This window comes from Pelecanus crispus, chromosome 6, assembly GCF_030463565.1.
Source record: "Pelecanus crispus isolate bPelCri1 chromosome 6, bPelCri1.pri, whole genome shotgun sequence".
Classification (NCBI taxonomy): domain Eukaryota; kingdom Metazoa; phylum Chordata; class Aves; order Pelecaniformes; family Pelecanidae; genus Pelecanus; species Pelecanus crispus.
In genome coordinates this window covers 32482758-32724966 of record NC_134648.1, presented here as the reverse complement: position 1 = coordinate 32724966, position 242209 = coordinate 32482758, and the positions used below count along the sequence as shown (strand labels likewise).

Below are 242209 nucleotides of genomic sequence, written 5' to 3'. Positions count from 1 at the left end.
AATCAGGAGACTGGTAATTAGTGTTTAATGCCACCTATAGCGAAACGTTTCCCACTGGGAAAAACGTGGGAGGCAAGTCCACTTTGCTCCTTCGAAGTCACAAGCCGGAGCAGAACATACAAGAGCACCTAACACCACAGTCACTTTACATATATTCAAGTTTTTACACATCTGCAAAGCAGAAGTAGTAGCAGCCATTTGGATGTTCTTTCTTAATGGTTCTCAGGGGGGGCCTAGGAAACTCGGAAGGACCGGGTTCTTGTGACATGGAGCTGGAGCTGCAGCTGCTGCTTCTGCTGCTGCTTCCAGCCACCTGCACTCTACCTCTGTCCTCAGCAGGGGAGACCTGGGGGGAACCCGGGCTCAGGTACCCAGCTGTGGTCTGGGTAGAGGCGGTGGCATATGTGGTCGGGCCAGTGTTGTTTTTCACATAGACGTTTTTGATAGCAACAAGCGTATGCGCCATGATGCTGAGGCTGTTACTCAGATCTTGCATGCCTTGCTGCAGCAGTCGAAGATTGTGGTTGACGCTGTCAAAGCCAGACTGGATCACCTGCATCTGGGTCTGCTGAATCTGCACTAGGTCCTCTTCAGTTACTTCATTTTGGTCTGCCTGGGACCTGCCTTTTGTTTTGGCTTTTACTTTCCCAGAGGAACCACCGCCTGATGTCCCCAGAAAAGGTAGTTGTTCTTGGCTAGGTGGAACCACTGCCATGTCCTCGGAGCTTTCTTCTGGCTCTACCACCTTCACTACTATTTCTTCTTTAAGGTTCATCTTCTCAAGACCGGATTGATGAGATGGGCCAGGATTGTCATTAAACCCTAGAGGAGATGGGGGGAGAGGAAAAGCAAAGGAGAGTCAGTGAGAAACTTCATGACTTCGGTGGTCAGTGAAATGTATTCTCATCCTCTAAGCACTAACATTAGTCCTCGAACCCAGACTCTACAACTCACGCTGCATTACCTTTGATGCTTTTAGAATACATATTACCTCGACGGGTGGGAAGAAAGCCACAAAGACGCGTTCACCAGTTAAGCATATATTTGCATACTACAGATCCCTTACCGGCCCTGCCACAGGAGCCGAGTTTTAGGTTCCAAGAGACAAAGTTCACTGCAAGCTCATTTCATGCTCTACCGTGCACGTGGTAACCAGTAACAGCACTGCCGAAACGCTGCGATCGCAAGAAATCCCTTGGTATTGAAGGGGATCGTTTCAGCGCGCCAATGCGATGTCCCTCTGGTACGTACGGAGCGATGCAACTCGCAGCACTGCCTAGAACTGCATGCTGGCATGGCTTTCCGCGTTCGCAAGAGTAAGTACTACAGAGGCGAGCATAGGCGGCTGGGTCTAATGCCTCACAGACAGGCACCTACTACGAGGCAGGGTTTACTCGTGGGCGCTGCTTTGGCGCACTTTTGACCTGCAGCAGGGAACCCGCCAGCTGCGTGCGTGTCTGTGCAGAGAGGCGTTGCGCTCCCAAGGAGAGAAGGCACTTATCCGAAGCGGGCGTTTTCAAGCGGGGCTGGTAGCCGCGGCCCCCTGCGCGCAGGCGGCCAGCGGGGAGCCCGCGGCGGCGGCGGGGGCAGCGCCGTTCCTCCCCCGCAGGCCGAGGAAGCGGCTGCCGCGGCGGCGGCGGGCGGGGGGCCCGGGGCAGCGCCGCGCGGCTCGGTCCGGCACTCACCCATCTCCCCCACGACGGCGCCGGGCAGCTCCAGCGTGTCGATGCCGCCCACGATGGGCACGGCCTCGGCGGGCAGCAGGGAGCCGTAGGCGCGGTGGTGGTGGTGGAGGTGGCGGCGGCCGGGCGGCGCGGCGGGCGGCATCTCCTCGGGGGCCAGGAGGAGGCCGAGGGCGGCGGCGGCGGGGCCCGGCGGCCCGCAGCCCTGCGAGAGGCGGCAGAGCTTGCTGCGGTCGCGGCGCTTCAGGTCCCGCCAGCGCTTCTTCAGGTCCTCCACGTCGCGGGGGCAGGCGGCCACCGGGTTCACCTTGTGCCGGATCAGCTCCCACACCTTCCGCTTCTGGCCCGGGGAGGCGCGGCCCGGCCCCGCCGCGAACAGCAGCTGCTCGTGCTTCAGCACCTGCTCGATCAGCACCTCCGTCTCCGCCTCGTTGAAATTCGCCTTGCGCCGCTTGGGCGAGTCCTCGGCCATCCTCCGCCGCGGCCAGCCGGGGCGGCCCCCGCCCGGCGGGCGGGCGGGCGCGGAGCCGCGGGGGGCGCCGCTGCCGCTGCCCCTTCCCCTTCCCCTTCCCCGGCCCGCGGGCGCCGCCGCCGCCGCTAGGCCGGGCCCCGAGCCCTGCTGGGGAAGCAAATACCGCGCATGAGAGGAAAAGACGCGCACGGGCCGGCGCAGGCGCCCCGTGCCCCGCGTGTTGACATGGGGAGGGGGCCCGGCCCCGGCCCCGGCCCGCGCCGGCCCCGCCCCCGCCCGCCTCCCCGGCGGGAATCCCCGCCGCCGCCCCGCCCCCGCCGCGGGTTGTGCGCCTGCTCGGCGGCGGCAGGGGCCGGGAATGGCGGCGGTTTTGGAGCTGCTGCTGCAGGAGGAGGTGGCGGTCAGCGCCGTGGTGCGGTGGCTCCGGCACGGCCCCGGCCACCGCCCAGCTGAGGTAACGCGCGGCGGGGCGCCAGCCCGCTCGCCCGCCCGCCTGCCCTCCCGCAGCGCCCTGGCCCTGGCGGGGCCGGGCCTGCCGCCGCGCCACCCCCCAGCCCCCCCCGCGGAAAGTTTGTCCGCCCCGCGCCGCTGTGAGGGGCGAAACCCGCGTGGGCCACACCGGGGCCCTGGTGAGGGGCCCGTCCGCGGCCGGGGGCTGGGGCCGAGCTCCGTCTAAGAGCCGGCGGCGCCGCCCCCGCCGCGGGCGGGCTCCGGGCAGAGCGGCGGGAAGGCGAGGCCGCCGGCGGGGAGCTGCCCCCGGGAGCGGCGCCGTGCGAAGACCGTTAAAATCCGCAGGGCTGAGGCGGCGGCGGGGCTGAGGCGGCGGCGGCGGGGCGGGAAGCGTGGCGCGAAGGCGGTGCCTCGGTCCCTCGGCTGCCGTGTGCCAGCCGTGACCGGAGGGAGGGGAGGGGAGGGGAGGGGAAGGCGGGCAGCTGGTGTCCTGAGGAAACGCGGTGCCGCGGCGGGGTGAGGCTTCCCGCGCCTGTGGCGGCGAGCCTCACGGTGAGAGGCGGGCGAGGCTGCGGCAGCCCCGGCGGGCAGCCGGCGCGGCCCAGCGCCCGAGCCTTGGGCCTGGCGCTCCGAGGCGCCGCTCGGTCCTGGGGGCTCGGTGCGCGGCTGCCGGCTGCTTGCTCATCCCGCCTGTGCGTGGAGGAGCGTCCCTCAGCACTGGGAGCGGGTTCTTGCTGGGTTTGAGTAGGCTGAGTTTGGCAGTGGGGTACGGCTGGGGAATTTGGGTTCCTGTGGTAGTAAAAGCATTTGTAACCGTAGATGGGCTATGAGTCTTTATATTTCACTCTACAACATAGAGAAACAATTTGTATTTAAAGCGTTGTCTGCCCCAGCCCCTCAGAGTGCATTACCCAGTATTCATTAAAGTCAAAACTCGCTGCCGTCACCCACGTGAGTTAGTCAAGTATCCCCGTCATCCTAAACTTTTGTGGGAAGAGGGACCAGCGTTTTATGTTGTCCGGTGTTTCCTAAACTCGGATTTGCAGAAGCAGACCTGTGGAGGTTATGAAGTTTGAGACGCTGGCAGCTCAGCGCTGCGTGGGTGGAGGGTGCAGAGGCTCGCTCTGTCTACTAACCGAAAAGTTTGCTTTTGCGAGGGAATTGCTAACTGCCTTTTGGCTGCGGGGAGCAGCTCAGTGGCTTCGGCGTGAGAAAGCACGTGGGAGGCTTTCGGCTGGCAACTGTTGACAGGTTGCCGTTGTCTGGCCGCGGAGGAGCCAAACCTCTGTTAACTTGCATGGAGAAAGATGAGTGAAAGCAGGTTGTGTTCTGAAAAGTTGGAGAAACTGCCTGACCTTGTGCATAGCTCAGACTGTAATCTTGTCTTTGTGCCTCTATGCTAAACCCAGGGGGGCACCTGAGGAAATGGTAGGCTACGTCTTGCTCTAGCTTTCATGGCAGTTTTGGACTGGAGCTAGTAAGAAGTTGGGTCTTCTGACACCTCATGGGGTTTGTGTTCTGACCTGTGTTTTTTCACTGAGTGCTAGAGTACTAAAGCAGTGAGCCTTGGTTGCTTGGCTTGTTATCCAGGCTGCGTTGGAGTCTCCTGCTTCTCTGGGAAGCTGAGTTGGTCTCATGTTTTCAAGTACAAATTTCAGCATCGGTGTCAAGTACTGTAGGTGTCCAGTCATGGTTATGCTTTCACTGCCTCCTTTCATACAAAAAAGTCCTTCAGAAATAGCATTTGCTCTCTTGACTTTTTATTTAGTGGTAGCGTGAATATAAATGAACAGGTATATGTATGCAACGCTTTTAATATTAGTAAGGAATAAATTGCTGCATGCGAGAGCTGCTTCTGTTGTCGCAAATGTTGCTGAATCCCATTGAGAGGAAACAGAAACCTGGTGCAGTGAACAAAAGACATTTTACCCAGTGTACAAAGCTTTGAACTATGCATGTAACATGTAGTCTTTTTTGTCTACATTCACCCTTGTAAGATCACCACCACCTGGTTAGATTTCAAATGTGTCGAGTCTGTGGTGGGTTTTTTTGTTTGTTTAAATTTCTTAAGTATAGACTTCACGTACTTTACAGTTGCACAGTCTCTGTTTTAGACCTCTGTGAGGTCTCAAGGGAGCAAAATTATTTAATCGAAATGGAAGAGCAGCCTTTGTCTTGTATTTGGTGCTGCAGGGCCCACAGCGCTTGAAGAGTTGTTGTTGTAGCACCCCTCTGTGGAAGCAGGTGGCATTCAGGGACAAATAGGGGATGGAAGTTGCAGATATTAGATTTTTCTGTCAGAATTAGCTGCTTCAGTATTGATGTCTTTGAAATCTTCGACTTAGGAGTGCCAGTTGCTCCATGTTCTCCCTGGCCATAGCTTCAGTGAGTGTTACTGATGTTTCCATGGAACAGTTCCACTGTTCCCAGTTGGAGACTGAAGTGAATGAATCCATCTGAAAACTGCCAAAATGGCTTGCGTGGAGGCTGAGTTTCAGATCTATGACCAGTCCTAAGGTCCCTTGAATTTCAGTGACCTGCTTTGACAAGTCATGTTGTTCTTTATTGCGTATTGCAATCCCACAGTTAGTACTTAAATGAGTCTGGGCACATGGAAAGAAAGAATCAGGTAGCATCTTCATATTAATGTTTTGTCCTCTTTCCTTGTAGGAGAACCACATCCATGACAAGCTGGTGTCTCTTAGTTTGCTTCAGAAAGACTTTGTGCCTTTTCTGCTAAATTTTTTAAGGGAGCAGACCAGCCAGATCCTGACTAATGGACCCTCTACTCCTGCTAAAACTCCTAATTCCAAGGCCCACGGGAGCCAAAGGACAGGATCAGAAAGGAGGGCAGGCCACGCAACCAGCAGCCGAGTGCAGCTCTTTTCCCAAAGGACTTCAGTGACCACCTGCACCGCAGATACCAGCTTTTCTTCTGCTGCAGCATCCAGCGGCTCCTCTTCCTTTTCTGGGTCAAACCTGTCTAGCCCTTGTGGTGACTTCCCTACCGTGGCCTCCAGTAGCAGCCCGAGCTTTGGGTACAGCCCTGTGCTTAACCACGGTGAGAAGCGGTCATCTCAGAAGGCCAGCTTGGGGAGCTTCCTTACAGCCACGCCTGAAGCCCTGCCAGCGAGACGAGGCCGAAGGAAAGGCAGCAGCTCAGTCAGTGCCTCTGGCCGGCAGGTAGCTCGGGATCTGGGGCGTTCCCTTGCTGAAGAGGAAGATGGAAAGAACGACAGCGTGTCATGGAGCGGAGGGAGAAGGAAGCGGAGTGAAGTGCCTCTTGTTTCTGCCAGATCCCCACCCAGCCAGCTAAATCTTAACAACTTGGAGGAGTTTCCGCCCATGGGTGCTGCCTCTGGATGGACAAAGTAAGAGCAAGTCTGCCTTGCTGTCTCATTTGGATTCTGCTGCAGGTTACTGTTCCTTGACTAGCTCATCCTGTTGTGCGTGTCCAGATACAGAAGATGCTGTAATAAACAAGACCCGGGGGCTGGCCTCTGGGCTCCTTGGTCAGAACTGCTCTGTTATGGTTGCCATGTAGGGGAATATTGCTTCAATGGGTAGTCAGGTTTCCACTCTGTGAACTCGCCCAAGGCGCCTCTTTAGCCTCTCTTGTGATGCTGCCTGCAGCTTACCGGTGCACAGACCAGCTGATACGAAGCTGAGCACATCTTTGTCCTTGCGTGTTCTAACAAGTCAGCATTATCTTGGCTCTTCGCATTTCTCATTTAACACAATAGCAATGGCTAATGAAGAGCAATCCTGGAAGGCTCTTCAGCTTTACTGATGCCAGCAAAAAAGCTTTTGGATTGATGTCCTGTGGCTTCTAGTAACAGATGTTAGTGTGCAGCTTTGTTTGTGCCATGTGGTCACGGACAAAATAGCTAGCTGATGCCTGTATTCTCTTTGGTCTGCAGCAAGCCCTGGTCTCCCTGGTGACTTTGGCTTAGCTTCTGGGCAGCTTTTGTGTTGTGGTTGCCTCAGTCCTTTCTTTCTCTTTGAGATTTTACTCTTTAAAACCCTCATTACCAGATAGAAGGCTTTCATGTCAGCCTGTTTGCTCCGTATGTCAGGCACTGGTCTCTGAAAGTGGGAGTTTCTGGTTGGACATGCAAAATTCCAGCTGAAAATCGATAGATCTGTGGGTCTCTACAGTGGATCCAGATGCTGGGTCTAGATGATGCTTTGGCCAAGGGAGATAAGGTGTGTTCCCAGCATAGACAGTAAGTCTCTCTTCCTCAATTGCGCTGTGGCCAACTAGGAAGAAGAGGTCGTGGAGTGTTTAGAAGCCAACGCTATAGCAATTTTGAGACCACCACAGCAATTAATATGTAGCAACCAGCATTTCCTTGACAAGTGTAATGCTTTATGTTCCTGTATCTCATTTCCAGTATATGTCTTACTGCATTAGAGAGCCTCTTCCTGAAGTACAAATCTAGGTAGTTTATGCAGGAAGGATGGGTTTCCCTAATCTTAAAGGGCCTATGGTAACTCGGGAGCTTGGACTCTTTCTGATACACAATGGCAGCTTGATTGGTTTTGGTTTTGTTTTTTTCTTTTTTTTCTTGTTGTGTTAGAAACTGCCAGTGAATTAGTTTCTTACTAAAATGAGGCATATCCTGTCCTCTCAAATTAGAAATGTTTGGAAGAGTTTTGTGGCACTGTTATCTGTTCTGTGGCTTGATGATTGGTAATTAATTTTGCAGCAAGGGTCAGCAGGCTGTTTTTAGCTGTCTGTAGCTCCATGACTTTTTATTTGGTGGCGCAGACAAAGTTAGCAACTATACGTACAGTTTAGAAATTTTAGTATCCTGACTCCATATCCATTTTATTTTAGCGTTAAGTTCTTCTGGAAGAGTTGCATGCGTATCTGTCTTGAGACCTGATTTTTTTTGTTGTTGAGTTTGGTTTCAGTGGAATCACTTCTCACTTTTTCAGCAAAAGCAAACCGTCAAGGCGAATCAACCCAACTCCTGTAAGTGCTGAGCGCCCCCTCTCAAAACCAAAGATGTGCTTCACTTCTACACCTGTCAATCAGTCTCCAGCTGCTCGGTTTTCATCTGGGTCAAGCCTTGAGGCCTTTACTGCTGTCCAGGAAGGAAACCTTACATCTGTGATAACCAACAGCCTTCAAGAGGAGAGGGAGATGCTGAAGAAAGAACGGTACAGTCTGAGCAGGGTGGTGATAGGCTTGTATTGATTCTTAATTCTCTTATATTAAGGTGGTACTAATATCAGAGTGGAAATGACCAGAAGAATATGCAAAACAGTTATTGGTGACCTTGAACTATAATTTGTCTAAACCCAAGTGTGACTCTGGTATCAGACTAGGATATTAACGCAGCTAGCTCATTTTTGTCATTTTAGAGGTGTGCTAACTCTGGAGCAATGACCCTCACTTTATCTTCAGAAGTTTAGTCAGTCCTCACTGCTTTCATAAGATTGCCTCTTCATGGGCTTGCATGCGTGGCTATCTCCTGTGCAGCTTTCCTTAGATTGCACAGGTAAAGCGAGTGGGTTTGAGCTGGTGTAACTGGGCTGTCTTTGAAGATTGCACCTGTGATGGAAGGCTTAGTCTGGTTTGAAGAAAATGAGTTAACGATGCAAATGTGGGGAAAGTGTTAATGATTTTGCAAGGTAGGCAGACTAATACAAGCTTGCAGTCAGAGAAAAACAGGACATGAGTAGCATGAGATTGTGTTTTAAAAGTTACCGCTGCAGTTATCTGTTGAAAATTATGTGTGCTGGGAGGTGAGGTGAATTCTAGCTTCTCATTTTGTCTCTGCTGTTCAGTTACTGTGTGACTTTCATCCTCTGTAAAATGATAATCACTGTTAGTGTGTGAGGATTGATACTTCAGAAAAGAAGCAAAGCACGGTAGTAGAGAAATTGTTGTTTATAATTGCTGACAGAACTGTTGCTGTTCTTTGTAGATTTTGTTCTTGGGGAAGCTCCTCAGGACATGTGGGTGGAATTCTTTTCCTGCTAAGCCTTGCAGTTCACTTCAGTGGGTCGAGAACTGGCTGAAACAGACCCAGTAGTCTCTCATGAGGTACTGTTGGTACCGAACCTGTAAGAGAACTGCTCAGGATTCAAACCTGCCTCTGCACTTCTGTGAAGCACCTATTCCAATCTGAATTCTACCCGAAATGTTCCACTAATTCGTATAAAATAAAGTAGGTGAAATAGCAGTATGTGGGCTGGATCGTGCCCATGAGGTGATCTCATCTGACCCATCATTCTTGAAATGGGCGGTGCTTGGCGCTCAGAGCTGGGAGCTGCTGTTGTGTCCTCAGTAGTGGTGAAGTGAGGTACAAAGCTAATGCAGCCGCCAGCCAACTTGGTCACTTTGAGCAAGGGCAAAAGGTGAAATTTGTGCTGAGGTAGATGACAACACTGAGGCAGAAGTGAAGCAGAATCTAACTACATTGCTGAGTTTTACCCTCGTGGGTTTACAAAGTGCTTAATAAATAATTTTCTTCAGTGCAGTCAGTCAGGTGCGTATGTTCATTGCAAGGGAGATGTTATTTAATAACCTTTCTACTCCCATTTTGGGACTCATTTGTTCTTCATTGCAGCAGTTCCACTAGAAATAGGCCAATAGAAGAAGTTCTTTGCTGCAGTTAAAAACCTTTCTGTCTTCCCCACAGCCTTTAAAGTGACTTTTAAAGATGTTACTTTTGAGACAATGTGGTAAGAGGTGGTGTGATGTGCCAAGTACGGATGTTCCATTGGGATCTTTAACAATCGTTTGATACTGGTGTTACTGGCTTTTTTCCTGCTGGTCATGTATCTTACGTATGCCACTCTGCTGCTGCGTTTTGGATGACCTCTATACCTATTTTTTTTCTACAATATCTATATATTTAACTGAGTGATCATTGTTGATTTAGAATCCAGCAATTAAAGTAGTTTGTTCCTTCTGTCATTTAACTTGTCAGTATGGGATTTCATCAGTTGTTGCATTGCCTTTCCACTTAGTGGTATTGGATCTTCTCAGGGCGTCATTAACTTATGAATACATCTGAAGGTATGGATGTGAGCCTTATTTTCATAGATTTTTTTTAAAGTGTCTGGCTGTCAGAAATTGTACGTGCAAAAATTTTTTTTAGGACCTGATCTCTAACAGATTCTGTGTCCTTAACAAATATCAGTTTAGATGAGAAGCAATAATATTGGTTAGTTAGATAATTTGGTCAAAGTGCCACCCTGTTTTAGCAGAGTTGGAATTTGAATGTGATTCTTCTTGAGTCTTGGTTGCCCCAAGATCCTTCCTCATTAAGGGAGAGACGAGTTAAATTACTATCATGCTAAAAGGAGCTTTAAACAGTGTAAATGACGTGGTTAGTTATTGCAGGAATTTCTTCATGCTAGACTGCAAGGGAAATACCTCTTCTAGCTGCATGGCTGCTGTGTATCATCTTCAGTCACATGGTATGTTGCTGCTCTTGAATTTCAGATGCAAATTGCTGCACCAGGCGTCTTCTCCTGCAGGGATGTCTCTTGATCCTGGCACTCCTACTAAACCTAGCTACGCTCGCAGTGCTAGCCTTCCTGCTGAAAGCCATCTGGTGACCTGTGCAAATCCTACTAAGGTTTCCTGCAAGAAACAGTTGGAGTGTCTGGCACAGCTCTACTCATCATGTATAGCAGGTGAAGACCCAGAAGATGTGAGAGTGACCTTTCAACTTTGAACTTGCACGTGTGTTGTGAGGGGGAGGTAGATGAGAAGCGAAAGTTGTGGGACAGTTACAGTGTACAAACAAATAACATCTGGAAAAATAAACTAAACCATCACAGTTATTAAAATAAATGGATGCCAGGTAAAACTTTAGGGAAGGAGATGAACCTGATGCAGCACTCTGAGCTGCAGTAGGCTGAAGTTGTATGGTCCTATCTGAAACCAGATCCTTCCCAAACTCATCTTTCCTGTAATTCCCATATTGATTTACACTGTGGCTGTGTGGGGAGGGAGTTCTTTGCTGACTGTGACAGTTATCTATCTTTTTACCTTTGTGTATTAAAGCAGGTCAATACTGAATATCTACCTTTAGTATCTCATTTCCTCTCTTCCAGAAAACCTGGTACCAAATATTTTTCTGGAGCTCTTTTTTGTTCTGCAGCTGTTGACATCTAAAGGCACTTCTACTGCAGAAGATGGGGATAGTGACCTTGAATTCAATGAAAGAAGTAAAGGTAAACAATAGTATTGAGTGGAAAGAATGTTACTTCGATGGAATATAGAGTAGTTCCCTTTAGCTTGGACAGTTACTCTTAAATTCCATAAAGTGCCTTATTACCACTGTGGAACTCACTGAGATGCTGACAAAAATCATGCATGTATGGGAAGTGCTTCTGCAATATGATAGAGCAGGGTTGCTAGATACTGTTGGAATCTAGTCTTCTGCTATTGTGTGAGATTTGCTGTAGCTGCTTGCTAACGCTGACTTTCAGAGAGAAGGACAAATATGCTCAAGCCTCTCCTCCACTGGTCCTTGCAACTCAAAAGTGCTATTGATCTGCTACGTGTTTCTTAAATTTAAGGTTGGGTTACAAGTGCACAGGATCCATCCATGTAGAAACGTAATTGTTGCATTTGCTTTTGGCGAATTCGGAGTTAAGCTTGATGTGGTTAGTACTTTGATATGGACATAAAACCCAAAAGAGTGGCTTTAAGATGAGACACACCTCCACCCCCTGATGCCTCTATTTCTTTGACCTTTGTTTTGCCACTCACTGATTCTTAAGGCTGACATTAGGAACACGAAGTCTCCAGCTACAGGAACAGCAGCTGATGACTGGTTGCAGTTGGTCTTTTTGTCCTGGATCTGCTTACTGTTGGCCAGAACGTTGAGAAGGAATCTTTTCTTTCCCATGCAGCATTAAACAATTCAGTTGCCTTTAGTATAGGAGGGATAGGGATGGGAGGATTTGTCTATTCAGGTGGCAGGGAATGGGAACTTCTGGAAATTGTCTGGAAGACTTTTTGGATATGGCAGTTCCCACTTCCCTTGAGAGCTAATTGTTGGTCTTTTAGTTTATAAATGGTGATAGGTGCTGTTGTCTCCTGTTTCTTTTTTTCCCTTAGATGCATCAGGGGGACAACATTTCCGAAGTGTGCACAACTGTGTTTATTTTGCTGTTCAAGTCTTGGATTTTCAGTATGAGTGAGTTGAATATTTTTTTTTTCCTCTGCTTGTGTCTGCAGCTGTGTGTGAGATGAAGCAAGTGTGCTTGGATTTTAGAGCTTTACCACTTACAGGCATGGAGTTGTTAATTTTCCCTCACAACATACAACTTGGCCTGGATTTGAATGTCTGTGTGTTCTTTGCACCGATCTGTCTACTGCATTTCAGTGTGATTATGCAAGAATGTCATGAGACGAGAGCAATATGAAATGGCCCCACTGATGTCAGTAGGATTTGATGCTGGGTGCCTGGGGCTTAGAACTCTTTGCTTGGTAGCTTCATAAAAAATGAGCATAAGCATTTCTTTAGATCTGATCATGTATTGTTTATGTCTGTCTGTGGGTTTTATCCATGTTGTCTTGGCAGAATTATTTCCCGTTTAGAAAAGGGGACACTGAAGCTCTTAGCTGAAAATGAACGGATTGCATCTTTTTCTCCCACTTTGCATGAGAGGCTCAGGCGGGCTTATGAAACCAGCACAGCCAAGGTAAAAATTGGCAAACCTCAACTGACATTTCTTCATACCATTGCGTTGTTGCTCTTTTATTTGCGATGACTTTGATGTTAAATCTCATTCCTTCTACTTTGAGTATCTTGTCATCTTTGGCAAGTGTCTAAAAGCTACTTTTTTTTCTTTTCGGTGGTGAGTGAATTACTAGGTCCAATGTTTGTTAGCTGTGAATTGTCATTGGCTAGCCTTACATTGTGCTTCAGGCCTTGACCTCAACCAGCCACTTTGACAGGGTCAAGTTTTGCTTTTGAGATTCTCATCTAATAAACATGGATCCCAGACAAATGATTGGTTAGATGCAGTATGAGAATGTAGTTTGGAAGAAGTGGATTTGTTTCATAGCTACGTTTTAAGCAAATGATGCTTCGGAGGAGACAATGCAGCCTGTGAAAACTGGTCTCCTGATCTAATCCTCTGAGTTAGGGAATTAAAGCTGGATGGTAGGAATGCCTGCCTTAATGTATTTTGTATCTTGTTTCATCTGTCTTTTAAAAATGGAAATTGCTCTTGGCAAAGAAGGTACAGTGTACTTTCTGAGATGAGGGCATGTCAATAGCTGAGCTTTTTAGTTAAAGCTGTAAATAAAGGTCTCTTGCTACTTGAAGACATAGGCTTTTCGAATAGGAGAAAGAATAATAATACAGAAATTGCCAGCCACTATCCTGCATTCTCTGGAGCCCTATATTGAAGGTACCCTTTGGCTGTTTGCAGACCGTTCTTTCCACACTGTATCAATACTGGTTGGAATCTGTTCTGCAGAGATTTCTTAGAGAGATGAGATGCTTCCACTCATAATGTTGAGTGGTTATGCCTCTGTAGTGTAATGTAGGTTGTACAACTGTTGGTGTTTACTACCAGTTAGCAATTGGGAAATGGCTAATGTCTGGACAACTCAACTAGTGATATTTGGTTTCCTCATCAAGTCTTTTCCCTGCTTTTTCTAGGTCTCAGATTGTTGGATAAACTAGAGACTTATATTAGTCTAATGCCTTTATATTTTTAACAGGTGTCTCTCCTGCTGCCATGCTCTGTACAGTCTGTTTCTTTCCAGCCAGAAACTGACAATCGCTCTAACTTTCCCAGTGACAGAGCATTTCACATATTTAAGAAACAAAGGTAAGCTTCTTCTACTGTTACTGTATAGCTCACAGGGTATAATCTTCCCATGATTGTGAACAAAGGATATTAAGAATGTCTCATGTATGCTACATGCTGTAGAAAAATCTTGAGAATTTCAGTCTAATTAAAAAAAAAAAAAGGAAGTCTTTGTCCATATTGACTGTAGGAGCTAAATGCTTAATGTTTTAGAGAAGAACAGCCTAATACTTCAGGAGTTATTGAGACTTCTGGTAAATGCCAGTACAGTGTGTCACCCTACTGGATTGCTTCTGCATATAAATCTGGTATGCTTTTATTCTTCCTGCCACCTCCCTCCATGCTTGCAGCAACAGGGTGAGGGGAGAATGGCAAGTTGTCTTGGTCCTTTTTTCTCTCCTCATAGGTATTATTTCATGTGGCTTATTCTTTCCTGCCTCTCAGTCTTCAGTATGTCTGGTAATGGGTGTTTTGGTCATTCCGTCAGAGCTTGGGCATAACAAGCTTAAGCACTTGCTGTCAAAGACATGGAAAACGGAAACTCGCTGAAGTACCGCTAACATTAATGAGTTTTGCAAAGGTATCCGAACGCTTAGAGGCTTGAGTTATTTAATCTGAGTTAGATTTTTGCTGGGGAACTTAGGAGCAATAGAATATTCAGTTATTATTACTTCAAATTTTGAAGAGTAGGAATTCTTACCCTTAAATATCTTGGTTCACAGGGATATCTTTTATGAACTGCTGCGTGAATGGGAGGATAACCATGAAAAAACTGGCTGGGACTTTGAAAGAGTTCTGGGCAACAAGATCAGGTAGGAGTCTTATGCAACTTGAACTAGCTCTTTAATGTAGCTGAATTGCTGATGCAGAACACTAGGCTCGGCATCCTAAGCTCCATGTTCTTCCTAATGGCCTTCTGCACTAATCTGTAGGGAGCTGTGCTTCTTGGAAGATACTCTCTGTGTAAACTTGCTTCTGTATTTAAAAGTATCAACTGTTATCTTAAAGAAACAAGCAATAGGTGGCAAAGGCCTAATTTGATCAGTCTTGGTGTAGCTCTTTCCCTGTTCATAATCACAGAAAGAGCCACTCTCACAACCTGTATGTTGTGGTCTGCACATTGTCATTGTATACACTTGTGTGTGCATTTCATGTTTCCAATGCCCCACTCCTAAGCATGGAGACGTGTGTTATATGTTCAGAAGCCCTTAACTCTTCTAATTATTTCAGGGGGTTCTAGTGTATTAGCTCTGAAAACAAGACAACTGTGGCTCTTTCTATGGAAAGCAAACTGTTTTATGCATTTATTGCTTTATCTAAATAGACTATATATAAAGAAACTATTATGGTTTTGAAAGCAGTTGCCTTGTGGGTTTCTGTGTTAGCCTTAACCATCAGTCTACTCACGTTACATGTATGAAGGTGACTTCACCACAGGAGCAAAACAAGGCTGAGATTTAAACCGAGAAGTTTTCCTTCTCTTTGGGCATCAGAAGTACTGCTGTTGCTGTTTTCTTTCTTGCATATGTGTGAACTCAACTCACTGCTCTGCATGGGGGAGAGTGGGAGCTGAACGAGTTAATTTTCTTCCTAAATAACAGCATTAATCCAGGAAAGGAAGAGAATCTTTTTATCTCTAGAGCTGTGTTTGCTCTGCAGGTGCTCAGGGAGAATTTTTGTTTCCATAGTCAGCAGGTGGGGCTCAGTGCTTGGGAAACCTGGTTATAAAGACGTTGCTTTTTGCAGTGGCCTTTGGAGATTGCTTTCTTAAAAGCAGTTATTTTATGCTTTTGGTATAGTTTGAAGTTAAAACACTTTTTTGTACCACAGAGATCCAGTCAGCATTTTTGATATTTTCCTTCACAGGGCCATGATGGCTCACCTGTCTGCAACCTGCAACCACAGCCATTTTGCCAGGCTCTTTCAGAAACAGCTTATCCAGGTAAATGACTTGGTTTTTTTTTCTTTAAGATATACATCAAAGCTGATCTGATTCTTCATCAGCCTGAGAAAACAAACTGTGTCTTGCAAGTTTCTTTGAGATTTTCCTATTGAAACTTTTTTGGGAGAGCCAAGTCTTCAGGATGGGAATTTCCTTCATTTTCCAGAAATACAAATCAGTGATAAATTGCTGATGAACTCTGTGTAAGTCAGGGATAAGGCACACTGAGCACATCATGAGCTGTAAGAATTCATTCTTCATGGTTATTTACTTTGAACTTCTAATTTTAGAACAGTTATAACTTTTAGAAATTTTAAGGATGTATTTTGACATTTATCAAATGCAGAGGTTCCCAGTTATGCTCATGAGCAACATGAGTGTACTACCTGCAAAGAGTCTCTGGTTATTCTGTGTAACACCGTGACAGTCTCTTTTTGACATGGTACTGCTGTGGTAGTTTACAGGGGGGGTTTGGCCAGTTTCAAGCATCATTGGATGCTTGTAAATGAAGGAATGAAGAAAGAAAAGATGCTTCTGATTAGAGTATAGATATTCACTGTAGTCTCTATAAATGGCTGGCTTATTGGTGTGGTCCTTTTGGATAGCAAAACAGACACAAACCTCCACCCTTGAGTATTAGCCCACACACAGTGCCGGGAAGTTGCATGCTGTTGGAATGTTGAAAATTCCTCTAGTGTCCAGTCTGAATTTGCATCGATGACCTGTCTGATGTGTGTGTTCAGGGAGATTGTGGGAAAGAAGTGAGATGGACTTTGTTGCATCAACAGGATTTAGTTAGTCCTGGGTACTGTATTTCTGCTTTGTACCTGTGCCTTCTTAATGAAGACTGCAGGGTTTCACAAGGGTAACCAAAGATTTGAGCTGATAACTAGGAGTCTTCAATGAATCCGATGTGTCTGACCAGGGGTAACCAAAGATTTGAGCTGATAACTAGGAGTCTTCAATGAATCCGATGTGTCTGACCAGAAGGTGATGTGTGGAATCTGGTGTGAAATTATGATACTCATGCAGAAAAGAACATAGACTGAGAATTTGTGTTGAGGCCTGATAATTTAAAGGTTGGGAAGTATAGCAAGGTGTTGGTTTGGGAGGGGAGGATGCTCAGTTTGGAATAAATGGACCTCGTAATTGTTCACTTGATATACGTAGTTAAATGTTGCTTTTTAGTATGATCTCACTCACTAAAACTATCCTGACTTAGATGTAGGAGTATGCAGTCATCTTTTCCCTTTTGCTCAGCATTGGTTAGGTTACATCTGGAGTACTGTGTCCAGTTTTGGGCTGACCAGTACAAGAAAGATACAGGCTTACTAGAATGAGTCCAGTGCAGGGCCACATAAATGAGTACGGGACTGGAGCATTTGTCATATGAGGAGGAGCTGAGAGAGCTGGGACTGTTCAGCATGGAGAAGAGAAGGCTCCCGGTTATTTTAGCACTGTGTCCAAGAACCTGGTGGGAGGGAATGAAGAAGAGGGAGCCAGGTTCTTCTCAGTAGTGTTCACTGACAGGACATGAGGCAATGGACACAAATTGAGAAAAAGGAAATTTTATCTGAACACAAGATGACACTTCTTTACTGTGAAGGTGGTCAAACACTGAAACGGGTTGCCCAGAGGGGCTGTGAAGTTCCAGTCTGTGGAGACTTTCAAAACCCAATTGGACATGGTCCTGGACAGCCTGCTGTAGCTGACTCTGATTGAGCAAGAGAGTTGGATTAGATGATCCAAGAGGCCCCTTCCAACATAAACAGTTCTGCAATTCTGTGATTCTTTGAGTCTTGAGTAGTATCTATGTGTTTGGGGGAGGGAGACATTAATTTTTAAATTTCACTTAACTCTGTGGATACTCCAGGAAAATCTGGTCTGGGAATGCATAGTGCAGTATCGTGGTCCTTGGAGACTGAGCTAAAGATCTTGCTGAGTGGTTCATGAAGACCATGTGAGTGATAGGTGTTCTCTCCACACATCCAGGTGTAGTCTGCTAGATGTGCCTGTGTTAGATGTATAGGATTGGAAATCCATCTCAAGAGCTCTAGGCTGTTTATGGCCAAGGTGGGTAGCATGTTTTGGCATGAGGAAAAGAGATCTTCTGTACGTGGGCCGCCTGAAAAGGCCATGCTTGGATTATTTCTAAAACAAAGTCTTGTGAGGAAGGGAGAATATGTGGCATGAGAGATGAAGTGAAATGATGCCTTATTACAAATTTTCCACCTTGCTACTCTTTCTGTCTCCTGAAGATGTGTAAAGGTCCTACTGGTGGTGGTGCAAGCTGGGGAGACGCCCCAGACCAGGATGTCCTTAATATGCTGGGTTCTGATAATCTGAGCCGTCTGAAGAGGCTGCAGGAAAGATTTGTTGTTCCTCAGAGCATCAGAGGACCTTGTCCACCCCCTTCGTTCCCTGGGTGCCAGCAGTTCTTCAGGGACTTCATCCTCAGCGCAGGAAGGTTAGCTGCCCGTGGCTTCTGTTTCCTTGGAGAAGTGTGTGGGCGAGTGGGGAACACCAGCGTGTTGCTCTTGCAACAGGGAATTGTCCAGAGAGCTTACAGCGTGGTGTAACCTAGGCAGAGCATATCAGAAATGTTTTTAAGATACATAATACCACACAGTGTTCTTGGCCAGCACACATGGTGAACACGTTAATAAGCAGGTTCTGTCTGGAGCATAGAATTTGTTTGTGTGTGTGTGTGCTACAGTAGGCTGGACTGTATGGTAATAGTCTTCCTTCTGTAAACCCATAATATCTTGTCACAGGCCATCAGCATTTCCCATGACAAGGTGTGCAGTGCTTCGTAGCAAGGGCACTGGACTGGCCAAGCGTTTCTTGTGTGGTAGTGCATGAAGCTAAGGAGTTAGAGGATGAAGCCAGGGTCATGGTTTTGTTTAATGAGTTTTTCATATTCCACAGCATGGAGGAGTTGTGATCTATGGGAGACTTGAATCTTAAGTTCAGTTACTTTACAGCTTCCTGCTTTGACAGATCCATATTATTATCCTTATGCTGGAACTTGCTAAATAGCATCTGTTCGAAAAAGTACGAAGTAAGAGTGGAAAAGGGGGTCAGCCAGTCCTAATCTTATCCCTTGCTTGCTTGTCTTCAGTCTGTTACATTGGATGTTGTCTGATGCTTGATACAACACATGAGACAAGCTTGAAGTTTTGCAGTGTGTTAGTTGAGGTTTTACTGCTGTTTTCAGCTCAGTCTGACTCATCATCATCTTTTGCTGAAGTTACCAGTTCAATCAGCACCTGATGGATAGTCTGTGCCTGAAGATACTTGAACTGGATGGCCTTACTCTGGTGGAGCATGAGCACAGTGATGGGGAAGCAGATATGGATGAACAGGTAAGCATGTTTTTTGCAAACACATCTGGCAGGAATTTCCCTGAACTGTTCCTGTACCCAAAGAATTACTGGCTTGATTGTGAGTTGCCTTGGAGCTTCCACAGCTGTATTTGCAGGACAAGATGTTTTTCACTTGGTTTTGTCATAACTCTGCAACTTGGTTATAGATGTCTGAGCCCCTTGCCATTTACTTGCATACTGCAGGGTGCTTCATAGAACTGTCATAAGAGTTTGAAAAGTGAGAGCCGCTTTTTAGGTTGTTAGTACTCTGTGTTAGATCAATGAAATAACTGAGTCTAGTTGTTGCAGTCAGTTGCAATAGCTCCTTGTTACTTTTCCACATAGAAAGATTTTAGTTAGAATGAATTTGTAGTCATGCCTGTTCAAATGTTTCTTCACTCATCTGTACCTATCAGAGGTGTCATAGCTGGTAGTCTATTAGCAAAGTAGCAGCCAAAGGTTCATGAAAACTTGCAGAGCAGTAATGGTATAAAGGAGGCAACGAGATTAGCTCTCTGGTCTCTCATGGACTCCAGAGTTGTTAATGTGAAGATGTGATTGAGCAGCTGCTTGTTTTAGAAAGCTCTTGAATTAATTTCTTCTCACTATAAGTGAAGCAGTGGAGGCAGACACAATGTAAAATGCTTGATAAATACGTATTTTGGAAACTTATGTTTATTAAATGCAGTGATGAAGCTATGTGGCCCTTTTACATGAAGGGAGTGGAAATTTAGTATAGGTAGTTGCTTTGCCAATTTAGGGTAGCGTTGCCCCAGCTTGCTTTTCTTCATTTCAGGATGAAAAGAAGCGTTTCACTGTGGTCCTATTAAGCCTACGACTCCTTGCCAAGTTCCTGGGGTTTCTTGTTTTCTTGCCATATCGCACCGTGGAGCAACCAACTAGAGACTTGCAAGACTCTGCAGTAGCCTTAAGAAACCGAGTAAGAAACCAAACTCTTAGAAGAAATTTAATGTGGCCTTTTGCTTGACAGGCAGGTTTTCTAATCCAAGGAGGGAATTATGAATAGTTAAGCCCTTTCAAAGGGAGCCGGTGGTTCCTGTGATGATATTATACTGTTCTGTGCCCCTACGGCATATTCTGAGGTTGGGAATAAAGGAAAGAAGAGTTTGTGTAAGCTAGAAAAGAGGGAGCAATCTACTGATGGCGAGGTATTCAGTCTTCTGTTGTTTCTGCTAATCTGGGGCTGTGATACAGAACTCTGACTTAGCTAAGATGACTTGTATTTATAGTGTAAAATCCGGGTACCAGGAATGTTTTTGTTTGTTTCACACTCATCTCCTAGCAGTATGTCATACTGAATGCAAGGAGGCAGGGGTTAGACCTTGACTGTGCTTGTGCACAGTCAGGCTTATAGCCTGAAAGTCCCAGTGGGACATCTGGTTGCTGTCATAGTGTGGTTTTTACCTCTGCTTGTGTGCAAAGGAGTGTTTTCATTAGCCAGAAGGTTGCCTCTTACTTGTACAGAAGATGAAATCCTAGAAAGAAAGGTCATGATATAGATAAAGTTTTTCTTTAAGCGTCAAAAGGTAACTTCAAGCTGCTGCTTTAACTTCTGTTGTCCATTAAGACCCTGCCTGTACTGGATGTATTGAAGCTTCTGAAACAATCTATTCGGGATCAACGTTCTATCCTCACTATTCCTTGGATTGTGGAGTACCTTTCTCTTGTGGATCATATTGCTCCTTTCCTTGATTACTACAGGAAAGTATTTTGTCTCTTGCTGCAGGTATATAGGTAAGAGCCTGGGAAAGGATATTTGTTAAGAACTTTTCTGTGAAGGTTTGCTTGCTCAGTTGAGGTGCCTAGTGTTTGAGAATGCATGCTGGCCCTAGTTTGAGATGCTTATAAAAGTACTTTTTTTGTTGTGTGTGTGTGCAAATCATAAACACGTTTTATCTTACATCAGGTTGCAAAGGGAGTACAGTCTAAAGTCAGAGATTAATATTTGATTTAAACATGTAGTTTTTCATGAAGTAAACAGAATTCTTTAAATCCCCACTCATTCTACATCTGCAGCTGTGAATTTTAAACCTTGAGTCTGAACCTTAAACCTACAAGGTCTCCCATGCCTAAATAATGCTCTAGTTTTGTTTCTTATATACATGACGAAAATTTGAACCACATTCTAGAGAGTTACTTAACACTGGCTTTTCCAGTGTAAACTTAAACCAGCATGTTATTCAGATGCATACATACAAAAAGTAGAGCTTGCACCCCACTCTTCAGGCAGACAAGTAGGGAATGTGCGCATGGTGACAGACACTATAATTAGAAAGTGAGTGGTTTGGGGTTTTTTTCCTTAATGAAAATTAAGGAAATCTACTGAAATCTAACACTCACTCTCTTGCTGCTTTTGCTGCATGGCAGGTTAATGGTCCTTTCTGAAGATAAGGAGATGAGTTTCCTGAACAAGCTGCTGATCCTTGCAGTTCTGGGTTGGCTTTTTCAGGTAGAGTCTCCTGTGTGCATACAGCTCTTCCCTGAAGAAAAAGCAGGGCACAGAACTCAATAGAAAATAATATTGAAATGAGTTAAAACAGTGCAAAACAGTAGTTTGTTGTTCTGTTGATTTTTTTTCACACTAGTGTGGGGTTTAAAGAATCCTCTGTATTCTGATGGAGAATTATTTTCCTTTAGTGGAATTGTGTGCAGCAACATTTTTTTTTTTTTCCCCCCCCGATGGGAATTCTAATTGCTGCTGAAAAACATTTTGTACTTAGAAATCCGCATCCTTGTAAACAAATTGACAGCTGACTCCTGTTAGAACTGGAAGCTCTTGTCACAAAGATGGAGTGCTAGCTGGCAGCCTTGAATTACTGGGGAGTTTTTTGTCTGATAAAGGTATGGTGTGTGATGAACTTTTAAAATCCTTTTGTGCCTTCAGTTGGAAGTAAAGTAACTGGTTAGCAGGAACCTTTTGAAAAGGTGAAAGATGCTGTATGGGGAGGGTAAGGAAGGTGGCTTATGTTATTGTGATCAAACTAAATCTTTAATTTTATAGAAAGGTTCTCAGGGCAGAGGGGATCCTTAGTGCTAGATTTCTTGTGGGTGGGAGGTTGGTGAGATTTTACTGTCCTCTTTATCAGAAATGGTGTAAGTTACTGACTGCTGTTTGGGTTGTAACTACTAGGGTTTCTGTTTCAGGTTCCATCAGTCCCTGAAGAATTGTTTTTTACCACTGATGTCAGGCAGGAGGGATTGATGATGGATACTGTGACATCTGCTCAGGCTTTGGTGAGTTAGTGTGGCAGCATGTCCTCTGAATTGGTGGATGAGGGTGGACCTACCACGGCTTCAGGAGTTTAAGATTTTATCAGGAACTTGGCTCCAGCGCAGCTGCATTGAGCATATGTAGGGCAATGGATGTGATGCCCCAGTTTGTCTAAGTGCCGCAATTGTGTTGCATCCTGGATTGTAAGCTCTCTGTGTACAGCTCTGGGGCTTTTGTCAGGCAGGAGCCATCTCACCTGCTGCAATGGCTTGCAGAATAGGTGCAAAGTTATGCTGGAGGATCAGATGCTGTTTTCCTACTCACTGATTATTGCAGTAACAGGTGAGCTGATAGAACTGTAGCTTTTCCCAGAAATAAGTAATTGTAATGGTGAACTCAACAGAAATAGTAAGATGGGACTATAAGAGCAAGGTTCCTGTCTAGGAGTCGCCTGTCTTCCAGTTGCATGATAAAGGGTAATTGAACTGAAAATAGTATGAGCAAGCAGAAAAGGAGGTGAGGAGGTGAGTTTATGGCATGTGTGATGTTTTGGATAACTCCGACATGCAAGAGAATACATAGTATTCCTTGAAAAATGAGCAGTATGTTTGCTAAGATATATGTATATCTTGTTCTAATTAGAAAATTCTGTTTTGTGCTATCTCTTTAGTGGCAGAGATAAGATTCAGAGATCAACTGTTCAGGGTTTTTTTTTTTTTTTTTTCCCCAAATGAATGCAGTATGCACTGCCTGCATGGATGGGATCTGAAGTTGCTTTTTGTCCCATGCCTCTGGCTGTGCTTTGTAATACTGGGGTGACATTACTCCACAGTGGGGTGTTCCAGTGAGTCTGGGTGAAGACACCTGTGGAGGTGTAATGCATGACAGATGTGCCTCATTTATTCTCCTCCATGGATAGGTTTCTCTTTTATTAATAGCAGCTGTGGCAACAGTCCCTGTTCCCTTCTGTAACCATCAGCTTTCAGCTGGGCTTTTGACAGTGATCAGAAGCAAAGGTTAAGCTACACTAACTAAATGTAGAGCAGCTCATCATGTGTTACAGGGCTGGACTGAACACTTGGGCTGCAAGGTTCATAATTTTACTGTGGAATTGGAATCCAGTTATTGCTTTCATGGAAAGGCAGCTGTGAAACTTGCCTGTGACCACACGTATGGGATTTCTGACTTGCTGAAGACTGTTTCTTTCCTGCTGTGTCCTTTCAGCATTTCCTTCTTTTTCTTGCCAGGACTCTGTACCCTTGGTGGATCAGCAGTTACTTTATACCTGCTGTCCCTATCTTGGTGAGTACGTTATATTTGCTGTATTTCTTATTAACTATTTATGTTCGTTATTTTTATTTATATTTGTCCTTTGGTACTGTGAGTCCTCAGATCATCTTTCTTACCCCTCCTCGCAGCTTCAGGTCTCAGTTGTGTATGAGTCAACCTTGATAAAAATCTGTATTGCAGAAGCTCATGCAGCTGTGAATAGTATCTGGTGAAACTGGGGGAGGGAGGCTACACAGTCAGGATAGTTGATCTACAGAGCTTGAATACAGAGGGACCGGGGACCTCATCCTTCACAGACTGGGAGAGAGCATTATAAGGAGTAAGTGTACAACTTTTCCATCCTAGGTATAGGGAGAGGTGTTTGTACTGTGAGGAATGCCTTGATCCTTGAGCATATTTCTGCTGCCAGGCAGAGGGGAAGAATCCTTCTGTGCCCTCATGCTTTATGAGGTGGTTGTTTGAGATATCTTTTTCCTGGGATCTGACTGCCATTGGTGAAATCCCTCTCTGTAGACAATAGAGTCCCAGATGGGTGGGATGGTGCTCTGCTTCTTGGGACTTAGCTGCCAGGAAAACTGTATGGTAAGCCTGCATCATGGAAGCTTCTAGGGGTTTAACATGTCTTCAAGCTTTTCCCCATGTATTTTCTCCTGATCCTGTTGGAATTTTGTGTAGCTCTGCTTGCCTTGTTGTCCTTGTAGACTTTACAGTTCCTGCTTGCCATGCTAAAAAGGGATGCATAGAAATGACTGCTCTCTGATCCTTCTGAACAAGTCCTACGTGCCAGGGAGCTTTTTGGAAACCTTTTATCTTTGGAGCCTTGCCTGCCTTGCTATGCCCTGCCAGTTAAATGGGTGGGATGCCCCTCTGTTTTTCTGAAACTTAGCTTTCACAGAAGCTGAGGGAATCTGCTCTGAAAACAGGACTGACAATGTGAAAGTCTCTCTCTTGATTTGTTCCCTTATGGGGACGATGACTGCTTTTGCACGTTTTTCTGTACAGGTGAGCTGCGGAAACTGCTTGCCTCTTTTGTGGCTGGTAGTGGAGCAAAAAATGGTGGCTTAATAAGGAAAATCACTCCGACAGCTGCAGAGTCCTTGGCACCCAAGGCTTCTGTCACACAGCGGAAACTGCAGGTATTGAAATCAGGGAGTCACAAGTGGAAGCAGGGCGGGAGAAATTGCTTGTGTGAGTGTAGGGTACACAGTGGTGTCCTAATGCCAGGGAAAGAAAAGAATGGGCCTAGGCAGCAGGGAACATTGTGTTTAACAGTCGGGTATCCTTACTCCTCATTCTTCTGTTATAGTCATGGCTGGGATACCATGTGGATGTTGAAATCCAGATAGCTTCAGTAAACATTCTTGCAGTTGGAACAACTAGCCTGTTTCTCTGTCTGCCTCTTCTTTAACATAAAATGTTGGTATTTTTTCTCATACTCTGTTTTGGTTAGATTGTAGCTATGCTTTCCACCGAAAGAATGAAGTGTAGGAGCCTACAAGATTACCAGCCTGTAATTAAAAGAGAGGATCCTTTCTTTCCAAAAACAAACCCTGTGTGGTGACTCTACTAGTAGGTGCTATCAGAACTCTCCCATTCTTCTCTTTACTGGGCATTTGCTTTTGTAGTTTCATAAACCCTGATAACGAGCCTTGGGTTAAATGGTTAGAAGGAAATAGGGAGTAAGTATTTTACAGGGGTGCTGAATGCTACAGTAGCAGAAATTCTAGTGTAGGCAAATTGTGTGCCTTTTAGCACAATTACGGATGCTAGTTCTGTCCATTCCTGTGTTGAGGAGAGGACGATCTGGGTGGAGTGCTCTAGTCAATTGTAGCACTTTTCTCTTGAACAGGTAGAGTTGGAGCAGGCCTTCTTCCACAACCAGCCTCCCTCCCTACGGAGAACAGTTGAATTTGTGGCAGAGAGGGTGGGATCCAACTGTGTTAAACACATCAAGTAAGTGCTGGTGATCTGTTCTGTGACTTAAGAAGTAACTTTGCACTAATGAGGCAAAGAGTTGATCCTTTAAAATTGTGTGTATGGGGGAAAGAAAACTTCCCTCAGGGTATGCTGTATAGCAGAACGCCAAGGCTATATAAGGCTATGACAGTGGGATTCAGCAAGATCTGATTGCCATCATAGAGGGGAATTTCTGAAGGGATGCAAAGAGGAGGGTTATATGACTGTGGGACAGTCGGGATATGAACATAGTCCAGCATTTTGAGACTCTATGCCCCTTTGAGAACATTCTTGCTAATGATAGGAAAATGTCAGGTCAGAAAGGGCCTCTGGAGGTCATCTGATCCAAACTCCTGCTCATAGCAGGGCCAGATTTCAAGTTAGGTTGCTTGGCACCTTTTTCAGCTGATCTGTGAAAGTCTCTAAGGATGGGTATTTAGCAGCCTCTTAGTACCATGTTCCAATGCTTAATTTTCCTAGGCTTTGTGAAAAACCCTTCCTTGTATCCTCTCAGAATTTCCCTTGTTCCAGCCTGTACATGTTGCCTGTCAACCTTTAGCTGCATACTTCCTGGAAGAGTCTTGTTCTGTCTTCTCTATAACCCTTCCTTCTCCTTTCACCTTCTCTTCCCCAGGCTAAGTGAAACTGGCTCTCCCAGTCTCCTTGTAGGTCATGTGCTCTGGCATCCCAGCTATTCTTAGTGATCACTTTTTTTTTTTTTCTCCTGCAGTCACTCACATTGTCAATGGCTTTCTTGTAGTGGGGTCCCAAAGCTGGACACAGTACTCCAGATGCAGCCTCAGAGTGGTGAGGGAAGCAGTAACTTTCCTTGACTTGCTGGCTGCACTGTTGCTAATGTCAGCCCAGTATAAGGTTGGCCACCTTTGGACACTGCTAACTCATTTAGCTTGTCTACTGGGAACCCCAGATCCTTTTCTGCAGAGCTACTCCCTAGCCAGTAGACCCCAGCCTGTACAGGTGCACAGCCACCACCCCACTGTCAGCCCATTTCTCCACCTTGTCACAGTCCTTCTGAATGGCAGCCGTGCCCTCCAGCATGTCACTCATGAGCTTGCTGAGAGTTTGTACTGTCCAGTTGTCCAACTTGAAGACATTAAATGGTATCAGCCCACAAGGAATGCTGGTTGTAGTGGGCTGCTGTTGACACCTTTGAACTTCTCACCACTATCCATTGAGAGTATAAGGGTATTGCTGCCAGAAAAGATACCTGTAACCACATGTTTCTATTAAAACCTAAAGGCTTTTGACTCTTGTGTCTTAGTACTATTTTGATATCTTCATTGCTGCTTTCTTCCTTACAAAAAGAACAAGGAGATGGTGCAGTACTAAACACAGTGTGATTAATTCTTTTTTAGCAGACCAGTTTATTGCATTTATGCCTGAGAGATGGGTATCCTCCTAAATTGGGAGAAACAGCTGGTTACAGTTAGTGTGCACTGTTTGTTGTATTGATTTCAGTCTGATTGTTCTTGGTTTTTTTACAGGGCAACACTGGTAGCAGAGTTGGTTCAAAGAGCTGAAGTCATGTTGCAGGATAAAGTGAAGGAAGAGGATGCTAATCATGACAAGCTGCTTGAAGAGGTGTGCGCTCATCTGTTTGAGGAAGGGGCCCAGGCACTCATCAAAGGCAGAGAGTAAGGAGGAAAAGTTATTTAAACTTGTGCCTTCCCATCTCTTCTTATTGCGGAATCTATAAGCCTAATTCGGCTTGGCCTGTCATGCTCAGGTTTTGGTAATTATAAACCCTGACCTCTGCTCTTCTTAGGGTGACTGTCTGCTGCGCCTCCAGCAAGTTAATGCCGTATTTGTAGGAAGGAATAAAGGTGCTGTGTGTCCCTCTGCATCCAGCTCCAAATGGACACCCACTGCAGCTATTGTATTTCCCCTCTTTGGAAAACTGAGTATTGCAGCTTGGCTTGTAATTGTTTTTTCCTTGTCTGGTTCTTTTGGTCTGACTTATTTCACTGCAGTCTTCCAACTGGTTTTGAGTGTAAGAGAGCGTGTGAAAGTTCCTACGGTAAGGAACCTCTGAGTGTTGTCCAAGAACTTTGACTAATCCTGTGGCACACTTTCTTTCTTTCTTTTCTTGCAGATTTTGCAAAAAGAAAGGTCCTGAGGCGGTAAGGGTGTTACTGCCAGAAGAGACATCTGCAGCAGTATGTATTTTCACTAAAACTTACTAAAGCCTTGACTTTAAGTCTGGACCGTTACCATTTTTCCATTGCTGCTTTGCTTATCCCTTAATAGCTTAGGACAATGAAATCTATTGATACTCTCATGTGAGGACTAATAGCTAAGGAGAGTCACCTCTGCCAGGCTGCTTTGGATATTTTGGCTAAAGTGATACTGTAGCCAATAGCTAACTGTTGAGACTAGAATGGTATATAAATTGCATTCATCTTGCAAGGATAATGCTTTTGTTTTAGCATCAACTTCACCAAGAGTTGATGGGGTTTGTATGGGGCTGATGAGGTTTGGGAGATCAAAACAGGTCAGTCCTATTGCTCAGAGTAGTAGTTCCCACAGAGGTGGTGGTGCTCTGTTTAAAGGTTGCATGCCAAAATTAAGCCTCTTCCCTCCAGACTTCTTTCTGACTTCTCACTGACTCTGGTGCTGTGGCTGGTAGTAAATCTCCTATCACTTGTTATCGTCCCTGTAAAGGTTTTAAGTAGTGCAGAAGACATTGCAGTGGAACTGGCCACTGAGAAAGCCTGTGGCTGGCTTTCTGCCAACATTGCAGGTGAGTCTTCTTATCCTGAACTGGGGCTTCTAACCTGTGTATTGTACTCTTTTTCTGAGATCAAGGGGTAGAATTTATTCCAGTGTTATAAAGTACTTGGTCCTACTCATTTTTCTTTTAGTAGGAAGCATGCAGTTGCTCTGTCCCTCCTTGTTTAGGAATAAGAGAAATGATTTCTAGCTCCAAGAACCTTCTTCAGGGATTTTTCAGGCTTGGCCCATGTAAGTGATTTTTAGTTACGGAGGCTCGTAGGGTGGTGAGAATGAGTGCTGTGGAAAGCTTCTTCTGAAAATGTCATCTAGGCTGAAGTTGTCTTAGCACTTCAAATGTACGATACAGACAGCTGCTCTCTCAGGCCCACCTTATGGTCCACATGTACAGAGCGCTTCTTGAATCTTCTGTAAAACAAACACCTCTTGGACTGGGTGTGTTTTCAGCAGGCTGAAGGCAACTGTAGTCCTTTTACTCTGTAATAGTGCCCTGGCAACTCTTCAGAATCTCTGAAAACCCATTGTTTCAGGAGGTTGTGCCAAGAATCTGGGGAGGAGTATCCAGTAACATTTGCAGGAGCAGGGGTTTAGTGTTTTGGATGCTGGTCAAAACTTATTTTGGTAGAAAACATACGGCTTTCATGGGCACAGTGGTTGAACTGGTATGATCACGCCAATTTAGCTTTCTACTTTGGCATTGCTTCCTGGCTTAGATACTGTGTTCATTAAACCTGCTAAAATATTTTGATGGAAAACGAGATCAGTTGCCAGTGGTACCTGGTGGTAATGGGTGGCTGCCTTTCAGAGCTGTGGGTTAACGCACTCTCTGCACCTGTGCCTCTGTCCATTAAATATAATGGGAGCTCAGAGTGAGAAGGGTTTGAAGTATAAACTGTTCTTTCCTCATTCGCCATGGCCCTCGGGATGAGAGGCTAATTAAGGGTAGTGTTTGGAAACAGTTGCCTGCCTTGCTGGAGTGAGAAGCTGAAGCAGACAGGATTTGTTCCCTATTCTTTTTAGCACTTATCAAAAGAGAAGTGAAAGCAACCTTCAACAGAATGCTGAAAGTCCCAGGACTTCCCTTGCCTGGCGAGGATGCTCTGGAGTTGAGAAGGGACTGCCCTCCAGGCTGTCAGCACTGTGCTCCATTTCCCTCCCAAATCATCAATGAGATTAAGGTACCTAGTGTTCACTTCCTGGCTTGCCCTAACACGCTTTTTATTTTTCACCTTGGTGTGTGGGGTTTTTTTGTGGGTGTTTTTCTGTTGCTTTTTAAAAGGGGATGCTCTGGTTTTAAGGAACTGACTGTGAGGAGTGTTTAGGAAGTATGATGGAAAGGTCATATGTTTGTTTCATCCTGCTGCTTGCTGTCTGTGTGTAGGGCAGAGCTCCCTGGCCAGGAGTACTATCAGATACAGGATTTCTGGTAGCATGGCCGTGGCCTTTTCTATACAAGTAGCATAGAAACCATAGGGTGGTGAGCATTGTGTACAACTGTATGCTGAAGAGTCAGCATTATCAAAATAGCTACTTTTTTGTGGACCTACTTTTTTTATGGAGAGTCTCCTGGTCTCTGTTTAGAGTAAGTATTACCTGTTGGTCCTTTCAGTTCTGTATAACTTGGTAGACTGTCCCATCTTCTATATCAGGAATTCTACATTAAATTGTGAGATGAATCTGTACAAATCTGTTAAAAGATTTTTGCGAGTTTGCATCTGCACCTTCATTCAGCTATAATTAGGGAGAATCAGAATATCTTAAAAAGAAGGTGATGGTATGGACTTAATTTCAGCCTTAGATCCAAGCAATTTTCTATTCAAGCTGCTTTAAATTACATTTTGGTCTTTTCTCCCAGGCTTTTAAGATGTCACTGTTCTTGCAAAAAGCATGCAATTATATAACCTGTGTGAGTAACCCATGAGGAAAAGAAGAATTCCAAAAACCTCACTTTTTAACCATCATGTATTCTGCCTATTTTTTTTTTTTTTGCTTCTTGTCTGAGCAATAATAGTGGATCTTTCTGTCATCACATTCGCAGCAGTTGTATAAGAAAGTACACATGCTTTAACACTTTCTTGCTTGAGATAAAATAAAAAGAGGAGGGTAAGGTATGTGAGGAAACCAGGGGCTTTTTCTGTAAACTGTTGCTTTTTGAAGATATTTTTGTATGGCATCTTGAGATACAGCTTTTAAAATACTGCTTTATTCTTTTAATTTCCAACCTGGCTTTCTGATACTGGGTGGTAAATCACTGGTGATGGAAAGTGCTACCTCATGTAAAATTTGCTAAACCAGTTTTCATGCCATAACCCTATTAGTGCTCTTCATACTCAGCTTTTATTGACACTGAAGCTACCTTGACAATACAAGAGGACTCTGGATTTCTGTAGCACTTCTAGCCTGAACTTGCTCGCTGTGCTATCAGATTTATCTAGAACTTTCAGAGCTAGTTACTTTTAGGAAGGATGAACAGGTTGCCCTCATTGACTTTGACTTCATAATATTAGTGAGAACTATGGTAGAAAATCAGACCTAGGTAAGGTTGTGAAAAATTCACCTTTAATCTGCCTTATGAAATGAGGAGGATACTGGCTTAAGTATTTCTTTTTTTAATTTTGTTTTTGTTTTTTTCTCCCCTTATGGGGACCTGATGACTATCTATGAACTGCTCTGTCATAGGTCCAAAGATCTGTTTGTGGAAGTGCAGGGTACTAATAGGTGAATTATTGCTGTGTTTCTCATCAAGGATGTGCTCTGCGTTGCTGTGGGCCCACGGGATGAGGGTGAAGTGATTGACTATGTCTGGCTGGAGAGCCTGATAGGAAGATTGAGCCAGACACTTCGATGCAGAAAGGTAGAAGTAAAAGAGCAACAAAAAAAACCCTTGGACCACTTTGAGCTGTCTTCGTACCTGTAAACTTATTAGCTTGCCTTGTCTCACAGTGGAGTTCAGTTGAATGTTTTTTGTCTCAGCTCAAATGTGACAAAGTTCCACTGCATTTTTTTTTTGTACTGTGTAGATCTGCTTGTTACTTAAAATTAGCCTTTGTGGATCCCTTTTTCGTATATGATCTTTTCTTGTCTTTCAGTCTTTAATGGTCTCCTGATTACAGCTCTGTGCTTCTTGCTGTAAATTGCCTGCTCTTCTCTGATATTTTTATCCCTTGTGAAGCCCTGTTTTGTCCAGTGTGCAGTGTGGGGACAAAGATACAACTTTTTTTCTGTGTTTTCCAGTTCATGTGTCCTACATCAGAACAGCAGCTGGCAAAGTGCACAGTTGAGTTGGCTTCTTTGCTGGGTAAGTCAGTCATGATAAGCTATTTAAGACTGAAATCTGTTATTACAGTTCTCTTAAATGCTTGGGGTCAGAGACTTCGGTATTTAGAGTTCATGGATGTTTGATTCTCTCTGGTATCATTGAGTCTGCAAATTTTTTTTCTGTCACTTTGGGTGGTTGCTCTTATTCCCTTCCACCTTCTGCAGAACAGCATTATACTGTGACTAACCATCCTTCAGGTCTGGTGTTCTATTCACATTTCCGTTGTTTTTTATTTATTGATACCTTCATTTAAATATGTGATATGTTTTCCAGTATTTCTGCCTCTGAAAAGTTGCAGCTGAGGGTTTTTTTCCCTAAAAGTAAAGGCCTCTTCCCTTAAATTATATTTTTATGTCTCTTTTTGGAGAGAATGGAAGTAACTTGTTTTCTGTGTATTGTGACTTCTGTGAGCATTTTCAGGTGAGGTTTGTTTTGTGGGTGTTTTTTTTTTTTTTTTTTCCTCTTGCTGTAGTGTGTTAAATACAATGTTTTTCTCAGCAGGAGCTGGTGATCTGGATGCAGATGTTTTCTCCCTGGGCAACCTACTAATTTCTTAAGAAGCTTTATACACGGTTCCTTCTTTCAGAAAGCCATTCACATCTGAATATTGTGAAATTTTATTTGGGGGGGGAGGGGGGGGGCAGCAATGTAAATCTGCCCCATTCCATTTGACTGTACCAAGGAAGATCTGGTATCTTCCCTCTGTGTATATTTAGCTGCAGTTAAACACTCTTCAGCTTTACTTTTAACTTGCATGAATTTATGCAACTCTGCCTGTAGTCAAAACTATGAACAACTATTTAATCTGTTTATAGATTTAAACATTGTTTTACTGTGTTACTCTCCTCTCCTTTGGTCCTCTTTTATTAAACATTAGGCTGACTTTTATTTAGTTAGTCGTCTTTCAAGACTTGGGGCTATATGCCAACCAAATGGTATTCTTTATCTGAGTAGTATAAATCTCTTCCTACATAATATTTGTTTGTATAGTTTCAAAGCTAATAATTTTGCGTGTTTGTAAACTGCAGTCCCCTTAGGTTCGCTGTTTTACACTCATTAAGTGTTTTTACTTTGGTGGTTGTTTAGATACCAGCTATGCAAAATGTGCTGTTGGACTGAGATGATGACTATAAAAGGAAAATAATGGAACTATAGAATATTCACCTTTCTTCCTTTTCTTACAGTTTCAGATCGTGTTCCTCTGAGTGTCGTGATCAAGTCCCCAGAGAAGAGCTCCGAGAGGCTGCGTGTAAAGAATAATCCCACCTATGGCCTTCTAAAACTGCTGCTTTCTGTCTGGAAGGAGGACTTTGGGACACCTGTTCCTGTGCAGCTGATGTTCAGCAAGAAGAACATTGGTTATCTTGCAGAAGTTAAGCAGCGAGAGGTAAAGCTTATTCTGATCTGTGGAGCTGCCAGTTGTCTGATATATTCATGTAGGAGTTCTGCCTGCCCGCAGTGTTAGCTGATTGCTTGTGTGAATGAGGCCAGCAGGATCTGGTCTGGTGTTAGCTGGTGGTGTTTCTGCAGGGGCAGAGAAAGAGGACTATGTACTGCTTGTCAGTGTTTGATACCTGTCTGGGGGGCTGTCAGGAAGGCACAGTTTAATTTAGGAGCAAATGGCAAAATGGCCCATTTGGCCTGGGAGATTATGAGGACTGAACACATGTGATTTTGTAGTTGGTTGCATTCACGTGTCTGATATCATTTCATTTTTGCATTCATATTGGTGTTATCTTAGAAGATCCCCAACTCTGAACCCTATCTAGTTGCAGGCTAAAACCAGCTTATTTTGAAAGGTAAGAAAAGAATTTTTCAGGCTGTTCTTGAGCACGCAGGAATTAAATACTTGGTGTGTTTGGAAACTGAGGATTAGAAATTTTGAGACTTTATGGTAGGATACAATGTACAAACTAAAGGAATTTTGTTCACTCATTTTGGATGTTGCTCTTTGGTGTCCTTTATTGCCGCACCCAGATAAATAATACGCTTTCTCCTTTCATTTCTTTTTTCCACATTCCGATCCAACAAGAAAAACATGAATTGTATAGAGATAAAGAACACAAAAAATCCATTTCTTTTTGAGTTGTTGATATCTTTTTCTCTTTTGCAGTGGGATTTGTTCCTTTCTGTGCTTCATGGTCTTGTAGAACATGAACTAATGAGAACTAGTGAAATACAGAGCTGCTTGCATAGCCTCGAAGAGCACCCTTGGCCCTCAGTAAGTAATTGGATGTGTGTGAACAATAGGTGAAATAAAAAGTAAAGCTACATCAAGAGTCAGTCTTTGTAGTTCTGTTTCGTGTAGATGAAGCCCATAACCTTCCCTATCTATAGTTTGTGCTTAATGCAGCAGCAGGGCTGGCTTCCAACAAGCTTGTTACTGTTACTAGTGTTTGGCTGAAATCCATGCTTGTGTGAATCCCAGCATTTCCCATTCAGCAGAAACGTTTCCAGGAAAACTGTAAACCAGTTTGGAGACCAGCTGGCTCAGTTGCCAGCTCTCAGTTCTAGCCTGAATGTGTTTGCTGTGCTTCAGCTGAGAATGACATGTTGGGAACCGACCAGGCTCGCATTAAACCTCTTTGCCTCCTACCATCAGAATGTGAGAGGAGCCAGACTGTTCTAGCCAGAGTCAAACTGTAGGAAACCACTCAAGTCCCTTGCTAAAAAGTGGACAGTATTTCAAGGCTGGTGAGCACTTGCATATTGGAGATGTTTAACCACTTAAACTGTGGCAGTGATCTTTTCTGAGAAGGGTGTGGGGATTAGAGGACAGGCATTCATCTTTACAATCAGTGTTGTAGCTTGTCTAGGTTTCTGCACTGGAAAACAATCAACAGCATGTTTAACCTTGTAAAGTTCTTTACTAGAAAAATTAAGTAAGTGTCTTTGTCGACATTTGTTAATAAGGGTTCTCTGTTTTGTATCTGTTTGTTACAGAATTTCGTAAAAGAACTGGAAATGCTGTCCAGAGTATTTATATCAGAACATCATATAGAAGAGCCCAGGACTAACCCTTGTGAGCTGACCAGACAATCTCTAGGTACTGTGACAGCACAAAGTTAGTGGAGGTGGACTCTCTGTGGACAAAAATGACTGATGAGGATGCAAATGGAATTTTTAGTGTTTCTGAATGCATTGTGAGCTCTTTGTTGGGAGCATACTGCAGATAAGAGGTCACTTTGTGCAAAACCTGCACTCGTCTTTCTGTTCACGGATGTTTTGCTGTGGTGACTATGCTGAAGGATTTACATCAGCAAATGGATCTCCCAAGTCAAAAGTCCTTTAAGCACCTTGATCGTGGCTCGGAGCAGCCGTTTTTTAGACTCATAGACACTTTTTGTATTTGCGCAGCAAGAGGCTGTGACCAAACCCAGGAATCAGTTCAAGTGGACAAGTTACTTCATGATCAGAGAGATGGTTTCCTGGTGGCTGTCTCTTCTCTTAACTTAATGTGATTGCTCATGCTGTCTTTTAACAAAGACCATACTGTCAGGGGAGGGGAAAGGTGAACCTGTATGACGTGGAGATGAGCCTATATTTATTTTTTGTTGTAAGCTCAATTTTGAAGGTTTGATTTTAATTTTTTTTTAAGATTCATTTTAAAAGTTAAACCACATTAAATATATACACCAGAACATTGACGGCATTATTCTTAAAGGATGTACATGCTTAAGTGTTTTTTCCATCTCTTGTTGGAAACAACTTGTAATTTCCTGGGGTTTTTAATAGAAATAAGGGAGAAAATATCTGTTTATATTTTTTACTGAAGACAGATGACAGTATTTTTTAAGACGCTTTTATAGTATGTGAACATAAATGGCATCTGGCTGCTATTCACTGTTTTTTATAATCCTTCTTGCCTTGAGTTTGGGTTTTATCAGACAGGAAGTGCTGCAGCAAGAATACTACAGCCTGGAAGAACAGACAAAAAAAAAAGCAGTGAAAAAGCACTGTGACTTCCTCTGGAGAGCTGGTGTTGAAAGGAATCCTTTCCGTGGAGGACAGTGGGTGTTTTCTGCCCTTGTGGATAGATCATCAGTAAGGGTGTGACCTCCCGTGCACCCTGCAAGTATTTCCTTAAACTGGGGTTTGTGGTAGGGACTGCTGGTGGTTAGCAGAATATGATTAGGTGCTCGTTAACTGTCACATGGGATTTCCCCCCCTCACCCCTGTAGCAGTGAGGATATTACTTCCTTTTGTCTAGAAGTGTCCTATTAGTGCAGGTTTTTTCAGGAAGCAAATACTGTCTTATGTAAGAACAACATCTGGACAAAGCGAAGCCCAGGGCTTTTTAGTGTGCTGATTAACTTACCTCTTCCTTTGCATAAGGTGAGAAAAGGTAACAGGCTGAAGTCAGAGATTTAAGAAAAAACACAAACACAACTATATTAGGTAGAACTGTGGCTTCTGTTAAAATATATTGTGATACAGAGAGAGAAACAATAGAGGCACATCAGTGTCTGAACTGTATTGAGATTTTTCTTGACTTGGTTACTAAGCACTGCATTGAAAGATTTGGCATGTTCCATGTACATGCCTTATTTTAGGGCTTTTCTGATGTGAATGACGTAGAGGGGCCCTAGAAGTAGGCATGCTGGGTATGCAGCAAGAACATGGTAATACAAATTGAAATAGCAAGTACACTATACGGCTCCCTGAGGCTGAGTATGATTTGACATTTTGCTGCGGATCTCATTTGAAGTTGTTTTTTGTCATAATAAACATGATTAAATGTCCTGTTTTGTGTTCAAGCTGTTGATATATATATATATAACCTCTTTGTACTGGGGTGAAAAGTACCGAAAAAAAAAAAAAAAAAAAAGTGCCTTGCCACAAAGCATGGGACAGAGAAAGTATAGTAATATCTCCTGTTTGGCCTGCTGCTTTGCTTATATTGAAATAGAACGTTATTTTGTTACATGAGGGGGGGAGTGGAAGTAAGTGGGGAAGAAGCTGGAATCCATAATGGTGAAAAAGGTGCTCTCGGCTCTGGAACTGACTTTGAGTACTGTAAAACTGTTTGCGTAGATACTGTGGCCGCAGCTGTTTTCATGAACTCAACATACCTGAATTATCCTTCTCTAATACAACATGCTTGGCAATCTTTATTTAAAAGGTGACCAAGCCCCAGGAGCAGTTTACTACATCCAGACAGCATAGGTGTGCCCTATGGGGCAGAAGACAGTTGCTTCTTCAGTGGGAACCAGCAGGTAAGAAAAATCTCTGTTTCCATGTTCTTATGTGTTAATGCAGTTACTGTAGTTCCTGGGTATCCCATGGTACTCAGCCTTGGTTGCTCCGTAAAGCCAGACACTGACTTTGCAGCTAAACCTTTGGAACACTGGTGTAGCACGCAGTTTTCTGCCTAGGGATACTCAGCAGTGGGACCCCTCTCATGAGGACGCGTGACTCTCTGCAGTCCCGCTGGGCTGGTAGACTCCTCTCGGGGTGCTTCAAGCATTGTACCCCTGCTCCTGCGTGCTGCCTCTAGCTGTGGCGCTGCAAGGAGGAGAGCACTAGGGAGAAGAGAGCTCAGAGCAAGCTAGGTCAGTGTGTGGCCTTCCTTCTGTCAGTCTTTCCTTCTGCAAACTCACAACTCTCAAAGGAAAATGAGGAAAAATGGCATTATATTAACTTCCTTCTGGATGTTCAGGTCAGAGGAGCTGTGTAACTGGACTCAGGAAGAAGCTTCAGCCAGTGCCTCATTTCAAAACAAAACCAAACCAATCCCTTTGTTTGGACGAGGCACTGTGTCACAGAAACCAAATTTAAGCAGTGACTGGATTCTTGACTCTTGTGCCACAAATTCATATTCAATGCACATTCCTCAGCAGGGAAGTAGGAGACCTACATCTTTTATCACAAGCTAGCCTTTATGTGATTTCTCCATCCAGCATAGTTCCATAGATGGGTATCTTAACTGAAGCAAAATAACGTGGAGCACATTTTCTTGTGTAGAAAATACCATTTATTGTGGATATGAAAATAGCAATCTTGATTGATTAAGAGCAGAGATGCAACAGTAGGTGGTACAATACAATTGGTTTGATCATCTACTGCTCAGCAGTAACTTACAGGAAGTTGGGTTTTGCCCATTCTAGATTAACAAATTAGATATCTGCAGGGTTTTTATTTCTTCCTTCCAAACAAACCAATGCCGTACATTAACAGGTACCATAAAATGTTATATTTGCAAAAGAAAACATTCATATAAATAGGCTTTTTAGTATCAATTGAAGATTGTATTAAAAAAAAAGTTATATTAATTCAATACTGATAAAAATAAAACTTAGCTTCGATAGCATATAAAACCGCTTCAAAACAAGCATATATAAATAACTTAATTTGTAAACATAGAAAAAAATCTTATGTATATATAAAAATAAACATCTGATGTACTGTACAATAAGACATTATCCTTCATAGGCACTGGCATCATTGATCAACAGGAGTCCCCCTAGGTGTTTTTCCTACAAAAACTGCTTTATCACTAGTGCCATGTCCAAAATAAAAGGGAAAAAAAGCAAAGCACTGAGCAAATCTTTTGTGGATTGCATGAAGGCCTCCCCTACCTCCTCCGGAAATCCATGGAAGCAGCACTGGGGACAGAGCCAATACACTGTGCTGCTGTTTCTGCTCATTTTTTTTCTAGGGCTTTTATGTACTGCCTTGTTCACTTGTTTCCACCAAAAGGGAGGGACTGTGTGACAGGTTGCAAATCTGGAAATGTCTTTTCGCTCAGTTGCAGAAAACTTTTTGCCGGATTGCCCCTTTTTCCTCGAGGGGCTATGGAAGATGCATGGCACTTGAAGTGAACCATGCCATGACCCAGTTTGGCAGGCTTTTAAGAAAAGGCCAGGCCTCACCAAAAGAGACCAGTAATATTATTGGTGTTAAGATTGTAACCATGACCATCTAAAGACTAAAACAAAGCAAATTTGTAAGTGAAAAGTTTTTGTTATCCTACCTGGTACGGTTTAGGGGCGGGGGGGGAAAGCCTTGGGCTGGTATGTCTCAAAACTGCTATTTTCTTAAATACCAATTTAAAATAGCTATTATCTTTTATTTTAAAACTTAATGTATTACTAACAGGAAGTAACGTAGAAGCTGAGAGCCAAAATTACACCTGTGCAAAGATACAGTAAAAGTGGTCTTGGCTCTTGAACTCAAAGGTGGGAAGTGCAGCTAACTTCACTGTATGCTGGGAAAATGCATCTTTTACTGAAAGTCACTGTGTTAAAGTAGCAGATGCTGACTCTGGTTAAGGTGGCTGCTTGAATACATACCTCTCACTTGACAGATTTAAAGTGCAACAGCTTCTTGAACAATGTAGGCTTTTTTGAGCTACAGAAAGCATATCATAGCAGCTTTTATTGCTTAGATATCTATAGTGATTCTTTACCGTTGTGCTGAAGAACTAAATGAAGTTATTCAGATACTTGAGTTGGTTGTATTTTTGTTTAATTCTAGGAATGTGTGATCAAACTAGGGTGTGTGTTGAACAAACATGTAAAGCCTGACAGCAGGATTGCTGGACTAAGTTCAACAGAAATACCATGAGGTAACTGAATGGGAAGAGTCTATATTCACTGCAGTGAGACAGCTGGCTGTGTAATGAACAAAGTGCATTAAGACTATGACCAGGCTAGATTTTCAACTCTTAATGCATTTGGGTGAAGGTATGGAATGGCTGATGGAAAAAGCGATTGTGGAAAAATGCTGGAGCTACTCTTCTTTGCAGGATTTAAATTCTAGAAATAAGCTCATTACTCAGTATTACTCCCTATTAATGACAAAGCGTCACTGTTTACAACTGTCAGTTTGGTTTCTTTATTTGAAAGCACCTAATTCTGCAGCACAGTAAAACTGTATCCTGAGGTGTGGTGGTTTCCACTGATGCTGCATAGTGTAGTGGCAACCTGAAATACCTTACGCTGGCTGCAAGCAGTCAGCCAATTACAAGAGGAAAATCTATCCAGGGCGATAGGATGACTAGTGGATAGCATGCTGGTTTAACTTCCCTTCTCAAGGGGAAGTATAGCCAGCTAGCTAAGTTTAAATGCTTTATCTGCACTGTTAGGAATTCTGCATTTGATACTTATCTCAACCTTAGAACGTGGCTTTGCAGCTCTACTCAAGAGCTTGTAAAAGGTCTCAAGCCATATGTGTACTGTTTCCAGTTTGTAGTGCATTTCCTTGCTTCCGTGGCCTTTTTCTCAGTGCTGCCTAAACCTTCTTAAAGAAGAAAGGTTGATCTTTGAAGCTCCTTGGAAACAAATTAAAGAATACACTTTTGCATGTAAGATGCTGGCTATTGTAAAGCAAAGTCTCTTCCCTCTGCTCTTTATAGAGACAGCACACCTTCCTGCTGTTCCATGGAGGTTTTCCACAGCTGTCTCCAGGACAGGTTCCCCATGAAACTTGCTGGGTTTCTTCTGAGCAGCATTGGCTAAAATAAATGATCCATTTTTGTAACTATACTTTTGTAAAGTCCAATGTTAGTGGTTAGGCTCCTCAAGTGAGGCTTGATTGTGATTGTCCTATGAGCCAGCATTTTACATTACCCTTCCAGATGTTTGTGTCCCTTCGTGAGCTTTCAGCTGCTGTTATGTGTCCAGTTTTGTACCAAACACTAACTAGCAAGAAAGTGTGCCAGTCGAGCAATCACCAGAGGCTGTCGCTTAGCAATGGAACTCAGGAGCCTTGCAGGGATAGCCGGGGCACCAAGATCCACCTGCAGGAATTGGAAGAAAGGCCGCATGTTGGGATTTGTACCTGGTTTTGAACAAAATAATTCTCCAGCCTGGAATAGCTCTGAGGTTGCAAGTACACGTTAAGCACAGAAGTAGTTTACAGCCACATGCTGTCATTACTGTGTGGTTTGTATCTTTTCCTTCCCAATACTCCATAGACTTTCAAAGCTTGCTATTCGATGTTACTTTCAGCAGGTATGACCCACACCGCCTTTGAGTTTGAGCTTAGATTAAATATTACTCGCTTGAGATAGATACAGTGTTACTCAAAATGCATACGCATATACTAAAGTGCAATATAAAATGCATAATAAAACTTTAAAATGCGTATACATTACACATTGTGTGGTAAAATGTGTATACTAATTACTAAATTTAAAGATAATATTTGTTTAAATTGTATCTTAAAAACATGTTTCATGTAGGTAAGTTTTAAAGGACTAATGCCATTTAGCTCTCATGTGAGCACTTCAAAATAAATTATATGCATCATGGTAGTCTCTTCTGGACATTTTTAAGTACTTGGTACCACTGTCTCAGAGAGAGCCTACTTTTCAGCTGAGTCTGTAATAAATGGATGGCAGGATTTTCTTAACTGGAATCCTAATCTTGACTTCTCTTTTGTATCTATTAAGTGTGAAAAATTAATGACTTTAGTTAGAAAAAGTTAACAACTGTTTCCATGCATTTGGAAAATAGTATAACCCAAGATGGACTTCCGGTGTCTGCAGCAAGATGAAAATGCAAACGAGACTGTCTCCATACTGGCTCACCATCCATGTCAGAACACACAGTGTACTAAAATTGCTGATAAATCCTTACAGAAGACTTGTGGTATCCAAGGGAGCAGCTTTAGATGCTGTAAAAACTTGGGATCATGTGCTTAAGCACAATCCTAACAAGATTCTCTCGGCATTACTGTACATCATGCTAGATAAGTGTGACATAGACGTGACTTTTACGGTCACTTCATAAACTTCATGGAGCGTAGCATAAGGATTATATTTTCTGTTTCTTACCAGCTCTTAAGTGTTCCAATATGTAATAGCTTTTTGCATTCACAGTTGGACATACAGCAAAAATCTTACCTGTGCCATGTAAATAACTCTGGTGATATCTCTTCCATTCACTACATCAGGTTCCAGTATCCAAGCACTTGGCAAAATCTCCCCTCTCACCACTTCTTTACAAGGGTGAGGCATGGATGCATCATAGACAGACTGAATAGCCAAGACAGACAGATTCTCCTGCATGTGACAAAGTGTAAAGATGACAATTTGGAAAAATTTTTAGGCATATAGTAAAGTTTTCTTTCTTTGCCATGAGGCATATTGCTCATATTACTTACTTAAAAGAGCTCTTTTAATAAGAAATTGTATTTCTTATGTTATTTTATTAAATAATTTTTTGTCATAATCATGCACGTTTGTAACCAGAATATACCGTGTAACACTGGTGTTACTGCCTAACCGGGCTTGGTTGACAGCTGTCATTCACAAGAGGGTTTTATACATAATTCACTTGTGCTGTATCAGCGTGGCTTTTCTTCCTACTACACTGTCGCTTCTGGAAATACGAGCATGCCTTTCCTTCCTTCTCTCCTTTGTCCTTGAACCATGAGTTCAGAACAATTACTCCTCTATGCTTCAGAGACAATGTTCACTTTACCTCTTTGGCTTCTACAGTAATGCAGCAGAAATCCCGGGGTTGCTTTAGGTAACATAGGGAGGTATCGGTCACTAAATATACTGTGAAAAAAACCACGCAAAAACAAAAATAGGCAAATTAGGCTTTGACAACTTCCCCACCCCTTAAATGCGCATGCATATTTTATTTTGATTTCTTGTTGCCTAAGAGCAGAGCTCTAGTTATTATGCTATAATGTGTCATTAAGATACTTTTTCAAGCTACCTAAGATTTATTTTGGCTTTTGACAAACCCCTGTCTCTAGCTGTACTTCTGCAGTGAGATGTGTTTAATATTATCCTCACTGTGGAAAAGTCTTGCAAAACTGAAGTTCCCACATTAAGTAATGAAATTTGTTGGCTCAAACCTGAAGAAATGAAATAACAACAACTTTTTTCCTGGCTGCTGACAACCTGAGCTGAGAAAGGACATAATGGTAACAGTGGCTGCTCGTTAGTGTTGATACTCACCCAGCTGAATATGGCTGGTTACCTTCCTGTGTATTCGAGCTGTGTTGATAGTTCTGTCGTACAGATGCCGTTTGCCAGGATCTCTCACTAGTCCCCACACGCAGGGAAGAGGTCTTTCTATCACTCCTGCTCCCAGAAATCCATGCCTTGTTGCTGAAGGGAAGACTTTGTAGTAAACCAGCACCTCTTTTTCTGTACATTGATATCTGGCAAAGACAAATGAAAGGTATTTTGCACGCAAGAGGGCCAAGTACACAAAAAGGCCTCCCCTTATAAAGATCTGCCATAAACTTACTTCCAACCAGCTGCTGCTTGGCATGTGTAGAGATTCCTCAGGTTATGAGAGCATGCTGCCATTACCTTAGAAAACAATGACAAACGTACAGGTAAGAGAAAGTTGTATAAACTATGAATTGTGTTCAGCTTGTACACGCTGCTACGCTGTCTTCTACTCAAACTACTAAGCTGGCTTTACCACAAATAGTTTTAGAGTGCTAGTAATCCCTAGGGAGTATTAACAGCCAGACTGACTTGCCTGCCTTATTCTCTGCTGAAGGAGGATAAGCCTGTATACCAGCCTAAACTACTGTGAGAAAATGGGAGATGGGGAGCGTGGCTCTCCAAATGATGTTGAAGTCATTCTACCTATCTCAAATACGAAGCTGGTCTGCTTTCCTTCTAACTACACACTCGCATCCTGTCATACGCAGATACGTAAAACCTGCACTGTAGGACTTCTTGGACGCTAGAGGAGTTCAGCAGTTTCACCAGCTTCACTCGAACGTTTCAGCTAAACACGCAGCAGTCTCTTCTGACCCCCACTGCTGCAGCCTGGCTCACCTTCCCCCACCATTTAAAACTGCTCAGTGTGTCTCCCTCTAACTGGCAAATAGGTAACAGTGTAGAACAACAAGGCTCGTCCCACCCATTTTTGCCACAACTTCCAGTAGGAGGGTTAGGAGTAAGTGAAAACTCTGCTTATTTGCTTACCTCAGTGGTAGCATTAGCCAAGATATGTTTGGATAAATCTTGGTATCCTTTTGTTGAAGAGGAGCTGACAGAAATAGTTAATCCATGAGTGAACCTACAGCTGATGCTACTAGAAGGAAGGGGTGGCTGAATTCTGCTGGCTTCTGCAGGAAACAAAAAAGCCGGAGGGGAATACAAAAAAATAAAAAGGAAATCCACCACTGTACTGCAGTTGTCAGGATGTAAACCCTCCACTGGAGCACCCAACCCACCTGATCCTGATGCAGGACTGATAATATCCCTTGTCTAGACAATCTGTGTATTGGTAATTACACTGCAGTTACATCTTGCCTTACTCAAGTTTAACGGTTGTTACCACATGTAAGCTAATAAAATAACCTAAAGAAGAATAGGCAACATCAGTCTTGAGGGTAAAACTAAGAACTTGCGTGTACAATCCTATACTCATTGCAGTTTTAGCCCCCAGGCCTTCCTGGTTCATTCAAAGCATTACCCCCATACCCTCTCAGAACGCTGTACTTTGATGTTACCACATCAAAAGACCAACTTCAGAGGGACCAAATCAGCATTTACTTTTTTCAAGAAATTCTGAGCAAGCTCTGGCTACTGGTGGACTATTTTTCTGAAGTCATGTAATGGTAGGGGCATCCTCAGACTACCTACAAATTAGATTTTGATTTGCAAAAATGACAACTCTCATTAAGCTTTGGGATACAACTCAAACATGAGCAGATGTATGTTTTACTTACCCAGTGTTGAATCCTTCTGTAGTTGCTCTAACACATAAAGCTGACTGTTTCTAACAGCTGAACGACCTCGTGTATCTCTTGAAAGCAAAGCATTTCCAGAAGAAACCTGATGAGAAGAGCAGCAGAAGTGGGAGATTTTGGTGTGAACTGGGAAAAATAAATTATGTTACATAGCAAGCGGAGTATTCGTAGCAAATCTGCCTTACAAGGTTGGAAGCTTCTCTTTATCGTAAGGTAACTCCTTTGCCTTTCCCCTGGTTATGAAATGATAGCTCGACTCAGGAGGTTTAGCAAACCAAGTGTGAGGAGCTAGCATAGGTGCATACTCCAGAAAGTACCATCAGGAAAGTTCATGTTCACACACACAAACTCTTAAGTCAACGTATGCATCATTGAGGGAGGCATGCTGAGAATACGAGGTTCTGGTTTATCACAAGAAAAGGCTTGTTGTTTCCAAAACATTTGGCAGATAGTGGCATTACTGACACTACTAACACTATCTCGTTTTTATGAGAGTGTAAAAAAAAAGCCACTCGGAAAAATAAAAGTGTCACTGTCCTTTGCAATTACACAGTAATGCTTCCTCCGCTCCATGTCACCCCCTCTGTGTTCTAGTGACACAAATTTGTCCTGCTTGATAGCGGTGACAGAATACGAACCATCTCAAGAAAGGCTTCTGTTCCTACATTCTCTCTGTTACTGTTGAAGCATCAGGAGACGACAGTCTCGCAGGGCAGTTGTTTCTCACCTGTCCCTCCTGGCTGCTGAGGTTACTTGCAGCGTACGTAGCAGCATTACTGCTGTTGTAACCAGACGTTGGGCCAGAGGAGAGGCTGAGGCTGGAGTCTGTACATAAAGTGCTTGTGCTTGCGAGAGTCTTCAGCCTTGCTTCTTCCTGTAGTAGGTAGGTACCACAGTATCACAAACAAAAAAAAACCCACAAAACTTACCTTGCACAACAGCTAGTCAAATCAATAATGCCACTGAAAGATGAAAGAGGACTAATCTAAAGAAGTCCAATTTCTTTCAAGGAGGGTTTGACAGGACAAAAGCTGTTGCCATACAGAAAGTATTACATAAGCGGGCTTGTTTGAAAGACTGAGATTGTGTAAGCCGCAGAGCAAATCACCCTGTAAAACCTGGCAGTCGGGGAAAATGCAGCTTCTGCTGCTGCTGTTCTTCACATACGAGAGTCCGGGCTATCAAACCAATGCTAGGGTCTTTTGAAGGGAAAAGAGAAGTTTAAAAAAAGATCTCTTTTCAGTCCCGTTTGTTGCTCTCTGCCTACTTCTCGAGTAGCCCCTGACTTAACTTGCTGGTCAAATGTAGTTGTTAAAAACTGAAGGTTCTACTTTAACCAATGCAACTACTCAATGCCAGCTCAGAAAATGAAATAAAAATTACTTAAAATACTGAGAACTTCAAGATTATTTATACTTTCAAGGGCAGTTTTAAGTTTGGTTTTCCAACTCAGGTGAAGTACGTCCGCATTTCACAAGAAAAATACAGCAGCAGACGTGGTAAGATCCAGTCATCCAGTGGAGGTGCCTGAATTCGAGGTGCCCTAAAGGGTGCAGAGCGATGAAATGAGTGTTCACCACATTTTGCACCATGTACACGTATGAGGAGAGGTCCGCAGCTACGACTGAAGCTGCTACTGCATGAAAGTATAGTCAGAAACCGGGCAGAACAGACCCATCCTAACAAGGTATTGTCCTTGCATCCGGGAGACAAATGCACAGACTTGGGACAGTGCAACAAAGGGTATGGGTAATGGGTAACAAAGTGCAGAAGCAAAACCAAAGGGACAGGACAAATACAGACACAGAGGACAACCTACAAAGAGAAACGGAAAAAAAGGAAAGAATGAAGGCCTTTGTGTTTAAGTATATACTGAAATAAACTCAGTTTACCTTAGCAAAACTTCCATAGGGTGGGCAGATGCCCCACAGGATGGCTGTGTAAGCTCGATCCAATGAGAAAACATTAGGAGTTTCTTGTACATAAAACATAGCTTCAGGAAGATGTAGTCCAGAAGCATGAACAGTATCAGTTCAGTATTACTGCGATTTTTTAAAGCACAAGTCTGCATTTAATTCTTTGGTTTTTCTATGCTGATGTGTATCAAACAGGAGAATTATCAGTTCAGTATTACTGCGATTTTTTAAAGCACAAATCTGCATTTAATTCTTTGGTTTTTCTACGCTGATGTGTATCAAACAGGAGAATTACTTAGCCATGGAAAGGTTTCTTTTAAAAAAAAAAATGCATCGATGTGAATAATGCATTATGGTTTCCTCTATAATGCTCACCTTCTGTAACTGAGAAAATATTTGCTCCCGTATACGCCTTTTTTCTTGCTCAGCTCTCTCCCGAAGTTTGTCTCTAGCTCGTGCAATTTCAGTTTTGGTTTCCTCTCGTGCCCTCTGGTAGTCTCGGAGCAACAGTTCAATGTCTGAAGGATGCTGAATGCTTCTTCTTTTTGGTTCTTGAACTCTGTAAGGATAGGTAAGTGGGGGAAAACACACATAATTACTTGAAATCGGGTCACCTGACAAAATACCATAGGAAAATCATCTTTCAACACGGAACAGGAAAATTTGCCAGAAAAGCATTTAAAAACCACAACATTATCCTCCAAATGAAGTTTCTATTTGCTCACTAAAGGCCGCATGGACATTAACCTTGGAAAATTATTCAGATTCCAAGCCCAGTTTACCACTGAGATTACTCCAGCAATTGCACTGGTTTCTAAGTCAGCTCTCTGTATAATCTAAGGTTACTGCTTTGGCATATCACACGCAAAATAATTGTGTTGGAAAAATAACTGTCTCCTGACCTACCACAAAGGAAGCAAAAGTCATTTAAGGGATATGGTGGGGGATGAGAAACTCAAATTCTAAATGGTGAAGGGTTGCAGAACTTCTTTGATATTTAACATGAAACGTAACTATTTCATGTGGCTTTTAAGTTAGTGAAGGAGTAAGAGGACAGATTGGTCTATAATGAGTCAAGACTGAATACTTGGCTGTCCCCATACATCATACACATAAAATAAATTAAGACACTTGTTATGGACTGAAATAAGCTAGACGGAAAATTTTAATGAATGTTTTCTGAAATCAGGCATGCGTTTTTCCTGAAAGCACTTTCTATCCCAAAGTTTAACACTTCCACATTGAGAGGAATTCTTCTGCCACAGAAGTCTCAGATGTCAGTGAGAACCACTAATGTGCACCCATTGTGAACACTGTTAATGTGCATCAGGCCAAAAGAGAGGTTTATAATGTCCTACCTGGTATTTTCCACCACATCTCTTCTCAGTTGCTGCAGATATTCTCGGCGTCTGCTGGGGAGATCTAGATCCCTCTGAGTTGCATCCAGCGTCTGCAACAGACTCAGATGCTTTTGAGGACTCAGACTCCGGCTTCTTTGGTATCTTTGCAGCCTTTTTTCTCTTTCCTTCCTCAGAGTTTCAATAGTCCTCATGTGTCTGGCAGGGAAACATGATTAGAGCTACAAAATGCACCCTGCAATGTTGCATTTTCTGATTTTTTAAAAACACTTAAATATTAGGTAGCTTTGTAATGTAAAATTTACAGGAATCTAATACCATACACTCCCCTTGCAAATACCTCTTTGGCCACATGCTGACAGATGATGCAGAAATTCTAAAACTCCACTGCTTTTATAACAGTAGGAAATGCATAAGAGGGTCTTGGTTACTGCTTGTAATGGCTGAGAGGCAAACTGAGGATGGAGACTAAGGTAGCTACTTCTAAATTTTTTAGTTACAACAACTTCCTAAACAGAGTTCTATAATCCAGTGACAAGAATCTGGGATCTTTATTTTTTTCATAATTTATTTTATATATTTATGGATTTTTAAAATTTGTTTTTGCATATTCATACAGCAGCATTTATTCACAGAGGCATGAATGAGATATTCCCATAAATAGGATGTATCAATTATTTTTGCATTGCAGTAAATCAATGAAATATATTGCCATGATCACCAGGTACACATGATCACTCTCACAGCTGCCAGAAATTTTCAGAGCGGGGTGACACTAGATTTGAATTAGACCGAATCTTGTACTTTTCCCTATTTTCTTGAAGTAACCCCCAAATTTTGTCTTAAATGCATCACTTAACTGTGATACTTATATATTTAACTTATTATAAGGTTAATACCGTATCTCTTCACATGTAGTTCACTCAGTGTGACTAAGTGATTAAGTGCTCATCACTAAATGTTATTTATGCTGCATGGAGTGCAATTCAAAATACTTAATACAACGCTACTTTAAATAATGTACCTTTCATAAAGTTGCTGGTTCACCGGAATCGCCACCAGGTCATCTACAGTCCCGCTCTGCAGGACCCTCAGCAGGGCATCCGTTTCCCCGATGCCGTAATTGAGCTTTGCTTCCGTCAGTTCCACAGTGAGGGGGTGCTGATGCAGGTCCAGGTGAATGCCAGACATGATCTGAGCACGCTCTCTCTGAAGTCTCTCGATCTCTCTGCTCCTGCTGTCACAAAGCTGGGATTTCCCTTCCATTTCTGTCGCTCCTGTGCTCGTAGGTCTCTTTTCTGCCTGACTTCGTAAATCGGTCGCACTGCCACTCAAGCTGAGTAATGACAGAGGAGGGCTGCCCTTAACACCACACCAGTTGCTAAATTTATTGTGTATGGGTAAGTCACGGAGACTGTAGCTCCGAGGCCTGTAAGGCTTTGCAAAAGTAGTATTTTTGTTGAGAGGAATTTCAGTGTCACATTCACTTTCAGTGACAGAATCTGTATTGTCGTCTGGGAAGGAAGTCTGCGCGTCGCTCACATCAGAGAGCGGGGGCGGGCAGCTGTTTTCATTTTTCCAGAAATCGTGAAATTGTAGAGAAGATGCTTCTACCAGAGGTTCTGAGGATGTGCCAGCATTTGTCTTACTTGAACAAGTGGCACTAATTTTTTGATTAAAAAGTAAGTCAGCATTTGGAGGTGAGTAGTTACGAATCAAAGCAGTATCAGAATTACCAACGTATTTTTCGAGCCCGATTCCAGCTGAACCTCTTCCTCCCCTCGTGACATACGTACAACGAAGCGAACGTGCCAGCGGACTGCAGTCTCTGAGATCACCTGTTAAAACTTCCCTGTGGCCCGACACCTCCAACATACTACTCGAGTGATACAATCGTTTTGCACAAATGGTAGTGTGGGTGTCAAGTGTGAGTCTATGCTGTTGTTCCAAGTCTTTTGAACCATCCTGTCCTAAAAGCTCTTTGGCTGCTTTCTTATCTGAGAAACTTCCGGATTTCTTTCTTACGCCCTTATGTCCTCTAGAAGCACTAGATTCACTGTCTGTTTCTGTCTGTGAAAAATTGTCCACATGTGGTTGCATGCTGGACTGCGCACCTGCCCTCTGCTTTCTGTGGTGATGAAGGGGACTTGAAGCATCACGGGAATATCCAAGAGGTTCCTTAATAGGGCAGACAGACTTGCTAAAAACAGTCTGGCTGCTCGGACTAGCACTAAGAGTAAGAATAGGGGAAGAGGCCCTGTCGACTAGCAGGGTGTTTTTGTAAGAAAATTTTCTTTCTGCTGGAACAGCATTTCTTTTATCCTGAGCGTAAGATGCTGGAGACTGAGAGGTGCTATTAGTAGGGCTGCTAACTACAGTGCATGAAGAACCATCTTGCCCTGAACTCAGCGAAGATGTTGTGACAGATGAACCTCCCGTACTAGCCGAAGCAACATTCTGCTGCGCATTTATTGATTTTTGAAAATCTAAGACAGGAGTGGAGTTTCTGGGTAAGAGAGGCAGACGCATGAAGGAGTCTGTCAAAATGCTGTCAAGACTGTCATGGAAGTCAGAATTGCCCAGATTTCTCATCCCTGCTCGTTCTTGTATTCTTTCTTCAAGAGAGAGTGTTTCCTCTTTCCTTTTGGGAATCTTACCTACTGCATCAGCACCTATTCCTTTCCAATCAATGTTTACTGCCTGAGCTGCCCTCAATTCATTTTCCATTTTTGCCTCCACTTGTTTTTCTTCATGTTTGCTTGGAGGTTTTTCCAAAATCTCAGTTTGAGTGCCTACATCGGCTGTAGTCTGAGTGCAGCTATCTGATCTAGTAGCCTTTACAGCCTTTTCAGTTCCTCTTTGGTTGACTTTGGCATTCTGCTCATTATCTATAATACTCTGTTGGGAGAGGTTTCCCAGCAGCTCAGAAGTGTTCTGAAGAAGTTGCGACAGATGCATAGACAAGTTCTGCATGCTTGTCCAAGAAGGTGGTTGACGAAATAAATCTCTGTTTGTTTCCTGCTTTCTTGCAGAAACATCCGTATAGCTTCTCTGATGTCTTCTCTGCCTTTTATACCTTCCTGTAGTTGCTGTTTGTGTTCCCTGCTCACATGTAATCCCTGGTAGTTTTTTGGAAGACCTTTCAGACTCAGAAGGATATAACAGTACAATTTCATCAACCTGCATTGAAGAGTTACCAGGTTGTGCAGAAGGATTCTCAAATTCAGCAGTGTTATTTTCTGGATTAGTTTCCAATGTTTCACTGGATACGTTGCTGTACTGCTTGGTACTGACACTTGAGTATGCAGATTGAAAATCTTGTCTGATATTGTCCCATCCTTGAAGACCTTCAATGCTGCTTAAAGTGCTCGATAAAACTTTTGCAGTAGCATATGAACTGAGATGAGAATGAAAAGGAGAATTTTGAGAATTCAATCCATTGTCTACACTGGAACATCTCATAACTTTACGATTTTCCAGGTTTAAAGGAATTTGATTGCAAGAGACATCACTTGCACTTCCAAAAACATACTGTTTCCAGCCAATCTTGCATGATCCATCTTGTTGCCATGGATGAATATATGGGTTGATATCACTTGAACTAAAATGCATTGTATCTTTATTGTCTTGCAAAAATAAATCTGCTTCTGGCTCGTATCCAGCTTCTTCAACTTTCCCTTCGCTACACTGAGCTACAGAACTGCTCTTTGAATGGACATTTGCTTCCGCACCCACAGGACTGTGAGCTGCGTGCAGTAAGGATGACGGAGACTGAGTAGTACAGTCTTTTAAAGACTGGCTGCTTTGGGTTCTTGCTGCAAAATTTTGTAAATTTTTGGGATCACAGTTTGCAAACTTCTTAGTTTGTGCCATTCTTTGCTGAAATCTGGGTTTAGATTTCACCTCTAGGAAGTTCTTTGATTGCTGCTTTGAAAATCTTTCAATTCCGTGAAGATCATCTTCAGTTGGTGATGGAGGCTCTACACTCATATTTAAATCTTGTAGTGATTTAGATGCAGAATATAACAAAGGATCTGCCTTAGGTGAAGCTTCCAAAGTATATTCTATATCAGAGAAGACAGCAATAGCTGGGGCTGATAGCCTGTGACTTTGTAAATAAGGTCTCTGTTCACTTTGTTTACAGCTCTTTGTATTCTGTGTAGTAGAATGTGATCTTTTGCTCCTGAATTGCACCAGTTTGGATTCTTGAGGAGGCAAATCATGGTTTTCTGGTAAAAGCTTTACGGAGGTACTTTCATTACTCATTATAGAAAACTTCAGTCTTTCTGATTTCAGAGTCTTATTCCTCATTACAGCATCTCCCGTTGCTGAACAATTGTCTGCATCGGCATCAGCAGCAGGGCTATCAACGCTTGAACCTGTATTATTTTTGCAAAGTAAAATCTCCTTTCTACCATCTGTATTTGTTCTATGTGGCACCTGTTCTACCTGTTCACCTGTAGGCACATACTGGCAATTATCTTGCAGATCTGCAGGTTTTTTTTCAAAACCCAGGACAGTGTGATAGAGTCGTCTGGGATCAGTGCTTCTGCTGTGTGTGGGACATGCTGGACTAAATGAATCGCAGGTGTGTTCAGGATCCACATCAACATCTCCTGGGTACAGATTTTCCAACACTGTAACTTCTGAGCCTATTAATTCATTTGCAGAATTTGAGGATACATTAGCTTGCTTTTCAACAGGCTCTCTACTTAACGTTTTTCTGTGCTCTGTCTTTACTGCAAAATGTTCAGCCTCAGCATTTGAATGCAGTTCTTCCTCATTTCTGTTAGGTATTTTTCTCATTTGTCCCTCTTTATCAAGAATTGCCCTTCCAGGATCCCAAAAAGGTGATGATGGTAGTAAAAGAGAATTATCATTTAGTACTTTCTCTGTGTGTTCTGTGCAAGCTTCTTGTGGTGGAACTTTACCCCAGTGGTGCTGATCAACTTTTATGTCATTGTCAAATTTTTTACGATTACTTCCATATACAGGTTCCCCATCTACAGTAGAATTCTTATATGAAGTAGAGTCTGTGTCTGATACTGGACAATGCCTGTTTTCTTTTGCAAGAGAAAGTAAAATACTTCCTGAAGCACGTATTGGCTCATCGAATACCACAGCCTTATCAGACTGAGTGTCTTGTATTTGCAAAACAGCAAATGGAGAGTGTTTCAATATACTTGTATGTGAAATATCGTATGTGCCAGTTTCGCCATGGCCTATATCTGCTGTTAAAGAAGATTCTGAAAATGGCACTAAGGATGGGTGATTGACACTTGCAAATGCTTGGGAAAAATCTTTTACAGAGCACACATCTGCAGAACTGGAAGACACTTGCTCAGTCAAAAAAGTGTCTTGAATTGAGTCCTCAAGCTGACTAAATATTAGAGATTTTGAGTCATCAAGTAAACAAGAAGTGTCAAAAGCACTGAAGTTCTTGGAGCTTTGGAATGGTGTATCAGTTGGAGTATCTTCTGCAAAGTAGGATGGAAGAGACTTTGATTCTTTACTGCCAGTCTGTCCTCGGCTCTGAAAAGTAAGCGAGCCCGATTCTGATACAGTCACCGTGTTACTGTAGTGTTCTGAGTACTCATGAATTTTATTTTCTTTTGTGTCATTGCAATTCTGGAAAGAACCTTGAATTATTTTCTCCTTTTGATCTGTTCCCACAACTTTTTCAGGGAGCTTATTATTCTGAGCATATGTGGCCTCTGCAACTGCAGAATTATTTTTCCTTTCATCTCCTTTTTGAGAAATATCAGGGAAATTTACAGATACACTTAAATCAGTTGATTCTCTTTCAAAGTATTTTGTTTCTTCAGAGAAAACAGCATCGTTGTTACCTTTGCCTCCATTGCTGGCAATCAAAACATCTGCAGATGATGCTGGACGATTCAGGAGACCAGGAGAACATTCAGAAGTGCCCGAGTTCCTATTATAATTTAGAAACTCTTTACTATAATGCGGATTTTCCCATGGAGATTTGTTCAGGCCTTCTGAAATGGTTGAAGAGTTCTCAGAAACAGTACTGCCCAGTTGTTCTATGCAGCACTCTTCAGAAGTCCCATGTCCCTGATTTTCTCTGGGCTCACGCTGATATCCAGCTACACCAGGAAACTTTGCATTTTCATTTTTACTGTCTGTTGTAGTATAGCTTGCGCTTATAAATTTCTCCTTCTCATCATGCTGTGATAAACTCCCTGAGTGAAGTACTATCGTAGTTGTGTTAATATCGTGAGACATTTTTTGCGAAGGGATTTCTAGTAAAGAATGCATTCCCTCCCTCCCAATGTCTTCCATCACTTCTTTCTCTGAAGAAGAAAGCAGGTTTGAATTGTCTGAGAGCAGTGAATCAGGCACAGTGGTACCCTTTTCCTCTTGAGCTGTATCTTCTATGGAATTAAGGCAGTCTTTTGATAGTTTATTAACCATTAAATCCACACTGTGTTCTTCACGAGTGTTGTTAACATCCTGAATTATAGAATCTGATTTTTCCAAGGTAAATGGGTTTACTGTGACCCCTTGCTGAAGTACAACAGTTTCAGACTCAGGACCAACTGCACTGTAGGGAGTGGAAGAGCTGTTCTCATTGACAGGTTCCCCAGATACGGCATAATCAGGTGCATTGTTAAATACAAAGGATTCTTCCTCCTGCCTGTCCTGTGTGGTCCTGGTTGGCAGAAAAGTTACATTCTTGCTCTGTGTTTTATCAGAAAGATATTTGTCTTCTCCCATTTTGTTGACTGTAACAGGCGTACCAACACAGACCTCACTCTCCATTAATGTTTCATAGTAAGGCAGAACAGCTCCAGTTTCAACACTTCTGTTAGATGGTTTTGTATGTCCTTTCAATGCAGTGGGAACATCTTGAACAAGATGGGAATCATCACTCACTCCAAGATATAAAAGGTGATTTACAGACTGGCATGGGGAGTTTTTAAGTGAATCTTCTTGGTTTTTTTCAGTAGACTTCAGTGTTGCTGCTGGATTTTGTTGCTTGCTGATATCTTCATTATTTCTAGAAAAGCTGGTAGACACCCACTGGCTTTCTCTTAATATTTCTTTTAATCTGCTGTCATCTTGTGTCATTTGGCAGCTGCCTTTGTTCTCAGGGAATAGTTCGTTCAGGTTTTGTAAAATGATCAGTTCTACCTCCTCTGTGTTTTCTACAAACGTCTGCTTTTCTTTCTCCGTTTTAGCCATTTCTACTAGATTAATCAAATGCACTTTCTCCTCCTCAACACTGGCGCCTACTGGATCCAATTCACAAATATCAGGTCTTTTTCTAACGATACTTACATTCAAGTTTTCTGATGTGCCACGCTCAGGATATTGCATAAAGCAACTCATATACGTATGGCTGTCCTCTTTAATGTGGAGACTTTTAAATTCTTGTTCAATTCTATATTGGTCATTACCAGTACTATCATCAACTGAATATTCATATGCATCGATATCTTTCATGACTGCATTTCTTGTTTCTGTAATAGAGTCCACTGAGCCATGATCTTCACTTATTTCAGTATGATTCAGGTATCTTGAATCATCTTCTAATGGTATATTCTGTTCTAGTCCTGAAGCTGTCAGGTATCTTTCAGGGATCTTAAACTGATTTAAAATTTCCTCTTTGTCATCTCTGTCACAATACATCTGATGGAGAGCTGGAGACTCTTCAGTAAATAAAACATTTTCATCTGTGCGTATGACTTCTTGCCTCGTAATAATCAGCCCCTCAGTGTTTGTCATGATAATTTGTTCTTCAGTCCCAGCCATTTCACATTCATTAACCTTGCCTTCCTGGCGCAAACAATTCGGTACACAATGTTCAATTAAGTTGCTAGAATTTACTTGTTCTTCATTTTCAGGTTTTGCTAAAATATTTCCTTGCCTACTTGTGATTAGTACCGTTGCAGCTACGTCCTCTGTATTAAACACATTTTCTACTGTTCTGTTCATCTTCCTTGATATTTCACAAGTACCAAGGAAGCCTGAAGTATTCTGAGCAATCCCTGTTGTGTGGGAGTGCACAGCTGAAGGAGTGGTTTTGGGAGCAACAGAAAACTCTGGTGAATAAATACCTATTTCTATTTTCTCACTTTTTTCTTTTTGGCAAAAGCTGCTCGTTTCAAGTTGGCTGCCAGAATGCATGAGTGCTTTTGATTCCGGAGTGTGTTCTACCCCGGTGCTGGCTACCTGCAGTTCATCCTTCTCTACCTCTTCACGTGTCAGGCACAGATTTGTATAAAACTCACACTGAACTTCACAAGCTACACTATCAATAGGTTTCTTTGGATTCTGAGATAGACTAATGCCTTTAAAATCCTCTCCACTCCTGTCTTCAGTTACACTTTGGATTTTGGCTACTGGGTAGTCAGGTAAACTTTCAATCTGTCTGGATTTAATTTCCAATGCATTTTTTTCTAAGTTGATTACACTATTGATTGATTTTGTTATTTCTTCATCAGTGTTTGCTTTTGTATTCTGATAAGGAACCATAGGTTCTTCTGGATTGGTTTCTGGGTTTCTTAAAAACTTGGATTCTTTATTTATATATGGACTCTCCTCTTGAGAAACAGTAGCTGATGTATTTGTGTTGTATTCAGATACTCTTCCCGACTCTGAGTTTACATCATCTTCAACAAGTAAGATATCCTCTGGGCAATCACTTTCAAAAAAGGCTTCTTTCTCTTCTCTTGATTCAAGTAAAGATTTGTTCTGTGTTTCTGTTTCCAAGAGAATGGTTCCATCAAATTCCACAGAAATGTCAGTCGTCTTATGCGTACTGTTTTTCTGCCCTGTTGATTTTGAAGAGCATGTTGTGCAAAGGCAGCCAGAACGTACGTCACAACCTTCTGTGGCACTGACTTCCACAGTCAGATTAGATGTAACATCGCAATCTCCTTTCACTGCTGTGATATGCTCCAACAGTTTATCATAATTTTCAGTCTCAGATGCACTTTGAAAAAGATTAGCTTTTGTTGAAGCTTTGTAAAATATGCTTGAATTTGATTCTGGGAGAAAATCATTCGTACTCTCACAAATAGCAGCAGGGAAGGACTCAGTGTCTTTGCCATTTACATTCACTATGAGATAACTTACTTCATTTACCACTAAGTTTTCAGATTTGGATGAAAATTCTTTCTGAACTACAGCCTGAGAATTCAAGACATTGTGTTCTTTGCTTTCACTGCTTTCTTCTCTTATATTATTATCAATGCATAATGTAGAATTTTCTGAAATTTGTTGGGATAAGCAACTTGCCCGACTGTCTGCTAGAGCACATTCACGGGAATAATTTTTTGAAACAGGTTTGCTTTTGAATTCATAATGATTCAGTGAAGACAAGCCTTCATCCTTTGGTTCGTATTCTTCATTATCTCTGAATGAAGGCACCTCTGGCGCAATCTCTGCCAAGCTATCTGTGCTTGTTTCCATACAGATAATCTCTTCTTGAGACGTCTCTATTGGTGTTGCAGATTGGTCGTAACTTGCACTGTGAGCAACAACTAAAGGGTCACGTTGATATGTTGTATTCTGTGAAGAAAAATCTGTCTCTGTTGTTATTTCTTCTGCAGATATTTGTTCATAATCCGTTTCTTGCATTGTTTCCAAATTACTCTCCCCGGATCTAAGGAGACCTACCGTAAAAGCTGATTCTGCTCCTTGTCCAGCCAATGGCTGAAGCTCGTAACTGTTTACTAGAGAGCAGTTCTTATTCGTTAAGTCACTGAGAAAGAAACCTTCACCACAACGTGTTCTTATCTCCCTTCTTGGAAAAAGCTGCCCATGGTTTCCAAATTGGACTTGTTTTACTGCAGATGTCTGTGTTGAGATCATATTATGAGCAAGTCCTGTAGAAGGTTCAGCAGCAGGTGCACTGACAGATGCACTTCCGCTGCCTGAATCTGTCATACTTGATTTTGTCATCAAGTTACTGTAGTCATCATCGAGGTCATCTTTTTCAAAAGTTCTGAAGATGTCATCTTCTAAATCTGCTTCTACACAGCCATTTCTCTGCTCCAAAATGTGCATAGGCAACACAGAAATAAAACATGGTTTTTTCAGATTGTGATCTTCTGGCAGCTCTGGATGAGTTGTGGGGAAAGAATCCTCCTCTTTCCTAGATACCAGTGACAAGCAGTCTGCAGTGGAGGCCCTTTCCAAACAGCTGAATGTTTGTGTGCATTCAGTGGTAGACCTATAAGTAGGTAACTCATTCAGTTGTTCTTGTTCAGGATGATTTGACCTTGAATGTTCATAATAATCATGCTTTGCTGAAATAGGAACAAAAGAGGAGCTTGGTCCTACTGAGCTGACAAATGAGGACATTACATCTTGAGATTCCAAGGAAGAATTTTCATCAGAGTTTGTCCATCCCTTAAGAATCTTATTTAATGATACACTCTCAGAAACTCTGCTTGCAGTTGTTGTTGTTTCAGGTAAAGGTATTTCTGATGTGTCAGAGGAGAAAACTGTGTTTATTTCGTTTACACGATGTGATAAATGAGTGATGCTGCGTATCTGCTTAGAGCCAGAAACAAAAGAAACTTCAGCAGCTGACTGCTTTAGATCATCTTTCTTCAGCCAAAACTCTGGCTTACTCAAAGAGCACAGATGAGCTTCTTGAAATTCCAAATTTTCATGGGAAGAAGGTGCTCTTATTCTGGGGCTGCTGATGTCAGCCTTTGAGTCACAGGAAGACCAAGCATCAGTAGTAAGCAAAGGATTTCCACTTGTGTAATACAGTTTTCTATCAAGAGACCTTTCTTGTTCTACAAAGGAGACTTTTGTCCCCTTCAGCAACTGCTTGCAAGCATTACTAGAAGCAGGCTGTGGTTTAGTGTCCAAATAAAAGGATCTGCTCAGCTTCAGATCATAATTTGTCGTTTCTGTATCTCTGTCGCAGGTATCGGACTCATGGTCTTCCTCAGTTTGTACAGCTGGTGATCTAGGGATTTGTAACTTCCAAAAAATCTCTGCTGGCACTTCATCAGATGAATCAGATTTGGATTCTTCTACTGGATCTTCTGCTGGCATCTCTTCCCCATCAGCTAAGCTGTCCAGAGAAAAGCTTCTTTCAGACTTTCCCAGTCTTCTACGAGATGCATATGATGTCACCAAAGATGAAATATGGTGGTCAGTTCTGCTTTTGTAAAGCTTAGCTGGCTCATGGTGGGCCTTTGACTTGTGAAATCGGCTTTTATTTTGCTTTTTGGCTTTATTTTCCTTTTCTACCAGAGAGTCTTGTGACATTTGACTGTCATCACTCTCAGAATCTTCTGGGTTGGCAAGACATTTATTTCTGTCAAAATCTTCTTGTTTCAGTTTCTCTGTGAAAGCTTTTGCATAAGCGCAGGAGAGAGAATCTACAGAATAGGAACTGTCAGTATCAGAAATCTCATTTTCATCATCCTCTTGCCAGTTCCCCAGTAGATCTGTGGCTGTTTTGGACACTCCAGCACTTAGCATCTCAGCACTGTGCCACTTTTTTTCAACATAAGAGAGCGGTGCCTGTGTGTTCACCTTAGTGAGATTTCCTACTGATGTTGCCACCATCAGAAATTCTTGCTGCTCCACCGATGATTTCTCATGACTTGGCAAGGCTGAGTTTGGCTCTCTCTTCCAGTTCTTGGCTGTTTGGTTTAGATGCACTGACGGTAGGTTTCCATACACTGTTTTCTTCATTTCTTTAGGAAAGTTTTCTGGAGAAAACCTGTGGCCTTTTCCATTGATATCCATTCTAGTGTTTTTATTGGATACCTGAGCTCCATTTTGTTCTAGATTGCTACTTGCGGGCTGACTTAAATCTCCTAGCACCTTTGCTTTCGTCATTCTTGTCCCTGTAATAAAGGTTTCAGGCTGATCTCTCTCCTTAAAAAGATCAGGAGAGGAACCTTTAGTGGTCTGGTTTTGAGATCCAGCTTGCCTTGGGTTGTCATCCAACTTTTCAATTTTTTGATCATTTTTATTGATATAAGCCATGATAGCTGAATCATTAGAGTCTTTTTCTGCTCCTTTTTTATTTCCAAATGAAGATGGGTTTTGTTTTTCAGTTAGCTGCCTCTGAACTGAAAAGGAGATCCCTTTTTCATCAGCAAGGTCATCACTCCCAGAAACGTCTTTACCTCTTCTGTAAAGATATTCCACAGATGACAACCTCCCTGTTGTACTGCCTTCACAGCATTGATCAGTATTTGGTGAGGTAGATAATTTTGAGACAGTCTCCCTCTTCAACAAACAACTGTGGAAATAAAGAAGAAATAAAGCCCAATCCTTGCTTGAATAATGTACTTAACAACGCTTCCACATCAGTAGTCTTGTTGTTAAGAGTAACAATACATGAAGCAACAATCTTAACGCCTTTGAAAAGGAAATTCTATCAGAGAATCAAAAAAAAAAAAAAAAAAAAAAAAAAAAAAAAAAAAAGCTTGAGAAAGGCTGGCCAGCTTAAAAGTCCAATCCAGAATCACTCCAATGATGTAAATGTTCTGAAGGAAGAGTTTGACCCTAATCAAGATAAAAACTATGCAGAAATTAGTATTTACCAACAGTTTGAACAAGGTAAGAACAAGAGTTAAGCCAGTTCTGGGAAGCATTCACAAAGAGGTAAAAAGTGCAGAAAGGCTTGAGAGAGGAATGTAAAAAGTGAGAAAGACCATGTCAAAGAGCTAAGCAGGGAATGCAATGTACAGATAGATCCAAGGAAAAAGGACAAACAGCTCCAGTGTGACATACAATATAGTAAGCTCACTGATATTGCAAGTTTTGGGATTGTTTCAATACACTGAATGGCATTCTGGATTACAGGTGGCCACTGAAAATACCTTGAATTTAAATTACTTTTGAAAGTGCAGAGGAATTGGCAGATGTTAACTTACCTGGGTACCTGGGGCAAATGTGGGTTACAGAATGAATGCTGCCTGTGCTGCAAGGAGCTTGAACCCAATGACTTCCTTCTCTTTTGCAACTGGTGATCCAAAGAGGACTGTACAGCAGTATTTTCATTTAGGACTTGGGATTGTTTCACACGCTCTTCATTGAGCCAGCAGCTAGCTTCCAGCTGCTCTAGGTTTTGCTTGGCTTCCAATAACTTCTGCTTCTTGACTATCCTTTCCAGCTGGAATTTGACCTTTTTCCGTCTTATGTTTCTTTCTGCCTTTTTTAAGGAGTATCTTCGCAAGAGCTCCAGCTGCACCAGTTTCTTCTTGTTCTGCTGTAGCAGGGAAGGGCAGGTTTCCAGCCCAATGGTACTCTGCACCTCAGCCTCTGCATATAGCGTAGACTCTGTTTGCACTGCAAACTCCCTCTGCTGTTGCTGAAGGGCAGCCAGTCGTTTATTCTCATTTATAAGCCACTGCTGGTCTGTAAACAAAACAATGATTGAAAGAAAGTAAAAATAGGAACACCTTTGTTACTATCTTGCTTCTTAATTTAATCAGCCTTGAGAGCTCATTTGAGAACAGAATTTCTATGCATGTAGAGCAGAGTCTTGACGAACCATTTAGAGAAAAATGTATCATTGCTGCACTTCGTTGATAACTGAAAGCCTCTCCATTGGGATAAGGACTCGGGTAACAACTGCAAGATACAAGCAGGGGCTTGGCTGATACAGCTAAGGAGACTGGAGGATAGGATCTTGTTTGCAAGCCAAAAGTAGAACACATTTCAATTTCTCAAAGATTACACTCAAATGTCACCTCAATTTTGTTGTTAAAATACAGTGGAAGCATTAAAAGACCCGAGTTCAATTCTGTGCACTTTTCAGACATAGTGTATATATTCACAGTAGTGAAGTATGACTTCATTAGCTTTTTACTGTGAAATACGCTGCTACTACTTCTGCTTAATTATTCTGAAGTCACATGTTAAACTTTGTATGTGCTACTTAGGGAACGAATATATGTGCACTGAGAGCAGAGTTAACAAGGGACCTAGAAGAGGAAGTCGTACAGAGCTGAACAGAGCCTCTGTGTTAATGCAGCAAATGGAATTTCATGTACATACTAATGAGCCTTTGGCTAATAAATTCCTACATTTCGAGTGAAAAAATAAGCACTTGTGCAATCTTAAAGTGTTACTGACTTCTTGTCACAACATTTGAGTGTTTTACAACTATTCTAAACCAAACATTTCTTTGTGCCTTTTGCTCCTATCCTTTCCTCCTTAACTCGACTGAACCAACAAAAAACACCTGCAAACTCTTTTCTCTCACTTACCTAGGCATGCTGAAAATGAGGGAGCCCAGAGTCATGCTAAGGAACTTTGTTTAGCACAGAAAATGGCAATTTTTGTGCTTGTCCTTATCGGTGGCAAGTTCAGTAAGCCTGAAGGCTAGACCTCTCTACGCCCCAGTTGGGATGTGCCTCATTTGCAGGGGCAGCTGCCAGCTACCCGTCCTGTGGATCAGCATGCAACCTTCAAAGTGGGCTGAAGACAAGGCTACAAGGAAGTCACTGCATAGGTACCTGCCGGACAGTTTTCTAAACCCATCAGATGGAAACTTCCCAAGCAACACAAACCCTGTGTGGTACCTGGCTGAGGTACAGCAACAACCACAAATTTACTACCTGTTGCAACTATGGCTGTTCCAACAAGTACCTGCCAAAACAGCCTGATGGAAGCCCACATATCTTGTACATGAGCACTTTGGCATGTAATGTACTTGAAATAAATACTCTCATGGCAAGGATGCAAGTGAAGCCAACACAACCTTTAGCTATCAGGACAAACCTAATTCAAAAAAGACAAGCTCGTACCACCAGTCAATGCGTCTTTTTCATAAAATCACCACTCTACTCCACAAAGAGAGTTAGCTTCTCTGCTTTTGTTAATGTCCCCCATATTTCATAAATGCTAAATATGCTCACAAATAGATTAACCTAATTTGGTAATAAAATATGTTACCTCTGCTTGCACACTTAGTCTTCTCTAAATATTCAGAACCTGATCTTTGCAGTCAACGGGGAAGCACTAGAGAACACAGAACACCAGGTTGATTTGTTTTTAACCCTGGATGCAAGACTACTTAATTCCATGCAGGAGATGTGCTTAGAGGTTTTTCAGAGTGCACTGGCTTCAATCTGAGCTATGATGAACAATCAAAATAAGGGATTATTGAGATCACCACTACCAGATTGTGTCTGATGGCTTGGACATGTTCTCTTAACGAAGCAGAGTTTGTTCATTTATATGCTGCTATAAAAATACACATATTCAGGTCCACCATGCAAACAAAAAATATCCTTAGCTGAAAAAGCAATGTAAAAATCACACGCAAGGCTCCTTGACAAGTGGAGCATTTCTCAAAGGCCCAAAGCTTTTCAAAGCACTTCTTGTCTTACTAACGGCAACATTTTTTTGGCTGGGCTTACCTTCAATCTGCAGTCCTTTACTGAATAAGCAACATTTCGTTGCTTATTCAGGGGGTTAGGAATTAAGAGGTATTTAAGTCTGATGTGATGAATGAGGGCTACTTGCAGCTCTGCACAGCTGAGCTGCAAGAGAGGAATTTTGGGCTGAGGAAATTTTTCTAATGTAAGAAATCATTACTGCACAGGCATAGTCAGCATCACTTGCTTGGTGACTACTGATCTTGTTAAACATACTTCATTAGTGATCCCTACCACAATGAGTCTCCTGTCCTGTCTATGTTGGCAGCTCTGCACACAGCACATGCACAGGAGTGGGAATTCTAACTCTATGGTTACTCTCTGGATAAAAGGGAAGCATTTTAGTCATTATTTTAGTTACTTTTTCTTAATAACATTTTTAACTTTCACATACAAAGCTTTTTTCTCAACTCTTTCTTTCTAGATCTGTCCTCTTTAGCATGTTTCTAGCAAGCAGAATATTTGGCAGATAAGAGTTTCCCGGCAACAGAGCTGCAAGCTCTTAAGAAACTAATTAATCTCTGCTCAGAAACTTGCCTCTGTCAGGAGCTGAGACACAGAGGGCGCAGAAAAGGTGGAGAACTTCGGTGGGTTGCCAAGTGAAAAATTGTATTTGGCTGGCAAAAACTACCTGCCTGGCTAAGCTTCGTGTGAACACAGAGAAAACAGCAGAACTAGAGGGAGCAGAGAACAAGTCTACAGAGCCATGAAATAAAAGACACTTTGGGGGAACTCTTCCTGGTTCTCTGTACTATCTAAATATTCTAAGTCCATTTCTGCTACATCCCATCACTACAATTTCCTTTTAATCTTTTCATTGTGGCTGGCATAATTAAAAGATAGCAGACTCCATAAGCTTGGGTCTGAGAAGCTTCCAAAAATTCACAGAAATTTTCTTCTTCCAGGAACCAATAGCAGGTTTTGCCAAGTGGGAACGGTACCTTTGTAACAGGCATACTTTGCTTATCGAAAATCCTGGATTAAATCATTCATTAGAAGGCAAACTAGAGAACACTATAACCACCCAATTTCAGTGGTCAAAAACATCTCAAGGTTTAAAATGTTCCCAAATCAGTCTACAAACTTGTTAAGGGGCAGCCCAACCCCATCAAGACATATTGCTGAATATGTCTGCCTGCATGGGGGCCAGGAGCTACTGACACTGAAAAAATACCTCTCCAAATACACTGTGGCTCCACCTTCTGACATAGCTATTTGCCATTCAAAATATGAACACCGATCTAGCCTTTAGTACTCTTGCACAACACTGTAGAACTTCCTAGAAATAACTCCTATTTGAACCAAAGCATGACTCTTTTTTTTTAATCCAGTTTTGGTTTAAAACAAATTCAGCAGCGGAGAATGCAATACCACTAATTAATCATCGTTAGGGTAAGTAAAACCCGCATCGTACTTTTAATCTTAATTTGTCACACTTCAGTTTCTACCACGGAATATCTTTTCTACATTTTTCTTCATACTGTAAACGGGTGGGGGTGTGTGGAAATATTGACTATGTAAAATCCTGTGAAACTCTTTCCCTCAGCTGGGGCTGGGATTTTAGCTCTGAACTTCAGTGTCCCACCTACTTCTCAGATGTGTTTTCTTTGTTTTCATTGTTTAAAACTCACATAGCAACCACAGAAAATTCAGTTTGAGCTGTGGTCTTATGCCATGGCCCTATTTTTCCTAATGAGTGAAATTCATTAAAAGCACGTGAAAATGGTCTATATTGTTACAGGTGATACCGTCAATGAAATGCATAAAGAGAGTACCTCAACCGACACTAATCTCTGTCTTGGAAGTGCTGCTTGGTTCCTATCGCATCCTGTTGTTAGAGCAGTTTCCCCTGAAAGCTTATGGGACGGACTACCACAGTCATCTCAATTTCAGTCTCCCAGAACAACTCACTGGATGAAGCACAGGTATATCACAAGGAAAGCTCGAAACACAATAGCGGACTCGGTCTACATTGCAACCTGGCAGAGTTGCACTACAGGTATGAGCAGAGCAAAGCTGCAGGGAGGCAGGACGGGGTGCACCTTGGGAGACGAGAGGCTCCGTGCCACAGGGGAGTAGCATGCTGGTGCTGTCTCTCCCAGCAGTGACCTGCAGAGCTATTTAAACAGGGCTGCTGGTGCACTGCAAAGGAGGCCCTTTAGTCCTGTTAATCAAAGCTTAGTAACTGTTCTCAAGGGAAAGGCAATTATAGAGAAAACTAGTAATAAGCCATAATAAAAGTTCCACCCACAATATAAAGTATAACCAGGACAAAAACACCAAGAGGATGAAAGAATGCAGTAATGGAAGGGAAGTGAGAGCGGGGAAGAGGCAAGTACCCACTTTCTTGGATCTGCTGGTTGATTAGTGCTTGGTCATTTTCTAGTTCCTGCTCTGCTTTGATCTGTCCTCTCAGGATCTGCTGCTTTAAATCCTCAACATAGAGCTGCTGCCGTTGAATTTGTTTTCTGTGGAAAGCTTCCTGGTCTCTCAGTTTCTGCTTGTACTCTTCATGCACAGCATCTATTTCTCTGCTGTTAGAAATGTTGACAGCGAATTTAAACCAGAAACGAATACCAAACATTTGTAAAAAAACAAGTCATCTTACTAAAGAAAGACAGACAGCATTCAAGATACTGTATTGTTCAGTAAGGGTGTGTTATGACAAAAACTCATGATGGTAAAGTAGCTGTGTATATGCAGGTCACAGCAGGCTACAATCCTGTAGGTATCATAAATGCCAGCAAACACAAAAGCTCTCGTGGTGAAGCAGAAAATTCCATCACCAGAAAGATAATAGCAAAAAGAATTTAAAAAAAATCTTGTCACTTTTCATTCTGCTGTAGATCTTCCAAAAACGAAACTGGAGAGGGGGGTTGTTTATACGTCACAAGATTTTATAACCACTATATAGGATATTTGTCATCTAAGAACTTCAAAGCGCTTTACAGAAATGACAAATGTTCTTCTCTGTTTTCAGATCAAAAATTTCCAACCTAGAAAGGGTTACAGGCATTGTTGAGATTACACTGACAGTCTCTGGCAGTACCAAGGAAAGAGCTCGATCACCCAGTTCTCTGTTGCATGCAACAACTATATTAGATTACTGCTTCTATATTTGGGGCAGAACTGTGATCAGAAAAGTGAGTGACTAACCTGTGAAAAACTGCCTTACAGTCACCTCCAAGATGTTTAGTTCCTGACTGCGTGCCAAAATTTTACACGTACACACACAGAGTAACAATCAAAATAGTATTTATTCTTAGCATGACCCATGATAATATTCAAAATACATTAACCCTCTGAAAGGAGTATGTATTCTACGTGTCCACACATTATCATCAGAAATTCTTAACGTTATATTATATATAAAGGTGATATATGACCTTTGCCAGTTGTTTTGTTTCTAAACACCACATTATTATATGTAACTTCAGAAAATCAAATCTTTAAGTCTTGAAAAAAAATTTTTAATGTATTTTACTAATGAAGTAAATGATGTATTTATTATAATGATGTATTTATTATACTTTTAAAGAGAGCAAAGGTTGATACAAAACATCAAAACATCAGTTTTGATAAACTCTAAAGAGTCCCTGAAGATCAAAAGAAAACAAAAATATAATTTCAAAAGGAACGCTTTGGAAACTTCGTGTTGTTTGTAAAATCATTACCAATGCAAGGTCACCTGTATGAAAAGAGCATTTGACCTTTGCTACATAGGAATTAGTTTGACATCTCTATTTAGAACAATAAGCATGTGTTCAAAGCAACCATTTCTATAGCAACAACTTTGATTCTGTGTGCTAGATTAGCAGACAAAACAGATGAATCAATTAAGCAGCCAAAGTCTACAAGTCTTCTGGCGTACCTTTACATGGAACATACATTTCGCTTTCTTAAGAAGCAGTGGGAAAGCCTCACTACATAAAAGCCTTAAGATTCTCAATAATCTACAATATTACTGTGAGTCTCACTCATCTGAGGAAAACAGAATTCAGTTTGGTTTTAACGTTTATGTAAATGTTATGCTGGTGAGAATAACCGAAAAGGAACATCATCTGTTCAGCTGTCTGGCATGGTGCAAACAGTCAGAGTACAAACTTTGCTACTGTCATCTGCTTAAAGGGTTTGTGTCTGTTTGGGACCCACAGGAACAAATTATAAGAATAGGCAGCTCCAAGATCTATTTGTCCTTGGCTTGACTACAAAGATGCTAGCAGTCTGTGATTTGTAATTTTTTTTCTCTCAGATAAACTTTAATTGATCCCCAGGAAATAGGAGTGGGATGCCTCATTCCTCATTCAGCTGAAGTAGGTTTGAATTGACACTTCACTGCAGCACTGAAACGCTCATATGGCTATTACAAATCTCCAGCTGTTCAGGTATTTGTAATGCCACCAACTACTGGGGGACAAACTCAGAGGTTAAAGCTAGACGGGTTAACTAAAGAAGAATCACTTTTCGAACACAGTATTAAATCTGAAGGATCTCGTTTAGGGAAAGCTCCCATGGTTTTAACGATAACTCTGAGGGCGGCTTTCCCTGAATGCAGCTTCCAGGTTATCTTCTGTATTTTCCAAGGGAAATGTAATGGTGCAGCCATATAATCTGGAGGTTAAAGCACTGATCTGAGACAAAACCTCTCTGATTTTGGAGCTGTTATATCACCTCTGTGATTCACATACTTAGGCTGCAAGGTCTTCAGGGTGAGGACAGCCTCTGGATGCCTATGCACTAAACCTAACAGAGCCTCGATGTCAGCTGAAGCCTCTTCTTGCTGATACGTTAAAACTAATAAGCCTTAATGGCAATTGTAAATGTTAAGTCTCTGCACATACTCTGATGATGGGGGAGTCTTTAACCTGTTTTACTAACAGACATATAAAAAGCTCTGATTCCTATGGTGGTATGAAAGTTGAAAAATGTGAGTCTAAATTTGTTACTGGACAACTGCATGACCTTGGGCAAGTCACTTAGTCTGAGACACGTGTGAAAGAAGCAAAGTACATTCATCCAAGAGGAGTGATGAGGATCCATTAACATTATCACATATCAGAAAGTCAAGTATCAGAAGAGCTGATTTCTATTCATTTATCATTATGAGCACCGTTCTGTATGAGATTGAGGAAGCTGAGTAAATCATTGCCAATAAGGCTGAAAAGTGGAGCATAATAGTAAAACAGTAGAGAAAGAATTCTTGTTCTGCAACTGCTTACTAAAACTAAAATAAAATTCCTCTTACAAGATATCTCATATTCTTCCTAACCATGACTTCTAGCCATCCTTTCCATAAAATCGACCTATTAGAGTTCAAACTGTTTACAAATGGAAACCCAGAACATTTAAGTATATGAAACAACCCAGTGTTGCATTTCAATCCGAAGACCTCACAATGCTCACAGAGGCGGTTAGGTAACATCTGTTTACAGCTGGGAGAGGGTCACAACCTCTTCCCATACTTTCCAATAATGCTGAAACCCCCACCCCTCACCCCACCCATATTATAAAGTATCAGAGAATAAGCAATGCAAACAACGCACATGGAAGTATGTTGTTTGCTGTTCTCAGCAGCACTAGCGTATTCCCTCATGTGTGTGGTAATGGCTTTTTGCTGAACTAACATGAAGCTGTAAGATCCTTTCCAACAGGCCTGTGTGTTTGCACGCACAGCAGAACACGATGCAGGCCAAACTGATGTTATTAATCACAGCTCCATACTACAGCTACACCCCAAAAAGGCAGAGTACAGAGGCATACCCATACTTCACTTTAAACCTTGGAAAAACAAACATGGCACAGCAACCATTACAGTATTATTACTGCTTCTGTTCTGTTCTGGTGCTACTGCTTCTGATTCTTGTAGCTAGTTGGTACAATCCTCTCTCTCTCTAAGGTTAAAGTTTCTGTAATAAAATACTGTTGCTGAAGGCATATATACCAATTGCAATTCTGCCGCTCTCACTGCCTCTTTGCTTCGTCTCCTAATTTTTAGTAGTACAAAACAAAAACCAGGCAGGGCAGTAAAGACAGGTAATGAATAAAGAGACTGAACATTAAATACCTTTTTATGAAGTTGCTTCTTAAAGACCGTTTTCTCAAGCAGAACAAAAAGACAATGACAATTCATGCAGAGCCACTTACATAATACAGGTATGCCAGAAGATGTTTTTCCTCTGGCCGTGAGACTACTGACTGTGAAAGCAAAATGACTGGCTGGTTTGGGATACAGATCAGTCTCACAGAAGCTGCTGAAACCAAGAACATGAAGCAAGAATGCTCCCTTTCTACCTTCAAACATGCTATGTCACATCAACACACTCTTGCTGGTTTGTGGAAATAACATGACAAACTAAACTAAAAAATGGGGTGGCAATGACCCAGAAAGAAAATAACAGATTCACACACACTTCATAGCTAAATCACCTAATAGACAATTTAAAGAACAATCAGTTTGTGTAATACATGTTTGAATGATTAAACTAAAACCAAGTATCAATCCAGTTAACATAAGAATTTAGCTATATTCTGTAATAGGTAGATGAGATCACTCATTTCTTTCATCTAAAACATCTTAAATCAGATGTACTGTTAAGTTTAGACTTGAAATACAGGAATCTGCGAGATAGAGAAATCAAGCACAGACCAATTTCTGCTATTGCTTGTATTCCTGCTTTCCCACGTAAGCAATCTACACTTGGTATAGCTCTAGCAGGAAATAATATAACCTCAGGACAAACATAAGACAAACAGCTTCATTTCTGTAGGTATCAAGACATACATAAAATCATGGTTTCACAGGACTGGCATACTCTGGCATACAGCATGTAAAAGAAAGAAACCCTGCATAGAATTTGATAAAAGCATGCAGATTTCTAGGTGTACCAAATGCAGCAAGAAGTGTCAACAGTTACCCCTCCTCCCAGTAAACCTTTAAAAACAGCAAGTAAAATTACAACAACAGAAAGACACCAACCTTAAACTAAAGGTAATCACAAATTATGGAGAAAATTTTCATATTACACCAATGCTGCCGGATTGTTTTTCCATCTCATTTTTCTCTCCACAAAGTTTGCACGATGCACGCTAAATGAACCATCTGTAAATCCACATTTTTTCCAGCCTGTTTTGTCGTCAGCTGTCCGGGATCCTATTGTGCAATTCTCCTCCCCTCTTCCCCAAACACTTCTACTGCTGATGCAGAGGCTGGCGGCTGCTACAGCATAATGCAGTTTTCAGTAACTATGGCAGCAATACCTCTGTGGTGAGGCTGAACGCCTCCTGCAACAAAATCTTAAGGCTCAAACAGAGAAACTCAAGTGAAAATAACCACTGTTGCTAAAAGCTGAAATTTGCCAATTTTCCCAAAGAAAACATCAGTCAAGTTAGCACCCCCATCCTTCTGTCTGCCTAGTGTTCAAGTCCCATTTTTCTTTTACAAATGATTCTTTCCAGGGGAAGAAGAGTTAATAATAAAGCAGAAAAAAAAAGATGTTGGCAAGGCATTTTGCGCCCTTGCAAATCCCAGCACTGAGAGCAATCGCAAGTCTGGGTTACAAGCCTATCCACTGACACACACCTACCCCTGCTCCATCCTCCCCCTCCACCCGTGCCCAATCCGGGGCCCTTCCCGCAGGGCCTCCAAGCATCGCACAGCAGCACGCACCATGCAGCTGCATGGGATCATAGATCGGCTTCTGCCTAGCACACAGGCTCAAACCTCTCCCTCTCCTCCCTAAAGCAAAGGGAAGAGCGATGAAGGAGGTGCAGAGACCTTGTATCACCACCTCCTCTGGCCTCCTGAAGCAATGCCACTCACACAATTCAAAGCAAAAGTTGGGGGGTGGGGGGCAGGAGGTGGGAACCAGTAATCGGTCAAAACAGCCAGGACAGTCAGAAACCTGTAGAAATAAGGGACCTTTGGAAATGCACACACAGAGTAATCCTCTTCACGGAAGTTACCATCAGGTGAAATATCATTTTGTCTTCTGATTAGCTGGTTTGCTTTCAGAAAAAGCACGCCTGTGCATTTTTTGTTGTTGTTGGTGGGGTTTTTTTTTGTTTTTTAGCCTTTCCATGCAAAACCTTGGGTTTTTTTTTCTTTGCCTAATCCCCCAAAACAACAGGAAGGCGATGACTTATTTAAGGCAACCCTTTAAATACATTTCTAAAACAGACCTCTTTTTGGCAAGGAGTCACAGGCACAAGACACAGCCACACGCTCCAGTAAAGGTCACCGCTGCCTTGCTAAATTCCAGTTCAGCTGGAACTACAATCTATCACAGGTTTTCCCCTTATGATTTCAGTTATATGTAGAATCAGTTAGTTCCCCTGCTAACCCACTATAGCGATTCTGCTGTAAGTTTTAGAGCTGCTGTAATTGACACAGTGCATTTCTCTGTGAAATGAAGTATTTGAGGTATCTTTTAAGAGATGCAAAAGATTTCTTGTATTTGTAGAGCACTGAAATTCTCAAAGCTGTTAGTAAGAACTCAGAGTATTATTTTTACAAATATTAGTTGGACATAATAACTACACCACATTAGAATAATAATTGTGTTTTGTTCTCCAGCATCAGATGCCATATCTATGGGCACTGTTTCCTTTCCAGTTCAGTAGAGTTTCACACATTCTTGTAAGATGATTTTTTTTTTTCCAATTTAACAATGTTGGTATTTTCAAGGAAAGAGGGCTTAAACACATTCCAATCAGCTAAAATTAATTCAGTGCACTGCTATACCACTGGACTCTAATTGAACAACTCCTGGTTTTTTTCAAACCAGCAAGAGAACAAAATCAGGGTTTATAGTTATATGCAGTATGGTACTAAGGCAATGACAGGAGCAAGAACTTCATTATCTACTTATTTGTGGCAACGCTGTCGTATGATGACTGATGCCAGTCACAAGCCTTCTGTGTGTTTGCTGGCTGACAACAAGCATCAGAAGTTTGAGGGGCAGGGGCTCTTCTGATTACGGTGTACGATCAAGCAGCCAAGTAAGAGTACAATGAATCACACCCTCTTTCAAGGAAAGTTTCCTGCCTAAAGTTTTAATATTTGGGCGCAATGGTAGAAATTTGTTTTCTCTCTCATTTCTCAAAATATTTTAACATACAATTAGAGGTTGAACTGGCAATTGAACCCACGAAAAGCAGATGAGAAAAATGTCATCATACTGACAGCATGAGAGATAAGACTGTAAGTAATCATTACCATAATATATATGTTTGTATGTTCTGAAATAAAAAAATCTAGAAGAAAGCAAAGTACCATCCATTCCTGATTAAAGAATACTTAAACCCATAGAAGCCCAACAATTTCTGAATAATTTTTGTGTGCAGCTGCTGTGCTTCTTTGCATGAATGAACCATGTTCTATGCATAGACTTCTTTTTTGGACTCTTCCATAAAGCTATTTTCTTCTCACCAGAAGAGAAACCAATTTGTCCAAAGAATTTTCAATATACTAATGAGTATTCACAGTACCTACTACTGACACCAAATTTAATATATTTCAGTATTCTTACATATTGTACCTTTAAAAGCCAAGTAGTCATGGCTTTAAAATACAGGTTACATGTGCAACAAAGGTGCAAACCACTTGCACAAGATCAAGTATGAAGAAGATGGTTGCAGAGACTTGCCTATAACTCAGCTGCATGTACAGATTCTTGTTTCAATACGATAAAATGAAATTAAAGCTTGAAGCCTAGTTTGCATCTCTTCTGGAGGAAATCAGTGTGGAACAGGAGAAAGACAAAGCTAGAGGGGCCAAAAAATTCAGCATGATTTAGACACATAATATTCTTACCTTAGTTCAGGAGAACATTTGCTTTCCTCACAGTTTCTACATTTTTGACTGTAAAAATGAAAATAGGAGATCATAAAGACATTCAAAAAGAAGGCAAGAAAACTTCACTGAAGCCTATTATACACAGAGATGTTATTGTAATTTTCAGTAGAGGAAGGTTCTAAGATGCAGATTGCTAGCAGCTGGGAGAGCATCAAGAACTATCAAGTGGGGGTGGGTGGGTGGGGGAGAGACACACAGACACAGGTTGCCCTGTTCTTATATTTTCCTCTAAGCATCTCTTTCTGACAGAGACAAGACCCTGCACTAGGTGGACTTTTTACTGATGAGCAAATAAGCACTCCCTGTAGTCCACTTAGTCCTGTACTACTGTTTGCAAAGTACCTCAGACACACCTTTTAGAACTTGACATTGACTTTTCTTCACAAAAGCTGGACATTTGAGAGACCGCATATACCTCCTTTTATTCTCATATTATAGATCTTAGGCTAGATGTCTCAATCATAACCTACTTCATGAGGAAAACTACTTGTCTGGACAGAAACATAGGCTTACTGGTTACTGTAAAGGAAGGCTGAGTGGATCAATTCAGTTTACTTTTGCCAAAAAACTATTCAAGAGGAAAAAAAGACCACCGGATTACGTAAGGTGAAAGACAACTAATATTATACATAGTTTATAGCTTATTCCTGTAAGAGATGGACATTCATAAAAATCAAGCGAATGCAATACCATAATGCTTTTCATTTTCACTGAAGTAATCATTTGAAACACTCAAGGTAAGTATGAGTGTAACGTTAAGCAATGTAATATGCATAGTCCTATCCAAGTGTTTAAAAAATTGATCAACACAAACAAATCTGCTATCTGAACATGGTCCGAAAAAGATCAATCAGAACTGTTCTTCAGTTTTTTCAGGTTAAAAAGAGGAAAACCAAGGGCAATTCTGTGCTAAACTGTTCGCAATGCTTTGGGATTTCTGCAGGTTTCTCTAGGTCCATCAACACATTTCTGCGACAAAAGCTCCACCTCTGATGTTTATACCTATGCAAAGAGCAACTTGCTATCTACTTTTGAAGGTCATTAGACAAACCGTTATTTTTAAATTCCTTGTAATTTTTACAAAGAAAATAACAGCAGTGATGTGTAAAATGTACTTCAGTAAAGAAACAAAACGAAACACCATTTTGTATAGAAAGGTATCACCGCAGCAAATGAAAAGCAGATGCAGAGATTAGATACATTAAAGAGAACATGTAGAAACACACTGTCCAAGGTGGAAAGCAAGCCACTTGACTAGAAGTATGAAGAGATGTTCAAAACAGAGATTAACATTTTATACTCATAAAAACAAGATGAGATACTTCCTCTAGAAGGAGATAAAAGATTCCCAGTATGTTACCACACCAAAAACACTCTAGCAAGAAGGAGAACTATAAACAGATATGAATAAGAAGATGGCTGTTTCTTGCCTTTAACAGGTCAATTGAATGTGCCAGGCTGAGAGGAATTAAAAAAGAGAAAGAACCCAATTACATTTAATTCTGTGATAGTCTGTTTTCAATGTTATAAACAGAAACACAGGAGATACCTTAATTCATTTTCCTGATACATATTAATCACTGTCTTCATCACACCAATCCTTTCCCTTTCAGAAAGGCTCTGCCATGAAAAGCATACACTGTGAGTATGAGCAGCTCTTCAACATTTCAGAAGCAGTCTATGCCTTATTTACTGCTCAGTTTTAAAAGAAGAGAGAATCACAATGGCTTTCTGAGATGAAGGGCTCAGTGAGGACTTGAACTAAAGGGAATTTATTAACAAACCATGATTTCCACAACCAATTACCAGGGAAACTGAACAGGTAATAATCACCTTGGCTAAATCATATCTAGAAAAGTCCATTCTGTGCACTGAAGTAAGAATATTGTAAAAATTATAGATTAGCTTGTATATCAAAACAGCTATAATACAGATGTGCAAATGAACTGAATTAAGGCTGACAGCCTCATCCAAGGCATTTTCTTGATTGTGCATCAATATTCATTGTGCATTAATAAATAATTTTTCAGGTTTGTTGCTTGGATATCATAACACTGTATATTAGTCAGTTGGCCAATGCATTTTCTTGGACACTTCTATTTGATCACTTGAAAACATGATGGGACCTATTCTATATACAACTTAGTTTTGTCTGAACCAAGCCCTCGTTTCACACATCATCCCACATGAGAAGTTGTTTTGTTGGTTGGTTTTTTACACTCACTTGTCAAAAGAAGAAAGGATATAGCAAGGAGAATGGGTGCAACTTCCATCCAGGTTGAGCCAGTCCAAAGCTCCACAACTCAGAATGGGTGGGGTTTCATTAATCTATAAAACACACAACATGAGAACAGGAAGAAAAAATATCACAGGAACCCAGGAACTTCCAAGTTACTAATACCGCCATTGCCAACTACTGTGCAATGCTGCATAATACCTCCCATGTGAATTTATAATCTCATTTACACTTCTGCTTAGTCTTTGATAATTTGCAAAGTTGCTAAGTATTTGTTACTGAGTAGACCTCTTCTTGTAGCTCTGTTTTAGTGTACTGCGTGTTTCATTAATCAAGAAATTAAGAATGAAAACAAATGGAAGTTAAGCCCCTTAACTACAGAAGTGAGTACAAAAGGACAGTTGAGCAGAAAGTATAAAATGTTACTATATGAAAATCCATTTTAAAAGGTAGATTCTTGCCAATATCAGTTGGCAATACAGCTATGTCCTAAACCAGAACATTTACATACTTTAAGTTAGGTTTTTTAGTCATATATGCCAGTCTTTTTAAGAATTTTCTAATTTTTTTGAAACATTATTGAACTAGCTGACCAAATAATATCTTGCAGTAGTTAGCTCTTGAGATTAACATACCAAGAAATATTTTATCTATTTCTGATGTATGCAACAATTAAGTGCTTTCAGTGTCAACAATACTCAGGCACTTAATCCCATAAATTTTCCATTTCTCCTAGTATACTTAATTTGGGATGGTGAAATGACAGAGAAAGAAGGTAATCCAGAAAATTATCAAATGTGGGAGGCCTCTTAACCGGTCTTTTCACTGCGGCATTCTGCCTTTCTGTTTCAATCCTACTGTAGTCATGACTAGAAATAGGAAACACTAAATTATTCAAGGGATCTGCATCATCTTTTGCTAAGCACATCTGAAAGAAGCACTAGTGTCCTCCCACAAAAGGCTTAGTGTCATTACAGACCATTAGATGGAGGAAATGAAGCAAGTGAATATGATGATGAGAAGAAATATTATCTATAATCAGGCTTGCTTTTAAAAGGAAGAATAATTTGGAAAATCAATGAAGAATTAGGAGAGAAAAATACAATTTTAGAACTTACTGATCTTCTTTGTCTTAAGATGGCAGCTTCTGCTGGGTGATTGAATCTGAACTTATGAGACTTGCCAAGGACAACAAGGGCTCCTATGAACAAAAATTAATTAGAAATCAACAGAGACATAATTCATCAAACAGTTGGACCCTAGAATATTAGCAGTTTCTTAACTTCAGTATACAGACTACAGCACATACAAGCTACTACAGAACAGTATGTTAAAAAAAAAAAAAAAAAAAAATTCTGACCAACAGCTTTCTGACCGCTACAGAGCACAGAACTATTTTTAAAATTTGCCACTATGGAACAGCAGAGTTATCGTTCTGTAATGACAGCACCCAAGCAAACTAATCTTGGAGATCTCTGCAAACTCAACATAAGAATAAATTCCCTGTTCATGTTGAAGACCAGCATGACTTCAAATCAAAAACATAACTAACCCACTGCTGGAAACTTGTTTTTGCACTATCTTTTTAAGAATCCAGATCACTGCAAGTTCCCAGAAACTGGATTTTTTCTTTTTTTTTAAACAACCTGAAGATACGGGAGCCTGAGTCATGTCATCTGAGCTCATTCGCCATAGCCTATGACTCAGTGGCTAGTACCCTCCACCTAAACAGTACCCTCCACCTAAACACACTGTGAAAAAGCTGAAGGTCATTTCAGCCATAGTACATAACTGCCAAAACCCTGCCAGTGGTCAGCTGGCTTAGAGCCAGCCTCCACTAATTTCCACAACACTGCCTCTGACTACAGGTCTTCCCTTTTTAGAAGGCTATAGACTACTGCTGCCAAAAGGGGTCTTAATATTTTCACCTATGCCTTCCTTTTACTTTCTGTGGGGTACTTAATTTATTTGTCCCGGTATGGAAGCTCTAACCATGGATCAACCCTTGTGGTGCTAGGCAGCAGCAGGAGACTGAGATGTATTTCTTAGAGCTGCATGAGTTCCATAAATCCTTGTCCCTAAACTCCAGAGATAAGTTGATTATAATGCAGCATTCACAGAAAAAGCAAGCCTTACCTTGTGACAGACGACATGATCCAGTGACTTCACATCCATTCACAGTGCAGTGTGCGCCCTGAACTGGTCGCAGTGTCACAATCCCACAGTTGTTGTCTATCACACAATGATCCCTTTCAATCCACCGTCCCTGCAAAACTACAATGTATAGATTTGTTTTATCTCACCTGTTGAAGGGGCTGGGTTTGCACTATTTTCCTCAGAATGAAGTACTGCATGCTGTTTGACATTATGACTGCATACTTCATACCTCAGAACTATGTCATGCAGAAGAAGGAGATTAAATTGTCGTCTTTGATTGCTAACCAAGTACTCAATCACAGAAAAAACTTACTTGATTGAAAATAGTGAGATTGCTGTTTTAAAGTATTTCTGGTTCTGGAAAACTATACACTACTTTCTGATTTGTGAGCTGATGTGCAAATTCTTCTGTTGTGCTGAATTTTCGTACTACCATTATGGCATTTATTGTTTATATTTTACTAACCTACCGGCAGAAAATAACCAAACTTAACGAAACTTAGCAGAACTAACCAAAGCTGAGATTCGACAGAGTTTCCAATTTCAGTATAAAATTTCAACTCTCTATCATAATTTGTAGCTCTTGAGATTGACTGTTAAAATTAAGAGCAGAAATGAAATGAAATAAAAAATATTCTGAATCATTTGGATTTTATATCTAAAATACTCTGCCCAAGTAGAGTTGAAAAGCATTTTCAGTGTCTCATGATCACTTGTGCCACTAGTTTAGGACAGAACATACCAGATTTGGATGTTGGATGAAGATATTTTTAAACTCTAGTGTCGCATTTCACAAGTGGGAAGAAAATTCTGAAGAGATCTCAATTAGGTCAAGACCATTGACTTTTTGACCTCTTAAATAAAAAATAACTGAAAGATTTTAGCCAACTTAAACAATTAATTCTCTTCTACTTACCTTCTTCTATAAGGAAAGTTGACAAACAGAAACATTGCCAAGCTATTACACATGACAAATGTAAACCTCTTAGTTTGACCTGACCATATCATAAAATAGTTTGTAATAGCATTCTCTTACCAATGTCTTGGTCTTGGTCTGAATCACTTCTTCCTATTTTGGTTGTTCCTTCCTAAAGAAAGAAAAGAACCAATTTAAGAGTCAGTTACTGAAATTGGATTATATATAATAATTAAAAAAGCTTTGGCACAGCATCTTAGCAAATACCTGAAATAAATCACCTCTGCATAACTCTATCTACTACTTTGTAACACTTCAGCCTGCTGTCCCCCATAGCGATGCAATCACTTCTTATCCTGCAGCTATGTCAGCTTCTCCTGTTACGACTCCAGTAGATGAAGTAACACTCAATAGATGATTTTTGCACTGTACTTGAGACAAATATTTTGAATATGAACACACGTTCTGATGCTTTGAACTTTTACAGTGAGACTTGTTGTTTGCAGAAATGAGATAATTTTTTTTATAAATATCCATGCAGGAAGAAAGAAGCTGCAAAATGATTATTCAGTTAACTAGGCTTTTCAGATATAAAAGTAACAGAATTCCTATTTTGTAAGGGAACTTTGTCACAGATTATGAATTCTTCAAACTAAAGGAGAACTTTTTTCCGAAACTTAAATGACATTTAGAAAAATTTTTCTTGGTTATTATAGTATATGGCCAAGTTCCCACACTTGAAGATTCAATAACTTCAAAGAAAAGAACTGCCTAGGAACAAAAGTCTTCAGAACAAGCAGACTCCAACCATTTTATGGGCCAGTGATGGAAGGGAGACAGTATTCTTATGGTACAGTGCAAATATCAATAAAACAGAGCCATTTATCAATACTATGAGAAAAAACTACCAAAAACCCCAATGAATTTACCACCTGTCTAATATGTTCCATTACTGGTTCTATCGTTTTCCTTAGGAAAACAAAGCAAGATCACTTCCCAGCTCTGAAGAGACACTATACTTGATTATTGTAAACCGATTAGTGAACACGCTCTAAAACGACTTTAGTGGCAACTCTTTAAGTCATATTGTAATTAATTATGGTCATTAAACTACTTGATTTTTGTATTCTAATTAGAATAAATTGAATATGCTTTCTACTCCAAGCATACAATAACCTAGATTTAAAGATGAAGCAAGAAGTAGCAATCGGAAGCCTGAAGACTGGGAAAAGGGAAGTAAGGTGATGCAGTTACGGGTAATTATGGATAAATCACAGTGGTTTTGTGCACTGGAGGGAAAGGGAATGATTATCATTCAGTTCCTCACAGAGCTCAGCTATCTGAACCAACTAACAGAGCCCTCTGCTACAAGCCCTGCTGCAACTCCCTTGCTGGAGAGGCTGAAAGCTGGACTGTGCCCAGTGCCCCTGCTTTGGAGTAATTATCAAGTTACATGTCAGCTTAACGTTCAGTGGACTCAACTACAAAATATCCACCTGGCTTGGCCACAACTTGTAGAAAACTTATGATCCATATGGCCTTTGACTCACCTCACATATTCAAGTGAGCTGGCAACATGTGTTTTATACCAAGAGAAGTAAACCAACTCTTAAAAAACCTCTTTATCCATTATCTTCTTGAGTAAACAAAGAAATAGTTATTGTTATTCCAAAAGAAACTTTTTTTCCAATGTGCTGAAATGACTCTCTGGTAATACAATTTAATTCAGAAAAGTACATTACAGCAGTATTGACTCATGAAATTCACAATAGTATCCCAGTTAATGGAGTGATTTTGGGTGAGTGTAAGTACAACTAAAAATTGGAGCTGAGAGCAAGGGTACAGATATGATACAAGCAAACTAACTCAACTTAAAGAAGAAAACAAAACAAGAATAGCCATAACCCAGGCCGATGTTGATTTCATTTTTTCAAATGCTATTAGTGATCTAATAATTTAAATATTTATACTTTTTCCTAATTTAATATTGAGTATTCTACCTGAAAAAGTGAAAGACAGATGATTCAAGATGAAATGATTGCATAACTTCACCTTAACGTATCGAGGTACGTCTTCATATCTGTTGAAGTCCTTTTACATTGTTACCCTCTTCTGGCAGTGTTTCCTGACTATGGGTAGAATTCCCAAGGCATATTATAGAACCATAAAGAGTGAGATTGCTTTCCCCCTTCAGTTTTGGGAGTACTCCAACTTTCAAAAAAGTTTGTGAAGTACATCTTTTTCTAAAACAACATAAACAAATCCCGTATTTTTAAGCTACGCAAAAAGGTCAGTTAAATTATAGGGAAAACATATATTTTTGTTAATGAAAGCCAGAAAAAAAGAACAGAACCTAAGAAAGAAAGGTTCTTTAAGCATAGACACAGCATTGATTAGTGCAATTAATACTATGGAATATCAAGAGACTGAGTAACACAATGTTTATTCTACATGATATGAAAACTGCTGCCAAGACCTTTCTCTAGAAGTACAATGTAAAGTGTTGTTGTATGTTTTAGCCCTAATATGTAAGGAACCACTAATGTTTTACCTTCTTGCTGTTCAGATGAAGGTAATAGACACCAGAGTCTAAAAGATGCAAAGCACAAAGAAAAGAAAAGGCAGCATCTAGGAGCAAAGAAACAGGGGACAAAGATGTTAGTGTGACAGAGAGACACTAATGACTTCAGAAGGTGACCCGTCAAACTAGGTTTCTCCATTAAAATGAATATCTTTAAATTACTTTAGGTGTTGTCAAAATTAGTATGCAAAAATATTTGCTGTTTCCAAAATGGCTCATAATGGAAAAACATTTAAGTAGTAGCAATTACTTTTAATAAATATTTAATGTTAATGCAGGATTGAGTAGTTCAAGTTGCATGTTGATGAGCACTGGACATTATTACTTGGTCCCTAATTATTACCTGGTACAATTTCTTTGTGCTAGCATGAGAAAAATTAGTAAGGTTTCTCTTTCAACGTGGTAAAGAACAGCATGATTTCTGTTTCAAATATTTGTTGTGGCTTTTTAACAGTAAAAAAAAAATATCCTGTGTCCCTAAACTATATCAAGTAGCGCAAAACCTAGATTTGGATTAAGATATTTTATTAGTAGAGAGATGCACGATTTTCAGCCATATTTAACACATTTTTTGCTAACGAGTGCACCTCTGTAGAGGTTCCCACCCATCATTGCTTTTATGTTAAACAGCATCAATATTTCAGTAATTTCCATTCATTTAAACAACATTAAACAGTTAAAGTCCAGCTTAGCATTGACTTATTAAAAAAAAAAAAAAATCCCCTAAAACTATTTGACCTAGCCATGCACATCATAAGCTGCAATGTGGAGTAATATACGTACAATGTTATGAAAGTTTCTTGGTGAAAACCTTGCCTTCAATGAGTAGCTACACAGCAAAACAATATCTGTGAGGCCAAGATTTCTACCTGATTCCAGAAAATAGCCACTCAAGTGCGATCACAATTATCACAATTACCATTCAAACTACACACCTGGTATCTACTTGGCAGGTCTGGTAGAGTTAAAAGAGCAATATATAGAAATCATTGCCAAAGTGAGCTTGTGCTTCTTAAAGCTTACTTTTATCTTTGATCTACACATATACAAGTATTCCAGTCTCAAATATACAAGTATGTAGTAAAATCTGGACCAGTATGTCTGGTATACTTTAAGCATCAACCTTTACATTTACACATACATGCACACACGTCTGTCCTCGTGCTTTGTGGACAAACTACTAATGCCTAATTTGAGTATTTTGCTCTGCTTATGATACATTATCAAATAGTTTGCACAGGCATTCATAAGAGGTCAACTTATTATTCCATATATGAATTCTTCTCCTCCTCCATTTTCATGTGTCCTTTTCTGATGTTTTCCCCCCTGTTATCTGGGTCTTGTGGGCTGTGGCCTTTACTTTTTGATAGCTGGTGTTGTAATGCCACCTTAACCACTCTGTGTTTCCAAAGAAAACAAGTGTTTTCAAATTCAAGGGAAAAATAAGACAAGTGACAATATCTCACCCTGAGATGATAGAGCACGACTCCTGTGCTGAGGATATCATCATCCATGGCCATTAGATGAGGTAAACTAGAATCTATTGTTACTCCAGCTTTTTCTTTGTTGATGTCCACACTGTATTCTTCCATGATGGCTTTCCTGTCTGTCCACTTACTTGTCCAGTCTTTGGTCAATTGCTCAATCTTAAAGAATAGGAAAGGAAACTGTTTCACTTACTAAGCAGGTTAATTTTTCTCATACATACATTTCTTCAGAAAGAACAGCATTTTTTTCCAGTTACTGGATGCAAAATTCTTTCACCAGTTGCAATGTAGGTGTATTTCTAATTGCAGTACGTTTCTGCGGCAAATAAAAAACTCAGGTAAAAACTGTACTACCACCTATTGAAGCAGGTTTAATCTATTGAAGACTCATGCTCAAAATGTCAGAAAGACATATGATAATGCTAACTAGTTATTTTGCCTGTCTTTAAGCAAAACGTAAAATTAAGATGTCCAAAACCTTTCCAGGTCACCAGTGAACAAATCTTCTTAGTGATTTGGTGACTGCAAATAATTTCCTTTGAATAAATTGGAGGAGTTTAATCTTAGAAGAGAGAGGCTCTGTATAATGCATTACTGTGATATATTGAGACAGCTTTCAAACAAGGAGCAGATTGTGCACACTTAGTGATACGCAATGGACAGTATCCCATGAAGGACACGAGATGTTCATCACAAATTGGTAGACAGCGCCCAACATGCATTAAGGATGGCAGTTTCCTGCATATTCAGAGCAAACAGGAAAGGATTAGGACAAAAACATTTTCACTGTGGTTTCAGAACTATGGCAATGCTACCCGCCCCCCCCCAGCCCCGTGAAACAGGAGAGAGTTAAAGCATCAAATAGATCATACGCACCTTCATTTCATTCTGAAGGACCAGCTCGGTCAGATTTCCATCCCTGTCATCACTCCAAGAAGGACTGGAATTCCTCTGTACAAAAACCAGCCACCAAGATCTACATGTTAGTTTCCTTACGCACAACTGTCCCTTATTTCTACAGGTTTCTGACTGTCCTGGCTGTTTTGACCGATTACTGGTTCCCACCTCCTGCCCCCCACCCCCCAACTTTTGCTTTGAATTGTGTGAGTGGCATTGCTTCAGGAGGCCAGAGGAGGTGGTGATACAAGGTCTCTGCACCTCCTTCATCGCTCTTCCCTTTGCTTTAGGGAGGAGAGGGAGAGGTTTGAGCCTGTGTGCTAGGCAGAAGCCGATCTATGATCCCATGCAGCTGCATGGTGCGTGCTGCTGTGCGATGCTTGGAGGCCCTGCGGGAAGGGCCCCGGATTGGGCACGGGTGGAGGGGGAGGATGGAGCAGGGGTAGGTGTGTGTCAGTGGATAGGCTTGTAACCCAGACTTGCGATTGCTCTCAGTGCTGGGATTTGCAAGGGCGCAAAATGCCTTGCCAACATCTTTTTTTTTTCTGCTTTATTATTAACTCTTCTTCCCCTGGAAAGAATCATTTGTAAAAGAAAAATGGGACTTGAACACTAGGCAGACAGAAGGATGGGGGTGCTAACTTGACTGATGTTTTCTTTGGGAAAATTGGCAAATTGCAAACTGGCAGGCATGTTCTTTCACTCTCCAGGATTTCAAGGGGGAAAGACAAAATACACAGGCATTTGATGCTACCTTCTGGCATCTAGTCTACACCTCTCTAGCTATTGCAAGTTTTTGTGAAGAACTGGTGAAAGAGCATTAACAGAGAGATACTTCTGTGTAAATAAATCCTGGACTGTAGTTCCTGTCTCTCCTAGCAAAACATGCTCTCCATGGCATGGAAAACCAAGACACTATTATTATTGCAAAGGAGAAAAACACAAAGAGTGTCAGCTGTATTGTGAGGGCTCACAGATGTTCACAACTTCTTTTGGGGGACAGAGTGTGCAAGCAGGGTGAAACCTCCAAAATACTGTTGAGGTCTACTAGTTCACTTTTTTGGGAAAAAGGATTGTAAAAGCTCTGGCAGGGAAATTACATCAAGGATTAATATTTTGTACTGTCTTGGTGCTTCCATATCCCTACAAATAAAATATTTTTACTTCACAGTATTTCTGGACAACAAAACCACCTGACTCCATGAAAGACAGGCAAGGAAATCCTTCCTAAAAACTGCTTATACGTCAGGATTATCAATATAATGCCAGAAAAAGGAGAAACGACAGAAATGCTGTTAGCCTTAAAATCATCGTGAAATCACTCAGAGAACAGTTTAATTTCCCTCCAGTTACAATAAACATGGAAAGATACCACGTAAGATGGAAGTAAGCTACTGTATCTACCTAAAGCAGTATTAGAGCTCCAGTTGCGAAGTGTTCCTACGTACCAGTTCAAAGCTCATCAGCATAGTTTTCAACCTATCAATTTCTTCTCGCAGTTCTCTGATCAGTTTTACATTTGCATCCTGAAACATTGAGACACAGATGTTGGAAAAATCATTCTTTAAAAAATTCTAGCTAAAGAAATCAATACAGAACTATTCCAAGAGCCAGGAGGAGAGGAGAACAGGCACACTCGCAGCAGCACTCCCTGCTCCGCTCTGCCAGGCCCCTGGGATGTACTGCCTAGGGGCAGGTGGTTCCCATCTTTGTTAGGTTCTCTTTTCCATCAACTTTGTTCCATCCCTTTTCTGAACACAGACCTACCATAGTATTTGTTCCCATCATGACAATAGCTGGATACATCACTACTTTTATGGATTTACCTTCAAAACAGTCCCATCAGGTCAGGAAAATGCTGTTATTTCTGTCATTCAGAGGAGAAAATCAGGCTAGAGGAGACTAAGTCAGAACGTCACCCACCATGGTATTAAAAGCCCTTGCAGCCGATACACAAAGCATTTCCTGCCTGCTTGTGTGGAGGCATTTATCTCACTTTCAGAGTAAGCATCTCTGCACAGGCAGTTTCTGGAAACCAGCTTTTTGCAGACAGTTCAGGGAAACTCTTGAGTCAAGAGTCAACTTTCTCTGGGTTGCCAGTGACACCTTGACTCAGGTCAGTTTGCAGTGAGGGGAAGAAGGCAGCTAGCTGAAGGGATGGAGTTAAGGGTCTAGCATGGGCCGTGCAAGACAGCGATGGGCACACAAGCTGGGAGGCTGAGAGGCTGTATGTAACACGACGCTAACCCAGGAAGACCGTGTTTACTTGCCTGTGGCCTATCACAGAGTTGAGAACTGCTGCTGCCAAAACCAAACACACTATTGCTGCCACTAGTGATGTCTAAAAACTAGTTACAGGCACTGGTAATATGGATGCAAATTAAATTTGGGAAACCTTGGATTAGAAGGGTTTCCTTCTGCTCAAGATTTAACAGAGTATTGTTAGGAAAGCAAATAAATGAAGTACATCTCTAAGATTCTATCCTTTTATCTATGGATAAAATCTTGATACACCCAGGCCAAATCACAGAACACTACTGAAGTTGTAAAGTCAACTGCTCAAAGAGTAGGAAATGCTGGAATCAAGACTTTCTTTTGAAACCTTAATTCAGTCCCCTTAAATGGAAACACTGTGATTCAGTCCTTAAGTCACGTAATCACTGTAGAAGGGCAGCCTCACGCAGAATGCCATGTGAAGAACGCTCAGTTAAAGAGCAGCAATTCAAGAGTTTTATATTTCTAGCATGTGTGGTTGTAGAACTTGATTATTATGTGCTATTTGAATTTTGCTGTGAAGACAGATAGAATTATGCATTTCCCCATGGATATTTTCATGCCAGTTCTCATCACTATAGTGCCTAAAACCTCCACAACTGCTAATCAATGTGTTTTAACAGCACGTCTTTGATTGGGACAGTTTACATTTTTCCCATTTGATAAATGTGGGCTGGGGGTAAGGGTGGAAAATGAGGAACAAGCACACATTGAAGGTTTGCTTTAAGCATCCGGACTAGCATTGAACAAGAATGCTGTAGCATGGGCAGCGACAGAATCCAGTCCTCCAAGGCAACACCAGACTTAATACCCTGCCACCTTTCAACTTGTGCAGCCTGTGAAGGACCCCTGCACAATAGAACAGATTAATCTGCCATACAGTCAGAGTTCACAGCTGGAAGAGGCCTATTTTGTGCAATGAATGAAGCTGGGGTTCTGTGGCAAAAATTGTTCCCATGTATTTAAAGGCTTCATCATTTTGTGTACTGAAAAGAAGACAAATTGAGACTACATAGGCTACCATAAGCCTGGCATATTAACTTTTGAATTCTTGACTTTGCAACCTTAACAGAGTTCACTTAACATGCCAAAAGGAAGGGTTGCAAAGGCTATGCACTTACAGTAACAGGTTAAATACTAACAAATAATCCTAACAGATCTGTAACTCTGCCAATATTTAGGATAAAGACATAGGGTAAACATACATGTCATAACAATTCAAGTAGAAGGAGGATTGAAACTCAATGAAGATGTAAAATAGGTGTAAAATTCTAAGTGGTTTAAGCTGCAGGGGATCAAAGAAATTATTTCTGTAATATTCCGGCTCCTATTCAGCTCTCACTAACATGGGAAAAAGAGGTATGAATTTTATTCAGAGAGCAGATATACTGAATAAACCTTAAATAATACACACAAGAAAACAGAACAAGAATGAAAAGCAGAACTCGAGGCCTCACCTCATTCACTCTGGGCTTGTTAATAATATTTTTGGCATTTGAAGCATATCTCAAGGTACTCATGGTCTCGTTGTAGCTGGAGCTGGCAGGAGAAATAGCTACAGATAGAAAACAAATAGAAAAGAAACACTAGTTTAAAAAGTAATCAGTTTAACTCATCACTTTTTGAAAAGGTGGACGTTTTGGTCTTGCTTCTTTAAAAAACAAAACCAAAAATATCCTTAGAGATATTTCATCAAGCTCACAGAGAATGTATTCTCAAGACTGTATTTATAAGTGAATAAATCACTTTAAATCAAAGCTATGACCTTGGAAAGACTCTAAGCTTCACTTCATGCACAATCAGCACAACTTTCATTTCCTTGAGTATCCTATCAAGTATTTATGAAAAATCTTTACAAGGACAGATTCTAAGTGATATAGCTGTCTTCTCACTGCAGTAGAGATGTATTTTAAGGGGATAATGTAGTGCAAAATGTTCACAATGAATAGAAACCAAACTCACTGGCAACCATAATGGTCTTGGAGTTGCCCCCCAGACTGTCCTTCAGAAGCCAGGTGAGGATGGAGTCACGGTATGGGATGTAAGCCGGTCGCCTGGTCCCAGCGATGCTGCCTGTGGAAGGACTGTCCGCGTGACTGCTCTCCCCTTCGCTTGTTATGGTGTTTATGCTCTGGCAGCTGCTAAACATCTGTGAATTTTGTGCTGAAGGAGAAATACCACATAGCTCAGGAAAGGGGTTATCTTTTTCTGTCATGGCTATTTGATTTTCTTAGACATCATTACAGTTTATGAAGATGCCACACAAGATGTTCTGTTCAGCTTTTTCTTTTAAGTATAGATAAACATTAAGACAGAGCACATGGTGACCGAGTCCTATGCTTTTGTCACTACTCTTCAATATAAGAACTACTGTGCTTACCTAAAGTGGAGATGACAATTCCAAGTGTAACTAATGACTTGTTAATATTGGCACCTTCAGTAATTCGATCTTTACAGTAACTGGGATCAGCTCTTTCACTGTAGCACACAAGCATGGAAAAGACAATGTAAACCAAAAATGCTTATTAACATACAATCAATATGAAAACGTTATGTATTTTCCTGACATACAAGAAAACAGACATTGCAAGCTTTGCAATTAAAAAAACATAGGCTTTGAATACTTCACATTGCTCTCTAGTTCAGAAAGTCCAAACAACCATAAGCAAAGGCCATTGGCACAAACTACTGTTAAAGACCCATCAAAATATAAATTAAAGCCTGAACTGGGCAACCCAATCATAGTGGTTCTGAATTAAAAAAAAACCCCAACATACATTTCACTACCCTGCAAGGGCAGACTGGCTCAGTGCAAAAGTCTGTATATCCCCTCAATACTACTTTCTCAGCTCAGACATGCAATGGCGATTGCATTCTTGAGAAAGAAAAATGTCCTGTTCTCAAACTGTTCTATAATTCTTCAGCACAACTTCTGTTCTCTGTCACATCCACATGTTCCTCACTGAAATGCATAGCTAAGATCAGAGACTGAGGAACTTTTGGAACATGAACAGCATAAGCAGTAAGATATGACTGTTTTCTCCCACCCATGCTAGGCAGCCATGAGAAATACATTCCTTTTTTTCCTCTCTTTTCAAGCTCAGATTTGGTAATTCCACCAATAGCTACTCAAAAGCTACTTAATAAGAATACAGGGTTGAATGGGATTACCTTAAATGTATGCAACAGCACAGCATTGGATCTGAGGACCCAGGAATTCCCTTCCCCAATGAAATCCAATATCCAATACAGAAGAACAGATGACAGAGACAATACTAGTGCAATATTCTTTGTTACTGTATATAAAAGCCAGGCTTATTGTTAGTTTAACGAAGCTTTAAAATATTAAATTTCATCTTTTAAGGCAGCATTACCAGCATCTTCAGAGAAAATTACCTTTTTGCCCCTCAGTATATTATTACCTGCCTGCAAGGTCCACTAAGTTGATCTTGCTTGCAATTTCAGAGGGGAGATTGTTCTCCAATATAGCCTGAAGAGAAAAATATAAATAAGGAAGACTATTCCTCTTAATTAATTAATGAAGAAAGAATAGATGTGCTCTTTTGTTTGAAACTGAGTTGTATATATGACTTTCTCACTGCCTTTCTTTATGACCTTGACCCTCTGACTATGCTCAAACCATTAACTCAACAGCTTTCTCACCCGACAGAGAAACTACCCTCCTATGCCGATTTCCTCTTGAAAAAAACTTTTACTGCCTAGGGACTGTGAAAGGCTTTCTTGCAGATCTTGCAGAGTTATTTTCCACTAATGTATTCCAAAGGTCTTTTGTGGAACTACTGAAAAATACCCCAAAATGTTCTGTGATTACAGGATGTTAGAAGTGTGAGATAGAAAAGGTCTATTGGATCACTGAACAACTTCCCTGCCAGGGAAGGATATAATTCCTCTGGAGAAAGGGTGCCTTGTCTCTGGGAGAGTACTGGATGCCAAATGCTAAAGAGATGAGCACATCTGAAAAGCTGGACAGATACAAAATTTTGGTAAGTGTTAAACTAACACTATACTTTAATTAAGGATCCTAAACAAGTGTGACAAAACATAACTTCAAACATATTCACACATAATTTTCACAGCATCCGGGAATGGGTATTGCATTTCAAAGGGCTGATTAAAACTTTAAACATTTCTTTTTACAGTGAGTCTTTGGCATCACTTCTGCCTAAAAGCTTGCATAGAGGAACAAGAATACTTCAATAAACACTCAGCACATCAGGTGGTGCATGAAGTGTAACACATCTGCAGTGTGATCCAAAGGAAATAAGTAACAGCTTCCACCGAGATTATTACAAACAGCACAAAACAATGCTTTTTGAGAGCAAAGAGAAAAGGAAGTTGGATTATTTTTGGCTAACCTGAGTGTAGTGGATGGTGAAGATAGCATGGGATCTGCTGCTGGCATTGTGAATATGTGTAGCTGCTGTGATTCTAGAAAGAAGAACAAACCATTCAATTACAAGGGCTTATTTTCCCTGTACTCAGGGAAAGCAAAAATAACAATTGCAGCAGATAAATGAAGATGAAGGAATGTGAAACTTGGAGAATATGGTAGGCTATATTCTTGGATCTGATCACAGCGTTTGGCAGAGGAGCTGGAAGGGTGGAAACCGAGGGTCAGTTAGAGGTGGTTTTGTCCACCAGCAGCGCTCTGAAGAAATATCTTAAAGCAGCCTTACAGCACAGGTGTAACATGTTGCATAAGGGTAGAACACGGCAGAGAAGTACAGCCAGCAACAGCATCGTACAGCTCACCCCCAACACCAATGAATGTACTGGCCCAGTACTTTTTCTCCACATCGTCCCCGTTTTTATTTCTTGGCACTTCAAAGGGTCCAAAAAGCTTCATGCACCACTTCTGGGGCTCCCTTCTGTCACGGGGCTGATACAGTAGTTTTACACTGTTAGAGGAGTCCAGTAAGATTAGCCAGTCTACCCGTATGAGCACCAAATGAAGGCTGTAATTCACTCGTGTAGCACCTGCTTGGCTTTACCACATGGACAGACCGGTCATCCAGCTCTAGCCCCCCGACCCACCTACTCTGGCTAGCAGGCACTGGGCACAGGAGGAGAAGGAGCAGTGGCATTCTCCCACTGTCTCTGTAATGCAACCTTTTGGAAATTCTACTTAATTTGTTGTTGTTTTGATTAGACAAACCCAAAGAAAGGAGGGTTTTGCCTAGGGCAGAAGCCAGGTCACAGGTCTTTTCCTTTGTCGCTCTTGTAGCTTGCCTTGAGTATCGGCCGTACGTGCAGCCTTTAGCCTCAGTTTTGCCAAGCTTACCCTCAACAACAGCAGGTAATTTTAGTAGCGCAGACGAGGACCGTGGAACCACATTTCTGTTATGAGGCCAGCTGTCAAGAGTACTGCAGAGACCAGCTGCACTAGAGAGCAGAGAGCAGCAGCGGCGCGTACGCCACTGGGCGCCTGCCGCAGGAGGCCAACGCCAGGACTCTCCTCCCCATCGCCCTCCTCTTCCGACACCTCCACAGCCATGCGAGCGGGCACTGCCAAAAGCTGCAGGCAGTCTAGCGCATCGTGGTTATAACTGAGCCTAAGCTGAGGAAGTAGGAGAACGTGAACTGGTCTCCAGATGTTGGAGGAGGAAGACAAAAATTACGTAAAGGGCAGAAGACAGAAAACAGCCCTACAGTGGGCAGAGAATATAAGGGAACAGCACTGAGGTTTATAAACCAAAAGAGAAACAGAAAGTGCCCCAGGATTTGGAGGAGGAAGTGTTAGTATTTGATTCTCACCTCCAACTATACACAGGGTAATTGGAGGGCAAGTTCACATCCCAACTACTCCCAATCCACATGAGCATTTTTATGGGAGAATGTATGTGTTAGTTTTTCATATATTCTATTTCATCGTGGCATGTGGTGGACATTTTGATATTTTTAACTGTTCTAATAACATTATCTAGATTCATCGATCGTTTTGCTTTACACAGCACCAGGGCTATGCTTTTGGAAATTTGGAAATTTTTATTTCCTGCATTTTAAAAATTTTATTCTTAGGCATTTAAGACTGAGTCTTGCAAAGTGTTGAGAGAAAAAAAAAATAACACCACTGAGAATTACAACAAAAATAATGATTGCATGTTGAAAATCGTATTTGTTTATTTTATAATGGACAGGTGCAGCCAGAGCAGGGCTGGAGATGGCCTGATAAAACCAACTGGTAGAAAAAATGCCTTCAGTAAACTCTGCTTTTTGTTAGTACAGGAGCTGCCCTCTCCCCCATGAAAGGCACCACCCATGTTCAAGGGGAGCTTCCCCTCCTATCTTCCCTGTATAGTCTGACCTGGAGCCATAATGCCCCATCTGCTCCTCTCCTGCCTCAAACCATATGGAGCAATTGCAACCTGTTCCCCACCTTCTTTATCCCTCAGATCTTGCTGATGTCCATTTGGCATCATTTTGCAGACTGCAGATGTTTTAAAGTAGTTTGTTTGTATTTATAATGTGCTAATAAATACTCTGCAGAATAGTTCATAAAAATAAAGACTATAAATACATAGGAGTTTCTTGTATATTTCAAATAAGTTTTTGAAAATTACTCAGAAAAAGAAGTAGTTGCTTCCTTTCATGCAAGTGACAAAGTTTGAAACTTCAGCATCACAAAAACTTACACACAAAATATTGAACCTCTGATTTTGTTTTCTCTACATCTTCTATTTCCTTAGCAATGAGACGACTGTAGAATTACGCTAGTAGACAGACTGGAATTTTGTTGTGCTGAAAAAGTCTCTTCTTACCACAGAGTTGCATCTACTGATTGCTACAAGCAGAAGCACCAAAAATTAATCCTGCTGTATATTCTATGTTTTTGTGATAATGCAGCTTAGTTCTTATTTACTTCCCAGCATCACTGGTATTCTAAAATCTCGACTTCTCTTATGATAAGACTTAATATCAGTTTTGGACCTGTGAGTTGTATTTGGAGGATCCTTTCAAATATAACTCTTTTCCACCACTGTAATGGCAGTTGTACTGATATCTTAGGCTCCCTGTCGAAAACGTAAAAAAGTGTCTTGACTAATGAGAGCCAAAATCATAGGCTTTGTTGGTGTGCCAATTTCCACAGTTCTCTCATAGCAAATGTGCATGACTGGTACTAAGAACTTAAAAACACACTTATAAAAATTTAAAAAAATAATTATAAACCAAATACTTTTAGAAATTAAATAAAAATACACTATTTTTTCAGCAGTTTTAAATCACTAAGTTACATTAACAAGTGAGTTGAAAGCTATACAGTCTAAAGTGTCATGAGCAAGTGGAGGAGAAGAATGGAATTCTGTTTACAGCAAAATGTTTTCCTGGCATGCATTTTTTATCCCAGACAGATGGCTGAATTTTGTGGGTAAGTCAGCATGGGATCAGTTTTGAAGAAACAACTTCATGAGTGCTTGTAGCTCTTATTGCGGATAATATGAGGATACGTAACATCTTATATGTACACCATGTGCAGGATCAGCAAATCTGACATCCTGTCACAACAAAGCATTGGAAACACTGTCAGTAAAATAAACATCAGTGAAATCAACACATGGTGAAAGAAGTGTTAAATAAAGATGGAGCTGATTTGTTTTATGAAATACCTTTTAGCTATTCCTTCTTCTAGAAGTTCTACAACTTGCTTGTAGTCTGTAACTAAATGTTGAGTCAATCCTGCCAAAGATTTAAAAAGAGTTAAATGCGTATTTTTCCCAGGAAGTTTCAGTCACTTTACCCAACAATTTACCCAACATCAGGAGCATAAGGATTTTCTGCTGGGGTGCCAGTCTGTGCTAAAAGTAGTGTCTCAACTAGAGTAACTTTTTTTTTTTTTTTAAATATTTTATTTAAAAAAAATAAAATAAAAAAATTGCAGCCCATCCTTCAGAAGCAGTGACATCAGTATAAAAAAATGCCTTGTACCTTCAAAATACAGACCTCTTTCCAACTTGTCTGCAGAACAATGGTATTTAAAAAACAGTGTAACTGAAACCCCGTAAGAAATTTTCAGCTATGTCACTGCTACTAATTGGGTACAGATCCTGTAAGGAAGCTTTTTGCCATTGCGTCTGGATAATGGCTCTGCTCACACAACTAACAGAATTCAGAACCAACCCCTGTGAATATTTACCACTTACTTAACTAGGCTTTAGCCTGCAACACTTAGGAGTCTTCATGGTTTTTTCTCTGCAGAGGTTAATAATGATATGAAACATCTGGCCTTTTCATATCTACTGCTTTCAGTTTTGGGGTTTTTTTAAATTTGATTTTATTTTTAAGGGGGAAAAAAAACACTGAAAACAAATGAAAGAAACACTGCATTGCAGAGCCTGCTGTGTCGGAGTGGTGGCTGTGACTAACAGGGCCCCAGTGGAGGGCAGTGTGCTGCTGTGCTGTAGCGGCACTGCCAGCCCCTTGCAAAATGCAAATTCCAGCAGATACACAAAATTATCCTCAACAGGCTTGTATTTCACATAAATCCAGTTTCATATGCCTCGTTTGCATTTTATGGTGATGATTAGTTATCATTTGCACTGCAGTGACTCCTACTAAAAAAAAACATCTGAGTTGTGAAGCAAGTCTTCGTCACACCATACCTAGTAAAATACTCCTTTGCAGAATGTTTTATCTCAGTCCTGGAATCCAGGGCTACGTCCTCCCCCAGCACTGATTTAGGTTTGGTTTGGTTTTTGCAGGCCACAAAAGTGGATGAAGGCAGAGTACTGAAACGTGATTTATTTGGATCAAATAATTTATCTACTGCTAGAATGTAAGTCAAGATGAATATAAAATGCAACAAGACTGAAACAATTACTTCTGACATTTTTAGAGAGAGTCTATCCTTGTATGACAACAACTTGCTTAACTTTAAAAACCAAAGATGGGAATTCATTTTAGTCCTTTAACAACTAATACACATAAAGGGGAATAAAAAAAAAAAAGGATTTTTGGATCACCCACACTTTTAAAAAAACCCTAAATGCAGTGTGCATGCATGCACACTCACACACACACAAAGTATAGGATGATTTTCACACAAAAGCATTTCTTCTGCTCTCTAGTGTCCCTTTACAATACATTAATTCCAGAAGTCATCACATTTTCCATTTGAAAAAGAGGCCCATTATTTTTCCAACCGCACTGGGATCTTCAAAGCTCAGAATATGGAAACTATCATATATTGTTTTCACAGACCCTTTTTCAGGGTCTTATTTAACTGAATAAAAATCCAGCTACAAAATGGAGGCATGGAAGAAATTCTTTACCTACCTACATTTCCATAAGTACTGGAATAGTGAATCGAGCACAGAATCCAAAACATTTCGTTTTTCAATAAGGTAAATGAAATATTGTAAATGTTGTTTGAAAAGAAACGCCAAAGTGTTCTCTTGGCTGCTAGAAAAAGGAAGATCATTTTCAAGCCCCATAGAAAGATCAAAACCACTTGCTCATCTAGAAATTTGCCTTGGAGTAAGAAAGGATCTCCCCCAGAAATCTGTCTCAGAGTAACAAAATAGATTGCATCATTTCCTGATTTAAGAGAGGCCGATTCCTTAACAGTGCAGCCATCTGTGAGGGAGAAGTTTGAAACAATTCCAACCCAAAGCACTGAAACACTTTCAGCATTTTAAAGGGTACAATCTCACAGCCTTTACGTGGAAAAATGATGGGCTGGAAACTATTCAAAATACTTAGTGTTCAGAGCTGACTTCCTGACTGGACTCGCAAATGGAAAACGCATTGCCCGGAGCATCTAAGCATCCTTAAAGGGGTTAAGTTTTCTGATTTTCCTCTCTGTCTGTTCTTCATCCAGTGCCAACTGTACTCTGGATATCATTGACACCAACCACACAACTGACAAAGTAACGGTACACTGGGGAGCTCCTGATCAAACTCAGCAAACCTTAAAATTGTGGTGGCTTGCAAGAAGTATGATGCAAATACAGATGATAGTCCTTGATATACTGGATCTATGGGAAATAATGGAAAATTTCTGAGCTTTGCCGATGTTCACCATTTTTCTCCCATACAGCAAATTGCCTGGAAGGGGAATACAAAACGAGCTCCCCTTCTAGTAAGCTTGCTGATAATTCTGATCTCAGCCATCTAGCTATTGGAAACAATATTCTTGCACTCTGATCCTGCACAGAGAGACTACATATAAAAGACTGCCAAAGACTACTTCAGCACGTAGGCGGCCTTCATTACAGAGACCAGCAATTGTTGATTGCAGTGATATATTACTGCAGTTGAGACGGGCATTTTGTGACAGTGTTGTGAACCACTTCATTTTCTTGAATCTGATGTTATTAAAATCAAACTGACTATACTTCTCACCTGCATTCAAAAGACCTCTGGACTTTCTCACTGCTGCTTATTTTTGATGTGAGCTAATGAGTGCAGTTCCAAAAGGAGCTATGTAATCATACTTTCTTTATAAGTCCCTCTCCCCCAAAGATACCAGGATTGTTTCAAGTAAACCATTACAGTTCTTAATTGCGTAAACTGTACATAAGCATATTTATTTATTAATACATACTTATATACACATATCTAAAAAAAGAACTACGTCATCTGCCTGTTGCCCTGAGCCACTGACTCATCAGCCTGAAATCACTTCTGTTCACATGCTCTCACAACAGCATCTAATTACACCCCATGATGCCTTCAGCAGAGAAATTACTTCATTTTTCATGCATATGATCAGTTTTTCTAAAAATGCGAATCACATTTATCATTAAAATTAAATTTTTTCTTACAGGCATTAACACAATGATTTTTGGAGGCTGCCATAAGATACAATGTGAGAGAATCTTCTAAAATAAAGTGCTCATAATGGATTTACAAACGTGGCCAAAGCTGGCAAATATTAAGTTAACCTTTTTCCATTATCCTTTCCTGTTATTTTACAAAATCTAAATAATTGGGAACTTCCATGGGCTATTTCAGAACTCTAACATAAAATTGTTCCACTTAAAATTTTTAGTTGTGTCTAAGTATAAAATCCTTATTCAAAAGGGGTAAAATTAATTTAAAAAATAAACAAAAACAGGACTGGAAAAGAAGTGAAAGATTTGGCCTGGAAGGTTCCAGATGAAGACAAAATAGTGACAAAAGGCAAGCCAGCCCATTGGCAGAAGCTATAACTTCATTTTCTTTTAAAACAAGGAAACTCCATTATATGCAGCCAAGGAATCACTGGAGATATAAGGCCTGAGAAAAGGGATGGAAATTGCCAAGGAAGGAAGCAGTTTAAAGACCTTTTCTTGTGTGGTGAATGAGCAGCTGCTAAAAGAAAATAATTAGTATCTGTACTCCACTGACAATGAAGTCCTCCGATAACAAGCAGGTAGAAAGAAAATCTTGGAAAAACGTCAGTAAAGGCCAAATGTCTATGAATCTGCTTTTCAAAGAATGATATGCTTGCCATACTAATGAGACCATTAATTCATCTATTTTCCAACTCTCCTTAAACAGGATGCTGATGTGCTGGGAAAGCACAGCTGAAATAACCAGAATGCCAGATAGTCCCTTGTGTATAGGACCATGCAAGTTAAACACTTCCCAAGTGCTTATTTAAAATTTTGAGAGGAGGAATTGGTAGCAACCATTGGTTGTTAGATGTACTGTGACTGATACTGCAGGTGCCCAGGGAATAAGAGCTGGGAATTCCAGGCTCCATTCAATCACAAGGTCAAGTCAACCTATCTCTTGTCATATCTTGGCTTAATCTCTGAAGTGGGGATAACAATCTGACGTGTAATGCCGTGAAAAAGAAAAAGAGAGGGAAAAGTGAACCAGGGAGAACAGAAGGAATCTACAAAGCAGAGACAAGAACGCTATTTAAAAGCCAGAACAAATCAGTATCTGATCTGATGTGACAGGACCAATAAAATTCAGTGTGATATGCATTTTGCATAGTAAATGCATACCTCCCAGGTGTTACTACCCATTTGGTGGCCAGCCAAGCAGTTGCAGAGTCAGTGATACCAGACGCAACTTTGGAATTCTGCCCACTAGATGTAAAGCACACTGAAAAGGAAACACATGCATTTACTTTCTAAACAAACTCACTAATTTTTGAAACTTGCATCAGTTTGGAAAAGACTCTTCCTTCTGATCTCCACTGTAAAGCTACTCTATATGATTTTGCACTGGTGCACTGATTTTGAGGGACACACCTTTTGTCAGTTGTTGGTCAGAAAAATGGCAATGTAGCAGGCAAAATTTACATTGGGAGCTCATCAATTTACAAAGTAACAATGACCAAACTCCAATTTAAAACTATGTAAGACCCTGAAGTGAAGGCATCAATCAAAAGTGGAAATGAACTGGCAGTACAAAAAAGAATAAGAGCAAAGATAAGAACTAAAATAAGAAAGACAACTGAAACAGAAAAAATGCATGTGGGTTTTTTTTTTCATCTGTTCTCTGTCACCTGATTTGCAAGCTATGATTCATTAGAAAACACAAAGGCAGCAGAGGGACTGCTGTTGCAAGTGTGAATTAAAAAGTGTGTGATGTTTTTAATTGTATAAAGCACCTACATTACCCATCCTGTGCTTTTTCAGTTTAATGAAGGAAAATGAATCTTATTGGGTTCTCACCCATGTAATACAGATTTTAATTGCTTCTCATGGCCTGGCCTGCAAGACCAAACAGTTGAGTTTATCTACTTTTTTATTATTACTATTTTGTAAATACACTGCTGCCAAGGACTGAAACAGGTAAGGAGGGACCTTCGGCTGGCCTGTAGAACCCATTTAGAGCTGGTGTTGGTGGCTCACACACAACCTGTGCTTGGAAAGGCAAAAAGAAAAATGCAGGATATCCAGCCGGTGGGATAACAGAGACAAAGCTTTCAGTATATTACATATGTTCATATTAACAAGCAAGTATTTGAGGAAAGTAACTCCTGAAGAGTAGAAGCAAATAGGATCACGCCAGGAACATATGCAAAGATACATACAGACCTGATACACATTTACTTGAAATTCTGAAGCTAGTTGTGAAGCATGCTCTCACCTTGAACATATGGTCCTGTTTCAGGGTGTTCTCGGACTCGAAGTGTGTAAGGTTTCTTTCGGTCTGATTGTTTTAACAAATCTCGGACACGTTCATTATAGATTTCAAGAAAACTGAAAGGCAAAAAAAAGGATTTTTAAATGCACATGACTAAAAAAAAAAAAAAAAAGAGAAAGCATATATTTAGACAACATAACTACCTGAATTTTGCATAGATCTTTCATGATAGCTAATGAATTCATTTTCATTATCTCTGTTACTGCCCCTTCCCATGCAGTGCATGTAGAAAGAACTCATAGTAGCAAATTTCCAAGAAGCAAGAGGTACTCAGTATTTTATTTAAAAATTCATAAAATAGGCTTTTTTAACACTAGTGAGTTCAAATCACCAAATTTCCAAACATAATGCTTCATTAGATCAATAGGAATGATGAATAAGAATCAAATGTAGGATTATAGAATCATAGAATTGTTTAGGTTGGAAAAGACCTTTAAGATCATCCAGTTCAACCATTAACCTAATACTACTAAGTCCATCATTAAACCAATTTAGGGTAGAGTAGTAATTTCATGTTTCCTGGCTTGGTGGCTGGATTATTTTTTAATGAAAGTAAAAGCCAGGAATCATTAAGGTTGGAAAGGATCTCCAAGATCATCAGTTGGCTCAAATTTAAGAGTGAAACAAACAGGAAGTAAATTTTTAATGCACTCCTATTTCAGCTGTCTACGCAAAAGTGAACAGACACCATCCAAAGAACTATACTAAGCTAGAAAACTAAACCAAACACTTTCTCATCCTTCCTCTGTGTTCTCCTCCTTGTTCCAAAATTATTATCATCTAAGAAATCAGAAACAAAATAAACTAGTCTTTGCTTTGTTTGAGTACAGGAATATGTTGTTGAAAGCCTTCATAGCATTGCCTGAAACAATGACACACTTACCTGACCTTTACTCTGCAAGATGCTGGCTGGTCTGAGTAATCATCCTTCCTTGAAAAGAGGCCCTGCACAAACCAGAAGTTTACGTAAATTTTATATCCATCAAGAAAATCTAACCACACAAATGCAAGTGAAATAAAAATAAGTACCTCACATATACGAGGTGTCAGCCCAATGGATGCCTTCAAATAATAAACAAACAAACAAAAAATTAAACCATATACTCGCTATGACTCTTGCAAAACTCTTTTTTAAATAAAAGCCAAGTTATAAGAAAAGGACAGAATCACAGTGCAGCATTAAAGTAATGACTGTATGGTAGATTACAACACAAACCGCTCTGAAGCGTAGTTCAGAACAGCATGGCAATGCTGTACTACTCCAGCTGAAGGATCTTGCACGTGAAACACTGCAGGGATTCATGTGCTGTGTAATGTCAGCTGTCTTAGCTTCTTAGCTTCAGTGCAAATGCTATTTATAGCAGAAGTCATTTTAGAGCAACTTACACAGCATCAATGAGAAGTTTAGAGGCTTGGGTTAAATTCAAGAGCTGTTTGATGTAAAGATACTGGACATACCCATGTTGGAGGTGTTGCAGGCTAGATGAAGCCAGGCCAATGCTGAAACTAGTTTGATTGGTCATGAATATTTTGTTTTTTCCTTATTCTACTTTTATTTCTTGATGCTACGGCATCACAGAGCTTGGAACAGCTTTTTGTTCTAGATTTATAAATCTGGACTCTCAGACATAATAGGATATGGGCTGCTAACAGTACCTGAACTAGCCGATTTAAACTGTGCCCAGTCTACACAGCACTGAAGTAACGGGGTGTTTTTGTGTGATGAAGTGTTCTTCTGACATGAGTGCTCACACTTTAGTGATCACAGTGCCAACACATCCTGAAAAAGACTCTCAGGCTTAGGTGGAATCTACTTGCCGAATAGCATGAAAGGCTTTTAGAAGGCACACTGGAAATGGTGTTAGGGGGAGAAAGTCCAGATTCATCAAGTGGACCACTGTGGACAAAAGTTCAGTTTATACCAAAGCTTGTTTCTTCCTAGTTTTGAACACTGTTTCACAGCGAACACATGTTATTAAAGATCAGATGAAAGCAGGATTCCATTGGAGAAATAAATCACTTTATAGGCCAGAAATCTCTTAGAAACACTACACCTGGAAATTTTCTTGGAAAGAAATAATGCTAATTTCAAGAGGTGGCCATTCTGAATTGCTAAGATATTTTCAAAACAATGTAATATAAATATCCTAGTTTGTCACCCATTAACCCCAATTTTAACAATTCTTCAGGCTTTTGTGGAGTTGATGTTTTGTGTGTTGTGATGTCTGTGGGGAAAACAAAATTTTAAAAATCCAAACTCTTGTCAAAAGTACAAAACCATGCCAGAACAGCCCTTTTCTTATCTTCAGGGTTTGAACAAATTTTACCCTTATTTCACCTTAAATATTGAATCCTTTGGGTGTAGGAAATAGCAGTCCACTCACACAAGCTGTTAAGTAAAATTTTTCTTTTTTAGGGGCATGTTTCACCAATAGCCAAGCATATGGATCGAGATCAAAGTGCCTTATGTTGCAGCAGAACGCAGGAAATCCTCAGCTGACTCCATCGATCTGAGTACCAAAATTAATCTGCACTTTAAGTGGTTCCTGGTAGACAATAATCTTAAAATGTAACAGCTTCTGCAAACGCCATTCAAATACGTTTCAAAACTGGAAGTGAAGCAAGTATTAGTGTCCACAGGCCAAAGGATAACTTCTGCAACAGATAATGTCTCAAGTAGGTAATGAAGTCTGTTACAAAAGTATTCCCGTGAATTGTATCCAGTTTTATTTGTGAAAGTAATTTAATTTCAGCATAGCTCAGACTGCCAAAAGATTCTATGAGAATGAATACTTTGTATTATCTTGAGCTATATGTTTCTAAAAAACAGAACTATTCAGGGGTATAGGTTTGGTTGTTTTTTTTTTTTTTTTTGTCCTCTAACATGGCAGTAAGATTCATCCACAGTAAGATGAAGGTTATCTAAAATAAATATTTAAACTATACCATATTTTCTAGTATTTTTAGCTGATGCTACATTATTTACCTAAATGTAAAGGCTTAACTCATTTTATAAATATAAACACCAAATAAAACATGTGTAAGCATTCTGCTCAACAAGCACCATAATCACAGTTTAAAAATAAAGCCATGTTTCTGCTGGCCATCCCACCCTTGACCCTAAGTGTATAATGAATGGTGTAACTCACAGGTGTTCCCATCATTGTGTAAGTTTTTCCTGAACCTGTCTGTCCATACGCAAAAAGGCAGATGTTGTACCCTCTAAATGCACCCGACAACACAGAAGTGCCAAGGTCCTGGAACACCTGGAAAGACCAAAAGAAACAAAACAGTCCTTGAATAATATGTCTCCCTATAAACACTCATGCATTGCTTGTAGATCTTGCAGATTGAATAACTCCACGGGAACAAGGATCTTCACAGTATTTGTCCTTTTAATTTATCAGACACAATGTTAAGTGTCCAGCATTCACCTGTTAGATCTTCCTCCAGATGCTGGTATGCCAAGCACAGTGCTGACACAGAGCAATAGTGTTTAATTGTGCTTCCCTGTCTGCTATCTCTTATTTTATATTTGAACTGTATGCATTCTTGAGGATCTCCCCCAACCCAAGTTTTTACGGTCAGCATAAATCTGACAGAAAGGCACGATCAAGGCTCTTTGACACAATGACATTAATAGGAGCGTTAGGCATCAGAATTACAGGTCAAAAGCAAAGCGAAGTCTAACCCATAGCCTGCAAGCAGACCTCATCCAAGCAATACTTATACCTCACCCATCTGGTCAGTAAGCAACACCACCAAAGACTAAATGCTTTCTTTTCTGTTCATGCCAGATGCAAAAGTTGGACCATCACAGCCAGACTACCCATACAGCAAGATCCAAACATTCTTCCTGCTTTCCCTGTTCCTTTTCTGGAGACACAGCTGCCCCACATTGTGACTGCGTTCTCAGCACATCAAAGCCTTGCCATAGACCATAGAAAGGACACCTGGTAAGGTTTGCTAGGAAGTGCATGGTGGATCAAAAGGTTCCAGTAGGCCTGCTGCCAACCCCTTAGCACAGCTTTGGCCTTTCAAAAGAAATGTTACAGGTATTAAAGGTTTTGCCATTCACATCGAAAACTAGCTAGTATATAGAGAGAGACGCATATGATTTCAGTGTTTCACTGCTGTGAAATCTAATCCACTGCCAGGTCATTTACTTCTCAAATGGACAGATGTCATGGTTTAACCCCAGCCAGCAACTCAGCACCACGCAGCCGCTCACTCACTCCCCCTGCCCCAGCGGGATGGGGGAGAGAATCGGAGGAGTAAGAGTGAGAAACACTCCTGGGTTGAGATAAGAACAGTTTCATAATTGAAATAAAGTAAAATAGTAATGATAATAATAACAATATACTAATAATAGTAATAATAATATACAAAGCAAGTGATGCACAATGCAATTGCTCATCACCTGCTGACCAATGCCCAGCCAGTCCCTGAGCAGCGATCGTTGCCCCCCGGCCAACCCCCCCCAAGTTTATATACTGAGCATGACATCATATGGTATGGAATAGCCCTTTGGTCAGTTTGGGTCAGCTGTTCTGGCTCTGCCCCCTCCCAGTTTCTTGTGCGCCTGGCAGAGCATGGGAAGCTGAAAAGTCCTTGACTAGCATAAGCAGTACTCAGCAACAACTAAAACATCGGTGTGTTATCAGCATTCTTCTCATCCTAAATCCAAAACACAGCACTATGCCTGCTACTACAAAGAAAATTAACTCTATCCCAGCTGAAACCAGGACAACAGATAAATATACTAAACCTGATATAAAAATCAATAGTAAAACATATTTCACAGATATCACCACTTTACCTAAACTACCCAGAAAAGATATTAAAAATCCTCTCCTGACACTTATTTTCAGATCATATTTCAACTCAAACTGAGGCAGATGCTAATTTCTAGCTGAAGGATCAATAATATTCTTATTCAGCAGAATTTAGCTACACCTGCCTGTATTTGTATGTGCCGTGTCAGTGCATCTGCTTCATTAGGATTATCAGATCAAGGAACTTTTCCATTCAGAGTAATAGCGAAAGTCATAAACGAAACACATGGACACAAACGTAATAGACGAGGGATAATAGAGACAGCAACAAACTCTCCAGTCACTACTGGACAGGCCACTAAGAAACTGAAGCATAGCTTTGGAGAGGGCCAACCTGGACTTCAAACCCAACAAGCTGGGGGAAACAAGAGGAACAGAAGGATTTGGGATATTTGAGAGAGGCCTGAAGGACTCTGCAAAACTTATTAAGAAATCTTTAAGGTGAGGGGGTCAGGAAGGAGAAGGGGGTATTAAAAGGGGCTGGTCCCATGTAAGCAACAGTAGATCAGCACACTTGTCTGACTGAGCCCTGTGCCTGACCACCACAGTCTGTCCTATTTTCTTATTAAATCCTTCCTTGATGATCTTTCCATGTAACCACACTCTCTACCCGATCTGTGAGTGCTGTAAGGACTAGATGCAAGCAGCTGGAGAGACTGGAGTGAATTTGGGGCCAGCAATGGAGTCAGAAGACCTCGGGCGATAGAGCCATCACATCAGCAGTGCCAGCAAATGAAGCGAGCGAGAGTCTCAGCTCTGGTAGCTGGCGGGGCCATGGAGCTAAGGAGCATGAGTCCAGGGTGCCAGCTACCTGTGAGACTGGGGGGAGTAAATTCAGGTCAGCAAATGAAGTCAACCTCAGGTAATATGTCCCGCACATCTCTGGTGCCAGCAACTGGAGCAAGTAGGAGTCTAAGTGCCAGCAACTAGAGTGGGACTATGTGTCACAGGGTCTATGGCCCAGCTACTAGGGGGACTGGAGCAGCGTGAGGGTCTCTGACAGCAGCTGGAGAGGGGACCATGGCCTGTGCTCCAGGTGCCGGCTACTGGGGCGGCTGAGGTGAAGCAAATGAGGATCTCGGCATCAGCACCTGGAGCAGGGAAGCACTGCCCATAGGGCCTGTGTGCCAGCTACTGGTATGGAGGGTGGGTGGCAGAGGTGTGGGCTGGAATGCTGATATGCATCAGCATAGGGGCGTGTAATTTGCTAGCAGTCTTCAAACTGCACAAGCCAGTGAGCAGGAGGTCCAGACTCCAGGCAGGAAGATTAAATGGGAGTAGAGCCCCTGCTGATAGTCAAAGGATTCAGGGCAGGGGTGCTTGTGAGCGTATACATCTTTGCTAGTGAGCAGCAAGCTGGGCTATCAGATAAGAAGACCTGGAGAGCAGTTAAAAGGGCTCAGGGTCTAGGTAACATTATTAGATAGGCAGAGGGCCCATATTGGTATTTGAGGGATCTCTCTCCAGACCTGGAGAGCAAGGGGGTGTGTGTGTTTTTACTAGCAAACTTCAATCCTGATCAGTTGGATAAGAAGAAGGGGACGTGGCTGTCTATGCTTATATTTTATGTGTGTGCTGGCAGTGTTATATGTGGGTGTTGCTGAAGGCAGTGCCTTCTGGGGCCACCTGCGTAGGTGGTTGCATCAGTGTCCCATGGCCTCTGTCCTTGTCAGTGTTTGTGGTTTTGGAATGCACACTGAGACTCACTATTGGTTGCGAAAGGGAAAGCAGCTGCCCCGTCCATCAGTGTGGGATGGAGAGACCTCCAGGTGCCCAGGCACACAGGGCTGGCCTCCAGGGGCTGGGCAAGAGGAATGCCCAGGTCCTGGAGTCCACAGGAGGCAGGGGCCTTATATATCCCTTAACTGTATCAAGTTTATTATTGGGAACAACTTATCTATGGTCTTGAATAATTAGATCAAAGCCAAAAGTCCAGAATATATACTGAGAACTAGTAGTTCACTTGCAGCACATCTGGCTAGTAATTCCTCACCAAGGGCAATATGCCATAAAAAGATCAAATTTTATGGACAGGAAGGGGGGGAAAGAAAAAGTAATACTATTAGCAAAATACATCTATGGCTCATAGTTGATGAATGAATGAACAAATAACTGACACATTAGCATGATGGTTAAAAGTGATGCTGAAGAGGCCAATCTACCACTTTTACCTAATAAATAAACACTGCCCAAATTAAAAAAAAAAAAAAAAATTATCATGCTACTTTTACAAATATCAGTATATATAGAAGCATGGATACACATTATTTGCCATTACAAAGTTTTAGAATCTGATTAAAGAACCCAGAAGTGCAGAAAAAGACACAGAAGGGGCTTAAGAAACAAATGGTAAAGCAAGCTACTGAGAAGCACTTGGAAATGTCAGTTTTAAGGTGACACTATGGAAGGAAAGCACATAGTTTAAGAGAAGAGGAGAAGATGGAAGTTTACCCCCAGGGATTTTAATAGCCTGAGTGTTAGCATCAGAGGGCTTAAAAAAGGGCTAGGCAAAAAAATTGAAAGACAGCTAAGCAAGCTATACACTCAAAGCATCAGGCAAAAGAAAGATGAAAAAATGGAAGAACAGAAAGCAGTTTCTGAACCTTGTAGGCAAAGAGGAAAAGTTGCATTTGATACGGTAAGGGGAAAAAGGATGTTTCTTCCTTCCAGCAGCAGAATGGGGTTACCACTAGAAACCTCTCTCAGAGCCATTACACAGGTGGTGCTTCTGTTACCCGCTTCAGATACATGTTTCCCAATTCCACAACCAGAACTGAGAGAAAATTGTTCCTTATAAATCGAGTACATACCAGAAAGTATAAAATAAGATCACAGGCAGCACTTTGTCCATGAGACTTGCTTTCCCAGTTGTGGGAAAATGTAACTGCAGGGATTAGGCTGGGGGCTGGGTTTTCTTGGAGGTTGCTCGTAGCCATGTTTTGACATCTGTTTTTATATTCCTTCATCTGTGGGAGCCGCACTTAAAAATAATAATTGAATGAATGTACAAAACTGTGCAGCTAGCCCTGTTGATTTTATTTTACTTGATCAGTAGGATTCAGTGGGTCTGACTGCAATGGGATTTCTTACATGGAGGTGGTCTGCAGAAATTAGTCCTGAGAACATTTTTGGCACATTTCAAGTCTTCCATTGCTCCTGATTTACTGTTTTTGTTTTAGTAATCTGATTGCATTTGGCCACAGGTAGACAGTATGCAATGTATCCCTATACTGTCCCAGCACGGTTCCTGCTTCTGAACTGAGAGTCACTGTTTGTTCCAGTGATTCAGCGATAGTCATGTCAATCTTCTAACTAAAGTGGCAGTCACAGGTAATAGCCAGAGCTGATCAGCGCACTACATTTGACCATAAGCATGCCACTGCTTTAGAGCACAGTGATAAACATAGAGCAAGCTACATGCTAAACATGATGATTCTGAAGTTTCTCCTTTCAGTAAGACTGATGCATTACTGATACTCCCTCTAGTCTCAGTGAAGAAAGAGGTCAGCCCCATATTTACAACATCACTGTAACAGATTAATCTGTTTTTCTTCAATAAAGATATTTGCAAAAGCATCTGAGCATTAACAGCAGCAATGTAAATCACTGTAACTGATTCTTGGCAGGAGTCATCCATCAATGGAGGATATAAGTCAAGTTCCTTGACACTGTAGAGCCCATAGATCAGTCTCACAAGTTCACAAATCTGTTTAACTAATCCCTTACAGTAAATCTGTACACTGACCAAGGACAAGCCAGGAGCTCACAACTCAAATGAGCGTGCAGGCCAATAAAGACTCACCACTTAGACCAAACTGCAACTAGTGGCTTTGTATGCAATCCTCGCCCTCTTGTGCCTCCTGCAATTCTCTCGCGGATACTTCAGCACCTGCTGCCCCTCGATTGCTTCCTGCCATCCTCTTGTGTATCTTCACATCCACTCTCAGCTGTCCTTGGTCCAGAGCTGGGACACAAGGTGTACTGCTTTGGGGAAGAAGATATGACTGACCAGTCAGAACATGGGATGCTGCCAACTGCTCCAGCAGCTGCCAACTACCAGTGGAGATGCATACAAGCCCTGCACCAAATACCACAAACTGATTCTCAGCTCTGCAGGCCACAGAGAAATTCCCAGTAATTTAAGTCTGTGTCATGAACTGCATGTCATAGAGCCTTTTAAAAGATGAACGAATGGCACCCTCTTCAAATGTCTTTTGTGCTACTAAAGCATATTGTCATTGTCTTCCTCCTGCCTACTCTGCCTGCCCTCTGCACCCCAACTTCTGGAATTCACCTCCTCTCTGCACTCCCAGCTTTTCTACTTTGCCTCTTACTATTCACTTAGATGTCAGAATCCCCCAAGACTGCAAAGCAAAATGATCATAACATAATCCTTGTGCCACCTAACCTGTTTGCCTAAGGCCTTCCTCTTAAGATTGTGCTCCCATGAGAATTCTCCAGTGAACACTGAACTTCTCCTCAGTAGAGGCCCCATTAGGATCTCTTCCCTACCTGGTTGGCACGCAAAACTTAGGAACCTAATATCAGAGACCTCTACCCCTCTTTCAAATTTGGTTCAAGCTAGCCAGTTTGTTCAAGAATTATTGGGAAACACAGGCAAAAACCAGAGAGCCACTGTAAAATTGTATTTCTTCAGAAAATCAGGATAAGAGATAGCAGTTAACTACCTATTCAGTAGAGACTAAGATTTCACCAGCTAATTTTCCTGTAGATTCTGCCTGCTCTGGACATGCTCCAGCTCATGAGGTGAGGACTTTCACCCAGATTCCAAACTGGACTGCCATGGGCCAGGATATCTCTAAGACAGGACACTTAAATTCAGAGCAGAAGAAAGAGAAAGTTCCTCCTGTGTGAGTGGCTCAATGTTTTTCAGTAGCTGGGAATGTGAACATAGGGAGGAGGAAAGAATCTGATCTAAATTCAAGATGGCAAGAGGCAGATCTGAAGATTATCAGAAGACTGGGGAACAACTGGGTAAAATAACAACCACTGAGAACCACTAATACTGAAAGGTGTCGTGGTTTAGCCCCAGCCAGCAACTAAGCACCACGCAGCTGCTCGCTCACTCCCCCTGCCCTGCTGGGATGTGGGAGAGAATTGGAAGAGTAAGAGTGAGAAAACTCCTGGGTTGCGATAAGAACAGTTTAATAATTGAAACTAAATAAAGTACAATAGTAGTAATAATAATAGCAATATAATAATAACAACAATAATAATAATATACAAAGCAAGTGATGCACAATGCAATTGCTCATCATCCGCCGACCGATACCCTGACAGTTCCCGAGCAGCAATAGCTGCCCCCCACTCCCCACAGCTTATATACTGAGCATGATGTCACATGGTATGGAATAACCCTTTGGTCAGTTTGGATCAGCTGTCCTGGCTGTGCCCCCTCCCAGTTTCTTGTGCACCTGGCAGAGCATGGGAAGCTGAAAAGCCCTTGACTAGCATAAGCAGTACTCAGCAACAACTAAAACATCAGCATGTTATCAGCATTCTTCTCATCCTAAATCCAAAACACAGCACTATGCCAGCTACTAGAAAGAAAACTAACTCTATACCAGCCAAAAACAGGACAAAAGGAAAGAATGAGAAGAGAGTGGGACCGATAAGAGACTCTGAATAAGAGGGTGATGGAGTCAAACTGGACAGAGTTAAGGGAGGAAAGGTGTGACTAGCATCCATTGGCAACAACAAATCAGTGGGAAAAAAATTGAGTTTGGAAGTCAAAGTGCAGGAAACCATTGGGTTGGGTTGATATGGAGGACAAAGAACAGGGACAAGTATGAAAGGCAGACATTTGTAGGGTAGGATTTTGGGGTATGGGATTGGAGCCAAGTAGTATAAAGAAAAGGACTAAGAAATGACAGGATTTGTTATCTTGAAGTAATAGGAGCAAGGTGAGTCTGTGCCCACTTCCCTTCAGAGTATCAACACTGAAAAAATTCAGGAATTTTGCATGGCTCGTTGTACACAGAAGTGGCCTAAAACCAGTTCATGTACTTAGTATCAGTTTAGAAACCTGTACTTCACATGGTAGAACCTCTTACAACAGGGGTAATAAATGCAGCCTCTATCTTGACTCTATGATAGTTTCCTCATTAAGAGCTGCCCTTTCTGAAGGTTCATAATAGATCTTTGAGAGTTGTTAATTGATCTGAGTATAATAAACCAAAATCTTCACAAAGTGGCAAGCCTTCAGGACAGCAATGCTAGCAATGTCATCTGGACATTGAAGTCAGAATTTTAGAAGAACCGCATTTTACTTCTAGCTCTGTTGATACTTTTGTAGGACATTGTGCAACTCATTTAACATTTTAACGGTTCCATTTTTCTACAGATAAAGTAGGAATAATGCTATCCATTAGTAGAAAATTGTGGGATGTTCTCACTGGTGTTCATAAAACTCCTTGCGATCTTGGCTTAAATTGCTGTGGATGTTCTGGGTGTGCAAAGTATTGTGCTTGCTCTCTCTCCACTTACATCGGACTCTCTGAAAGACCAGCATCTAACTCCAAAGTCCCAGTTAAGCAAAACTTTCTTACATTTACTCTCTATTAAATACACATGGCTACTCAGATGCTTCAATTCAAATGTTTTGAATCAGTCCTTTTTGAATTAGGCCTTGAGAGAAGATACATTATTACAAACAAAACTGGATAATTCTGAAAACAATGCCACAAGCTTATGATGATAATGAATGAGAATTTCACAAATTATTTACTGAAATCCTATTAAAAGCTGATTTGTACTGTTTTGTGTTTATTCTTTCTGGTAAATTACCCTCTCTCCTTTTGTGAAGAAAAATTACAATTCATTTAATTGAACATAGTCTCAATTTAGTCAGTAAAGCCTCTTTGGTTTAGTGTACTGCAGAAAAAAATGGAGAAGTGAAGCACAGCAATGAATTTATGGCTTGTTTAAAAATAAAGGAGAGTATTGAAATCAAAGCTTTTTCTGTGCTAATATCAGAGGCACTGGTCCAAATACCCATCAGCATCAACAGCTACAGATTATAGAAAAAGTACTACAATTAGTCATTCTGGACATATGTACTAACATATTTCATGACATAATGGATCAAATCATGGTTTTTGTTGATCATGAGGAAAAGAAAAAAAGGAAAAAAAAAGGGATTCTTCTGGGATTCTTCCAAGTCTCACTTTTGAAATGAAACTTCAGGAAGATGAGGTTTTTCAAAGAACATGAGTTGGATATGGCTTCCTGCAGAGAACATGCCATTTGGCCAAGACAACTATGTCTTCCCTGCGTGGCTGCTCTACGTGATTGGCACTGTTCAGTTTGTTCCATGCAAGAACGCTTCTTTCAACAAAGCCTTAAGTGGCTTTGCTATGCCTTGTTCCTGCACTTGCCCAGCTGTATCTGGTCCATACCCCACGGTCATCTGTGAAACGTTCTACAATTTATTACCTGTCAACTGTCCTAACAGTGGAAAAAACATGCCTTTCTGAAGAAGTTATGAGAACACATTAAGACAACTGTGATCATTCAAGGTACTTTGCTGGCATGCTCACTACAAATTGGCCAGGTTCCAGCTCAAATCTAACAAATCTTGAATTGTACAACTTAGTCCTCATTACAGGACTTTCAGTATAGATGACAGAAAGGGAAAGGTTTGGTTTTAAATGTACTTAAAATGTCCTAGTCATGCAGCTCAGGCATACCAAAATGCTGTCCAAGCTGTTGCAATGTGAACATATTTGGGGTTGAAAGTGGTTTAGATTAGATAAGAATCATCTACTTCAATATAAAAACAGATCACTTAAATGTTTCAAAACCTATTTCAATGCTCTATTAGAAGATACAAAAAACAGTCCAGAGAGTCTAAATATTTGCAGAACAGGTAAGTTAAGCTGCTCACTGTGAAATCTTACATAAGAAGTATGTACAGTTGTGTAACATAACTGTATGTTAGAAGCATATAGAAAGATTGCAACAGGAATCCTGCCCTTAAGAAACCATAATGGAACGTATAAAAAGAAGACTTACGTATACATTATGGTACAAAAATTTACCAGCTCTTAAGCAACAACCTAAGTTTTATGATTCAGTCCTAACTCAGACAAAGAATCACAGAACTTAATTTCTGAAAATTACACTATTAGCAATTTGCTTTTGTCCATAGTGGAAAACCAAACCATTTTAACTAAAATGTGTTTTTTTAAAAACAATTTAAGGTTTACAGATTCATGTGCCAGGGAGGCTACTTCTACTATCATTCAGGTAAAAATATAATTATATTCAGTTTGATCTTACCTGTTTTCTTGTTGATTTTTTTAAGCCCTTTGTACAACGCGTATGCTTATACCCTTTATACCCTTTAAACACATATAAACTTTTTCAGTCCTCTTTGGTTATACTGCCAGACTGAAATATTAATTGCACTTGGGCACATCTGATACGCAACTGCTACTCAGGCGAAGTTCAAAGCCTTGGGCAGTACAAGTGCAAGCTGCAACAGTTAATGCAGGAAATGCAGAAGATCCCTGGCCCAGCAGGGCAGAAGGATCTTGTGATCATCAATGGCTTGAACTGTTACACTGTCTTTCTGAAGCAGAAAAGTGATTTCCTAAATACATAGCCAGAGCACTGGAGTACTGGTACCTTGCTCAACATCTGTCTCCTCTTTCTGTCTTTCCCCCTCCCTCAATTAGCATCACTTCTCTTCAGATAAGTTGTTTCATCAAACCTCCAGCGCAAAATCTTGTAGTCTTACAAAATACCACATCACCGAAGGTAAACTACTATTCTAGTAAAGAATAACAGACTCAAATCAAATGCTCCATAAGCCTGGGGTTAATACTAACAGCCCTGACAAATGCCCTTAACTGCCTATTAGACAGTAGACTATTTAATCACAAAAAGTTAAATTCCTTGCCTCCCTCTTCAAATATTTTTTTTTTCTCAAATTAAAAGTTTTAAAATAATTTTAGGATTCTATTCTCATTCAAAGTTGTTTTAAAGACAAACAAAAAGTCACTCTTAAAAGCTTTTATGCATCTCAAGTCCAGCACCTTAAGTATAGAATTACAAGGTCACATTTACCATTGGCAATCATGCCAAAGCCAATGTTTCCATGTGGGATGTGTGCCCACTTCCCATCAATTTATGCTGCTTTGCTTTTTCTCCTCTGATTTTCACACCAGGTCTTTTAATTTGGTCACTACGTATTACCTGTGAGCAGCAACAGGATATTTTTAGTCAAGTCTAATACATGCTATTTAGACCTGGATTGTGGAACTTCGAAGATACAAACAGAAAATACTTCAGATGAAGTCTCACTACAGTGTATGTTTTCCAAATATTTATGTGAATGACAGATTCTGATGCCACCCAAATCCTAAAAATTCAGTTTCATATAACCAAATAAATGTCAGACAAAAGAATTTTCATATGACATATAACCAAAACATTAAAATGAGGACAAATTCAGGTTCTAATTGCTGTCACATAGGGAAACTAAAAAAAAAAAAAAAAAGTCATCCTTTAGTGCAGCCTAGTTATCACTACTGAGTTAATCTTATTTAAAATTAAAAGCTAGGAAGATTAACTATATATTTTCTTTGGAATCCAAATGTATTAGAGGTCAAATGAATGTCTCACTCTGCAAACAACCTCTGAAACTCTGTTGGAAGTGAAAATCATGAAGTGCAAACTGTGGTCAGGTTGGAACACAAAGTAAAACCACACCAAAAACTTGCCGTCTGTATCAGGTCACCCTCGATAAGAAAGTCTGGATTTCCTAACCATTTCAAAAGAAAATAAAAATTAATAAAACAGAGACACGTTTTTGAGTTGCTTTTTCGAGAATACTTGAGAATTTTAACCTTTCCACACAGACTATTTTTAAAATGACATATGAAGAATATTAATAGGAAATGTACCTTGCTTTACTAAAAGATACCGAAATTGAAGGAGTCCAAGAGATTTCAATGAAAGCATACCATCGATCCAAGGAAACAGTGATAACTAAGTTACAGAAGATATTTTTTTCTCCCTGTTGAGTGAACCTTTACAAAAACAGTTTCACGACACTAAACTAGTGAAACTCTCCCTTTTTAGAAATTGGGAGTACACTTTGCAAATAGATTTGTGGGTAATAAGCAAAACAACCTTTTTCACTACCAGGAGATTTATAGCAGGGAAGCGATATTCTATTCTGATCCTTTCCCATTTGGGCATCAGAATCAGAAATCTTCTGAAGCTAAAAATCTCAGCTTCTCTTTTGCTGGCTTAACAAGTCAAAATTTATAGTGGCTTTTCTACATCTTTCTTAAACAATGAGTTTTCAAGATTCTGTAAAAACACCCTATTTATTAGCCTGAGAGTATATCGCATTTTATCACATTAGACCTGCCTATTAGCCTGAGATTATATCGCATTTTATCACATTAGACCTGCATGCCTGTGTATAAATAAGCATAGCAGACAGGTGACTATATTTTTTTTCTGGAATGAAAACACGTATTTTTTTGGGCTAGTGCCAAGAAGAAATAAAATATGGCATGGAGCACATCCAGTCAGACACCGTAAGCGACAGACATTTATTATTAACAGTGATGGTTTGGGACTTTGTTATTTTACATTGAAATCTTTGCTTGGATATTAAAAGTGTGAAGCTTTTTGTCTTTTCAAGCCTTTTTTTCTTTTATATTCCTTGACCTCTTAGTTACTATTGAACCAATGGCCTGTGGATAACCCCTGTAACCTGTAACCTTTCTATGTGTCACATACAAAGACAGAAGTGAGTTGGCAGTCAGTTTGTCTTTTGATCCTAACAAGAAGGTCGAGATAATTAAACTGTCCTTTTATGCATATGATTCAAACTAATGCTATTCACTAGTGTAACATGAGGCTCAGATAGTATCTTCTGACTTTTCATTGAATTAATATGTAATTAGGACAACTGATGACAGCAAATATGTATTTTACATTGTAACTGCAATGGGCTCTCTTTATTCTGTGATAATGTGCCTCATACTAATAAATGTTTTAATTTCAAAGATAATGGGGGCATTCTATCAGAAATGAAGTTCTGGCAACATGAATTTCAAGAGTATAAAACTTCATTTTCTTAATCCAGTCAGAACCTGAATTGCACTAGGAAACAAAAAGCAGTTGTTTCAAGCTACAGTAAATTGTCTGTTATGCTTTGGGGTTTAATAATTTGGGAAACTGAAAGTTTTCCCAAGTCACTCAAGCCAAGTCTCAGAGTAACATGGGGGGGGAAAAAAAAAATCCAGTAAAGATCCAGGGACAGTGTGTAATGCCAGGTTTGCAAATGTAAGGGAACAATATTGATAAATAAGGGTTGCTTGTGTGTGTTTGGTTTTTTAAAACCTGAATAATTGCTGGTAAATAATACTTGCATTTTGCGTAGACTATAATGACCATGCTAGGGCCAACTGACTGCAGCAGAGATGAAGGGAGGAGAAAGCAGAAAGAGTTGAAGAGAGGGAGCTACAACGTTTAGGAGTAACAAGCTAACAAAATAGTTTATCAAATCTTATTTGTACAGTAACTGTTTTCTTATTTGCAAGTATCTGAAATGGTCAATATTTAATATCATTACAAAACTAATCTTGGAAACTTCAGAAATTTCCAGGGAGTTTATCTGGTCAAGGAAAAAAAAGCAGACAAGAAAAAAAAAATTACAGTAATTTTTTAAAAAGTTTTTGAATAAATAAAATTGCTACTTGTTACAGGCATAGTCCACAAACATCAATATCAACAAACAACTCACTAAAAACAAACCACTTGTACTGTAAAACATTAGGCTAAAGTCAGAACACTAAGATAAATTCCCACAGGTTAATAACTGGGACCAAAACCAGAAGAAAACTATCTTCTTGCACAGCACAATTTAAAAATAGCCTTTAAAATACCACTGATTTAATGAAAGAGGAAAAGACTGAACTTAAGTCAGTCATATGGCCAACAGCTGCTTTTCACCATAAAACCAACAAATGACTTCATAAATGCTGAAAAAACTCAACAGCTCGATTTCCATTAAAGATTTGCTGTGCAAACAGGAAAACAGAAAAACGCCTCATCAGTAGACAGAAAGCTTCAGAGCACCAAGATAATTGCAGCATATCCAGGTACAAAATGAACTTACTATAAAAAAGGTGCTGTTTTTTACTATAGAAACAAAATTGCTCTCAACCGATATGTCAGGACAGTTAAGCAACTGCATAAAACATAAAAGGCTCAGTCCTGCAGCATCTATTTGCCACCATCTCCACTACGAACTACAGATACGCAGTATCTCATATTCGCTGTGTTTTCCTTACAGAATCTTGCCCCCCCTCAAGCTGTTACTGTTTGGGTTATGACCAAATTCTTTAATTAAATTGCTGCTACATCTCAGATACAGCATCCAAGACTTGGATTTAAGGGGAAAAAATATTTCATGAAATAGAATTATACAGAACTAAATGTTTCCTGCCAAAATAATGAAAGCCTTGGTTCCAAAACCTTCACAAAACAATGAAGATTAATTTAAATAAAAAAGGCTTCTGCAAGGAAGATGCAAGAGGATGCAAGGAAGGAATATCTGAAAACAAATCTAGGGTTTTTTTCCAATAACACAAGGTTTCTTCCGCACATGTTTTCTCTTAAAGAATATTAAACAAATGTCAGCTGAAGGGCTTTTCTGTACATGGCCAGAGAAAGCACAAGCAAAGGGAAGTGCATTATGCTGATCAGTTGCATAGAACCCTTTACTGTGACAGGAGCATTACTTCAGCAACATTACTTTTTGGTTTGAGTGGGATAAAGGGGGGAAAAAAAAAAAAAAGGCAGCATTGGTTGGTTAGTTTGGGAACATTTCTTCTCTCTTGTTAAGAGGCCACAGCTTCACAGTTAGGATTACTTCTTTTCCTTCTCTCTATCCAGCCTTTTCAGTTTCTTTTCCCAGTCAAACAGGAAGCAGGGGGGTGAAAGAGACGGCTTCTCTCCAGCTCAAGAAGCTTGGCCAGTGGCAGAGGCATTTGCATCAGAACTTGAGAGACAGTTCAATTCTTGCCAACAGACTTCCTGCATGTCCTTAAATCCCTTTGTGCTTTAATTCTCCCTGTGAGAGACAACAATGATTTCTTTGTTCATCTTATCAGATGTAATTTTTTTCCAGTGGAAAAACTGTGTGCTCTGTGTGATAATGTACATGCACACACTATATTTAACAGCATGAAAGTTCAATCTTGATTAAGGTATTTAGGTGGAATTGTAAAACAATAGAAAAAGTCACAGATAACATACGACAAACATACACTGTTCCTCTGGGGGACAGGAGGGAGAATATGAGAAACACTGACTAGGTTGAGTGGTAGCTTTATATTCCTGCCATTTTATCACTGAATTATACAATAATGAAAATACACTTATCCACTCATCAAAAAAATCTATCTCATCTCAAAAAAGAAAAAAGCCTCTGTGCTTATCACATCAATCTAATTTATAAATGTTCTGATAGAAATCTTAAACTTTCGAAAGTGCTAAAGTGCTCCATCACCAAGGGCACAACTCCACCCTCTCTCTTTTTTTTTTTTTCCCCCCTCCTCTTCTTTTTATTAAATTATTGGTATTCTACTGTAAACATCAACCTGAAAGATCAGATACCCATTGCAAAAATACTCCCTGGTATTTTCATCTACCTGTACAAACCCACATTCTTCTCAGATCCCTCTTTTCCTGCCCAAAAGGGATTCCTATTGTGTTATCACTGGATTACAGAAGAGCAATTTGAATGCACCAGCCATACAATCCAAACCCCACAGCATTTGACACTGTATCAATATCTGACTTAGCTCAGTTCAGCTATACTTGTCATAATAAAGCTTTCTACACAGAAAAAAGCCCTGACATAATTTTTGGCTTTATTAATGAATACTTTAAGATTTACACATTATATTTTGTGTTTTATGGAAGTTTTATTTTGCATTTCATCTGCCCATCGAGTCAACATAGGCGAATCCTATCCTTTAAGGACTGAATGAAAACCCTTTTGTTTAGTGAATTGTGAAGTAGATGTTAGGCTTGGTAATTCTCTCCAGGAGAAGAGCAAATATTTGTTAGGAAGACACAGTGAAAACATCCCCCAATTTTCCTCAAAAGCTAATGGTTACACACTGTCACTATTTAAGAGGAACTGCAGGAAAAGGACTGTTTGTCTTTTTCTGATCCAAACCTGTGGATCAGCTGGCAGAAGTCCAGCTTCAGACTTGAATCCTCCTTCTGTAGAGATATTCTGTAAAGCAGAATTGTCACAGGTGCTCTATTTTTTCCAAGAACCCCATTCAGTTTATTTAAAACTGTCCTCAGAGGTACAATTACTTGGACATGTACAACTACTCATGCATGTCAAAGGAAAATTCTGAGCAGTTGTATAGTTCTGGATCTCCTGCCTAGGCTTCAGGAATACATCCTGCTTACTTCCCAGCTAAAGAACACTCCTTGTCTGATTTTGAGCAATTCTCCCCTTAGTATGAGAACTCCTGCCGTGGTACAACTGTAATAAAAGACATTGGGGGGAGGGGGGGGAGGTAAAACTGATCATGTGTTAAGAAAAAATTACCTATCAAAAAAATTAGATGTGCTCAAAAACCAGAGAGGATTTTTAATTATGCCTATCCTCCTGCAAAAGAGTGACTTTCTTGCAGAAGGCAATGAAAGACTACTCTGTATCATCATTGTATTATCTAGCTCTTTAAAACCAGACAAAAACTTCAATAAACACCCTTAGGGAAAGGAAGGAGAAAATTAAAGTAGCTAGCTACACACAACCTGCGTCTACAAAACACTTAACGAGCAGATGAGCAACTAAGTGCTTTTGTTTCTCTGCTCCAGGAATTGAAAAAACCAGAAAAACCTCCAGAAAAACCTCCAGGATTGCAGGTTTGAGTGCTGCTCTCCCCATATGGGTGCTTGTTTGCCAGGCTGGATGTCAGAGGAACAGATTTTATTTCTTTGCTGTGCATCTTCACCAGCAGAACAGTTAACACCCTGACATACACTAGTGCCAGCAATACACAGCGAAGGAAGATTTTTCCTGAGTGAATTCTGGGCCAGACCATACAAGAATGGAACCACAGGGGAAGCTAAAAACTTCAGGTTTTCTAAAGATCTAGCAAAGGCTAATGTCACAGCTGGAAGCAGCAGCACAATGTTCTCTACAGTCACACTGTTTTACTCCACCAGGACCAGAACATGTCTTAGACTTCCCACTCCCCTGGCCCAGATATTGCCTCATGCCAGAAAGATCACGTAATTTGTCACTTTAGATGTCGTGACACCATCATTTTCTGTGCCTGAATGTCTACCAAAAGAAAAACAAACAAACAAACAGCGGGGCAGTTTTACTGATATCCTCTTAAAATGAGCAAAATAAATACTGTGAAAGCTGGTTTTGGTTGGGTTTTTGGTGGTTTCTTTGTTTGTTTGTTTGTTTTTAAAACTGAATTATATCTCTCTTGCAAGGAATAAATAATGGATTATAATGAAGTTATAAATATCCTGCATTTTCTCCCACCACTGCTAGCTCTTGGCTAGAATCCCAGGTCATTAGCGGATGTCTGTGATTCCGTGTGAAAGGAAAGTAAAGAACAACAACACAAAATTAGTAAGTTTTATTGTTTAAGGCAGCAGGGACAAATATCAATTCTCAGCTGTGTCTCTGAAAATAACTGCCCATTAATTTTGTGAGAAGACAGAGGATGGAGATGGAAAAAAGACTGTTTCTTGACTTTGTTATAAGGGGGTGGGAGGAAAAAGTAGTGATCCAAATTTTTCAGTAATTCAGTAAGGGCTAACAATTGTCTGTAATACTCAGACAACAGCACAATGACATGATCAAGATTAGATTTCTGCTTTTTTCCCTTCAGCTGGAAATCAGTATTCTCTTTTCATGTATCAGCTAATTAAAGTTGATATTTTTGCTATTAGATCACTAGCTCTTAAAATTACTACACTGGAAAACAATTCTTAAGTGTATAAAATATACTTTCCCAGCAATAAGCTCATTTCTCCACCTTCATACAAAAGACAGCATTACCAGAAGAAAGTAAAAATGAAGCAAAGGAGATGATAACAAGACATTGAAATTACTAGTTTATATCAACAATTCTTTTAAAATACCAGCAGAAATTCTACAAGGCAGATTCCATTTGTAAAACCATCAGCAACAACTGAATTTCAACTGTACCCAAAACTGATAGGCTTCGCTTCAAGCTGCTGAAAGTAAGTTTGCTGTATTTGGCATTGTTTAACCTGGGTGAACAAGCACTCATGGAGTTCACCAGCGCTTGGTCTCAACCGCACCTCAAATTTCAATTTTTGACAATTATAATTATGACAGCTGTTGGAAAGATATACAGTAACTGTTTCAATAAAGTGTGTCTTGAGTTTCATCTACATAAATACTATAAGCTAATAAAAAGCCAAATCTTCTTGATAAACTGAAAACCCAGAAGTATTGATTTTAAGAGTTCCACTGAAAACTGGCACATAAAAAAAATATTCCCTTTAGGCTTTAAAAGACTTTAAAAGGCACAAAAATGCAGCAATGAAAGTTACTTGAACACAGTTTCATTTTTTAAACTGATTTTTCACTGTCCAAGCTCAGAACATTAAAAATCAAATAAAAAGCAACTACTATAAAATTTTCCACTCAACTGTATTATTAGCAGCATATGTAAAAAGGGGCTTCAGATTTATTGCAATAATTTGTTTTCCTTTAAGTGTACAAGTAAATGCAGTCTTACTTGCCAAGGTTGGGATTAAAGAATCTGTATTTTGCCTGCAGCAATCAGCAGCAGTTAAGCAAAGAAAAGAGTGGCTTACCAAGTTCTCTTATTCTGGTGCACTGGTTTTCTTGTCAAATTCAGCCAGTGAAAAACAAATCCTTTGACTCATGTTGTTACAGATGTATCAAAGGAAGAACCAACTTTTAATCTGATTCTACAATAAAATATAGATTGATACATATTGAGTCTACAATATGTATTTTGTTTATAATTTGGGATATTAAGCAAGCTGTAGCAGTATTTTTTGTTAATAAAGCAACTGAGGTCATCTATAAACAACTCTTTTTATGATGTTACTATATAAAACAGAAGTGTTGCCACTTTAAGACAGCAGTCTCTATATTTAAAAGAAATTATGGCTTCATAATTGGAGGGATGAAAGGTTTTATAGGACACTTATACTAATACACAGCAGTCACTCCTACTTTTGTCTTCACAGGAAGGAAGGCGGGGAAAAAAAGAAAGCGCAGATTAATATATTCGTGCTAGTTTCAAGCAATAGATTTAGGACTACATCTGTTTTAATCATTAGAGGTTGGTTTTTTTTTTTTTTCCTCTGTTGCTTGTTTCCTTAAAATAAAGATATAAAAGTACATGCCTTCAGATAGGAAAGTTTGGCCAGCTTTTAGAATATGCGCAGGGCTTATTCCCAAAAGAACAGGTTGAGAAACAGATACCCCATCAGCCCTACTTGCATGCACGTAGGTTTCATCCCACACTTATAAGAAGGGCCAACTATCTGCATTAAACACGGCTCACAAGGGAGGGATCTGCTATCACTGATCTCACAGGCAGAGACACACGATAGTGATGTTTCCACTGAGTAAAGCCCTCTACAGCAATGGGACTATTTTTATGCCTGTGTTTTGAAACACCTACCCGACTGCTCAGAGCACTAAGTGTGCAACTAACTTCCATGAAAGGGGGGGTGGGCAGAAATCTACACACTTGTATGAATTCAGATATCATTTCAATGTTTATTGAGAAGATCGAGAACCAGCAGTCAAATCCCCAAGCAAGTTTCTTGACTTCGGTTCAGCTCTTCAAAGATTCTTGCAGCATTAAAGTTTCATGGGGTTTTGGTTCTTTTTATTGCATAAAAAAGAATGCTGTCTATAGTATGTCTCATCTTTTTTTAAAAAAAGAATGGTTTGGAGCTGTACAAGATCCTCAGGAAAATGAAGTCCTTTCTAAATTTATATGGGTTTAGCAGTTTCCGGGAGAATCCAAACAACAGGAGGTAATTTAAGGTCACTTATGAGTTCAGAGAGAGAGCTCTTGGCATCTTATTCTCAACAATATATTAACAATAAAGTTTGCCAGGACTAGGGATTGAGTAAATTGTTAATTCCGCTCTTTTGCCAGGTTAGCAGCCTCTGATCATTTCCAGCTTACAAGTCGGGGGGGGGGGGGGGGGGGGGGGGGGGGGGGGCAGAATATTAGCAGCCAAAGGTGCAAAGGGCAATCACAGCTCACCTAATTAGAAATATGTTACATTAAAAAGGCTGCAGGGACTACCAGTTTCTTCTATTTTTGCTCCCCTAGTGACAGAAGTTACTTAGGCTGGACATAACTACTTCTTTATACCATACTTCTCTTCGCCACTCATTTCATACCACATCAACCTCAAAACTGGGCAGGGCATACTATGAAGATACCTCAGTGCTTCATACTACACTTTGCTAAAGTAGACAGAAAGCAAAAAGCAAGCTGGTTCGCAGCACCTGTAAAATGTCTAAAAAGTAGTTGTAAAATATCTAAGAAATCAACCAACTCAATACTTCATAAAGCAAAAGATAACACCATACATTTTCAAAAAGAAAACCGTGCAGATCTGCTAAAGATCAGAGAACAAACAGGCATCAGAACCAGGGAATTCCTATGTCCCAATTAAGGTCACATATTTCTGCATCATTACAAGCCCAGTAATAGAATAAACCAAATCTTTGGTATTACCAAGATGAACAAAGACCCTTTGGCAGACTGTCAAAAAAAACTTCTTCATAATATTATGACAAGACATTTCCTGTGAAGATAATACTGGAGTTTCCCTCTCAGACATGATGCTTTCTGGGACAAAAAACCCAACCAACTTAAAAAAAAAAAAAAAAACAACCCACAAACAAAAAAGCCCTAAAAATATTCAGAGGAACACATTTGATTGTCTAAGAAGAACAGTATCATTTTACTCATGACTAATACAGGAAGGGTTTTTTTTTCCTTTTACAATGAGACAGCAGGAAGAAATTTCATCAGCATTTAAAGTTTTTCCAAGTTGAAGATGCATTAAATTTTATTTCTTTACAAATTAATATTTTGTGCATTAAAATGTGCAGGAAATGGGCAAGCAATGGGCAGAGAACTGGAGGTTCAAAACAAGTGATTTAAAAAGGATTGAAATGCAAGATATTTGTGTACTTACGCCAGGTTTAAGTAACCTTCCAGCCTTCTACATAAACTTCCCAATACTTTATGATGAGGCAGAAATTTTGCCACTTAAAGTTTGCAACTTACATTGTCAGTTCCGTCCCAAAATAAGTTTATTGTATTGAGCATATGTTAAATTAATATACTTTAAATACATGTCCCTTAACTCTTTTTTAATACAACTGTCTTACTAGGATAAACTGCTTCAGAAAAAGACAGGTTCACACACAACCTGAGGATGTACTGGAATTTGACAACCTAATCATCTATATTTCTACTTCTGCTATCTTCTCTTTTACATGGAGAACAGTTGCACCATTCACCTAACTAGAAATTCAGTTATTAGGGAATATTGTTTCTGTTTCAAAAGAGTATCAAATACAATGACCACATGCCAACATTGGTGGGTGATTTTCAGACAACCGTGCTGTTTAAGACAACCATCTATCTCCAAGGGAATTGAGCTCAGGCTTCTCTCTTTCCAGTGTAATGACTTACACCAGAAACATAGGGTGTTTCTTACATTCAATATCTGTATAGTCTGCTCGCCTCAAAAAAAAAAAAAAAAAGAAAAAAAGAAAAAAAAAAAAGAAAAAGAGCCCCAGCATCTGCAAATTATTTGTTTTAAAACATGGTTGCCAGCTTTGATCAGAGCTGCACAAACAGGTCAAAGTAGCACAGTGCTCTGTACAAATCACAGCATTTCACTTGTAACACTTCATTTTTTATTAGTCCCTCAACCATTTTTAAAAAGTCAAAGCCTGACTTGAAAAGGATTTTTAAAAGCATACTACTTTTTTTTTTTTTAATATTATTCTATGTATATCATTGTTTCCTCCAGGTTTCCATTATCAAATAATTTCTCTTCCTGGGTCCTTTTCTTAACTTTTAGAAATTATCTTCTGTTAAGTGTGCTTTTATTCTAAGGTATGTAACAACAACAAAAAATAGTAAGATTATGGCAAAACTTTTTAAATTACATTATTTCATGTCGTTATTTTAAATGACATCAAGAATTTCATTATTTCAAGATGCTTCCCTACGCACTAATTGCCATCTTCATTTTGAGTATATTGCATGTACAATTCTAGCAAATCAATAATACGGGTCTTCCCATTTACAAGCCCACAGAACCCCTCTATTAATTTTTACTGGAAAAAAGCAATATACATGAACTGCACAGTTATTGGATTGTTGTTTAGGAAGTGTAGCATAGATAACTTTTTGTATGCCACAAGTTTTAACCAAGTTTATACCATTTCAAACTCAACAAGAAAACACTTTACATGAAAATATTTCAGCCAATTCTATTGAAAACATCCACCAGCTCCTGTGTGGATTATTTCTCAAAATAAAGGTGTGTATCTCATGCTGCCTCATTAATAACATTATACAGCTGCTAACTATCACAAAATGGAAATAAATTTTGTTGATGCTTTGCAAATAAAGGTATCGGTGCTTATGCTGCTGACTAATAAATTTATTAAGCGTAAAAACCTTTTGGTAGATAGCAACAAAACTTCTTTATAGTAGAAGCAACTTACAACTCATGTCATTCCTTCCGGAAGGAAAAATGGGGGGAGGGGTCAATTCTATGTGGAGCTACTTCAGCATTTTCTGTGTTCTCAAAAAAGGTTACATAGATTACTTGCAAGCTGTGCCTGTGATGGAAATGGTTGCAAGGACTTACCTTACAGACTGAGTTTATATAACTCTTTCTTATAGCTAGGCCTTAGAAGAACAAAAAAGGAGCTAAAGAACAACCTCTTTCCTTCAAGTGACAAATTGTCTCTGTGCCCTGAATAGCCTTTTAGTTCTTAATGTTTCTTAAACAAACATTTTAAATAACAGCCATTCACTACTACTTCTTTTCTTGAGGCAAAAAAGTCTGAGAAATACTTCTGTATCTGTAACAGTAGCAAAAACAATCATCAGAGGGATGGAACAACACAGAAGGAAGGTAGAAAACACTGTAGAAATTTTCAGAGATCTCTCACGTCATATAGATACGCTAAAGAACGTGTCCTCATGTTCTGGGACATGATGCAGGATCCACCACATGCCAGGTGCCCGAATCAGTGAAAACTGCACAGCGCAGAAGGTGTGCTGTACAGAACCAGTGCTAATGGTAAATCCATCTTTAAAGCAAAAGCTGGAGGGACTCTCAAAGGCTGGCTTACAGACAAGAGGGGCTCCACATTCCTTCCCAACTGTATCAGCCCCAGAACAATGTTATAGTATGCATGCTGCTAGACATCTTGTGGACAGCATATTAAAAAAAAAGTTCTTGACACTTAGTATGAAGCATAGCCATTAAAACAAAGGTGCTAAACTGCGTGCAACAAATTTCAGCCCCCATAATTAACTCTCCACCCCTAATCCCTCTGCTGGGAATAGAACTCTTCAGCCAGCTCCCATCACAGCTTTAGGTCCACTGCTGGTTATCCACTGCAGGCTATCTTCTACCCCACAAAGATGCAGTCGGTTATAACACCAACATAAAATGTGATTTTTTTTTTTTTTTTTTTTGTCCCACAAAGCTGGGAAGACAGAGCCAGAGGCCTATATCTGAAAAGCATTCTTCCTTCCCCAAGTGATAACTTCTAGCCATTTGCAAAAGTACTTCAGTATCACTTCCCAAACAGTGCTACAAGCACTTCTGACAGGACCATGCAATTACAGCTGCAACGCCAGCGATTTAAACATGCCCAGCCCATACGCCACAGGCCAGTTCCTGCACTGTGCCTGGAAACTGTTATGAGAAGTACCAGCTATCCCAGCCCAAACAGTACCAGGAACGACTAACAATTTAGCAATATGGATGACTGAGCTGCAGTGCTCAGGAACTATTCCCTGGCATTAAACGGGGCCCTTTTATTTACTTATACAGATACAGCCTCCGTTTGCTATGAGAAAAAAAAGCATCAACTGCAGGTTAATAAAATGAGGATCAAAAGACCACCTTCTAATCTCTTTTGCTCTCTTTTTCAACCCAACATGCCAATGACATTCAGTTGTAGAAAGCCACTTACATTCATAATAAATGGAATGGGAAAAGATTACATTCTGTATACTGTAATAAGCAATAAATTTATGCAAATTACATGCAGTAGGATGTGAGACAATAAAAGCATTGTGCTATACCAAGCAGAGTCAAACACACAAAAGTGATGTAAAGGAGGACAATGTCAAGAGCTGGAAGCAAATTCCTACAATCCTCTGACATCTTTGTGTTTTCAGACTAAATGTATCTTTAAGGCATTGATAGTTCTTTTGAGTTTCTGCTGAATTTGAGTTTAAGTTAAAAATATCAAAAGCTACTTAAGCCCAGGCTTTAAATTATCTCATTCTGCATATGTAGGAATCAAGAAGGTTGCTCATTTTCTGAACATGAGCTGAAAATTCAATGTCAATTTCTTGGTTTAGAGTTATAAGACACATTAAAAATAACTAAAAGATATAAGAATGTTAGCTGTCAAAAAATAAAAAGGAACAAGTAACAGCCTCAGATTGCTGACTTGAACATTTCCCAATCGTTACAGAAATGAGATGATTTTTGGCTTTAAAATGCTAACTAGCTCCACCAAACACTTTCACTTGACTGAAATTTAAAAGTAAGTGCTGGAATATGAGGAAAAACTCACTGCTTCAATGATGAATTCATATAAACTCTCTCTCTAGATCCGTAACATGATTCCACCCTTTTTTTTTTTCCCCTATGTCAAAGAAGCTATGAGAAATGCTCTTGGTTCTAATCAAAATCAAAAGGAAAACCACAAAAAAAGAAAAAATATAAAAGCAAGTAGGTTCCGCATTTCGTTTTGCTAATGAAAAGGTCAGTGAATTCAGAAACTCATATATTTCAAAGCAGAACTTGTGTTCTATTAGCAAACAGGTTACAACATGCAGCAATTAAAAAAAATATATATATACACACACACAAGTCATTCACGAAGTACTCTGGCCGTTGCTTTCAGTCATTAAGAAACAGGATGCAACTAAGAGCATCAAAATAAGACAGACTGGCAAAGAAAATGGCCTTAGAGCAGCGTCACTTATTAGGGCAACATGATGACTTCATGCACGATACAGGGTAACCCGAGTTACCCACCATCACTATTGGTAATAACATTGCCCATGTACAAGAAGGTCCCTGGAGATGATGTATGACAGGGAGAGCGGAAGTTCAAAGCCCAAGTATGTGGGTCACAACGCCAACAGCTGAAGGAACACTTTTCTATTTTGCAGACGGAATTTGTAGATGCACCTCTCTTGTCCCAAAGGGATATGTGCTTTCAGGGCACTATATAAGGAAGCTTTTTTGATCATACTTCCAAGCACTCAGGCTACATTTATTGGTCATGTGGCAAAACGATTATTGCGGTCTTTACTGTGAATGTTATAGATATCTCCGACAGGGCTTGCTTCAAAAGACTGGAAATCATTCCTGAGAGATTTTTGGCTTTTAAAATCCATCAGGAAACCTCATTCTTCCACAATAAGGATAACAAAAAGTATTACCCATGAAGCTTTCAACACTGTTTTCTAGCCAAAAAAAGTTTACCTATATTCCTAAGTCTATGAGCAGTTACTCAAATCCATTTTCTGCTACCATAACAGAACACACCCAGCAAAATCTAACACAAGATACGACACGTCTCCTTCTGTTCTGTTCTCCTTCAAAGCAATTGGCTCTTTCCTGAATGTTGCTTTGCTGAAGCCCAATTTAAACATACCTTGAAAGATCTTTTACTAAAATGAACAGATCTGGGCAAAACTTGCAAAACATTTATGGTCTTGGAAAACTTCAGCTACCAAAACAAAAGGCATAAAGCATTCTTGCACCAGTAATTTGAGCTCCTCTTCTTTTCAATCATATTCCAAATGAAACAAAATTGTAGAGAGGTGCACAGTTCTTTTTCAAAACCACATATGAAGTGCAAATATAGCCTCCCTGAAAGTATGCCTACTTTAAATTGAATAAATAATCCCCTGCAGTTTTCTCTCTCTGCTTCTCCAATGCTAACTAGAGAAGGCTTTCCTTACCCACTGATGTCAAGCTACTCACCTCTGTCTACAAAACAGTAATAAAATTTAAAAAAAGTATAAATATGAAGAAAATGAGGTAGGCCAAATTAATTCTGGTCTGGATCCTCACAGTTCCTTAGATTCATTTTTCAGACCTGATGTTTTATATGTAAGTCTGTCACATGTGATGAGGCACACACTCTTTAGAGAGGTTTTTTTATCTTAAGAAAATCTGCCAACAATACTTGTAAAGGCACACAGTATCAATGATATAATCCACATACATACTCCTACAGATATGTGTGTGTGCAGGAGAGGGATGCCTGAAAATTCAGAATGGAAAACATTTGCAATAACAGTAGAGCAGAAGTTGAGACCTATATTAAAATTAATAGATGTAAATTGAAAGCAAGTCAATCTTTACAAGGAAAAAAAAAAAATCCAGGAAAACTTTCATTGCTATTCAGCATCTCAGGAATATAACCTAACCAGCAAAAATTGATTCAAACAGTCCATTCTAAAACTTAGTAATCAACTATTTCATGTGACAGTGGTATAGTCTGGTAAGACATACTTCAAAATACATTTGCCAATCTAAGATACAGAACATCATCTCCCCTGCTTCAGCTGAGAATGTCCTGAGATTATAACACTGAAGTTACAAAGAGTGAGAACCTATCCATAATGGCATGTACATCTGGGGGTAAGGAACCCTAAACTGACATTCAGAATTTTGTGCTGAGGCTACAGTAAATGTTTCTAGACTGAATTAGTTTTATTCATCTTTGCTCTTTCTTATGCAATTTAGGAGCACTGCCAACAGAATCTACTTAGCAGAAAAGCCACAACTGAACAGAGATGTTAATTTTGCTTTTTACATATGAGCTCTCAAGGGCAGACTTTTTGTTGATTAAAAACAAAACAGAATTGGGACTCAACATGCAGGTGGTCAGATCCAGCCAAAAGGATGATTCATTCAGTTTGTGTTCAAGGCCACACACACATCTCTGAGGCATAACATCTTAGTTAACAGAAAAATATAAAAGTTAGCTACTAGCGAAGATAAATAAAACAAGTACAAATCTATAAACAAGGGAAGGGCTGGTGTTTTCTATAATATAAAGGAAAAACTGGTGTTCATACCAAACACTGTAATAAACAGTTATACAGGACACATGCATATTATTTAGGTTTTTCAGGTTTTAGCTACTTAAGCATGCAAGTGTGATCTCATGGCTGCAACATGTCAGAAACATGGCACATTTTCAGAAACAAAATGGCCATATTGAACTTGATCACAGCTGCTGCAATAAACATATCTCACTATCCAATGCTAGCACAGTCCTGCCCAGCAAAATGTTTCATAAGCCAGCTGTCTACTAAAATAAACAACACCGCCCCTAACCCATAAAATAAACCCCCCAAATCTGGCCCAGCCTCCTACTAAAAGTCTACCAGAATCTTTCCATCCAGTGACTACAGAACTCACAGACCAATAAGATTTTGGAGACTTAGTTGAAGTTCAGACTAATTTTTCAGTAATTTCAGTTCCCAAAAGACCAGTTTAACTGAAGTTATTCATACAACATGGCTAAGATTGGAGAAAAAACACTCCAGGTTAAAAACTAATCTTGGACCAGTCTGCTACCTTGGAGGCACCATGAGTATGACCTTCCATTCTGTGTACAGCCATGCCGTGGAAATACTTGCAGATGAACAAAGGAACCTGCCTGCAAACCAGAAAGAGTAGGGAATGGTCTTCATTTTGGATTAAAAGAAGAAGAAAAAAAAAAAATCACTATTTCATGAGCATGGAGGAAAGACTGTGGTGTGATTACACAGAGGAATTTAAACTGTGAACGTTCATCTGAAAGTAAGAAAGAACCATGAACATCTGCATAAAGCTTAACTATAGGACAGATTTTTTTTTTTTTTTAAATACATCTCCATCACTGGAAGTTAATTTTAAAAAAGCAATCATCCTTCCAAATAACCATATGCTGTCAAGTTACCTCAAAAAGTTCGCAGGTCACCAGTACCAAGTTTTTGTTTTTACTTGTAAGACATGCAAAAATCACAAGGTTTATAGAAGTAATGCAGATTGCGAATGTGCAAGTTCACTGCAACATGCACGACAACTGGCAACCCAAAGAACTTGTTATTCTCTTTTTCTTCTAAGTTGCTGAATGCACTTACAGATCCTTTCAATACTATTTAGCAAATTATACTGCCTGCTTATTGTAAAGAATGTGCTCTGCGTAGCTAGTAAGGAACGGTCAGTGTCTATCAGGGAAACAGGATGACTGTGTGTGAGCACCAGCAGATTGAACAGTCTGAAAAAGTCTCATTTCTTTATTTGTGAAACAGTTTACTGATTTCCCTCCACTTGTTACCAGTATTCAGCTCAATCCTTTCTTGTGTACTCCTGTTTAGGCTTCATATTTGAAATGTATCTGCATTAAGTTATAGTTGCATATGAAGGTATATGACCATATAATTATTTCTATCAATTAACTCAATGCCTCAGTTATTTAAAACTAATTTTTGTCTCCTCAAAATACAATATTTTTAATGTTATGCATGGTAAATTGAAAATCAACTTGATTCTTTTTTGTCTTCCAATAAAGTCTGCTTTGAAGTTTGCAATTATTCACAATAATTCCCAGCAAAATTTTCTGCAAAGAAATCTTGGTATAGCCAGAAAGAATGACCTTATTTGATCACGAACTGAACACAGCAGCTGTGTTGCTGGCAGAAGATATATAGCATGCACTCATGGTGGTTTCCCTCCCTCCGTCATAATCCATTATATACTGATCCAATTATTGCACAAAAAGCCTTTTTCTTATAGCACGCTCTCCTCTTCACTTCTGTCTCACCCTGGGTTGGAGAAAAAAAATGTTGTGGACGGAATGCTTACTGCTTTTCAAATATTTCATGCGAAAATGCCATTTACACCCACAGCCACCGCCTCCTCTTTCTCCCTCCTTTTACACCAAGACAAGGGTGGGGGCAGAGAGAGAGAGAGAGAGAAAACAAATTGAAGGGTCTTTCAAGATATTGAAATTAGAGCTTTATTTTCTTATAATTTTTAGAATTAAGTGCATATGCCAGATAACAGATTTTGAATTTGTCTTGAGAATTCACAAGACAATTAAAAACTCGAATCTCGCAGGGAATGTATGGAGGCACGTAAGTGCTACAAACCCATCTTAGAAAGGAAAGGTCTCTCAGTTGAAGTTCTTCAGAAGCGTGACTATGTTTGCATTTAAAAAAAAAAGAAGAGCAAGTACAGTGACTTAGTCTGATGAAGGGTTGAAAAGTATGTTGCAACGTTTTGCTTCCAAACAACACTGTTGTGTAACTTTTCTAAACTTTTTCAATTAACATGCAAAGCAAAAAAAGCCCTCCAAAAACAAAACAAAAAACTTAGTGCCATATTGAAGATCTTGCATATTAAAACAAACATATCTGTTTCTTCTTCTATTTGCTTTTCAGTTACACTCTGACAGGGAGGTAAGAAAATCATCTGCCCGTCCGCCCCCTTCCGCAACTACTTTTCTTAGCTGGAAGTAGTATAAAACCCAACTCTGCTGGGAAGACAAATGTGATAAAAAGCGATTATGGTACTTGTAAAACAACTAAGAAATGGAAAAATCTGTTTACAGGAGTCATGTGCGTTCACTCACATTTATTATATTAATATTATATATTTATTTAGAAATAAACAACCTTTAATTTAATGCACTGTCTTTGCTTTTGAACAGTCTTGTAAAATCCTCAATGGTTCAAATGCATGGTGGAAGTGCACCAAAAAAAGAATCACCGTTATTCTTTCACTTACATTAGTTAGCCAGTGCTGAAGAATGGGAGGGTGGAGGGGGTGAGAAAGCTAACAAATTAGGAGCAGTTACTGACATCTGCAACACGACTTGTCTTCATACCCTTGCTGCTTTCTCACTGTAAAACCATCCTGATTCATTGAGATAATACTTTTCACATGTGACATATCACAGTGCAACCTCCACATACAGGAAAACCCATACAAAATCTTGAACCTCTGTGCACTCACATATTTCTTAGATTTACCTCATAGACAGTAATCTGTTTGTTTGGTCATGGCCTTTTTGGTCAAGTGCTTTTATGATTGTATCTTAGAAGGTCCAATGAGGGTCACAGCGTTACTGAAAAATGATAATATTCAGAAAGACGCTGAAGGAATATTCATACCTGCATAAACCTAATACACTATGCCAAACCAAAACAAAATCTTTATCAAGTCAAGCCCAGAAGCGTGAAATTCCTTGACCAATATGAACGTAATTTATTTCATTCTTTTGAAAGCCTGAGGAAAAAATTCTAAAGTCTAAATTATTATTTCCCTTCTAAACTTTATCATCTCCATTTAACTGATGCACTGAGGTACAAAAACTAAGCTTGAGATCTATAAACAATGTTTCAAGAAAACCCAGTCAGAGACTTGGATGCCACTGAAATCAGTGCAAGTTGGGCACTTAAGCGCTGTTTTGGATTTCCCTATCTCTACCATTCAAAGCCTATTAGTCACGGGATGTGTTCTTCTTATCAAAACGAACAGACTGCTACACATCAGCTATCTATGGCAACTGCTGTGTGTAAATACCTGCTTGTACATCCTGTGGGTCAGTCTGCCCACCGTGGTTACTGTGCATGCACAATAACCGGATGGGTAGGATGGCTGGAGGGAAGCTAAGGACTGAAGCTATAACCACCAGCTACAAGAATACTTAAGGCTTGCATGTGTTCCTGTAGCCTTAAGAATACTCTTGTGCAGAATACTCCTAAGATTTTGTTTAACTGTGCTGGCATTAGATCAAGCTGATTTTTTTTTTTTCCAGTAGGATTTAAATGGGCATTAACTTAAGTTTTGCAACTGTTTTAAACACTTTCCTTTGCTTGGCGGAGCTAAAACAGACTTGAGGAAAGATTTGTTAAGAGCTATTTTAGGTTTTACAAAGGAAACTCAAAAGATTGAAACAGACTGTTCCACACCAGACAAAAATTTAAATGTAAATAAGTTTAAATTTAGATGTTTGTTTGCGGGACAACTATAAAGGTCTCAAAGCACTTACATATTAACTATCATATTCAACCAGCAGAATGAATCAGCAAGCCTGAACCTGCCTATAAGAATAAAAATTATAACCCTAAATATCATTACAATATCATTATCACACATTACTTCTACTGCAAAACGGAAATATGCCATGAATCTCTATTAAAGGATAATCCCATAGTTACACAATGGCCAAAGAGTGATGGATTTCCAACATTGTCTTTAGAAAACAATCCTGAACTACACACAGCTTCCTGAAGACATCTGTGGAGGAAAGGGACAGGGGGAGAAGGAAGCAGTAGTCACTTTTACACAAATGTCTCCCTTTACTAAAGAAGGTTTTGTATAGTGCCAAACTCGCCTCCCAAAAAAACCTTAATAAAAAAAATGCAGGGAGACATGGTGAAACTAATTCATTGTATGCAAGTGGTAAAGCCCAGGTGCAGACATTCAGCATTCTCCCCCTGCGAGACTAAACTAATTCTGCAGCAACACAGCTCACAGAAAAATTAACAGTTTGTCTCAAAAATGGCAGGAAAAGGAACATCACCAAAAGTATTACAGTTTCTTGTGGGTTTTTTTTGGTTGGCTTTGGTTTTATTTTTTTTTGGGGGGGGGAGGGGGGTGGGTGGGTGGTGTTTTTTTAAGAGTACTCTTCAGGTATTTCTTTATTTCTCTATTCTGTTTATGCACTAACAAATCCACTTAGAAAAAAAAAAAATTGTCTCTAAAAAGAGAAGGTAGACTCCCCTTTGGAAAGAACCACACTACCATGAAAGCAGATGAAAACCTCAGGTTAATATCAACGCGAAGTATTCAACTGCCCAATGAGAAAACAAAAGCAACATGCCCAAGCATCTCAAACTGGCCACCTAAAAAACAGAGGTCACACTGTAAAATGTAGCATTCAATTTATTTGGAAAATTAACATAATACTTGCATAGCTGAACTATTTAAAAAAACTTACATTTTGTAAAAAAAAAATATATAACTTCTAAAGGAAGACTAAGAATTCAGACCACTACTACTGGACTTCTAAATTAAGCTTATAAATTATTGGATCATCATTAAAAACACTGTATAGCTTCATATTTCACCATGGTTAGGAGAGAAATAAAGAAAACAGAACTCTGGCTCATATCTAGTTCCTTAAACATTGTAAATGAGAAAATAATCTTGCATAAGAGTCAAAGACTATCCACTTGCACCCAAAACCATCTTCCAAAACCAACCACTATCCAACAAGTTGTCTCCGCTAAGAAGCGTATTTCTCGGACACGAACAGTGATAGGGTCTTCTTTCAGTAGTCAAAAATCAGTTTTGTTTTTAATTTAGCAAACTTTCCTCTTTTCAGAGATATGAGACGACTTATATTATTTATGCAATGCCAATCAAGCAAGCTTGTATATACAGTGGAGAAAGGTATTTTTTTAAATTCAGCCCTAAAAACTATGTAGACAATAATGCTTCTTAAAAATAATTTCTATTTTTGACTCTGTGCCAGCTTTTTGAAAGGAAGAGCACTTCCAGTTTCAATGCTATTAAAAAAAAAAAAAAAAAAAGAGTAAAGGCATATCATCTGTCACATGGGCATTGCAGATTTGACTAATTTGGTTCAGATCCTCTTCAGTGTACTGTATTGCAAGGTATGCTCTCCCCAAATTAAAGTGAAAAATACCTTCCCATCTCTTTTTTTTTAATTAAAAACAAGGCAATAGAAGAAATATTAACATGAATGTATTAGGCACAACAAACAAGGCGGGCAACATGTATTCCCATTTTGGCAAATAAAAGTAGAATACAGGTGGCAGAGAAAGCACAATTTTTTATAAAAAGAACAATAAATTTGAACTTTTCATCCAAACGTTTGAAAGTATTTACACATGTGTGACTTAAGCCTGTCACAAGTACCTGTGTAGTATATGATCAAAATACATAGGGAATAAAATGCATTGTGTGTAGTCATATCTGGAGCGCAAGGGACCAGAACCTGAAGTGAGCGATGTTAACATCCAGAAGAAACTGTAAGAATTATTCAGAGAAGCAGATTTGTATCTTTAAAATCATATTTTTACCTAAACACTATGATTTGCAGCCCTCTCACTATTGTTTTGTCATCACAGAATCCTTAAGAACTGAGGAAACTGTTAGGACTTCATTTTTATATGTCCAGCCAGAGGACAAAAGAAAGGACAGTTTACTAAAAGACAGCATTCTACAAAAATGAACCTGAAGGCAGATACTTTAATCTACTTTTCATCCTCAACCAATACACCAATCATGTATGATAACAGTTGGCAGGACATCTTCAAAGAAAAAGTAATCCAAGGTCAGCTCATGAAAGAAAGCTTTTACTGGATGACAGTGTTACCAAACCTCCTTTGGCTGCCGATAGCATCGTTGCTGTAAGGAACCTTAGAAACTTCAAGCTCAGAACTGAAGTAGTGATTTAAAACATGGAATTAGTACAATAAGCTTCATTCATACAGTGTAAGGGGGCCGACAAACGCACAAAAGCATGGTAAGAGTCCAGTATTCCAGCAGCCCTCCCTCTTCTCAAGGACATTTAAAGTATGCTTTCCTGGTTCTACAATCACCAAGACAGGTAAAAAGCCCAAGAAATTCACTCATGACTCCAGGCCCTTCAAAACACCAGTCCATCTTTATACTTTTCTGAACTCATGAAGGAGGTCTGTCAGAGGCTCAAGAACCCAATGGTTACATGAAGCAGCACTGCACATCCTTTCAGCCAGCATCAGGCATGAGTAAGGAAACTATGGCCCATTACTTAATTTTCTATGGCCAGTTGAGTTTGTGTTTCCTTTTCAGTGTTTTTATTGGATAGAACTGTATTGTACAACACAAGACTCGCCACAGCGTCTGAAATACCTACTCATACCCAGCAAGGAAGCTGCACTGTTTATATTGCATTTTACATTCTTTTTCAATTGCACTTGTATTTAATAATAACAAGAACAAAAAAAATTACACTTTGTAGCCAATATTTATATTTTCCATTTGGCAGTTGTGATAATTTTTCATACTGAGTAGAGATAAAGCTGACTTGGCAGACTGTATGTACCAGTGTTCCATCTGCTAAACCATTTCAGCTAGAAAGCAAAACGCATCGTCAACAGTTCTAAGAAGCATGTTTCTAAGTGTATCATGAGAAATACTCATGAAGAACATAAAATCCAAATAAGCAAGTAAGATAATATAAAGGGGGGGGAAAACCCCAAACCCTACAGTTCAACATTTAAAGATCTGTTATTTGTAATCCCTAAAATAAAAGTGTATCTAGTGCTGTGTCCTTCAGAAAGACAACTTTCTTCTTTAAACACTAAAGACACACTTCCCGAGTTCCCAAAATCTCTTTCACGCTACTGCACCAAGCAGGCAATGTAGCACAATCAAGAATTTGATCTACTGTTCTGGTAATTACGAAATTTGATAGTTTTTCAAATACTGACTCCCAAAAGTAAATCAATGCTGTGCTCATCACCACCAGAAATACATATTTCACAGGCCTATCTCAGTCTTAAGGGATACTTTCTGAGAAAAGCAACACAATTATATAGGTTGGAATTTCAGGAACAATTGTACTCACAACAACGAAAATGAAGTAAGATACAATTCTGAAGACAAAAGAGCAGTAAAAACTTACTTTAATGCCAACATACGTGATTGTACACATTCAGAGAGAAATCTTTGGATTTTTGCCACACATTTATTTATTTGTAGTAGTTTTAATAATTCCTTCTTTATTAACAAAAATTTGCAGTTGTATCCTATTTTAATACCAAATCCTTCAACTTACTTTCTTAATCAATCAAACCTTGGATCTTCAAACTAGGAGGAGTCTCCATTAGTTATAAGAGATTTCTGATATTTTAACAAGAAAAAATGCTGAGAACAATACACTGTAAGTAAAATTTACTACTGTTAAAGATGTGATTACTTCACTGTTAATCCTTTCAGCAGCATTACCTCAACACTTTTCCTTTCACCCCAGAGCTTTCTCCCTCTAGAACTTGATTCCCCTCCCTCCCTCCAAAATTCTCATTGCTAAGCTAAAGTCCTCAGATCATCACAATTAATGATTGCTACCAAAGCTGACAGATCAAATGAAAGTGTGCATCAGTTGAAGAACACAGGTATTGCAGTCCTACTGCTCCTACTTAAGACAAAAGGACCGAGTACTGTGGTATTACAAACAAATAAGAAAAAGATGAGGGCAAAAAAGAAAATGAAATTTCATCTATCCTATGTCTCAATCTCTTCCTGTAGATGTGACTATAAAGGACAAAATAGGTTGGGAACATAGACATGAAGAACAGCATCACTTACCATTTCCTGAGATGCATACTTTGGATCTTCGGGATCAACTGACCAGTAGCAGTAATCAAAGCTGAAGGCCACAGTCTTTTCTCTGGAGTCCCAAGTGCCATCAAGCCTACTGTCAACCTGACAACAGAAAGAAAAAAAGACAGAAAGACCAATTTACTTTGAAGCTGACCAAAAAGTAAGGATTTAAAAACTAACAAGAACTTTATCTAGGATCTGTATTGTGGAAAAGGAACGACAAATAGCTTATCCTCTTTAACAATTTTCTTTGGTGCTCAGAATGAAGTGGAGATGTCCATGACAGACCTGCTGAAAAATGTTTGCTGAAGGGTTTGTTTACTATAGCTAAGGTCCTCCAGGCTATATACAACAAACAATTTAGTGAACCTTCATAACATCTATATTAGCAGAAAAGCTCTATAGCCCTTTTTATATTTTTCTGTCATTTTTTGGTTTCACCAAGAACTGCCTCACAGAAATGATGCCCAAAGTGAGAAAACAAAACCATTTTTCTCACTGTAGAGTTGAAAATGCAACTCTCTTCCTCTGTTTCCTCTTTGCTTTGTCATGGTTGCAAGCTAATGCTTCTGTCACTGGGACTGCACACTACAAACCTAACCTTTACAGGTTAGTAATAATGACCGTAAAGCCTTTCTAGCATAACAGTCAGAAACGGTGACTGAAATATTAAGGGAATCGCATAACTCCTTCTGTACAATCTTGCTCAAGTGATTTGTAATAAAACAGATAAGCTTATGAAAAAGGAACTACACGTTGTTCTACTCAAAGGACAGTAATGAGTCAAAACATTACACAAAACTAACACCATCCACATGTAATTTTGACCTAATCAGTAACTTTATTGTAACCTCAACATTTGTGATAACATAAGCAGAAAAAAAAGGTTCATTATAATTCAGTACCTAAACAAACCACTTCACTAATGGCCCCAAAAACTAGGGGTGACAATGTTGTCTGCCAGATTACTAGATAAAGGGTGCTGTAAATGCTGAACTCTGCCACTAGCTGTGAGGCTTACAGGGAAAATTAATTTATAGGCCCATCTGACAGGTTTGTGGTTTTGGGGTTTTTTTTCAAACCAAGGAAGAGCAAAGCAAAAGAGGACAGAAATAATTTTAAATTACCTTTGAAGTAAAGAAGTTTCATGTATTTTAAACCCTGCAGATTCAAAAAGTTGTCACATTGAATTAAGTACAACCAAGGCTTCCTTTACGTAGAATTAACATCTTAACAAGCTTATTGATCATCTTCAGTAATTACATTTTTGTCATGTCACAATTCAGAGATTTTTATGCAATTACCTTATACTTTCTTAGGTCTTCTGCAGCAATGGGCAGAAGATAGCCTGGAGCACTGCCTTCCTATTCCAATGTGTAAAAATAAAAGATAAAAAAATACCCCTGCACCTCAGGAAAAGCAACCCCCGATCACAGAGGTGATTACCCTTCTGGTGAGAAGGGTTTTGTTTTGAACTACAAAACACACCTACCCCAGATACAACAATGTGAACATTAGTGTATAAATATTAATTTATACGCTAACTTGGGTTCATCAAAGGCTGTCTAAATTTAGTTTATGCATAAAGCAAACTCACTTTACAAAACTCACCAATTGCGAAACCTCAAGAGAGAAAACGTCCACAAGCCAGCCCTTGCATCTCCAGATAACGCTTCTCAGCCTGCTACAAGCAGTCTGCCCCACTGCTGTGGTTTCCCCAGTATCCCAAGGCAGCCCACAGCTCCTCTTTAAACAAATAAAATAAAAAAACCTTTGGTCTAACAAGGCTCAGCTGGGCACAACCAGGCCGCTGCATAACTGAGGACTGCAGCTGCTGAGGAGGGCTGCCCCAGCAGGGACAGGCAGCCTTGGAGGCCCAGATCCTCACAGCCCTATCATGGGGATCAAAGCCCCCCTGAGGACAACCACGGGGAACAGACAGGGTCACACCCCGAGAATGAGCGTCTCTTCGAGAGCTTTGTCACACGTATAAGGAATTGGGGAAAACTATTTCAGAAAGTAGTGAGTCTCCGACCCTGCAAATACAGCCTCTGAAAGGGAAATATACAGAAAGTAAGCAACTTTTTACATCCATGAGACCTCTCATACCACTAGTATTTTTTCCCCTCTTCTTGCTTTAAAAAAGAATGCTTGTAGTCTATACAAAAACAAGTATAATGGAAACATGACAAATAGTTCAAATCTTTCACTTCATTTTTTGCCACTGTTTCTCTTCAAAACCTAATGAATTCTTTCTCTTGAACCAACAATCCAGAATAACTTGGTTGCTTGCAGATATGAAGAAAAAGGAGACAAGAAATACAAAATGCATACATCTTTTGGGATCCCCACAGTAACTGCAGTTATCCCACAGTTCATTTATTTGCCTTTCAAGCAGAAACATGGTTGACAACATAAAATCGATTCACTCCCATTCTATTAATTTAGTGAAGGACCATGGCAGCTTTAAGTAGTTCAAGAGTCTAAACCAGAGGGTTGATTCCCATGTATGCCAGAGCTCTCACAGAGGATGACAGCTACATCCAGTTTATTCTTATAACTCTTGGTCTTCTACCAAGGCCTGAAGTGTAGCTGAACACATTTTGCTCCATTTCATGCAAGTCAGTTGCACTCTGAGTGCAAATATAGAGAGGAGGAGAGACACAGGGGAAGAAGTTATCTAGATGTTAGTAACAGTGAGATAGGCACAAAATCCTAAACAATTTACTAACAGCTTTGAATGATGGCGTGCAGCCAGACTGCAGCACCTTTGACAAAAACAAAATACAGACAATGCAGCTACGTGTTATATGCCCTGTCTAAAAAAAAAACCCCAAACCCACAACTCCAGTCCAAAATGCTGCCCACCACACACACTTTTGCTGCAATTATTCTAGAGCTGTGCCAGTTTAAACTTCCCTTAATATTTCTATTAGAATAGCCAAGCAAACACAGAAAAGCATCAGGATATCAGAATCCTTATATGAAAAAGAGAAGATGACAGAAAGCATACCTTTATATTTCTGACTTTTGCCAGTTTGCCATCAACTTCTACAATCACTCTTCCTCCTTCTGCACTCTCTCTGGAAACAGAACACATTCAAAAATCCATTTAAAATATGAAGACACAGAAAGATGCATGTCAAATTCATAAACCCCAGAAATTTTGTTTACTTTAACAAATTGCAAATCAGAAAGAGCTATTAAAACAGATACTCTGTGACAGAAAGTAGCATTTGCACATCTGCAGCGAGGTATCTCAATAGTAAAAGAAGAAAACAGGATTGTGGTCATTAAACAGTTTCAAAGTACTTTGTTAGGATTTTATTTCAAATTAAGAGTTGTTGATTTCAATTATGTTTACAAGGAAGTAGAGTGGAGCATGAGTAGACTGGCTGTGCTTTGTGGAGTACGGCTCCATGTCACATACCTCTGAGCCACAACTGTTGTCAAGTTGTACTGTCTGATTTTTACCACATAATCCAAAGCATTTGTTGTAGTCCTCAAAAGTACTCTTTAGCAAAACAAAACTGTCCTGAAATGCAAATGGACAGGATTGTTCCACAAGTGCAAAGAACCACACGCTCATATATACTCTCTGTATAAAACTCCCATTGAACACAGCTATGACTGGCTACTACAGCCAACGTCCACTTCCAAACAAGTTTTCCATTAGAAAAAAATGGAAAGAGCATGTGGCCAAACAAAAAACAAAACAAAACAAACCCCAAAACCAAACAAAAAAACCCCAACCAACACCTTATTTCTGGGCTGACAGCATGATAGCTACTTGAAGTCAAGGATGCTCTTATTTATAGATGTGTTGATTCACATCCCTCACAATAATTATCATGGATTTTTTTTATACATAGCAAGATAGAAATGAGGAAGACAAGGTCAGTGGCCTACTTATCTGACAGCAGAAAATAACCGAACACTTCGGTACCAAGAGGCTAAGAACAGGAGAAAGATGTTTTATCCTTTCTATTTCTTCTATATTTTGCTTTGCACTCTGATATTGACAAATCTTGTAAGCTGCAACTTTACCAGAAAGTTTTATTTTGATGAAGCCTAATGCCTTTGTAAAGCTGGAAGAAATTGATTTAGAAATAAAATCAGTTTTGTCCTTAGCGCAGTTTTGTCACACCTTGTTTAAAATCAAGCTGAAGGCACCGACATTGTCATTTGAGATCAGCTGTATATATATCCCCTGATAATCAGCTGGATCAGCATCATCAGGTCAGTTAAAAACTAGGTAAGATAAAAAAAAGAGTTAGACAATTCATACCCAGCTGACCACTGCTCATTCATGGCCCTAGATCTGTCTTTAACAGACTTCCTTACGTATGTACAGAAATATTTACTCCCCACCAATTACAATCTCCTTTCACTGACAGCTCTAACTTCCAGGCAGCATGTAGCACAACGTGGCCCGCCTCTTGGGTCTCTCGTCTCTGGTTATCAGTTTTTACCCCACTCTTTCTGTACCAAAACAACATTCAAAACAGTGCCTTAGGACACTTAAGACTCCCAACAGAGACAATCACTGTAGCATTTGAGCTTTACAAGCATGAAGAAGTTTTAAACACATTTCTGAGCATAGGCGGTTCCTGTTTTGCAGATAGAAAATAATGCTTTACCTTAAAGTCTCTGTGCTCCACTTTATTAATTTTTGAGCACCTGCCTTGAGACAGACTGAACTTAGTACTTTCTGTAATACATACTTATACGTGGCACTTCACATACAAAATACAAGCACAGCTCCCAGAGGTTTTAGTTAAGCTGTGAGTGTTCAGCAACACATCAGCCACCACAGCCCTGAGTCAGACCCCAGGAGAAAGAGGAACACTCACAGGAGAGAATTTGCATTATGTACAGCTGGGTACCAAGTGTTCCATTATGTACAGCTGAGTATTGAACAGAGGCCCCATAAGGCTCCCTAAAGAACAAAAAAAGAAGGACGAGTGCCTAAAGATAGAGCCTGTGCATATCTAAGGTAGAAATTTGCAGCTGATGCATTTAATCCGTACATGTGCAATTTCTTAGATGTTTTGAAAAGCAACTGTTTTCCAACACAATTAAGTCTGGGGACTTGCATATCCACTTAGAAACCTCTGCCAGGTGAGCTAATGGACAAAGCTGACAGTTATCCTCTACAGCAGGCCAGATCTAAGAAGAAATGGGTCATTTTGACAGAGAATTTCGCAAGCGTTTAAGAACAGCAGAAAACAGACAAAACTGGAGGGATCCTTTAGGAGGGAGCTTGCTTCAGTTATATATTCTTTTCTCCATTGCCGCAGTATGATCTTGGCCCTAAGCTGCTTCCTAATCCCATGAGCATTCCCTATTTTTCCATCCTACTGTTAACCCTCCAGTCTTATCACCCCAGTTACAGTTCAGTGAGTTCTTATCCTCCTCCCCCTATGCACACACATCATCCCTTACAGGTATCTGCTATCTGTTCTCTCTGGCATCTTGTCCACGGGCCCACATTCAATGTTAAGTGTTTTCAACTGCTCTGCAGGTCTCAGCTCCCTTCTCCTACTCTCTTAATCTCTCTGCTCCAAAGGTACATGATCCTACTCTCCTTGTCAGCTCTTCCAGTCTCTCTCCCAAGTTTACTTGTACACTCCACAACTGAATCAGAGTTTCTTCCTGGACACCAGCTGAAGTCAGAAAACAGATTATTGCAATTAAACGGGACAGAAGACCTTGCTCTCTGTTCCTATACCCGGGCTTCAACTGTGACTTAGACAACACTGAGCTCAATTTATCAAGGCAGTGCTCAACTGATAAGTTTTTTGATTTATGGGGATGGTGCAAGCACAATTTGGTCAACACGAGAGAATACAAGCTCAGATGCACTCAGAGAAATCAGATCCCTTAGAACTTTTACCTGCTGTGTTCTTACAAGTCTTCACTGAGCATGTTAAAGAGTGTTAGTTGTTTAGAACTTGGGCAGAAACAGGTGGATTCAAATGGGGAATAAAATGCACACCAGATTTCCAATTTTAAATCAATCAGAAATTCAAATAAAAGGTCACCTTAATATTTTTATATTTAATTATTTAGAATTTTAAAATATTTTAAAACCTAATTTTCCCTTAAACTCTTCTGTAGCAGCTGAACTGTTCTGGATGAAGTTTGAAAGTAATTAAAAATACCTAGCCTGAGGCAGGCATTCATGCATGGAAATTTTCTACCCAAATGTTTGAAATCTGGCAAAGCTTTTAATAGTTTTAAATGCTAGGGTATTCTAATTGCAGACATAAGGCAACCTCAACAACAAGCAGTGCTCCCAACCCCACCTATAATAATTACATGAAACTCACTGCCTTCAGTCCACATGCACTATACACAACCCTATGAACAAATGACTTTATGCTGTGGGTTCGCACCACCTGATCTTCTCCCAGGCCACAGTCATTACTGAAGATTCAGATAAAGAAGAAATTCCAAACACAAAACCTCTGAAGTATGAAAATTTGCCATATATATATAAATTTATATACTCATATTTATATACTTATATTAAAATAAATAGTAAAACAGTAAAATACAAACAACACAAAATAAAATTACCACACCGCCTTCTACCACAGAGTAACATGATTCCTCACTATGCAAACAAAAAAGCTCTATGCAGCAGTCAAGTAACTTTGTTCAAGTTACTCTCGTGACAAGAAAGCCACCATCAAACAGGGATAGAAATAAAGTCTCCCCTTGCTCTGCATGCAGATTCACCAGATATTTTATCTATCTTAACTGCATGCTGTTGTTGCAAGGGGCAATTTCTCTTCTCTGCTCCAACATCCCATATGTGTTCCCTCTTCTTTTCTTGCATCTGATCTAGTAATAACACACCCATGCAAAGACTCGGATAAGCTGTGGTCAGAAAACAAACACACCAAAATAAATAATCAAGGTGCCACAGAGCCAGCGAGCCCTTCTAGAGCACTGAGCACAGTGGTCACTCGGTTGCTAAGGCAAAGCAAGAGAAAGGGCAGGAATACATGGTGGTAGGAATGGAGAGCCCTCCCTTCTGCAGCAGCTTACAGCCAGAGAGCTTTGAGCATAAACAAAATGGGACCTGCAGCCATTCCCAGCTCTACAAACCATACCTTCAGCCTCCCTGTAAACTTGTGTTTATTTCACCCTTCTTTTAGGTACAAACCAGAGAATTCTGGAAAAGAAAGCACAGCGTAATATACAAAGCCCAGGAGGCAAAGCAGACTCACAGCTGTTCTAGATGTTCTGACCTTAACTCCAGATTGCAAACACTACAAAAGCTCGCTCAGCAAAAACTATATTTGTCAGTTCAGTCTTACACACATGTGCACCACAGTTTGCATTTGACTGATAAAACAACCCATCATCCTTAGGAACGGGTGCTCTGTTCCACAGGTACGAAAGCTGTATTCCTTGTACCAATAAAATCAATTCCAAAGTACCCTGAACACATTTGACTTCTGCTGCTCAGAAGTCACAGTGATCTTAACATTTAGTTTCCCCATCCTCCCTTCTTCCCCACTTCCTGAAAAATGAATGCTATGTTTGGGAATTGCCTCTGTTCTTCTAAATTACTTTGTACAGATAACTCATTTTCATGTGAAGACAGAGCTGTAGAAAGACCATTTAATGGTACATGTCCCAGGAAAGACCTGGATCTTCTCAGACACAGAAAATTTTAGAGAAATGCAGACCCAGCAACAGAACAGTGAAACAAGCACAGAATGCAGCAGTAGGGCTGTAATGGGGAGCTACAAGAGAGACCTGACAGAAGAAAGCTGCTGTGGCAGTCCAAAGGAAAATCTCCTTATAACATTTGCTCTTCCTATGACAAATCACTTCTGCAGCCAACATGGAAAGCTAATGCAACCCCAGAGGGACAACAGACACTCTGCAAAATCTGGAAGAACGAGCCAGTGGAAAAGAATCGGGGAGGATCAAGACCCCCGAGAGGGACATTTCCACAGCTTGCTGGACCTCACTGAGACGAGTTCAGACACCAAGTACAGAAGTCCAAGTAGGTATACAGAGCTGCAGGAAGCACTGCGTGGAAAGAAAGGGGGCATTTGTTTATTTTAGACTTTATAAAATTTGCCCCATTTCTCCACCCTCCCAAATAACAGTCAGGCACTCGGAGAACAAAGGAGCTGACTTTTAAAAACATGCATATGCAGTAAAGCAAAAATACTGGAGTCATTAGCAGTAGTCATGTCATACAACAAAACAGCTTCTACAAATGCAGACCACCAAATGCTCACCAAAGTAATCAAAAACACTGAAGCCAATATATACTACTCCAGTACATGAGAAATCTTAAATCATTTTTGAAAGAATTGAGTGTCTACTCATACAAACTTTGAAAATAACCCTGCAATGTAATCATTGCAAGTACTTATGTTTTTCTACCAATTCCCATCACCCAAGTTAACTCCAAACCCAATCTCAACCTGTACTTAGACAGAGGACCTCAAAAGCAGTATGGCAACTGTATCAATCCCTCCCCTCTCGCAGAGATTTTTGCTGATCTGGGCAATCGTGTCAGTTCTGATTTTTGGAACAATTCACTTGAATTTTTTTTTTCTAGACTTTTCTACAAAAAAAGTAGCCTTCTGTGATGGACATTTTCACACTCTGTTTACAAACACAAGCAAAAGAACACCCATAACTAGCTCAGCAGGATGCATGCCAACAGTCACTGCTGCTGTCTCCAGGACTCTGATTTCCCAGGATATGACCCATAGCCATGATAGCCTAGAAGTAAGATACAACATTTACCAAACTACCTCCACTTGTACCTGAGACACTGCCATCTAATGGCACCCCTACGTAGTCACCAGGCCAGCAGCTGCAGTATAATCCTGAGGCAAATCTAACCCAAGCTTTTTCTTGGTCATAAAGTCTAAGTGTTTTAAGGTGAAAAGTTCAGGGAGTATTCAGATTTATCTTTTCCTTCCCATTAACAATATACCATAAAGCATCTCTGCCTCCTGTTTATTGGTGGCCTTTGGCAGAGGTATCTTTGAGAAGCTGACATCTTTGCACCTCCTGAGTGACTGACCTTGGCCACAGAAACCAAGAAACAAAAAAATGCAGTGTGTATTTTCTAAGTTGTGCTAGTCTTCAGAGAACACTGCCCCACAAAAATTGGGTTGACGACACATCTGTCTAGAGACCGAGGGTGCAATGAGAAGAACACTAAGACTCCATGCTGATCCATCAGAAATTCTAGAGAGGAACATCAAAGCCTTCAGCCATTAGAGCTTCTGCACTCTATTGACAAGTTCAGGTACCTACAACCACAACTTTCCCAAATACAGCATCCCTCCATGACACCAGCATAGTCTGTATCCTTATCCCTACTACTGTAAGCTGTGAAAGTCAAGAGCTTTTAACAGTATGAACATCCTCACTTTGACTAATGCAGATTTTTTTAAAAAAAAGGATCAATAATCAATAAATTTACCTAAAGTTTGTTCTCAATGTTTTTTCATTATTTAGTACTACCCAATACTATTTTGGATATTTCTCTTTAAGTCATAATTGTTTTACTGTGTCTTGCAAAAGAGGAGTGCACACCCAGTCAGCAATCCTCCTACCAAATTCAGAACAGATGTTTATAAATAATTTCAAAATCTATATTGAAGCCAAGTACACAGAGTTCACCAAGACAGCACGCTGCTATATTAGACATGCTACTCAAGTTATCTTTCAAGGCTACTCCTAGCTGCATAGAGCTTTCATTGGCTCTGATAATCGCTAACACAATCTGATAGTCAAAAATCACCATCATCCTCATGTGGTTTCCCCCTATTCTTCTTTGCAAATACATTCTGTAGCAACAAAAATAGGAATATTTGGTGCAGAGTTAAACATGAGGCACTGTCAGTGCTCTTTTCAGATACAGGCCTGCTCAAACAGTTAAAAGTCTTCTTGATTGTACCAGACTTTTGATATATATATTCATGAGGTAGGAGAGGAAGCACAGGATGGCCTCCCAGTCACAGTAAGCTCTGCAATCATAGAATCATTTAGGTTGGAAAAGACCTTTAAGATCATCCAGTCCAACCATTAACCTACACTACCAAGTCCACACTAAACCAAGCAAGGGTAGACTAGACTAAACCATGCCCCAGAGTGCCATGTCTACCCGTTTTTTGAACGCTTCCAGGGATGGGGACTCCCCCACCTCTCTGGGCAGCCTGTTCCAATGCTTGACTACCCTTTCCGTGAAGAAAGTTTTCCTAATATCCAACCTAAATCTCCCCTGGTGCAGCTTGAGCCCATTTCCTCTTGTCCTATCGCTAACTACTTGGGAGAAGAGACCAACACCCACCTCGCTACAACCTCCTTTCAGGTAGTTGTAGAGAGCAATAAGGTCTCCCCTCAGCCTCCTCTTCTCTAGGCTAAACAACCCCAGTTCCCTCAGCCGCTCCTCATAAGGCCTGTGCTCCAGACCCTTCACCAGCTTTGTTGCCCTTCTCTGGACACGCTCCAGCACCTCAATGTCTTTCTTGTAGTGAGGGGCCCAAAACTGGACACAGTATTCCAGGTGTGGCCTCACCAGTGCCGAGTACAGGGGGACAATCACTTCCCTGCTCCTGCTGGCCACACTATTCCTGATACAAGCCAGGATGCTGTTGGCCTTCTTGGCCACCTGGGCACCCTGCTGGATCCTGCCCATGTGCATGGCACAGTACAAGAAAAGCGTTCCTGTCTGCACCATCTCTGAAGTCTTGTACTGCTAGAACAAGAGCGTCAGGCATCTTCCTTGGGCAATCCATGTCAAATACTTCTGATGATCCATCAGTGCTTTCAACAGCTGTGGAATAGTGATGCTTTCTCTTTCAGGCAAGAGGAGAGGAAAAAGTCTTCTCATCTGTCATACCACCAGCATTTAAGAAAGCATGAAATAAGGAGGATTTAAAACAAAGCTACAGTCCAGCCAGTCCAGTTTCATCCACCCTTGATTTCCCAACTGTTTACTGAGTAATGAGATGATAATATAATTCATGGACTTTTGCATCAAAGAAATTCTGTGCAAATGCCGTGATTTCCATGCAAACCAGAATTTGGATACAGTGGTCTGTCTTCATTCCACCAGGACAGAACTTCAATCTGTGATCACGGTTAAATAAACGACTGTGACACTGAATGCTGCTATGCACTGCCTCATCTTTTTTGCTTAGGTACCTCTTTCATTGTATTAAAAGCAGCTACTACAGTAAACCCTTAAATTCTATAAACAGAGAGGTGCAAAACTCCATTATTTTGTTTAAAAGCTATGCTACAGATACGAAGATGGCAGGAAAATTTTAGAAGTGCACTGCTTTTTACAGTTCACATAAAGCATTGGAATAAAGAAAAGAGGGGAAATCCTACCCAAAACTCACATAAATTTGCTGTGCACAGTGGTGGTGCCTCACCATGTACTGCACAAAGTTTCCACAAGACTAGCATCCAGCCCCTGCACCATTCCCTAGGGGAGACACGCAGCAATCTCTATGCATGCAGTCATGTCATCTTACATTACTACAACTTCTCTCAAACAGAGTATGTGGTCTTAGAGAATGAAACGGTCCAGCACAGCCATGGCTCTGGCCAGGTTGTTTAATCACATTGTGCCCCATTTTTCTTTGCTGCATACAAAAAATCTGATCCCTGCTCCAAAACATTCTTAGAACTTGGGAGGAGAAGTATTCTATGTAAATGCAAAATATTAGTTAGAAAGCTTCCAAAAGCTGGTTTTGCTGTTGTTGTTTTAGGACATGGCTGTAGCTGCTTTTGCACAGGCAACAAGGGAGGTGAAAGAAGAGGAGACAGTCAGCATCTTACTCTGGGAAGTAAACTGCCAGCAGCTAGCACCTTGTGCTCCTGCCTTAAATAAGTACAAACAACGTATTGTCACGTAAAATCAGCAGAAGCATCATCTTCTGTGGAATGGGTGGTGGTGGCCACTCAGGACATGCAGAGTCCTGCCCTTTTAAAGAGCTAAAAAGCCTGCCCTTTACCAAAGTTAGAAAACTTGCTTCATGCAACTGCAAGAAGAATACACCCAGGAAAGGGTGCTGATGCAGTACCCATACAAAAACACAGATATGACTTACAAAAACCACGTGCTAGTGCCAAGTACAGATACTAAAAGAGCCGTCACCTCAATGATAGTTTACACGAAACATTAAATAATAGACTAGGCAAAGCAAAATAACTAATTTGAGAGAGAGAGAGGAAAAGATGTCAAGATAACCTTAACAATAGGTTAGGTTACAAAACAGGATACACAAATGTTAAAATACATTTGTTTGGGAGAGAGACCTCCTCTCTATAAACACAAAATTAGAATCTCAACTTTTCTTTTAAAAATCCTAGCTCTTCTGTGGGGAAAAAAAGCTTGTAATCATGAGCAATGCATAACCAATGCAGTTTGTACAGATTTTCAGACAACAACTTCTAGAGGCCTGAGACAGCTCTTTCCCACCATAAGGTACCAATCTCAAAACCCACAGCTTTTGGGACAGAATTCGACTACCACCACGTGAAGAAAGGGACTGTCGTGTAACAGACTGACACAGAGGAACAAAACTCACTCAGCTATCACAGCAGATAAAAGCCAGCCATTTGTCTAGGTGTGAGAGGATGACAGCACCAAGGTAGCAAGGAATATATATACTAAAATAGATGCTTGAGAATGCTAAGGAAACAGGGTCAGGGTAGAAGAAAGACACTTCACTATACTGCATTCAATGGCCTGCCTTAGTCTAAACCTTGGAATAGCCTAAGAAGTATCTCACAGTCCTAAGCAAGCTAAAAGGTGTTTTCTACTCTTGCCTGTTACCTGTTTTTTCCTATATTTATATCTTTTCTTTTCACAGATACATTCTGGTGTCTTTGAAATGAGAGACAATTTTGTCATTTTCTTCAAAGAAAGTGGTATTTTGTCTTGTATTTGAAAATTACATCCATGTGGAACATATGGTAAATACCTATAAACCAAAATTATACTACATCCATTTTCCAGAGAATTCTTGACTGCAGTATATTTCTTGTGCTAACATAAAATATATAAAGATTTCTAAGGAACTTATTTCCATTTACATCCAGTAAAGCAGTTAATAGAGATTATGGCAATATTCCATTAACAGAGAGCTAATTTATCCAACACACACTTGGGTCACAGAGCAAAGTTTAAGTCACCTCAAGAAAAGTACCAAAAAGGAGAAAAAAATCCTCTCATCTACCTTTAGAAATATAAAAGAAATGCTCTCTCCTTGCAAATACTGTTCTTTCAAGAAAGATAAGTACAAACACTTTTTAAACACTATCCAAAAAGCACAGAAAAGCTAACTTAAGAGGAATTTGAAGTTGTAAACAAAAAAAAAAGCTGTATGAGTACTAATGATGCCAATATCTTGTGTCATTATACACTCACAGCAAATACATTTGAAGTCATGTATCACAACAACAGTTTGAATAAAGTAGGGTCATGGCTTCTTTTTTTTTTTTTAATATAATTGGAAAAGCTTTTGAAATGTTAACCTACATATCTATGGCTATCTTTCCTTAAAATATGTTCCTCTTACCCCTGGCATTATGAAGTTTTAAGACAGCAATACAGCAACCTAAACAGAGTTGGTTCAAAAAGTGCTTAAAAAGGGCAGCACTGAGCAACTAGCTTAAAATAAACATTTTAAAAGGAATATGCTGGAATAAGTAAAATTATATTTGCTTTGGTGGGGATAAGAGGGAAAACAACAATAACCTCCAATCTGCTGTTGCTTTAATTTTATTTTGATACAGCATTTAACATCAATTATGCATAAGATTCAAGGAATGTTTTCTACAAAAGTTGCTACAAGTTAGCACTCTTCTCAGCAGTAGTCAATATTGCTCTACCTAAGTTCTTGTGTTATACACAGCAAAAAGTCTTGTTTACATAATAATCCTTCCTTTTACTTACCACAGTCTGATTAGAGAAAGCAAATGAGGCGGACCACAGCACAGAGACTAGTTAATGAAGCTGACCCAGCAGCAGATTAATAAAGGCATACCCAGCACAAACCAACAGTGATTTACTTTTGCATCATTTCCAGAATGATGTTTAATTTTATTTTTCCATATAACTTTCCTTTTGAATAGGAAGGAATTTTACATGTTTATATCATAACGCATCAATCAGCTGAGCTCCTCCCTTACCTGTTCACTGCAGCTACGCTCAGTGCACTGCTCAGGTTAGCCTGGCACACTGAGCTCGTTTCTGGAAATTGTAAGAAACTTTCCCTACCATGCGAGACAACTCCCTCCCAGCCTGGGGCTTGCTCACACCTGTCAGCTATGTTCTTAGGAGCTCAAACTTAATTCCTCCCCCCCTATCCCACCCTCAAGCCTCATCACCTGCTGCATCCCAGGAAGCTGATTAGAGGACTATGCCATACAGAGCAACAGTAACGAGGAGAACCTGCTGCAGCTCAAGCTCTGACAGTAAACACCTGCACAGCTGGAAGGGCGGTTCAGCTTTGCCTCTTGGGACTACCCCGACCTTTCTTTGATGCTCTCATTTGCCAATGTGCGGAGGACAAGCTCAGGAACTCCTGAGGGGATAGGGAAATAAACAGCTAGGCAGGAGGCTTCAAGTTACAGCTTGGAAACAATGCAAAGCAGAGAAAGGCAAAGGGCAGCCTTTAAGTTAATTAATCTGTTCAGCAGCTCTTTCAGGTGACATGTCTATGAGGTTCATAGAAGATGGGAGAGTTTGTTTGTGAGTTATTAAAGAGACCAGGAAAGACCCTTTCAAATAAGAGATCCTTGGCAGTCTCTCCTTTTCAAGGCCACAGAGGCAGCTGAAAAGTGGAGAAGATGTATTCAACAGGAGAATGTCTTCCATTTTGCTGGGTCCTGCACAAGTAGCTCCCAAATTTCAGAGCCCAGCAAAGTACTTTAAACTCTCAAAAAGCATCACAGGGCAACTTGCATGCCCTAACATCAAGTTTTTAAACTTAACACCACTATAATTTTACAATTCAATTAAACAAACTTGCTGTGAATGACTTTACCCACGCTTCAATGCACAATCCATGAAGAAATACAATGTCTTCTAGTCACCTGGGCATGCTAAAAAGAGAATCCTATAGTAATGCATGAGGTTTTTCATTGTGGTATAGAGCACTGTTTTTTTAAAACCCTTCTTTCCCATCCTTAAGACTACTTACATAGCAATTCTCAAACTGCATTGAGACAAGGGAATACAAGTGTGCAGAAGTGAACTGAGACCAGCTGGATGCAGAGCAGAAGATGCAGAAGTGGATCATGGAGGAAAAGGCATGAGGCAGCTGTGCTCCATCCTGATCCCGGCTATACTGTCCCGGACACATTGACTGCTCCCCTTCCAGAGGGCCTCTCATGCACAAACGCAGCCCTCCCTTCCTTCTCTCATATAATACAGGGCTGAGGTCCGCCTAAGAGCAATCACCAGCCACAACCAGGTACTGGAATTGTGATGGGATACCACAGGGACAAACACTTTTGAAACTAACAGCACATAAAAACTAGCATTGGTTTCTGCTGGCTTACATAAATAGTCAAAGGACATGCAAGCGTTACTGTAGCATACAAATACCCAACACAGCTTTAAGAGAGCTACTGAGGCACAAGGGTACTGAACTGTACTGAAATACTTGAAGGGTAATGTACCCTCTTTCTCAGCCAGTCACACTATTTCCAGGTCTGGAGGATCAGATCTGATAGCACAGCACCACACCACAGACCGTCATGTTGGCATACTCCACAGCAGAAATAAGAAAGAAAAAGAAACAACATTCCTAGTTCACATAGTTACATGCTAGCATTGAAAGCGTTGCCATCAACAGCTTCTGAGTGACAGCCAAAAATAACATCACACTTTCCTGACAAAAGTTTAATATCTAATAGACCAAGCATTAGGATGTCCAGAAATAAACCATAAAGGGATTTCATCAGTTCCCAGCTCCTACTTAATACCTGATTATTACCTATTGCTATAGTCAATTCATAGCGCCCATGCAAGCTTCCATATTTCGTTCTGAGGGGGAAATGTATTTACACAGAACAAGTATCCATGTAACCACAAAGTAACAGATCTTTTTTAGTATGTAGAATAGTAAATGTATAATAAAGACTTTTTTAAAGCTATGCCACTCCAGGGAACACATTTGAGGGAACTTACTCCCAGGACAACATTTTGGTGACAAAAAAATCATTTAGTCGGTTACAGAATGACTGATGGCGTTATGAAGAACATTGGCTACAAGCTATTTAAAGTTTAGGCAAAGGAAAAACTTCTGCGTTCTGTATAGCTGTACTCACTGTATAACTATTGGGGATTATTTGCGCATAGGAGCTCTCTGTCAAAGAATGCATTGTGATGGGTGCTGTACAGGCACAGAACAAAAAGACCACTCTTTGCCTCATGCTAAATAACCAAGTTGCAGATGTGATTAATATGGTTTATAAAAATTGGAAACTTTAAACAGAAAGCAGGATTTTATGAATTTCTGTATTAACACCTTTTAACGTCTGAATACTCTGTAAATTTTAAGATGCAAAACCAATGTTCATCTGCCATTGTAAACTAAATTTAAAGAAGCAATGAGCAAGTAAAGTTTGTGCGATAGTCTAGAAACAACCAACTAACCCTCTAGTTCTAGCCTTTGCCCACAGCTTTTCAATTTTTGGGATTCTTAAAAAAAAAGTTTTATATTTTTTGGATGGAACTGCAATTGTACACATTACAGTACTGCAACCCAGTTGAACTGAAATTTTTATGCAGGAAGTTTTTCTTTTTAAAGCACCTAAGAGATCCTAGGAGCTCTGGCAACATGGGTATCTGTTAGAGGCAATCATGGCGTGTGTTGTATAGAGGGAGTGAGAGGCTTGTGTGACCACAATATGGAAGTGGTATAAAAAGCTGGAATAGAAAGAGCAGGCACTTATCCCCTCTGAGAGCTTTGGGACTTTCAATCTCTATCAAGGTTACTTTAAGCCTTCGTAACTTTGGTATTTGCCTCCAAGTCATTACATTTGGACATTTTTGGCCGGAGCCTTCATAAAGAGCCTTTTATAAAATATAAAAATCCATCTTGAAACGCTTTTGCTGACCTCAGCTGTGGCAACACAGTACAAGGAATAAATAACCTATTGCCTTTGGGGTCAAATACCACAAGACTGGTCTCAGCCTCCCCATCCCATCAGTTACGCTGCCACAGGTTGAGTAGATGGAATTATTTAACAGTCTCTTCTCATGTTACCTCCTGGGTTTCCACTCTCACCTTCGTACAAACATTTCCATTTCAGCGCCAGATTAGTTTCTCCCACGCGCAGGAGGCTGTCCACCTTTTTGATCCCACTCTCCTCTCCAAGATACACTCCCGACCAAACAGCTGGCCTATGCTGACTTGTGTTGAAGGTTTTCCTGCTTATCACACCTTATCTGACAGAGTTATAGGCACTGTGGAATGCTATAATGATATACGGACTGTTATGCACTGCTTAATGCTACCCATCAGGGAAAAAAACATTAAGACAGATGTGGTGCAAAGTTCCTCACCAAGGAGGATCTGGTGAGAGGGAAGAGTACACCCCTGCCGATTCAGTCTTTGGCCTCTCTTCCCCAGCTGCTAAGAAACGCTCATTTTAACTTAATCTACAGGAGACTATACTAAGTCCACTACATAATTGCAAATAGGCAGCCAAATGCTACTGTGGAAGAAACAAGTATGTCATTGACTGCACAATGAAATATATCACCATGTCGGACTTTTAAATACTTTCGATCTCCACTAAACTCTGCAAGACTGAAGCAAAAGGGCCCTATGGTCTGGATAACCATTACCAAGTTGTCATTTAATATTAATACTTAGCAACTGCATACTGGTTTTTATTTCTGGAGAGCATAATGGCAATTTATTTAACCAGTAAATGCTAAGAATGACTAACAATACAGAAGAAAATAAAAATCAAAGAATATCTCCAACACTAAAGCAACACTAAGCAATGAAAGGCTAAACTTAGCTTACTTCTGTGCTGCAACTCTTCTTACAATATGCCAGTATCTATTAAAATCTGTTCCATTCACAGCTGTGCAATAAATCAGAACAATATTACCCAATCTGTTTTTTAATGGAATTATGGATGAAATACTTTTAAAATCAGTTAGTTTTAAGGTAAAATATATTGAAAACCTGTAAACTACTTCCTACCTTTCCCTTTTTATATTTAAGACTAGAAGATTTGGGGGTTTTAATTTTATTCAACGGTCTCTGGTATCTTGTCTTGCAAAAAAATCCATAGACATTAAATAAGAATTTAAAAGTGCAAAATACGCTACTGTATCGCCGGCTAAATGACTAGGCTAGTTTTCAGGCTGGGCAACTCTTCAAGAATCACTTTCTGTACAACATGAAAAGAGTTATTTATCACAGAAGTCAAGGCAGTCAGAAGACAACATGAGGGACTCACGCTAAAGAGAAAGGCAGCATCAAATCAGAGACTGGCCCTCAGAGCTCATACCACGTTTCAAACCATTTCTGCCTGAAGTGCTGTAGCATTTCTCTAACAGGAGGAGTAAATTGCCAGCCACTGAACTTACGGCTGCTTACTTTTTCTCTTTCTTTTCCTCCCCGAATTTCCAAAGTCTGCCAGGTTTTAACTCTGTATTATATCCAAACAACACCAGAGCACTGTGCTACGGAATCTTCTTGTTTGTGGGAGTTGCCTTCACGCCGTATCATTCAGCTTTTGGGATTTCTATTGGAGCCAAGCGAGCCGGGGAGGGAGCGGAGCTGAGCGACAATGGGAATATCCGGCTCTGCCTCCCGCTGGAAAAAACAGCAACAGCGAAAGGGGGAAGATTCCCGTACACTGGATGACAATTGGCCTATTTTGGGGAGCTCGGGAAGAGGGAAGTCAGCCTAACAGCCCCAGCTGGCGACTTTTCCAAGAAAACTTTCCAAGCTATTTACTGACGCGGAGAGAAGCCCTCCCGACTGCTCGTCCCCCGCCGTTAAGCTCCCCAGCGCCCGCTGCCCCTCCCTCAGCCCCAGCTAAGCCACCCCACAGCGGCCATCCCGTCCCCGGTGACAGCACCACCAGGCACCCCGGCGACCGGCACCTCCCCGTCCCCCCTCGGCGCCCCGCCGCACCTTTTGCTCAGAGGCCGGACCCGCACGGCCACCTTGACGTTCGCCATGGCTCGGCTCACGCCCAGCAGCCCCGGCCCCGCATCGCGGCCCCGGCGCCCAGCCCCAGCGCCCGGGGAGGAGCGGAGCCGCCCGCCCCGCCGCGGAGGGGAGGGGAGGGCGAGGAGGGGACGGCCAGGCCCGGCCCGGCCCACACAGCCCCCGCGGGGGCGGAGGGAAACCTCCCCGGGCGGAGAGGAGGGGTTTCGGGAAAACCTCTCCCCACAGCAGCCGCGCGGCGCAGCCTCTCCAGCACCCAGCCCGGCGTTTTCCCGCCTAAAACGGGTCCGCCCGGGAGAGCGGCACCTCCAGACCAAGAGACGGGGGTTTCACGCTAAAAATCGCCGCGCGTAGCCCTCTGCTCCCCCGGCAGCGCCACACCAAAGTCACATCTGCAGCAGCATAACCACGCGGATTTTACTTTCAGACTTTAATGCCGACAGTCCGCTTAGATGGCTGCTGCCATGCAGGTACTCACTAGGGACCACCCAAGAGAAACCAAGTTGTTCCAGAAGTAAAAAAAAAACCTGTCAAATACTACGTACCTTTGACCACACTTCTTTTCCTAGTAACCTGCAGGCAATCGGAAAACCAGCACTGTTTAACGTGCAAAGCACTCCACATTTAATTAATTTGACAGTAATGTAAGGAAGGTGAGTATCCTTCCCTTACTAGTGCTAAAGGAAAGCTCTCAAGTGTTTTAAATCCCTTCGAAAACCTCCACTCTTTACGTGGGTTGTATTTATTGTGTAAAATAAAATTTTGAAACTTCCGAAGGACTGTGATTGAAATCAGTGTCAAACTGCTGCATTGATAAAGGTTTTGCACTTAAGAGTAAGACAAAACCCACCAAGTTTAAAAAAGTTGCTTTTAGAACATTGTCCCTGTCAGCTACCAACATTATTGCAAAGATGTGAAAACAAGCAGCACTGGCTGCACGCGTAAACAAGATGCCAGGCTCAACAGACAATCCCTGTTTGTTTTTTGCCAATGTCAGTACTAATTTTTAACAGGAGTTGTTCTGGTTTTGCATTTCAAAATGAGAAACTCCAAGCTATATCTGGATATCATAATATCGGAGTGTTTTACAGTCCATTTAAAGAACTTCCGTTTAAATTGCCTTATAATGGTACTATTTATTTGTACTTTAGGTATAGTTCTCCTCATGAGACAATTTGCCTTAAGCTCCAGAAACCTTAAATCTAAACGAAAAAGACACCACAACACAGAAACCTTCCAGAGTGAAGAAGGGGATGGATCCTTTGGACCCAACACTTCTCCCAATTCATGACCCACCACGGAGATGCTAAAGTGAATACCTACAAGCTGTGAATCACTTCAATAGATTTATCCCTCTAATCATACTAACAAGTGAACTGCTATGTCAATGGCAAATGGTATTAGCTAAACTCTACCATCTCCACAGTCAACTCTCCAATAATGGATACAGCAAAAGAAGAAAATATGCTCAACTCTTTAGGATATGGCAAAACCACGTATTTGTCTTGAAGGAATTATAATGAACAAACTAGAAATGTTTTCATCCTGTTTCTGGAAGCATTAAATTACAACAGCTTTAATTTGCCTGACCTGACAAGGAGAGAGAGGTTAAGTCTGTGATAGATGCAAAGGACAATGGTTCCAGAAGTCTGGATTCTATTTCTTCCTGTTTCAGACTGTGCAAAGCATTTTCAGTAAAAATGCCAGCTCCTCCTTTGCAACTGGGTGGAAGACCTTCATTTCCACGTCTGAAATGCCAGTGATGTGGGACTTCAGACTCAAATCCTGCAATGACACATAGCAAGTGTTCACACAAAGATCCTGTTCAAGTTTATGGGACTCAACTGCCAGTTTATATTCTCAGATCCTACCTGTTGACATTCTGCTTGACTTAATCCAAGTTGTTTCTATTCTCTTTTCTCAACAGTAGGAAAAAGGAACATCAGCTACACTTGCACAGTATACTAGAGAATCGCTACACTATACTCCTTGACATCACACCCAGCAGAATGATGTAGTCTACAAAGATTAAAATGGCATTCTCAGAAAATTTCAAATATAGAGTAGACCAATTACAAGTAGGTCAGACCAGAGTGTGCTCAACAAAGAACCAACGATTTCTTCCTTAATTCTACTTTAAGTTTTTATGCAAGTCAAACTACAGTGAAATGTGTGTGGTACTGAGCCACCTAGTGGTTACTTTCAAAAAATAAAGGGCTTATTTTCAGAAATAGAAATCAACATGTTGGATGTATGAATTCAGGTAACATAAATGATACAACGGTAGAAAGGAATACATCTGCAGCACTTCCAGTTTGCTCTGTATCCTGAATACAGAACTGGACATCCTCCAAAGACAACCAACTGTCCTGGTTTATAGATGTCCTGCCAGTGACATTTTACCTACAAGTCTTTTCATGACATAAAAGTCACTAAGGTTGCAAACTGGAACAATCAATGCTTTTGCTAAATTGTCAGTCAAACTCATGGAACAAGAGTTTTATTCTAAAGGGGGCACTGAAGACAGGGCAAGCAACAGAAGAGACTGAAGAATATATTTATCGCTATCATAGAAATGTGGTTTGCAAATCAGTAGGCCTGCCATGTATCACCGAGTCCATTCCTTGTTTTCCCACACAACCACATCATAGCCCTAATAAACTGTAACTTAAAACTAGTTCAATTTCTTCATTGGAACTCCTATGGAAGCATAAGCTGGGACCTAAGACTTTGCACTGTTCTTTTAAATTATAGGATTTTATAACAAAGTAAAACCCAAGAAACTAAGCTCTTGAAATCTAGTGCTTTTATTAAGTTTTATAGCAACATACAAAACACGGTGTTTTACCAAGAGGCTTGTAAAAATGAATAGAGACACTCTAGCAAGTGCATAAGAAATATAAAACCAAACTTGCATTGACAATACAGGCTCCAAGGGAATCCTGTCCAACTATTTCAAAAAGGAACTCCATAACAGTCTTCTCAGTAGTCTGTCTTCCTATGAGCTACTGCTCATTGTCCTTGGTAATAGTTGGAGAACTGTTACATAAGAACAGAAATGTAACTATCTACAAAGTCCCCGCTGGATTAAAGCACAACTACGTTGTGTTTTCACCTGAGGTGGTAGAAAGGTAGTTCTTTGAATGGCCAACCTATTTGAGGAAAATAGTTTGTTAGGTTAAAGATAAGCCAAAGTCCAATTCAGCAGTATTGCAGATGCTGTCAGAATACACTTCTTTTTGCACTTCTCCCCATTTCAATATTTCGTCTGCCAGCTCCTCCAACTCCATCACGAGCACCTCTGTTTTTGTCAAAGCAGTGTCCTGAAGCAGAAAAGAGTTGGATTTCATCTCTATACATCCTGCCAATCTAGCAGGACATAAAAATAACCTAAACGACAAAACAGCATTGAATTCTTAATGCTGAAGGAGACAGAAGGCTCAGTTCTTTTGCTACTCACCATATTCTTCATGATGTTTGGTATCTGAGGGACAGTCCTTAAGGTCTGCAAATGGCTTTCAAGATTCTCAATGAAAGTCGCAGCCTCAGTCAACAACTCTACTAGATACCTGCAACCAAGAATGAGCCCTCTACTCAAAAGTTGTGCAAAAAAATCAGGATTTAATACTTCCAAGCTCCTATTTCTTTCCCCCGTGGGTTTTCTTAGTCCTCTTCTCCAGCTTTATGCAAGTTCCTAACCATCTCGTTAATTTCTCTGCAATTACACTTCTTTCTTTGACTCTCAGCAACAAGTAGGACAGGAATTACAGAAGCGAATACACACTTCTTCAGTAACTGGACTAGATTTTTAGACCATGAGAAGGACTATATTTTTAAAACATGTACTATGATGTCTGTGAATCATCCGCACACTTATTCTGAGCAAGTCACAGTGGAAGCCACCAAATGCTAAAGTAACAATTCATACCTATGGAGAAGTATAATGAATGAAGCATTTAACATATCTGTTTAAAACAATACACCACAAATTGTTGTGTAATCTTCAGAAGACCAGTAACCTAAGCAAATATTCATAAAAATATGTATCATTACCTTTCTATGAATTTAGCAATAAGTAAACTACTAGCTGTTGGCTGGGGTTCTGCCACCATTTGTTATTTCTATTGTTCTCAATGGAAAAGTGAATGAAAGCATGTGATTTTTTACTGCCTATTAGTTCAAACTAATTTGAACTCATGCAAACAAAGAACAATTATTTTCTATATGCCTACTTGTGGAAAGTAGCCTCAATAGGCAGGCTCTCTTGACATCTGGGCTTTATCAACCTCTTCCTAAGAGCCCTCTTCTCTTTCAGTACAGCTTCCAAGTGTCTGTTCATATCTTGCAAAATCTCACATTTTTTGCCTATAAAATAAAATTGCAAAGTTGAAACTATTGTCCTGCTAAAACAAGAGCAAAATTTCTTCTGGAGAAATACAGAAAGAAAAAGTCTGTATTGCACTGGACAGCTTACACTCAAGAAAGGTATCATTTATCAGAATGACTTTCGTTGGAGCATATAGGACTTAATATCAACATGCACCTCAAAGTCATAATACCTACTTTCTAGAGATACAGCTTTGTTAATTATCTTACATTATTTATAGTTTTAAGCAAACCATCTTTGAGATGAAACCAACTTCTTAAACTATACCATAGTAATGCAGTGTTACAATATACTTCACTAGCCTAACACAGCAGTAGTGAGCTAGAATGTTTTTAAGCATCCATCAAATCACAGTGGGAAAAGTGCAAAATAATAAAGAAATTAATACATATGCTCCCAACATGCTAAAATGAAAATCCAAGTAATTTTAGGGGCATACAGATGCAGCAGAAATACATTGAGTTACTAGAAAAGTAGCACACAGGCCAAGGGAAGCAAATCAGGTTACTGATGATGTCTGAACTCCTGATGCTCCACTGACCCTGGGGAGCTGACCACACACACAACTTTTTTGGAGAATGAGTTACGTATGGAGCTTCTACTGAGACAGCAGAGGGTGCAAGTTCAAATAGTATGGAAGCATTCTTCAGGGGCTAATACACACCTGCCACCTCTAACAAGCTATCCAGTGGAGAAAGCTGCAATAACTTCTAGAAGTGTCATGTACTCAGATGAAACAATCTCCTGATGAAGTCATTTAACACTCTTGGTTTTTCTAAGGTACACCGCACTTACCTAAGTAAAAAGGGTGGGCAATGTCTGCTGTCTCCTTCTCCAATTGCAGAATTTCAGTTTTCAGTTTCTTCTACAACAATAACATCAAATGAAAATGCATTTTTAACATACTTATCCAGGTATTGTTGACTCTCTTGGGGTGGGGGAGGAAGTAGAAAGGGAGAAAGCAGGAGGAGGGGGGAGAGTGTGCATGTGAAACAGAGCGAGTATTTGCATGAAAGCATGTTACCATGCTCTCTGGAGTGCTTCTACTACTAGGTAAGGTTTTTTTGGTCAATGGGAAAAGACTGTTTAAAAAGAACTAAACAATGTGGTGATTTATTGGGAATTTGTGCTGGGAAAGACAGATCCTGCAATTCATTCCTAACACAGAAACTTACATCTCCTACAAAGCAGTTTCATAGTCTATATTCTACTAAAAAACTCGCACAGCCCCAAGTTTCCTCCTTCTGGCAAAGATTGGTTTGTGTTGTGTTGGGTTTTTTTAGCTGTGGGAGAAGCTCTCTCAGGTGAAACTCCTAGCAGATACCTCTCTGTGGCTGAAAGAGTTGTGGTCATTTTGGCTAGACAAGAGAAGACTAAGGAAGTACAGAAGAGGATGACATATCAGTCTCTCAAGACACACAGAACTGTTGCTTTGCTTTTCTTGATCACTGAGGCGAGGACTAAAATATGCTTCACTCATAGCATATTGAATATTTGTCAGAGAGAGTACTTTCTACGTGAAACCTTCCAGCAAAGAAGGTTAAGCAGCCACCTTATTGGGAGCTGGAAACTGTTTGTTCATTCTGCCAGTCAATACAGGATCACGCCAACTGTTTAACTCATTCTCCAAAAAAGTAAATGGTGAATTTGTCACACTGCTTTGCAGTAAGGCTTTGTAGCTGCTGGAGCCCACATTGTGTAACTTATTAAACAGTGTTTTTTCACCAGCGAGCAAATGTTCAGAAAATATCATCATAAAATACAAGCCAACAGCCCATTCAGGCAGCAGGAAATGACTGAGATTACCTCTTGCTAACCAACAAAATGGTCTAGTTGCCTATAAAGAAACACATTTTTGTGAATTGAAGTCAACTACAAATTCTTATTTGTCTTCAGTTTCTTCAGAAAACTTCAGGTAACACTTCAGTCAAAGATGCAGGCTGCTGCATATTTCCAGTTGTACTGAAACCTTTTGTTTCATAATTTTGTTCTTTTCTTTGTGACAACTCAGTCCACTGGGGGAAAAGTGCCAACTGTTAAACAACAGAACTGTTAAAAAAAAACCCCAAACATGAAACAATAGCACATGGCAGTCCAATACTTCATCAGGTGCCATGTATTATCTCTAAGCATTGAAGTGTTGAGTGTATGCTGACAACAGTAAAGGCTGTACCTCATTGATTTCAGCTTGAATGTTTGCCATTTTTTCCATCTCTGAGAACTTCACAAAGCACGGGGCTTTTCTACGGATTAAATCCAATGTCTCCTGTGAAAGGAAAACAATGGGAAAAAACACAGTCAGCAGCAAGAACATATCAGGCAAATTCTCAGGACTGGCTTTTAATAGTCTACAGTTACTGTTAATCTCTTGCAATACAGTAAATTTCACCTGAACAGCTCATAAAATACATGCATTATTTGGGGAAAATGAACACGAGTGAAAATAAGTTCTCATAAAATGCTAGTACGAGAGCATTCTCAACAACGCTGGCTTGCATGCTGCTGGAACGCACTAGAGGGCATCGAAAAAACCCGATGTCTACGCTCCAGAAAAATACACACCAGAAGGTACGGTTATTTTTAGTAAGGAAAACTGCCATCAGCCAAAAACGTAAGAGGTCCCACAACAAAAGGAAAAACGCCTCCGCCTTTCAAATTGACAAGCATTTACACAAACAGGAACACGCAGGGTTTAGCAGTGTCATCTTATTTCAAGCCACGCAGCCGGCACCGTAGCGGATAAGGCCCTAAAAGCACAGGTTTGTCGGCCTGGCGGTTGAGTGCGAGGCACTGCACCCGCACCCAGGGCACCCCTACTCGGAGGGGAGAGCTGCGACACCGCCGCCTGAGCCACGGCCGCTCCAGACCTTCACCACAGGTAGTTTTTGTGACGCCGCCACCTTGCCCGCTGCCGCCAGCGCGGCCCAGCCCCTCCAGGCCCCTCCGGGCCCCCGGGCCGTTACCTGGCTGACGAGGCCGGCCGCCAGGCAGCGCGCCAGCAGCGCGGCCGGCGCCCGGGGCTGCCCCACCTCCCAGCGGCCGCGGGCGGCCGCAGCGCCGCTCCGCTCCTCCCCGTCCTCAGCGCCTCGCTCCCCGCTCAGCTCCAGCGCCCTTCGCAGGGGGTCGTCCGCCGCCGCGGAAGCGGGGCGGAGACGCTCCGCCGTGCTGGGTGTCATGGAAGCCTGGGCGGCCGCCATGCTGGGTGTGACAGGAAAGGGGAGGGGTGACCCGCGTCCGGTTCCGGGGGAGCCGGTAAGGGCTTTGGGAGCGTCGCTTCTCGAAGGGTGGAGGCGGAGCGCGGGCGGAGGGCTGCGCTGCCGCGGAGCGTCGGCGTGCGGCGCATGTACAGGTGGGCCCGGCTGTGCCCGCCGGAGCTCCGTGCGGTGGCGGGGCCGGGGCGAGGGCCGAGCGGCCCCGGTGTGGCCGGAGCAGCCGGGGCGGGGGTGAGGCGGAGGGAGCGCGGCCTGCAGCGGGGCAGGCCATTGCTGGCTTTGCCCCGTGCCGAGGGGCCTGCTGGCCCGCCTCCAGCCGCCGCGGCAGGGAGCGCTGCTTCTCTTGGGCCCCTCGTCCCGGCTGTTGACGTGCGGCGTTAGGCGTCGTCCCCCGCTTGCCGGCTACAAACCTGACGCTTAATCCTTCGGCCTGTAACCCGGCGTAGTTTGTCGTGGGGATTAAACCCTGCTGGCGTTACGCGAGGTGGGTGTCGTCTGTCTGCAGCTAGAGTCACAAGAAAGGGGTCAAGCCTCTTAAGTGGAACAAATGTTTCCAAAAAAGCAAATAAAACTGTAGTGTTGGAAGCAGGTCAGTGTGGTAGCTGCCACTAAAATCACGGCCAGTCTCCATGGAGAACCTCTTTACGCTACTGGGCCCTGAAAGAGGCGAAATGTGGAAAGTATGCAATTTTTTCACTTAGTTTTAACTATATTTGTTGCACCGTTTCAATATTCAAACTGCTATAATGAAGGCACCTTAAGCTCAGTAAATCTTTTAAGTTCTAGGTTTTACTTATGAGGGAGATGAAAACGCAGCAGTGAAACAGTTCAGTATGTTGAGATGCTTGTAGTGTTGAAGACAGTACACATAAAAATGACTTTTGATATTTGCTTTATCACAGAGACTTTGGATTGCAGTTCTCCAGTGCAGAATAACTGAGAGAAACTCGCTGAGACTATCATTCAAACTCTGTATGCTTGACAAAGAACTGCTAGGATGGGAAATAGTGCGTTAAAAGCTCACCTGGAGACAGCACAGAAAACTGGTGTGTTTCAGCTAACGGGAAAGGGACTTACAGAGGTAATGGAACTGTAGTGGAAACATGGCTGTTTGTGTGTATGACTGACAATTTTGGAAAGAAATTCCCACTTCATTATCATAATGCACTGCATACATGTATTTCTCATAAATAGTGAGGGATAATATTTCAAATTTTTTTTTTTCTCTTTTTGTAGAGCAGATTTTTGCTTGCACTGTCTTCCAGTTGAGGATTTGTCTGTCAGGACACTTATATGCTTCTGATCTTATGCTTTAGAGTGCATGTATGTTCAAGAAGTACTAGTTATGATTTTATGCTTTTTAAAGAAGGGCTGTGAACTTGGGGGGGGGGAAAGTAAGTTTTATAACTGTATTGTTCCCTAGAAAGATACTCCACAATTTGTCGCATTTAGATACTTATGCTGTATTTAATTGTAGTCATATGAATAGTCTGTACAGGCTGTTCCCTGGGCTGGAAGCATCTTGAAGTTTACTATATTGGAAATTGTCTTGACTTTGACTCAACTGCAGAAAAACACAGAATGTCTTGGAACCATAAGTTTAATAACAATTCACAGGATAACCAAAATAACTATATTGCAGTCATCTTCCATGACTTTTCTAAAGTATCTTCTTCTACTATCACTATCCTACCTTCTCTTGTCCCTTTCCCGTTGCCAAACCAAAGGAGAATCAAAACCACTGGTCTGTTGACCAGGACTCACTGATGGTGATTATCAGGTTTTGCCTTTTTGTATTGGCTCAGTGCCAAGTGCAGATTAAAGTGGTACAGCATGTAAATAAGGCAAATGGTTTACATAGTTATTTAAAAAGGAAAGCAAAAGAAAAATTTCCCAATCCTACTCTGCTAAAATATACTTGTTAACTAGCTCTAGAATATTTTTAAATGACAGGCATGTTTAAGAGAAACATACAAGAGGACTAAAGCATAGAGCTCGTGTCATGGTATACTTCCTTCTCCCTTTTTAATTTAAATTATTTGGCTTAAAAACTACTCTTCCTAGATGTTAGACTGTCTCCTTTATATCCCTTTTCCCTTCCTCAGATGAAAAAATATTTTTAAAACTATGTTTTAAGCAAATTTGCCAACTTAGTTGCACACTGTGGAGATGGGATGTTGTGTACATGTGACAGTACGTAATAGCGATACAAATTTCAATTAAAATTTTAAGCTGTGTAACTTGAACATTTGAAGTGGTGTCAACTATTTAAATGCTGTATCTTTTTTCTCCCCCATAGTTTCCTGAAGATCTGCAGAAGCTAACAAGCAACTTAAGGACAATAGACTTGTCGAGCAACAAAATAGAGCTTTTGCCACCACTCATTGGAAAATTTTCCTTTTTGAAGAGCCTTGTTCTAAACAACAACAAACTGAGTATGCCTGCTAATTAATATCTCCACAGATTTTTAAAATAATAACCTGACTTCTCTGGTAGACACTAAATTTAATGATTTAACTCTCATGGGATGTAAATGGGGAGTTTGGTCACCTAAACTGAAATCTTTGGAATTCATGTACAGGAAAAAAACCCAAACCCATAAATTCTTCAAAACCAGTTGCCAACTTAGTTGTATTATCAGTTTTACAATGACATGTAAGTACTTAAAACTATAAAACAAATGTCGTGCTGTGTCTTGTCTGATCTGAAGGTTTAACAGTGTCAGATGGTTTAGTACTTGCATAGAGAACAAGTAATGAAGATGATCTGTAGAAAATGTTGCTGGCCATTCAGTGGTTGTTACAGTTTCTGTTGGTCAAATGTCCAACTTCATGGAAAAAATTAGGATGAGGTGAAGAATCTTAATTTTTTTATGTGTTAACTGTGTGTTATCCGCCTTTTTGGAAAACAAATGTAATTTACAAACCTCTTTGACTCTATAGTGGAACTTAAGGAGTGCTACAGGTTATACGCGTGTGTAGGTAGAATGAGGGTTGAATGAACACCAGCAGAGCTTACCTGGTGAGGCTTATATGCTGGTATGATAAGATATGAATTATCTGAGAACTCACTTCTGTGTGAGTTGAGTAATACCTTTGAAGTGCTGCAGCAGACCTGAAGCTGTGAATTGTGTGCTACTTCAAATGTCATAGAATACATTGGCAAAGTGGTTAGTAAAGAGTATAACCGATAGTCTACAATCCCCTCAGAGTAGTGTTTTCAGCCCATGAAAAAGGCAAGGTCTGCCTTGTCTGCAGATTATTTTTCAGATATTTATGGAAGATGGTTAAAAAGCAGGTGGTGTTAGTGGGCTTAAGTTTCTGTGCAGGGATCTGTGCCTTCATTGGCAAATGGGGAGGAATCCTGTGAGAAATTACTGTAATATAGCACCATTTTCCATGCAGAAGCTTATTTGAATTAAATGGATATGAATGTTTACTACTTTTTGTTTAGGTCATCTCTTTGTTCTGTCATTTATTTCTAGCTGCTTTACCTGAGGAGCTGTGTAAACTGAAAAAACTGGAAACACTACACTTGAATGGCAATCACTTGATGCAGCTACCAGCTGCATTTGGACAACTTTCAGCGCTCAAAACCCTGAGCCTTTCTGGAAACCAGCTTCGGACTGTGCCTACGCAACTCTGTGGTCTTCGCCACTTGGATGTGGTAGATCTTTCCAAAAACCAGATCCAAAATGTACCCGACACTGTGGGAGAATTGCAGGCTATTGAGCTCAATTTGAATCAGAATCAGGTCTGGTAACCAAGATATTATGGGCATGTAGATTTAGGATGTGGTTTATCTTGGACTTGGTACATCCACAGAACATAAGCTGAGACTATCAGAACTTCATAGCTAAAAGGCATCTCCTGGACACAACAGAAATGAGGGATCATAACTAGAATTTGTGTATGGATACATCCAACTGCCTGATTTGACTAACTGACAAATCATGAATTTAATCATACAAAAAATTATTTGAACAGTTCTTGAGTAGAAACCTGACGTGTAGGTTGCCTGTCATCATGGAAGAAAAAAAAGTTACTTGGATTTTTTGACCATTACTATTGTTTCTTATGCATTGTTGTTAAGTAGTTACTGTTAATGTAGTTTATATTTACAACATAATTGTTTCATATTAGTTTGAAACACAAATCACTTTAATCATGGATCACTAACACTTAATCCCATTTCTCTCTGTTTTTTTATTTCTACTAGATTTCCCAGATCTCAGTGCAGATCTCCCACTGTCCACGCCTCAAAGTCTTGCGTTTAGAAGAAAACTGTCTAGAACTCAGCATGCTTCCTCAAAGTATCCTCAGTGATTCCCAGATCTCACTGCTTGCAGTAGAAGGTAACCTCTTTGAAATCAAGAAACTCAGAGAACTGGAAGGTTATGACAAGGTTTGTGTCCTTTTTTTGGTCTTTTTTTTTTTTTTTTTTTTTTTTTTTTTTTTTTTAAATGAAGCTTCTGGTGAAGTCCTTAGCCAGTACCTCCTCACAATACTAAGCTTTTATGCTTGTGAATAAAAGTACAGTCTACTGGTATCGTCACTGGTACTGGATTCATAACTAACCTCTGAAAAGAATTTCAAGTGTTCTTCAAAGATTAAATTTCTCATAGGATTCAGAATCAGTGTTCGTTCATCAGCATCTTTTGAAGGGTAGCTAATAATGACAGGTGTGTGAAGGCGTAAGTCTTCACTTTGATGGGACAAAAAATAATGGATGCTTCCTATTATGCAGCATTCTTAACTGTTTAACATTAGTTCATCCTTAACGCTTGAGATCATAGAATCATAGAATGTTTTCGGTTGGAAGGGACCTTAAAGATCATCTAGTTCCAGCCCCCCTGCCAGGGGCAGGGATGCCTTCTACTAGACCGGGTTGCTCAATGTGTTTACATTTACTTGTTCTCATCTGTCTAGCACAGGACTTTTGTCCCTCTGAAATTAACTTTAGCAAAGGCTTTGGTGGTACGAAAAAAATCTAACCTTTGTTAGAATTGAAGACAAAATCCACAGAAAAATGTAAAAAAACCTAAACTCAGTAGATCTCACTGTTCAGCACTGTGAGGGCTTTATTTCCAGAATATTAATCTGAATTACAGCAAATGGCAGGAAGTTTTCTGTTTGTTTTTTTTTCTGGGTTTTTTTTTTTTTTTAAATAAAGCTCTTATGTTTGTATCTGGGAAATACAAATATGCTTTAGATGCAGAGTGCCTTTGAATCGGAGAGCAGAAGCTTAGCTGCTTTCAATAGTGAATTTTGTATTAATTTCTGAATCTTAGATTTTTTTTTTGTTTGTTTTCTTTGTAGTACATGGAACGATTTACAGCTACAAAGAAGAAGTTTGCATGATCATTATTCTGACCCTGTGTATTCCTAATAAGAAGAGTTAGTGACTGAAGCACCTTCTTCACTGACTTAAACCAAGACTGATGAAGGAGATGATCAGAGTCCTCCTCCTCTGGTAGTCCAGTATGGTCTGTTAAGGCCACATTGAATAAACTTGAACTAGAGAACATGGGTATTGAACTGATGAACCTGCCCAGGGGCCAGTTTTGATTTTTGTGCCACTATAGCTTTTAACACAATACATGTTCTCCTTTGTCAGGGCTTGTTCTTTAACAGAGAAAGGGAATGAGCATTTCAAAGTTGCCAGTTCCCTTTTGTCAGGAAGCTGGCTGTTGATTTGTAAGAGGATTATTTTTCCTGGAAACATTTTTCCATGATAGCACATGGAGGTTCTACCACCAAAGCAGATCCAAAACATTGTATATCTTGCAGTAAGCACTATTCTACAGAGAACTTTTACAGATGAGGTTTTAGTTTATAACCTGTGTAAGTTTTTTATGAAGCACAAATAGTTATGGCTAAGTTCAGCGTTTTATTGACTTCCTCCAGTAAACAAATCATGGTTTGAACATCCTTCATTCATATTTTACTGTACAGGCTTTCTTTTCCCATAAGCAAGAATTGCACTACAGTCCACTTCTGCTTGAGCTGTATCAAATAAAAATGAGGTTCACCTTCAATGTATTCAGTAAAAATGTGTATTGCTGGAAAACATAATATCCTTGCACTGACTCCTTGTGTACAGAGCAATGCTGAAAGTTTTAGTCATCAGCCTATTGCTGCTGCCTTATTACCAAAAGCACCTAGAAAGAGCTAAAAATGTATGCAATTATGTAACTTCTACTGAAAAGGAAAATGTACTTGTTTATTTTAGTAAATAATTTAAAAAAAAAATCAGTTCATTTGGTGTAAATGCTGCTGTTGTCACTTTAACTAGTACTAAGCTATCACTGAAAGCCATCACTTCTTAGGTAGTTGGTTCCATCAGTAGTTGGTAACAGGTATACTTCAACTGCTTTGAGAATGCAGAGGATTCAAGTATGTCAACACCTTGGTAGCAATTAGAACAGTGAGGTAGGAGCTGTATTAAGTATACTCCTTGGCAAGATAAGCATGGATGCATCTATTCCTAATGAGACTGTCTTATGGGTAATCATACATTAACTACTGTTCTATACTTAAGCTTTCCTACATGAGACAAGAAAGGCATTTAGACAGCAAACTTCTTAAAGTTGCTGGTGTAATTGTCAAGTGTATTCAATGTCTTACATCATCTGCAGTTAAGAAAAATGAAGTGACCTCTGTGCTAATGTTTTTCTTTGATGTAATAACTATAATTAAGATTAGCAATAAACAGTTCTTTTATAAAGATGCTCAGAAGAGGTGTCTAGTTCCCCGACACCACTGATGTCTTATTTCAATTCTTACATAGTAATACCTATTATAAGAGTGCTTTAGGGAACATCACCTCCTTATTCAAAGGATGGAGGAGATCCATCATTAAACAGGGAACCAGTTTTACTTAAGAACCCCCATTCCAGGTGTTACTTTATGGAAAAACCTATCTTCCTGTAAGAAGTAGCTGACAGCAGACAATGGTTACTAGGCTACTTTGTTTTGCAATACATAACTAAGGGAGTGCTCTTAAGAACACAACCTGTATGTTACCATAGATGCATGGCCCTGTATAGTCAGAAGTCTATGCAGCTTCATACTAATGCACTACACAGATTATGACATATAAAAATTCAGCAGTGAATAGTTTAAAGCCCCAGGCTTGTTTTAAGTTTGGCACCTTCCATTTGATACCTGAATCTCATTTGAAGTGTTAGCTTTTTTTTTCCTCTAGAGATGTGCCATGAAAGAGACATCCACAGAACCAAGCCCCTCAGTTAGCAGATTCCCCCTTTGCTTGAGAAAGGAGCAACTCACCAACTCTGACAAATACAATATGTATGCAGTTGGCAATGTTGTGCTGTGGTTTGGGGTTTTTTGTTTGTTTGTTTTGGAAATATTCTGTGCTCAGACATGCTGCTTCTCTCAAGTTTAACATTTGTTTATCAGGACTCTTCTGTCTATTCAACAAAGATGTATAAGAAGAGATAGATTAGCACATTTAAAAATTATGAAGTTACTATTGCTATTAAAAAAAATTCTCACTGCTGTTGGAAGTATTTGAGATAGTAAGTCAACATTTCTCCTGTTCATGTACACATTTAGTTAGTACATTTATAAACTTTTCAATTACTCTGTTAGGCTCCTTTGCTACCTTGGAGTTATGACAGCTATCAAAAATTTTGTAAAGCAAGAGGGAGAAAATACCATGCAAAATACTGAATGGTGCCAAATTAATCCTGGGTTAGGCAAATTTCTTTCAGAACAGAGGAAGAGTATTTCTGTTTCAAGAAAAAAAAAAAAGCTGGCTGACAGCCTCACATGTTTTAGGTCATAGCAATAAGTGTTACCAAGTCACTTAGTAGCACCACTCTGTACATTTCAGCACTACACATAATCTATCATTAGTTTTATATTGTGTTTCTCAGTTTTCCCTTCTCACCACACCCACTCTACAAGTGACACTATAAAAACAATTTTTTTTTCTATGCACAATTCAATTATCCTTGCAGCTCCTTAGTTTTGGAATTACTGATATAGAAAATGTTACCGTAGTTAACAGCATAAAACATTCATGTGTTTTATGTCAGATCTATTTCGCTTGCTCTCCAATTTTCTACTGCAGTTAAGATATACTTCATCCATTTATTTAACTTCTAGATAATGCACTGCTGTTTCAAGTGCAGCAAAGGTGAATTAGCAACTGTAAGTCACTGTATTGTGTGAACAGTAAATTGTTTTACCATATAGCCTTTGCAGAGGAAAGGGTTCTGCAAGTTACTGTGCAAGCAGCATGTGCTGCAGTTCATACTATAGCTACCCCTCTGTTGAGAGACTTAACTCGTCTTTCATCAAGGAGTAGGCTAGCTTGAATTTACCAGCTATCAGGGTTTAAGTGTATCTATGGGACAGGTGCTGCATGCTCAGAATGGTTACATATGCAGTAACTTATGCTGTCCCTAATTTCCACACACACACACACCCCCCACCCCCACAGTTACTGGCAGAAATACACTAGCCAGCCCCACAGTAGTCTGAGAAGTACTTCTTCCAAGCCATTCCCAGATATGCTATTGTCTCCTACAGCTCAAAACTGCTGCAAGTCAACACAAGTCTGTATTTCCCCCCCCACCCCTCCTCCCTGCTAAGAGCATTCTGGGAATATGAAGCCCAAGCATCAGAGAAAATACAATTCTAAATTGCTTTGCAAGGGAAATTGCATTGGGAGTAGGTTAAATCACTAGATTTCACTTATTGGACTAGGCATTTGCTAGGCATCTGTTACTGATAATTGACTGGAGATTTTTATTCTGCTTAGTTCCTTGATCATCCCGAAGTATAGTCCCACATCAAATCACAGTCTTTCAAAGAAGATGGACACATTTCAGAGTTTAAAGTTAGGTGATGTTGATTATGCAGGGATGAAAACTAGAGTCTTAAAAAAAAAATCAAAATATTCCTTTCTTCTGAACTACACCCATTCCTTTGTTAGCATTAGGATTTCTATGAAATAAAAATAGAAGGGAAACTTCCTAGTTGCATAGTAGCAACTAGTTCTGCCAAGTTTTTCAAGGACAGGAAACTAAACAAAGACATTTCTAAGAAAATAGGTTTAAAACACATTCAGTTGTAAAAGTATGTATTTTTTGTGCACAATATATAGTTTAACAATCAGAAGCAGAAACAGTAAACCTTCATTCTTAATGGCATTCAGAAATACAAAGATGTACAAGTACTGATTCCATCCCATAGATATGGAAATTAAGCATCTATTCTATAGACAACAGTAAGACAATCCAAGAAGCAGACTGTGTTTGCTAACATAAAGGCACCAACTCCCTCATGGATTTGGCTCTTGGTGCATCAGAAGGTAGTATTGATATTCTGCTAATACTCAAGCTTAGAGTCTTAGAAATTATTTCCTTGCATGGTATTCATCACAATATTACAATTCAGATATTCTAATCACAGCATTCTCTCAGCCAACACGCTAATTTGTTGTTACAGCTCAGGGAAGTCAAGAACATGGACTTGTAAAGGCAAGGAAGAAAAACATTCCAATGTTTGGAATGTCCAGATGATACAGAGCAGGTTTGCACTGTTGTAAGCAGTATAAGGTAACCACTTTAGTCTTCTGTTTCAGGAGACAATCATAATTAAATAATGTATGCTTTGCTTTCACAACCAGCAGCAAATATTCCTTCAGTTAACCTGAAGTTTGTGAGAAGGAAAAAAAAAGCAAGCATACAAATCCCCTATGCCTTCCCATAGGAGAAGTGGTGGTTAGAAACTTACTATGCAATGTTCTTAAAAGTACTTTGCTACTTGTGTTTTTAAGCACATAATTTTCATTACTAATAGGGTAGATAATGGGCTTTTAAAATTCATTAGCTTTCCAACAATTGCTGGAAGCCAGACAGAAGCCAACACACACTACTAAAGTATCCAGTCCCCTAAAAATGACTACCTTATTCACATAAGACAGTCTACCACTGGCCTATTTATTACATGTAGCAGCTCCATCCTTTGGTCAGGGTTTTTGTTTGTTTGTTGTTTTTTGGTTTGGTTGGGGGGGGGGGGGGGTGGGGAGTAGGGGTTGTTATGGTTTTGGGGTTTTTTTTGGTTTGTTGTTGTGTTGTTGGGTTTTCTTCCCCCCTCTTCTTTAAATATCAAGTTGTCCTGGGGGGTGAACTGAGAATATACTAGTAATACTGATTGTATTTCTACTGAAAATAAAACACTTAACACTGTCTTACATTTCAGCAGATTAGTGTCATCTTTCTAGCCCTGGGATTTATTATTATTTATTATTAATGGCTACAGGATACTTGTGGACTGTCCTTCCAAAAACCCCATAATGCTTTAATGTTTTAATTATTCCTCCAACTAATTTGGTTTGAAGATTTTTTGCCATCCAACATTGAGTATCACACATTAGTCCAAAACATTATTTACACCTTTAAAACAGGCATAATATATTGCTGGGTTGGAGTTAGAATTATATAGGTCACTTGCAATTTACTTGCCAAAAAAACACCCTCAAGAAAATCCTGGGAATGAATCCAATTATATTACAGTAAAACCAAAACGTTTTTCCTCTTCATAGGAAGAGAGCTTCACCTCACCTTGTCAGAAACTCCCCTATTCTGCAACAGAACAGGAACATTTTAGTTGCAAGCAACTTGGACATGTAGTATTTCCAATTGCCAGGCCCAAAGTCTGCAATAATAAACGAGTCAAGAATCTATTTAGAACTAGTTTATTTAGAGCTAGCATACAGTTCTTAAATAGGTACTGCTTCCTACAGACTTGTGACAAAGAAGTTTCGTAATAAACTTCTCTGTTTTCAGTACGTTTAAGAAGCTCCCCCAAAGTCACTGCTGAGAACAAACTCTGCACCAGATCTCAGTCATTATTCTGCACTGGAAAAAAGGCATAAACTGAACTCCAGTGAAGACTGGCCAAAATAGAATCTGATATGGGATACAAGAAAGCTGCATGCTTTTCTACTCAGTGTCTTCCAGTTAAGATACATCATTCAAACCCTTAAAAGTTAACTTTTAGATGAAGGGCATAAAATTTTCCATCAAATAAATACTTTAGGGATAGTTTTATTTTCTTCTACTCACATGTGCATGGAGTTTAGATCAGGTATATATACACACATACAACAAATATTACCAGAACAACACAGCATAATTTCCTAGTCATGGCCTCCAAACCAATATCACTTTACAGTAAAGAAATGGAAACCTGTATACCCTTCCAGTTACCTTTACATTAAAGTTCGTGCGTTTAGGAAGTGTTTTAAAGCCCTCAACCCACAAGTAGTAAGTAGTGGGCCCCTTCAATTCTGTAATCCACAAACTCAACCCCAAACCAATCATGTGTTTTGGATTGTAAAACTATGGTTAGCCTGCTAGAGATACAAGTCAGACAATATTCATCAAGTCCCTATTTTAGTGAAGACACTCAACTTATGAGGTATTTTAAACAGTGCAAAGTGCCCTCTCCAACTTTCCGCAACTGTGAATTCAGGTTACCCTGCCTGTTCAACTTCAATAAAGGACCATATTTTGTGTGCAGGGACACACACACAAAAAAGTCTGGGAGGGGGAATAAAACATGCACGAAGATTCTCAAAGCCATAACACTTTTAGCCCTGAGCAGTTTAAAGAAAGTGAAGGCAGATGAGTAGGAGGAAGTTACGTTGGCTGCTTTCTTGGAGTCAAGGCCACATTTACATGAAGCAATAAAAAAATAAAAGAAAATTAATCCTTATAGAAAGGGTACTGCTTCATTTTTCCCAGCCCATCTTATTTCAGAATACAAGAAGTTTCACAGATCCATGAATACGGTGGCTTGCAGCTGGAGAGACAGTGTCATTGAACAATGACAGCAGGCTTTAATTGTTAATTAGTTTCTTGGCTCTGATATTGGCTTGCTCAATGCGTTCCCTGTTCGTATCAGCCTGAAAGAGACAAGTTCATAGGTCATTTGCAAACTTCACACAAAACAATAGAAAAATTCAAACTGACATGAACTTCTGAATTGCAGGGTATTATCATTGTGGTCAACAGAAGGGGAGCAACTTCTATAAGTTTGGGTTTTTTTAGCCAGCATAGGCTGTCAATTTTGGCAGGAACAGAATGAGAAGAAATAGTTTAGTCTTTAGCTGACCCTCAAAACATACAGCAGCTTGCTTCAGCAGGTCAGGAAGAATAGTAACAGAACAAGGGGATAAAAATTCCCTCTCCAAGTGTTTAGACATCTAAAGGACCTTTACAGAGCAACATTGTTGCTATGGAGTAATAATCAAAACTGGAAGTGACCTATAGGCATAAAGTCAGAATTATTTTGCTTTGTGCAAATCCCTGGTTTTCATCCACACACCCTCCAGCGTCCTAGTGTCATAACAGTATGGTATCTGTAAGAAAAGCACTTTATTTTATAATTGTTTTACTATCATACAGCATCAAAAATCAGCTACAGCATCTAGGCTGAACAAGTGTCAAAATACAGTTTTACTGAAAGGTATGATAAGGAGCTTTGAAATAATTCCGTGATTATCCATCCTGTAGTGGGGAATGAGCAGGAGGGGTAATAAGCACAAAACTAGCCTCTGCCCTCACCTCCACCAGGAGTGGAACTCCTGAGCAGCTTTATGTGTGCCAAGTATTAGCCATGTCACACCTTCATACTGCAATGGGCTGGGAGGAAGACATTGCCAGTTCAAGCCTTTCCCTCCTGTTCTTTCCTTCCTGCCCTTTGGGTCAAGGGTTGGGAAGGGGTAGGAATCTACTACAGAAAAGCAACACTTATTTAAAACACATGGATCTAGTTACCAGATCCTCTTCTAAGAAAAAGCCAGTAACATAAGCCTTTATTAGGCATTTATTCAGACTAGGAGTCCTGCATAACACTGCAAGCTACTAAAGTGACCCAGTCAAGCCTATATATTTCCCAGATTAGTTGGTTTTTTTGGGGGGATTTTATTTAAAAAAAAAAAACAACCAACCAAAAAAAAAGCATCAACTCTATTCTGAAGTTAAGCTAATACTGCTCTTTGTTTCTTTATATGGTACTGTCCTTTGGAGATTTACCCTCAACATACTGGTTTCCACACTGTTCACTAGATTTAACAACAGTTATCAGCAGGAAAGGATCAGTTTAAATATCCTCAGACAGGCTGCCAGTCTCAAAGCCATGGATTGCACTTTCATTTTTTATTGCTGTTTTGTGAAGCAATTCTAACTTGTTTACATCATATTTCAATAGTTAGTAAGACTTGATCAGCAAGGTTTATTCAGACCACTAAAATGAAAGAGCATTAGGCCAAAAAAGGTGCTTGAAACTACCAGAAACAGTACTGCTAAAAACAGCAATGCCCACTTGCAGTTAATTTGACCAGGCAATTTTCAGTCCACTTTATAAGCTGTAAGGATTTCACACCTCATTTTAAACTATGATTAACTTTTCTAGTGTTCTTTAAAATGTTTGAGTTCTTTTATTTGATAATCACCTCAGATCTGCAGTTTCAGGGAACAGTGAAAGACACCTAAGGCATCCTCCATAAGATCATGCTGACATAGGTACAACCAGCATTTATGTCAGACTAGCTCTATATATTGGAGAAAATTCTGTTCCTCTTGCTTTTAACCCTACTGGGCATTTCAGAGATATCTTTAACTTCCCATTTTGTCTTAATTTTGTATTTTTACAGCAACTGGTGTCTACTTCCACTTTAAGTCTTTAATAGACACTATTCATTAAAGCTTCATTTCCCTTTTTAACCAGGATGCTTGTAAAACAACTTCTATTCATTTTAGAATATGGGGATTTCTAAAATATGACTAACTTCCTCATAAGTAGCCCTCTGAAAAACACACCCCAAACATGCTTGTATGTAATTAATCTGTCTGGGGAACTTAATCTTTAAAGCACTAAAATTAAAATAAAGAAAAAGATGCTACTGGCTATGACTTACTTCATGTGAAGATGAGGGTAGACCATGTCCCCGTGCACCTACAAAACCTGCTATTCCAAAGTCTCTCCAGCCCCAATATTAACCTGTCCATGAGAATTAGGGCAATGAATTGCCTGTGTTTTATGTTCAACGATTCTATTGAGTTTTTAGGAATTCCAGAAGAATCTTGCTATTGTTAAAAATACCTACTCCCTACCACATACAAGATTCCCTGCAAGCAACAGTCCCCCAGTTTCATTTCCAGTAAACGTTTGCCCTTTTGATCCAATTAAGTTTAGTTGTTTTCAGGGTAAGCAGTGACCTGTGCTATATTTTTAGGTTTCCTGACACTCTGAAGCATTTGAATTTTCAGCTACATACCCAAACACCAAGATGTATCTCTTGTTCAAATCACTGCAACCTAGAGGATGGTATAATCTTAATGCATATTTACTGCAAATACAGGTAGACAGGACAGTGAGCCTACTCCTTATTAACTTCTCAGTAACAGCCTCTAAGCTGAAGGCAGAGAACACCTTTGACGCCTACCTTTACATTTATCCGGTCTATTTGTTTATTCTGGGCATCAATCTCATTGCCCATCTCCAAAGCCATGTTTTTCAAATTCCCAAGAATGTTTCCCACTTGAGCAAGATTTTCATCCATTTCATCTTCTCTGGCATCATTTGTTATCCTGTTCAAATAATTAAGACAATGTTTCCAAGAATCAAGAACTTGTTCTTCCCTACCCTAAATTAACTGTGCAACAATCAATTTCTATTAAAGTAATCCGACAGGCAATGTATTCAAGCCAAGGTATGTTTTTCCTTTTTAAAACCCCATGTATTCCAAGCAAGCAGCCCACCAGAAAAGGGTGCTATGCTAGCCACTATTACAAAAAAAGCCTTAGAACTTAAAACAGCTACCAGAGGAAGTTTAAGACATGAGTTTGTCTCAAATATGATATTTTTAAGTCCCCTCAATAACTGAGCACTAAGCTCTATAGTCCTCACATCTAGAAACAGGCTGATAATACCACCACTATGAAAGAAAATAAAGTATAAAATGAGCACTACAATACAGAAAGTGTAGGTGTCTGCCAACTCCTCTCCAAGCAGTAACAATTCCTCCAAACAGTAGTAAGAAAAACTTACTATCTAGCAACTTCACCTAAAATGCATCTGAAAAGCTGGCAACTTAGGATTTCTGCATCTGAGATTGAGAAATATGAAGCAGCAAACCTTGTAATATATCCGCCACTTGGTCCTCCAGAAGTCTGAGGCTGCTGCTGATTTATGCTTCTTGGCTGCATGGATATCACATGATCTGCTGAGTTCTCCATTCCATCTCCCCAGGTTGCTCTGTATGCCTTGCTAGCTTCAAAGTTCTTAGTCCTACTCCATAAAAAATAAGAAATCTGAACTGCTACATCAGAAATATGGCTTCCTGACTGGAGTTCTGTATTAATCTAGGATTTTTAGAAACATTTGTCTTGTGCCTGAAAGATTAGATTTTGTATAGACAAAGCCTTGTCTATACAATAAAATTTCTTATATTGGGATAGTACAAACATAGCTGAGTTCCTACAGGGACAGTGATCAATTTGGTCTTAAGCTTTAATACAAGCATGGTAATTTCCTTAAAGTAATATATTTTACCAGAAGAGAGGAAGCTTGTAACAGTAACAGGAAAGCTTACACTGTTACAAGATAAAGTTGCATTTACAACAGGAGTTACTCTAGAATCCAGATAATTTGGACTCCACTGCCATTCTTCTGCTTCTTTAAAAGCCTGTGACGGGAAATCTGTAGCCTCTTTCAGTACATCTAACTTTACAGTTAGAGGGAATCAATTTCTATATCTATAGTGCCTTTCAGTAGCCCAGATGTTTTACATTTTAAGAGGTGTGAAATTAGCTGTAATGAAGAAATATTCTTCTCATTATTCTGGCATTTATGTAATTGAAACTGTATTTCATAGGTCAGATCCTATGAAAACTAATCTACTATGAATACATCAAGGGGAAGAAATGGAATAATTTCTCTGTTCATAATGGAACTGTTGCACCCAGCAGAACCCTAAAGAAACCTAAGCTAGTCAATTCTAGCTCCTTGTGCATACGTAGGCTTAAAGATCTTTTTAGGTTTACTGCAACTAGATTGAGCATTATATTTTAATCTCATTCATACTAAGGCTGCAACAGCAGGAGAGCTTTGTATACTTGGCTTCTGGATTAGCAAAGTCTTAGGTGCCAGAGGTAACTGAGGAATTTATTGAACAAAAACAAGTGACCTGAAAACTACTTGCACATCTGAAGTAGACAGAAACAGAATTGTTGCTCAAACTAAGCACAGTTAAGAACAAAGCCATTTTGTTTTTGTTTTTTTTTTTTTTTAAGAGCTGTTTTTCAAATTAGTATACATTAACTTTTCTCATGTTTCATTTCTGTAAGACTATGGCAATTTATACAGCCTGTCAAACCAGCAAGGGCTCAAGCAGTTGTTCAACATTTCCACAGCTAATACACTCTATAGTAATTGACATTTTCTATTCACATCGGTATTACAACAGTCACAAGGAAACCTGCATGCAGACGTCATGCACATGCAAACACAAATCCAATAGAAGTATCATTTCAGACAATCGGTTAAATGTACATCTGCACTAGTAAGACTGACCTTGTCCTAAAATCCGCTTTCACCAGTTAAGTGAATACAGCTTCTTATCCTAATCTTCATTTTTAGAAAGCAAGCGTCAGTGTTAGGAGAGAACGGAGAAGAAAGAATAGTAAAGACCAGCAAACAGGTAAATTGTTATTAGTACATAGATTCTATTAGAGTACTGCTGTTATTTCGTGTTTTCACAAAGCTCTTATAAATAATCTAAGCCTAGGAGAAATGAGAAAAGCAATACTTAATTCAACAAGTGTTCTGATTTAGCTTATGCTTTATGAAAAAAATGAAAAGCTTTGGAGATAACTAGTTGACAAATAACTCTGACACCAACAACAAAATTGATGTACCAGTAGATACATGAGAGGCATTCACAGCTGCTTCTTCATTGCCCTCTAGTTATCTAGTAAATTTTTCTGCACATTACTGCCCATTTTGGTACACAACTCATTATTTCTTTTATTGTTACCTGTGTATTTGGAGTGTCACAAGAGTTCATAAATTCTGAGCTTGCTCAGTGCCAGTAAGCTGCTTAGCTACAGTGAAGTAAGGCTGTCTACTACAGAAAACAAAGACTAAGTGTGCCAAAATGATCAAAGTCCATCAGCTTGATAAAACTAATATAAAGCAGTAAGCACACCCATCCAGAAGTCAGCACAGAACCATCCGCCTTTTCAAGGTACTAAGCTCTAAGACTTTCAGCTTTAGAAGCCACATTCGTACCCATCCTAAGTGATCCTCAAAGTAGCAGACTCAGCTACTCCAAGGAATTTACCTATATTTCTGCTACCTCTCAGTTGAATGATAAGGTTTTTTTGCTCATGCTGAAGAGCTAAAAATGAACACACATGCTATTCACTTCAGTGGTTGCACTCTTAAAATAACTTATTTTTCCTTCACTTGGAAGAACTAGGATCACATCTAATTTGCAGAAATCAATTTGATACTTTGCTGCTTAAAGCTAGCACACCTCCAAAAAAATATTATTTTCCTTAAAATACTGATTTCTGATCATTGTTTAGAAGCACAAATCAAGTGCCATACAAAAGATTAGATCACTCTTAACTGACTTGGATATGGTAGCCATAACACTGATGTTATAAAGGTAGTGTGAAGCAGGTCTGCAAGAATTTATGTAGTCACTAGTAAAAGATTAAAACTTTAACACCGACATCTGTTCTCCTACCTTCTTCCTCCCTAAAGCATGAACATTTTTTAAATACCTAGGAAAACAATATTACTTTCCCTCTGCAAACCAGAAGTTTCCTTGCTTTTAAGTTAGTACAGAAGTACTTTTGCAAAAAAATGATTTTTGGAATCAAGTTTCTAACAGACAGGCACTTATATACAGCTATTTGCAGTCCAATTTGGTCTCATCTGTATGGACTTTGATAGTGTTCTACTAAATACAAGCGTTAAAGAGATTGGGGCACAATTGTGCATGATGTTATACAGTGCAAGGGGCACAATACATGGTTAGATGCAAGTAAGCTTTAACTACTCTCACACAATTTTAAAATGGTGCACCTCTACAAACCAAAACAGTCGACTTTCCTAGAGATTCAGCATTTTCTAACTAGCTCTTTTAATAGAGACCATTGCCCAGTACAGTAGCTATTGGGAATATTCTAGAACTTCAGACCCAAATACCAATTTAACTGACCTGTTACAGGGACAGACACAGAGCCCACAACATTTGTTGAGCTCTGTCAGTGTCTTCTCAGCTTCCCTCATATCCTTATTTATCTGATCCATGCCTTCTTCTATGCGATGTAGTTGTTCTAAAAGAGAAACAAGTAACCTGAATAAACAAAGATTAGGGGGAAAGTGGGGGTGGGATATTAACACTTCGTTCAAGCAGGAACTTAAAAGTTTCAGTTCTAGCTTTATATCAAGACTAATGCCTTTTTTTCTTTCCTGCCTTCTGGGATTTTTTTTTATTTATTTTTTAAGATAGATATTAAGTGATAAGTTCTATTTACTACATTAAAAATATTTTCCCTATCCTTCGAGCAGCACTTCTGTTGCTGCTTTTCAAATAAGTGCAGACAGTTACATTCATGCTGTGGTGGAAAGGAACAGTTTCTGTAGCAGAGGCTGTATTACAGTGTAACTAACATTGTCTCTCAACTACTTTAAAACCTCTTTTAAATATTACAAACACATGGGAATAATAAATTAGCAAATCTCATTTTCACGTAAGTAGTCTTTAATAAGCCTTAGTTTCAGCAACAACTCTTGAATGATAATCCTTTTCGTTAGTTGTAAAATTGATTTTTTTTTGGTGTTAGAGAAGGAAGAACTTACCACCCTGTTCATCCAGCATGGCAATAGTTTTGATGCCAACATCCTGGGACTGCAGGAATAAATTTAATTGCAGATATAAAAACAGATGTCAATACAGCAGTGCAAAATCAGGTCTCTAGTCAGTTTGATAAGCCAACCAAGTTCATAATAAAACACTAGGCTAGGAGTAACTTCTGTAGTAAAGCTATGCTAAGTTTCAAGTTAGATCCCATGTTAGGCTGATAATCTCACCTGTTACACTATCTCAGTTAGTGGGGGGTTTTGTGAGGTTGTTTTTTTTTTTTTACATTACAACAAGATAAAATTTATTGTAATACTCAGATTGAACTATGACAATGTCAGGCTAAAAGAAAAAAGTAAACCTAGCTGTGCCTTATTTTGAAAAGTGGCATCTAGTTCATTCTTTAATCCCTACACTCTTCAATAGGGCTGACAAGGCCTTTAGTCCTGGAAGCCAGAACAAAAGAAAGCAAAACAAAGCCTGCAAAAACATTCTCAAGAATTCAGCAGAAGAGATCAGGCAGAGAATAGCTCATTACTAGTTTCAGAACCAAGCAAAAGAAACCATCAGTGAGGAATATACCACAGTACAGCTCTTTGCTGGCTCGAAGTCTTAAATCCAGCATGCAAGTTGCACCCATGCTTTACTGCAACCTGGCAGCATAGAACTGTCTATAGTAGGAGTTATTTTAGCTTCTATGAAGCACCAAACTATGATACCAAGAGAAATTATGTTGGCTCATTACATGTTCTTAGCATTTGTGTTTGGAGGTATTCATTAGGCTATGCTGATTCAAATGCCTCGATGGTAACAGTAGCATCTTTAGCAGCCTGCTACCGCCTGGACAGCAAGTACAGGCTCTAAAGCAGTAGTGACCAAACACTTTAGGGTCCTTATTAATTGGATTATTTTTTAGTGTTCTCACACTGACTATAAATTGTCTCAAGTCTTCAGCACTAAAAGCCTGGGCATTAGCTTTGTAAGACATTACTGCTTAGTCTCTAGATTCCCATTTGTCTATGGCATATCCAAGTACTAGCAAAATTGTCTTGCTGAACCAGTTAAGATTTGTTAATCTAAGAGCTGACTATCAGCCACCTTATCTTACTCCCTACCAACAGGATGCTCTAGATTTTTTTTGAAATTACAGTATCAAAAGTAAACTTTCAGAATTTTTTTTTTACAATGGGGCATGCAAGCCATAACAGTGTAGAGGAACAGATTCCTCATATAATGTCACCTAGATAAACCCAAAATACAGATTTATTTGTTTCAAGTCATGTACAATGGTGTTAAGAGTTTCATCATCATACTTAACCATCTTGACAGTTAAAACTTATGAACAGACTGTAAGAAGGTGTACATAGAACAACTTCTGTTTAGAACCAGAAGCAGCCCTACCCTCTACTACCCCACCCAACTGAGCCCTACCCTCCTCCTCAAAGTAAGACATTTTCACATTGTTCACAGGCAAAGTGAGATAAAAGACAAATGGAAGATGTTATGAGAGGCAAGTGATGCAGCAGCCAAAGCTATAACTGACCATCACAGAAGACTCTTCATAACTGATCTACAGCATTTGGAGATCAGGCCATTTTGCTTAAGAGGAAAACAGGTAAAAAGGATATTGATACTTCTGTGATCTGACTTTACATAATGTGAAAAACATTAGGTTTAAGTCATTACAACTCTACTACTGAATTAAAGCAGCAACTTTAATAATGAAGTGTGTGTCTCAAAGGAAGTTTGAGAAAAACACAAGAGTGATTAAGATCACTGTGTGACGGTTAACATGCTGCTGCTTATACTTAAATTAATAAATCCCCAGGGAACTCAAAAGCTTTTCCTTACCTCAACGGCCAAGCCAAGAATCCTCCTTGTGCTTTCCAAAGACTAGAAAGAGAATTTTAAAATGAGTGCGTTAACAGTATATGTCAGTGTCTGAAAGTCTTCTTTACCAGTTCATTGCAGTAAGACAACTAGTGTACAAAGGTTCATTAGCCTGCCTCTATGCAATGCACACTACACCACAGTCATAGTGGCATCATACTAGAGGTTTTTTTCATTAGCTAGTAAGCCCTTGGTTTTTAGTACTTGCTAGTACTTTGCTTATCCCACTGGAGAGTCATTATAAAAAAATATTCAAATGAATTTTAGTTAAATAAAAGTCATGAAGTATCAACGTGATTAAGAATAGTGTAGGTACCCAGCCTGCATTGTTTCAGTAACAAGGACTAGGTGATCAGTACTCAGTCAAGTAGGTGGTTTTACAATTCAGAAGTTTAATTCTTTCTTACTTTTAGGAGTAGGTCTTTGCCCCAGTATTTACCAAGTAAAGCGAGAGTTTGAAACATTCAGCTATGCCCTTGCAGAATCACTACCCTAGACTGTCTTTATTTTTAAAAAATATTGTCATCTTGGCAGGTAAGTACTGTAATCCCAGATGGCTTCCTATAATATTTACCTCATCAGTGACCTGGTTGGCCCTCAGCTGAATTTCTTCAGGCGATAGTTCAGCCATGATGTGGAACTATTACTTGCAACTAATCACGTTAAAAGAGAATCTTCCCCCTGTAATGAGAGATACCAGTTAAGCATCAGAATTATACTTCTATCCATATTTTGAGCAGAAACTAGAAGGCAGTTCAAAGAATGAAAGACTACACACTTCATTCTGCTTAGTACAACACCTGGTCAGGACTAGAAGGCACTGAAAGAATTATTCAGCTGATACAACTGAGGAGCCAAGAGAAATGCAGGAACAATCAGTATGTGAAATAGTGTCCTTTCCAAGACTTGGCTTCCTAAACATTTTTTTAAAGTTATATCTATTGTTAGTTTAAGGTAAAAATCAGAAAATGAGGTCTTAAATTAAAAGCTTCTCCATGTTGGAAAAACATATGGGTTTACCCAGTAACCCAGAAAGAAATTCGTTAAGGCATTTAAGTTACTAGCATAAGCTTTAAGTGTTCTTCCCCTTCTCTTTGAGGGATTTCAACAGACAGTCAGAAGAAGGGGAAACATTTTCACAGACCAAATACCACCTAAAATGATTCCAGTAACACTCTAGAAATAGTTGTTCCTATGGTATGGTGAATCCCTCAAATGCAAAAGGATCTGGAAAAGCTTTAAATGGTACATCTGCAACTCTAGCAAAGATTTTCAAATCCACCTTTCTCATAATAAAGATAGGATCAAGATTTTCATAACTGAAGTACCAACACACCACAATTTAACTTTTGCTATAAACAGGAGATGTATTTGTGCCTGAAGAGACAAAAGGAAAAAGCAAGCCCATCAGTAAGTGTATTCTTATCAGAGCCAGGTTTTTCAGAGCTAAGAATCTGCATTTTTGTTGAAGAAATGGTAATAAAGCCGGCACTCCTCGCAATTGGAAAAAAGAGCTCCCAGGCCATACAAGAATTTAATGAGATAGCACATAAGCTGAACAATAAGAGGATGCATTAAATGCATTTTCCCCTTAACTTTAGGTTAATCCTTGCCCTTTCACATGAGTAGCTTCCAATTAAGTTCATGTTATCCATTGAGATAACTCTAAACATCCTGCTTGACCAACAGAACTATGTTCCATTTTTCCCTACAAGATCAATATTTTAGAAGACATAACATTAATAACTGCTCCTACAAAGGCAAATTCATGCACATTCACCCAGCTGTTAGCTAGAGAATGGATGCTGTTCACAGCTCTTTATGAAGTGTGTATACCTCCGAGGGTGAATTGAAATCAAGACACCTAATCCCTTACAGCTGAAGTACCTCAGGATTTCAAGAATACTTTAGCAGATCTGGTCTTCAGCACCTAACATACCTCCACAGCCTAAGACTATGGCTTTAGGAGGTTCTTTAAGTAGCTGTCATCACAAGTTAGTTTTTTGCCATAATTTTTAAAAAAAAAAAAAACAGACAGACATTCTCACACAAGGCCTCTAATAGCTGAGTTTGCAGTAGTCCAATTTGACTATATCATCACTGACTTATGTTTTCATTCACAGGCTTAAGCTCCTTTCATGAGGTTTATTTAGGGCAGCTCAATCCCAGCTTTGAATTTGGGAATGCCCTTTAAGCTGGTTTGCACAGCTAAGGACCAGTAAAGCAGGGTCAGGGAAGAAAGGACCTGTTTTCACTGAATTAGATTAAGCACAGGAAAATGACAGCAAGATGGTTCTTTGGGTGAAGATCTCACATTTACTTAATATTCAGAAACAGGATGAAATTTCAATTATACAGTTGTACTGAACAAGCAATATCTGGATTACTGTAATTGCTGGAGGCTTGGCCAGCCTTTCCCTACTTTGGGTGTCACACAGTCAGGTACTTCTGCAGCTTGCAGTCATAAACCACATCTCATCTTTGGCAGCAAAAGGGATATCATATCCCCCACCCTGTGAATACAACAGCTTCCTGAGAATCCCATTGTAACTGCAGAACAGGGCCGGAAATGAAGCTGTATTCCCAGAGTGACCTGGAGATTTCTTTTTTCAGCAGCCCTGGTGTCCTGCTTCCCTTTGCAGCTGTGGGCTCATGCTACCCAGGAGTTCACATTCCAGCATAAGCACAACTCCTGGCCATATGATGGACCCCTAGCTCAGAAGCTGTACTTGAGTTACCCAAGAGCCATACTGCAGCCAACACTACACAATACAATAAGAGTTTATTTGCTTTTGAGGCAAGAGCATGACAATACTCTTCTCAAACATGCATAAAAAGAATTTGTTTATAAAATAAGCCTTTAATGGGTAATAAGACTCTTATCTTTGAAGATATTTTGCAAATACATTATACTACTACCTTCATGTCAAGAAAGCACCCAAAAATCTGAAGAAAGAGTATATACTTTATCAGGCCAGATACCAAGTTTTGTGTTTTATTCAATACTGCCAGAATGTTGTCCTGTGCTACTAGAACCACAAGTTCATGGAGCAGCCACTAAAAAACAAACCAGCAGTGAGACTGAAAAAGGAGAAGGAAGGAGACAACAATCAGTACTTTCAACTCCCAAGCTAGTAATTCTTGGTGGTACAGTTTGAAAGGTAACATATTACTGGAAGTTGACAGTCATGAACTAACTTCAGGACTGAAGCTCACGCACATTATACTAAATTCACCCTGGCCAAAACCAGGACACTGCATATTAATAAAGTCCTATGAAAGATAATGCCATGTTGAAATCTGATAGCAATTACATGAAGAGACATGGCAATTACATGAAGAGCTAATTCATGTGCTATTAGCTATCAGACTATTCGCCCCCAACTTTGTCCTATTTATGTTAGCTCCTAAGGAGCTATCAATCCATTATTTGACACAAATAAGTTAGTAGTAACACACTAAACCACAAAGTGTCTAAAGACAAAGGCTTGAAAACACAAACACTTGCCACTGAATGTGCCAGTTCTAACAGCTAACAGACAAGCTTTGCATTCCCCTAGCTTGCTCAGAGCTTCCTGAACAACTCCCGCCAGACAGCAAGTTCTATGGAAACCCACAGCATTCCTCCTGCTTTCCCCCCAAATCAATGGTATTTGGTCTTGACACTGTTTATGAATTGACCTAACACTGAAGAAATCCAGTTGCAAGATATGAAGAAAAAACCCTTCTACATGGTAGACACCCATAATACAGAGCAAAATAGTTACTTCCAGGATTCCTCAAAGCTGAGGCATGCACATGCTTATCTTCTGATGCTCATATTTGGACATCTGTAGTATTTTGCCTCTTGTGAGATGAAAACATAATCTAAAGCAATAGTTCATATGCTCAATTTACAATTGCTAGGATAACTGACCTGTGCAGAAGGAAGCCAAATAAAACCACTCAGAATGCTTGGTTAAGAGACAAACTTTCTGACAGTCTTTTATCATGGATGATCAGGTACAGCTGCTTGCTGGTCTTTTCTGATCATTTCTGGAGATCTTATGTCACTGAAAACATGTGACAGAAGCTTTCTTACTCTAGCCTTCCCAGCAAGCTCACCCACCTTCACTTTTCAGCCATTGCCATTAGAGCTATGTGAAACAAGATAGCATTTCCTTCTTAAGACAGGGTTAAGAAAGCATGTTCTTTGAATTAATTTGATTATAATGTCTGTTTAAAGCTGAATACCCAAAAGTGATGCATTAAACTCCAAAAAGCCATAGTTTTATTCCTGTTAATTTGTACAACCAAGTTGGCCAGCATTGCTTTTGTAAGCACACACACAACCTGCACAGCAGGTCTGCAGAGGAAGTTTGTGCCATGAGGTGGAATAGAAAGAGACATTCCCTAAGCAGTAACAAAGACGGTTCACCATGCAGCAGGTTATAACATCCAAAAAAGCACACAGGAGTAACTGAAGAAACCAAACATTTCCAAAAAAGCCTATATCCAAAGATGGAGACACACTTCATAGCTGCATGTCCAATTGGAATAGCTGGAACATAGCAGGTGCCTTTATTGCAAGATATCTCTAAATAAGAAGTTAAAACAACAAAGATGAGGCCATTTGTATTGAAATAATAGCTCAGCTCTTCCAACAGAACACAGTACACATACATAAAGAAAGCATACTCATTCTCCCATCCTTCTGCCTAGGAATAATAAGAGCTGGATACCTCAATGGGTGCTTTAAGTTAATGATTTTATATCCAAGACATTAAGATTCCTCAATAAAGACAAAATACTCAGAGAGAAAATACTTGATATGGCTAAAGTATTCCTGGCATGTATTTTTATTATAATGTAAGATTTGCTAAGGCAAGCATTTATTTTAGTATCAATGCTCAATGCCTGTTTTCTTTGCTTTCCCTCTCCTACCACTTAAGGAAACTTAGAAGACTACAACACATTCATCATCTTAACTATCACTGTCTTTTATAAAAAGGAAGATTCATCAACAACAAGAACAGCAAGGAAATAAATATAGGGCCTGCAAATCATAAGATTCTGTCTTTTATTTATTATTATTATTTATTATGTTTTATTTTGGAGATTGTGGGAGCAGAAGCAGTTCTTTGAAATTCCAATTCTGACCACAAGCTTTAGATAAGATGTTATGTCTTCACAAGACTACTCATATTGTGCTAAGCCATCCTGTAAGCTAGACAGATTAGACTGAAGTTACTTCTATCCCTTGGAGAAGAGGAACAATGAGGTAAGGGAAATAAATTTATGTCTGCACAGACTTTCCCCCCCTACTTACTATACATTTAGTCATGGCTCCAAAAACCCTGAAAAACCTTCAACTCACTCTCCTACGTGAAGTTGTTAGGTTGGAGAAGGCTGAGGAAAAGACACAGCAAATGCTATTTTACAGAACTATTTAAAACTTCAAGGTATTTCCTGCAAAAGAAGGGACATGACAGGCACTTTTGGGCTGATTTTAGCATGGTGCCAGACCCACTGAAACCATCATTGGCTTAGAGAGATCTTTATTTGGTTAATCAACACACCTATATAGCAGCTGAAGCATTTTAGTAATTTCTTTGTCTAACTTGAAAAAAATGGAAGGTGACACAGATTGATGTGAGCTGTGGCTATGTGTATATTAGCAGCAGGGTGATCCTGTGAGAGTACAGCACAAATTTTAATTTGGGGAGATTGCTGCTCACACTACCACATTTCAGGTGGATCAGTCACAAGTATTTAATGAGAGTTCTGCCCCAACCTCAACTACTGAATTGAGAACTAGCACTTGCCAAGCCATAACTTTCATAAGACTGAGAGCAATAAGAGCAAATTCAGTGTTAGCAACACCCACAGTGACCTACTGTCTACACGTGTAAGTCTCCAAGTTTAAACTATCTGCTTGTGATCAGAAAGCTAAGACAGTATCATTTTATCCAACAGCAGCTCTCTGTCTAGGATTTCCTGATAATAGGCACATTAAAAATTACAGGGAAAAAAGAAAGCATTTGAACTGGCAGAGCCTCAAGATCAAAGTACCATTTTTTGCAGCCAGCAGCAACATAATCACCTTTGCTACCCGTCTTCCCAGAGCACACAGTAAAAATTTAACATGAAATCTTTTTGTTATCTCTGTCATTGGTCTAAGATACTCCTCTGCACCACTACAATTTCTTTTTACAAGTGTTTTCTTTTTCATTCAGAATTACTTGTAAACTGGATGCCAGCTATTTATGCCAACACTCAATTTCCAGTGTAAACAAGTTTCAAAAGCCATTACAACAGTGGGGTTGCATAGTCTTTTCAAGGGTTTTTCAATTCCAATAATCTTCTGAGGCTTACAAGACACTTCCAAGGTAATGAAAGCTATAGTAGGCAATTTACATGCTGTTTGAATATGCTTTTCTTCAAGCACTGGCTGAGAAGCAATTCTAAGGCTTATTAGCTCTAGAAAAAAAAAAGAAATTTATTTCCTCATTTTACAACAGTCATGGCATATTCAGGCTGTGCTATCCAAAGTACTCAAAACCCATAGGAGAATTTTTTGTCTGACCGATCTTTGTGAATTTAAACCAACTGCAGGGCACCACAAGGCCTAATACAGTGCTTGCTCAACTGCAATTACACAGTCCATATCTGGAAAGGACCATGGGCAAGAAGAGGCTATCAAAAGTGACAAGTTTTCTTAAACCAGACAGGCCTACTTGCACCGGACCAATAAATGACTCTGATTGCTTGCACTTTCACAAACCCACCTTGAATGACCGTAAGATTTTTGTCCTCCATCTCTGGCTGACATGCAGCAGTTTTGTGGGTCTAACAGACTGAATGCCTTTCAGAAATTTGTCATACATCCATCACATTTGCTAAATAATGTAAATTAATTCCTTACCATCTGGGGGTCCTCATTTCGGACGTAGCCCCTTCTCCATCAAGTTATTCTTCTAATCAATATCACAAACATTTCTTCCTCCTTCACTGATAACTCTACACTAGAAATTAGGCACATACATTTCCTTTTTTTCCTGTTGAAGATATTTTGGTAACATCAGTAACACACAGCAGGCTGTGCCTTGGTGCCTGGTTCCATAAATGGAGAATAAGAAAGAGGTCCACAATTTTCTTGTGAGTCAAAAGTAAAGTGAGAGAAGAAGAAACCAGCATAATACTTTTGGCCATGGAAAAGAATAGCTGTGAGAACTGAAAGTTGGTATAAGATTATCTCTTTAATGCCAAAACCATAAGGTTTATTAAGTTTGCCTTCTAGAACGATTTCTTTCTCTCTCTCTCAAAAGAGCTATTTCCAAGCTGTTAATCAAAACCACATATCTCCTACAAAGTGTTCTAGCAAGACTCCATACTTACATCCTCATGTTGTTTTCCTCTTCAAAATCTAGTGAAAGTTTTTTGCAGTCAGGAACTAACAGTAGCAGAACTGAGTGGAAAACTTTCATACATATATGTCCAAGTCATTCATTTTTATAAAGTCATCATATGAAAGAATCCTACCCTTTCCATTTCCAAATAACTGTATTTGACTACTTCATTTGAGATAAATCGGAAAGTAATCCTTGTACTTCATCCTTTTAACATAATCCACTAGTAAGAGTACCAAAGTATTAAACCTTAAAATCCTACAATTCCCAGTTCACTAGTCCTTTCCTTGGATGTTTCGTATACATACCAGGGAAGACTTTTTAAATAGCTACTCACCAACACATCTATGATAGTGAAATGCAGCCTATGCCTCCTTTTGGGTAATCTTACCACAAAGGTAGGAGCTAGGAGATGACACAACCCTGGTGTTGCAGCAACTGACTGAAAGCCAGTGTCTCATGAGCTATACTTTTGGCCATCAGCAAATTGGTAGAGCCTCAAGCGATCATAGACATTCTCTCAGTTCCTTCTCTTGTAAAGCCAGCTGTTACCTTCCCCAAAAGATGGAAAAATTCACAAAAAATATTCTTAGAAAAAAGTGAATATTAATTATGAAATTTCTGTGCATTCTTTCAAAGATTAAAAATTAGACAGTTTATAGACAGCTTTGTATTAAGGGGTTTTTTTTTTTGTTACTGTTCTTTCAAATTCTTCATACCTCTAATGTAGAAAGAGTTGTTTTTTTAAAACCCTTCCTTAACACAAACAGTATCCTACTTGTTAGTCAGCTGAAATTCAGCCCAGCTAATGCAGGGTGGTACAAGGTATCAGCATCAGAATGTACTCCTCCATGTGATTATGCCTACAAGATAAATGAATAAAGCATCTGTGACCCTGGGAGAAGAGGCCAGGACCCAAGAACAAGACACTGCTCTACACGCTTCCTGCTTTCTCTTATCAGCTTCCTGAACACACTGCACAGATGCAATAGCACAAAGAATAGGCACTAGTAATGCCACCTCCTCTGTGCAGTGTTCCATCTATACTCAACAATCCATTTCTGTCCCTGGAAAAGCCTCGTGATACCTCCTCCAAATTACTTCCTGGCCAACACAACACAAATTAACAATCAACCCTAGACCCGCACACAAGACAGTAACAGATTCCATTTCTTCTAATGACACAAACTGTGCTATATAATAAGCTACTTCAAAAACTGTAGAGCAGGCATATAGATTGGTTACCAGACTGCCAGTAAGCAATTAATTGATCAAGTCAATGAATCAAGATATTGACATCATAGGAGGATCCTCCTTTGTCCCTAAACACCTTCCTACATAGCTGCAGCACAGAATCAGGTTTGTTTATGAAGAAGTAAAGCAACACCCAGCTGTTTAGTTCTGAACACTGGGCATCTGCTGCCCTTTTTAAGATAGTGAAAAAGAGGAAGGTATATAGCTAGATAAGTTGCATAAAGAAATTTCCAAAGTTTCTCTAGCTCATCTGCTTAGATTGTCAAATCATGTGTGTTGATTTGATTACCTTTGTTGTGTGAAACAGAAAGTGAAAAAAAAAAAAAGCGAAAATAAAGCCGACTCTTAGCTTCCCAGAAGCACCAAGGGTATCGAGATGTACAATTAAGAGAAGCACAAAAGCACAGGTTACTTTTGATGCTTGTTGTTTACTACGTACCACAACGGCATCTTACCGGTTAGTCTAAAGGCAGGGCGACATAATGCAAGTTTAGGAAGGCGTAACGAGAGGAGTTTTCTCCTGTATGCTACTAACAGCTCAATTCAATGGCTCTCACTAAGCAAGTAAAAAAATACCTGGAAAGGGCGCAGACGCCCCCCGCAGGGGCGGGCCGGGCGAGGCCTCGCAGCACCCGAGGGGACGGGCGCAGCCCGCGGCTGAGGCGGGGGCTCGGAGGGGCCCCCCGGACCCGCACCAGGCCGCATCCCGGCCGCCCCGTTACCCCGCGCTGGCCCGGCAGCCGAGGCAGGGCGGCACCCGCTAGGCCAGCGCGGCCAGGACCGCCCCGTCCCGCGGAGGCCCCCGCCGCCCCAGCGGTGCCGAGCCCAGCCCGGCCCGCCCCGCACGGGGCGCTACGCGGCAGGGAGGCGGCCATGGACCGGATACCCCAGCCAGCTGCCCCACCCGGGGCGCAGAGAGCCGGCAAGCCCAGGTACCAGCCGGTACACCTACCGGCGCCGTCGTCGCCGCCACTCCCTCGCACACCACAGCCGCCGCCGAGCCGAGCCGTGCTGCGCCGCGCCTTTAAGAGCCCATGTCCCGCCCGTCGCCGGTGCCGAGCGCCGACCCGCGAGCGCCTCACTGCCCAGCCCCCGGAAGCGGGAACCAGCACCGCCCATCGGGAGGCGGTGCCGCGCGCCACGCCCAACATGGCGGGAAAAAAGCAGAGGCCCTCGCCACGCCCGCCGCCGCAGGGGGGCGGGAGCGCCGGGCTTGGCCTCGGCTGCCGCGCGCGGCCTGCGCGCACACACCCAACGTGCCGCCGCGCGAGAGCGGGTTGCGCGTGTGCCGGCCTCGCGCTCTTTCCCTCGGCGGAGCGCCGCTCGTGCGGTCGGGGCCCGCTAACGCCAGCTGCGCTAACGGATGGCGGCGGGCAGAGACAGCCCGGGTTGTAGCGGGGGGCGGGGGGGGGGGGAGGTTCTCTGGGTGAATTGCTCTCTGTTAGGAAGAAGCGCGTCAGGCCCTCTTCCGTTACCAGAGAGAAGGAGGGCAGAAAGGGAAAGCTGCCGTTCGGAATCACGGACCTTGTCTTTTGTGGCCGAACCGGGTAGCCTTTCCTGAGACGTATTCCTTCGCGGGTGCGGATAACTTCTTCCCTGTTCGGGCTGCTCTTAGGCTCCCGTGCCTGCTGTAAGGCTGCTAACTCGGAGCGGTGCCGGGAGCTCTCGCAGCATGGAGGCCCGCAGCAGCTTATGCGGCTCTTCGAGCCTGTGTGAGGTCCCTCTTCCAGTGAAACCTCTGTGATCTCCCAGCCAGGCCTTGGTTTCCCTTCTCTCTCTCTCGGGATGCTTGGAGCCTCCTTGGATTTCTTAAAAAGTCCTGGTGGACTAAGGCTTATTGCACACTGTGCAGCCCAGGCACGAGCACATGCGCTTGTCCTTCTGTCTTCCATATCGCTCCCGGAATGGATTTTCCAAGCGCAGTTGCCCTGGCCCAGCTGGCCCTGCACGATGTCAGTGGCTTCTCGCTGCTGAGGTACCTGCAGTCTTCAGTGCCTGCTTTTTAGCGCGGTAGCCTATGGCATTATGTGTGTTGGTAGCGCTATACTTACAGATGATAATAACAACGCTTATTATTGTTATCGGTTGGTAAATGCCTCCGTCTGACAGCAAGTGCCCCTGCCCAGGTGTGCTGCCACCAGGACTACATTTCCCGGCAGGCACCGCGGCGGCGCAGGCGCATCTCCCGGCGTGCAGCGCGGCCTGCTGGCGCATTGGGGGCGCGGAGCGGTTGTCCCGCCCCGCCGTGCGCCGCGGGTCTCTGTGGGGTCGGCCCGGCCCGGCGCTGGTGCTGTGAGGGCGGCGGGCCCCGGGGCAGGCGGCGGCCCGGCCTGCTTGGTCCTGGCAGGGGGATGGGTTTCCGGGCCGCTGCCCTGGCGAGGGGTGCGATGTGTGAGTACTGGGGCTGCGGGGGAGCGGAGGGCTGGGGGAGCTCGGTGGCGGCAGCGCGGCGGGGTGGGGGGGGTGGGGTTGCTCCGGCTCTGGCGGAGGGGGCGGCCTAAGGAGGGGAGCGGGGGAGGCCCAGCCTAGAGGGGCTGCAGCGGACATCTTGCCTTGGGGCGGGCATACGTTTTGCTTTGCGTTGTAAGCATCCCTTATTGCTGCAGTGATCCCTGAACTTTGTTATGCTGTTAAATACAAGCTTTGTTAGAGTGGGTTCTCTGTTACAGATGCGTAGCTATCATGCTGTCTCTTCATACCTGCCAGAAGCGTTTCCAGGGCTGAAGTGTGGCTTTGGGTACAGAGTTGCTTAGTACCTTCCTCATAACATACAGCTTAAAATGAGTTGTAGGGAAAGCATGTATGAATGTGCTGATAAATGTCTGGTAATCTAAAAGGAGTGGGACTGATAGTGTGAAACAAGTTTTAATAGGACAATAAAACGAGGTATTTAAAAGTAATTGTTAATCATTGCAAGCAGGGTAGTTCACATGCAAACTTAGATTAAGAACTGTTCAGCGGTGCTTATGAACTTCAACTTGGAAAAGTTTATGAACATTGGATAGAAGTGGCATTGATTATTAAAGTATACTTCAATATGCTTTACTGATAGTGGTTTGATAACAACAGTTTCATGCAAGTAAGAAATTTTCCTTTTCATCTTCCCTACGCCTTCTGAAGTGCAGCTTTAAAGAGCTTTGTAGAACAGATGAGTTCAGAGGAGTGACCTGAGAGAGAAGAGGATTGAGGTTTGATGGACTTTGCTTTCAGCATGAGTTTCTGGGGCTCCTTTTTCTGTATCTCTGCTAGTAATTTCTGTTCTTTTGTCATTTGCTACTTCTTTCAGTCAAGCCTCAATTACTATATTAAAATAACTGACTGTTTTGCTGAACTGGCAGATCCTAGCCTAAAAAAAACCACTTAAGCCTTCCAAAAATTGGTTAATAGTTTTGCTGAAGTTTGAAAGTATCTCCCTATTAGGACTGCAATATTTGTGATGAATATTGCAGGTGCTAAGGGCCAGTGCAGTGTGGCTTTGTAACTTCTTACCGTGGAAAATAGATTCCCATCCTGAAGTCTCTTCTGTTGAAGGCAACTGTATTATCTTTTTTGAGTCCTTGCTTGACTTCAACTGAACTGGCAGGACAAGGCAACTGCATTTGCACCACCACGTATGTTCCACTATTGACTGGGTTTTGTATGTAAAATTTGTTAAATAGGTGCTATGTTCTAGTGTTTTCAATTCGGAACAAGTCATTGGTTTTAGCCAAACTATGTTAGTCTGTTGCCTGAGTCAGTTTGGTCGCTGTGACCAAACTTTGGGTAACTTAACGTATGTCCAAAAACATCACATGTTTGATGAGATGTCAGCTAAATGCATCTTAATTTATGCAGGGCTGTGATATCAAGTACAAAGAATAACAACAATTACTATCCTATAAATACATATCCAAATTGTGTGCAGAGATACTAAGAACTGTAGATAACTTCTACAGGTACGTGGAATTAAGGTGTTTTCCCATTGATTTTTTTCCGCTTTATCTTGTAAAGACAAAATTTGTAAGATACCCAGAATCAAATTTAAATTTGATCGGAATCAAATTTAAATTGATAAAATTCTTTTTAATATCTGGTAATCATCTTCTGTGAACTCTGCCACCAGATGGTGTTATAAGATTTGAGATGTTATCTGACTCAAGCTGGTAATAGGAAAATAAGAGGATACTATGCATTACAAATAACTTTTGTTATTTGTGTATATATATGCACAATACAATATAACATTACAAAAATGTTTTTCATATTTGTAGCGTAAGGGATTTTTCTCATCTAGTCCTAGGCTATTTTACATTTTGATCCCAAGTTGACGGAGCCGCTAATATTCAACCCTGGGGCAAAGTGCGTTACAGAGATACAAGAATTCAGACAGACCCCTGTATTTCTATTGCCTGGTCATTAATGACTGCTGTCTTAATGTTTGGGATCCTTAACTTGAATTTACTTGGCAGAAAAGCTCCATATACTGAAGAGTAATCTGACTACCTTGGTTTGAGTGCCTCAAATCACTCTCCGGTGGTTCCTTATACTCTGTAGTGACTGCATAAATAGGAAAAAGCCCAATGACTGACTGAATGCTCTCCTACATGCTCTTTTGTGTCTATGTAGATCTTTCTTAGGGAATCTGAGTCATTTTGCCAAGGCCGCGTACCTGCTTCTGTGGAACTGCAAGATGGGATGTATAGAGTAGTCTGTTTTGATTTGGCTTCTGAGTCCCTGTTCTTAACTTCTAATCGGTGAAAGAGACATTGTATGCATACCTGTGGAGGGTATTATGAGCTTGAATACCCTAGAAGGGGAAAAAAAAAATACAGCTAAATGTTACAGTAATAAGTGTAAAATTAAGTGGTGAGTATTTCTGTCATTCTTATAAGGGTCTGTTTGTTGAAGACCTTTTATGAAGTGACACAAGGTTATCGGAATAAGCTGATGTGAATTCTTTTGTAAGTCACAGAAATATCTAAATTGGTTAGGTTGTTTGTCCCACATCTTGTGGATTACTGTGTTGCTTCTTAATGAGACTTTGTCTCAATCATTATCAATTATGTTTGAGGCTGTTACGGTAGAAGAGGTACAAAGACAATTCCCCTCTCCAAAGGGTGCTAATAGGGGTCTTAGCTGGAGTACTATGTCCAGTTTTGGACATTTCTTTTAGACTGTTTTGGGCAATTCGGAAAGACGAATGGCAATTTTAATAGGCTTAGGAAATGTGGTGTTTGAGGAAAACATCTGAAGAAAAAGAGTCTGCATATGCCTGAAAACAAACTGGGAGTACAGGGGAGAACAGAAGCTTTCCAGGTGTATGAATTTTAGGTGTCCTGAATGACAGTATACAGCAATGACACTGAACAGCTCTCTGTTCCAGTTAGGACAGTGTATATCCCTGAATCTTCCAGTGTGTAAAAAGCTATCATAAGTAAGATAGTAATAAGGCATTTACTTTGACTAGGGAGGAATTATCATCTCAGTTTACAGCAAGGAAAACTGAGTTTGGATATTAGGAAATTAGTAGCATTGCTTGCGTATAGGGAATTAGAAAGATGCAGTCTGATTGTGACTTCAGGTGTAGATACTCTTCTGGACTGTACCCCATTCTTAGATTTACTTGAAATAAAAATAGACGTCAGTGAAAACTCTCTGTCTGTGTTCATGCCAGGTGTTCCTGTGCCTGCGCTGGTCTGCTTAAAGTATTTCTCTACAGTCTCCTTATCTCCGGTATACCTTCCCTGCATATTGTAAAAAGCCAGCCATACTCATGGGATAGCATGCAGACAGTCTTCTATGCTAGTTAGTGGAGTCAACTTTATTGCTTTTAACAGGAACTTAAAGAACTTTGATCTGTGAAATAACTCTTCTCTCCTGGCTTGATGTCAAAACAGTTGAGCACTCGGCCACCCAGTTACAACATTTGCTGTGCAGTGGTGCTGCTTCAGTGCTGAGGGGTCTAGAGTACCCTCAGTCTGTCATGAGGATGAAGTTAAATCTTGGAAAGCAGGGAGGAATTTACCTTAAAAGTCTTGCTTCTGGTACAAGTATTTTAACTACTGGGCTGTAATATAGTTATCTCCTCTGCCACATTAAAAAAAACCCTGTGTGACTACAAAGTAGTTTGTATACTGCATGATAGTGTGCTAGAGGAGAATAATGCTATTAGTCATGACTTATAGTAAGTCCTTAATTTTCTGGCTGTTGATCAGGTTAGGTTGCACAGATCAGCATCTCAGAAGGAAGGTTAAAGTGCCTCCCACATATGCCCAGTAGTAATGGTAAAGTAATTGGTAGAAGTTACGGTCTAGTAAGGGGATGCGTAGTGGATTCAGATACCTCAAGAGCAATGAATCTGGGAAGGAAAGATAGTCTTTGTGTGTTGGTGCTTTATTCCACGTAAATTCTGCTGGAGGCGATGAAATTTGAGCGTAGGCCTCTGTCTTGTTATGATGACTTGGTTTTGTACAGCGTTCTCACAGCGGTACAGGGCTTTGATGTTCGGAGCAGTGTGTAATACAGGGAAATGGTTTTATAGTCATAAAATTTTTCCTTAAGAAAATCTGTCTCTATTACTACGCTTTAATAAGTCATTATTTAGTTAGATTAGCCATTGTTTTTGCTTTGTAGCATTCGTTTATCAGAATACACGGTTGGATACAGCTTTCAAAGCCTATGTGGGGTTCTCCAGGTTTTCCTGTGAAAAGACCAGGCTTCTTAGCAGATTAGCAAAATAAGTTATGCTAATACTCAAACTACATGTGGTGGTTGTTTAAGTGCTTTCCAGGGCCTGAATTCACTTCCATTCCTAATTCTTCTGAGCAAGAGGCTGCTCTCCAAGTCAAAATGACCTTGTGTCCGCCACTTACTCCCATCAACCGACTAAAGATTTCATGAATGCACTTTGTGGTGAGTTGCTTCTTCCTCTCAGCTCACCTCTCCTTTCCCGTGTCTGGCAGCTGTATTACTGTTCTACAGCTCAACTAGGACATGTGCAGTCGATCACTGCAGGAGAGAAGTCACTAAAGCAAAAGGAACACCATCCCTGTGAGGAGCTGAGGAGCGTGTTGCTGCAGAGCATTCTGCCATGGTGAACTTCTAGGCTCCTGTTCTTGTCAAGTGTAGAGTTTCCACTGCTATCTGTAGGGACATGCAGCATTTAGGCAGGCCTTTAGACAGGCCAGTGCTGCTGATCTCTTTGAGGCCTCCTGAGGATTTCTAGGCAGCTGGAATGCTGGGCTCTCCGCCCCACTCCATGGCACTTGTGGCTTTATATAGTCAGAGTGATCAGCCACTGATCTGTAGCAGATTTAACCTTGATGTACATTTTTAACGTATGTTATCCGGTAAGGTTGAATAACTGGGGACAAATGGATGTTGTAGCAGGAAGTAGCCTAATGCCTTATTATCTTTGTAGACTATTTTTACTTGTGAGAAGTGTTCTCCAAAGTCTCTGTAGCAGACTTGCTTAAGTTAATTAAAACTGTGTGGTGTTTCCGAGCTCTGGGCAGGTGCAGGCTATGGGCAAGTTGCATTTACATCAGATAGTTGTAAAATGCATCCCTTCCCTTTAAAACAAACAAATAAAAAAATAACCCACTGAACAGTTACAGTCTCTCAAAATGGAAAGTTGTTATAACATTTGTTTTGAAGGCTTTACATTTTGCTGTTGACCTGTGTTTCTCTTTTATGTGGTGGGGGTTCTTTTTGACAAAACCTTATCTTTGCTTGCAGTTTGATGCTTATTTTTTAGACTAGTTCATTTTGCCGTTGATGTCACATGAGAGGTAATTCCCAACACTGTGCAGCAGCTTGATTTCAAAAGCACAAATGGTTAAATCTGATAAAAGCTTGAAGGTTGTTCAGTGTTTTAAAGTATGAGGGTTTTTTTTTTGTTAAGAATTCCTGCATGAATATGCCTGCATTTATGTAGAGAAAGCCCTGTTTCTGAAGTTTTTCCAGTATGAAAGTCTTACAATTGAACAGACCAGTGTGTGATGAGATGAAATGCCATCACTGACTACAGGGCTCAAAAGCTGTCTGGTTCTTGTCACTGTTGCATAGTGAATGAGGGAATACCTTGAATTTATAAAGTTCTTCAAAGTACTTCATGGAAGTTCTTCTACAGTGAAATTGAAGTACTTCATTAAAGTGAGTCTTCGGTTTTATAGCAGGATCTATGATTCTATGATTTGGGAGAAAGCTAAGGATGAAGGGAAGTAGTTATGTCTACGTAGACAGTAAGTCAAGAGGTGATCTGGAAATAGAATGTGGGTCTGTTTTCTCCCAGTCCCTGTAAGCATCTACTAAATCTGTGTATTTCCGAGTCCTTGCTTCTCCGGGCTTCTCTCTGTGGAGGTGAAAGTTTCACTTTTCATAGTGACATCCAATAGCATTTGAATTCCAGTAGTATATTTAGTACTCTGTCATAAGCAATGCCCAGTTGATTGGGTAGTTAGCCTAAAACTCTTCCTGTAATCGTGTATAGTTACTATATGTTTTAATTAACCAAAACAGGTGTAGTGTTAGCTTTACTTGTGAAAGCGCTAATGTTGTCTGCTAACTGGTGTCAGCAGGTCACCATACTTTACTGGCCTGCTTTTCCTGATTTAAGTCCCATGCTGCTGTTTCACCCTTGTGTAGAATGAGTTCTGCAAATACTTGAGTAATCTTGAACAAGATCCTGAACACGTGTAGGGAATTATTCTGCTAAACTACAAAGTAGTGCTAGTGAAGAATGTTGGGGGAGTAGAGACTATTTTAATGCAAAAGGAAGTATCTGAAACCGGTGCAAGGATTAGCACCCATGCTTTTCAGGAGTAACTTCATATTAATCACATTAAAACAGGTCTCCTATATTGGGGAAGCATCCACACCTTTGTCACTTGTGTATAATCATAAATAATTCTCTTAGATCTGTTGTGTTGCAGCTGTGTATAAACAGTATGTTGATGACGTGCTCCTATACTCGCCTAATAACCTACTAGAAAACCATGAGGCTGGAATGCCCCATTTTCTATGTCTACTCATCTTAGTTTAAATTTGAGCTGCTATCTCAGTTTAAATATGTTTAAAAACAAGTTATACTCTTTATGTATGATTTCAAATTATTGCAAAATAATTTTCATTATATATAAATATATGATAAATAAATATCATAGAACTTCTGTGTTCTGACCTTCCATGAAGGCAGGTGCTTTTGCATGCACATCACTGATATCATAGAATCATAAAATCATAGAATCGTTTAGGTTGGAAAAGACCTTTAAGATCATCCAGTCCAACCATTAACCTACGCTACCAAGTCCACACTAAACCAATCAAGGGTAGACTAGACTAAACCATGTCCCAGAGTGCCACGTCTACCCGTTTTTTGAACGCTTCCAGGGATGGGGACTCCACCACCTCTCTGGACAGCCTGTTCCAATGCTTGACTACCCTTTCCGTGAAGAAAGTTTTCCTAATATCCAACCTAAACCTCCCCTGGCGCAGCTTGAGCCCATTTCCTCTCATCCTATCATTAAGTGCTTGGGAGAAGAGACCAACACCCACTTCACTACAACCTCCTTTCAGGCAGTTGTAGAGAGGGATAAGGTCTCCCCTCAGCCTCCTCTTCTCCAGGCTAAACAACCCCAGTTCCCTCAGCCGCTCCTCATAAGACCTGTGCTCCAGACCCTTCACCAGCTTCCTTGCCCTTCTGTGGACACGCTCCAGCACCTCAATGTCTTTTTTGTATTGAGGGGCCCAAAACTGGACACAGTATTCCAGGTGCGGCCTCACCAGCGCCGAGTACAGGGGGACAATCACCTCCCTGCTCTTGCTGGCCACACTATTCCTGATACAAGCCAGGATGCTGTTGGCCTTCTTGGCCACCTGGGCACACTGCTGGCTCATGTTCAGCCGGCTGTCTGCCAGCACCCCCAGGTCCTTTTCGGCCAGGCAGCTTTCCAGCCACTCTTGCCCAAGCCTGTAGCGTTGCATGGGGTTGTTGTGACTGAAGTGCAGGACCCGGCACTTGGCCTTGTTAAACCTCATACAGTTGGCCTTGGCCCATCGATCCAGCCTGTCCAGGTCCCTCTGCAGGGCCATCCTACCCTCCAGCACATTGACACTCCCACCCAACTTGGTGTCATCTGCAAACTTACTGAGGGTGCACTCAGTCCCCTCATCTAGATCATCGATAAAGATATTAAACAAGGCTGGCCCCAAAACAGAGCCCTGGGGAACACCACTCGTGACCGGCTGCCAACTGGACTTAACTCCGTTTACAACTACTCTCTGGGCTCGGCCACCCAACCAGTTTTTTACCCAGCAAAGACTACGCCCGTCCAAGCCATGAGCTGCCAGCTTCCCAAGGAGAGTATTATGGGAGACGGTGTCAAAAGCTTTGCTAAAGTCCAGGTAAATGACATCCACAGCCTTTCCATCATCTACCAGGCGGGTCACCAGGTCATCAAAGGAGATCAGGTTGGTCAAGCAGGACCTGCCTTTCATGAACCCATGTTGGCTGGGCCCGATCCCCTGGTTGACCTGCACTTGCCTGTTGAGTGCACTCAAGATGAACCTCTCCATAATCTTTCCTGGCACCGAGGTCAGGCTGACAGGCCTGTAGTTCCCCGGGTCCTCCTTCCGGCCCTTCTTGTAGATGGGCGTCACATTGGCAAGCCTCCAGTCATCAGGGACCTCCCCTGTTAACCAGGACTGCTGATAGATGATGGCAAGTGGCTTGGCAAGCTCCTCTGCCAGCTCCCTCAGTACTCTCGGGTGGATCCCATCTGGCCCCATAGACTTGTGAGCATCCAGGTGGCATAGCAGGTCGATAACTGCTTCTTCCTGGACTATGAGGGCTCCATTGTGGTCCCCATCCTTATCCTCTAGCTCAGGGGCCTGAGTACCCTGGGGATGACCAGTCTGGCTGTTAAACACAGAGGCAAAGAAGGCGTTAAGTACCTCAGCCTTTTCCTTGTCCTCAGTGACAATGTTCCCCCCCACATCCAGCAAGGGATGGAGATCCTCCTTGGCTCTCCTTTTATTGCTGATGTACTTATAAAAGCATTTTTTATTATCTTCTACAGCATTGGCCAGATTAACTTCTTGCTGGGCTTTTGCTTTTCTAATTTCCTCCCTGCAGGACCTAACAAGATCCCTGGACTCCTCCTGAGTTGTCTGCCCCTTCTTCCAAAGGCGGTAGACTCTCCTTTTTTTCCCCGAGTCCCTGCAAAAGCTCCCTATTCAGCCAGGCCGGTCGTTTTCCCTGCCAGTTCGTCTTACAGCACATGGGGACAGCCCGCTCCTGTGCCCTTAAGACTTCCTTCTTGAAGAAGGCCCAGCCTTCCTGGACCCCTTTGCCTTTCAGGACTGCCTCCCAAGGGACTTTCCCAACCAGCGTCCTGAAGAGGCCAAAGTCCGCCCTCCGGAAGTCCATGGTAACAGTTTTGCTGCCCCTCCTCTTTATTTACATCGCCCAGAATCAAGAACTCTATCATATCGTGGTTGCTAAGCCCAAGATGGCCTCCCACCATGACATCTCCCACAAGCCCTTCTCTGTTAGTAAACAGCAGGTCAAGCGAGGCACCTCCCCTGGTAGGCTCGCTTACCAGCTGTGTCAGAATATGAATTTGAATATCATATGAATTTATATGCATGTTCTGTATGACCTAGGCTGGTGCAAAGTTCTGAATGATCTTGTACCTTTGTTGGGGGTGATTTGTCAAAATAAATAGCTGTTGCTAATGATTCAAGTACATCAGGTGTCCATGTGATAAAGCTAGAGAATGCACATTTAAACACTACCAGGTATTTCAGTGAGATGAAGAATGGCACACTAGGAATGTTGGATAGGGAACATAAGAAGGTGATTGAATCTCCTGTTGCGTTTTAAGTGTGTTTGTTTTGGTATGATGATGTGGATTTTTTTAGGGAGGAAACTGCTTTCTCTATAGTCTAAGGCGAAAGGTCTATCGCAACTCTTCAGTTCCTTCCCTTTTAAGCTTGACAGATGCTGGTGCGTACGTTAACTGTAAATGGACATGCAAATCTGGAAGAAAAGAGTTATTTGACAAAGAACCACATTTTTGGAATGGGAGTGGGTGTGGTTTTACTTGCTTATTTTTGTTTGTTTACAGTTGGATGGTACCACTGAATGTCAGAGCTGCTTTAACTCTGGATAATCTGGATTTGGTAAAAATCCAGTTCTTGCTGTTTGCTCACAGCTTCTAGTCAGTATCAGATTTGGACGCTTTGATGCCCTTGATACAGAAGGTTGATGGTAAATAATTCTAATTAACTTCGTAGGGTAAGCTGTGGAGATGAGCTGTTGAAGAAGGTTCTTGTAGGTTGAGTTTGATGGTATTAGCTAAGTTAGCTCTGAAGTTGACTAATATAAGATAGCAAAGCTTTTGGAAGGATTTGTCTTTTTTGTGTGGTGATACAAAAATGCCTAGTAGTAAAAAGATGCATTTCTTTGCATTTAAGGCTGAGGAACTGCTTCTGCCAAGTCAATGAAAAATTACTATAATGCATGATCATTCTGCATTTAAGTGTCGTTTAAGAGAAAGAAAAGGGCAAAGATTATACTCTGTTACTTATGCAAACATGTCCGTCTTTGTATTATAACCTGGACTGTTACGTACCTCTAATTTAATTGCTTTCCTTATGAATTCAATATTATGATAAAATACATATAGCATTTAATTTGATGCTCTGCTGCTTTCATTTGCATACATGCAAGTCTAAAGTAGATCAGTGTTAAAATGTTTAATATTCTGGTGCAAGATTTTGAATAATCTCATACCATTGGGAATAATTAAGGAAAATTAATAACTTTTATTAATGATTCAGATACGTAACGTACCCATGTAGACCATGCTGCTACAGAACGTGTCTTAAAATGCTGTCTAAATTGAGTATTTCAGTACATGCATATATGTAGTTCTTATGGAGGTCAATGAGAAACATACTGAATTTAAATCACTTTCGGTTTTATTTTATGGTAAATAAATGGACTCATAAACCTTGAAGACTGTCAGTCTTTGATGTCACGAATGGCCTTCCTTTCATTTTTCTAGGACCTTAAATACCATACTTGAGCTGCCCTGTGTAACAAAATAAAGATCTGAGTTTGCTCTACTTGATAAGATTCCTTATCTCCCTGTCATCATCCTAGTTGAAAAGTGTTTTGTTAATCTGTTTTGAGTAGCTGAGAGGATTCCTAAAGATCTCTGTTTGCTTGTAGAATGAGTGCCATGTCTTGGAGGACAAGGAACAAAATGAAAGAAAGGGAAAGCTAATTTTTATTATAGATTTTAGAGGTCAGTTCTGAACTACCTTATTTTTTTTGAAGAATATTGACTATGCACAAGAGATATATATTCTCTTAAACTCAGCACAAGTGTTTTCCTGAACAGTAACTTATTTTCACTTTCCTTACTAAAGCAGAATAAGGGGCGGGGGGGGAGGAAGTAATCCTGAACGTTGGTTCTTTAAAATTATTTTTATTTGCAGGTATGGGATAGGATCTTTCCAGAGTAATAAGCATGGTTCGAGAACGAAAATGCATATTATGTCACATTGTGTACAACTCAAAAAAGGTAAATAATAAATGCTTTACATCTATCAGTAGATACTAACATAAAGATACTAATACGAAATGTGTCTAAGAAATTTTCCATTTTAAAATTGTGTGAAGTATGAGGGTTTTTCCCTCTAACAAGTACATTATGGATCTAGGTCTATCACAAATCAAGTAATATATTTGCATGTGCTTTATGTGCTTTAGAGTATCTTTCTTGAAATGAGCTGTGCAGTATGCTTGATTCTGAATGTTAAAAATATAGAGGTCTTTGAGTTTTTTATGTTTTTCTATAAAGATAATAAAGTGAAAAGCATTCAAACTCATTTGGCTATAAATTGTGCCATGTCATACTGTAATACACAATGTTTTAAATTCCTTTTGGGAGGTCTGTGTTTCCGTATGAAAGGAGAATGTGGAATTGCACAGCATGTGTTTTCATTAATGTGTCAATTTGGTGTGTATCTTTTATGTTCTGCGTATGGTGCAAAGTCTGCGTTGAAACTGAGTGTTTGTTAATGGACCTTTGTATATTGCTTAGCCACATGGCACATGGATATCTTGCAAATGCCAATGTATTAATTCACACAACTCTTCAAGGTTGAAGATGTTGCTTTCCCTTTGCAGATGGGATTTCAGGGACTAAAATCCCATCTCTTCTTTGAAGATTTCCAAACACTTTGTCTCAAACACCAAGAGAAAGTTAAATCTTCTTGAACTGCTTCCTTTTGCTGAATTACAAACATTCTTTCTCTTCCAGCAGCTCTCTTTCAATATCAATTGATTATGCTACCACTGCAGTTCATGGAGCAGGGTTGCTGTAAACAACAAACTGACATGTTATGTACATCTAAGTTTCTGAAGTGCATCTAGCAGAGTAAGATAGTATGTAATGATGAAATTATAGCTGTATCATAATACAAATACAGAGAGACTGCTTAGATTGCACAGGAGAACAGTGTTTTAAGTGCTGTGATTTTGGGGAGTGGTAGCAATGAGATTTTTAATACAAAATTATGATCAACAGTAATTTGTCAAAAATCAGTCTAATAAGCTTTGCTACATGCATTCCTGTCTGTCTTTCTCCTGGAATTCTGCTCCCCTTCTGTTGAATTCTAATGACTCCTGTGTGTCCTTCCGCAGGAAAGGTAACATTATATGACTTCCTGAGAGTGTGACTACTTGTGCTTTCATGGTCATAGAAACGGGAATGGCAACTGCTACAGCCCTGCAAAAGTAGAGTACACCTTGCAAGGCAGGAGCATTCTCAACAGTGAGCTTTTCAAATATGATGTACCGTTTTGTTTTGCTTTGACCAATTTTACTTTTTTCCCCACGTTGAAGGAGATGGAAGAACACATGAGAAGCATGCTTCACCACAGAGAACTTGAAAACCTGAAGGGAAGGTATGAGAACAATCTTACATCCTTCCTCTCTGTGCAATTTGTATGTCACTCTCTGGAAGAACTCACATCCTGTTTCCCATACAAGCTGCATTGCACAATTTATTTTTACGCATCACTTAGTTGCATGCCTTGTGATAAAGCTGACAACAAACATGTTCTCTTAATGTAAAAAACTCAAGAGGCAAACAGTGATGTGGAAGAAAGCTCTCCTGTATTTCTTGGACTGCAGTGAAATAAAATTAAAAACCATGTTTCTTAGGTCTTGGCAGTTTGATGCTTTGGTTTCTTGGAAGCACCAAAAGTCTGCCTTTGGCAGAATTATGAACACTGGTATTTTCCTTTTTAAAATGTTTTTTAAAAGTTTTCAATGATGTAGAAGCAATTGTTAATCTTTTAAACCACCGTGAGAAGACTGATGCCTTGGATGTAAAGTCTGCATCTGTTTGGGTGACTGCCTTGTCCTCTGCCACCCTGGTCCAGTTGTTTGGTTAAGGGACCTAACTGTGGTGGATGGTGGTTTTGTTCTGGTTTCCTTGGGGTTTTTTGCAACCTTTGGAAAGCAGGAGGAGGGAGTTTAGGATTATTCAAATATCATCCTGATAATATAGAATTGGAGTGTAACCAGAGCGCACTTAAAAGTGCTTTCAGGTGTATGGGTTTTGAGGTAGCCAGAGAGATTGGATAGTCTGCACTTAAGTATTTCACCTACAGACTAATTTTTAATCATCTTGCAATACAAAATTTATATGGAAATGGCAAATCTCTTTTAAATACCTTTTAAAGGACTAAGAAGTGATCTTCTTTCAACTCTGAGAGGTGTGGGAGGTCTGTTTTGTCAGAACATCTATCTTATATCCAGGGAAGAAAAATTGTAGACTACTTCTGTTTGCATGCCCGTTTTTCATTCATGTAGCTTTTATTCTGTTGTTTTGTGTGAAGTGAGAGCAGCTGTTAGGGCTCCAGGCCCCCTTTTTAAAGAGTTAACTATTCAAGAAAGGCTGAGTGGAATTAAGAATCTGATCTATAATATGATAGATACTAATGTCAATGTGGTTAAGTTGTGCCAGGTTGAATTCTGGTAAAACTCTTAAACTATTTTGTTTTATAATGTTTCAAAGCTAGAGGAAGTTTGCAATTTATTTATCTTCAGTAAGTTTTTATATGCAAAGTGTACATATAGCTGCACAGAAGTGTCTGTGTTTGGAGTACAAGATTGTATTACCTATGTGCCACAGCTGAAGACATTTGTTTGAGCCATTGTATAGTATTTTATACTACTCTGGTGTATAATTGCTAAGTGTTGCTGTAGTTTGTCTAACTCAGCAACCTAATGTGTTTTTAGGTTAAGAATTCCAGAAAATCTGTAGCGTATGAGTAAGCCCGCTTGTATCTGCTAGCATTTCAAATTGTCTCTCTAAAATAGAAAATAACCCTTATTGCAGGACAATAATTAAAAAGATACTGCTTACCTTGAAGTGCATATTAACTGTCAGTAAATAACCTCTGTTGTCTGATTTCTACTTCCATTTAATATTTGATTTACTAACCTGCACTTGTCTCCGGACAAGTTAACTGGGAGAAGAACTTCTGTCTTCAGAATCTCCGTCATCAGCCTGCCTTTAGGCAGGGCCTGTGTGGACTATCAAAGTGTTAAAATATATTGTAAAGAAATTAAATCATCTTTCCCTCTTGAAAAGAAATTTGTTTTAGTGGAATTCAGAAAATCTTCAACTTGTCCAGATTAACAAAGTTGCTATTGTGCCCCACTGAGAAACTGTAGAATGCACTTCCCTCCACTCGCCCCGCCCTTGCCATCCCTTGCTCAGCCCTGTGTTTCTTGTTTTGGTTTTTTGTTGTTGTTGTTCTGAGTTCAGCTACTTACTTAAAAAGAAAAGAGAACAAAACAAAACCAAAAAACCCCAAATGATTTTATTTCCTTCTCTGTATTGCCCCACACAACTGTGTCTTGAGAGCTAGGAACATTCTGAAAATGTGCCTGGAGTCAAGCGTGTTATGCTATTCAATATCAGTCCTGTTGGGCATGAAAAGGATTTGTTCTGTTACTGAACAGCTGGGAAGGAGTTGCTTGGAAACCAGAACATCCTCAGCACTAGATGCTGATTTAGGGCTTCTGGTCAGCTAACTTGTAGAGCATTTCTATTCTGCACTTTCTTCTTCTAACAATGATTCTGAGATCCTCACCACAGAAAGTGGTGAGGATTACAGCTTAAATTTTTACATATTTTGGCATCTTATTTCTGGCCTTCTAAGTTAATATTTTTTAAATTTATGACTCTTGAAGGTAGCTCTAGAAGTTATATATTGTGTCCACAGTGGCTTGCAAGTGATCTGACAATTTTTGGTTTTCCATTTCTGTAAGAATGAAATTAAAATAAATTTGTTTCATCAGCAGTACATTTCCTATTATTAAGGTAACTGTCTTCATTACTTTTCAGAAGAATGCATGGAAGATGTTTGTTCTCAAAATTAGTAGTGAACTTCATTTTTTCACTGTGCAGCAGCAGTCTTGTTCTCTTCCCCTGTGCCTCTCCTTCCTCCCATTTAAGTTTAGTAGAAGTCTTTAGGAGTCTTACAGCCTTGTAAAGCAAAAGGTGCTCCAAGTAGAAAACGTGAAGCACAAGCGACAGCCTCCTGAGTGTGGCTGAATTGTGTAACAGAAGATAATACCATTAAAATGTGTAGTATCAGCAACTGACTACCTTCAAATTTAACATCCAACTAGAAGTCACTTTTTAGACTTCCTGTCGGGAGGAGGTAAAGGAAATGCACACATTGGTTCACACTTTTCTCCTTTTAAAGTTAACTTAGTTATCTCAAGGGTTAGAATAATTTTCTGAAATATTTTAAGGCTCTTCTCTTCTTGAAGTCTTCCTCCATGTGATACATAAGGAGAACTGGATGTCAAGTACAAGGCTTTAGTGTGTTTTGTTTTGGGTTTGGGTTTTTTTTTAAATTGCAAGTGAAATAATGCTCTTGTATGAGGGACATTGTGTCTGCCCTCTGAAGTACACATCCAATAAATAAAGCTCTTGGATGTTTTCACACTGAGAATACTTTTGTCATGTTAATTTCAAACTGCTTTTGGCCTTCTTGTTGAACAACTAAGATTGTGTGGTGTTCCTCTATGGTATGGAAATGCGTAGACATGCTCAGTGTGTGTTGTGGAGCGTGCCCGGTTCTGATTGATATTAATGGGGGTAGGGGAAGGAAAGAACTGAAGGAAATCTAAATTCCCTTAAGTGTAACTATCTGAACTCCTAGTCAGTTCATCTTCGATCAGTTATTCATACAGGAAAAAACTGTTTTTTCTTTAGGTTTGTATAGATTAAAAGTAGGACAGAGAAGTCTAGTCACTAACCACTTAAGTCTTTTCTTTCCAGACTATCAGTTGATACAAGAACCACAGCTTTGTAATTAGAAACTCACAAGTTAGAAGTGATAGAAACAGGTTCTTTGTCCTTAGGCCAGCTACTAACTCACTGGCTTTGTCCAAAGTTAATAAAACTTTGCATTTGTTTAGTTAGTCTATAAATGAGGATGATGTAAGTTTCATGAAAGAATTGAAACATGGGTCTTGAGAAGGATTTGGATTGTTTTCTAAAACCTAATTATTACCGCTGAGGTATGTTTCTCCTTGAAGTGTCTTTACGATTGAACTGGAACGTTATGTAAGAAGAGCACCTTTTTCAGCAAGAAGCCAACTTTCTATTTGCAGTTTGCCTTGTGTGATGGCCTAAGTTAAAAATAAGTCTTATTAGCAATGCATAGCTGTGCCATTTATGAGTGTGGAGAGGATTCTTCCAATGGCATTAGTACAATTTACTGATTGTATCTGGTTATCTTTATTGGGTTAATGAGATAGCCCAAAGTACAATATATAGTATCTGGCCTTTCAATATTTATTAATGAGTGTGAAGTGTGCAAAATGAAGTACACCCTTCTCTGGAAAATACAGACTAAATTTGTAACCTACTGACTTTGTAAATTAAACTTATCCAAATCTTTCATCTGAAATTAGTTAGGCTGCAACCTACAAAATAATTAAATGTAAAAAGTGTAATTTTTATGAATTAGTCTATTTAGTTTATTATTAACAACGTATTTCCTTAACAGTGGAGTATTGAAAGGATTTGTCAGGAGAACAAAAAAGGTATTTTTAGAAATCTGAATTTCTTTTTTAAAAAAAAAAAAAGAGTTGTAATCTTGATCCAGTATTCACTGAAACATGAGTAAAGCCATTTGTCTGACACAGCTGTCAACTTCCTCCAGCTGAAATAATTTCTGTATTTTTTAAGATAAGTCCTCTAAAGTAGAAAGCAGACCTCATGCACACTTGAACCAAATAAAGTACAGTGAACTGAAAACACCCTCCCATCACTCACTGTGCTGTGGAGTCTTTGGATTCCAGGCAGCAGTCTCAGCTGTCCCAGTTTAGGTTATGTTGTATCAGGATTGGCTGTATCCATGTACTGCCTCCTCCCTTTTCTAAATTTCGCTGGGGGAAGGCTCAAGGCAAGGATTAAATGTAGAAGCTGTCACCAGGCTTCCCCAGTGCAGCTGGCACCATGGATGGGCTTCAGAGCAGCTCCTGCTAGCTCTGTAAGCCATCCACTCTGCCTCCTCGCTCACTATGTTTCCTCTGAAAGGATTTTGAGTACAACAATTCAAGAAGAATTCCTCTTCCCACTTAACGCAGCTTTATTACCAAGTCTCTTACCTCTTGATTGTTGGAAAAAAATCTTTTAAAAACTGACCATCAAAAAACTAGACCTTGAAAGAAAAAGCCAAAGAATTCAAGTAACTTAAATATACTGAGCAAAACCTAGTTGCCTTGAACGCAAGCACTTTCAGAGGAAACAAAATAAGATCAAAGATACCTGCCATGCCTGTTGGCAGAGTTGAAAGTCCACCCTCTGCCTCTCTTCCTAGGGACAGCAACCATGAATGCCGGGTGTGCAGGGTGACACTGGTGGGTTTGTCAGCATATGCCAAGCACATCTCCAGCCAGCTGCACAAAGACAGTGTGGATGCCCATGACAGAAAAGAGGAAGAGAAAGAAGAGGCAGAAGAAGAATACCTTGACAAAGAACTCATTCAACTAATCAAGCAAAGGAAGGAACGGAACCGGTGAGTTTTCCTTTCTCCTCTTAGGTCATAGAATTGTTTTTAACACAGCTGGGATATGCTCCTAAGGCTTAGGTGCTCATGAAATGTAAACTGCCTGTAGCCAGTGTAGTTGTTAGGAGAACAATCCAATAGACCTATGTGGATATTGTAGTTTCAACATGTAAGTGTGAGTCTGCTGAGTGTTCTTGTTCTGTTGATCTAGTACTAGTAAGGAATACAGCTATTCTCCATTATGGATAAAAATAGTCCCCAGTGTGGAATCTTGTGTTTTGAGAGCCCTGTTGTTTTTATTTTAGTATTTGATACCCATTTAATGGGAAGGCTTAATCAATATGGCAGCAGTGCTAATATTGTTTCAGGCGGGGGGTATCTATAGGAACCTGGCCTTTTAGAAACTGTTGCTGAACATGCTTTGTTATAAAACTTTAATCTGACTGTTTTTAAAATGAATTGTTTTGTCAATGTCACACTGAAATACCATAATTCTTGAATGACGTTTCTTACCTGTTCTATCTTACTGCTTACCATTAGCTAAACATACTTCTAGTGGCTTACTATGAATAGAAGGCTGCAGAGAGTAATAAGTATTGCCTTTTATCTTCCATATGACTCTGCAAGTGTGCATTGCTAATGTGATGTTCCAGTTGGGAAGATATTGTTTGGAAAGATTTCTGGTGTGATGATGGTATTAAAAGGGCATATGATTTTTGAAAGAAGCTCTGGTTTGCTGTGGCTAGAAATTTCAATTAGCATCTACAAGTGCACAAATCTGTGGAGATTATTTGGTTTTGACAGCGTTCTGCCTTACTAGGGTGTTCCTGTGCTGCACTATAGTCATGTTTTCATATTGGTCAATGTAGGGTAGCAACAATGTCACTTTTCCTCATTTTATGGTAAAGGAGTAATGCTGTCAGTATAGTGGTATTCTGAGGCAACTAAATCTTAGAAAATCTCTCTGCTAGGTGCCAGGTTGGGGGGGAAGAAAGTACATGGATTAAGTTACTAATACAGCAAAATTGTTTCCATTAGATCATAATCTAGTTGAGTCAGCTCCTAGAACTTACGGTATCACTTAGACATAGTTTCTTTGAATTCTTCTCTTAGAGCTCACTTTATCTTTAGATTATTATACCATTAGAGATACCATTAGAGATACCATTAGAGAGTAATTATTTGTGCATCTTTTAGGAAAACTGGAATGTGTGGAAGACTTAAAAGGGTGGTACAATATAAATTTTCAGTTTACCCAAATCAATTGTTTTTGAGCAGTAGTGTGAAAGTTTCCTGTCTTGCTTGTCCAAGGATCTAGAATTAATGTATTCCTGTAATGTCAAAAAGAAGCATTTCTGTAATCAGTTTTTGGAAAAACTTTTAATAAAAACTCGTCGTTTGATAGAATATATACTTAGAATGTTTAGACTGCTGACCCTGGGAATAATGTTGTAGCGTTTATCTTTAAATGTACATGTGATAATTTACCACGTGTTCATGATAAATTGCCAAGCACAAGTACCATCCAAAGGGCAGTAGATAGTGCTTCTGGGACGCTCATACAGGCTCAGCATTGCATACTGTGGATTGTTTGAGTCTGTTGGTTTAAACAAGAAAAAATATTTTTGTATCTGAGGTACAACTTCTGTGGATGTTTTACATCTGTGTTTTAACTTAAGCTTTGTAAATTGAGACATGATCTCAGTTGTTCTCTCCAGTAACTAGAATAACTGCTTTTCTCAGCCTAACTTTCCTTCTATTTTGTGTCAATTCACTCTAGTTACTCCATCTCATACCAATAGTGTTCAGAAAAAATAATTATCTTACTGCTAATGAATTTTTCATCTACCAAGATTACTCAAATTACAAAGACTATACAACAGAACAAAGCTTTCTTTTAGTTTGTTTCTTATTAGTGCAATAACTAGTAAATAGAAAGGAATATTGTTTTCTGAGTTAAACAGAAATATTTAAGAATTAGTCTATTGAACTCTCCCTGCACCAAATCAGTTGTTCTTATAAGAACAATTTTTGAAATATTATATTTAAGTAAAGGTACAACATCAGTTTTGAAAGTCAAACACTACAGAAGCCTGAACAGTAAAGCAGCTAAAGAAGTTATCTCTGTTTCTTTCTGCTAAAAAAAAAAGTTTTCTTCCCAGTGCAAATAAAATGCATGAGGCTTGTGTGCTGTTGGATTTCAATGGAATGGCATCAGAATTTGTATTTTTCTCATTTGTTTTATAGGCAAGCTGAACCAAGCTGTGCAAACCAAGAGTTAGAATGTGATGATAGGAGATCACAGAGAAGGAGAGAAGAAAGAGCCACTTACAAGGAAAGAGAAGCTTATGATCAGTCATCGTGGCATCATCATAATGCATCGCAAAGGGACTGGAAGTGGGAAAAGGATGATTATATTAGTCCTAGACAAGGCAAATTTTCACACTCTCAGAGGAACCTTAGTATAAACAGACATTCAGGTGGCCCAAGGGGACGCTCTGGGTGGCACCAAAATGTTTCAGGAAGCTCTTCAAATCGGCATAACTATGGGAATTCTGGAAATGTTTGGCATCCAAGTGGGCGGGGAGGAGGAACATCAAATTGGCACCACAGTGCAAGGGAGAGAAATTCTACTTGGCACTCAGAAGGAACAGGTCATTTTTCTAGCTGGAATTCCAAGAGTTATGGAGGAAACTGGAAATCCAGTCCTCATGGTGCAAATGGCTGGAATTTTGGAAGTTCAGGAGATACATATTCGGTAGAGCCAACTAAATATAATAAGGAAAGATATGCATGGCAGCGACAGGAGAAAGACATTGATGTTCCGCCATATAGAGATCGAAAAAATAGGAGTGACTTGCTTGATTTTACGAGTGATAAACTTCCTTCTGAGGGGGCATTGGATTTCGGTACATCAAAGCAACCAGAAAGCAAAACTTCGAGAGCCAGTGGAAAAAGTGGCAGTCCTTCCAGAGATAAAACGTATCGCTGGACTCCCTACCCATCCCAGAAAGCTGCAGAGCAGCAACCACGGTCTGAAGATAACGTTTCTAAAACTCCAGATAAAAAGGATTCTTTATTTATGCCTCTTACTGATTCATCAATGAAAGGAAAAACTTGTGAAGGTAATGTTAGCCTTTCAAAACCTAAAAAACAGGAAGCATCTTCCCCTCCTAATGTAACTTCAGATCACCTTGATTCTTGCAAGGTAATGAAAGATTGTTCCAGTGGTGAAAAGCCTGACAAAGATGATGGCAGAAGTAATAGGATGCCATCAATAAAATCACCTCTTCTGAATATCACAGATAAGAAGTTATCTTCCCCAAAGCAAGACACAAACAGTCTCTTAAAAAATCTCAAGCTTCTGTTACCCTCAACTAGTGGTGAAGAGCAGAATCATTTGAATGCACTGAACTTGGAAACAAACAGTTTCTCCACTTCCACATCAAAGCTGCATGGAGTGTGTGCTGGTAACTTACAAGACAACAAAGATGTGCTTGGTAGCAATCTTGGAGAGCCTGTTAATAACCTGTGTGAAGCAGAGCAAAACCCCAAAGATGTTCAGTCCAACCATTCCTTACAAAATGCTCCCTTAAGCTCTTGCAAGGATACAAGTGACCAGAATAGCGAAGAAACTGGGAAAGCATCACCAAAGAACGAGTTCAGACTAGATTCATTAGAAGATGTGAGCGATGATGATTTAATGGGAAGTGACAAGTCAGAAGCAAGAGTTGAAAAGTTGGGTTCTTCTGTTAGTTCTTGTTTACCCTGTGACACTCCAGAAGGTAAATCTGCCACTTCTGAAAAGGAAGATGATGAAAAACCAGCTGCTTCAAGTATTGCTTCTGCTGATCTAAAAGATTCTACGTTTCAGATGGAATCCACAGTTTCTCCATCAAGCTGTCAAGACCATTTGCATGTGGATTTGAAAACCTCCTCACAGAATGGAGAAGGGGATGAGGAGCGTGTCAAGTCACATGATCACTTTGAAATGGAAGGTTTTGAAAATCCTTCAGATCATGAGCTGCAAAAAGGAGGAAGCCAGTCACTAGGCCTCCTCCTTCCTGATTTAAGCAAACTGGGCCTCCCTGCCTCTCTGCAAAGAGACCTGACACGACATATTAGTCTGAAGAGCAAAGTTGGGACACATCTTCCAGAGCCCAATCTCAATAATGCACGGCGCATTCGGAATGTGAGCGGCCATCGGAGAAGCGAGACTGAGAAGGAATCGGGGCTTAAACCCACCCTCAGGCAGATTCTTAGTGCTTCCCGGCGAAATGTAAACTGGGATCAAGTCATCCAGCAGGTAACTAAGAAGAAACAGGAACTTGGCAAAGGTTTACCAAGGTTGGTAGCTTTCAGATCTAACCATGCCTTTCTGTGTATGTGTTGAGGGGGGAGGGTTGTTTTTCTCCAAATCTGAAATGAATTCCAGAATTGAAGGCTTCACAATGAAGCTTGCTATACCACGATCCTTTGCATATACAAATAATTTTGAGTATGATTGCTTGCTGCTGTGGATGTCTATCCGTAGGTAAGTAATAGTAAAGATAGAAAAGATTCTGATCAGTTCATAATAATTGCTTAGTTTCTGAATATGGACATTAGCAATGTATTTGCTTTTCAAGTTCTAGTAAGTGGAAGAATGTAAAAATGCAATCAGGATGTGAACAATGCTGTGACAGTTGCTTATTTCTTCATTAATTCAGGAGTACAAGACATGGTTGCATTGCTGCAGGCAGAATAAATGCTTCCTCTTCATTCGTTAATCTTTTAATCTGATATGCAGTTTGGTTTTGTGTTTAGAGGAAGCAATTATACAATACTTCACTTTGGAAACTTTCTTTAAACCTGAAGTTATTGAACTGTCTTGAAAAGATGTCATATTTGCTTATTCCAAACTTGGTTTGGACTAATTATAACAACATGATTTCTGCCTTGGAAATCATGCTGTCAGTTCTTAGCCACTAAATCTAATTTTGTGGTACACAAAAGATATTCCAGTGCCAGTTGAGACAGAAAGCACAGAATACTAGTGTAATGAGTTGCCAGATCTCTTAAAGCAGTAATGTGCATTTGGGGCAGGGGGAAGCTTTTTTCTAGATTTAGCTGGCTTGTTACATGTGTATTTATTTTTCTTTTTATCTTGTTAAAGGTTTGGCATAGAAATGGTGCCTCTTGTTCAAAATGAGCAAGAGGGTCTAGAGCTCGGTGAAGAATCTGATTTGTCTGCTCTGGAAGGATTCCAGTGGGAAGGGATTTCCTTAGCAGTGCCTGGCTCAGCCAGAAAACGTAGCTTTTCTGAAAGCAGTGTCATTGCAGACAGAAATCCTTCTGCTTATAGCTTCTTCAGTGAACAAGCCAAAATAAAAGAAAATGGGCAAAGACAAATAATTGCAGCCAGCCACTCGCATCACGTAACATCTGGGTATGAGGCATGCACTGACATTGAGGCTGACTTGAAACAGGAGACATCTTCTCTTCCTTTGTCACCATTTATGTCTGAAAGAACTGAGACTAATGGAAGGAGACACAGCCTACAGGACACCTCTGAGGTCACAGGCCTCACAAAACAAGACCAGGAGAGCCCAGAGAAGAGAACACCTCTTCTTGAAAAACAAAATGTACTAGAAATTTCAGAAGAAAATAATCCAGCTTCAAATAATGCTTCACTTCTTGCGGTTTCTAACAACATAGATGCAGCTACAGACAGTAGCTGCACATCTGGTACTGAGCAGAATGACAGCCAAGGAATTGGAAAGAAACGAAGAGCAACTGGAGTAAGTGTGCAACTTTGTCCAGCTTTGGTGCGCTAAAAATGTTTTTTCCCTATCAGTGGTCATTCAACCTTGGAATGAGCTCTGCAAGGAGGACTTTCTCCATTTGATTGTCTTGTACCTTGATAGCCTCAAACTAATTTTCTTGTTTGACGTAATTTTCTTTAAGAAATCTTTTCCATTTCTGCCTTTCTAGTGCAGGACTTTGGCTTAATCTTTTTTAATGAGTAGGAATGGCAAATGCTCTTTAATTTTGATTTGGTAACTGGCATGCTATGCTGGTAAATGAGAGCTATTAAAATATTTCTGTGGAAGTACTTGGTGGTGTAGCAAGGATCTTAGTATTTTAAAACTTAAATGGAAACTAGGCTGTAGCAGAAATCTGTTTTCCTTAGATGTTCCTGGTTTTATGGTCAAGCAAGGAAAGACAACCCTTTTTACAAAATCATATACTTAAAATGATATCCTTAAATCTGAATTTGTTTCACTGTCCTGTCTTGGACTTACCCAAAGGGAAAAAAAATTTTCTGATCAAAATTCTCAGAATGGTTTTGTTATATGCAGAAGTGATAATTTTAATTCCTCACTGATTTAATCCTCTAGACCGTCAACTAAGACTGTAGAGCAGAAAATCTGACCCAACTGTGGTCTTAAACATCTGAGCAAGTAGAAGTATGTCAGCTTATGTAATATTTCTTCCTCGTTGAGATGAAAAAATGTCTCTCATGTTGTTGCCCTCCCTCTTTTAAGGGCAGAGGGGAGGACAAGTTACACAAGAAAGTGCAAAATTAATTTTATATTCTTCTCTGTGGGTACAAGTAATGGTTGAAAAGACAATGGATGTTTGACTTTTTGATTCAAGCAAAATTGCTCTTGCAACTTTTTTAATAAATGATTTTATCTGCAGGAGGGATCTTCTCCTGAAATCCCTAGTCTAGAAAGAAAGAATAAGAGAAGGAAAATCAAAGGTAAAAAAGGTGAGTGAGTATCATACGTGTGTGCATCTGGTATAGAGGTTGTAAATACCTAGTAGGATTTTGACTTGGCCGAAATGGTAGTTCCTTAATGTTACTTTGGCTCTTCTTGGGCTCTTACTGAAGATCATAGGATGGACTGCTCTCAGGTCTGCAACACATTCTTCTCTGAAGAGTGCCATCTTAATTTGTCTGAAGTTATTTCAAAGAGAAGGCTTCGTGCCCCTTTTCTGCCTGCAGTTCATGTTCCGAGTTGCACAGATGGGACCTCTGCTTTCCCCTGCTCAGGGAAGAGCGGTTTGTTGCCTCTTTGCATGGAAGTTCTGAAGGGAGAAGCACCCATTCACTCCCTTCTAATTCAGCCATGCAGCTTTCCCTTTCTACTTCTGGGTGGTCTTGCTGGAAAACTTGTACTCTGTGTAACTTGGGCTGTGTTCTGTTTTTGACATCTCTGGCAATACTTTTTATTTTTTGACTCCTTCTTCCCTGTCCTTAATGGAAATTAATGTGGAATGCCTCACTCGATCCGGCTCCTCATCAAAGAAAACTTATTCTGGCATTAGAGAGGTCTTTCTCAAACATGCCTAAAACATCCACATGACTGCATATCAAAATTAAGCATCTGTGTTTTAGGGAGAATGTTTTCTTTGGGAACTAAGTCACTGCATCACCATCTGGGAGCTTTGGGGTCCAGAAGATAGGTTTCAAATGTTCCATTTCTCTTTTTTTAATTATTTATTTATATTAACTTGTTGAGAATGCAGGGCAATTAATATAGATCTTCTTGTGGAAACTAATATTTCACTACTTGAAAAGGTGGGGGTTTTTATCAGCCTCTGTCTTCAGTGACTAGTGTCTATTACGGAGACTAGTAACACACTTGACTTAGTAAAATTTCTCTTCCCCATTACTTTGCTTCAGCATCATCATTATTGTAGTAAATCTACTAAAGGAAACTGTAACCTGAATGAAACTAAGCAGTGCACAAACTGAAACTTAATTTCCGTAATGCTAGAGGACTTTAGCAAGGAGTATAGGAGGATCTTTTACTGAGTACAGTGCTCAGAGACTTCATAGAGAACACTGAGTCTTCATAGAATAGTTTGGGTTGGAAGGGACCTTTAAAGGTCATCTAGTCCAACACCCCTGCAATGAGCAGGGACATCTTCAACTAGATCAGGTTGCTCAAAGCTCCATCCAACCTGACCTTGAATATTTCCAGGGATGGAGCATCTACCACCTCTCTAGGCAACCTATTCCACTCCTTCTCAAGAGACTGCAAACATGAGTCTCACAGCCCAAAATCATCCTGGATATTAAATGGGTTTTTTATCATTGGGTTCCTTTTCTCTTAAGCTGCCTTTCCTTGGCCTCTGGATTAACTGAAAATTTAAATCTTGTTTAACTTAAACTTGCCTTTGCCATTTTGGTTATGTTAATGGAAAGTGAGTATTTGTACTTTATGTACACGTGTACTTCGACAAAAGATCTTTGTGGAAGAGAATTACTTTGTTCAACTAAATTAAATCAGTGCTGGCAAAGCTATGATGGAAATAAAGTTGCTAGAGTCAAGGCTGAGATCCTGTAAAGAGGAATACTTGATTTTGCTCTTCTTTCATGTAGATGTGACTATTCCTGTGCATAGATACTCCTTTTCAGCTTCGTGTATGACTATTGATGCTTGACCTGATTTGTGTAATTTTTACATTCTGAGGTGGTAGTATTTATTGAGATATCATGTGTAAAGTGTTTTAATGTATTGTCAAGTACAATTATACTCTACATTTCGTTTCTTTTTCAGAACGTTCTCAGGTAGACCAGTTGTTGGCTATTTCGCTGAGGGAAGAAGAGTTAAGCAAGTCCCTGCACAGTGTGGACAGCAGTCTCTTGCAGGCTAGGGCTGCCCTGCAGGCTGCATATGTTGAGGTTCAACGGTTCCTTGTATTAAAGCAACAGGTAACAGTGGGCTTTTGAGACTGTCTGAACTAGAAGTTAGCAGCCTGAAAATCTGCCTTGAGTAGGACTGATGTAAACCTCAACTGTTTTGCAGATAACCATGGAAATGAGTACACTGAGAAGCCAAAGAATCCAGATCTTGCAGGGGCTACAAGGTATGAGATACCATAAAACTACAACAGTGGAATGCTGACTCTCATCTTTGAACTCAGCATCTTGCAAAAATTGCATTTAACTTGAATTCACTCATTTAAAATGTGGATTTAAATTGTAGGCTTTCAATATTGAAGTCTTTCTTGTTCAAGTGTGAGCTGTCGTCTTTGGTAGTGCCATCTAGTGGCCTTTTTACAAATTTTTCTCTTCCTTGTCTGTGTGTCCACAAGAAATGGGCTCTTGACTCCACTAAATTGTATTGTAAAATGTGAACGTTTTTGTTCTGTGTTTTTTTCTTCCTCTTTTGCCATTAGAAACGTATGAACCTTCTGAACTGTCAGAGCAACTTTCCTGCAGTGTCTTAAATGAGAGAAGAAATAGCAAATCTCAGATGGCAGCTGATTTAATTCCTGCAGGCTCCTACCTGCCTCTTTTGGACACTTTGTCTTCTTCTGTACCTCCACTGGGAGCTTCTGTTCATGTAAACATGCCGTCACCATTCCAGTCTTCTGGCATCACACCTGCTGCTCCTCCTGACTCCTCAGTACAAGTTAAACGAGAACCTCTGTCTCCAAAAGGCTCAGAAGAAAATGTGAATTCTGTACTCCAAACCTCTCCATGTGCTTCACGAGCAGAAGAGGTGGAGCAGAAGGATGGTATGTGTGGCTTCTCTTTGTTTTAAAAGAACTAGCTTTAAGAAAATAAGGAATTTTTTTTTCTTTTTCCCCCAGAAGAATGTAAGTTGGATCTGAAACCTGCAGCTTGTTGTGCAGGGCTGAACTCGCATTAACTTGTGTAGGACTTTGTCAACTTAATAGTCTTAGAAACTGGGACCTTCCTTAGAACACATCCAAATGGATTCCACGTTTTTGAAATTGTTAAGCACATGCAAATTGTAGTCATATGCACCTACAGGTTTCTAGTTTTTCTTTAAAAATAGAACAAACATGAATTTGAAGGTTACATCCTCTCAGAATAATTTAGTTAGTTAAAAAAAAAAAAAAAAAAAGAACAACCTTAAAACCTCCCCTGTAATTTTTGTCTTCTACTCTGCATCATTTAATGGGCATTGGTAGCTGAAAATCTGCCTACAAAGGAAAAACGCATGCCTGAAGGTCTTTTTCAAAGAATTACGACCAACTACATTAAGAGTATTCTGTGTTCTTCTTGGGCCCTGCTGGATAAGCACAAAGAGTATGATTTGTGATACTGACAATAACAACCCATCTTCTCCCCCTCTCAGTCTCTTAAATCCCACTGGTCTGGCGATGCTCATTCAAAGTTCATGCCATCTTATTTGTGATTTCAGTAAACAATTTACTGTAAGAAGGATGTTAAGCACTGTTCACTCCTGTGCGGGCAGTGAGAGTGAGTAGGGGAGGGCTACCAATGAAGGTATGCGTTCACTTTTGTCTGGAGGAGAAACCGCTGAATTAACTGAACTACTAATGTGAGAAGTACTGCTTCAGAAAAATGAGATCTTAATGGCTATAGCTGGAATTGCTAACTCTTTATTTAGACAATTTAAAACCCCTGAAACTCATGTACTATGGTCTGTGGTCAAACGCTTAAATGCTATCAGTGCTTTCCACTGCGGCTTGCTACTGTGACTGAAGGTACGAAAGTTGAAAAGCTCAATCATCCTTTACTTTCCTAAGAGCCTGTGAGGTCAAGCAGGGTGACTCTAAGGACAGTTGTTTGTCTGCCATAACAATGTCACCCAAACCCTTAACTTAGATAATTTGAGATAAAGATTCATAAGATCGATCCTCGTTAAAGATAGATATAGCCAACATGTTTTTTTTTCCTTCAACTGAAGTGGAAAATACTATTGGAAAAAGCCATGCTGTTCTACTTTTATAAGTGTATTTTTTCTCAAGCACAAGATAAGTGTTGGCTGAAATGAAGCTTAGACTTCTGTAAATACAAGACTTTGAAGGTTTTTTTACTTTTTTGCAGTTTGCTTCAGATGTAGAATTCTGTATAAATAGCGCTCTTTGTGCTTTTTAGTCACCATTACATTTCCTGTATTCCACTGTGTTATGTTACATTAAAGTAGTATTATGAATTTTGCTTCATCTCTTTTTGGAGGGTTTGACAGGGATTATGAAGCTCTAGAGGCATACACTAAAGTAAACTTGGGGGGGGGAGGGGGAGAATCAGCTTTTGTGTTTGTTTGCATTGTTAAGACTTAGGTTGTAGGAAGGCACTGCGTTTCCTTCACTTTCCCATTTTTATTTGTGTATGCCATTCTGTTATGGTTAAACATCAGTGAAGAGAGGTGTCATTTTTCTTTAATGTTAGAGTTGGAAAATTCAGAATAAAGATTCAGTCCTCACTAGCTGCAGTGGCATAAAGTGTCTTGCTTGCAGAATCTTCAGGCTTCATTGATGTCTGTGCAGGCACAACAGAAGCTGAAGAGGCGTTTTAGTTTTTTTCTCATAAAAATGAACCTTCAATGTATAGCTGTATTTATTACTTAAGTACTTCAAAAATGTCTTCGTCACACTAGCATATTTGTCAGTTTCCTACAAACTTATTTTTGACATATTAAAAGCAAGCATGTTCTTTTGATGTTTGTTTGTCAAATTAATGTGGTTTTGGTATTGATCAACTTCTGTATGTGCTACATTTAAAATGAGTGTCTGTCATCAAATGAATTCGGTAATTTGGGGGGAAAATAAGCATTTACCATCAGGTAAATTCTGTAACTTGGGGGAGAGGAATTCTCTCTGAGGGCAGACTGTCTGCTTTCTGGGGGTTGAACATCTGGCTTGTCAGCTCCCCTAGGAGGTCAGCTCAGCCTTGCTTTGAAGGAGCTGATGGCATTTGGTTTCCCCTAACTACCAGCAATCTCTCCCACCTGCAGAACTTAGTGATTCTGTTTTCTTGCACTACCATGGTGATTTCCTACTTCCTTTTCTAACACCTGCTGTAGTCCAAGTGCTGAGAAATAGTAACTTCTGGTTTTAGAAATTTCAGTTTAAGTTGTCAGTTACTCTTATTTTCCTCTTTGTTTTGTTTTTAAGTGACCAAGTTCCTTCCCTCCCCCTTCCTGTGGGAAATGAGGGATGCACAATGTTAGAGGTATATTCAGAATTTAAGGGTTTGTGTGCCTTCTTCCCAGTATAATTCAACACGGTAACTGTTTAAACCTCGTCTAAGCATTCATTTCTTCTATATAGAGGGTTTTCTAACAGGTTGCAGCTGTGTATGACAATTATGGGTTGGGGGAAAACCAGCTTTCCATTGATTTGCTTTAAATACGATATTCCTACAGTGTCAGCAGGTTCTAGTTTTATCTTGGAAGTTCCTATCTGAGGAGGGTGTGGGGTGAGATGTTCACATTTCAGCTGTCTATAGTTGGATGCGTAATTCTAAAGCATCAAATTTATACTGTGATGTGTTAGACAGTCCAACAGCTTTGTCTAAGCATTGCTGTGGGTTTAATTTGCTGGTTGCTTAAGAGACTGAAGCAGGGACGTGTTTCAAATACTGCCAGCTTCCCATTTGCGTTGAGGCATCCCACCCAATAAATGCACTGTAATAACTGAGCTTAAGACATCCTGTTCTGGATTGTAGTTATTGCAAATGCAACTGGGGGGTTTTAGGGTGTGGGAAACACAGCTGTGAGTTGCTTACCTGTGTTATTAGCCTGTCTCAGTTGCGAGGTTGGATTCATTTGTTCATATTAGCTTCAAATTAAAATGACAGAGAGTATGTTTACCCTGTGGCTTAGTCCACCACAGATGAACTAACAAAGCTTACCCTGATGGCTTATAGTGCTGCCATTCCCAGGATAGAAGGTACGATGCTGCAGAGTGGGTTGTGCATGACTTGGCTCCCTTGAGTTAGGTCCAGGTAACTTGGTAGAAAGAACTAATGCAGATGGGTTAAGGACAGGGTCTTCAAACTATGTCACTAAGCAGCTGAGACATATTAGGCATGCATTGGTTAATACCAGTACTACAGCAGTGGTGACAGCTGGTAAGGGAGCACACAGGGAAGGGTGGTAGCGTCTTAAGCTGACAATGTAGGATTCACCAAAGGTTGTTTGTCAGAACTTTAAAACCGTATAGTCAGCCAGCAACTTGAATGATGTGCCCCATTCCTTTGCTTCTGGATACACAGATAAACATTTTATTCACCAGCTATCTTTTTTAAAGGCTGGATAGCTGACTGAAATAGCAGATCTGCATGTGCACATAGCTTTCAGCATGTAGGAATATGTACTTTACATGCACAGCTAAGTATAAACAAAAAAATGCGGAGAAAGCAATTTTGCATAAATATTTATTGCTGTACAGATTGAATATAACACTAGTCTGTTTGCTTCAGAAGAGACCAACCAGAAGACTTCAGTGTATCCAGTTATCTCTGCAACCATATCCCTATCAGAGCTGGAAGCTTGTTTCCAACACACGAATCAAGATGTCCACAAGCCTGCTGCGGACCGGGGAAAGGCTGGACTTCCTGAGAACCTTTCTCCTCATTCACTGTCTGTTTTCAGCAAGAGAGAAGCAAATGATACAGTGACTGAAAGCTTTTTACTGGATCAGTGTAGCACTTCGCTTCCAAAGCATTCAGTCCTTCTAGAAACGCCAATGGATAAAACCTCCAAATTGTCAGCAGAACTGTCTGAGCAACAGACGGCAACCACTGTAGTCCCAGCAGAAAAAGGGAACAGGAGGAGGAGAAAGTTAAGGAAGAAGAAAAGTCTGAGGGCAGCCCACGTGCCAGAGAACAGTGATACAGAACAGGATATAATTGACTCTAAGCCTGTCCGGAAAGTCAAGGGTGGAAAGGTTCCTAAAGGAGAAAAAGTTACTACATCCACTCCTCCAAGACAGGAGGATGGAGCTGCTGCTCAAACAGCAAGAAACAAAGATGAGAATGACAGTGATGCTTCCCTGGAACTAGTGGAAGTTCCAGCACCCCAGTGTGAGGTGGTCAACGTTGGTTCATCCGAGTCAGGAGATGAGAAACCAGACAGTCCATCAAAGAGGGATTCACGCAGCTCTGTGGATCAAGCAGTCATAGAAGCATCTTGCTCTGGTTATGATGAAGTGAGCTCTACCAGTGAGATTGGCACAAAAAGAAGGTGAGATTATTGTAGATCTCTCAAAAGTAAAAGCATTAAACAATATTCATCAGGCCTCTCTTTTTTGTTTTCTTCACCCCCCATCCCCCCCCCCATTCAGAAAGTCTTACAACGTCAGTAACTTTTGATTTCATTCAGGAGTGAAATAAGAGGGAAAATGAAAATTGAATTTGCTTTTTTGGTCCAATAAATGAATGTGTCTTGTTACGGACTAATTTCTCCAATATAAGAACAAGGCTGCCCTCCACAGAAAGTTTGTTTTTGAGCTTATCTGTTACAGCCTATTTTCTACTAAGTGCAGACTCTTGTATTCTGGAGTATTATTTACACCAATATTTTGTCTGACAATGAACATGCAAAGTCCAATCTCGCTACTCTTTATTTCTGTGTTACAGCGTGGCTGAGACGCAGACTTCCATATCATCACTAAGAGGATCAAAGAACTCATCAGGTATATCTTTTAAGCTTTTTGTCTGATACTTTGTGTATAGTATCTTGCAGGACTTTGAGTTAAGTCTCGATCAAACTGCTTCCAGAGGGGAATTTTGCCCTGAAGATAAAAATCTGCACTAAAAACTGAAGTGGGAAATGATGCATACTCACTTATGTCATCCTTCATTGAATGCTTTGTGCCTTGACCCTTCCACATCCCCCTGCCCCCTCCCACACGAACACTTCTGCTCCACAGTCTCTGTAGAGCTGTAGGACAAACAATAATACAATCCTTTTGCTATTTTAAAGATCTTTCTGGATTTAACATCGTATAAAAGTCTGTCTGGCATTTTATATTGCCTTCTGCCACTCACAGGCTCCAGCTGGGACCCACAATGAAATCTGACTTTAAGGTGCTGAGCCAACAAAATAGTTCTGCTGTTTGGTGATACAAGCAACAGTAGCATGTTTGCCTGAGTGTGTTCACATAATCAAAGCACATGTGTCTCTGTCCTACAGAAGTGTCTTCGGAGCCAGGTGAAGATGAAGAACCTACAGAGGGAAGCTTTGAGGGACACCTGGCTGCTGTGAATGCTATTCAGATTTTTGGGAATTTGTTGTATACTTGCTCAGCAGATAAAACTGTTTGTGCCTACAATCTGGTTGTAAGTAAGGTTGTGGGAATGGTGTTATATTAATTGCAGTCACAAGGTTGCAGTTCTGGTTTTGTAAAGCCTTATTAAGTAGTTAAGGAAGCAGTTGCTTTTTCGAGCACTTAATTTTTTTTTTTTTATTCTGTTCTGTTCTTCAAACCTCTCTTCTCCCTTTCCCCAACCCCTTTGTCCTATGAGAGAGGGTAAGGGGAGATAGATTGCTCCATGTGTCCTGCTTTTGTTAGCTGTTCTACCCTAGTCTGTCAGGCACAGATCCCAAGAGACGTTATGGGCCTTTATGTTGACAGACCCTATGCTTTCCTTTTTAGAGCAGAAAGTGTGTGGCCATCTTTGAAGGACATAATTCAAAAGTGAACTGCCTCCTGGTCACTCAGACAAATGGGAAGAATGCTGCACTCTACACTGGCTCAAGCGACCACACTATCAACTGTTACAATATCAAGGTACTTAAACTCCGAGTTGATTAACATGTACTGCTTTTTTATGAAGTGTTTCTTTGCAAATAGAAATGAAAGAAGCCTTTTAAACCCATATGAGCTGGACATGAGCCTCACTTCATACCTCATTAGAGTGGAGCAGGAAAAAAAACCCAAACCAAACAGCAAACCATGAAGTGATTTACTACCGTAATCTTTTGGCTAGCTTGTCAGCAGAGTTCTTGCCAGAAGAGTACGATTGGATCCAGAATTGTGGGAACACCAAAGTGCAGGATGGTTGTCTGGCCATGAATATCGTATTGGTCTTGCTGTATTTCTAACTCCATTGCTTATGGAAGGCGCTGCTCTCTTTGTAGAGCACCTATAGAGAGAACAGGTATCTATTATTCTGAAGGCAGGTGGAAAAGCAGACTGAGACTTCCTGAAGCTGGACTTCTAAGGATAAAGGATAGAAACGCTCATCCAACCTGTGGCTTGAAGGCCTAGAAAGCAAATACCTGCTTCAGGGGGCAAACTGCCAGAGGTTTTTGACTCTTAAGCTGATGATTCATGGCACTTCCCTATGGAAGACTTCATGGGCATTCTTCAAACTCAAGCATGTAACAGGGTATTTTTTATATATATATGTAGTCTGTAGTCTAGACTTCTATATACATTAGAGGTTGTGACTAGAATAAAGCTTTTATAACTGGTTGCTGAAGTACAGTCAAATCTCAAAGATAGGAGTGAGCTGATTAAAACTGGGATTGAACTGCCATGTGACACCAGATTTTCAGATGTTTTTCTCCAGCTCTGTTGGTTCAAAAAATGCAGCTTGTAGGTGAAAATCATCATTCACTTCAGGCTTTTTTTTCTGAATTGTTTTCAGTTAATGAAAAGCTTTAAATACTTTCTATTGCCAGACCAGAGAGTGCATGGAACAGTTTAAATTGGAAGATCGGGTGCTCTGTTTACACAGTAGATGGCGGATCCTTTATGCAGGCCTTGCAAATGGCAGCGTGGTTACTTTCAGCATAAAGGTCAGTTTGTTTAAATATTGGCACTTAAAAGCCTGTTGCAATGCTGTTTCTCTCCACTTTGTGTTTCTTCCCATTCTTTCTCTTGAGTAATAAGCATATTTGTAATTAAAGTATTTTGGTGTAAAAGGTCAGTGTTAGCCCATTTTGGTCCTTTATTTTGTCAGTGCATGATGCTGTCCCATCTCCCATTCCTTCTGGTTACCTTTCAACTGCTGTATTGTCACGTTTTTCCTTAAGTTTCCACCTGGCCTACCAGTCATGTGACATGAGAGTTTTCTGACACAGTTGATTATTTGTGAATCCTCCTTTCTTGCCCATCAAAGTAGTGTGAGAGACTTAGACATGTTGCTGGTTTTGCCTGCTCCATTTGCAGTTATAGGAGAGATTCATTCACATGATTTTCTGGCAGAGGCTTGTTCAGCAGTTCCCATGATATTTAAAAGCAAATAAAAATCATTATTTAAGTAAATTATTTTTCTGATTATTCTTTTCATGGATCCTATACTAATTTCTCAAGTTTATCCTTACAAATTTATTCTGTTTTGCATTTTTCTCATAACACTATTTCCTCTCATTGTTCTAACTCGGAAGGAAGATTTACTGGACCTTTGCTAAATAATGAAATATTTTTTTAAAAGACAGAAAATCAAAGCCCAACATAAGGAGTTATTTCCTTGATTTGGAAACTTACTTGTTCAGGTGCAACTCTTACCACTGCTGAAATGGTGTGTTACTAAACTGAAGTCAGATGCTACGACAAGTACAACACAAAAAGGACTCAGTGGTCTAGTCAGTGTGATAGCGAAGTTTTAATTCTTAAATACCATTTTGTCCTCCCCCAACAGAACAACAAGCAGGTTGATACCTTTGAATGCCATGGCCCTAGAGCAGTGAGCTGTCTAGCCACAGCTCAGGAAGGAGCACGCAAGTTGTTGGTTGTGGGCTCCTACGACTGCACCATCAGCGTGCGAGATGCACGGAATGGGCTGCTTCTCAGAACCCTGGAAGGTCACAGCAAGACTATACTCTGCATGAAGGCAAGTCTCTCTGAAAATACATTTTTGACAAAGAATGCTTAAAATGGTGTGTTTTTTCTTCGTCATCTAATAGTGAGCAGACTGTGGTAGGAAATACAGGATTTCTTTGTTTTAAATGGTAAAACCTGAATCATTTGGTAGGAAAATTGTCTCTGGCTGGCTGCTGTAATCTCATGTTCCCAGCAAAACTGTGTGTATGTAGGAAGCACGTTTATTTCATGTTGTTAGAAGATTCAGGGAATCTTGAAATGTGAGTTTGCCAACAGAAGGAAAGTTGGGGAAAAAGTGAAGCTAGCTTTCACATACCATCATTGTACAAACCTCAGGGGAAACTGGAAAAAATGTAACTCTAGAGAAATATTCTTTTTTAATAGAAGAATTGCTATCACTTACAGGTTTCTGGCTCCTGAGATTACAAGCTGGAATATATGCTTGTCTGACTGCTTTGCTGTGACCACTGTTATGTAACAGATACAGGGATGGCTTCCATAAATTGTAGTTGTCACTTCAGATATTATGGTGCAGTGGCACAGTCTTTTTTGCCCTGTGGACTACCCTAGTCCTGCTTGTGTGGCAGCGTACTGTGGTCCCTTCTTGATCCATGATAGATCTATTAAGCTTCCTTTCTAGATTAGTACTTGTCAAGAGCACTGTCTTTCTTACGTGACCAGAATATAAGTGCACAGCACATCAAATATTTCCAGGAAACAATGGGCTTTACTGTGCATGTGCAGGGCAGCATTCTGTGTTCACTTTGCTTGGTCCTTGATCTGCTGCTGAGCTGTCCTTGCGAATAGTCCATAAGTGGAATGAGTTAGCCTGGTGGGCTGCAAGTTAACAGCTTCTGATGTCAATTGTGAAGTGTCAAAAGTCATTAGAAAAGCACAGTATGTTTTCTAGCTCTTATGTAAAGAGCTCGGTGCATGCTTTTTTTTTCCACACTCTCTTGATTTAATTTAAGACTGTCAAATTGAGGAAATATTACAGTGCAACTTTAAACTGAACAGTGTCTTATGTTTTGCTTGCCCATTTCCATATTTGTTACAAAAATAAAACTTCCTTTTTTTTTTTTTTTTTTTTTTTTGTAAGGTTGTGAATGATCTGGTATTCAGTGGCTCCAGTGATCAGTCTGTCCATGCCCACAACATTCATGTAAGTCTTGTATACAAAGTTGGAATGACTTTTGCTATTAAGGCAATGAATTCCTGTGCTATAAAGTCAGTATTTCCAGAATTTTTGACTGACTGGTGGGGCAGAATAGCTTCCAATAAAGGAAGGCATATGATCTTGTTAATGTGACTACGCACTATAGCTAACTAAGGAGGGATGCTGAGGATAAAATACCTTGGGAAGCATAAACATGCTGACTCTTGTCATATGATATGCAGTGCCTTTTTATCTGGGGATCTTGCTTTTGCAAATATTACTGCTGATAATGTGGAAAGGGTTCAGAGCAAAGCCATGTGAGATATTCTGGTGGGGAAAGAGTTTCTTTATTACAGGAAAAGCTTGAGCAACACAAACAGTGTTTCAAACTAGCTGGTTCAAAAGCTGTTACCCTGTCATGAATGCTTTGTCTCTAGCTTGCCACTCTCTTCCTCTTTTACACCATCTTTCCCCTGTGCTAGCAGAAGCATTCATGTAGCTATGCAATAAGTTAAATTAAGGAACTTATCAGAAGTAAATTTTAATTGACAAAAAAATTGTATATTTCTGTGTATTTAGCTAAATTTGCTCACTGATCCTTGTGGCTGCATAAATTCTGCTAGTACTAATAGCATAGTACTAGTTGTAGGATAGGTGGGAACATGTAACTAATGATGGAAAGAGAAGTAGACACTTTCATAGTGGCATGCATTTCTGTGGTACTGGAATGGCTCTGTGTTAACCTGGGCAAAGAAAAGGATGAGTAGTTTTGATCATGATCTAGAAGTGCCTTCACAGGAAACGGAAGTCTAATAAAGGGTGTTTCCATTTTTTGAGTAGAATCATAGAATCAGAATCGTAGAATCATTTAGGTTGGAAAAGACCCTTAAGATCATCAAGTCCAACCGTAGTGAGCATTGAAGCTAGCTACCCTATCTAGATTAGCTGAAACTGTTTTGGTTTGGTTTTTTTAAAAAAAAAAACACATATTTGCCTTTGCTTTTTCTTGACGCAGACTGGAGAGCTGGTACGGATCTATAAAGGCCATAACCATGCAGTAACGGTTGTGAACATTCTTGGGAAAGTGATGGTAACAGCATGTCTCGATAAATTTGTTCGTGTTTATGAACTACAGGTAAGAAAATAGGTGGTTACTAATGACATTTGCCTTCTATGTGTTAATTAATGATTCTGAAGTCAAATAGAAGGGATCTTTGTGCTTACTGGTCTCTGGCCCATCCATCTCTTTCCCATCACTCAGGATATATAGTTGTCTCACCAGCCAAAATACATGGGTTTTAAAGAATATAACCTAAACTATTATTTTAGAACCTTATAAGATAATGACAGCTCAGAAAAATGGGAAAATGTTAGTTTTGTTTGCTTGAAAGACCAAGTGCTTAGTTGGACAAAAATACTCACAGGAGTAATGTAAGCAAAAGTGAGCTTTCATGGTGGCTATGAAGTTTGGAATCCACCAGGGGAGTTTAACTGCTGCCCAGGAAATTGCTTTTGGAAACACTGTCATTTGCATGTCTGTGAAAAATGGCTATTGACTGTCATGCTATTAAAATGTTTGTTTCTGTTTCTTTCAAGTCGCACGACCGCTTGCAAGTCTATGGAGGCCACACAGATATGATTATGTGTATGACCATCCATAAGAGCATGGTAACTTCCTTCTTTTCACTGGTGTCAAAGAGAAGGTTGCAATTTCTACAGGCATATATGAGGCAGTTTGAATTTTTCAGATAATGAAATCAATCTGCTGTCTGACTAAGACAGAAGAACTCAGAAATGTCAGCCAAAAAATCAAGTTGCTGTAACAGCTTTGTATTTATGTAATCTTATTGTCCAGAGACAAATTACCTTCTAGCTTACTGTAGTCTTAAAACAATAGTTCTTTTCACAGTGATGACTGCAATGATGAGTCTAGAAATAGTAAAATATTCCCACTTCTCAAGCATCAGTCCTGTTTGGCTTTTAGTCAAGAGAGTCACACAGATGCTAGAGAAAAACGTCACCCACGGTCAAACCTCTAGTATCTTTGCTGGAACCTAAGCAATGATATGCAGTTGAGTTAGGTGCACAGATTTCTTCATGCATCTGCACTGCAAGATAGGTTTCAGAAGCACTTCTGCATAAGTAACTTGCTTAAAATAGTCATTAAAAGCACTTATTTGCCTGCATGTGTAGGAATTTGTTTGCAGACTTACTTTCAGATTGTAAAATAAGAGGTATAGTAATGATCTGTAATAACAGAAGAATCAAGTCTAACGGAACTGATCTCCTACTAATTGGAATACATACTGCCCAAGCTTCACTTCTCATGCAAGTGAGATGGAGAGCTAAGTGCACTCAGGCTTTGTGCTTACAGTCTGAGATTTGAACTGTCCCCCAGCAATAGTCTGTTTCAGGCATTCTCAAATCAAAGAATTGTTCAGGTGAAAAGCTTAGTGATGAGTGAAAGATGATATATCATTTTCTGTAGTAGTCTTAGTAGTAAAGTGTAGTTTCTTACACACAGCAGACTGGCTGCTATATCCTAGTGATGAATTTCCTAGAGACAAAAAGACTTGAACAAAAACAACAAATGAAATCTTCAGCTTGCAGAGTTTTTTGTATTATGTGAGGACTTTTTTTAATGATGAATGTTCTTTATGGGATTATGAGCATCTGACATCCTTTTCTTTCCAAAGGACAATTTTGTGTAGAGCATTTGCCTAACAAAAGTGGTTTTTAAGATGTCATTTTGCCTACCTTTTCAGTACCTCCATCAGTCGTCTTTTTCTGAAACTCTGATATTCTTCCTCTCCATCCCTTTTTGATATACATATAACTGGTTAAGTCCTGGAAATGTATTCAACTTGACATTTACACCTAAATATTTTTCACTTCAGGGGATAGTAACAGTATATTTTAAAGTTTTCTGAACTTCTACACACATGACACTGTCAATGATAGAAGTTACAGAAACATTTCTTATTAGTAGGTTTTTGTAAACTCTGAAGGCAAATCTTAAAAGCATTAGGTTAGACCCATTTTTTTAAATTTAGAAGCCTTGCGTGTTGGTGTTTTATTGTTGTTCATCTAATATACTCTAAAATTAAGCCTCCTTCAAAATTTGACTTCATTTATTTCTGTTATTCCCAGCTTGCCTATCTATAAATGTTTCTTTTACAGATCTACACTGGATGCTATGATGGCAGTGTCAGAGCTGTGAGGCTTAATCTGATGCAGAATTACCGATGCTGGGTAATGAGCAAAATGTTTTTAACCTTCCTTAGTTATTAGACTAATTTTATGGGGGTGGTCACTACTCAGTCTTGGATAGCTTGACCTTTAATTTATTACAATTCGGTAATATTTTTTAAATGTATATGTACATTTTAAATGTAAGTATATATCACCAGTTCCATTTTACATGGTCTTTAGTATATGTTTATGCTTTGGGGAAAGTCAGTAGTAGCATCTTAAATTATTTTTCTTTCTGGCAATTTTTAGATAGTGATATGTAACTGTTTAAAACCAAAACTTCAGCTGAGTGACATAGAAAAGCTGATTTAATCTGCTAAATAAGTTTAATTAAATTCCCAATGACTCTGTCTTGGGTAAGCTTAAATCTTGTAAAGACTTAGTTCCTCTGTTCCTCCTGCCATTCTTGCTGATGGTCTAGGCGGGGCTAGAGGTGGGAAGAATCTCTGTAAAGCTGTAATTAAAGGAATAGAGACCATTGAGAATGGAAATGGAATAAGAAGATTAAAAAGTTACAGGAGGTGGCATGTGTGTGAACAGTCTTGGTAGAATATTGTGAAGTTGCAAGAAGAAAAGCATTAGCTAAAATTCTTTTCACCTGGCTTATTCTGGCATGTTTTTTCTACCAGTGGCATGGATGTTCACTGATCTTCGGAGTTGTGGACCATCTGAAACAACACTTGCTAACTGACCACACCAACCCAAATTTTCAGACCCTAAAATGTCGTTGGAAGAACTGTGATGCTTTCTTTACTTCCAGGAAAGGTTCCAAGCAGGTATGTGGTTGAACTAACGTGGCTGTATTTGGTAGTGTAAAGTACTTTATATCACCACAGTTGTGGGACTTGATCCTATTTCTGTTAAAGGGCTAAATTCTTCTAGTCTTGACAGGCTTAACTGCATACAGTTACAGTTGTACAAGGCTAATACGGTTCAATTAAACCTTTGACAGATGAAGAGTGCAGCGGAGTATGATAACTTGAGATATGGTCAATTTAAAACAGTTTGATCCTAAAATGTTACAGGGAAGTAGTAAAATTCTTGAAATATTAGAAGAAATTTTGGTAACTATACTAAAGATGAAAAAGGAAAAAATTATTTTTAAGATGAACAACCATCAGTCTTGAAACAGATTTTTATCCTCTTAATTTTTATCTGTCACTAGCCCCCTTCATTGTTGTGGATGCTGATGCTGTTTATCTTTCACACGGGAATGGTTTTGCTAACAATCTTTAAAGAAGTAGAATGCATAAATCTCTGAGTAAATGTTAGCACAGATGGGGAAAAAAAATGAAGAAGACATAAGAGTTGGATGCCAGTTGGATTAAGTGATGTGGAAGGGGTTGGGGGGGTGAGTGGAAGGAAGGTTGTTACCTAGGGACTAGTTGGTAAAATCCACGTTTTACTCCTTGGCAATATAAACTACCTTCCTGTTGAATACTTTTCTAAATATGCAATGGAAGGAGGTTTCTTTGAGAACTAAGAAACAGAAGTAGAACCCTTAATTTCTCTTTAAGCACTGGCTTTGGATATGAGGTGTTTATTTGATATGCCCTTCTAGTCAGAAAGGAAGCTGGTTTTTATTTGCCTTGAATTATGTGGTATGTGAGATACTTTATGTGATCTTATAGCTTGGCATTAATTTCTTTTTGTTTGTTTGTTTGTTTAATTTTTTTTAGACACTGTAAGCCAAAAAAGGTATATTATCCCATATAATATCCAGAATGTCACTTTCACTGAGGCTTCAAGAATCTTTTGCAAATTTTTGTGGGTTTTTTGTGTTGGTTTGTTTGGGGTTTTTGTTTTTTTTTTTTTAAACTGACTTCTCTGGTTCTTTTCTAGGATGCTATAGGACACATTGAAAGACATGCTGAGGATGACAGCAGGATTGACTCATGAAGCTTTTCACCTCCCACATTGGGAAGTAATTTTATATGTCAGAATTATTCCAAATAACGTCAATTTCTTACTCCAGTCTTTCCTCTTTCTTTTCCCACTTCGAATGCAAATATGGAGTGGGGCTGGAATGCCTTGCTACAGAGACTGCAGATTGTGTTGCACTCTGTAGAAATAAGGCTGGTCAATTAAGACTTGGCCCAAATGGAAGATTCTTGCAAGTTTTTAATTCACTGACAGATAAGAATATTCCCTCCTCTTGACTGCCTTGTTTTTTTGTTGTTTGTTTTTTATGTTTGTTTGTTTTGGTTTTTAAGAAACCTAGTCTGAGAGTCTTGGAAGTCCAGAGGGGTGTTCAGAACTTAGACAGCAATAGGTGCTGGTGATTGCAAACTTCAGCTTGAAACCTGTTAAGTGTCTAAGATGTGTCTGGTTTTATGTTGTATCCAATTTTTTAGCTGATTTTAATAAAATTCTGCAAACCAGAATATCACAAATTCTGACAGTGTAGCCTGAATATCCAGTGTACATTTTGACTTTCTTCATAAAAGGAAAAGTATTTTATGGAGAACTGGAATAAATTAATTTTTTTAATGATAATTGTAACTTATTTTTTATTCCTTGTGTAAAAATTGCTATAACTGGCATAATATATACAGTGACAGACTGCCCTGAATACTGTACCTCCTGAGGTATTTTGTTTATTTGGAGGAAAGCAGTTATTTCTTGAGAGGTATGCCAGTAGCAGCAAAACAGCCAGAACAGTGGCTTCACTTATGTGCTTTGCAATCTTAGCCTTTTTAAATATAGGTCCTTACATACAAGAAAGAAATAAAGTGGTGTTAGCTTCTGTTTTAGTTAAATACCAGCATAACCACTGCTACCTTGATAGAACACCGTAGTTGGATTCCTGATTTTATTTGGAATCTTAGTGACTGAGCTTTGCAGTCCTGTATCTTCATGGCATAGCAAACTAAGAGAAATGCAAAGTCACTGCCTGTGTAAGTGCATCTACTTAGGTAGTATTTTGTTTCTGTTGCGAACTGGCTTAATTGGCTTGGGCTATATCAAGTTCACAAAAACTCGACTGGAAAGAATGGAGCAGGATTTTAAAACATTTTAAAGTCTGAAGTTCTCAAGCAGAAGCTGAGGATACAAAATGCATATCACATGTAAAAGTCTTGTTTCTGCTGATGCACAGAAGGTACTACAGAGAAGCCAGTGCAGAGGGGAAGACTCTTTCTACTTCTCAGGGTTCCTCTGCAGGTGTCCCTTGGGGTGAAAAACTTTACCCATTAAGTTCAGTGATATGTACTTCTTACATTTGCTATCCTCTCTCCCATAACAACACTAATTTAGCAAATAGTTCTCTTAAACAGTGAGACTAATCTAGCAAGGAGCTTTATGTTCACTTTTGCCTAACTTGCTGCTCAGGATAAAGAAAAGCAGAGGTTTCCTTAGACTGTAACAGAAGGTAAAGACAGCCCAGTATCAAAACTGAGCTCCTTATAAATTAATCCAGCGCTGTTCAAACAAACTGAATGTTCTGTTTTTACTGGGCATCTCTTTCACCACTACTTTGAGGCTTGGTATGCCAAGCATCGACCAAATAAGTTTTATAGCCTCATTCTTTGACTATAAAGAAGCTTTTTTAGGCCAAGTGATTGTGGGAGGCCCATGGATGTTCCACTCTGCCATCAAATCAAGGAACTTCAGGGACTTCTCTGAAGCACACTATTTTTGTATTGTCTTAGCAGACAAGCATAATTTCAATTGCTAGCCATTGATGATGTTTTGTGAGACGGGAGTAAAACAGGAATGAGATGCAGTAGCATCCTACTCCAAAGACATAGGAATCTCTGAGGTTCCAATGCTTTTGTGGTGATTTGTTTGGGTTTTTTTTATTAAGCTGTTTGTGGACAGGAAAAAAACCCAGTATGTGGCTCAGACCCCAGGCTGTTTAGAGGGTGTTTTTGTTTTGGTTTTTGGGGTGTGTGTTTGTGGTTTTGGGGTTTGGTGTTTTGGTGTTTTTTTTTTTTTCCCTTCCTTTCTGTGGTCTGTGGATGAAGCAATTTGAGAGACTCAAGTTCAGGGAAATCTCTGAGCAGTGTAAATGTGTTCTGATGCAGGCTGTATTGCTCTAGAGTCTCCAACAGTATTTGTTTTTTTCATGACCTAAAAGCAGAAGACTGCGTAATACTTAAACCATTTCCAAAATTATTGATGTTCAAGATTTTTCCTGGGTTTCTTTTGAACCACAATGAGGGAGCATGTAAAAGTGTGGCGTAAACAATGTGAACATCTCAAGCTGTCCTTCATGGACTGTGCTTGAAGTGAAGCTGTGGAGGTGTGTGTCCTGAGGACAAGCACGTGGAGTGATTGTAGCATTCTGAAAAACGGCATGTGAGAGTAGATTTTGTTACTTCTTCCTTGTGATTCTTCACATTCTTTCAGCTGCTTTCAGGAACGTGTAAAGATCTTTCTCACTAGGTGTTGCAACAAACACGGTTATTACACTTTATTTGCATTCCTGGTTGCTGTTGGGTTTATCTTTTCTAGTTGGTGGAAGCAGACTTCCTTTTTTTGTAGTCCATGACATTTCCTTATCTGTCTTTGAAAACAGTCCCCCTGAAAAGTCTGGACTTCTCAAATCCAGCTTTAGCTTTAGCAGTGGTGTCTTTTGCTACTTTGTAGCTTATTTCAGATAAGAATCTTAAAATGGATAAGAAGCAGGAAAATAACAGAGCTGCATGAGTGTTTATAAAATTTTGCTTCATAAATTAAAAACAGTTTTTCAAATTGCTCAGGGGTTCAGAGGAAAATGCTGTGCTGCTTTGTCCTGAGAATATCTTAAAAGGATTTGCCATGAAGTTGTGCAGCTGTGGAAATCCCCAGGATTCTGTACAGTTCTGTGGGGAGATTTCCTGTTTGTTTAGCTGGTATTCAGTGCAGCTTTTACTAATGGCCGTTCACTTCTTCCAGAGGCAGTTGCAGAAGAGAGGTGGTAAACTAATGTGTTGGCTTGGTAGCCATTAATGAGATCCTTTCCAGTCTCGCAACTTAGGGTTTGACTCCTGATACATCTCCAGTCGAAGAGTGTAATAACTTTGGGAAGGCGGACCATTTGTGAAATTTAACGGAGTAATATTTGCATGAAAATCGGTACTGCACATCTGAAGCCTGTTTCAGGACTATTTTTGTTTTCAGTTTGTTTTTTATGCAAGTAAAAGTTGTGGGTGGAAGAGTGAGTAGAGTGAGGGTTTATTTTGTGGTTAGCTGTGTTTATTTTATTAGGCAAATGTTAAATAATGAGCTCTGGACTTGCTGTATGGCTGACTAAATATGGCAGGCCCTTTGGGGGGCAAGCCACCATTTTCCTCTTGGCAGGACTGACATTGGGCTTATTAAGCTGTGAGACGCCTCAGTGGACAGAAAGTGCTCAGAGGTATTATGGACTTTTATAATATAAAGAATAGGCCAGGCACTACTGAAACCGCTTATGTCATTCTTTTCAAAAGCATGAGAACTTGTTGCGCCATAGGCATACCAAGCCCTGCCCAAGCTCCAAAAGGAGGGTGTGAGTAGCATAAAATGATCGCTTAAAGTTCACATGTGCTGCAGAGCTTAACCTTCCCCAACCCTGATAGCCTCACATGTATTGAATGATAAGGCAATCCTAGGGTTGGGCTATATTTGTTGCTCCTTTTTCCTTCAAATCACAGGGAAAAATAACTTAACTGACAGTGCAAAATACTTTATGGCCTAACACTGCTGCTTCTGTATGTGGAAGGGGCCAGAGGGAGAACTGCTGCATCCATTGGTACAAAGATGCATTAAATATCCCAGCTTCTGTTTGCCTTGTGTCACTTATGTGTGGATTGCAGACTTTAAACATATTATCAGTGCATGAGCCGACTTCTGCAAAATAGCAGGCGTTTGGCTGTGCAGTGTGTTTGAAGTAGTGCAGTTCTTAATGCACGCTTTCAAACTGTATAATGATGCCGCATCAAGGTAAACGATAACTGAAAACTTGTGATAACCTGTAGGTTCCCAGAAATAAAAATGTGGTGTTAAGAAAATATTTTTCCCTTCTTTTGAATTAAAACACAGGTACAGATGAATCTTGGTTTTCAGGCTTGTGTGGTACTATCACTCAACCAGTCTAAGTTGTCCAGAGTTGCAGAATATGTGAGGAAGGATAAGGTTTCAGCTACTGTTTGTAAAATATTTAATAGTGAAAGTAAAGAGCAAACTGTGTGGGTATATATTCTGTTATATGCACCTGCCAGCTTCTCAAATTTCATTTTGCTGTAAGTGTGGAACTGGAATTAAACAACATGACAGAATATTTAATAATTTAAGCTGTGTAGAACATGTGCACAGATTGACCTTGGTTTTCTTCTTTCACTTTGGTACAAAGCTGTGAGCATAATGATGAAACTTTACACAGCAAAAGAAGAAAAAAGAAGAAAAAAAAAAAGAAAAATAAAAGTTCTTTATATTGTTATGGTTTGTCAGTCTGATTCTTCTTTGTTTTGAATAGTATGAGTCTTTCACAGGACTTTTGGTAGAACTTGACTTTATTCTGGATTTTTTTCCTTTTTTAAGAGGGCTGGATAAAATCAGACAGACCACTTCGAAGCTCCAGCACTGGCAGGAATGTTGCAAGTTTTTGCTCCCAATGTGCAGGAATCTCAGACCTAGTTGTTCAGCAGGGAAAATGGACACTCTTCACCCAGATGGTGCCGCTGAGATGAGATGACATATTGACTCCCTGGCTTCGTGGCCTGTTGCAAAGGGAAGTTCTCTAGAACTGTTGGTAGTTCACTTAGCAGGACTTTAAATACGAGTTTTGAGTTGCCAATCAAAAATCCTGATTTTGATCCTCTGACTGATAGATTTTGGTTTTCTCTGAACACCCTCACCAAGAGCATCTCTGCCATATTTTTGTATGGAAAATAATAGCTTAGTGGAGAGAACACATGGCTGGAACCCAGGACTCCTACTGTTCCAGTCATCTTAAAACCTTGATTTGGGTTAAAACAACAGTTGAATTTAAAGGAAAATAACTCTTCTTTAGATAAACTGTAGGATTTTCTTACTCTTTCAGAGTAAGTTACAGCGCAGGACAACATTAAGAACTTTAGAGTCAAAAGGTTTTCTGTTTCTTAGTGACCTTTCAACTAAATGTGCTACTTACCAAAATAACTTTGAGTGGATGCTACAATTTGTTTTTACAGTTTTGCTATAGTGGATTGCTTTTCACCAGTAGAGAACTAAGTAGAAGGTTCTCCTGATG

General features: G+C 40.1%; 6 protein-coding genes across 8 annotated transcripts; 3 read left to right on the top strand and 3 right to left on the bottom strand.

Moving 5' to 3' along the window:
* Nucleotides 1–2512: 2512 nt before the first annotated feature.
* CDAN1 (codanin 1) lies at nucleotides 2513–34427 on the top strand. Its single transcript, XM_075712512.1, has 28 exons — nucleotides 2513–2608; nucleotides 5275–5975; nucleotides 7546–7770; nucleotides 10067–10260; nucleotides 10684–10803; nucleotides 11696–11774; nucleotides 12162–12282; nucleotides 13313–13422; nucleotides 14124–14213; nucleotides 15268–15343; nucleotides 17602–17810; nucleotides 18594–18708; nucleotides 19505–19648; nucleotides 20297–20463; nucleotides 21097–21178; nucleotides 21874–21963; nucleotides 23188–23242; nucleotides 24233–24366; nucleotides 25080–25183; nucleotides 26692–26841; nucleotides 27300–27363; nucleotides 27869–27947; nucleotides 28958–29115; nucleotides 30684–30791; nucleotides 31172–31235; nucleotides 32441–32643; nucleotides 33370–33477; nucleotides 34200–34427. Exons 1-28 carry the CDS (start codon nucleotides 2513–2515, stop codon nucleotides 34323–34325), a joined length of 3972 nt encoding a protein of 1323 aa, XP_075568627.1. The 3' UTR covers nucleotides 34326–34427.
* A 5467-nt stretch (nucleotides 34428–39894) lies between these two features.
* On the bottom strand, nucleotides 39895–157595 carry STARD9 (StAR related lipid transfer domain containing 9; the record flags this gene model as incomplete). Its single annotated transcript, XM_075713029.1, has 34 exons — nucleotides 39895–39996; nucleotides 41104–41262; nucleotides 41684–41763; nucleotides 42172–42377; nucleotides 42467–42531; nucleotides 43162–43304; nucleotides 43911–44016; nucleotides 44659–44805; nucleotides 46223–46406; nucleotides 47206–47403; nucleotides 48230–59449; nucleotides 60087–60570; nucleotides 64941–65131; nucleotides 72409–72456; nucleotides 74675–74778; nucleotides 75805–75887; nucleotides 76823–76960; nucleotides 77880–77931; nucleotides 81807–81986; nucleotides 82704–82778; nucleotides 84173–84250; nucleotides 86456–86553; nucleotides 86961–87161; nucleotides 87379–87476; nucleotides 88421–88488; nucleotides 89375–89447; nucleotides 92624–92693; nucleotides 98046–98158; nucleotides 98986–99047; nucleotides 99132–99164; nucleotides 101252–101368; nucleotides 136682–136798; nucleotides 139710–139779; nucleotides 157501–157595. Coding segments are annotated over 34 exons (15258 nt in total), but the record flags the coding sequence as incomplete, so codon positions are not given.
* A 1104-nt stretch (nucleotides 157596–158699) lies between these two features.
* HAUS2 (HAUS augmin like complex subunit 2) lies at nucleotides 158700–164140 on the bottom strand. The gene is made up of 8 exons (XM_075713028.1): nucleotides 164128–164140; nucleotides 163920–164014; nucleotides 163261–163761; nucleotides 162471–162563; nucleotides 161093–161162; nucleotides 160143–160275; nucleotides 159371–159479; nucleotides 158700–159233 (listed from the first exon to the last, which is right to left on the bottom strand). The coding sequence occupies exons 1-8, from the start codon at nucleotides 164138–164140 to the stop codon at nucleotides 159084–159086; spliced, it is 1164 nt and encodes a 387-aa protein (XP_075569143.1). The 3' UTR covers nucleotides 158700–159083.
* On the top strand, nucleotides 163860–169923 carry LRRC57 (leucine rich repeat containing 57). 2 transcript variants are annotated; one of them, XM_009478540.2, is made up of 6 exons: nucleotides 163860–163993; nucleotides 164412–164590; nucleotides 165809–165944; nucleotides 166994–167262; nucleotides 167728–167913; nucleotides 168828–169923. In XM_009478540.2, the coding sequence occupies exons 2-6, from the start codon at nucleotides 164507–164509 to the stop codon at nucleotides 168867–168869; spliced, it is 717 nt and encodes a 238-aa protein (XP_009476815.1). In that variant the 5' UTR covers nucleotides 163860–163993; nucleotides 164412–164506; the 3' UTR covers nucleotides 168870–169923. The 2 variants fall into 2 exon arrangements, with proteins under 2 accessions (XP_009476815.1, XP_075568059.1); XM_075711944.1 differs by lacking the exons at nucleotides 163860–163993; nucleotides 164412–164590 and having other exon boundaries at nucleotides 165902–166164.
* A 3594-nt stretch (nucleotides 169924–173517) lies between these two features.
* SNAP23 (synaptosome associated protein 23) lies at nucleotides 173518–184990 on the bottom strand. 2 transcript variants are annotated; one of them, XM_009478541.2, is made up of 7 exons: nucleotides 184892–184990; nucleotides 184279–184320; nucleotides 182427–182475; nucleotides 181783–181900; nucleotides 178689–178841; nucleotides 177997–178141; nucleotides 173518–175452 (listed from the first exon to the last, which is right to left on the bottom strand). In XM_009478541.2, the coding sequence occupies exons 1-7, from the start codon at nucleotides 184946–184948 to the stop codon at nucleotides 175387–175389; spliced, it is 630 nt and encodes a 209-aa protein (XP_009476816.1). In that variant the 5' UTR covers nucleotides 184949–184990; the 3' UTR covers nucleotides 173518–175386. The 2 variants fall into 2 exon arrangements, with proteins under 2 accessions (XP_009476816.1, XP_009476817.1); XM_009478542.2 differs by lacking the exon at nucleotides 178689–178841.
* Nucleotides 184991–205179: 20189 nt separating this feature from the next.
* ZNF106 (zinc finger protein 106) lies at nucleotides 205180–237315 on the top strand. The gene is given in 22 exon segments (XM_075712120.1): nucleotides 205180–205209; nucleotides 206445–206530; nucleotides 207856–207917; nucleotides 212868–213065; nucleotides 215304–217403; nucleotides 218212–218836; nucleotides 219741–219810; nucleotides 221609–221763; nucleotides 221858–221918; nucleotides 222231–222572; nucleotides 226513–227028; nucleotides 227379–227468; nucleotides 227969–228114; nucleotides 228432–228566; nucleotides 229463–229579; nucleotides 230425–230616; nucleotides 231706–231768; nucleotides 232778–232897; nucleotides 233359–233430; nucleotides 234943–235014; nucleotides 235644–235790; nucleotides 236857–237315. Coding segments are annotated over 21 exon segments (5394 nt in total). The 5' UTR covers nucleotides 205180–205209; nucleotides 206445–206476; the 3' UTR covers nucleotides 236914–237315.
* Nucleotides 237316–242209: the final 4894 nt, after the last annotated feature.

Excerpts from the sequence above, each read along its gene's own strand:
- CDAN1 (XM_075712512.1), top strand. The coding sequence starts at position 2,513 with ATGGCGGCGGTTTTGGAGCTGCTGCTGCAGGAGGAGGTGGCGGTCAGC. Across the intron at positions 14,214-15,267 it reads GTTCTGGGCAACAAGATCAG|GGCCATGATGGCTCACCTGT; the intron begins GTAGGAGTCTTA and ends TTTCCTTCACAG. Across the intron at positions 18,709-19,504 it reads AAGCAGATATGGATGAACAG|GATGAAAAGAAGCGTTTCAC; the intron begins GTAAGCATGTTT and ends TCTTCATTTCAG.
- HAUS2 (XM_075713028.1), bottom strand. Across the intron at positions 162,564-163,260 it reads CGGCCGGCCTCGTCAGCCAG|GAGACATTGGATTTAATCCG; the intron begins GTAACGGCCCGG and ends TTCCTTTCACAG. Across the intron at positions 160,276-161,092 it reads TGCCCACCCTTTTTACTTAG|GCAAAAAATGTGAGATTTTG; the intron begins GTAAGTGCGGTG and ends TTTATTTTATAG.
- LRRC57 (XM_009478540.2), top strand. The coding sequence starts at position 164,507 with ATGGGAAATAGTGCGTTAAAAGCTCACCTGGAGACAGCACAGAAAACT. Across the intron at positions 165,945-166,993 it reads TCTAAACAACAACAAACTGA|CTGCTTTACCTGAGGAGCTG; the intron begins GTATGCCTGCTA and ends ATTTATTTCTAG. Across the intron at positions 167,914-168,827 it reads AACTGGAAGGTTATGACAAG|TACATGGAACGATTTACAGC; the intron begins GTTTGTGTCCTT and ends TTTTCTTTGTAG.
- SNAP23 (XM_009478541.2), bottom strand. The coding sequence starts at position 184,948 with ATGGCTGAACTATCGCCTGAAGAAATTCAGCTGAGGGCCAACCAGGTC. Across the intron at positions 178,842-181,782 it reads TGTGTCTGTCCCTGTAACAG|GACTAAGAACTTTGAAGCTA; the intron begins GTCAGTTAAATT and ends TTTATGGAGTAG. Across the intron at positions 175,453-177,996 it reads TAGACCGGATAAATGTAAAG|GCTGATACGAACAGGGAACG; the intron begins GTAGGCGTCAAA and ends TGTCTCTTTCAG.